The sequence below is a fragment of the Sphaeramia orbicularis genome, chromosome 14 (genome assembly GCF_902148855.1).
Source record: "Sphaeramia orbicularis chromosome 14, fSphaOr1.1, whole genome shotgun sequence".
NCBI lineage: Eukaryota > Metazoa > Chordata > Actinopteri > Kurtiformes > Apogonidae > Sphaeramia > Sphaeramia orbicularis.
Window position 1 is genome coordinate 28,709,961 of NC_043970.1, and position 271,374 is coordinate 28,981,334.

Below are 271,374 nucleotides of genomic sequence, written 5' to 3' on the forward strand. Positions count from 1 at the left end.
CTAAATAAATGTTTTCTTCTGCATCTCCAAAGTTTTTTTGGTATCAAAATAAACTGACAGTTACTGTAGATGTGAATATTTAGATATCTCTGCCACAGGGACAGTGTAAATGGAAATGATACAACAAAAATTTTAGACTTCATTTCCACCTGAAAAAAAAAAACAAAACAAAAAACTTTATTCTGAAAATCCCCTTTACAATTATGCTGTTGCAGCCTAAAAACCCACAAAAAGGATAAAAAAAAGCAACATCTGATTGCCTCCTGTGCAAAGCTTTAGTAGTTGATGCCAAATTGTCACTAACAGAATATTCTGGTGTAAACCCGACTGCCCAAACTGATGAGAGAAAGGATAACTCCAGCACTGAGTGTCTGGTGGGCAGTTTTAGAAATGATTTCTTCTGATTAGTTTCACTGGCATGTGGTTTTCTTAAAGGTTCACCGCTGTTTTGCTCCAATCAATCAAGTTCTCTTCACATTGTGCATAAAACTGCTCTTAACTTTAAATATTAAACTAAGCAGTGAGTTCTGATGTCGATTTATTTACCAAACATTTAAATGATCAGTCAAGTGTTTTTTCTGACATCATTTCGACCTTGAACATGATGGTTCCCCACTATCCTTCCAGGTTTTAATAATGTTACAGTTTTAACCCAGTTTCAGCAGCTCCAACATCTCTTCAGTTCTTGTCGCTTGATAGAGGTCAGCAGTTTGACCTCTCTGAAAGACAGTCCCATCTTTTCCATGATCTGTTTTCTGACATGGTTAGAGAAACGAGAGGCTGCTCGGTGCATCGGTCATGGCAGGAATTATTCAGAGGAGGACTTGGAAATATTTGCTTAGTTAAATCCAGGTGTTGTGTACTTACAATAACGTACTGCATGTGTTTGGATGAAAGTGATGTTGTTCTACATTGCATTTGTATATATAAGTTATTTATTACAAAAAATGTGTGCTATAACTGTGTAACAGCACAAATGGAAAGAGAAAAACTAAAGATCAGGCTCTGAAGTTGTGTGACCCTATGCTCTCATTGGCTGCCGTTCTGTGACGCTGCGCTCTCATTGGCTGACGTTCTGTGACGCTGCGCTCTCATTGGCAGGTGTTCTGTGATGCTGCGCTCTCATTGGCTGACGTTCTGTGATGCTCCGCTCTGATTGGCTGGCGTTCTGTGACGCTACGCTCTCATTGGCTGACGTTCTGTGACGCTACGCTCTCATTGGCTGATGCTCTGTGATGCTGTGCTCTCATTAGCTGGCGTTCTGTGAAACTGCTCTCTGATTGGTTGACGTTCTGTGATGCTTCGCTCTGATTGGCTGACGTTCTGTGACGCTGCGCTCTCATTGGCTGTTTTTCTGTGATGCTGCGCTCTCATTGGCTGGCATCCTATGACGCTGCGCTCTGATTGGTTGACGTTCTGTGACACGGCACTGTCATTGGTTGATGTTCTGTGAGGCTGCGCTCTCATTGGCTGATGTTCTGTGATGCAGCGCTCTGATTGGTTGATGTTCTGTGACGCTGCACTCTCATTGGCTGGCGTTCTGTGACACTACGCTCTCATTGGCTGGTGTTCTGTGACGCTGCGCTCTCATTGGCTGACGTTCTGTGATGCTGCGCTGTCAATGGCTTGTGTTCCGTGATGCTGCGCTCTCATTGGCTGACGTTCTATCACGCTACGCTCTGATGGGTTGATGTTCTGTGACACTGCGTTCTTATTGGCTTACGTTCTGTGACGCGCTCTCGTTGGCTGGCGTTCTGGGACGCTGCACACTGATTGGTTGATGTTCTGTGACACTGCGTTCTCATTGGCTGACGTTCTGTAATGCTCCGCTCTGATTGGCTGGCGTTCTGTGACGCTAGGCTCTCATTGGCTGGGGTTCTGAGACGCTGCGCTCTCATTGGCTGGCGTTCTGTGACGCTGCGCTCTGATTGGTTGATGTTCTGTGACACTGCGCTCTCACTGGCTGACGTTTTGTGACGCTCCTCTCTGATTGGCTGGCGTTCTGTGACGCTACGCTCTCATTGGCTGGTGTTCTGTGACGCTGCACTTTCATTGGCTGACGTTCTGTGACACTGCACTTTCATTGGTTTGAGTTCTGTGACGCTGCGCTCTCATTGGCTGGCGTTCTGTGACACTGCGCTGATTGGTAGATGTTCTGTGACGCTGCGTTCTCATTGGCTGACGTTCTATGGCACTCCGCTCTGATTGGCTGGCGTTCCGTGACGCTGCGCTCTCATTGGTTGACGTTTCGTGACACTGCGCTCTCATTGGTTGACGTTCTGTGACGCTGCGCTCTCATTGGCTGATGTTCTGTGACGCTGCACTCTCATTGGGTGACAGTCTTTGACGCTATGCTCTCATTGGCTGACGTTCTGTGACACTCCAGTCTGATTGGCTAGCATTGTGTAACACTACGCTCTCATTGGCTGCTCAAAACAAATAAATGAATGAAAAAAAGCCTGTTTTGTTTAAAATCATTGCTTCCTGGTGCTTTTTAAGGCTAAAAAGTCAAAAAGACTGTTCTAGGTAATTTACAAATGCCCATGTTCCTGTGACTTTAATAAAAGAAGCCTCAAATCATCACAACTTTCACCACAATTTTTTGGAAAAGCTGCTACAAAATCAGGCATTTTAGGCAGCAACAATTAAAAAAAAAATCCAGTGAAATCCTGGAGGGACTGAATAAAGGCTTAGAAGGCTGATGTGTACTTAGACTTTTATACAACACACAGATTGCATGAGAGGCTGTTTATAACACTGCCCCATATACACTGAGATACTCTGGTGATCTCAATGAAAACACAGCACACCTACTATTATCTTCGATTGAAAAAAAAGTCAGCACACTTTCTCCCCCAAAATACACTTTAATTGTAGATGGCCGCAAAACTAGGACAGAACAGCTTTTGGTGAAATTGTACTTAATAAATAAAAGTATCGATGTCCCATAGGGTCAATCACGTGTCAACGTGTTGTGTACTGTATATGCAAGCTACATTCACCGTCCTTTACGTGCACCTAATACAGTCTTAAAAAACTCAAAATATATCAGGAGAAAACAAAGGTGCTAATTAAACATAACATAAAAACAGCACAAGCACAAAGGCGGCATTAAAGTGGTGGAATTGTTTCCCTTTTAAAACACATTCAGACTTCAGTCTTACTGGGCATGATCACATTACTTGATGCAACCTGAAAGAAATAAATCACATCTGAGTGCCAGTAACAAGAACAGAGCTAAAAGCGACTCACTTCAGCTGGGCTGAGAGAATGTATTGGCCTATCACACAAGCTGACCTTAGAAATCAGATTTAAAGAGTAACGAAAAGAGTAAAAAGGCAAACACTTGTAAGATGAGCTACACCACTTTGTCAGTGTATCAGATCAGTGTTTATACATCTAACAACTTCAGAGCACATGCAAATGGACATTCGATATCAGGTAAGACAAACAAAATACAACCTGATGAGTTGCAGCAAAATATGGTAAAACACATCAACTAAAACAAAGAGAACTGGTAGGACAGAGGAGGAAGCTTCAGGTGTGCTGAGGATGACAGAGGGGGGGTAATAAAACTGTCAACCTCAACTTTAAGGTGAGTTCAGACTGAACACTATTTTTTATTTTCTTTTTAACTGATTCACAGGAAACATTGGAGTGTTTTTGCAGTCCTTACTAATGAGCCACACACAGCCCGGTACACTCCAGATGTTAGCTGTAGCTGGCCAACATTCGTTTACCAATAAGAGTCTGGTTTGTTTGGTGTGTGTGTGTATTAGCTACACAGACTCAACCACAGGAAACCAATTTTGTGTTTTTCCATGACCGCTACTATTCAGAGTCCAGATTCTGTCACATTCAGCCTGAACACACCTTTTGGAGATACAGCAGACATGGGGTGAATATTCACATTCCAGCAGCTGGGGATTCAAGCCAAGAAAACGGGAGATCTTTATTTCTTCCACACGGTGTAGAAAACCCAACTGATGCAGAGAGTCAAGGAAGATGACAATGATTTAATGGCAAAAGATTCCAACTGGTTATTGTGCCTCTGAACAATGAACCTGTCCAGATTAGAAAAGCACTTTGGAAGTCAAGTTTGTATCATAATATTGTGTGTACTTATCATGAATACGAGAACTGGAGAATACTTTGTGTAACTTAGCTTTGTTTTATCTTATCTTACTGGCTACTGTGGGACTTTTCATTCATTAATTCACTCATTTTCATGCTTGTGGTTATGTGGATGTACAGAATGCGTATATTGCTATAATTAGCATTACCACGGTAACACAGATGGAACAGGGGCCCAGTGTAAGAGGCTGTAAAAAAACAAGGGTGAGGATCAATACAAAATGTATATAGTAAAGAGGGAAACTTGTGTAATGGCTTTGACAAGATACTATATATCTACACAATTAAAAAGATATTTATAAAAACTGTATTTAATAAATATGACAGGAATGTGTATTTTTAGTTATAAATCACTTGGAAACACAATTTTTTTTTTTATAGGTAACTAGATCACTATTCATGGGACTGTAGGAAGAAACTGTGATTTACAGGGGTTGGACAAAATAATGGAAACACCTTAAAAAATCAACAAAATATAATTTAATATGGTGTAGGTCCGCCTTTTGCGGCAATTACAGCCTCAATTCTCCGAGGTATTGATTCATACAACTTGTGAATTGTTTCCAAAGGAATTTTAAGCCATTTTTCAGTTAGAATACCCTCCAACTCTTTTAGAGATGATGGCGGTGGAAATCGACGTCTTACTTGAATTTCTAAAACTGACCATAAATGCTCAATAATGTTGAGGTCTGGGGACTGTGCCGGCCATACGAGATGCTCAACTTCATTAGAATGTTCCTCATGTCATTCTTTAACAGTTCTAGCTGTATGGATTGGGGCATTATCATCTTGAGGTGAAGGTGTTTCCATTATTTTGTCCAACCCCTGTGGTTTCAGGGTTGCTTTAACTGACCACTGGGAGGCGCTGATGACTAGTGGAATAAATTGTGAAACCAGCTTGAAATGTCTCGACACAGCCACTTTTTAATATCCTAGAACACTTCTTGAGAACATTTGAAGAATTTTCTGAAACTCCAATTTTTGATAAACATAGTATGGCCTTACCACTTGACCACTGAGGCTGGCGATGACCATTTTAACCTAAAGAGCTGTATACTTGAATATGTGTGAAGGGGAGGTGTAATGAGTCACAGAAAGGGTGTCAAACATACGGCCCGTGGGCTACACCCAGCCCACTAAAGGGCCCAATCTGGCCCGTGGAATGAATATATGAAATGCAAAAATTATCACTGAAAATGGAGGACTGGATAGAGGTTATACATGACATTTATAGGATGGAGAAGTTGACTTTCTCTGTCAGACTTGATTCAGACAAATTCCCCAAGTATTGGAAAAACTGGGTTGATTTTATAAGACTATTAAGAGCGGATTTTACTTGATCAGAGTAATGTGCATTTAGATCCATGTAAACCCTGTGTTCGTGCTACACTTTAAATGTTCAATGTTCATCTTATACAGGGGAAAAAAATGGAATGTGAAATATATGTGTTATTTCCCTTTAACTATATTTCGGGTTGCTTTGTATATTTTTACTATTTCTGTCAATGCTCCCCTGTTTAAGTATGTTTTGGTTTTTTTTGGTTTTTTCTTTACATACATAGAAATCATGTAAATGATGTAAAATGCTAAGATGATGCTGACTGGAAAAATAATAATAAAAAGATAACTACAAAAAAAAACCAGAAATGCAAAAATTACACTGAAGATATTAACAACCAAGGATGTCAAAATCATTTTAGTTCAGGTTCCATATCCAGACTAATTCATTCTAAAGTGGGTCAGATCAGTAAAATACTATCATAACCTATACATAATGACAACTCCAAATTTGCCTCTGCTTTAATGTACAATAAAAGTAAAATGACATGAAAATGTTATATTTACAAACTATCATTTTACAACAAAACATGAATAACCTGGACAAATCTGATACGAACAACCTGAAAATAAGTCGAATTTTACCGATATTCTGCCTGTTAGTAAATGTTTTGTGTATTTGTGGATCCACTGTGATCTTTAGGTTGTAATGTACATGTGTAAATGATAAACTGGGGCATAATATTATTAAAACTGCACTTATTTTGATTAACAAAAACATTTCAGGTAGTTAGTCATAAAGTTGTTTGCACATGTAAACATTTTAATAATCTAACTTTATACTTTTCACTCTAAAACATAGGGAAAAGTTTGGAGTTGTCAATATTTATAGGTAATTATGTGATTATTTGTCTGGTCCAGCCCACTTCAGATCAAATGGGTGTGTATGTGGCCCCTAAAATGAGTTTGACAGACAAAATGAGTTTCTTTTAATGTCTAGCTGTTGATTAATGCGTATTGAATGAAGGGAAGTGAACAAAAGGATACAGCTCCAAGTAGGAGGGCACACACACCACCTCTTTGGAGAAGTCCACAGGACACGAGAGCTTTCCCAGCTGCTCCTCATACAGACTCAGTGCCTCTGTCAGATTCACACTGTTCCCCTGGTGAGTCACAAGAACAAATGTCACAACACACACACACACACAGACTAGACATTGTTTTTCTCAAGCACGACCTAAGGTTTGTTGTGGTGATAATAATGATCACGTCTGTCCAGATCAAACTGACCACAATGCACCTATTTGCACAGGCTTTTAATACAAGTGTGTGACTTTTGTTTTAACTTCTGATTGTATTTTTAGATACTATTTATCCTATTATTGTGTATCTGTTTTATCAGTTTTAGTATATCTTATCTTCTATATCTATATATTTTTATTGTATCTTGTATTTTTACCTATATCCTTATACAGAACTTTGGGCACTTCATGTTGTTGTAAATGTACTATATAAACAAACATGACCTTAACGATGTGAGAAGGAGCATTATGACCGAACCTTTCACATGTCAGCTATCAGCAGGCCTATCCTCAGTTATATTTGTGATAATGGGGTTTATTTACCTTTAGCTGCTGACAGTGTCAAAAACATTTATACTGTTGTTACTTAAAAATTCCCAATACAGTATCTCCCACTGAATTACACACACACACAAAACACCAACGGAAACTATAAAACTAACTTCTCCCATACCCACTATTGACTATTCAGTCTTTTTTCCACACCACAGCTGGACCATGTGAACCACATATTATCGATTCGCTTATAACAGTGCAGCTTCAATCACAGGAGTTTGTTTTATAATCTTACACATCCAGATCTAGCTTCACACTTCATTAACACTGTGCCAGTTCTGTAGAAAGGTGTGACACCCTCCACTATTACCCTGGAACAGAGGTAGAAGTTACCCAGCTCATGGGCGGTGCTGTTTATAACATGCTGCAACAGCGCAGTTACAAATAGAGTCTAGACAGAAGTTGTTTTGCTTGGACATGTGTAAGGGAGTTTTTTGTGGTATTGAAATGAACACATCTCTACAAAACAAAAAACTCATAAATACAAGTATATGTCTGTTAAATCTGCCATTTTCAGGGTGTAGTTGCAGCTCAGATGTTGTTCTTTCATGAAGCTAAGATGGCCTTCAAAACCGTAACACACTGATAGTGGAAGGAAGGAGACTGATAATCCTGTCACTGTTCACCAAAAACATTCACCCTAATTCCAGCACTGTGCTTTTAGTGAGCAAGACTGTTATATGTAGTTCACATAGTAGCAGCTTCAGGTATGAAAAGACCAAAAAGACTTGATTATTATGAGGGAATTATTCAAATGACTCTTGTATAAAATAACTGTCCCACGAATAATTGTAATAAATGTTTTAATTGTCCTTTTCTGATCATTTAGTCAGTATTATAGCATAAGTCTCATTTGGCACACAAGATGTACTGTATTGGTATGAACCACACACTTGGCCAATATTTCCAAATCACTATAGTTTGATGAAGATAAATGATATATAAATAAAACCTGCAATTTACACAAATAACTATAATTACGTTACAACTGTAACAGGCCTGCATACAAAGTTTGGCATTTTTTACTTCATTCATTTAGATTAAAATGTTGACTGAAAAGTTTACATTAAACTGAGATTCTACAAACAACTCCATCGCTCTCCTGTTTAAGGGTTATAAAAATCTTAGAAATACCAGCGTTTCCTGTAAAAACCCAAAAGACTATTGTACTCCTATATCAAAACTATCATTTACAAAACAATATGTAACTCAGAGGTTTGATTTTTATGAAGGTGATGTTGAAAAAAACTAGTAGCATCAGCTAATGTCTACAGAACTATCTAGAATGATTTAATTTGTACATTTTAGCTGTGCTTTAATAATTATCGCACTGTTTTGCAATAGCTGCTCATATGAGCAAACACTGAAAGGACAAAATTCACCTGGGTGAAATATTTTCCAGTGGAACGCAGGACTTTTATTGACAGATCTAAGATGAGACGCAGGAACTCCCATGTCGAGTCTGCAACAAACAATGGACCAATTTAGAAATCTGAGGCATCTTGGTAATATTCATCTATTTATTTTTTACATATGTATAAAAGCAGATGAATATACAAACCTTCTTCTGGTTCTGTGGATATTGGGACTGCAGTGAGGTCATTAATAACATAATCAAATGTCCGACCCTCCTGGACATATTTCTTAAGCACAGGGACACAGTCCTCAACTAATATCTGTAAAGTAGAAGAAAATTTTTCTTTATTTGGTTAAATCTACACTTAGATATGTGTAAATGTAAGATAATGTAGGTATGAACTGTGAACACATGTACAAAATAAGCATGCATCTTCTTTTCTTTATCTTTACCTCTAAATGGTGTGATAATGTACCTCCCTTGAATGAAACATGCAGTCACACAGCGTTAATACATGTACATTTACTGATCACTCACTTGGTAACAGTCTCCCTTCAGGTTGTCAAGAACGTTCCCACAAGTCTTTCTCATATGCATTTTGCACCCATCAATCACCTTCTGGTCAATGTAAACCTTTGTTAAAGAACATATGATTTGATGAAGATGTACAACAACACACAGTAGACTGGTGAAACCACACACGCACACAAAAACACATTTAAAGGATATCTCCAACATAGTGACCATCTTTGGCTTTTGTTTGACTGTTTCGGCGAGGATGCCCCCATCTCCGCCTCCTAGTATTAGCACATCCTTTCCAGCATAATTCTCTTTTCCACTACCCATAATGGCTTGGGTGTATGACAAGTCGCTCTCCGCCAAGTCTGCAAGGAAAATGAATAATTTAGGCACTCAAAACAAGTCGTCGTATCCATTTTAGTCATTTTTAGGCTGGGACAGGAATTTACGACTCAGAAAAACCGTTTGCAGTATCCTTTACAGTCAGTAGATGGTGCCAAATTCTGTTAGTTTTGTGACTTAAAATATACGGAGCTGTAGCATGTGCATGTCCATCACTAAGGCCCATTTGATTTTGACATCTTTATGCAGTGTTTTCCTAATGATTCCACAAAGCAAAGATGTATAAGCAGCTACTTATTCAACACAAGGTCATTCACCCCATTCGTGACACGGTGCAATTTGACACGATCTGTTCAACAGAGGAATGTGATGCTCTCCTGTTCCGTATGGTAGAGACAAACAGTCCTCAATTAATTTCTCACGCACTGCAATTCAGAAAGCATCTCTTCAGTGTTTTTTATATCTAAAAAACCATTAGCAGTCCTCTGTAGTCTAAAAATAAATAAATAAAAGATAAATAAAACCAGGACTTTGCTTTAACAAGAGCTCTCCTGTTCTGTTTCCAGTTCATTTCAATAAAATGCTTCAGCTTCTAACCACACCTAAAGCTTTGTTTATACTTGTAAAGAACATGTCGTTCTTAGAGATGGGAGAGCGTGGTTAACAAACAGTTTAAAGGGGAAGAATCAATCTTGTAAATATAAAACCACGTCATGTTTCTGATAAATGAAGACTTCCACTAACAACCATACACAAACAGATTCTACTGATGGCTGATGTAGGAATGTCCCTAAAGTACACTTATTAATCAGTCGCTTTCTGAACCCTACCCCCTACTGTGCTGAGGTGTCGTAACACTTACTAACATCTCCGTTGAGGACCAGGATGTTCCCAAACTGCCCCGAGTGTAATATCTTTATGTTTTGGTATGCAGAGTCCTCTTCATACACCACTCGGTCTATGTCATACTCTACCAGTCTGCCATCAGCTGTGGGCCAGTAACGGTCAACTTTTGCTCCTCGTATAAGGGCGGGGAGCCTTAAAAAGAAGAATGAACCACACACATCAGTACCATTACACAAATATATGACCTTAGCCTTGTATCAACATGGTACTCAGTGATATTTAGTATTTATTTACTTAGTTACAGGACAGCATGTACTGGCATTAGTTACAAAGAACAAGATGTGTGCACTGGATTTAGCAGAGGAGCTAATTTGTCCTGGACAAACGACCAACATAATAAAACATCACTTGGGTTACAAAGTACTAATATACTTGAAGAAAACTGTTAAACAATGACAGACCTCACCTTTTAATCCTCTTAATATTGCCATGTAAGAGAGTCTTTAGCTTCTTTTCCAGTGCATTTAAAAGCTGTGGAGGAAAATACAGTTTTATTTTAGTTTTCACTATGAAACATATAAGACTGTACTCTTACTGTATGTACAGTATAAGCAGTGTTAACTCCACCTTCACATGTTTGGAAAGATGTAATCAAGTCTGACAACATTTTTGTGCTGCAGATTAACTGACACAATGACATATGGTGCTAGTTGTTCCATAGCTGATACAATTAGCATAAGTGTATTGCTTTGACCTTCTGCACACAAGCACACACACGGCATAAAGAAAATGTGCATTCCTTAAATTCACCCACATTGTCTAGCTGCACAATGTTATCATCTTCATAACATTGTAGATCAATGGTGATCAGCCCGTGGGAGTGCACACGCAGAATAACAAGCCTGAAAAAAATAGAAGGTACAATTCAGGTAAGAAAATACAAGGTTTTGCACCATCACTTACAATTACAATCACTTTATAAACACCTAAATAGTATTTTCTTAGAAATTGCTGCATATGTCCTACATGAATTCCAAATTGTATTATACTTACCGACCATTTTTGCCTACAAAAGTAGCAATATAGCCATGTCCCTCTGTATCATGGACAGTTTCTGTCATTTCCTGCTCATGAAATATGGATAGAAGACCATGGACTGTGGAAGCAGAGTCAACTAGAAAAAAACAAAAACAAAACAAAAACAAAAGATGAAACAAATCACATCCCTTTGCAAGAGGAGTACACCTACAACAGTACACATAGCACTGCAGCAATGACAAGATAATTACAAGTAAAACTCCAACCAATATGCCATTTTAATGACAGTGTAGAATGATCAGTGGTAAAACCAAACCCATCTATTACAATGGCATGATTGTGGTGTAATAAACCACTCTATACACTAACAGAAGCTGCAACACACAGGAAACATCTCCAGAAAACACCAGTAAGTACAGCCTCGCATTCTGAAAAAAGAACAAAAAAAAAAAAAAACACAAGCAAGTCCAGACACACATAACAGAGGTGTATGGGAGTATTTTGCTAAATTCTTTCATGCATTCACCTGGAAAAACCAGCCCAACTGGAACAATCGAGAGATATGCCCATACAACTTAAAAAGTCAAGAGAGGACACAAACTGTAATACTTGAGCTACTGAAAAGTATGAAAGGAGTCATTTTATTACTATTATTAAGCAATGATGCAATTGATATATCACTGTAAATTCAAAAAAGTATGGAAATAAATAAAGCTCTGTAGCTCCATTTAACAAGATATGTGGCAATTTACATAGAACCATATTAAAAGTATAAAGAATAAGCTTAGTTGTTGTTAGGGGGAAGTTCAACTAATGGATATTTTTGAAAATTGATATTATTTATTAACTTGATTTTAAATGATAAACATTTTTCTTTCTTCCTTACTCTTCTACTGCCATCCTAGTCTTCTCAATGCCCACAGTCTGACTGCTGGGACTTTTTTTTTTTTTCCTTTATGCAAGAGGTCCAGAATGTTGGTGATATGACCGGAATGATCAACATAAATTGGTTTGAGTCTTTTTTTTTTTTTTTTTTTTTTGGTGTTCTGTTTGTCTGTGTGTTTAGAGGGATGTATTTGTGGGGATGCCACCTGGATGGGGGGGGGGGGGGGGGGAGTTCAAGAATTGCTTAAGATATGCCTTAAAGATGTAATTGTAATGGTAAAATGACAAATAAAGTTGTTAAAAAAAAAAAAAGAATAAACTTTGTTGTTGTTAGGGGGAAGTTCAACTAATGGATATTTTTGAAAATTGATATTATTTATCAATTTGATTTTAAATGAAAAACATTTGACATCTGATATTTGACAGTATGACTACATGCTGCAAATTCTTATCAGATGTTTGGGATAAATTCCAACCCAACTCAATAATAAAACATCTGGTGACACTTTAAATACACGAGTGAAAGATTAACTTTAGTTATTTGGATCATAAAGTAAAAGTGAATTTGGAATAGAGCTGAAGGTCACATAAGTTCCTCCATCTTACATGGATTTTCATGGACATTTCTTCTTCAAAACAATGAAAAAATGATACAATATTACTATTCTGCATCATTTCATTTCCAAATTATGACACTGTAAAGTCCAACATGTTCTAGTTGCAGTAAAAACTCACCTCAACATACTGTATCAGCTGAAATCTTTAAAAAAAAAAACCACACACACACAATACATTCATCTCTGACTACATACTTGAGTTCCTCTTTTGTTTTCCCTTAGATAAATACATACATTTCTAGTTTTAATGAATGCACAAAGGGTATAAGGTGTGTGACACCAGCCCCATGCTTAATGTGCTCCCCCCTCCATGTGCAACTGTCCCCTGAGCCCGTGGTGTGGACTGATCCTCTAACAAATGAATAAATACACACACAGATCAATACAACTACAAAAATGGCTGGAAACGCGCCTCTTCCTGTGCGACAGTGCTGCTTCACCGACTTTTTGGGTTATTGTTTATTGTTAGCAGCAATTCACAGCAATGAGAGTCGATACAAGTTCAGCCAGTGTGCAGCCTATAATAATGGTGGACCGAGTAAATGACATTAAAATGCTTTATCTACGTCAAGTTTGCTTAATTAACTGTATAAAACAACTTGTCAGTGTAAAAAAAAAACGCAGGCCCTTATTAGCCGAATCAATATAACGCCAGTGTTTTGAAGGGCAGTGACAGACTAGCAGGTTAATATTAGCATGCTAGTCCGCTAAAGCTAGCATGCTGCCGTGATGCAGCCCCGCTTCCTGCTCATCTTACCCGGCGTAGAGAGGCTGAAGTCGAGGGTGTAATGTCGCAGTGCCATGTCTGTGTGCAACCGTCACCCATGCCTGGAAAAGACGGACTGCGAGGAACGGTTGGTGTGGTCTGGAGAGATGAACGTCACCTAGCCTATGAATGATCGAGGGCAGGCAGGCAGCAGCAGCAGCAGAGGCAGTGGTGGAGGCAGGGGGAGGTGACAAAACCCTGCAGAGAACACACAGCCTCTGCATCAGCCAGCACAGCCACAGGAAGTCCCACCGCACACACATCCCGTCACGGCCCACTGCACCGGCCGACCACCTAAAAGGTCCCACTCAGGAACACATCCACCATCCACGGGCTGTAAGGATAATACAAAGCACTGTGGAAAAATGATGATTAAATGAAGGCATCAGGAGTGAACACTAGTAATGTGACGTTCACGAACGAATCGAATCTTTTGAACGGCTCTTTCAAATGAACGATGGGAACCGAGTCTTTGTAAAGAGCCGTTCATTTTTTTTTATTTATGTATTTATTTATTTATTTATATTAACGGTGATTAATCACTGTTGTGTTTTTCCGTATTTTTTTCCATATGTTTACACACATTGATTGTTCTTGTTCTGAGGGAAAATGCACTACAGTTGTTCAGGTATTTAAGTCATTGCAATGATAAATGGCTTTTGTGTTTTGTGCATTTTTTCTGTATGTTTACACACATGCTGTTCTTGTTCTGAGAATTGCACAACAGCTCAGGTATTTAAGTCATTGTAATGATAAATGGCTTTTGTATTTTGTGCATTTTTTCTGTATGTTTACACACATTTATTGTTCTTGTTCTGAGGAGAATAAAATGTTATTTCATAAGAAAATGTTTTATTTTCTTCTTCATTTTTAGGCTACAGACTAGTTCACATAATGTACTGTGATGTTTTTGGTCCAATTCCAGCATTTGCCTGATGTTACCTCTCATGTCATGTATTTAGCCCACACATTTGAACTGAATATTATTTTTTACGGTAAGATAATATTTACTGCCATGCCAATTAAACACCTTTAAAATGTAATGTCAAACATCACATGTAGCCTATTTAGTCATTAAAACACTGGTGTTTCAAAATAATGAAAAAAACAAAAAAGAGCCAATCTTTTGAACGGCTCTTTTCAGTGAACGGCTCCTGATTGAACGACTCTTTTCAAAGAGCCAAAAGTCCCATCACTACTGAACACACAGCATGTCTGCATTTACAACCAAAACATAAACAGTAGTAGTAATGAATTTTATTTTATTTTATTTTATTTTATGTGTCTGGGAAGCTTTTTTTTTTTAATCTGTATTCTACATTTTCTGTGTAAAACTATTATATTAATCCTTTCATGCATGAATAATGAGAACCTTGTCAAGATTTTTTTTCCTGAGTGTTTTAATTCTTTTTTTAGGCATGAAAAAAAACTATGTGATTGAAATTTATTTTTAACCCTGTCATGCATGAATTATGAGAACCTTAGTCAATATTTTTTCTTGAGTGATTTTATTCCTCTTTAGGCATGAAAAAAAATGCAATTTAATTTTTAATTTTTCTTTCTTTTTTTTTTTTATGAACATGTGTTTCATGGAGTTACAAAAATGTCCACTCAGCTGGACATCATGCATTTAATTTTAGAAGGAAAGGAACATGAATTTAAAACCCAAAATCAGAAAGTAAGATAAGTTAAATTAAATTAAATTAAGTTAAGTTAAGTTAAGTTAAGATAAGATAAGATATACTTTATTGATCCACCAAGGGGGAAACTGAAGTGTGTACAGCAGTGCAAGACAGTATGCGTCAATACAATGGAAAAATAAAGAGATAAAAATATAAACAAATTTGTTAAAGTGGCTAAAGTGACAAAAAAATAGCAATAATAGCAATTTTTAAGTTATATACTGTGTGAAAACTATGATATAAAACATTTTTAATGCCGCTAATCTGATGTTTTCTCACATTTTAACATACTCAAATACTAGTTATTACTCACTTCATGGAGATAATATGCAAAAAAAAGACCGATTTTTAATTGATTTACACTAAAACATGCTACTGCAGATCAGGTTTGTCAAGAACAGGAAAGTTACAGTAATGGTATGAATTGCAGTGTTTGGGATGATGCATAAGCATTCACTGTGTTGGCTGATATTCAAATAAAACAACAAAACCCATGAATATACAAAAGAACAGCTGGAGAATAACTGTCCACTGTAGTGACCACTATGCATGAAAGGGTTAATGAACCTATTTTTCATGGAGTTCCAAAAATGTCCACTCAGCTGGACACCATGCGTTTACTTTTTAAAGTATGTTTTTAAAACCCATTATCAGAAAGTAACATACTAGGTGAAAACTTTGAAAAAAAAAAAAAAAAAAAAAAAAAAAAAAAAAAATATATATATATATATATATATATATATATACACACACACACACACACACACACACACACACTCACACATATATTTATTTATTTATTTATTTATTTATTTTTTTTAATGCTGATAATCTGGTGTTTTCTCATATTTTGATTCACTCTACACTGCAAAAATCTAAATCTTTGAATTGTCCTGTACATGAAATGTGCTATACAAATGAACTTGCCTTGCCTTAATTCAAGCAAAAAAAAAAAAATCTGCCAATGGAACAAGTGAAAATTATCTTGGTAAGATTTCTTGAAATAAGATTTTCAAAATCTGTTGTCTAAAAATAAGTTCGTATATCTCATTGAAAAGTTACTCTTTAGGTGATTATGTCTTATTTTAAATGTGATGAGACATTTGGACTAGAAATGAGAAAAATACAGTTGGTAAGATTTGGATTTTTGCAGTGTAATATAGTTGTTACTCACTTCATGAAGACAATATGTAAAAAAAAAAAAAAAAATGTTCAAGAAGACTATTAATTTCAGTCTAAGAACAATTAGCAATTGATTTACACTAAAACATGTTAGTGCAGATCAGGTTTATGAAAAACAGCATAGTTATTGTAATGGTATGAATTGCAGTTTGTGGGATGATGCATAAGCGTCCGCTGTGTTGGCTGATATGGAACTAAAACGACAAAACCTGTGAATATACAAGAGAACAGCTGTAGAATAACTGTCCACTGAAGTGACCACTATGCATTAAAGGGTTAATAGTTATAAAAACATGGCACATATAACGGCAGTATTTAGATTCCAATGCAAAATAAGTTCACATTTTATTTTAACTAATTTTATTTATTTATTTTAAAATTTCATACCTAAAATACTGCATTTCCTTCTCATATACATCCAAAACAACATGCATTGTATTATTAATTTCCATAAGAACACACGAACAGCAGAAGTTATTTTATTTATTTATTTTTTTATTTTATATGTCTGGGGTGTTTTGTAATGAATAATTTTTTCTGTTTTCTGTATTTTCTGTTTAAAACTATTAAATTAATAGTAATAAAACATGGCATATATAATGGTATCATTTAGATCCCAATCATGCAAAATAAGTTTATATTTTATTTTATTTAAAGTAATTTTTTTTTTCATTTACAACTTAAAATATTGCATATTCTCCTCATTTACACCCAAAACAACATGCATTTTATTAATAATTTCAATGAGAGGACTATTAAATCAGTAGTAATAATAGTATGGCATATATAATGGTAGCCTTCTGATCCTTATTTTTTATTTTATTTTATTTTATTTTATTTTATTTTATTTTATTTTATTTTATTTTATTTTATTTTATTTTATTTTATTTTAGTGTACTGCACCAAAGTACATATCTGGGATTTTTTGTAACAAACCAAACCATCTGCACATAAGTCCAAAGTTCAATAATTCCCCTGGCTCTATGAATATACATGCATGGCTACAAATCATTACATAATTGCTGCTGAAAATAATGCACTGTGTTACATTCTATACGTTTTTCTAAAAAAAAATTTAATAGTCTGATCTTTGTTTTAATTTCCCCGTGGACGTTCCTCTGCTGTATGTAAAGCACTTAACTGTTTTTGTATATGAAATGGGCTTTAAATAAAAATTAACATTTCCTTACATTTTAACAAATCGCTGATCTGGTCAAATTTGATCATTTCTGTGTGTGACTGTGTTTATGTTTTTATTACAGCGAATTAGGAAGGTTACAATAAGATGTGTGAACATATGTAATGTAAACATATGATGGCTACATATGTTAGGCATTAAACTCTTTAATGCAGCTTTATTTAATATGGACAGAAAGTGTGTAAATGATGTACATAATTTTTATACAATTTCTACACATTGCTTCTAGGAGTGTGTACTGAAGTGGCCAAAACACAGATTTTCCCAGGAAGGTCTGGAGGAAGGTTTGCTTCAGAAAATGTATAAATAACAAATACATTTTATTTCAGAAATAACAATATTGACTCCATCAATGGCCAAAAATCCCTTACATATTTCTGAAACACAATGATACATTTACAAGACATGGAAGACCACACAACCATACAATGCAGATTTGGCTTTCAGAAAATTCTCATTACATTCAAAACTCATCTCAAATGTTTGTCATTTTGTTCATCTGCAATCAGCACAATTTGAAGAATATTAACAATAAATAATTATCATACTGTCTTTGTTACAATATAGATATGTTACAATATTTATAAATACAAGTATTGGTAAAAACAAACACATGAAATGGCGTGTAAAAGTGTAATAAAAAGCTAGAATTTGATTTTACCAGTTTTGGTAAAATCACAGCTAACATTCATTCTAAAATCTTGTAAGAACTGTGAAACATGTCATTTAAGTTTCATTTCATGAGTAAAAAAAGAACATTTTAAGCTATTTTCCAACTCTAGATATTACACTTAATCGGTCTAGGTACAGAGTTATTTAGAACTTATTTTTTAAAGAAGCATAATCAAAGCCCTTATGTGTCAATGAAATATTAAGTACCATGTCATCAGAGTCGTCCAAATGCTTGGCCTTAATGCAACACATTATTAGAAAGTAAATCCACCGCAATCAAACGCATCAAAGTCTGAGTCTGCCATTTCAAAGTCAAAGCTGTTGAAGTGAGGGGAGTCGAGTGCTGGGCTCCCAGAGTGGTACGCTCCTGCTGGACCCAGGCCAGAGAAATCTGAGTTGACCGGCAAGTCAGGAGCTTTGGCGTCCAGATTAGAGGGCGAGCATGCGCCGAGGTAGCCCATAGCAGAGGAGGCAGCAGCCCCTCCCATCAGCAGATAAACAGCCTTCATGGCATGGGCATTACTGATAGTACCATGACGCAGACACCCCACGGAATGCATTCCACCTTTGTGATACTTTGTGTGAGGAGAATTCCTACCTGTTGGATGGAGTTGTGAGAAGAAAAAAAACAAATGACATGATCTTTTACCAGAAATAAAACTAAAACTTGTTGAAAAGGTAGAACATCTTAAACAGGTATCACACCTACAATATACAGAGTGGGGAAGAAAAAAATTTACAATATTTTGAGGCAGGGATTGAAAGACAGTGTATGACCAATTAGTTTATTGAAAGTCATGAGAATTTATTTGCCACAAGAAAATTGACATAATAGAAATGTTTTTATTCTATGTGTCCTCCTTCTTTCTCAATAACTGCCTTCACACACTTCCTGAAACTTACGCAAGTGTTCCTCAAATATTTGGGTGACAACTTCTCCCATTCTTCTTTAATAGTATCTTCCAGACTTTCTCGTAATAGTTTTGCTCATAGTCATTCTCTTCTTTCCATTATAAACAGTCTTTATGGACACTCCAACTATTTTTGAAATCTCCTTTGGTGTGACGAGTGCATTCAGCAAATCACACACTCTTTGACGTTTGCTTTCCTGATTACTCATATGGGCAAAAGTTTCTGAAAAGGTATGGATAATAGTGTTAGGTATGATTATGACATCAATATATGTTTGGTTTCAAAACAATTGACGTAGTGCCTGCTGAGAAAAAACAACTAAATGTTCATTGTAAATTTTGCTTCCCCACCCTGTATACAAAACCGGTACGCATCCTAAACCAATGTTTTACAGCCTTGGAGTCAGGGCCCCACATGGGGTCACCTGGAATTCAAATGGGGTCGCCTGAAATTTCTAGTAATTGATAAAAAAAAAAAAAAAATTACAGATAAAAAAATATATAGTGAGTTGACAGAGACAATCACAATACATAAAAGACATGACAAACTGTGAAGCTGAAACTGAAGCACTGTGGTACTGTTTATCTTTCAAATGTTCATTGTGGTCGGTTTCAGATGCTGCAGCTCTTTCATAATTCATAGTTTGAGTTATTGTTTGTTCAGTATTAATTGTCAGCCTTGTAAATCCAAGCTGGACTGACTGTACATATCCTGACCAAGGAAAATAAAATTCTCAGTTTGTGCAGTAATCTACACCTGGTTTTTCTGCCTCCGTCCATAATAATATATATTATATAGACTAGATGGTGTCTAAAATTAATGTTTATTTGCAACATAGTATAGCAAACTATTACATGATCAAAAAGTAATTAATTTTAGCAAAAAAAAGTATCCCTTTTGAATGTCTGGGGTCGCCAGAAATTTGTGATGTTAAAATGGGGTCATGAGCCAAAAAAGGTTGGGAACCACTGGCCTAAACTCACCCTTGTCCCTGGGTGAAGAACAGCTCATAGGTCCTGGAGACGCAGACTCGGAGTCACTCACAGGTGGAGTCGGTGGATCCTTGTCCACAATCTGCTCCGGCATCAGATCTTTAAGGGTAATGCGTGGTGGTGGAACCTGGTGTCGTTTACAAGGACTGAGAGGTGATGAGACACTCTGAGGGGAAGTACACACAATGCATTCATTGATTTCTTTAACTTTTATTTTACCAGGATGTCCCTTCACATTGAATCTCTTTTTCTTTTCAAGGGAGACCTGGCCAACAGGCTGAGCTGGAGCAACAGCAATAATAAAAAGCATATGATATATGACGTATATGATAGTTGAGACATTATAGTAGTAACAAACATTAAAAAAAATCCCTCAGCCGATGATGATCCAAATGGATCAAAATGGTGTCATTTATCAAATTCTGTGTTTTGGAATAAATGTCATTATTTTGCTAATGCTTCATGGATGCAGATTTTCTAAAGCTCAGATGCATTTTTCAGAGGAACATCAGCAATGGTGAATATCCACCTGTAAAACTGATGCTGGCAAATAACAAACAATTTCATCAATGACAGTAGTTAATATTTATGTATTCCTGTTTTATCAAAAATATGTATGATTCAATTTGTTATCACTCACATGTGCTGTGTTGAAAATATGAACGACATAAAAACAGCACAGTATTAAGTGAGAAAAAAAAGACTGATATCTAATTGATAAATAGCAGCATTAGCTGTGCTATTTTTAAATAAACTGATCATTTAAACTTTAGAATCAGCTGAGAATTTCATCAGGACATAGCTACCCTGTATGTATTCCTATGAAAATCTGACATATAAAAAAATATATGAAAATAACATTCATATGGTGATGCACAGTTGTGTTTTGTGAAAACACATCTGTTTATCTGTCTACATTAAAAAAAAAACAAAAAAATGTACGAAATAAAGCACAAAGACTCACCATTTTCACTTTCTTGAGTATGTTCAGCCATTGACTAAAAAAATAAGAAATTTATTTGTTAATAAGTAATCCTACATCTATCATTTTAAGTGCATATTGTAACATGAATGATGTTGCACTATGGGTCAGAGCAAAGAAAAACAAAGTTCCATAAAAGTAGTTGTTCAGTAGGTGTAAATGTGAACCCCAAAACTACACTTGAATGTAAACCTCGGACAGTTTAGTAATATGGTGTTTGTTGAGTAAACGCTGTGTCAGACCTGCAGTCTGCAGGAGTGTCGGCCAGCAGCAGAAGATATTTATTCTGGGGAAGGATCAGAGCAAAGCAGCATTCCCTGTATCCGCCGGAGGGCAACTTGGGTAGATCTAAGATGTCCTTGCCTTCTGCGATTGCTTCACAGCCATTCTGCAAAGACACCAGCTGGTCAGGGGGAGATGTGGAATCATGGCAGACGAGGAGGCTGCCTTCCGGTGTCAGGAGCAGAAACCTCTTCTTCCAGTGTTTAAAAATAAATCCGCCTGGATAAGAGAAGTGACACAGAAATGCAAGGACACAGGAGAGAAATGGGGACAAGTTTGTAGGAGACTGATTGTTATTGTTAAGACTGAACACCCAAACAGAATTAGGCATTGTCACAGTGGTCATGATAGCAGTGGGAACAGTGTACAGCTGGATTAAAGCACGAACACTCAGTCACTCTATCATCCCTGCAGATTAAAAGCTGTCAGATGGTTGGAGGATTAAGAGACTGTGGAAGTGGGGCTTGACCAATCACACGACACAGTCACATCCGCAGACCTGCATCTGGATCCACTCGTCTTATGTACAAAGAATACAATAAAGACATATGGATATATTGAACTTTATAAGACTTACAACATCATGATGTAACAGGCTATAAATATAGAACTGGATAAGAAAATACAAGACTTCACTGTATCCTCAACTGGAATTTTGCAACTTGATTTGAGATTCTAAGTAGATTTTTTGACACCGATGCAGTCATCACACACAACTCACTCGCTTACATTTAAAGGAAACAATTTGTGTATTAAAAATCTAGATTATTATAATTTTTTAACAGAGACAACACATTCTGATTATCTTCAGAAACAAGTAAATAATAAATGATTACATGAAAAATCCCTTGAAAACAACTATGTGAAACTAAGGCTTTATGAAATATTCTGACTAAACTGAGGTCTAAACCTTTTATGACTGAACACATTTACTCCTCTGGACATTGTAGCACAAAATGATAAAAACCCCAAAGAGAAGCAATAATATTTTGTCACAAATTGTCAACAGATAGACAAACATTTCAGGGCTGAATTTACTCACCATACATGCGGAGCATCCCCTGGTGGATCCCTGACACGTTCATGTTGCCAGTCGGTGTATTCCACCCAAACAGGATGAGAGCAGAACAGAAATGTTTGAACGCATTATGGTCAAAAAGCACATGAGGCTCAATGTGAGTTTTAATGCTCAGACTTAATCCTCATTCAGATGGGATGTTCCACAGAGGCCACAGATCAGCCGCCTGGTAAAGGGGTCAGGATGAGAAGTAGTTATACATAAACAGACAGCCATGGTGTAAGAGCCTCTGAAGTGGCTGATTCCACTGGATTTTAGAAAAAGGCTCAGAGCATATTACTGTGGCTTCATGCAAGAATCATATAGATCAACTGCTACATCAAACACACATTTCAAAAAAAGTTTATTCTTACACAGAAAAGAATTCACAGAGTTTAATGTATCCTGAAAAATGTCAGTTAAACAATTTAAGGCATTGGCTCCACTCTCAGAAAAACTAAAAACACTCAAAAAACTCATATAAATAACTATACTGAATGGAAAGTGACACAATTGTTATGGTAATAGAATAACTCTAAATGAATTAACTGCATATAGAGACAGAAAAGACAAGTGTACAGCTAATAAATAAGTACTAGAAACATTCCTATGGATGATGTAACTTGTGATGCTTGTTTTCACATTAACAGTAGGTTTTAAAGATTCATTATGTAAGATTCGTGCATGTAATTCCTTAAATTTTACTAACAGTCTCCATGGCCTACATCTCTGACAATGACCTGTAAAATGTTTTTTATGTAGAGGACTCTCTTTTCTTACGCTCGCTGTCTTTAACCCTTTCATGCATAAGTCACTACAGTGGACAGTTATTCTACAGCTGTTCTCTTGTATATTAATGGGTTTCGTTGTTTTAGTTTCATATCAGCCAACACAGTGGACACTTACGCACCATCTCATACCCTGACATTCAGACCATTACTGTAACTTTGCTGTTCTTGATAAACCTGATCTGCAGTTAGATGTTTTAGTGTAAATCAATAGTTATTTGTTAGACAAGAAGATTTTTTTTTTTGCATAATATCTCGATGAAGTGAGGAATTACTAGCATTAGAATATGTTAAAATGTGAGAAGACATCAGATTAGCAGCATTAAACATGTTTTTATTTCATTGTTTTCATATCCCTCTCTGATATTGGGTTTTAAACACGTTTCTTTACTTGAAAAATTAAATGCATGGATATTTTTGTAACTCCACAGAAAAAAAAAACTCGATTGCATTGTTTTTTTTCTTGCCTAAGGAGGAATAAAAACACTGAAGAAAAAAATCTTGACTAAGGTTCTCACAATTCATGCATGAAAGGGTTTATACCTGCCATGTGCTCCTCTACAGTTAAAACTGAGATGCAGGTGAGAAACAGCACAGACTCCAACATAAACTTATCAAACAGTGGTGGGAAAAGTTTCTGGACACTTCATGCATTTGTGATATATTGCATTAAGAATCACTCTTAAGTCACTGAACTCTGCCAACCACTGTTCCATTCTCCAAATCCATATGCTCCCTATTGCACATGCTCTGTTCTGTTGACGTAAAAACTTACACCAAGATAATCAAACTGTTAAGAATTTAATTTTGCTATTTTTCTTCTGCATTTGTTTGCATCTGTCTGATGCAGCCACACCTTTCAAAACACAAAAATTATTTTTTTTCCACAAATATTCCATGACAATACTTGAGATGCTATAAAAATTTAAAGGTGTCATAAAACTTTTTTCCACTACTGTAAGTACACATGTTCACAAATCTTCCATAACAAACCTTTAAAATTATAATAAAGTCCCTCTTTGATACGTAGCTTCTCGACATAAAAAGTTACACCATTTTCCATAAGATATTATGACTTATCTTGAGAAACATTTTCTTCAGTCTTCTTTTATTGACTGGTAAAAAGTTGACACTTGACATTTTAGTAATAGCTTCTCACTTAAGTGTATTTTTGATGGCAAAATCAATACGGGTCAGGAATGATGAGCAGAAATAACAGTTCAGTAGTTTTTCTCCATCTGTAAGGCACAGTCAGCCTAAGAAAGTTGATCCTCATATTGCTTTCTGAAACAGTCTCCAGCAGGGAAGAAGTCCCAACATCGCTCCTGATACATCTTCCACACGTATGACTCCTGAAACAAACAACAGCTGCATTAACACTCAGCGGTGCACACAGCATGAGAAATGTATGAAAGAAATCAAATAAGACAGACCTGGCCAGTGTGCTCGGTCTCATCTTTGTTGATAAGGTACATTAAAAAGAACCTGAAATCCAATCACAGGTTAATACTGATGCATTTGTGAATCATATTCAGATACATGTAGAGATTAAAGCTCCACTCACATGTAATTGGCCAGGTTGTGTTCATCGAACGTGTGGGTCTCAAAGCCATGCGGTGTCGTATCAAAGTAGTCACTTCCAATGCCACATATGAAGCACTTCGTCTGCACAAAAAACATTGAATCATGAAAGTCACGTGCAAACATTTGGAACAATACTCTCATTATAATTAAGTGAAAACCCTGGATGAGACTGTTGTACCTCCATGTCTTCTTTGACCTGTTCCTGTTGGTCTCTCAGTTCTCCAAATGCATCAATGATGAGACCTAGAGTATACGTAAAGACACACATTCACTGCTAGTGTTTCTTAATATCTGAGTTTCCCTAAGATTTTACTTCATACAGTATTACAGTAATTAAAGGTTCTGAATTGTTTACAAAGATTTAAAGCTGCAATAGGCAGCAGTTTTTCAGCGTCACTTCACACACCTTCTCAGCATACTGTAATTCATGTGGTCTGAGATGAAACTAGATTCTTGCGTTGGTTTCAGGCTTAAGAAATTGTAACTTGAGATGCAAGATTTTAGCTGATCACTGAGGGTAGAGATAATCCAGTGACATAAGAACTATGGCAGCTCCACTAACCATGATATTTAAGATAAGATTATCCTTTATCTGCCACTACAGGGAAATTTGCAACATTACAGCAGCATAGGGATACTACAAAATATAAAAAGTGTGAAAAATATATACAGCTAGAAGCACTCGGAGAGCACAGACCTCTGCCAAGGCAGATCAGTGCCCCCCCCCCCCATCACCGCCAAAATTTAATCATTTGTTCATTGTGCCAGTATCAACATTTCCTGAAATTTTCATCCAAATCCGTCCATAACTTTTTGAGTTATCTTGCACACGGACAGACAGACAGACAGACAGACAGACAGACAGACAGACAGAAACCAATGCAGACAAAAACATAACCTCCTTGGCGGAGGTAAAAATATAAAAACTATATAAGGTACCACTCAGTAGAAACAGCAACAATAAATAAGTAGAGAAAATATGTGTGAAACAGTCTAAAAGTGAAAAAGTCTCGATTGTTGTGTGCATGGGTGTGTGAGGTCTAGGTTTAGGCTTCACTTTTCCATAAAACAGGGTTATATTAACCATCTTTATCCTGGATACACTCTGCTTTATGACCACTAGGAGGGTGTGAATTTTCAATTCTGGCATTTTATCCCTATTTTTTGCCTACTGAGGTTTTAAGGATTTGTTCATAACCAATAAAGCTGGTGAAAGTAGTTTCTACAATCAGTGACTGATATAAATATGACAAAGGAGTTTACTACAGAAGGGAATGAGTGAAACAGCACTGATGGGATTAATCAAATAGCTATCACTATGGTGAGTGTTGAAAGAATATTAGGGATTGGATTTTGAAATGAAATGTTCTCACCCTGGATGATGGCCAAGAGAATGACGATGACAAAAAAGAAGAAAGTAATATCAAAAACCACTCGATACAGTTCATATTCATCCCCGGCGGGGTCCTCGATCTCATCTCCAATGCCTCCACCGGCTCGTACGCCCACATACATGTGGAACAGGTAACACTGTAACCAAAAAAAGAGAGAGAAAATGAGTGAAAAGCTATATATGAATATATCGTAAGTTCACAATTACTTACAGTCATCATGTCGTCACATTTCATATCTGGCTCATCTTCGTCCTCACTCTTGTTGTAAAACTTCCGGAAGAAATTGAAAGCGACTACAGTGTAGAGGTACACCACCACAGCTAACAAGCCCACTGTCATCATGAGCTTTCACAAAGATAAAAGGAGTTAGTACAACCAAACAGAAACAATAATACTTGTACAAACTATTTACAGTAGTTTTGGGTGTATTTGCACCTGTTTGCCATTGTGTGTGACTGAGGACAGGATAGTGCGCAGAGTTTTGACACCCATTGCAATATCCAGCAAGTGACAGGCGAAGAAAAAGTTGTTGTAATGTCCAAGCAGAGACATGATCAGGTACCAGCAGAGATAAAGGAAAGTCTACAAATCAGAAAAAAAACAACAAACTCAAGTAGATACAAAAGCTAAAAGACAAAGAAGTTTACACCTGAATCATATAATATAAATATTGTACACATTTTATAGATAATTTCAGAAATGTGCTGTAGAATATGACACTGATGTTTGTTTTTTACATTATATTTGAATTCTAAAAACTAAAAGTGGATACTGATCTCAAGCTCAACTGTCAGATCAGTTCAGTCATTAAATCAAGCTTCTTTCCAGTTGGGCCAAAGTTAAACCAATTCTTCCTAGGCAGCACTCTGAAACAGTAATCCACGCCTTCGTGACCACTAGGCTGGATTACTGTAATGCACTTTATGGGGGAGTTAGTGGCTCCTCCGTCGCCCGTCTTCAGATGATGCAAAATGCTACTGCCTGTCTTTTAGCTGGCACATGTAAGCAGGAGCACATTTCCCCCATTTTAGCCTCAATCCACTGGCCGCCCATACATTTTAGGATCAGTTTTAAAATTCCTATATTTACTTTTAAATCGCTAAATGGCCTGGCCCCGCCCTACCTCTCCGAGCTGCTGCAGCTTTATACACCCCCCGCTCTCTCAGGTCAGCTGATCACCTGTTTCTGAGTGTAGCTAAAACCAACCGCAAGCTCAGAGGTGAACGTACCTTTGTTGTAGCAGCTCCTAAACTATGGAATGATCTGCCTCTCCATATCAGACAGGACTCCTCCCATCTTTTCTCCTTGGCTTTAACACCATGTGAGATGTTTGATTGCATTATTATTTTTATTATTCTATTGTTTATTTGGTATTGGTTTATTGTTTCATTTTTTATTGTTTTTAACTGTACAGCTGTTTTATGTCTTTTAATCTATTCTTGTATTTTATTCTTTCATTTTGGTTTTATTTATTCTTCTGTACAGCACTTTGGTCCACTGTGGCTGTTTTAAAGCGTTTTACAAATAAAGTTGGATTGGATTGGATTGAATAAGTGCATTTTGCTTATGCTTACACCGTCTGTGAAGACGACACCAAACTTCCAGACCTGGTACTTCATGTCAATAGAAGTCACCCTAAAATTACAAAAAAAAAAGTTCAATGACTGAATTACTTAAGATTGTCTAGAGAAGAATTCCTTGTTTGATTAGATGTACTGTACCATGTAAACACAGAGTTGTCTGGTTCCTCCTGTTTCTTCTCATGTTGTTGACTCACGTCCAGAGAGGCTAAATCAACCCCTAGGAGTTCAGCAATCCTTTCTCTGCCATAAATGTCTCCATATTTATCCAGAACCTGGACACAGATGTAACCCATTAATATACACGACAGAAAACCATCTATAAAATCAAAAACAACATACCTTCCGTTTGACAAATTTGTCCCAGTAGTTGTTTGGGAAAGATCTGTGAGAGAAAACGACATTATTTCTCAACAAAAAAAAACCTGTCTGTGTTTAAAATTTTTATAGATCACATTCAGTCCTGTTTCCACATACGGTGTATTCAGGACCAGTCGATCCCACTGGCCCTTAATGTCATCATCTTCAGGCTGCTCAGTGATGTAGAGGCCGTCAAACTCCAGCTTTCTTGCGAGTTCCTTTTCTCTCTTAAAGATCACCAGTGGAATCTAAAAAAAAGTATTTGCAAATCCTTTTTATCTTGAACAAATACAGAACTATTTTTCATTTAACAGTTACCATAGTATTGGTAACAAACATTTCCACTTATTTACCTTGAGGCAGTTGTATCCGATAATACAGATGAATGAGATGACCGTGTGGAGGATGGCGAGGAAGGCCAGTGTTGGCTGCATGTAGCCAGTGCTCTCCTCTAGATAGAAATAAACTGGAACATCTTCCTCATCCTCATCGCCTTCATTCATTCCTGATCCCTCTGCCTCTTCTCCTGATCCTTCAAACAACCCAGAGCCCTCAAACATCCCACTTCCTTCAGAAAATCCAGATCCCTCCATCTCGTCACCCTCAGGTGGGGTTTCAGATACCTACACACAGGAAAATATGACAACTGAGAATTAGCAGGACAGGCTTTGGGTAAATGTGTGGCAGTTTTATTATAATGTTAGTATATTTATATTTGCTAAAACTGTTTGTAATAAATATTCTTGTACAAAATATTATTACGACCTTGTAGAAGAGTAGGATGAAGTTCAGGGCAAATGCGATGAAAAGAGCCAGAAAGCGCAGATTATAGAAGTTTCTGGAGAGGTAGTTCTACAAAAGAAGAAGAAAAAACTGTTTTTATTGGCTGTGAGTTACACTATTAAATGTTCATTTAAAAAAATCAGTTGTGTCACCATAAATTTATTCCTTTGAGTTTCCAGCTCAGTCCAGATTTGAAAGCCTGCTCCCTTTTTCACTTTCTTTTCTTTCTTGGCTGTAGATTTCTTTGGTTCTGCAGGCTGTTCTTTCTCTTGGGTCTGGGATTCTTTCTCAGCTTTCTCTCCAGTTTCAACACTGGAAAACAAAGACGGGGAAATGTTTTATTCCCTGAAAACCAATTTTATGAGAAGGGTGTGTTTGGGTAGATTTAGTCATTTTTAAACCTGAAATCTCTACATTCTTTATCCCACAGAGACATTAATATACCTGCAGTAATGTTAATGGATCATGAGAGAGAGTGGCACAAAAACTATTCAAGGTGTGTTTCACTGCATGTTAAGGTAGAAACAGCATCAAAACACCAGGGACAAATGTAAAACAAAAAAAAAAAATTAGTAAAATATAATAATTGAAAGAGTCTGAGGAAGTCGGATGGTGTCTGTGTGTCTTACTCAGCCTTTTCTGGTTCTGGAGGTGGTTCCTCCACAGGAGCAGGTTCAGGAGGTTTCTGACCACCATCAGCCTCCTCCGGTTGCTGTAAAGAAACACAAAATCTATGAAATCATAGTGATATTGCACTGTTTTTATTCCACCTATGGTCTTACAGTGTCTCTTAAGTTTTGTCCTTTATTTATTTGTATGCTTGTGTTCAACTTCAGGGAGTACGTATAATATTACTTTAAAGCTAAAACTACAGTGATGACAGCCTGCATGGCTACAGACGTATTAACATTCACCATTTTTCTCTTTGTTATGGGGGTCCCTTCAGGAGTTGGGGGCTCAACAGGTGCCTCTACACCCATGTCTCCAAGTCCACCTGGAGCATCCATGCCTGGTATCCTCCCACCCTCTTTTTCTTGGGTGTCTTCCTCCTCTTCCTCTCCGCTTCCAGTCTCCCCAGTGTCAGTCACCCCTCCAGTGTCTTGTTCCTCTCCCGTCCCCAACTCCCCTGGTCCATCTCCATGCACATCATCCTGAGTCGGATCTGGCATGCTTGCTAGAATCTCAGTCACTGTGATGTTTTTAGCTCCCTCCACTAATCCACCTCCAAACAGGGTTTGCCAGATGATCATAAATATTCCTTTGCACACGCTGTAAATGAAGGTGAGTATACTCATGAGGATGGTCCATATAAAAGTCGACAGAGCCACCACAATCTCCTTGAAGGTCATTTTTCTCACTCTGCGGTATTGTCTGCGAAGGTTACGGAAAGTGAAGATGTTCAGGAAGCTTAACAGGCTGTTTATGAAGTCTGCAAAAGCAGAACTAGTTTCAGGCTGCCCCTCCTCTCCATTACTTTCCTCATCACCTCCTCCACCTGCTCCTCCTCCTTGTCCACCCTCTCCCCCACCTTCTTCTCCTTCATCATCTTCTTCGCCTTTTTCCTCTTCTTCCTGCTCAGAAATTTGGGATGCTATATTCATCTCAAAGATGGTGTCCTCACAAAAGTTAACAAACATCTCCATCTTCTCTGACTCTCCGCCTTCATTGACTACGTCGAAGATGAACTGGCGTTTTGACTCACGGACCTGAGGCATTTCCCACTGTTTACGGTTTACTTCACTGATTTCAAAGTAGATACGCTCTATCTTTCTGCTGGCACCCATTATTTCAATACGACCCAGGAAAGGACGGAAGTAGTTCAGCACACTCTCTGCTTGTTCCAGGAAGTTCTGGAGTCTGGTGTCATGGGGGACATGCTCAGACAGGTTGGTGAGCAGCACTGCAATGTTAAAGCCAATGTCCTTGGCAGGCTCCTGGAAACGACTGGCAAACTCCTCATAATTGATCATGTCATTTTCATCGGCTTCTGAGCAGGACAAAAGAAACTGGATCTCAGAGGGGGAGTACTGTTTCTGACTGTCCATAGCCTTCTGGAAGTCCTTCTTGGAGATCAACCCTCGAGGGTCAGTGACATAATCACGGAAAGCATCTGAAGCCACAATGTCTTTCAGTTTGAGGAACATGTCAAAGAACTTGAGAATCATCTCCACGTTGCTGGAAGACTCTACCAACATGTCCACCATCTGACGGGCAATTGTTCCATTCACCACATTTCCTGAATCAAAAGAGAAGAATGATTAAATATGGTTGAAAATGACAAGACAATGACAGGTAAATAATGCCAAATTAAATCTTTTACCCTCTAGTAGTGAGAGCAACATAACAACCATGTCTTTCTGAAGGTCGAGAAGCTCCTTCAGCAGACCGATTTGGCTAGAATCCTACCAAAAGGACATAAAATCAGCATCTTACAGCAATGATAATACATTACTACAAAATCAGACAACATTGTTTTACAGAGATGCAGTGATCATTCATGATATGGGGAAAAAACGTACACAGTTAATTATTTCCACATAGTAACCCAATTAATTGTTATTAAATAGGTGGGATAAGATTTAGATACTGTGTGCTACATACATTCACATTTAGGTCAAAGAGAGAGGACGTTAACCAAACCTTCATGCTGGAATTTCTTTAAAACGAAAAAGAAGAAGTTTACAAAAATGTGATAGTCAAAACCAGACTGACCAGCTTAAGATACAATCTGTTTTTCACTTGTTGAAACTTCATCTGTTTGTTTCACTCAAACATCGTGATACTCAACGAGCGACATTTTGAAGTTTGCAGCTCTGATTCATGGTTATTACACTGAAATACCACAAGCCTTTAACAAGGAGAATCATTAAACATACAAATAAGAAATGTGATTTTAACAAGGATGAGTAAATGTCACAATTATTATATATTAATGATCAAATTTGCCAAAAACCCTTGGTTCCCTACAGAATATATGTCATCACCATGTGTGTATCCCTAGGTATTACCTTGTAATAACATGGTAACAATTGTGGTATTACTTAAAGAACTATTACAACAGTTTTACAATATTAATACCAACCTGTAATGTAAAGTCCAACCATATCATATCATAACACATTTATGAATATTAATATTGACATTGTTATAATGTAGCTAAAGCAACACAGAGGCCTCAAAGCAGGACACCACAAATAAAAGCGTATGCACCCATTTGTTCATGTTAATTATTAGTGAATAAAAAGAGCAAGCTAATTGCAACTTTTGTTAAACATATGCACACAGAGTGGAGGTCACATTAAAGTTTATATTCCAACACAAATAATCTCATATTAAAGTGTATACTCCATCAGTGGAGGTTAAATGTCAATCCCTTTCTCAGGAAGTTTTAGAGTCACCTGCCTCTGCTTCTGAATTCATTTATTTATCAAAAATGCATTATGTTGCACTGAAACTATGCATTTCTTATTTCTGTTTACTGTGTTTCTAAGATAAAACCTCTTGAATTAGAAAAAAATAAAATACTGTGCAGTAAGCGTCCAAGAATTCTGTCAACAATGAAAACAAGAAACTGATGGAGGCACAAATAGGCCTTTTTTAAAAAAGTATATAAACATGTTATAAAAAAAGATTTGCGTCACATACTGTATGTGAAAAAGTCTTGAAGCTATGAATCAAAAATCTACCTAGATTCATGAAAACTTTACATTAGTGGCTGTTCAGGCTTTTTGAAAATGATGTAAAATGAAAATTATGCTTTTTTTTGTATCCATGTCTTAATAAAATGAAATAGGAAGTGGCTTGTACCTTCACAAATCACAACAAGACACTGAAATATCTACTGTTTACAGATCTCCAATTCCCTATTGTGATTGTGTTTTACTTGAAAGGATTTTAAATGATTTCTTGTGCACAAAAAAAAAAAAAAATCTTCCTCTAATACTATGACGGAGTTCTTGTTTAGGCAGGTGAGTATAAAACAACCTGATAAGAGCAACCAACACTGAACTAGTAAACACAATGACACATCAGTAGATAATAAAATAGATACATACTTTACCCTGCATTGACCATGTGGAAGACAGTTTAAACGATCAATAAATTATTCAGCTTTTAGACAAAAACATGTACATTTCAAATACTCCTATGCAAAACAATTTCTTTCAATTTACAGAAAAAAAAAATTGTCATTACTGGAATCACATGCTGAGACATCACATCTTCTTCATACTGTTCTATGATTATGAAGATTTCTTAAAATTTTGGGATTATATATTAAAAATATCCTTCGTTCACTGGGATAACGTAGCGTTTCAAATAGTATGAGCTAAAGGGAGCAGCTGATAATATCAGGTCAAGCTGACAGCGAATAATAAAGTTTGTTAGGCGTATCATATGTGTTAGAATATGCTGAGCTGGGGATGTAGGGCTATGCTTTAAACTTTAATGTTTAGAACTTGAAGGGTTATGCATGCAATACACTGTACTGTAATAAAAAGGTACATTGGCCTCGTCATCAATAGAGGATGACTGCATAGAGTAGAAAAGTCATGTGATTTCCCTCAAAGTATTTTTTAACCTTTTATTTGTAGCAAGAAAGTTGCACCATATGGCCTGGAATCAGTGTGATTCCACGCCTTCACTCACTCAGTCTGTTCTTAAATGAATCAGTGACATATTGTATATTAAAGTTTGATGGCATTTTCCTTAGTTTCCATCAATAAAAGACATTTTATGTTTGGTATACAAGATTAATGTGAATGTGTGGAACCACTTCCAAACCAGGCCATACTGGAGGTACAAATAAACTGTGGAAATACTTCTCAGTCCAAGAAAACCAAACTGACTTTGCTCTATAAATGAATGCATTGAAATTCACAAGCAGCAGAAGGCCATATGCATTGTACACTAACTACATAAGCTCACAAGCATGTTTATTAAAATGCTTGGGACAATACAGGTACCATAGTAGAGTCTGTATTGTTTTTTCTCTCTATAATGTATCGAGCCAGGTTAACTGCACTCACAACTTACCCACAACATCATATTCATAAGCTTGGTGAAAATAGATAGTGTTTTTCTACTAACATAGTAAATAATTGAAATATGATTGAAAATTACTGACTTACATGAAACTTACATATAACAGAAAATGCAGTTTCACCATTTATGACAGCAATCGGCACTAAAGAACATCCAACTTTTCATGTTTATGACTGATTTCTGTACATTGGGGTCATTTAAATAAAATATGTTGTGAGTATGTTACGTAACAGATTTATTCCGTCAATATTCTGTATTATCAAGATTACATAAGAGTAGATTTCATGTCAGGAGGCACAGCCAAAGCAGTCATCAGAACCAACAGTACCAACAGAATCCTATCCTTTGGCATGAGATAAACTACATTATTTGTCTTTCTGAAAAGATAGAGTTTAATTATATGTGCGTACCTGGGCCAGCTTCATCATCATGTGGGCAAAAACATGGAGGAACCCAACAATAGCATCCCATAGCCTGCTGTGAGCCAGAGACTGCTGGTTGCCAGTGCATGGGCCCTGAACAAAGAGACGGTGATGATGATAATGATGAAATTCTTTATTCAGTCATCACATACAACCAGTGTCAACACTACAAACATTACCAACAGGTTAGTGACTGAAAAGGCCCAGGCAGAAGCAGAATGCTTATATTAAGGCCTGTCCTATAAAACAAATTCGGCTACCCAGCATTCAATATAAGAAAAAGAAAACAACAATGCATACAACCAAACAAACAAGCAAAAACATAAAAAAGTGAAACTAAACCAGAAAAATAGAAAACACGACCAACCAAATTAATGGTAATTTAATGTGGAGTCAAAAATAAATTATTTACTTATTACTTATTAGAGCTTAGCAATTAGATCCTTCCTTAAAATCACATACGGTCAGTTACACACTCAGCAAACAGAAAGTATATACAACATGCCAGATTTCTGTGAGGTTTACCTGAATATATTCTGTTAGACTGTTGAAAATCTGTTTTGCTACTGTCATAGCTTTGGAGAAATTCTTCTTGCCTGGTTCATCAATTACATCTTTGCCAGAGTAATACCAGTAGAAATCACTGATGGACTCCTGCACAGAACAAAACACAATCATTATGAAATCACTTTTGTGCAGGTAGATTATACTGTGTTTGGTGAACATTATCCCAAGTATTCCATTAATAGCCAGCAATACGACATCGATACAAAATTACACAATTTATGGCAAACTGTACCTGCAGTCGCAAGAGATAATCAACAGTGCAGATGATGATATTAATGGTAGTTGTGCTGCCTGTCTGTGTCCGCAGGTAGTTCTGAAAATCTGCAGATAGACAAAGAGCATTTTACAATCTAGTTTACTTCTTCATTTGTTTTAATGCAAGCTCATTCAGCTTTAAAGGACTGTAGTCGTACTTCAAACACAAGTCATTCTCACCATTGTTGTGACCCTCACAAAGCAGTTGCAAGAAACGGAAGAGGTCGCAAGTGAATTCATCATCTGCCATGACTTTCTCATCTGCAGAAAATAGAAAAAGGCTTCATATTAAATCAAAAATCAAGATATGTTGAGGGACCATATAGGAATAGAATGTCTTTATGTCAATTACTGAAGCAATTTGTCTGTGTGAAAACAGTGTGCGAAGAATAAATAAGCTTAACTTCATAACTTACCATCATCCCTCAATGGATTTTTAGTATGAGACACTGCAATAACCACCTTTGACCGAGTGTTTTTTCATAAGAACTTAAAGAGTGAGTCACACTAAAATAAATACAATTATAATTATAATCATTATAATTATAAATTATAATTAAAATACTAATTAATGTATTAAATGAGACAATGGTGTGATATACAAGACAAGCAAAAATCAGGCAACATGTAGGAGGCGTCAGCATAATATACATGCAGTTGCAGTAATAACACTTACATATCAGACATACAGTTACATTAACGTGTAAATACTAAGCAGACATTAATGCACAGTTATACAGACAGACATAAAGATGTCATTACAGTTAATGAACTCATGTTCTCAGGGCTGAACTGGTCATTTGGAGTTTCACAGAAATCCGGATAAAGTCTTTCTTGCATTTTTTTCTGGTTATGTATAAAATAGCACTGCACAGATAAAGGAAGTAATGCGTTAAAAATCCTACATGCACGATATGATTTCTTTGTGTCTGCTTTAATCCCAGTTCATCACTGAATGGACAAAAGATGAAAAAACATACAAAGACAGAATCATGCACACACCAATGTAGATCTAATGCAGCAGAGTTAGATGTTAAGAGAGGTTGGGTCAGTGTCCATCAAAGATGTAATGTTGAAGGGAATCCATGGAGAGATGTGTTTTGTGAGAAACAGGGAGAGGATATTCTTTACAAGTATGAGGAAATGTAAGAAAATGACATGCTATGTGATGTGAATATTAATTGTGATAATTCAAGAGCTGGCACATCAAAATACAATACAATATTATTCTTATTTTACCAGTTTATGTTTGAGTAACACTAAAGACAGAGTTTTTCCACAGCAATTACGCTAACAATCTGTGCCACAATTTAATAATCCTGACAAATGAAGATTTATACATTTGTTGGATGTTTTTAATCAAGGTTTCACCCACAGTGGCTGCAGTTACATGGACAATATTTCCTCAATCTGTCTGAAATCATTGTGATCAAAGAATGAATGATGAGCATTTACACACTCAAAATATTTAATCACAAGTAACTTTTTACCCCGCCCCCTGAAAGGGAAGCAAGGGGTATTGTTTTTAGTTCAGTTTTTTTGTTTGTTTGTTAACACGCTAGCAGCAAAACTATTGGTTGAACTCATACCAAATTGAGTTTATAGATTACCAGTGACCCAGAATGGATCTCATTACATTTTGGGAACAGTAGGTCAAAGTTCAAATTTTTTATGAATTTTTAAAATCTTCCCATTTACTTATAATAGGCAAAATACATGTGGGATTTGTTGTGCCTGGCAACACTTGTTTGGAGATGTGAGCAAAAATAAAACAAGTGTTCAGAGAACGCAAACCTCCGCCAAGCACCCCAAACAGAGTGCATGTGTGGATCAACTATTTCTTTTTAAATTAAACAGTTTCAAGTTTGTTCCATACAGCAGAAAAGTTGAAGCTTGGTACCAGTCATGTGTATGTCAAATTATATTAAATTCCAATCAATATTTGTTGAGTTATAATGAAAAATGTGTCGTAAATGGGATTTTCAATGTTAAATTGGAATGTCCACAGAGTCCACATTCCACAGTGGATGTGGACAATTTTGTGCCAGATACAAGATATTGTTATAAGGTATGGGTGTATCAAATTGGAGGCTAATCGGAGTCATTATGAATTTTTTATGAATTTTCGAAAATTGCTCAATGATGAGAGATAGGAAAATTTGAGATTTTGTGACCTTGCTGTGACCTTGAACTTTTGCCTACTTAGCCCAAAATTTAATGGGTTGGTCCCAGGGCCTAGGCCTATCTGTGGGTAAAACTTGGTAAAGATGGTTGTAATAGTTTTCCCGTAAAGTTGCTAACAAACAAACAAACAAACAAACACGCAAACAAACAAACACACAAAGCAAAGTGATCACAATACCTCCTGGTGGAGGTAATAAAGTCTCCTTTCCGCTGTTTTGGTAAAAATATAACAGATATAAATATAAATATAACCAAGTGGTGCCAGGCACAACAAACCCCGCCTTTCCAACAAATTGTTGCTTATTTTGGCATTGACCCAGCTGATGTCATCATGTCTATGCATGTGCTGATGTCAGCATATCAATTGCCTCTATATATGTGCCAAGTTTGAAGTGAATTGAAATAAAACTAATGTTTTATACACATTTGAAATTTCACTCATTATGAGTAAATGGGAGAAAAAAAAGAATGAAAAAATTCATAAAAACTTTGAACTCTGACCTACTTTTCCCGAAATGTAACCACATCTATTCTGGGTCACTGGCAATATGTAAATCCAATTTGGTATGAATTCAATCTATAGTCTTGCTGCTACAAACATCTGAAATCTCACCCATTATAAGTTAATGGGAAAAAAAAAAAAGATTTGAAAAATTCATTAAAAAATTTAACTTTGACCTACTGTTCCCAAAATGTAATTAGATCTATTCTGGGTCACTGGCAATCTATAAACCCAATGTGGCATGAATTCAACCAATAGTTTTGCTGTTGAAGTGTTAACAAACAAACAAAGAAACAAACAAACCGAACCAAAAACAATATCCCTTGCCTCCCCTTCAGGACGCAGGGTAATAAGAAAAGGATGATGTTTTCAAAGATGATCAAAATGGGCCCACAGTGTGTTGAGGTACTGTTCTGTGTAATTTTTCCCCTGTTGTTATAACACTATTGACCACCAAGGAGTTCGAAAATCCATAAATCTTTTAACATCTCCAAAAAAAGTGATGTTCTGTTACCTACAGACTAGATTTGTTTTGCTACTGCCATGTTTCTGTCATGTTATCCTGATGTGAATTAAGCACAGAAAAAAAAGGAACAAGTAATTACATGAAGAGACTGAGTTACTGAAGCTATTTAAGGTGATTATATGAGGCGTTTTTAGTGTAACTAGGTTGTTATTCCAACTGTTCGGGTAATCTAAGGGTCCATGTAAACACAGTCAGTGTTCAGGAGTTTTCCAAGAGTAAAGAAAGCCAGATTCCATTCATTGCCTTTTGAGATGAATAAGAAAAGTGATGAGGGTTTTGAGAACATGAAAAGATGGACAGAGGCAGCCAATCCTCTCTTGGTGGAAATTCAGTGTTAGAGAAAGAGAAGATGGCGCAGTAGGGACAGATGACAGAGAGAGAGAGGAATGAGAAACAGAGAGGCAGATGGATAGAAACATGATTTACCCCGATCTAGGTTCAAGTCTGAGGACCATGAAAGGAGGGACAAGGGAGAGGTGGCAGTGATCGTGGGGAAGGGAGAGAGGATCAGTGTGTTGACAACAGTAGAGGACTAAGAGATGAGGAGGGGGAGATTAACAACATTCCATGGCAAAATCATTCAGGTAGATTTACAAATGGACCTCCAGAATTAGGTGACAAAAGCTGGTAAAACAGTTGGTGAAGTCCAATCAACATGTCAAATACTAGATACAGTAAGAAAATGAAACTTCAACTATTCCAAAGTATTTCAATCCAATCCTTTAACTGTGTTAATAATACTTAAGGTTAGGAAGGTAACTATTCAATTAAAATCCAAAACCTTACAGTAAATGTGACAGATGGAAAACATTTAGAGGAAGATGAATCTCAGAAGGTCTTGATTTTATTTATTATTAATTTATGTCATATCTGAATTGATTAATGGATTGATATAGGTATGATATTAAGGATGATGTGAAAAGAAAATACACATCTTTGCACAAACATCACTCGACCAGCCATTTTTGATCTATGCAACTCTACTTCTGACTTAGTAAAGAAGTAAAATAGTGCTGTAAAACATCTTCATATTCGAAGAAATAGAAGCCTTTTGTTTTAGGAAATGTTACCTCTGCACTGAATTAAATGTAATTAATTTATCTGTACATTTTTTAAGCTTATGTACAGTTCTCAGCTCAAGTGAAAACATCCAACTCTAGCGTATCTACCTGAATTCCAGCCACCAAATGTTTGCATGATAAATGTACAAATAAACCACTAATATCATTTATATGTGTAAGTATATGATGATAATATCTAATCAAATGCAATTGTTAGCTGAACTCTTGGCAACTGATAACTTTTTTCATTATCTGTGTTGCAAAGCTGAAAGTTGATATGATGTGCGTATTCAAAAGCCTCTTCAAACGTCCTAAACAATCTAACTACTGTAATAGCAGATAATTTAGATTTGTTAAATAAAAATACTAAAGACAATGGCTGTGCAGTGATGTTTTGCCCCCAGTATCTTAGCACCTGTTGTCTGAGAAAGTAATAGTGAAACAAAGACTACTGAGACTTACTGGTGCCCTCCTCTGAAACCATGCCCAGTCCCTCGGCCTTATTCTGCCTCTCAAAGGCATTTAGATCCAGGACACTGCAGAGAAGATTCATCAGTTTTAGATGCGCACACACACCTCTGTTCATATGAATTCAAGTTACTCGATTATTTTGAGTTGAGTGACTGATTCAAAACTGACCAGCATGTCTGCATCAGTGCTTGGACACTCAAAAAGAAGCCTACATCCTTCTTGTCCTTCAAATACTCCAGCATTTTCTGTCAAAACACAGAAGACAATCCATAAAAAAGTGCATTATTATATGCTATTAGCAATTTGATGTTAGACTGAATATGGTACTGCACTTTTATTGATCTGTCCAAAGCTTTTAATACTGTCCATTAGAATATTTTGTTCAATAAGTTGCTGTCTGTGCTGCCAGCTGCTTCACATCATATCTGTTAGTAAAAGACACCCATGCAATACTATCATCATATATCAGCTCTGCACCTGTAAATATGTTTTTGACCAAAGAGTTGCTAATCCAACACAACAGTTAAGTGTTAGAGTTTTAACTCAGCTGGTCATTTATCAAAAGCTGTTGGAGCTCTGGAGCATTTTATGATATGGTGATAATTATAAAAGCAAATTCAGTCCATTGTTCCCTTAAACAACAAAACGTGTAACGTGATACAGCTTATTGGTGTCTCCCTGAGGATAAAATGCTTTTTGCACACATCTCTTCATACAACTTAAACCTGTTTAGTATGACCTCAAATAAACCATCCTATCACTTCTGGTACAAACATCACATCACCTATTGATTACATGAAAATGTGTATGAGAGACACACCCGTTGAACTTCACTGTTTCCACCATTCAGAATAGAGATACCCAATTTAAGGGTTGTGGACACCATTGGGCCTGTCTCACCTGCAAAACAAAAGCAAAATTAAACAAGTGGTGCCAGGCACAACAAACCCCACCCCTCCTCGCACAAATTGTAGCTTATTTTGTCATCGATCCAGCTGATGTCATCATGTCTATGCGTGTACTGATGTTAGCATAGACACAGACAGCACAGACAAATTTCGGCCACGATGAGTAAATGAGAAGAAAAAAAAATAGATTTTTAAAAATTAATAAAAAATGTTACTTTGGCCTACTGTTCCCAAAATGTAATCAGATCTATTCTGGGTCACTGGTAATTTATAAACCTTATTTGATATGAACTCATCAAATAGTTTTGCTGCTAGAGTGTTAACATACCGAACCAAAAACAATACCCCTTGCCTCCCCTTTGTGCTCTAAAGGTGTTGAACATGATAATCAGCAGAACTACCTTTGCAGGCACTGATCATTTGAAGGACCATCTCTGCAGCCCCGCGATTATGAAGTCTGGACTGCTGATAGAGAAGTCTTTGCTTTTCCATTTCCTTTTCCTGTGGAGAATGCAAACATTATGAGCACAGAGTATTATACAAAGAGAATTTAATTAGATAGAAGGGACCGTTTCAGCCCAAATATGAGCTGGAATAATCTTAAATACTACAAATGTTCAAATGAAAACGATTTCCATTCTATCTATTTACATTCACAGCTTTAACTCATACTCATTCATCTTTCACTCAAGTCCCTGACGTTCATATTGTATTGTAATTACTTACCAGTAAATGGGCCATAAAATGATCTTTACTGTGAAATTATCAATCATCTTACAATACAATTACTAACACAATCATTAGCTTTTTTTGTTGTATGTACAATTACTATGATACTTATTGCATGTTGTTTTCTGTGTTTTTTCACATAATTTACCTTATTTATTAAAACTGGTTGTTAAAATCTCTACCTGTCTCTTGCACACATTTGATCAGTCCACTTTATTAGTTATGGAGTTGTTACACTACTACTTTTTCACGTTTGCCGGGTCGAGCAAGCGTTAGACTACAGGAAGCTGCCCCGATAAATACGCATTTTAGCCATAGCCCATAGTTTACCAAAGTATCTTTAGTGCAGCAGCGCCACAGACACTTTGGGCAAAAGCTGAAATCCTTCTGTATCGGAGATATTGCTTTGACAGTTCAGTGCATGAGCTTTGTTTAAAAAATAGTATGTAATTCTCATGCTTTTGGCTTTACGTGGTCATATGCAGAACAAAAAAATTTGGAATGAATATGCCATATGTCAAAAGAATTTGGCTATCACAGGAATATCTCTGAATATCAGACGGCTAATTGACATTTCTCTGCTCAGCCACATCACAGATCAACTTGTAGCATCCCTCCCTCATAACCCTCCCCCCTCCCTTCCCACCCCACCCTCCCCCCACCCATGTATGCCTGACCATGCTCTACCCACTATGTGTCGTGCAGTTGGACCTCATACCTAAGCTGTTGTCCCTGACTGTCTGATGAAACCTCTTCATGACATATCCACTATGATGCATGTTGGCATGTAGACTATGTGTATAAACACAGAGCTTTATGGTGCATGTTCTACTCTGGCTTTCACTGTAGTCTGTCAGTAAGCTATGTGAGTGGGGAGGGGAACATTGATCAGTTGCTTGCAGTTAATAAAGACTGGTGTTATGAAGGAAATGAGAGATTACATGGAGAGATGGGAAAGAGAAAGAGAGAAAGACAGATGGGACAGCTATATAAACTGGGAGGAATGACATTAATGAGTTATATTTAACAGGGATTTCCATTTAATAACATGTCCAATATCCTATTCAGGCCTTTGTCTTTTCACATGTCCAACTCCCCAGTTTGATATAAGCCTCACACATGTACTAAAAGCTTCTTTGATACATACAGTGAAAATACATGTTGACATAAACATTGCCAGTAGCATAACACTTTTCTTACTTAAGCACTTTAATAGTCCAGGTCCAGCTGCCTCTGACAGTGCAGTCACCACTAAATGTATCAATCAGTTCAGTGTCTCTGACTCATGAACTTGACAAAAGGAATGTCGTGAAGCAGCTGGTGTTGCCATTTAAAAAAAGACCATGAAGTATAAAAAGCTTGGCCAGTGTGGACACAGCAAAACTGGTGGGTAGTCTGGAATGGAAGAGTCTGTAACGAATGGTAGATTTATGTTTTAATAGCTACCACCAAGTACTGGGAGATCTTGTAATGGATTTAGGTTGCAGTAACCAAGGTTATTATTGTTAACGAAAACTAACGAAATGACAAAAACTAGAATTGAAAAAACATTTTTGTTAACTGAAATAAATAAAAACCATAATTAAAAGAAAACAGAATAACTAACTGAAACTGTATCGTGTGCTTACAAAACTAACTAAAATATAAAAGTTATGGATAAAATTCCCTTCGTTTTTGTCTTTGTCAATATTGGATTGATATGAAGTTGATTCATTTCGTTGACTGATTTATTTCGTATTTCCCAATTTTAGCTGGCAGCACCCTACGGCACTTCACGGTCTGTCACTTCTCATTTAAAGTCAGCTTCTCGTCCAACAACATGGAGACTAAAGTTGGGAGAAAGCAGCAGAGTCCTGTATGGGATTTCTTTCTTTCTTCTATGACAGTGAGGAAGATAAAAGATATGAAAAAAACTAAAATTAATATTAAAACTAAACTAAAACTAAGCATTTAGAAAGAAACCCCGAAAACTAATAAGAACTAGCAAACCTGCTCTAAAAGCTAATTAAAACTAACTGAATTAGAGGGAAAAAAGTCAAAACTTAATAAAAACTAAACTATAATGAAAAATGCCAAACTATTATAACCTTGGCAGTAACTACCACTGACTACTTTGGAAAAACACTCACCGAGATTTTTCTGACTACAGAACTTTATCCAAAGTGTTTTAAGTTGCATATCAAGCTAAGTTGGTTGGTGATTACAGAAAATGTAATTATCATTAGTATAATGATTAATATTTTAATTCTCATTATTGTTGGGGTTAATTTTACATTAAGTTAATTTAAGATAATTAGACCCAATCCAGATTAAAGACCAGCACATTTTAATAATTGCAATGGTTGTAAACTTTGAGTAAATTTTTGTTCTTTCAACATATTTTTAAAGAACATCTTTGTTAACAAATAAAGCAACAAAGCTGGATTGGACCTTCTGTTGGACCTTTGTTAAGTTTCTATCTTCAGCAACTCATAAGCACGGAGTCCAACATACAAACAGGGAAACAAACATGGACAGAACAAACAGATATAATGAAGACGAGACAAAGAGAAAGAGGTGTGGGTGTGAAATAATGTGCCAATGATGAGGCCACTCAGTGCGTTGAGAGCTACCGCTCCACTGTGTTCCTGGTCCCCAGCCCCTGGTCGCCCATTACCAGTTCTGACTGTCGCACCTCAAAGGACATCTCATCCTCAGCATTTTCCACCATTTCCTCTCCCCCTTCTTCTTCCTCACCAATATGGCAACTCTAAAAGTGTCAAGAATAAAAAGAATTATTAAAAAAACATCAGCATTTCAATGTATATTCTGAACACTAGTTCAAACCAATATGTTACGTTGACTCACCTTTGCCATAATATCTGCATATGCCATATAGAGATGGTCTGTATCAAGTTTACTGTGATAATAACAAGAGAACACACCTATAACTTCGTAAAAACTTGCACAAAATGTAATATGAAACTAATGATGTTAAATTTTTATACCACAATCCGGAATTCCATTGCCTATCTAACCTTTTTTCTGTTAGAGCAGTGCGACTGAAATGCAGAATAAGTTGGTGGAGGGGATCTGGCTTTGTTTCTTTCTCCTCTTCCTCATCCCCCTCCTCTTGCTCCATTGCTTTCTATTATAAAAAGAGAGAGATCAAGTAAACACACAAAATATTCAAAAACAGAAAATGGATGCGAAGATGTGATATGACACTTACAGACAAGTCATCTATCATCCTGTCTTCAAAGGAATAACCCTCAGTGTGAAGCCAGTTGCGTTTGTAACCTTCGAGGAACATGTTTGAAGCTCTGTGCCTGCAAAACATATAATAAATTGTTATTTTCTGCCCCATATCTTATTTTGTGTTAATTCTGGGACAGATGCAACCTTCTTACCTTGGAATGTTGTATAGTGGTGTCATTCTAAAGCAAGCCACCACAGCCCTGCGTCTCTGCTTGGATAACAGTTTGTGCCAAACCATCTTTTTGGATTTAAACGGATGTTCTGTCTGTTTAGGAAAAGGTACATATTAGTTAAGTTGTAAAAAATAATTGCCTCAAAGAAAATATATCATTACTTTGAAAATGTAACTGTTTAATGTAGTGGTTACTAAACTGTCTATTTTATGCATCCTCACTACCAAAATTTATGTCATTTATTGCCATAATTTTTACATTTTTACTCATCCTTTCACCATCAAAAGAATGAATCACAATATCAATCACAGATAAAAAGACTGTCAGCTATTGCTTCTGACACTGACAGTTACTGTTGACCACAGCAGCACATCATCACCAACTAACACTTAACTGAAACAAACAATTCAATTCCTGACAGACTCACACACACTGATTAACTTTTATGCTGCCAAAATACTGTCTTTATTTTCCATTTCTTACATGTTACACATCTCCCTATATCTTTTACATCATTTTCATCTTATGTGTCTTTTATGTCATTTTTTTATAGTGTTTACATTGCTCTAGTCTTTCATTCTTTTGTGTTGTTTTCATCTCATTCTTTCAGAGTACACTCTTCTTTGTGCATCATATTACTTCATTATTATCATTGTTGTCATTATCATGCAATATTATCTTATTACATACGTCACTTTGCCTGTTAGGAAACAAATAAAAACAGCTTTGTGACCCATTTTGTGTCCTGACCCTAAGTTTGGAAAGGCAGGATTAATGGCCGAGTTTGCAAAATGTGCTCCATAAATAGCACTTTGAAAAGTAGTAGTAATTGAACTAGAACTTATTTTCAAGGATGAAGGACTAATTATGTGTAGGTCATCTAAATTTTATTGTGCTTTTTAAGAATTATTATTTGTTTCATTATGGTAATATTCAGTACTTGTTCAGGTATTTGTTTGAAATGTACAGTCGCGGAAAAAAATTATTAGACCACCCTTGTTTTCTTCAGTTTTTTGTTCATTTTAATGCCTGGTACAACTAAAGGTACATTTGTTTGGACAAATATAAAGATAACAACAAAAATAGCTTATAAGAGTTTAATTTCAGAGCTGATATCAAGCCATTTTCCATGTTTTCTTGATAATAACCAAAATCACTTAAGTTCTTATATCAATAGCTATGGCATTGTACTGACAAAAACAGTCCTTTTAGGCATTCCATGTTTTCTTTTCTGTCTGTTTTAGTCACATGATACACACAGGAGCAAGAACCTGATTGCATAACCATTGTTTTTGATGACTTTTCATGGTCTAGTAATTTTTTTCACAACTGTATTATGAAGCTTTTCCCTCATTTGTCTTGTGGTTGAAGAGCAGAATTGTTTCTATGCAAATAAAAAAATGTGTACACGTCAAAATAACGGCATATACACATTTCCCATTTGCACTTTACACATATTTGTATCTGGATAACCTTGAAATACTGTGCAAATATTATTTTCATAAGCGTAGTATGAATAAGTGCAGTAGTAACGATGGTTGCTCACCACTTCAAGGTGGTAAAGGACTGCAGACACCTCCTGCACTCGCTTCACAACTTTCACAGGGGCATCAGCGTCTTCCGCTTTCCCTGCCATTTCTTTGTACAGGGCCATTTGCCAGCGCATGGATGGGTTGTCCACCTTTTATACAACACAGGGGCACAGAGCAAAGCTGCAAAAACTGAAATCCAGATGATTATGTTGTCAGACGTAAACGATAATACCTTGCCTTGAAGATGAAGGTTGTTCTGCAGAAACTCTCTTACTTCTTCATCTGTATCTCTCTGAAACACACAGTAAACTACCATTTATAAAACACTGTCTTGTTTTTGAAATACGAAGCACTTATGATATGGATGATTACGCCTTCACAGATTTATTGGTTACTGAATTACCCTACAGCATGTGCTTAAAAAAATTTTAAAAGTGTGAATATGTATGCCTTTTTTTTTTTTTTACCACAGTCATGCTGTTTTAAAGTCAGAAAAAAATCTACCAAAGAGTATCGGATCTTGGCCAAGTTGATTAGCTCCTGATCAGCTGGAGAGCACATGTTGAGTCCTATGGGAAGCATCTTTTTCAAGGCAGCCACAATGAGTGACGTCTGCACAGAGTAACGATCTCCTCGTTTCTTCTTCTTGGTGCGTTCTGCATCCGAGCCGCCACCCTAAGGACAAAAACAATGAGCCAAAGAGCATTCACAGTATCCCATATTATGGCAGAGATGCAACATCGCAGTTAAGACTGTTTTGTATCAAACCCAGTGGAGCTCTGACTGAAAGCCGAGCGGTCGCCCTCATGGGTATAAACCCGCATTAGCAAATTTTGTCCTTTTTTCCCGTAATGTCACAAATGACTGAAAAACCACCACAGCAAATTTGACTGCATATCTGCTACATCACATTAAGTAAACTCAGCATATGTATATTTATCCAGCATGTAATGAAAATCAACACAAATGGTTGTGATTACTCTCTAGTGTTACTATCTTTATACTTCTGGAAAAAAAAAATACTGTGATCTCTCCATGTAGAAATAACCAAGATTATTGTCTGGGGGTTTCTGCTTATATATGTCAGTGCCATGGTGTGTAAAAATTAAGGAAAACTTCTCTAAGCTTAGACTGGTAAGTAGAGGGTATAGTGAAAATGTGAGGGCACAAAAGGGGTATAGCTGGTTTTGGGAAGGTATTGTTGAAAGGAGTGGGTCTCACAGAAAAGTGAATTAGTCCAACTGCACTGATAAATCATGCAAAAGAAAAAAATGTCATTCAAGTAATGTCAAGTAATAGCCCATTTGGCATTCCAAGAACATAAAATACATTTCAGCATTGCCTAGTTCAAAGTTAACATATTAGATGATGTTAGAGAATAAAACATTCCACATTAGTAGATACTTACATCTAATAACAGAAACATGTTATAAACACACAAACAAACTGTCTATGGCATATGTCCATGTGCTCAGCTACTGAGTTCAGTCCTTCTGTTTTCTGCTCTTTCTGGAGTCCTCCAAAATATGCAAATGTATGTGAGAGCATACAATATATAAATGCTTTTACACTATGTTTAGTCTATTAAATGCATGCTCTATATACAGGTCATATGTACAGTATGTGCAGGTGGAGATAAGAGGATGATACGGTGACAGCCACCTCACAAAAAAGCACGATGCAGTTACTCAAGAAATTCACCTAAAAACTTGACAGCTGTACTGATGAGTGATATTTAGAGTGATATTTATACTACTACTGAACACACAGACAAAATAAATATCACAGCCACATAGTACTAAGTCCACCTCATGTATTCTATGGACTTCAACAAAACTTAAATTCTAATTTAGTGTTGTTTAAAACGGTATGACTTTAACAAATCCTGCCAAAAATTGTTATTATCTGTTGTCAAGTATCAGATAATGTCAGATTCATGAAGTGAGACTATAAGAAAAAATAAAGAGGCCAATTACAGTTTTTTAGTGCTTCACTTTAGGAGTTTGTTGTGTTGTCACTCTCAAAACATATAGAGTACAAGTCATTTCCAGTTAATTAATAAACACTGATATGCATCAGCCACTTCTTCAATTTAGTGCCAGATGCAAGTGTGTTATGAAAGAATAGTTTAGAGGAAACAGGGTGCAAAGCATTTTGAGGACAACTTCAGATAAGTGTGAATTAATGTATTGGTTAAGATTATGGTAATACTCAGTACTTATGTACTGAAGTGGGAACCTGGCAAATGTTACCATCTGCTTCTGCGATACTAAGGACAAAGATAAGTGTTAGTGGGTGTGGATACCAGGGAATGTGAAGGAAACTTAACCATGATGTGCCATGGCATTTCCAGGGAGGAGAGAAGAAAGAGCACAGAGAAGACTAACATCATCTCCTAGTGGTAAAAAGCTGCATTACAAAAGCTACATGTCAACCAACCTTTAATGAAAAGAAACAACAGACATACTAAAGACTCCAACTCATCTATGATCAAAATGAGCAAACTCAGTGACAGGATGATGGCACTGTGCTCTCACTGTCACATCAAACTAGGTGTAAAGCCCAGTGCCATGAGCCCAACTTTACAGCTGAGTACTTTCATCAAACGCCTCGAGACTCCCCTCCTCACACACTGGCAGGACTGGGACAGCCCACTAGGGGACATCCCTATTGTCCAGTGATCCTGTGTGAATATCCCTTCCTTGTTCTTATTTCTTACTCCTCCTGTGTGTACCTTTGCACTACATTATATAAATACATGTGCATGTGTGTGAGTGTATTATATTAACAGTGTGAGGAGAAATGTTCCAATCTAACTTTGTGTCAGTCCTTAAGCTTGTACAACAGGACAGAGGAGACTAATGACAGTGTAAGTGGATACAAACTGCATCTGTTGCTCCTTTGAACTAACTTCTGGCTGGCAATTTCATATTCTATTAATATACACAAATAGCTACATATTTATAGCAATGGCAAATTCTCAACTCAGCTTTGATCTACTCATAATAGCCTGTAATACATTCATGCCTAAGTAGATACAGCTGCATGTACAAAAAAAGTATCTGACACTGGCACTAAGTGTGTTGGGTCATGTCTCTCACACTGGAACATATTTATGTGCATTTTGGTGGGTGGGTGTGTGTTTGTGTGGATCAGATGTGCCAGTGTGCAGGAGAGGTTGATGAAAAGCTCCCCCAAAGTGAGGTGCCATGCGGTCAGCACAGCGGTCGTGCAGGAACAAAGTCTAACCTCTGAGTCCCCGCCCTGGAAACCCAGCCGCAACCCAACAGAAGAGGACAAGGGACAGCCAGAGAGAGAATAATGTTAACAAAACTGCTATCCATCTAAAACTTAAACCTCCAAATGGTTGTAATGAACTTAGCTATGTTCTACCGAGCCCAGTTAAGAGGAAAAAGTACATATAAAAATACTTTTAGCGAAAATCTAAGAATTGAAACAACTTCATAATTTTGAGCTTACAATAACATTTAAAATGGTATGCCCAGTAAAAATACTACACAAGTAATTTCCTCATTGAAATTGTACTTGTAAGTACAGTAAACAGTACAGTATCAAATCAGCATTATACAGTAATCTTCATATAACTTTACATAATATAGTATTTATCAATAAGCTAATGATGATTGGCTGAAAATAAGTGGTAAAGTTAGGAAGCACAACTTTAATAAATGACAGATGAAAACAGCAATAAAAAAATTAAATTCTGAGACTTTACCATCAACGCAGGCTTTTACTGAGTTACCTTGCTCATTTTGCTCTTGCTGTCAGCAGTGAGAAAAGACATGTTGTTGATCTCATTCATCACCACAAAGTTTTGCTCTTCCCGTTTGAAATTCTGCAGGTAAAAGAGAATAAACATCCAATAAGGGATGAGATGATCTATTCTGGTCTGTTCAAAAAACAAACAAACATACTCACATGAGATTTGGACCAGAATATAAAGACCTCTCCAACCATTCTGAAGAGTTCTTCTGCATCTGGATCTGGACAGGTCAGCCATCTTGCCCTGGAGCCAAAAATAATTTCAGGGATTCCATAAAGGTATGTTCAGGTAATCAACAAGGTATAAACATAAGTGCATAATACTGTGTTTCTGAGATCTTCATGTAAGTTTATGATGGCTTGCTCTTGTTTATAACTTCAATGTACCTGTTGTTGTCCACATAGCGGATGAGGAGAGGGTAGAGAGCATACAAATCTCTGCAGAGGACAGCAAATTCATCACGTATAGTTCCATCCTCCTCATCACCCTCTGATTTGCCCTCCATCCGCAGATGGTCTTCTTCAGCCACCACCTTTGATGTTCGTTTCTTCAGCTTCTCCATTGTAGGAATAAAGTGAGACTTGAGCATTTCTGGTTTTGCCCTGCTCACAATTGGCTGTGAAAACACTAAAAGAAAAAGTAATAAAAAAAACGGCTAAAGTCATCTCTATTGGTGAGCATTAACAAAGTGTGTTTTACAAACTATCAGTATCAGCAGAACCTGGATCTGATAGAGGCCTATAACTAATCCAAGGAATTATTTTGACTTGGAAAATACAGCCCCAATAAGAAAATGTTGGAATGGTATTGAAAATCAAAAAAAAAAAATTAAAAAGAACACAACAGTAACATGTACTTTGACTTGTAGTTCACTGTCAGACAGTATGAACACTACATAATTAATATTTGTCTGATCAGTAATTTATAAAAATAAGATAAGATAAGATAAGATAAGATAAGATAAGATAAGATAAGATAAGATAAGATAAGATAAGATAAGATAAGATAAGATAAGATAGACTTTATTGATTCCACCATGGGGAAATTTCTGTTGACAGCAACAAATACAACAATAAAGTCCAGGAAAGACAGAAAACACACTTGTGAAACAAACATATAAAGAGAAAAAGGAAGATTTAAATTTATATATTATGTACATATTTACAATGTATTTGCACATGCACATGGTATAAAATGGGGGAGGGCGGTACTGTGAACTGTTGTCAAGGCTGATAGCTGTGGGGAGGAATGACCTGCAGTATCGCTCCTTCTTACACTGGGGGTGTGAAAGCCTGAAGTTGAAGGAGCTACTCAGGGCCTCTCCAGTTTGATGCAGGGGGTGGGAGAGATAGTGAAATATACATACATTCTGAACATTAAGGCCATAAAAAGTTGGATCAGGGTCAACTATGTGATTCGAAACAGGTGATATGAAGAGGTAATTGTACTCGGGGGCGGCCATGGCTCAGATGGTAGAATGGGTCCAATAACTGAAGGGTTGGCGGTTCGAATCCCACTCTGTCCATGTGCTGTTGTGTCCTTGGGTAAGACACTTCACCCTCTCTGCCTCCAGTGCTGCTACTCACACTGGGGTATGAATGTGTGTGAATGTTCGGAGGGGTCGTAGGTGCAGATTGGCAGCCATGCTTCCGTCAGTCTGCCCCAGGACAGCTGTGGCTACAAGTGTAGTTTACCACCACCAGAGGGAGAATGTGAGAGCGAATGAATAATGGATCCTCTCTATGCGCTTTGAGTATGCGTTCATAGAAAAGCGCTATATAAATCTAATCCATTATTATTATTATTATTGGTAAGAAAGCAGTATCCAGTAAAGTCCTGACAGTGTTACATTTTTTTCAAAGGAAGGGTGTGATGTTGTTATTAGATCGACATTTAAAATCCACTCAGTGGATTTAACAGAGCTTACCAGCCAACCTCTTCATCCAGGAGGCCTCATCAATACCCAGGTTGTTGACTACAATTTTCATGATGCTTCCCAGCAGCTGATTGAGGTGCTCTGATGTCACATCAGTGCAGATTCTTCCCTCCATCTCAGGGAAGTTCTCAGGTCCTCTCTCCCACCAGCGAGGCAGGTAGTTACACAGCATAGGCAACGTGATTTCAATCACATGTGGCATCTCAGTGTAACGAGCCCCTGACTCTGCTAAGTCCCCTATCTCCTTTAGGAGAATATCCAGCTCTGGGATGTCTGGACACAATTCCTGGACCTCATTAGGGAGACCCAAGACTTTGGCATTCATAAGAGGAGAAAAGAAAATTCACCTTAGTTTGTTACACAGAGATAAGATTTGTGCAAAGGGTAAATTACTCACTGGCTCGCTCTCTAGGTGTCTTTGTTGTGTAGACAGAGAAGGCATTGAACTCATTTAGATGTGGCTCTAAGTAGGCCACTGGCATAGCTGCTGCAAGGTGAGCCAAACACTCCCCAAGAGCCGGCCGCTGCCTGTAAATACACAGGACAAATGCAAACACACTCACTCAGATGTTCCCTTTTAATATAATGTCGGCGCCTGAATGTATGCAGGTTTACCTCTCTACATGTGGATTTTTGACGGTTCCTAAGGAGTATATGCTACACATAATGCGATAGCATGACATCTGTAGGTCATCCACTGGAAAACAATAGAACAGAGACAGGTTGAAGAAACAAAAAGAAATCTGAAACAGAATAATCAATTGAAACTGTTAAGAAAACACTTACACATAACATCATCTCCAAACTGGTGCTGAGCAATGTGGTCAAACAGGGATGTAAGAACTGGGAGCAGGGCGATGGTTGTGTAGTTAATGTTCTGAGACACACCTTTTACTTGCTTTAAATAGAAAAAACACCACATGAAAGTTGACCCAGGAGATTTAAAGTCTTTTTTTGAGCTTATCGATGTGTGCAACTCTATTAATATTACCTGATTGCCTTTAGACACTTTGCCCAGTTTGAGGTTCTCTACCATTTTTTCTATATCATCAGCTGCACTTTCAAAAAATGATCGTAGTCCTGCTTTCACAATTTCTGGCCCAGACTTCATTACTGTCCTAAACAAACAAATTAGAAAAAAGATACACTGAGAACTAAAGAAAATAAAATGCTTCTTAGGTGATTTTAATGCTATCATAATGGAATTATGTCTTATGAGAAAAGAAGGAACCTTGCATCCAGTGACCGGGCCAGAATATGGAGACAGTTTACAATTGCAGAAGCATCCGTCCCTGTACATGCAAATACAGGTATGTAAATATTATCACAGTAAACACCTCACAATCTATGAATCATCTGCAATGTCAAAACAAGTGAGAATTGTCTATACTCTGACTCTAAAATGCTGAAAAGGGTGGAAAAAAAGGTCAGGGGTGAAAAGCTGATATCTCACCAAAGAGAGAAACTCTGTGTCGCACCAGAGCAGACATTTTACAGAAGATACTATGATCAGAAGAAAAGGAAAAGGAAGGATGAAAGGATGAAATTAGAGGAAAAATAAAAAGCTGATAAAGTAGCTTGAGGACATAACAGCTAAATTACCTTGCTATCATTTCTTTTTCCTTATTGGAAGAATGGCCCCCACTACCCAAGACTTTTGCAGGTGTAGACAAGAAGTAGAGGCAGTGGTTTTTAAAATACTGGTTGATTAATGGCATCAGGATCTGAGAAAGACAAGTTCACACAATCTGTGACTTTATAGCTTAATTTAGAAATACAATAAACACAGGTTCTGTACAGCTTATAATAGCTTTACCTTGGCAAAGAATTTGATTTCCTGTTCATGAGGAGACTTCTCCACTCGTCCACTGCTTACCACAGCCTCTGTAAGACACAGTATCAGTATTGACAATATATTTACTCCATTATACATAAATGCAATTCTAATCAGTGTTACAGTATCTGATTCCTTCCAGGTTGAACAGTACCAAGATGAGCAATGAATTCCTGGGCAATTTCCATCCACTTCAGCAGCTTCTGCAGAAATCCGTATGCAAATCTCTTTTCAATGGATGAAATATCTGATTCCATGTCTTTCAGGCCCCTAAGGTGAAATAACATCAGAAAATAGAAGAAAATGTTTACTCTTCACCAACAATCCTGTTTGCATGCTTTTTCAAAGTGTAGGTCATGATCCTTTGTGATTTTTTTCCCTTTTTATTCTTAAAAACACAATTTATCAGCATATTAATGCACTAATATGTATTCATTATGAATTTACTTTAGTGAGTTGCAGAGTAGCATGGCTGTTGCATTAGCAGATATTTGTTTTTTATTTAATCAACTTGTATGTAACTTCATCTGCTCTAATCTTACTCTAATCATGTTTACATTCCTTGAACGGGTCAGTTTTCTATTATCACTTAATGCGGCTCAACTGAAATGTTAAACTGTATTTATCTAATTACATCTAATGCTCAGGCTGAATTCCCTAATGTATCACCTTGTGACAGCATATCCATTAAGCTGCAGGAACTTGAGGAGTTCGTAGGCCTTCTCTCTATCACGTGCCTTTTCCTTTGCTGTTAAAGTGTCATAGGGCACCAGCAGAGGATGTGTTCCACCTCCTAAAGTACAAAGATCAGGCCCACAATCAAGACAGTCACTAGATCAAATTGTAATATCCTTCTTTTTAAGTTTCCTCTACAGAATATCTTACCTTTTGCCTGCAGCTCCATCTTCTTCTTCCGTCCCCAGGTGTTATGGTAGTTTTCTGCCAGTTGCTCTGCCATAGACTGTCAACACCGATAGACTGTAAGTACAGATACTACAACCATAGCAGAGAAATATCAACAATTTATTACTGTACCTGAAGATCTCTTGAGAGAGCCATGTGTGTGATGTCAATGGGCTGTGGACTGTAGCCATGGCTTGGGTCATAGGTGGCCTAAAACAAAATGAATAATTAATATTCAGTGTTTAAATAACTCACACCAGGTACGTAATAGCTATGAAACCACTGTACCTGAGCAGTCTGAGAGATCTTTCGTGTTGCCGCTGTCTTCTTCTTGTCTGACTCTTCATCTTCCCTAGCTTTATCTATGGTCCACTCCCATGCAAGCATGGCTTTGACTGACTCTTTAATTGGCCAGCGATAGATCTCTTTGTCCTGTTAGAGGGACAGTCAGTATGAGCAGTGAATGGACAGACTGCTGAAAGAACAGGAACATTCATTGCACAACAATGAACCTACCTTTTCTGAGAATGTTTTATATGGTCTGAGCATGGGGTGAGTTTTTGCATTTTCATCCAGCACTTCTCCATATGACCAGTTATTCTGAATCTGAAAAACATATGTGCATCAACTGTATTACAGCACAATTCCTATGCTTTGCAGCAAATCTATTTGAGGTTTTATTCAAATTCATATTTCTGTTTTATGGATAATGGTTTTAGAGTAATAATATTTGGTGGTAAGTATAAGAAGTACCTTTTCAAAAGCCCATTTGTCATGTGTGTATTCAGCATATTTGTTGATAAAGGGGTCCAGTCTCTCTGGAATGATGGTGCTGTGGTTGGAAGCAGAAAAAGAGTAAACTTTTCTTTAACTGTGTTTAATAATATCATCCTAAAGGTGACAAAATGTCATAAAACCCTCTTACTTTGTGGTTTCTACTGGTTTAGGGTCAAAGTTTCCCTCTGCATCTACTGAAGCTTTTTTCTCAGTTTTAGATGAATAACTGGCATCAACGTAGTCAGGAGGAATGGCTCCAGCTATGGCGCAGATGCAGGGCATAGAAATTTTGAAGATCTCAGCATCAAATTTCTGAAATCACAAAAACAAGACATTTAAATATGATATTTCTGTTTTTAATGTATAAGAAAAAACATTTTAAAAAAGTCTCACCTTATGAGCCAGTGATTCAAAGATTCCCCAGAAAAGCTTGCGGGTTAAATGCAACTCCTCTTCTGAAGCCACTCCGAAGTTTGCCCAGCCATTAGGGAGGCAGTAGTATTTCCAACAACGCTCATAGTGATTGGTCAAAAGCTACATAAAATGGTGAAATTAGAGTCAAAATGAATAAAAGAATCAAAAATGTTAATGACAAACTGTTAAATAGGCCTCATACCTTCAGTGGCATTTTGGCATACTCATTAAGAATGGGCACGTCAAACACTAGGCGCCTCAACAGGTGTTGAAGCATTGATGGACGTAGATGTCTGAGAAATAAAGACAAAGGAGCATACTTATAGAAATTCTGAACTTTCTTCTTTCAGTCAAGCAGCAATAAATGGTATAAAAAAGTTTATTGTGTGGTAAAACTGACTTGCATAAAGCCATGAGGCACTCTTCAATGATGTCTCTTTGCGCCTTGGTGAATGCTCGGCCGCGGGACAAACGGTAGATTGTGTGCAACATGGAGTCGATCATTATGGCTCGATGGTCACTACCAGCAAACAGTGGCGCACACTTGGTGATGAGAGGCAACACAGCAGAACACAGGTAGCGGTTCAGAGCCAGGGCCATCTCTGTGGTGCTGAAAGCAGCCTGGGACAGACAATGTAGCAATGAATCGACATGCTTCTTAACAGGCACGGTTACTGTTCTCCATCCTAAAGCTCCCTTGTCTTCAGACTCACCGTGTCCAAAGAGGCAGCAGCCCTCATATCAGGCAGAAAACCCACTTCCAGAACATGGAGCAGGAAATCCTGGTTGTCGATACCATACACTCTGTCTAAGAACAGCACCATGGGGGCCTTGTGATCTGGTACAAAACTAGCTGACATCTTGGGTTCAATGATGCTGTTGTCTGAAAACAACAAAAGACAATGTGTAGAAGTAAATACAAACAAGACTTAAAGAGGGAAAAAAGTAGCGAAGAAGCTTCCAACAAAGATACAACAAACAAAGACATTATAAAAACCTTCAATCAGCACTAAATAGAAGCTAATATATTATGTAAATTTAAATAAATGCATTAAATATCTGTAACCTTATAAATTCAGATGTTACCTTTTCCAAAAGCAGGAATCTGAACAGGCAGACTAATGACACCAACCAGATCTTCAATGGGTACGAGAGACCTAAGAATGGCTCGGATTCTTAGTGCTTCACCCTTCCCAGCCTGAATCAACTGCAGGAAACAAAAAATATTCTCTTTAAAGAGATATTAATCTAGTTTTCTTATATTTGCTTTTTTCTTTTGCTAATATGTCTGATAGATAAAGAAAGTGTTAAGTAGCTTACATGCATTTCTGGAGCACAGCGTCCAAGCAAGTCAATGAGAGCAGAGTAGAAAGACATGATGGCATTTCCAAGGTGCACCCTGTTCTCCTCATGCTGTTCCTCTCCTCCAAACCTACCAGAATAGACACTGACTAAATGATCTGTTCCTGTAATACTACAAAAGAAAATGCATCAAAGATAAAAGTTCTTACATGGGAAAGCGTCTGTCTTTCTTAACAGATGGGCCATCTCTTGCAGGGTCCTCTGATATTTTGATTGCCTCTTCTATTGCAGCCAGTAAACCATTGCCACCCTCTCCTCTCAGGGCCGGACCGAAGCATTCGGGCCTCCGAATCAGGAGACGTACCACCACGTTGGCATTCTCTTCTACACTCTCTCCTACAGGAGGCAAATAAATGTGTTTTAAAAATTAGATTCTTGGTAGTTTTTGAAGTTCAGCTGGACTGGTTTTTCCTTTTGTTTTTTCTCTTAAGTTTTGTTTCTCCTCCAACTTCATCAGTTCACAAAAAAAGTTCATCAGTTCAAAAAAACAGAAAAAAGAGCAAAAAACTTCAAAAATTACCAGGAACAACAATGACTTCGACAAATGAGAACTTACATGGCCAAAAATATGAGATTTTACAATTTTAGAATCTATAATGTAAATAATAAAATCTGACCATTGACGAAAACAGCAAAACGGAGGAAATCAAGATATTTCTCTCCACCACAAGGATTCCAGCCAATGTCTGGATAGCCTTTAGACAGCAGCATCGGACAGCTCTGAAGTCCACATCCAGCCAAATACTTCACCACCTAGAAAGACATCAGTATGCTCAAGTATTGAACAATTATGCATTTAAAGTATTCACCCACGATAGCTGTATTCTACCATTTCTAAGTCCTGCTCTTGCAAAGCCAATGCGAGCTCATTGTTGTCAATACAAGAAGCAGCAGCCACATCTAATGGAGTTGATCCCCTCATTCCTAAAGAATGACACATAAGATAAGATTTGTTAAAGTTTATTCAATCAAAAGAGGTTATCAAGAAAAACCCTTAAACACAACAACACTCACCAAGACCAATGCCACTGTTCTGCAGAAGGTAGCTGAGGTGATCAAACATAGATCTCTGGTTTTGACGACTGATGCGACAGAAATAGCAGAGAAAACGGCAACAGTTTGTCACCACTCGTGGAAATCTGATCTCCTGTTGGCAGAAAAAAAAGTTGCAATGTAAGAGACTGGACTGGACTTAATGGCTTCCTTTTCCTTTCCAAAATAAAGATAGATGTCTATGCAATTAACACATATTATACCTTAGAATCCCCGCCACCTAACACATTAACCATGACCTCCATGACAGTTTCATGCATGCCCAAAGCTCGCATCAAGTTTGGGTGCTGATAGAAAACTTTGTTGCTCATGATGTTCCTAAGGATGACAAAAATGGAATTTATGTCAAACAGTAATATCGCAATGCCTTAATTTAGTCTAAAATATCCAAGCAAAATCTATACCAACCCAATGCTTTGAATCATAAGCCTCTCCTCCTCTGGACCCATCTGAACAATAAGCAGTGAACGGATCTGGCCCAAGCACTCCAGGAGGTCCATGGTGTCCTGAATGGATACAGCATTGATTGTATAGGCCTTAGGCAAGGCACGCATGAGCTCCCCCAGGCCGTCATACTGCCTGTGAAGGAGGCTGAACATCATTCGCACAAGCTCTGGATTCTGGATAAATGACTCCTGGGCCCAGTGGATCGTAGTATGAGAAATCAGCTCCTGTAAAGTGCCTGATGGAGAAAACAAAACAGTATGCCAATCAGGACCATTGACAGGCAAAGTGGTAATAGTACCTGTCAGTGGGGGGTATCTATTAGACAGCAAGTGAACATTTTGCCCTCAAAGTAGATGTGTTAGACACAACAAAATGAGCAAGAGAAGGAATCTGAGCAATTTTGACAAGGGAGACATTATGATGGTCAAATCACTGAGTCAGAACATCTCCAGATCTTGTTGTTCATTTCCAATGTAAAATGGTTAGTATCCACCAAAAGAACAACAACCAGATCTCAACCAATCAAGCATCTATGGGAGAAGAACATTATTACCATCTGTCTAATATTGTATAGTTCCCCTTTTTCCACAAAAACAGCTCTGACCCGAGACTTAGACTCCAACAGACCTCTGAAGGTGTGTTATGGTATCTGAACCAAGACGTTAGCAGCACATCCCTGAAGTCTTGGAAGTAGAGAGGTGGACCTACATGCGTCAGATTAATTTGTCCAACACCTCCCACAGATAATCAAAGGGGCTGAGATTGACATGCCCTTCCTCAGTCCATTTTTGGACCAGGAACACCCAACAAGACCTGCATTTGTGGAGGTGCTCTGACCCAGTCATCACCATTATAATATGGTCCTTGTCAAAGTCACTCAGTTTCTTATGCAGCTCATTTTGCTGCTTCCAACAGATCAGCTTCGATAACTAAACGTCCACTTGCTGCCTAATATATTGAACCTAGTGAAAAGTACCATTGTAATGAAATAATCAGTGTTACCCACACTTCTCCTGTCTGTGGTCAGAATGTTATGGCTGATCATTGCATAACAGTACACAACACAAAACACATAAAGTAACTGCAAAGCCGTTCATCATGGACGGTCAGTACTTTCTTATGTATTTTTTCAGGTGATCTATAATAGCTCCAGTGCAGGTTACATGCAATATATGGGACACTCACTTGGTTTTTTATCTTCCTGTGGCTCAGGTTCTGCCTCTACCTTCTTCTCACGGAATTTTTTCACCTTTTCCAGCAAACGGAACAGTCGACCTCGAAGAGAATTGTCCACCTCTTCCTCCTGCTCTTCCTCCTCAATATGAACCCCTAAGGTCAAAGTTTTGAACACTTTAATTTAAGCAATCAACGTCAGAAATATTAAGTAAGAGATGTGGATATGCTTGGAAGATTAAAACTAACCACAGTGCGCAAGTAGAACATTGTGAAAATTCAGCAGAGAGTCTCGGACCTCGTCTGGAATGGGACACTCTTCATCTTCGGCACAGTTCTTGAAATTCATGAGCATGTTTACCTGCACAGCATCAAGCAACAAGTAGAAATAATTACACAACAATAAGCAGACTCAGATATTTTGGGATAAAAGGTAAGGTGTAAATGCTGTGGTTTCTCTTTTCTGAGTGAACTGTTGAATTTCTGAGCCTGCAGAGATATTTTACCACTGGCATACAATTAATTCATACTGTTTTACACTGGGATAAAACATTTTAACCCATAAAGACCTAGCGGTACTTTTGCGTCAGTTCCCAAATTAATTTGTCTCTATATTTAACCTTTCTTAAGAGATTTGTCACCATTTATTGTGACATTATCCTCTGTATTTTGTATTTTTTCACTGAACATCAGGTATTTTCCTATATTTAATTTTGTAATCACGTGGATGTTCATAAAAGCTCAGATTAAAATTGAGGGTTATTATATCAAAACAGAGAAAACTGAAGAATAAGTGACTTTTTTAGGAAAATATATCATTAACTGAAAATAAACCAAGTGTGTACATCCACTTTCATTCATCAAACTCCATGGGTTTTACTGGTGAATGAAAGGGCGTAGACGATGACGGTGTTTCCACAGTAACTACGGAGCCTCTGAATGTCCAAATGGGTCATGTTTGATGACCAGGAAAAGATGACCAAATGCATTTTACACCAATTATCTACATGTATTGATAGGATTAATGGATGAAAAGTTATTAATAATTTTAGATCAGTAGATGGTTTTGGTCACCGGTGGCTGTTTGGGTCTTTATGGGTTAACACAAACAAATTTTTAAAAAACCTGAATGGCAACAAAGTACTCAAATGTTTTCAACTGATATGACAAGCAGGTGCATTGTTCTGTTTTGTCATATACAGTATATTTCCATGAGTCTACCTGCTCCTGTGGTGGTGATCTGAATTCGCGGGTCTTGCGGGCAGTCTCAGCAGCACTCATAGTAAAGGCCAGCATTAGTTCATTGTAGCGCTGCCTTTGGTTTGACTGTATCTGATTGACAAACTGGTCTGAAAAGGCAATGATGGCCTCTACTCTGTGGCGCAACTCACAGTCACAGAAATACTGCAGAAGTGTACACATCTAAAAGACAAAAAAGTGAATTATTACTGTGTTCCTATGTGAAGATGAGTGTTGTCCACTGATCACTCATACCTGTAATTTCACAGATTCTGGGAGCTTCATCTGGAAAAGCCCCTGGTCCAGATGTTCTTCTTTAGCCTCACCACCAGTCTCTCCAGCTTTTGTCTCTTTTTCTGTTTCATCTGCACCCTTCTCACCATTTACATGTTCTATCTCTTCCACTACTTCTTCTGCTGTGACAGCTTGGGGTTCCTCTATTTCTTCCTCTTCCTCATACTCTTCCTCCTCTTCTTCACCCAGACCATCGTCTTCATACTCTTCTTCTTCTTCTGCAGGTTCTTGCTGTTCTACCCTCACCGGTTCCACTTTTGTTGATGATTTTTGTTCTTTCTCATCCATCACCTTAGTATTCTCCTCTACAGGCTCTTCAACTTTCTTACAACTGAAGACTTGGGGCTCGATCATCTTCAGGATATGAGTGACATCTTCATCACCGAATACACCCATGATGAGGAGGGTGCTTATGAGTTTCAGGATCGGAACAAAGTGAAACTCGACACTGCCTCCCACAGGATCTCTCATGGCCTGACCTCCGTCTTGGACAGCCTCAGTCAACATGTTTAAGGCCTTGGTCTTCAGCACCTGGGAATATACGTAATAACTTATGAGTATTAGAGTGAAGTTCAGGTCTACATTTAGATTTCTCATCCATATGGTCAAAAGATCATACATAAAAAACCTGACATTAAAGATATAAGATAACAATGTGATTCCAAATATAATAGTATTATATCATAAAAACTACAATACTACTACTATAAAACTACTTATTATTACAATTTTTTGGTTTCTCTTATCTCCAGAATGACTGTTCATGCATAGTTTTATTCTCTAATATCTTTTACTAACTACTGATGGTTATTTTCAGTTCTATTATTTAAAAGTACTGTTTTTCTTTTCATTACAATAGAAACACTTGATGATAACAGCTCATTTTATTATTTACAACTGCGTATTTAAAGTACAGTTGTCTTCCTCTCAACAACATAGGCATCAGTGTATGGCTAATGAACTTTATATTTGTTATTCACAGCACTGAGTTGAAGACAAAGTACACAGAGCAAAAATATTAATGCCCCATGTGACACTTTAAATTTGTAATAGCATTAGCAATTAGCATTGCACAATATATTAAATCACACACAGTTTATTTTGTTGATCGATATGTTACAGATTACTGTCCCTTAGAACACGATAGTGGCATCTGGCATTCAGGGACACATCGTCTTCTCATCAAGTTGACAAGTTGGTCAACTGTGGAATGTTATTCCAGCAGTTGCTCTGGTGGGCATCCCTGCATCAAGCTTGCCAATGGCACATTCCCGCATGATTGGCGACATCTGTGGCATGTTGACATCTGATGAAATTTGACATTTTGAGGTGGCCTTTTATTGTCCCCAGTGCCTGAGTGGCTGAGCACTATTAACACTATCTGAGCGGTGTCTGGACATGCCGCACCTGTGTTTGTGTGTGGGTGGAATCTCTGGATCACTGAGCAAGTGCTCACTTGCAGAGATGGACACATAGTTTGTTGACAAATCAAGAGAATTAAGACATCATGAGTTTATTTTGGGCCTCACGTCTCATGTTACACAAATACTGTACATGGGGCATTTATATTTTTGCTCAGTGTATATGGGTGCTTCTATGAAACTGGTACCTAAAAACAGTATAGAGGGGCTAAGATGCTAAGATGTGACTAATGTTATGAAAGAAGTTTGGAAGCACTTTGGGTGTATTTTAAAAATAAATATTTATTGTGAAAAAAGAGAAACTATTTTTCAGATATACACATTTTTATTTTATTTTTCTGTTATTTTCATATAAAAATCTGCATGTAACACGGTAAAAAGGACACGAAAATTACGTGCTACTATTTTTTTGAATATCTTTTTATTCTCACACAGGTACATTTTGGGAATTGAACTAATTATGCAAGGCAGAGTGTTTCACAAAATCACTGCTGTTGCAAAATCACTTGCGATTTATTTGTGTTTAAATGGGCAGTTTCTGCAAGTAATACGAGAGGACACGATGGGTTACCCACGAAACCTGGAATGAGACTGCTGATTCATGAAAAACCTGCATGTCTGTATTAGAAAAATCATTAGGATCCTCAAATTGAACACAGTGACTTTATTTATAGAGCTATATATTTCAAGCCATGTTTCCAGATCAAATGCACTGACACCTAGGTAGCAATTTGGGTTCTATTTTTGGACCAATATTTTATTAAAAATTCATTAATTTTGGGATGGCTCAGAGCAAGAGTGTAATTTTTTTGCATTTATCTGAGGTCATCATTAGGTACATTATGGGGGGAAATATGTCTAAATTTCTCTTTTATTATTGGGTTTAAAAAGCTGGCAAAGTGCCAGGTACCAAAATAATCCCAGTTTCATAGAAGCACCTATATGTTATCTTACCAGATTGCATTTAGTGGCACAAATGATGAATATTTGATGAATATTTCCACCCACCTCTAAGGGGACCATAGGACTCAGGGTGTAAATGTCTTGGTTTGTCCCCACAAAAGCAGTCGCGGAGAAATGAAGTTTGGGACGTAGACACGTGGTGAGACCAACCCCAGGTAACGCATGAGATTTGTCAGAGTACAAGGTGATACTGCGTGTTTCATCTGTCATGGGAACTATGAATTCCTTGTTGGTTCCCAGTCGGTTCCTCTTAGCAGACTCCAGGTGCATGCTGATGAGCAGGTCATAAAACCCGCTTCTCATTGGTCCAGGCAGGTAGGTGTTCTCTATAGCGTAGAAGAGCTGGGATTCATCCACGTAGCTGCACAGAGCATGAGCCACGCGGTTGTTTCCCAGAGCACAAACAGATCCGTAGAGTTTAAGAGTGTGATAGTGGAACTTCAGTAAGTCCATACGTTCAGACAGCTCCAGGATGTCTATACACCTGCACAGTTTAAAGAGCTTCATTTACAACATTGCAACATTAGAAACGTTTTGACTGACAAATATAAAATAATGTAGCTTTGACCTGTTTTCTTCTGGGATGTGGAGGGCCATCATGGTGAGGGGCTCCTGACACTGCACCATCCAGCCCAGTCTCTCACTAACTCGTCCTGTTTCCGGAGCCAGGAAGTGGTTGGGCATGCGGCTCCAGATGACTGGGGTTAACATCTGAACGTCCAGTCTCGGGGGACACTGGGGGACTGGGTTTTTGCGTTCACTTCGAAACATGGCAGCTGAGATTGGCATAATGTTCTGTTAAGGCAAGACAAGGAGGTGTATTTACATGGTACATTTCATTCACAGAGGCATTTAAAAGTAGTTTACGTGAAACAAACGTAACATTCAGCGCAATAAGAAAAACACTGGCGAAACAAACAAGGTACATAAAAGATAGTGATATAATTAAAATATGAATGTTATTGAAAAAAAACAACAGTACACAAGAAGTATTTTTAGTGGTAGTTCTTCTCAATTTAACTGGACTGGTTTAGCTCTTTTGAAAATGTTTTGTCTCTCATCCAAGAAACTTCTTCGGTTCTTGAACGATAAAACGTTTTGAAAAGAGCTAAACCAGTCCACTTGAACCGAGAAGAACTACCAAGAAGAATCGTGACCTGGGCCAATGAGAACCTACACAGACATACTCAAGAAATACAGGGCAATAAGAATAGGGTGTACATTAACAGCACAGTAAGAAATGTTTAAATCTGGATTAATCTGGAAAATTTGCTGTTTCAGGCATAAATTTGGTGACTTCAGTAAATGGATATAAGAGTCCTTCTCTGTTTATATTCTTTAAATATATCAGAGACATATTCTGGGCCATTTACTAATTTACATACAATTCTTTTCTGCAACAAACTTGAAGCCAGGGCAAATATTTCAGAAATAAAGTAAAGAGAATTGACAGTGAGTCTTTGTGACTGACCTTGAGTTTGCCTAGCTCAAACTGAATCATATTTTGACTAGAAGGAAGGACGTAGACAGCTGGGAACAGTTTGGTGTTGGGCTCCACCTAAAAAAGAACATGTATGAATTACATCCAGACGCCTGCAACTGACATGTACCATGTCAAAGTGCAGTCTAGTGTCTGACCTGGTAAAATGTGTTGATCTCTTTTCCATTAGCCGTGAAAGTCATGAGTCCTGTGTCCAAATCAATAAGACAGCCAATCACAAAGTCCTCCTGACTGACCCGGGTCTGTTGGGAGCTGCTGAACTCGCCTCCACAAACCATGTAGCAATTACTGCGTTTTATGCTGAAAAATGCAAAAAAAATTCAGCAATCAATATTCCATGCATATGTTTTGTGTTTTTTTTTAATTCAACACCATTGTAACGCATACTTATACCTGTCATGAATATTGCCTTTGTCATCACCCACAGTGACTGTTACATTTCTCACTTTGCTGAGGTCGAAGTGAGGGTCATACTGGTGATAGTCAGGTGTGATCCAGCCAACCCACACACCTCCGAGCTCCTGCCCCGCAAACACTCGCACAGAATAATAGTACTGTCATAGGAAGAAAGCATGTGGATGAGACATATGAGAACATCTTCAAGTGTAAATAAAACCTTTGACAACTGTTAAATTTATCAAAACTTTGGAATTGTCAGAAATTTTCTGCGTAGTTTTCAACAGTCAATTTTATGCATACTGTTGTGGTGTTGAGGATGATGTCCATGTCGTCACGGTCATCAGGTACAACATCTTCCACTAGACGGGGCATGGTGGGAACAACCGGGGGTGGAGTTATTAACGCAGCCTTCTTAGCCTTGAAAAGGAATCTATATATAATAGAAACATTTGCTTAGCCATATGAACATTCAAGTACTGTTATTAAACTAAAGATTGCTGTGGAAAAAAATGACATAGACCCTTTCTTCTTGCTTTTCTCTGTTGAAGCGTCCTTCTCATTTTCTCCATTTTTTATAGCAGGAGTCTCCTTAGGCACAGACGGCTCTTTCTTCTCCTCCTCCTGTTCTTTACGACTTGCGGACTTCTTAAGTATTTCAAAGTCTGAGTCTGGGTCCACCTCTACCACCTCATCCTCAGGGATGGTCAAAGTACGAGTGAGAAGTGTTGTTCCCGCTGGGACTTTGAACGTTTCATGAAATTCAACTGGCATGCTCAGTCTGAAGAAAAGCAGATCTGTGTTGGCGTTCTGAGATCCATATGTCTTGTGGGTTACTTTGAGACAAGGGGCGGTGTCCACTGTTCCATCCACACGGGACACCTAGTGCATGAATGAAGCTTTCTAATCATTTTATTGCCATTTCCATAAACCCTCATAACAGTATCTTCAATGGAAACATATACAGTTCATAATTTAAGTCCTGAATTAATGAGATAAAATGCAAAATACCTCAATGTGCGGGTGGTCAGTTGGCACAATGATGTACTGGGGAAGACTCTTGCTGAACCACATGGTAATGTCTCTTTTCATGTTAATAGCAAAGGGTTCAAATCCCTCCTGCAGGCCACAGATGGTAAAGTACTGGAGGCTGCTGACGTTCTGACCCAAGTTGATCCGGCCGACCTGGGACAGGCCCAAACTGCACACGGGTATAAAGCCTGAGAAAGTTTGATAAATACATGAGCATAGATTATAAACAAAAGATCATCCAATGTGGTTATTTGAGATAATACGTGAATTCAGTGTCCTTACCCTCTCCTATCTCTATGTCCTTGAAGGCCATCTCTGAGCCTGAATCACTAATCAACATCTCTCCATTGAGCGTAAACATGATGTTCATTTCTGTGAGGTCGATCATGCAGCCCACCACATCACCAGACTGCCACTGACGGCCAAAAGGCTCATTTCCTATATGCCATCGTTGGGCCTGAAAATAAAAACCACGCGATTGAAGATGAGGTTTCATTAAACAATGGCAGTAACAAGTATGTAAATAAACTAGGCTTTTCTCGCACCTTGAATCCGTTAAAGACGTACGCCAACTCATCTGCACCAAGTTCAGTGTCTGCACGGACACTGGGTCTGGCCCAGCCGACTCTCATTTCCCCGACTGTCACAGCCTCAAACTCAAAGTACCACTTTCCCTGTGTAACAGCGTAAGACTTCTCTGCTCTGAAGACTCTAATCTTATCTCCACGTGAGCTACCTGGTCCATGTCCACCTGTGTTACAACAAGAACATAAGGAGCACTTAAAAAGGGTTCATAATTTGAAATAAAAAGCTTGTTGATGAAGGACATCTTTACAGTAATATAATGGAATGCCCCTCTTTCCAATATTGTAGAGAGCTGTCCAGACTTACTGCTCTCCTGGTCAGGTGGTTCAATGTTGTATCCATAGCCGATGAGGGTACGAACAGCTGCACAAACTGTGTCTCTGTTTGTCTTCTTAGTCTTTTCATCCAGTAAGTTGTAGGGAACCAGGCGAGGGTTGCGCTTGTTCATTATATCCTATAATATCGAGAAATTTTATCAGAAATAAAAATGAATTTATCAAAATGCTGTAATGTAGTATGTACCAATTAATAGACAGACAGACAGACAGTAAATACCAGTACTGTAAATACCTCCACCAAAGGTTTTGTGATTGGACAGCCATTTTCATGACAAATCATTGTGTGCAGTGTCAAGATCTACAGCCATAAAAAGTCTGACTTTGAAAGGTCAAAGTCACAGTAGATGATTTTATAAAAATCTCTTTTTGGACATGGATTTCTTTCAACTTTTGTACCATTGTCTTCAAGAATGAAACAAAAAAATCTTAATTTTCTGGGTAAAGAATGATGTTGAGGGGAATTTAACTGTGTTGGTGGAAGTGTTTATTAGGGGAATTAATACAATCCCACCACTCCAGTGGAAATACCTGCACGATACTATACGTCCAGCCCTGTCGGACACGGTCTCTTGCCCACACATTGTGTCCATTTTCTGCCAGTCTTTCCACTAGTGTGTTCTGATTTGGAGTCAGCTTGACATGGTTGAGGTCCAGAGGGGCTGGCTTATATCCACAACTCTGCATGTATCTAAAATCATAGCTTAAAGTCAGATATGGTCTATGAGAGCAGTGAAAGTAATTTAACATTTGCTATAAAACTCAGCTCACGTTTTGGGCAGTTTGGTCTTTTTCAGATTCTCCTCTGCCTTTTCATCTCCCATTCCCACATGACAGCCCAGAGCCAGCAGAGTCCTTTACAATTAGAGAAACAATGAATGACAAATATGTAGAGATAAGATAAAGTTAAGAAGGTTGTGACTTACTTGAGCGTCTCTCCCGACATTGCTAAATTATAGTTCTTCTCTGGTTCAGGCAGACTTTGGAAATCCACAAGGCAAGGGTGTAGTTTCTTGTTATCATCACGAAACTTGATAAAAGTTAGAAATTGAAAAAATGAAAGTCAAACTCTTTTAGAAAATATTCATGCACACAGTAGTATTTTCTAAGAACACTTACTGGTCCATAGGTCCAACCTTGTTCAATTCGAGTCACAGCCCATAACTCATGGCTGTTTTCTGCTAGTTTTTCTCGAATGCGCTCCAAATGAGGAGGAAGTACAATCTGAAAAGATCAAAAATTCAGTACAATGGATAAAACAAAAAAGAAATCAAGGTATAGTAGTAAGATATTTTACCTGTATAGTGTCCACAGGGCAAGGAGTAAAGGCTGTATGAGAGAGGGACTGCGTGGGTCCCAGCAGGTTGCGAACACCATCAAAATCATGCTTATATTCCTTGATGGGCTCAATTCGCAAACGATCTCTGGGAAGCACCGCCTCGTAGCATGGAGCATAGCCAGGAGGTGGGAGGAACTTGAAATCCCCATGACGCCCTCCAAGCAGAAATCGCAACCTTTAAATAAGTTGGACATTGACAACAGTCTCATGAATTAACCATCTGTAACAATATAATAATTAAATTCATAAAGTTTTATTTTCTTATGTCTTACTTAATGCCTGCAGAGAAACTGACAACAGGAAAGAACAGGCCATCCAGATTGAAGTTCTCAAACATGCCCTGGACTGGATGCCCATTGATACGGAAGGAAATACTGGGCACGCTCAAGTCCAAACAACAGCTGACAACATCCTCTGCTGCCAATACGTGCTGACTGGGTGTAGCAACATGACGCGCAACACGTCCTACAGGCAAATGGTGTATCATTCACTGCTTAAAAACATATATTGTAGAGTTTTGGTGATGTTCTCCACTGAAAATTTAATGATTTTTTTATGTTACCTGACCAGAGATGAAGCCCGTCAAAACCGTAGGAGTAGAGGTCGTCCCCAACCCCATTGGCCCCCCAGCCTTCCCCTCCACCAGGGTAAGGGCTGTAGCCCTCTGTCAGAGCCCAGCCCACGCGCAGATGATATGGCTGAGCTGTGAGAAATGGCTCCACATGATCCACCATCACCTCAAAATACCACTTCTTGTACTGAGTGGATCCTTCACAGGTCCCGAGGAAAATGTTGGGTCTCATGCTAAATGAAAGAAATATGAGATTCAGAGCACTTTTTCAGAAACAAAAATGTCAAATATTTTCACCCCATACTTTACTGGGTTACTTGAACTGACCAACCTGGTTACGTAGTTGATAATGTTGGTTTGAAGTAAGAGGTCACGGCCTGGAAGTAGATTCTCTGTGATGAGATTCTGATTTGATCTAACAGCTACGCCGTTACAGACACACAGAGAGCAGAGCACATCCAAGACCTGGAGAAAACAGGAAGACAGAAATTCATGAAAACAGTACACAGATTTCTAAAACAGCGAACAGCAAAGCGTTCGTCTCTTACTTTATGATTGCGTCCATGTTTATCAAGAAGTGAGATTATCGATTTGATGTGATTCTCCTGGATGATATTTAGCACCTCTGGACTCTCAATCAGAACACAATACAACACCTCCAGGATTCCTGTGACAAATTATGACAAATAAAGTTAAAAAGCAGTTAAAAAGCACAAAAAACAATAAAACATTTCCAGGTTCATGAGATAATTAAATCAAATATAACAAATGGTGTTTAAAGGGGATTTTCTTTTGATTTTTTTTTTAATTATTTCAAAGTGGATCATGTCACATAGTTTTGGTATTTGATTCTCCCCATATTTTGTTTTGCGAAAAACCAAATTTTGTTTTGAATGAAATGATAAATGTGAAAGCATTAACATGTATTAGTTAGCATTACAGTTCAGTTACCTGAAGATGCCTCCAGACGATCCAGTTTACTGACCAGCCAGTCGAGGTTATCACAGAACAGAGCACAGTTTGCACGATTCCCTCTGATCAGAGACGCTTCACAGAAGATAAGAAATCAAAAACACTTGTTAATGCATCAACTTAAGGGTGTCTAGACCTAAGGAATTACAAGAACAAAACCTCAGATGGACATACCAAGAAGTTCATACAGTAAATTTACTATCTCCTTCCATGAGTCTGCAGCTTCTTCTCCTGCATACTCTGAGAAGTGAGCTGCAGTGTTGTAGACATTGAGCCGATCAACACAGTCGAGAACCAGTGTTATCATACCCTGGTAGAGAAATAAAAATTTAATCACTGAACTCACATAAACCATATTCTGAATTATAGCCTTAACATACAGTAAGTCTTCTGAATGTATGTTTCCTATTATGTTGTGCTGTGTTATGTTTCATTGTGTTGTGTTGTGTTATGTTACGTGAACTGACTAACCTCCTCCTGGAAGAGGTTCTGTCTGTTCTTAAGGGAGCGAAGCTTGAACTGTTTTTCCTCATGCTCCAGCTCCTCCTCAGGGGGTCGGAAATAAAAAATAAGGTCCTGCAGGGAGAGCACGACTGTGTCCATAGGCAGAGATGGTGGATTGGCTGATTTATTTTTCCCACTCAGAGCATCTAAACCTCTGGAGACACAAGAAGAACAAAGTGAGAATAGGACAGAATTATCTTGCATTCTAAATAAACGAATGAATATAGTTCTAAGCAGAAGTTAAGAAAAAAAAATAGTCTCCATAGTCCTACTTGATGAACTGGCTGAAGAGGCCTGTTGTGCTGAAAATCATTCTGGCGGCCTGAGACTCTTCTGTCTGAGAACGAGCCACTGTGAGTGCATCATCCATGTGACCTTCTTTGTGGAGAATGGCCTAAGGATGAAACAAGCTCTTAAAACAAACGTACTGACCCAACCTTAATACTTAGAATATGTTTTAGATGTTCTTCCATTGTAATTCCATTTACCTTTCTCTTTAGAGGACCCAGACGGGCAGATTTGGCATCGACAGCAGCATATGTTAACCAGAGTCCAGATGAAACATGCTGTACAAAGCACATGGACTCTCCATACTTTATCTCAGGTATGCCCATGCCTTCCACATCTCGCTTCTGAGTCACTTCAATTTTTTCCTGTAGTTCAAATGAAAAGTATTTCATTTGACACTCTCAGATATCTGTTTTGGTCTTTATTTCTTGTATTTTTCACAGTTTCATTTATATGACAATGACCTTTGAAATTCTAAAGCAGAAGGCTGTCATCTTAGAATTTGCCTTCTCAGGATCCACCAACAGCAGCCCTTTCTCTTCATCTAGAAAAAGGTATCTGCCTGTTGTTATGTGACGTATGCGAAAAGACTGGCCCCATTTAATGTGACCACCACTCCACCTACCAACAGGAACAAATGTATGAGTATCAGCAAAGTGTTAAGTGTTTCTAAAACTTGTTTACATTGTAATGAATGTGATTAAATATAAAGAATTGAGACACTAACGCAATACGCAGGGGCTCAAGTCTCCATAAGGATCGCGCATGACTGCACACAGCCCCTCCCTCATAATGGGCAACTCTGAAAGGAAAACGTGAACAGACAGACAATTGGTGATATGTGGTAAGTGAACTATAAAACAGTCTGGTATGTGATTTTATGTGGGTGTCAAAGTCGATTTCTAAAAATAATTGGCACCAGAAGTGTACATTATAAGGAAGATACAATATCAACACATAACACTGTAAAAACTAAGAGACAACTGGAGAAAAATACAGGGGCCAGATCCACAAAAGAATGGACAGCACCTGATATTTGAAGAGGGAATTGTGCAATGTTTCATTGGCATTTGGCTCAGTTTTGGTTTTTTTTGTTTGTTTGTTTGTTTGTTTTTTTAACATCTATCCCGAAAGGTTATTGTGCTCATGCCCATAAGCTTGTGCAACTGAGTGCAATTTACCCTTGTTTTGCATCACACTGCCTAATGTTCAGGTATTTCTCCACTTTTCAGGCACAGATTAATCTATCAAACCAACATCCATGTGTCTACTGTGTTTCGTATCTCTGACACAATATATTAAAACATCCATCACCACAGTCCCATGTTTATCTCCACAGTTTACATTTAATGTAAATCAGGCAGGTCTGACATGTGTTTCATCAGTGCCTGACTCTTTAAATAATGTTATGTGTCACTGAATATGCAGTATCTGCAGATGCATTAGTGCTGATGTTCTTTTTCATGGCACCTTTGAACCCCAAAAGAGGTTTTGTCCATTTATGCACAGTCCAGCAACTGCAACTTCATTAACCACAGATCAGTCAAAGGATGTATGAATATATAACACTGCAGCAGTGTTTTTTGAAAGCTTCATGCTTTCTATGATTAAATGTAAATTCACTATCATTCGAACCTCACATTCTTGATGATTAGGAGATACAGAGATATTCAGAAAGACAGTGTGACAGAGGTGAGTTAGTGCATGATTAACACCAGCTTTCAACAGATGCACTGCAAAATAAGGGTGTCTAAAAACAAGAACACTAAATCTGGAAAAAAAATTCTCAAAACAAGTGAAATATCTGTCTATGCAGCATGATAATTTCACTTGACAAGATTTCTTGAATTAGGATTGTTAAATGTAGAAATAAGCATATCTAAAGATGTATGAACACTTAAAATAAGAAATTAACTCTTAAAACAAGATAAATCTTGGTAAGAACCAAATAATTTGCAGTGTGGTAACTGCAGATGGTTTTGGTAACAGGCATTTTTGCATATTAAGGGTCTGATTTTGTGTCAAATGTGGGACGATTCCATGATTTACATCCATGTAAATGACAAAGGTACAATAATGGGACTGTCTGGCCCACAGTGTGCTATACTCAGGAAATGACTGGAAGTGCTTTAGAGTGTGGTTTTAAAATCATTAGGCACAACCACAAAATACATTTCTTGACAACAGGTGCAACACCAAAAAAATATTTGTCACCTGCGCTGATCATCCCCTTGGTCAGCTCCTGGGATTGCTAAGCATTCATCCATGTGACCATGAAACAGCCTGAGCACATAGCCTCCAGTCAAAAAACCTAAAGGAGAAAAGTCACATCAATGAGAGAGAGCAGACAGGTTTATTGACAAAAGGCCTTTTTTAGCAACAACATAAAAGGACAGACCTTCAGCTAGTTCACAGCCAGACATCACAGGGGTCATAGTCCACAGAGTTTGCATGAAGGACGCATCAACCATCAAGTCACCACTAGCATAAGACAGATGCTGACAGAGCACAGATGGTAATGTTAATAATTGCTGGCAACAAATTATCTTTTAGAATCAAAGTACTGAAATCATAGTTACCAGATATCTCTCTGAGGAGACGCTGACGAGAATGAGGTCATCTCCCACCCTGACCTTCTCACCTTCAGACCTTTGCTTTGAGGCAGGATGGATAGTCCACCAACAGGCCTCTCCTGTGATCAACACAGACATTCAGAGTTCAGAGTTCCAGCATGTTATTTCTGAGAGGAACCTAGCAATAAAGATCATATCCACCTGTAGAGTCCTCCTGCAAGCCCACGTCAAAAGCCAGTTTGTCTGTCAGCGAACGTGAAGTAGTCAAACAGCTCAAGTACTGCAGCGTAAAGAGAGGTACAAGATGCTTGTGTCGTACAATAACTTCGAAATACTGAGAGAATCACAGAGTGTGAAGAAAAACCTTTGAATAGAACAGTTAAGTGCGTGCTCACCATGCTGGAGTGAGTGTGTTTGAGGAGGATGGCGTGTCCGTACAGCAGGGTCCGGTGGCCTCCACCTTGTGAAGACTGGCAGAGGGAGTCAATTAAAGAGTCAGTATAATTACAAACGGTGTCAGAGTTGTTTTCTTAGACTGACCTCTTTAAGCTATTATCTGCTTTTCCTGGGAGGAAGAGAGAAGAGCAAGCAAAACTTACCCATTTATCCAAATCCACAGCCTATGAGTGAGAGAACAGAATGGAGATTCAGAAAAGCATTGGAAAACAACTAAACATCCCAAAATATTACCATCTCTTAAACCCTCATCCTACTGGTTTAGTTTTTGTCTTATTTCAGGTGGTTTATTCTATGATTCCATCTTGTCATGACTTTATCAGTGAATTTGTTCCCACAGCCTCCCTTTTAATTGTTTTCTATTCCAATTGGTGCTTTTTTAAAAATACACTGCTGTCCATAAAGTGTGAATAAAATATGTTTTACCTCTTTTCCTTAAATGATTGTGACAGTGTGATTTATTCTTGATAGATAAAGTGTAACTGGGACTAATCTCTCTGCCTGATCAAAGGTAATTACTGATGTGTAGAAACAGGGTGTGATTTGTCATAAAAACAGAGGGGGGAATTTTTCTTTTTTTTTAATCATGAAAAATAAGAAATCAACAGGCCTAATTCTGTTGATTGAGAGAGAGAGAGAGACATCGCAGTACTTATGGAGAACTCCCTTCCCCGCTCTTATATATTATGCCCCCGCTTTATTTATCTCTCCCCAGTCTCCCCATCTGATTTATCTGATTTATTGATACCCCGTCTTATAAACGGTCTGCGGATCCATGTGTACCTCTGAATTCAGGTTTTCAGGTGCGCCTGCTGATGTATGCAGAGAGAGATAGGTAAGGTATACAATGTATTTATGTGCATGGGGACGTTCACAAATTCCGAGACTGCTGACTGTTCAGTTCAGGTGAAAGCTAGTGCCAGCAATGTAGGCTATAGGTTTTCACAACCTGCCTGTTATTTCAGCTGGTTTGTAATCATTGACAGGGTTGCCCCCTCCAACAAATCGCACCCTGTGTATAAACAGGAATAAACAGAGGACAATGTCTGAAATCAAAATTACTACAAATGTATGGACGACAGCAAACCAGTGGTGTGACTGGAAAAACATTTTATTCTGAACAGGTGCAGAAAAACAATGAAGACTGAGGAATATTGAAAAGACTCACTGGATGTCTTGTGCTAGAAAGACTTTTTAAAACAAATTCAGAACATACTGCTCAGTACAAATAAATCCAGCCCTGAATTTGCTTCCCAAAGTACAATGTGAAATAGTAATACTATAAACCAATCACCGGTCCAGATTTTGGGTGAGTGTGTTACTATCACTTGGCGGAGACTACATTTCGCCTAATAATACACCAGACCTTGGGAAAACGTGCTCACATCCCTAAAGGAGACAGGAGATAATCTGGGTGAAACATCTGTCCGCCACTGTGACGTCCCTTAGATTGGAGACAGCACACTGACCTATGCTCGACCGTCACAACAGCTAAAAATGGTTACGGCCTAAATACTGTCCTGAAGGACCTAGGTCAGAGGCACCTGATTCCACCGATGAGGATTTAGCATACAGACCTATTTATTCCGAGTATGTTTATGCATGCAAGTGTTGCATACCATCATATGTCAGTTTATGTGTTTTTCATTAAAATTACATTATGCGCAAAATAAACACTGTGGAATGTACTTTGAGTGCATTATGATAAAAACTGGTTAAATAAAGCATATAAAACCATATATTTTCATTTTATTCAATACAAAACATCAAGAGTGTCTGTCGTAAAACAGTTTTTTGGGTTTTTTTGCAGATGATATTCATAGAGATCTAATTTTTTGAGAAGAAATAATTTAACATTTTTCTCTGAAAGTTCAATATGCTGATAGGATGAGGGTTAAATTAAAAGCATTATTGAATCAGTCTGTGTTTTACCTCATCCACAGAAGAGTTGGACAGCATCTCCTGTAAAGCCCGAACTGACAGGGACTGCTCCAAAATGAAGCAGCAGATTGCCAGGTCTGGAGGGACATTCTGAGTCACAACACATGAATGTAGTGAGTCTGATGAGCGAGGGTCATTCGCATTTACCGCTAAAAAACCTATAATTTATTAAACATGGTACATTTTCACTACCTGAGCATTGGAGGTGGTTTCAAGAAAACAAAGACGGTTTCCGAACCCTTCACATGACAGACACAGCTTAATCTGCTCTTTGAGGATAGAAGCAGTGCACTGCAGCACTACATGATCATCCTACAAAGATAAAAAAGATAAATAATAATGACTTTAAATGATATTTGAGTATTAGAGAATTACAACAGAACAATTCATAAAGGCACACACACACACACTATGCAGACAAAAAGCAAAATAAATCATGGCCAAAATTAGCGATAGAAGCTTGGGAAAATATTCTAATAATGTAAAGAGTATACCCGGCTGTTCCTCTAAACAAAACAACTCTGGCTTCATGCATTTGTTGTGTTACTGCATTAACATGTGCCCGTGCCAGTGGCCCAGCTTTAATCTCCCCGCCTCTCTGGCTCCAAGACACCAGCCACTCCCCCCTCTCTCTATTTCAGGCCACTGCACCTGCTGTTCACACATCCCATTCTGGAAAGCACCAGATATTTAGGATTTGTCGGCCAGGAAACATTGGCCCACATCACACTACCCAAATAACGCAATTAGTAACCTTGCAAAGAAGAGGAATACTTAGAATTCCCACTTGGCTCACAAAAATAGGCTTAACCAATTCTTTTTTTTCCTTTGGTCAATACATAACCTCCATCAATTCACAGCAGAAATAGACTAATTTTTTCCTAAAGATACAGAAGTTTTTAATGTTTGTATATTTGTGCTCAGAATGATTAATACAATGCATAAAGGTACAAAATTTGTTTAGTAGCTCAAAGTTTCAGTCTAAAACAGTTTCTCACCAGATCGACTTTTTTCATTGATGTAACACAGGGTGCTTGCTCTGTATCCAAATAAAAATTCCAGACTTTTTCAAAACTGCAGTTTTTTCCCCAATACCTTGACTTTATGTACTTGTATACTTGCGTGCCTTCTTTTTTTGGTTGAGATTGTACCTGTTGTGTGTGGTACAAAAGTACATTTTAATAAATGTATGAATCAATGAATGCAGGATTCACAGTATATGATATTTTACTGACAGAAACGTTTTCAAAACATGAAAATCACAAAAGTGCATGGATACCATCAAAAGCCATCAAAAATGGTTATGCAATCAAGTACTAACTCCTGTGTGTATCATGTGACTAAAACAGACAGAAAAGAAAACATGGAATGCCTAAAAGCACTGTTTTGTCAGTACAATGCCATAGCTATTGATGTAAGAACTTAAGTGATTTTGGTTATTATCAAGAAAACATGGAAAATGGCTAGATATCAGCTCTGAAATTAAACTCTTATGAGCTATTTTTGTTGTTACCATTGTATTTGTCCAAACAAATGCACCTTTAGTTGTACCAGGCATTAAAATGAACAAGAAATTGAAGAAAACAAGTGTGGTCTAATAATTTATTCCACAACTATAAGTTTCACGAGAATCATTCCAGTATCGACCAGTTAGCCAAATCATATCAAGTGTTTATATGCTTTCCTTGTGTATTTCTTATCTTACAAGATTATGTGCTTTTAAGCATACTCTAAAATTCAACTATGAAAGAAACTTTTTCCATTCTTTATTAAGACTTTCAAATAAAATTCTGGACTTTTCAAGGTCTGGAAAACAGTGCTTCAAAATTTTTAAGGCTTTCAAGACCTGCACAAGCACCCTGTAACATTTTATTGGCTTCAAACCTGCCTGATATGTGTATAATTGCTCCGCTTTAACGTGATGCATGCTATTTCATGTACTTTCATCTACACAAATGTACAATTTGTAAAGTTATTAACTTTATCTACACATTCCAGGATGGAGAAAGTACACACAAACTCTAAACAGAAACCGAAGACCACATATAAAAACAGAAAAAAATGTTCCAGTACCAGCCAGGTACCAGGTTGAGTACCAGCAACTTGATACTGGATTTAGTGTACTGGTAAAAACGATGCTCAGCTTCAAATCAACACTCTTAATGGTTTGACTGACACTTCATAATTCACTGAAACAAAAAAAAAAGCTACCAGAGCAGATGGCGAGTACATAGGTATTACATTTCTCTCACATTCCTACTTGCCTTACCGTGTATACAAAATTGTGCACAAGCCAGACTGAGCGACTGACTGACATACTGAGTGATTTACTCAGAAAGACTGATGACATAACACCAGGCCGATATCTGCTACGTTAGGCATTTATTGCATTTGTGGATGAATTGGGATTGAAAATGACTAAAATTGGCCAAATGTTCTCAAGCATCTGACATTAAATGTTTGTGGTTTTCGTTCCCACACAGACTGAAGAAAGCAGGTGTTGAAATGGGCCAAGCTTTGAACCTGTTAATCCTCACACAGTAAATATAGAAGTGAGCTGCGTTCAGGATGACAGACACATTATGACAACATTGATCACATATTTTATTTCAGTGCAACATTTCAGTCTATAGGACTGTTCCACCTTAAACGTATAGGCTTATGCAGCTGCTCAATGAAATGTGTTAAAACAAAAGTAAACATTCAGATTTACCATCATCATGTTAATTTTGAGAGAAAACTGTGATCGCATTTCATTCTATGTAATAACATCTTCTCATGCTATAACGTGTTATATGTCCATGACATTATGTGGGTTACAGTGTGCCTGATTTCAACACTCAGAGCATTTGGAATCATCTTCCAGGTAACACTAACGTCAGGGTTAAGAGTCTTGGCAAACTCAAGTTACATCTGAACATTAACAATAGCTCAGCATTGACACTGACTATTTAAAATGGTGAGTGTTACATATACGAGGCTGCTCCAAAGGCCACAATGCCCTTCTACAGGCTTTGGCCCAGAGATCTGAAGAGGAAACCTGATAGGGTAGGTCAGCACCAACTAACACCACCAAAATACAGTTGTTTAGTCTGATGAGTTCATTTATTAAACCTAATACTTTAACGTTATCATTTTGAGGCTGATAATGTGTAGCAATTGACAGTAATATCTTGGTGCTTCCCTCAACCGGATTTGTAAGTAAAAACTATATGCAGTGATAGTCTAAATCAAAAATCTATGACAACAGTAAAAATATACAATACAAAAAATAATGTGGAGGCTGACGAAGTGACAAACTATGACCTACAAATCGGGAAAACGTATCTATGTCCCCATGTCCAGGGACTGCTCGACCAGTTCATGTTACCAATTACTATTCATTATTTTTAGGCCCAGCATTTGTCATCAAAAGAGTCTGGTCATATTATATCTTGTTTCAGCTTTGCATCTTTCCCACCCCTTACACCCTGTTAATTAAACAGCTTCTTGAGGATTAAATTGTCTGGAAGTTTTATCTCTGAGATTCCTCACGATAATGGCTTTCCTCCATCTAGACTTTCGTTTAATGACTTATGCTGTGTTAAAAAGCAAAATATGTGGTATGCTTATGGGTAGAAGATAATAACATGTAATATGTCTTGTGTTTGTCTTAAGTGTCACCTGGCACCTCTAAGAGACAAAACAGTCACATATCAAATACCCCGCTGGGATATAAATAGATAACAATGCACGCACAACCAACCACCTGTCCATGTCAATCTATGCTCAGTCTATACGAAGAGAAACTCAACCGACGCAGTCAAATTATGTCAAATATCTGTGAAGATGAACCAGTTCAATGTATGAGGAGGATATCCTTTTCCGTTTCTGAGGGAAAAAGTTTGCTTAAGTGTAAAAGTGTGTGAAAAGAGGCATGGAGCATCTCTTACCGTCCGTAAAAACTGAATCTCTTCCTCTCCGTCTGCACCTTCTGCCATCCTCCCAGGGCAAGAACATCAAAACCTTGAGAGAAATGAGTAAAAGTCAGCGCTTTCTCAAGTCGGTTGCTTGTGGTTCATTTACGCCCACCTCCAGCGGGAAAATGTTGGGCAACGTTTTTGAAGGGCAGTGTCAGGTCCTGTGCCTCTGGCTGTGTTATGAGCCAGAGGGATTGACCAGTTCATTCCTGTCCATTACAGCATCATAAAGAGGTGGAGTCAGCTGACAAAGCTGAACCAGCACTTCAGATGTTCTGTGTTATGGTCTCCACACATTCAACCTCCAATAAGATTCAAAGTTACTGGGTTAAACCTTGTGAAATTAGGATTATTATCGTTGTTTATATAGTTTCCATTGTCTATAATTCAATCAATTTGCACATTTTTTTCTTTCAGTTAATCTATGTATTTATTTCTGACGTTCATTAAAATAAGTTTTAAGTTAGTTATGTTATGTATGTGAATGAATGATTTATTTTTCAAAATGGGACAGTTCATTTTTATGAACATTTACATGTAAATAAGAGAGATTATAGCCATACAGCTAATTTCCATCTTGAGTCCCACTAGCAGGTAAAAAATTTAAAAAAATAAGAAAAACAGCTTACAAATACCACAATATTACCATAACTGAAGTAAGACACACAAAAAGACAAACAAGCAACAACTCAGTGCACACAAATAGACAAAAATGGGGACCAAGGCAAGCCACCAACCAAAAATGTATTGAGGTTTGCACTTGAATTATATTATAAATATCCCATTGTTGCTATTACACATGGTGTGTTACCTTAAACCAGTGGTTCTACAGCTTGAGACCCAAAAAGGAAAATTTCACCAAGACTTATGAATACGATGTGACTTTCATCATCTACATATTTTACAGACTTTTTTTTACAGAACTCAGGGTGCTAGTCAACTATGTTCTACTGTATTGTCCCAAACAAATAAGTAAGCAGGGCTGCCAACTTTTCAAAAACCCTTGGAGTGAGATTTGGTGGGTGTGACCAAAATTCTGCCGCACACACAGCCACACAAGACAGTGGCTTGGACATAAGGGAGCACTGGAATTAGTTTGATTGGTTGCATGTTTCCCCCTACATGTTTCTGATAGTGGTGCTCGTTGAAGATAGACAATACTTGAGCTACATTCAGTAAAGCAAACATGGCTACAGTTTGGATTCAGTAGATGTGATTTCCTGCATTCTGGTTGATTTTGAGGTGACCTCTGTACAATACCTCAATCCATTCAGATTCATAGCCTACTTCCTGACTACACAAGTAAACATGAGCTGAACATTCAGCTCAAACTGATCGACAAAGCACCAAATTTGGGCTCAGCTGCACACCAGAAAACCACTGCTGAACCTATGACTGCTGATATACCATCAAAGCATAATTTATTGACCCACGGTGCTGATTTAAAGGTAGATTCATGGTTGAATATATTTTGATTAGCATTACTGATTGAACCAAAATGCTATGTTGTGAATAATTGTTGCTGTTATTTAGTCAAAAATGAAACAGTATTAGTCAGTGAAGGACATTCATTCTTCATTCAGGGCCTTTTCCCACCACAGGGTCCATCAGAAAATTGATATGGGAAAAATCTAAACACTAATACACAACAAACAAGAAAAGCACTTCGAGAGTGCAGACCTCTGCAAAGGCAGATCAGTGCCCCCCCCCCGATCACCACAAAAATTTAAATCATTTCTTCCTTCAACATTTCCTAAAAATTTCATGAAAATCCGTCTATAACTTTTTGAGTTATCTTGCTAACAAACAAACAAACACGCACGCACACACACAAAGCAAAGCAGTCACAGTACCTCCTGGCATAGGTAATAAAGTTCCTAAACACTTAAGGCACAATAAATAACTTTGTACAGTGCAATATGACTAATACGCTGCTAAGGACTTGGATTAGTAACTGTGTAATCTTCCCTGTGTACTCCAGGACACACAACCACCATGACTGATCTGTTTGTCTGTTGGACTGTTTGTTTGTCTCTAAGACTCGGTCCTAATTGTGTCAGTTGTCCTGAATCGCACTAATGCACCTTTTGTATCACAACCCCTTGTGTCAGACCTCCATGTACTTCATTCTGACTATATGGTCCCTACTGTACATAGCTGTTAATGACAATAAAGATGATGTTTTCTGTTATTTCACATTTACATTGTGAATTTTTTCAGATATTTATTTCCTTTTATATTTTCAGTTTCAGTGAAACTTCTGCTGAAAAGTTATACCACAAACTAATTAGAAATAACCTCTTGGAATAACTTACTTAAGTTTTATAGTTTGGTTGCTCACACAAATGAGTCAAGTTTTCTGTTTTGTAAAACCATCGGTAATGAAACAGAACTTAATTATCATACATAACTAATATAACTATAATGTATTCCAACCCATGAAGCTTATATGAAAGAAAACTTAACAAACAGTATCATGTGAGGACAAAATTTTTGTTAGATGTTGGAAGAGGTTTTACAGCTAGTACAGTAGCATTAGTTAACTACTTCCTTGCTCACCAGTTTACACTTTAACACTAAATCTAATAAATAGATACCTTTATATGCTTAAATAGTAAAAAAAAAAAAAAAAAAAAAAAAAAAAAAAAATAGTACTTAGGATTTGTAATATTTACATTTTTTCCCCCATTGTTTTCACATTTTTTATATATATATATATATAAAAAAAAAAGATACATATTGTGTTATAATACATCACTTCTCAGCTGAAATGTTTCCTAAATGTTGATTTTTGTTTAAGGACCATAATTAATTAAATGGACATGACAAAATACTTTATTGTATAAAGCCATTTTCTTCTTTAAATGTATCTTTGTATATTATATATTACCTTTATTTAATTTATATTTTATTTGCTATATCTTTTGGTGGACTAATTAGCTAATTTACGTTAGCTATTAAAAAATAAAATAAAAACCCGATTAACTACGAGCTCAGATTAGTTTATTGGTGACGCTGTTATTTATTCAGACCGGCTTTAAACATAGTTCTCCTTCCTTAAGTAAATTCTAGACATTATTTGGAACACATAAATGAAGTGAAAATCCAGTTTTAAACATGTATTGCTACAAATAACACATATTACTTCACTGTGGTCGTCATTAGCTTAATAAAGGCAATGTGATACTTCGCTGAGAAGCTGGTGTATCTTAACCTGAACTACAACTAGCACCTGTGCTAGTTAGCGTTACCTGTTTAGTCTTCTCGGCCATATACACTTGAATAAATTACACTAAATTAACTTTGTAACTTCCGTGAAAAAAATCGCTTTAATAACATGCGGGAAGTTACTTCACTGTTGACTCGCCGTTGCTTAATATGTATTATCATTATCCTCCGATTGAGGGCAGCGTCTTACATGAACGGTGTCTGACTGTCAACTTTCACCGAAGAAGAAACGGTCCGTCGGTCAAACAGTTCCCCCTTTATTTCCAAAATACAGTCAGCATAGGTGAGTATTGTTTACTGTGGTGCATCTGTAGTGTCGGTTTTGTCTTTATTGTGCACATTTGGTTGGATATTCCATGGATTTAGTGCATCGGAGTGTAAGATTTAAAAAGAAAGTAGAGCTTTTAGAAGTGGACTTTTGTTAACCTAGCTTGTTAGCTGTTAGCTTAGCGCTAGTACGTTTAAAGGGAGGGCTACTGCTTGTTTTTTTGTTTTTTTTTTACATTAACGTTTACTAATGTAACAGTTGTTTATGAAGATTAAAACACTCCAATACCGAACTGGTTTTACGCATCAAGTTGATTGATAAAAGCATAATGTCTGTGCGGAGATTATATCGAAGGGTTTTGTGGTCATTAGTTAAACTAAATCTACTTTTCTGTGTGATAGACGTTCAGGTTTGTACAGAACAGAAGAATGGATGCCCTTGCTCACATGCTTACAGACCCACTTGCTCCTAAAGAAGAAAACCATGGTCAGATCACAGAGGAGTGCATGCTAGGGAGCTGCAGAGTGAGCCTCCCAGAGGATCTGCTTGAGGATGTGAGCCATGTCATACACAATATTTAAATGCTAGTCTTTTGTGATTTGTTTGATTGTTTACTAGATTAAAAGAAGGTGCAATTCATGTTCCTTATGTACTGTTTACTCTTTGTCAACAGCCTGAAATTTTCTTCTCTGTGATGAGCGAGAGCACCTGGTCTGATGTCCTGACAGATTCACAGAGGCAACATCTTCGTCAGTTTTTGCCACAGTTTCCTGATGAGAATATTTCACAGCAAGACCACGCAATCAGTGACTTATTTAATAACAGAAACTTTCACTTTGGAAATCCCCTTCACCTTGCACAAAAATTATTCAGAGGTGCCTCCTCATAATCCCCTAATTTATCTATCATCTTGCACTTGCATTATTATTTTTTGCTAACCTTTTAAACATTATCAAATTTTTTTTTCAAATTTCCTGAATTCAGATGGATATTTCAACCCTGAAGTGGTCAAGTATAGACAACTGTGTGCCAAGTCCCAGAGGAAACGGCAGTTATACTCCCTTCAGCAATATTACCACAGACTATTAAAACAAATCCTCGTCTCTAGAAAGGTATTTTTATATAAATGTATATTTAGCTTGCAAATGGTTTCTTGGAATTAGTGCTGAAGTGTTTACTTTTTGTAGGAGCTGCTGGAGTTTGCAGTTCACAATGGTCTGGATTTTTCACCGAAAAGAAAGATGCCAATCAAGAGTCAAGCTGAAATGCGGGAACCAAGAGTCAGAAGAAGACTTAGCCGCATTATAAAGGAGATTAAAACTGAGTGTGGTGACAGCAATGCTTCTTCTGATGATGATGGTGAGGTCTTTGAAGAGTATGAAAATGCTTACCCTAAAAATTCTAATCTGAAATCTGAATTTCAAGCCATCAAATTTCTTAAACAGAATTTTTTCAGCTCTCCAAAAAGGATTGTATTATGAATTTAACATTTCTTTGATAAAGCTCCTTCAGTCTCACTTTTAAATGACTTTTCTATTAAAAGAATTTATTGATCCCTGTAATAAAACTATAAAATGAAACCAACATGGAGTCATAAACACAAATTTTACAGTCTAGTCAAAATTGATCAGACTGTGTTTTGTGATGTACTTTGGCTAACATGGCATCTCTTCACATTAAAAAAAATAGCCACTTGTAGAGGTTAGAAGATTTAATGTTAGTAAAACTGAATTATATAGTAATAGTATGATAATGGAGACAAATGTTATAGTTACTGGTCTTGTGTTTCATATGTCTGTAGACTTATCAATGTGGACGCCAGCTCCTCAGTCGCCCTCTTCTCCAACACCGACAGTATCACTTAGAGTTCTCCCCAGCCTCTCCACCCAAGACATGAAAACTACAGGTCAGTGATGGCTGTAACTTCCAAATTTCACTTAAACGTTTGAGCCCAGTGACAAATAAAGCTTAAGATTTTTTTTTCTTCACAGAAAAAATGGAATTTGGAGAGCGAGATTTGAAAACCATGCTGCAGAATCATCGTGAAAAAAGGAAACGTCAGCCAGTAAGTAGAGTCAGATGAATGTCAAAGATGTGGTTTATATATAACGTTTATGTAACAATTGGTTGATTTCCACAGGACCACCCAGACTTGGTGACCTCAGATATTCATCTCGGAGACATACTCTCCAGAGCAAACATTGGTCGGAAGGGGAATATCCGTGAGTCAATAAATAAGAAGTTGACAAATCTGAGCTGCATCTGGTCTTCTTTCATATATTAACACAATTTATTTTCATTTGATGTTTTCAGCACTCTTCGATCTATCTCTGCCCAAAAAGAAAATAAAAGAAGAGAGACGAAAGAAAAAAATGAGAACAATAAAAGTGGAATCTGAAGATCCCTGCGATACTCTCGGGCCCTCAGACTCTTCATCAGCTCCTCCAGCAAACATCATCAACTCTCTGCCAGACACACCATCGACTCCACTGACCAACATCAAGGAAGAGTATGTCAAATGCTAAACTGAGCTGCTTCTCTGAATATTCACAATGTTGTGGAGCTGTTCACTCAAAAGACTATTATGTGCATCTAATATAAAGAACCATCATTATTTCAGAATGGTAGAGGAGTGTCAGAGCAGCCCAATTGTAGTTGAAGAAATTGCTGTCAGTTTCTTCAGTTTGCTGGAAAATATCCTGAGGGCAGAACACCTTGCCAGCACTTCAATGGTATTCACTGATGATCATTTTGCACAGTGGTCACTCATTTTTTAAAGTGTACATCGTAACACCCACATTTCAATCTTTCCTCAGATGGAAGACAAAGTTCAATTGTGGCAGTCATCTCCAGCTAGTTCCCTCAACGTGTGGTTTTCCTCAGCCTCCTGTTGGTCTGACCTGGTTCTTCAAGCCCTGCAGTTTCTTGCAGGTGAAACTAAAGGTAAGTTATTGTGATCTATCATTCTGAATTGGTCAGGGTTTATGTACCTATCCAAATTACCGATGTATTGCCTGTTTGTCTTATTCAGATGGTAGGATGGCATTACCCAGTGGCTTTTCTCCATTTGTGGAGTTTTCTGATGAATCTCAACAGTGGAGATGGATTGGTAAGTGGACCAGTTATGCACAATCCTCATTGAAGTTGCATTGATTAATGTTTATGTAAATTTCAATCAATTATTTTTAGGCCCCACTCAGGACACGGAGAAAGATCTAAGTGCACTCTGTCAGCTGTGGATAGACTCCAAAGATTTGGTTGTGAAGGTACTGCAAATTCCCGTTTCAGCTCTGATGCTACAAACACTGTTTACTGTGTTTAATTTGTGACAAAGTTTAACAACCTTTTTAATCTTCCACAGACAGAAAATGAAGAACTAGTAGAGATGACTTCTCCCACACCAAGAGTGTAAGATTTAATTTATGTTCAATATCACAAAACTAACTCTAGCTCTTAAACCAAAAGTCACCAGATATAATAAGTAATGAACTAAAAAAAATATAGGTTTTTATAATTATGTGGATTTTTCTAAAGCTATAAAGTGACTTTTGTCTTAAAATCATTTAATTTACAGTAGACCATAGGCTAGTTTCATTTGCAGTTGCCTCATTTCACAGTGGAGTGTTCTTTTTTTCATACAGTTCTACTGACTATGTGGTCCGACCAAGTACTGGTGATGAGAGACAAGTGTTTCAGATACAGGTCTGTTTCTAACCTGGTGGAGATGATTTCCTTTACTGCTTCATCATGGACTCTTAAAACTTTTTTGTTTGTTCGTAAATCAGGAGCAGCAGCGATACAACCAGCCCCATAAAGCTTTCACCTTCAGGATGCATGGCTTTGAGTCCGTGGTGGGACCTGTTAAGGGAGTCTTTGATAAGGAAATGTCTCTCAACAAAGCCAGGGAACACACGCTGCTTCGCTCAGACCGGCCACCCTACGTTACCATTCTGTCTCTGGGTCTGAGCTTATGTTTACGTCACATTCCTTTGTCATTTTGTTAAATACCTCTAATATGAGTTAGTCAGGATTTTTTTATCATCTGTTTCGTTTTTGCATCTCCAGTACGGGATGCAGCTGCCAGGCTACCTAATGGTGAAGGAACAAGGGCAGAGATCTGTGAACTGTTGAAGGACTCTCAGTTTCTTGCCCCTGAGGTCACAAGTGCGCAGGTGCAATACAGCAGATCTTTCCTAACCACTGCTTTTTGGAGTCATTCTCATCTCATTTATCTGCTTAATAGTAACATAATGTTTAACATAATAATGTACTTACTTTGCTGTTTAGGTGAACACAGTTGTCAGTGGCGCATTGGACAGACTTCACTATGAGAAAGACCCCTGTGTGAAGTATGATATCGGCCGCAAGCTGTGGATTTACCTGCACCGTAATCGTAGCCAGGAGGAGTTTGGTAAGAAATACTGTGGTGATGATAGCAAGGATTAAATAAGTCAATATTCACAATAAAGCTGTTAGATTAAATATTTAGACACTTCAGCTATTTTTTAGGATGCATTCATGTAAAACCTGGAGCTGAAACTGTTAAATGCAAGAGTTGAAATCTGGAATACTGCTTCCCAAAGTATAGGTTTAAATGGAATTTAATTATTTTTCCTTTTCTAGAACGGATCCACCAGGCTCAAGCTGCTGCTGCCAAAGCAAAAAAGGCTCTGCAACAGAAACCTAAACCTGCATCAAAGCCAGTGAGTCCATAGCTTTTATTGACTTCCTACTACAGAAAAACATACCTTGCCTCCTGTCTGTGTTAAACATATGTGTCTGTAGTTGAAGTGCTGTTTCTCAGGATCTGAGAACTGTAACTACTCATTGATACTGATTGACCGACTGATTTTCAGTGAAAACTTAGAATGTAAATTTCTTTCTCTTATAGAAGTCTGGCAGTAAAGAAGGAGGCAGTAAACCCCCCGGATGTCTGGAAGGAAACCAAGATATAGGTACCACCCCTATGTCCCCCACAACCCCCACCCCAAATACACCTGGAACTCCTAAGTCACCCTTAACCTCCACAGCTACCACACCAACTAAGACCGGAGTCCCAGACACAATCAAGGCAAGCCCAGGGTTAGTGAAACTTTGATACCCTTTGGTCATGATGCAATAGTTCACCCATTTGTGCCTAAATAATTAACCCAATTAATCTTTAGTTTGCCTGTTTTCTCTCTTCCTCAGTGTTCTTCTTGTATCACCACCCTCATTGCCCCAGTTGGGGACCATCTTGCCCACCAGTCAAGCTGGTCCACCAGCTTCACAGCCCGTTACATCCCAACATGCAGCTCGGATAGTAAGTCACCTGGCGGCAGGCTCGCTGCCTCAAGTACGGGTCGTTTCTGCTCAGCCCAGTCTTGGTGCCTCATCAGGTAGTCAGCAGGCCACTCTGGTCCATCAGAACCCTCATCAGATCAGGATGCCAGTCTCTGTGGCTGCTAAGGGGATCTCACAGGTACACAAAACAACTGGTACACAAAGTAGTTTTGCATGCAAATGTGCAAAGTGTGTAAATCTAAATCTGTCCATATGATGTGTTTAAACAGGCAGTGGTTTCAGTGCCTTTGAGAAGTCAGTCTGCTAGTAGTCCAGTCCAGGGACCAACCACCCTCTCTGTGTCAACTGTAACTGTCACCAAACCACAAACTGGATCACCTGGTAGCCCAGCAAACAACCCTGCCTCCCCTGCTGTGCTTCAGGGGGTCACCAGTTCAAACATCAAACAGGTGAATTCATCTGTTTTAAACTGGGAAATGTGGCCAGTTTGGATAAATGCAATAAAGCCTTTTCTAAGTAGTTGAGAAGTTAGTGCTATTAGTGCTCTAACATGCTGCAATTTAGTTAGTACATTTATGAAAAATTTGTGAAGTGTAGGAGCAAAATTGAAGTATCTTAAGATGTGTAGATTTTTTCTAAGATTATATTAGATTCATTTTTATTGTCATTACACATGTATAAGTACAAGGTAACAAAGTGCAGTAGCATTTTAGCTTTAGTACCAATATAACATATTAGATAATTCCATCCAGTGCTAAGCTATAACATTTTGCTGCTAAACTATAACATATTACTTAAATAAAAAAGCTGCATACTGATGGTCTTCAATATTTTTCTTTAAAGGTGTCCATCACAGGCCAGATAGGAGTGAAGGCCCCAGGTGGAGCAGGAATCCCAATAACTGCTACAAACCTGCGCATCCAGGGTAAAGATGTCCTGCGTCTTCCACCATCCTCCATCACCACAGATGCAAAAGGCCAGACTGTGCTGCGGATAACTCCGGATATGATGGCAACTCTTGCCAAATCTCCAGTTGCTACTGTCAAACTGACTCCTGACTTCCTGGGCACTGCTGCTACTGGAAGCAAGAGCATATCAGCTACTCTCCACGTGACACCACCCCATCCTTCACCTTCTGCTGCTTCCAGCTCAGCCTCCTGTGCAGCAGAAGCACAAACCAGTAAAACAGGTCCTGGCTCCACCTTACTCAAAGCTGCAGGAGACACTGCCATACGTCTGATGCCAACACTGGCCGTCAGTGTGGCCGATCAGAAATCCAGGACCTTCTCCACCGTCTCCTCACCGGACAAGAGTGGAGCTACCATTCGCATAATGCCAGGCCTTGGTGTAATTCCACCCAAACAAGGCCAGACAATTACAATGACAACGTCCACTGGCAGTAAACCACCCGTAGCCTCTACGTGTGCTAATATGGTGACCATGGCTGCCAGTGTAGTGGCTGGAGCGAAAGGAATCGCTGTGGCCTCTGGAGCCTCAGGGTCACCGCTCACTCTGGGAACAGCTACAGCGACGGTGCGGCAGGTTCCTGCTTCGGTGGTTACTACTCAAACGGTAATGGACTCTCTCAGTACCTTCTGCTTCATAGTGTTTTGAACATTCAACCGAATGTTAGATCAGTGTATGTGTTGTTACCCGTGTGTGAGGAGCGTAGATTTGTACATTATTCAAGTCATAAACCATTGATTATTTTATGTATTTTTATCTATTCTATTTATTTATTTAAAGTTTATTTGACAGGGCAACACATATAGTTATTGTTACGTGTGACATTTAAACATATAATTGATGCAATGTATGTAGGACTTGTAGCCATAATGGCTGATTTGCAGACCTTGTCCCTAACTGGTTTTTAAGAAACAACATTAAAACAAACAAAAACAGTACAATGCAAAAATCAAATCATTTGACAAAAATGCATACATGGTCACAGACCACAAAACACTCAAACAATACGGCAAATTGCATGTTTGTTTGAGCCACAGTTTTGCCTTGGTATCGAAAACATTTAAATTACTTGATGGTTTTATTGTCAATTTTACAAGCATTTTTTATATCTGTCAATAAAATGTAAATTGCTCCTCTTTAGCCTTACCAGACCTCTGTTTTGACAACACCACAGGGAAAGTTACCTGCAAGGATCACTGTCCCTCTATCTGTCCTTAACCAACCCCTGAAGAGCAAGAGTGTGGTGACAACGCCTATTGTAAAAGGAAGTCTTAATACAAAGTGAGTTTGATCCAATTTGCCTTTTTTCATTTGAGTTGCATCTGCATTAATTAGTGGAGATGCAGTTAGGTTCTGTTACAACCAATAACTTACATTTGAACCTTTCCAGACAACATAAATTAAAAGATACCTTTAGTACATTCAAGATTAATACTTGATATATTGTATTATGGATTTTACTTTTGCTACCATTTGTTTCTTTCTCTCAACTCTTTTGAATTGAGCAGATACACTAACATTATTCGTTTCCTGAACAGTATCAGCAGTCTGGGGAGGAACATCATCCTGACCACGATGCCTGCTGGCACAAAGCTAATCGCAGGAAACAAACCAGTCAGCTTTGTCACAGCTCAACAGTTCCAGCAGCTTCAGCAGCAGGGACAGGCCACACAGGTTAGCTTACTTTGTATACACACCATGCAGGTAATGCAGGAGTGCTGGCTCTTGTAAAATAACATTCACCAAAAGGATTCAGCATTTAAAGGTCCCCTGCCACAGGTATTTCATTATTTTTCTTCTACCATGGACTCTAACATTTTTTGTGGAAAAAAATGCCTTGGTTACCAAGTTTCAAGCCATTCTAATGTGGTATAGAAAGCCAGCTGGAAGACTCAGCTCAATTTGTGCCAGTTCTCATGAATATTCAACATGCTAATCTGCTTTACTCTGATTGGCTAACAGCTAGCCAATGAGAGCCTGGCTTTTCACCATCCTTTACCCTGAGCAATAAGTCGAGGAACTGGCGGAAACTGAAAGTGAAACATAACATGCTTTGAACGTCCGACCCCTGGCTTCTATGCCCCTCTTGTACGGACCTTACACAGAATTTTCACAATTTCTAACCTGCATCCACTGGGCCCCCTCCACTGCTCTACGGGCCCCCCAGAAATTCTGGGCCCCATGAATTTGTCATGCTTACCCCCCCCCCCCCCCCCCCTTTATGGCACCCCAGCTCGCTGTATACGAAAACTGTCACTGAGTTAGATGAATTCTGTGGGCGTGGTCTCACCCAGGCAAGCTCATGAATAGTAATGAGCTCAGGCATTAACACGTCACACTGACCAGCTTTTCTAATTGACCTGATTTCTCTGCTTATTTCTTCTCAGTGGTAATAACAGACAGAGGAAGCAGTGGTTCATTTTCAAATTCACTACATAACACAAACACCTATAGACCTAACATATTTCAAAAAACACTAGTAAAAATGGTTTTGTGTGTCAGGGCACCTTTAATAAATACTCAGACACAAACACATTGCATTTGTTTTTTTTCCCTCGGACATTATAACTTTGATATAGAATTTCTCACTTCTGATTCTGTTGTTCAGGTTCGCATCCAGACAGTTCCAGCGCAGCAGCTCCAGCAGCACATGGCAGCAGGTTCCCCAAAATCTGTCTCCACCGTTGTAGTCACGACAGCACCTTCACCCAAATGTGCCCCCGACCCCCCCCCCTGCACCCCAACAATGATCTCCTCCTCAGGCAAAAAGGGGATACTGTTAGTTTGTGCCTGTATCTTGTTATTTCTGAGTATTTACTGTTCTCAAGTGTTTTACGTTCATTTAACATGCCTCTTTCCTCAAAAGTATTGAGATTTAGCTTTTCTGCTGTAGGATGCTAATCTCTTCCATGTTACCGAAGTCAGAATACGTTGAAAATTGATGTTCTAGTGTGACGCAATATAAGAAAATGTGGGACTAATGTCTGTGTGATTGGTTTGAATGTAATTGAGTTTTATGTTAATACATCATTTGTTCTTGTCAGGTGTGTTTTATTCTTTTCTTCCATGTAATCCATATGCACATGTACATTTAAATCTGCAGTAAATCTCATGTTTTAATCAATTATATTTGATATGTTAATTGATTTAAAAGACTTGGGTTTTATTCATTTATTTATTTTTACAAAACAATGAAAACTACAAGACATAGTACATCACTTGTGATTATTCACAGAACCATAGCATTTATATGAACACAAAGTCATATCCTGAAGCAAACGTTCACTCTTCCTCTGATTCTTCAAGCAGGGCTTTTTGGGAGTTTGATTCCGATAATGTTTTTCTCATTCCAATCTCGATGTCTCTGCCTTTCTTCCCGAATCTGTTCACCGTACTTAAAAAAAAAAGAAAAAAAAATCTCCAGTTAAAGTTTACACATGCATACATATACACTGTTATTGTAGCAGAGGGAAGAATAAGGAGCAATCTTTCATTAATTCTAACATCAGGGGACTCATGATACACATTTATACTTGCTACTTAGGACTGTGAAATGTAGCACTGCAGCATTAAAATAGGAGTTGGAAAAAAAAAAAGACCACAGGCTGCAGTAAATGGCTGCGTTCAAACGAAGGCTTTGCAAATATTCTTAAGCCAAAACATACATTTACACAGCAAGTAGGGGTTGAGGTTACAGCGCTTTTTCACTGTGTTGAATGTAAACAAGACCATGTTTGATGATGATAAAAACTTTGCAGGATGTCTTTAAACACGGGTCTGATCAAGCAGTAACACGTGGACACATTCTGTGCTCAACAGTCTCTGTCATGTAAGCAGAGTAACTTCTATGCATGTATTATACGTATTTGAGTAGGTATTTCTAAGCACTTTAACATTATGTATAACAAAATTTGGGGAGATAAAATTTTTAGGTGAAAAATGTCAAATTACTGCTCGGTAACACATGGACTTGAAATGGACATCAGTTTTTTAAGCTTTTCGCAAACATTCAAAACATGCAGTTCTTGACAAATTGATATCAAGTAGGACAAAACCTTTTAGATATTATGTTCAACTATACTGAAAATAAATTTCGATGAAAAATATTGAAAAGTTTCTGTTTTATTGACATGAGAATGTGGTAAAACGTGGACGATTCTTTACCATTTAATGCGTCACGCAAAATGTTGACTTACTTTTTCAAACAAGCCAGATATAATCACAATACTTTGTTTAATGTATTTAATACTAACAGTGTTACGTACAACTTGTGGTGGTCCATACTGATATAGGTAAAATACAAATAAAGAGTCATTTCTCTGTAACAGTTCACAGATAGTCTTTTTAAATGTGACCAGTATATGAATTCACAAACTTCATCATTCAGAATTTTAATTTCTCAGAGTAATAGACCATCTTTTGCATGTTTTTTTTTGTTAATTTAATGCAGCCTAGCAGAAGGTTTGGAACTTCTCCTGTACTGTGTAGGTGGTATTTTAAAAAGGATAACACTTTCATAAAATAGAGATCTTTAGCTAAAAAATGAGCCCACTTGATAAATGATGTGTTCAGATTTTGATGTTCACTTTCACTTGATCAGACCCACAGGTGTTTATGTTTTTTTGGGGGAAAAAAAATTAAACATGAAATGATAACTGAATTTTGTTTTAAATTTTTTTTCCAAAATAGTTAATTCACTTGCAGATAACTGCTCATGACAACTATCTGTCAGTTTATGGTTCATAAAAGATAAGATAAGATAAGATAAGATAAGATAAGATAAGATAAGATAAGATAAATAGGTTTACAGCAGCAAAGTACAAAAGCATGCAAGAGCAAAAAATAAAAAGCAAAATCAAAAGTAAAGACAAATCAAAAAAGCTATACAATTTACAGCTGTGCACATGCTGATCACATCAAGTTGAGTGAAACAGTTGTGGGAATCCAGGAATAAGTGTCCCACTAAAGAAATAATTTCATAAATTATTGCAAAAGTAAGCCAACAAAAATGTATGAACCAAAAATGAAGCATCGCAATGTAGTTTCACCATATAACTCAAACTTTTTATATGCTTTATTAAACAGGTGCAGTTGTAATGTTAGTATAGATAGTGTAAAAGATGGTATACTTACAACCAAACCACACAAGAAGTGCTGGCGACTAACAGCAGGGCCACGGCTAAATGCCAGCAGAAGCACATTGTGACGAACATGATGTTGGCATGTTGTTCCAAATCCCACTGTGGTCCTCGTAACGGGTAAAGTACAAATCCAATCTGAGGTGACAAACAGTGTAATAATGGTGAAAACGTTATGGTGGTGTATTTCCTACAGGATAAGCTGAAGGTTTCTAAGGTCTTTAAAAAGCCTGAAATCCAGTCATCTAAATTTTAGCCCTCAAAGCTCTTAAATATTAGTATTGGCCTTTGGCTTCTGTGTGATGAGATGTGAAATAGGTCTTAAACTGCATTCATAATGATAATAAAAAAAAAGTCTTAAAACCCATTACAGTGAAACCTGTAGGAACTCTGAAGATGCTTTTCCATCCACATTCAGTAAATGACAGCATTTTGCTTTTCACCTGGTAGAACCATGAGCCCTGCAGGATGAATAGACATGCACCGAGCAGCTCCAGGATAATGTTATCTCTCATGAACACCTCTAACATGGTGCTGGCTGATCCTCCAAACACAGCCACCAGCAGCAGGGAGTGGATATGAGCATCCAGAGGAGGCCGACTGTGCACATGGTAGTAGAACAGGAACCCTATAGGCCAGACAGGAGAACAACAGCTAAAACATACATCAATGGGATGTATTTATGGGTTTTTTTTGTATCATTTTATACCGCTAACCTTCCACAAAGAGAGCCAGGGACAGAGCAAGGCGGTCAACGCCAACTGGCACCAGTTTGGAGGACGTACTGATAACCAGTGCTATTCCAGAGATCCCAAAGAACAGATACATTGTGCAGTGCTGCCAGTTCATGAGTTTGACCCATGACTGTGTTGATGCATCATAGAGGTGGGCATGAGGGCCATCTACCACAAACTGTTCAACCATCATACCTTAGTTAAAGACACCAACAAAGAATTAGATCAACGAAGACAGAGATTAAAAAAAGTGAAGTGATGCAGATCATTGAAGACCAACACTGACCAACAAACGATGCAAAGATTTGTAATCCTCCCTCAAAGTACTCCATCTTTTTAAGGAAAGGAGGCTTTACTTGTCTCCCTTTGGGCTGGTTCGTCCTCCAGTAGTGATGGAGGATGTGTTTGACTGTCAGCCAAAAGCCATAGAAAAGAAAAAAAGAGCCAGGAATGGCGTGTCCTCCGAAGTTGGCCATCCTAAGGCCTAAAAGCATGAGAAATACGTGTTAGAAATCACTAACAACAGGGAAAAGCACTGTTTATTATATGACCATAATACTTTTATTGCTTTGAAATTGGAAGGACTCACCTACGGGGTTAAAGTACAGTCTGACACGTTTACTGTGTGTCTTTCAACGTATGTAATGGAATCATATAAATCATATGACACGTAACAAGTGTTAGTGCAAAATTAATAAATAATCATAATTTCTGTGGAAAGACTTTGAATAAAGCAGATGCAGTGTTGATATAAATAGATACAGTATACATCAGGATGAGTTTGTGGAGTGTAAAAGGGTTATCGTTTAAGGGACAAATACTTCGGCTACAGTAATATTTGTGGGATAGAGTGTAAGTAAAGTGTCTCATTATTTTATATTTTTTTATATCACTTTAACTTCTCAGTATTCAAACATTTATAATTCTATGACAGTCTATTTAGTTCCGTATCTAGTGTTTCATCTCTTTGGAGCAGGTCATAAAAAGTATTCCCATTGATCTAAATGGTACAGAGTCATTTGTCTTGCAAAAATGAAATTCAAACCATGCACATGGTAGCTATTTGGAAAATGATCACGTTGGACACCTGCATTCAAAGCAGTCTGTAAGATGATACTGGCTTCAAGAATAAAACGAAAGCTCGTGTTTATCAGCGACTGGTTATTTCCATCACATAGTAGTGGTTTGACTGTAATGTTTGTGTGAATAGTAACAAAAAACTACTGCTAACAATGTGATTCTATGGTATTTAATTACAAAAGAAGACACTTTAGTTTTATATTTGGTCACGTCTTGGCTTGTGTGGTTTCCCTTCTTCCTACTGTCCATAAAAAATGGGTGTGTTTAGTCACGCATGATAAGTCAGACAAGTTTTTCTTGACTAGCCCTGTTTGACTTGATGCAAGTATGCATATTTGTGCTCTCTTCCAGTGCTTTACAACACACTCCTCTTTATATACATTGTCAGGTTGTGTTATGGGTTAATATAGAGTTGTTTTGGTACCTTCCTGTACTTTTGTATGATATAATAAAAGCCTGGTGAACTATCATGTGCATGTGTCACCTCTGGTTTAACAGATGAGCAGAAATAACCCAAACAGTCCTTTTCAAGTACATAACATATTTAAAGTGCTGAATCACTGTATAACCTGCAGACTAGAACAGGTGAAACAGAATAACAGGATTTACATACCTTATTTTTTACGCCTAATTCCTAAAAAATTCAGGAAATCTGTGAATACTGCAGCTGTCAGTGAGAGTACTCCAGTCTGTGAAGATTGTGTGCACCTGTTGTCTGCACTTCTAACCTGGTCTGACGTGGTCACATAGCCCCACCCATCATTTGCATTGGCTCCTGTGACAAAGAGACACCCACCTGGGAACATCCCTGACATTTAGGAAAATAAACAATACCTGACTGAACACCCTGCTGTTTATTCAGATGGAAACGTAAAAAACAGTAACTTAACGTCAACACATGTTCTTTTACAGTCAGTGTTTTCTTTTGTTTGTTTTTTTTTCATAGATTGCTGCAAACATATGATGAAATACAAGGATGTAGAGGAAAACAGAAAAAAAAAGATATATGATTATTTTGTCTGTTAATGCTCACACTGCTTCAAGTATCAGAGTAAATGTAGGTCCTATACTAGTTAATATATAAGCAGAGATACAATCTGTGTGCACATGGTGAGGAAGTAGCCCCACTTGTAAAAGCAACCTTTGCACTCATTTTCAAAAAGAAAAAACTTTATTGCCATTATTGTCATATAATAGTGATGATCACATTACAAGCTACATCAAACATGGCAAAATTATGTCTTATAAAAACATTACAAAGACAAGAAAAAAAACTAAAAGAAAAAATGTATAATTTATTATTACAGCTGACATTTAACTAGAGTAGCTACAAGCGTTGAAGGCATTTGTCTTGTACATTTGATGGTTAAAGTATTTCACAGAACAACTTCTTCTCTCGAAATGGATTCTCAGAAGATGGCACTGGCGTCACAAGCGGGTCCTCTTTGGCATGAGCTTCACAGTAGGCCATCAACTCAGCCGCTGCTTTGGATACCTGGCCATAACGATAAAAGGATAAATACACTCATGCTACTACTATTTTTACCTCTGAGTAAAACCCAAATTTAGAACTACCTTTCAGTCTAGTCAAATGTGTAAAAATAGCAATTTAAAAAAGAACTGGATGGGCTCATACAGATGATAAGTTAGAGGAAAAACCTGGTTGTAGTGTTCTCTTACTGATTGAATTGATGAGTATAAAATCATGTGCTATGGCCTTCATCAGCTTTTAACCCAGCTGAATACCTATAGGAGACTTTAGACTGACACATTAGTCAAAGCTTTACAATATATACATCTAAACACCAGATGAGGGACTATGCTATGGAAGAATGGTGTTTATTGCTCCACAGCGGCCAAATATCTTTCAGCACACTTCATATTAGTTCTTCATTTAATTTTATCTGATCATGAAGTAACAAACTAATAACAGTAACATGGTCATTGGTTCTTAAAAAGCAATACCATCAAAGTGACGTTATTGAGTAGATCTGCAGTTTTAAAATATAAACTAAAATGTACTTTGAAAATGTTCATAACATGTACTTGACTAGATCATGTAGTCTAAATACTTAATATTACTACATTATTTTCACAAGAGTGAATTAAAAATCATTAAATATTTGTTGAAAAAAAAGTTTTACTAAACATTTCACAAAAGTCATCATAAAAATCATTTAAGATTAATTTTAATAAATTCTAAAAAAAAATGTACATCTGTTCAATTCTATGTGATTTGATTCCCACAGTTTATGTCCACTACTGAATAACATATCTCAGTTTTCACACAGTTTATATACATCATGTAAATTGTTTATAATGAATAAACACCTTGTATGGAAATCACATGCTTGACTTTTGTTTTTTCACAGACAAAAAAGCAAGTTAATTAGGTGGAAATTCCAAATGATTAAAATCAGTGACTTTAAAACAAGTAGAATATATTAATCTCTTTAATCCACTGTTTAATTTTGGAAGAGTAAGGAAGTGGAAACATATAATGAAGTTTAATTTTTTTTCTGCTCAATCCAAAACAATCTATAATTGATTTAAATAATTAATTATATATTAGTTATTAATAATTAATTCAACTTAATTAACATTTGTTAAATCTACAATTCAGCAAATGTTGCATTAATTCACGCCAATCTGACTTTTCACAGTTCAGTTTCAGGACATAACCTTCAACACTTTTTCATTATTAAAACATATTTTTCCATGTTACGATTTGAAGTGATCCATACTGTGATTCTTGTCTGTTTCTGTAACTCACCAGCATCCTTTCTATGTTGACCTCCAGCTTCAGTTGTTCTACTGTTTTTCTGGCATCTGCAATCTTGGCCATGTTGTTTGACATCCTCCTGCCAGTTCCCTGCATGCATCAAACATCACATATTTAACAAAGACAGAATCAGGGGATAAGAAATAAAATGGTAGAATCTGTTTATTACACATAAGCTACATACAGCAAACAAGATGTGACTAATTGCAATTTGTTGAGGGTGTCCATCATGTGGTTAGAGTCAGTTTCAGTTTGCTCATTAATTCTGCTCCCTGGGTCTCAGCTGCAAGTGGCACCGGCAGGGTCTCAAAGGAGAAGGAGTCCAGGGGAGGAGGAGGTTAAGCAGTACTCCCCAAGGGGTGGATACGATAATGGAGAATGTAAATACACCTAACCCACATCTCCCACACTAACACATTGCTCTTGTGTTTGTCATACAATACAGATGCACAACTTTTATTAATACTTTCTACTCCACACAATACTTTACAAAAAAAAAGTTTTTTATGGTGTTAAGTAACAAACAACATCAACAAAAGCTTTAAGATATTAAACTGGCAAGAGCATGTAAGATGAATGAGGATCAGTATTTTTGTTGTTTGAGCATAAAAGTTATCACTCAGTATAACTGCAGTATATTTATTAATTTATATATTTGTAAATTAACACATTTACTATATTCTCCTGAGACCCAGTAAATAAAAATTTTGGCCCTTTTTTTTTTTATTATTATTTTTTTTTTACAGTAAATAATTTCCGTGATTGGAAACACCATGATGCAACAGTTTTTTCAGATACATTTTTTTTTTAATGGAATGTCCTTTAAAAAAATGCATTGCTGGGTCTCAGGAGGATATATAAAATTATATACTATATACTATAATAGTAGGCTATGTATAATTATAACAGCAATGAGGGCTATAAAATGTTTCTAGCCTCATACAGAAATATGCTCTGATAACTTATAAGATCTACATTATTGGCCATAAAGTTGGAATAAAAGGTGTGTACCTCCTCTTAAGAAATGATTGAGAGAATGTGATTTACTTTTGATAGAAAAGTGACTCAATATGTAATCATTACACCAGGTCAAAGGTGATTACTGATGTGTATAAATAGGAAAAAAAGAGTTATGTATCTGAAATCAAAGTTATTCCAACTTTATGGACAACAGTGTATATGGATTTAAACAAAATTTATTTTAAAAAAATACCATTTAATTTTTTTCCCCAGTCTTATATTATTGAAAAACAAACTCACCACAACACCGTCATCAACTGCTCAGCTCCTGGAATTAAAGTCTGTCTATCTCCAACGAGGTCCTCGACACTAACTTACAGCAATACATGAAATGAGATGAATGGGAAGGATGAGCAGCTTCAATAGGTTACCTCCTTCAAATAATTAGCTGTGGGTCTGCCCCCAGGATGAGCTCAGTGCTGTGGTTAAAGGCAACATGTGGTGTGACCTTCATCTCTGGAGTCTGTATCACTCACTTACTTTAGATAATAGAGGAAACTGCACTCTGAGGTGATCATTAAAAGCAATAATTGAAAACCCTGAAGAAAGCCAGATAAAAATGTAAATGATATTGCTTATGGACATATGAATAGGAATGTGATTTTTCATATTTTGCAAAATAGAGAGGACACAATGTTACCACTGGTTGCAGCTTCACCTGACGGCCTTTAAAGACTGTAATGAGGAAGCTCCCATGAGAAAAGGCAGAGTTGTTTTCCATGACTATAATTAATTCTTCAGGTTGAAATTCACATTTTAAATCATTCAGCTAAACAATATGCAATAGGCTTTAAAAGTCATCCTCAGCAAAATAAATGTGTTTCATTTGCACTGACAGCTGCTTTAACTGGTGTAGAAACTGCTTTTAAAGACTGAAGAGTTGATGGGCTCAGCTTCGACCCATTATCCCAACTGAATGGAGCAAGTCTTATCAAAGTCCAAACATGTGCCCCTAAAAGCTTACTTCTTTTCTTACACCAAACACAAAAGAACATTAGATAACACAGTATGTGGACTTGATGGTGAATGAATGAAATATTTTTAAGACAATAGAGCTTTTGTCTGTTATCCTTTACAGGCTGCCAGTCTTTCCTGCAGAGCTGACAGTTATGCCACACAGCAGCAGGAGGCAAAGTGCAGTGTTGTGGAGTGAAATGTCAAGTGCATCATTAGCATTTGTTTCCCAGTAGTAATTGGTCTCACTCTGTGGAGGATACGGGACCATATGAGTAGGAAGAGCTGTTGTTTCACCTGATGTCTCTAAGGGGCCAAAGGTAGATTGATTCAGCTTGAATTATGTTACATAATTTTAAGGGACATTTAAGGAGAATCTACAGACATGTGGATCTACTAAGTCTGACTGATATGGACCTAAACCGTCCAACCAGACAGCCGACAAATGCATTCTCCAAAAGTGTTTCATGACAGAAGCAGAAAGGAGGACAAAATCCCTATGAAGAAAAATGCTTCCAGAAAAACTTTACAAAATGTGGGTCACTAAAGGAGAAACATTTAGTCAAAAGTGCTAGTTATCTGTAGTTTTCAAGACACAGTATTAGATCATATTGAACGATCTGTGAATTAATTAAAGGATGAGTTTTACTCCAAAGGAACGTTTGCCAGTGCACATTAGAATACAATCACTTTTCAGATTCCATCTAGTGTAACACTGACACATTTATTACATAAACCTGTGTACATATGCAATAACACTTTATCATATATCTTGAAAACAGTAGCCAACCAGCACATTTACTGTATTTTTTTTTTTTTTTTTAATTCATCTTATCAAAGTATGTAAGATTTAGCACATTTTATCTCTGAAAAAAATAATTTCCCCACAAAATTGTAGACTAATGTTATTTATCTCTCGGTAGTCTATTTTATCTAGCAGTAAAAACATGTAGGCTGTAGGTTGATAAATTTACTCCGGAATATCCTCCTGAGACCTAAGAAAAACTGTTGCATCATGCTGTTATCAATCAATGTAAAAAAAAAAAAAAAAAAAAAAAAAAAAAAAAAAGAAAAGAAAAAAAGAAAAAAAAAAAAAGCCAAATTTTTTTTACTTTCCTTGGTCTCAGGGGGATATAGAAAATGATAATATAATGCACAAAGAAACAAACAAACAAATAAATAAATAAACAAACCCGTTACTGCTCTGTCTTAGTTTCCCATAAGCAGCTAAAATCGTTATAAATACTGTTTTATGAGCTCAGTTATATCATCCATGTTATAAATGTATTCTAATGTAATAAATAAACGAATTAGCTTAGCTTATCTGATTAATGACAGAACGTTGGCTACCTGTAGCTAACTTTAATATTGTCAATACTGACCAGTTAGTCAGATGTTTTCAAAGTATTTGATGGTTCATTGCAGTAATAATAATAATAATAATCTAGTAGTGTTGGTCGAAGCCCAGTGGTTTGTCAGTATTTTTCGGATTGTGAGCAGGGTTGTACCATTCTCCTGTGGTGGGCGTGTATGAACATGAGTTAGCCAAAGTGATAAATGACGTTAGTGACTACAGTTAGCTAAAATGTCTCTTTTGCATGTCAGCTGAAGGAAAGGCTTTTCTTCAGACGTCTTCGCGAAATTAATCGTCAATTTACTGAGAAAGACCTGTATCGTTTGGGCTAGCCAGTTAGCGTTAATCTTTAATTTTGCAATAGCTAATACACCCAAGACTGACTTTAAAGGACGACGGAGATTCAGTGTGCTAGCTAACGTTAGACAGAAAAATACTGAAATGCTTTTGATGTGAATAACCATCATTTCATTTAGTCACCGTGCACATATCTCGCCAGCATTAGTGCTGGATTTCTATCTGCCATGATGTATGGGAGATCTGGATGACAGGAAGATGGCGAGTGGGATTGGAAGTGAGTAACGTCGGTACATAGCAAATGTCATGACATGCTATCCGTTAGCAGCCACTATATCGTGCTGTTTTAATGTTACTAACAACTTCCTGCACGGCTGCGTCCGCTCCCCGCAGGAGAGTCTGAGGATCTGATGAGTGTCATCACGACTTGACAGCTTTGTTTACACTAGTGCTGCTTCCTAATTATCAGTAAGACACGCTTTATGTGGGCTGAGTCCTGACAGCTCTCTGTTCTGAGGGAACTGCTTACAAAGACAAGCTCAAGTCATTAAGAAAACAGTCAAGGCCTGAGACAAGGCTTGAGGGGTATCTTGCATTAATATCTTACATTATGTATCATTTGTCTGTATTTTTCCACATTTACAGAACACAAGCTTGTGGTTGTTGGACCAACGGAGCCATGGTCAGTCAGGGAGAAGTTGTGTTTGGCCACATCTGTCATGAAGAGTGGAGATCAGAACTGGTATTGTGTTTATTTGCTTTCTCTCAAATTAATATTGATATTCTAAGTGTATGTGTTTTTTTTTTTATCTGTAGTTGTGTAGTCTTAAATAGTCACTTTGAAGGTGATAGATCCACTACATGTTAGTTTAAGGTTAACACATTCTTTCATTTTTTGTCTTATTAAAGATATGATACTATCAGACACAATGGCTTTTTTAGCAGTGTTCCCCCTCCAGCTGTAGTTTACTCTCACCTTTCAATATACACATAAGTTTAATTTGTCTAAGTATACATGGGTACAACTTTGTGATTCCTACAAAGAGGAGGATGTTTCCCTGTCTTTTATGTAATGCATACTGTATGCATTACAGGCAACCATAATGCCAAACATCAGCAGAGAATATTCATGACTCAGTTATGAATGTATGATGACTAATCTGTTTCATAATTATGCAGAAATGCATTTAACAGATAATGTGAAATATTGCTGAAAATATCCTTCTCCATGTAGTCATTTTATTTTGAATATTCATTAGATATTTGTTTTTAAGAGACTGTCGCCAAGAACATATGTGTTCATGTGTTAATGCAACTGCTGTACTGAGTACTTAAGTTTGTAATAACAACATTAATGACATGTATTTTCTCTGCCAAAATAAAAGTAGAATGATGCCCCGTTTCCTTAGTTGGAGCTGGACAAGCAGGAACAGCCTCTTTCTGCATGTGTGCTTTTTACATAATGTTAAATCAGCCGTATTAAACTGCATGAACAGTTAACCTGATTTTACATCACATTGAACTTCAGTATATAGCATTAAATCTAAAAAGATCAAAATTGTTTATAGCAGTTACACAAGGAAGAGGAGGTCACTTTGGATTTTTCATCCTGAAATGACTTAAACTTTTACAGGGTCTCTGTCAGTCGAGCCATCAAACCATTTGCAGAAGCTGGTAGACCACCTGACTGGTTCTCCCAAAAGGTATGACACATTCAGAGCTCACTACATACACAAGCTGAATTCATGATCATCTTTATTGCTTTTGCTTTGTTATATTTAATCATTTTGTTTTCCTTCATTGCTCTTTTGGCCACTTTCACAGCACTGTGCCTCAAAATATTCTGAGCTGTTGGAAACAACAGAAGCTCCCAAGTAAGTTCTGAATTTAATAATTGTAGAATTGCAATCATGCAGTATATTGTTTGGTAAATGAACTGGGAGTATATAAAACACCACAGTGCTCAGAATGTGAATTATGCTTGTTTCCGTAGGCGGAAACGTGGTGAGAAAGGAGAGGTTGTGGAGACAGTGGAGGACCTGATAGTCCGCAGGCTCACAGCTGAGAGGATTGAAGAACTAAAAAAGTTGATCAAAGAAACACAGGAGAAGCACAGGTAAGGACATATCATTTTCAACAGCATGAACACAAAAACATAGATGTGAAAGTGATAAGAGGTTTGGATTTTTGTTTCCATAGGAAGCTGAAGAGGGAGGCTGAACTGATCCAAGCGGGCCACTTAGATTCCAAGCTAGAAGATTTATGGGAAGAAATTCTTCAGTAAGAAACAACCTGTCTGTTGGATGTCTTTAAGCAATGGTGACATGTTTTTTCTGTTCACAACATGTAGTTTTAATGTTAGATATGGTTGATTGTTCCACTTTTGTCTTCCAGAAAGAAGAAACAGGAAGAAGAAGAAGCAGAGATAAAAAGAAAGAGCACAGATGCAGCATATCAGGGTACTAGTTCCCTTTAAACTGAGCAGTTTGGGAGAAGACATTAACATTTAAAGGATTTTTGAGTAAAAATTATGTTCATGACAGAATTAAAAGGATGAATTCTTCTTGAAAAACAACACATAGTTTTTGTTTGAGTAAAAAATATGACAACATTCTCTGTATGCTGTCTCACTCTTTCAGCCAGACAGGTGGCGAAGAGCACTCCTAAGCGAGTGCCAGGCGTCACCATGCATTCGCCCACCGGCTGTGGTTCCCCAAGCCAGGAGTTCTCACCAGGTGACTCACTCGAATGCTTGACACTGGATCTTGCATCTACAAAAAATGTAAGTCAGAGGCCTGCATTGCTTTTCGGTAACCATATCATCACATAGGACATCCAAAAAATTTTTAAAACTTGTGTTTTTGTTCAGATCAAAGTTTTCTTCTCAAGTTTTTTGCAGATCAGCCAGTTTATGCCAAGTTATCCTTGAATAAGAAAAGAAATCTCAACCAAACCTTGGGCTATGGCCATATCTACCTGATGGAAAGGGTTTGATTAATGTATAACTATTAATGTTTTATATTAACATATAAAATTACAGAAAAAAGTCAACTAAACCAAACCTCAGGCTATGGCCATGGCTTCCTGTTAGATAGAAAAGACTTGATTAATATATAATGTATTAATGTTGACTTTTATAGATTTAATGCCTCACAGTATTTTAACAACTATGTAGACCAACAGTGACTTGATTAATGATCTTCCACAGGATCTATCCTGACTGTTAACAGAGCTGTTTAGAGGTTGATCATTTGAAGTATTTTTGGATTGGTATGGTACTGTAACATAAAGCACCTCCACCCACAGCCCTTCTGTTTACTTGCGTCTGTCACCAGGCTTCAGGATCAGCCAGGTTAATACCTTTGGCTGAATCTCCCGGAGCTAACGAAGACATCAACCACGGGACACTCCTGGACGACTCCACACAAAAGAAGCTGTTGAATCAGAAGGCTACGCCTCCGCCATCTCCACTCCTGTCCGAGTTACTGAAGAAAGGCACTATCTTGCCTGCAAATTCCAGACTGGTATGCTTAACAGACTGGCAGGCATTTTACTGTCATCTGTTGTTGTGTTGTTATTGAGTGTAGAAACATATTGACAGACAGCAGTATATTACTGTGTATGAATCAGCATTTCCAGGTTTTCTGATTTTTGACCTCTTTCTTGAACAGAAATAATATAAAGACTGCAAATGGAAAATAGAAGTTAACATGTTCCTGTGTGTTTTTATTCCAGATTGGGGAAGGTGACCTCTCTGCTGGTCACATGACAGGATCAGGAACCTCACCTAGCCTACCTGTCTCTACAGGTGCTCATACTTCAACCATTTTCACCCTCGGCCCTCGCCACAGGGTATTGTCATTGGGGGGTGGGGGGGGGTGGAGTCAATGATAAGGAATCCCTGGCGTAGACTGAGAGCTGCTTCATATGAGTGAAAATGAAAATTGTCTGCAAACTGATTTCAGTAACATTTAAAAGGAAAGTTTTAATATTTAGCATTCTGAAAAAATATCTATCTTAATTTTAGCGCTTTAAGTCTAGAGAAGGGGTGTCAAATGTACGGCCCGTTGGCCAAACTCGGCCCGCCAAGGGGTCCAATCCAGCCTGTGGGATGAATTTTTGAAATACAAAAATATAGACTTAATATAGATATTAACATTCAAAAGTGTCAAAATCATTGTATTTCAGGGGTCACATAAAGCCTAATTTGATCTTAAATGGGTCGCATCAGTAAAATAGTATTATAATAACCTATGAATAATGACAACCCCAAATTTTTCTGTTCATTTTGGTGTAAAAAAGGAAAATTACATGAGATTCTTTACATTTACAAACTATCCTTTCACACAAATGCGAATCCCATGAACAAATATGAGAAATTGGAAATGTATTTAGAGAATAAGTGCAATTTTATCAATATTCTGCCTTTAACTAAATGTTTGTGTATTTGTAGATCCACTGTTATCTGTAAATTGTAATAAACGTGTGTAAATGATAAACTGAGGGATAGTACTGTTAAAATTGCACTTATTTTTCTTAAGAAATATTAGGTTCATGTTATTCACAATTTTTAAATGATAGTTTGTAGATGTAAACATTTTCACAATGTAATTTTACTTTTTTCACTCTAAAACATAAAGAGAAGTTTGTAGTGGACATCATTTATTGGTTATTATGTTATTGTTTCACTGGTCTGACCCACTTGAGATCATATTGGGCTAAATGTGGCCCCTCAACTAAAATTACTTCAACACCCCTGGTCTAGAGTCTATTTAAATACTGCAGGTCTTGCTCCATTTCTCACCTTTCCAAACTTTTTTTTCGTCATTGCAAATCAGTGTCGGCCTTTTGATGTTTTATAACCATAAATGACATTTGGGTTGTGCCGTAAATGATTATGATTTTATCATAAGGTTTCATCACATTGTAAACTGTACACCATCAAAAAACAACCATGTTGATAAAATAGTCGTAATTCACTAATTTCATCTGCTTTTACTTGAAATTCCCAACTATGCATTCTATATAAAATGCTCTTGTGATTTGCAGTAACTAGTAGCCTACTCATAACTCCTGTAACTTCAAAGTTCTGCTTTACTTAGTGTGTTAATGTGTTTGAATGCTTGTATGACAGGTGCACCAATGCTGTCTCGTCTACTGGAGGCTGGCCCCACTCAGTTTTCAGCCCCGTTAGGTTTTATGGTCAATGCAGACTCTGGGTCCAGTGTTCCTGTCTCTGCCACCACACCAGCCACTGTGGACACGAACGTCTCAGGATGTGCAGGTCTGTGAAACTGAACCATCCAGACATCCAGTTGTTCTTTTTGTCACCTAATATTCTAGCCATAGATGAAGTTTTTGGCAGAGATTGCTTAAATCCTTATTTGATGACACTTTAGCTTAAAATGTATTTTAACCCATATTTACTTGAGCACAAAAATAGAATGACAGCTTAGTATAATATATGTACATGGATTATAAGACTGTACAATAAGACTATAGACAGCATGTGATATTTTGAAAAAAATCATTTCACTTTGCAAATTACTCTATATTAATACTTTTATTGTATCACAAATTATACAGTCGTGGAAAAAATTATTAGACCACCCTTGTTTTCTTCAATTTCTTGGTCATTTTAATGCCTGGTACAACTAAAGGTACATTTGTTTGGACAAATATAATGATAACAACAAAAATAGCTCAGAAGAGTTTAATTCATGAGCTGATATCTAGCCATTTTCTATGTTTTTTTTTTTGTTTTTTTTTTATAATAACCAAAATCACTTAAGTTCTTGCATCAATAGCTACGGCATTGTACTGTCAAAAACAGTACTTTTAGGCATTCCATGTTTTCTTTTCTGTCTGTTTTAGTCACATGATACACACAGGAGTTAGTACTTGATTGCATAACCATTGTTTTTGATGACTTTTGATGGTCTAATAATTTTTTCTGTGACTGTACACTTTATAGTAATACTTATCCATAATAGACAGTTCCATGTGATCATTTTATATAAAGCTATTCACAGAAAATGTGCTGATTTGTGATATGTGTAGTTCTCTGGGTACTGGCTGCTATTACATTTTAGTTCATGGTTATGAGATTCTACAGCCTTAATGTATTCTTTAAAGAGCAAAGTCACTGAAGTGGCACAAAACTGAGTTAGGATCTGAAAATTTACACAAAAACAGGAAGATTCACTTTAATCCAATGTGCGTGTGAATAAATAATTATGAAAAGGAATTTTGAAAGACATAACATCCTGTTCTTTTCTATGTATATAGAGCGTGATGTGATGGTGCCATCTATGCCCCCTGGATGTCCGACCATCTCAGCCGGAGATAAGATGTCAGAGCTCAGTGAAGAAGACGTGACTGTGTCCTACATGGGAGACGAACTGGACTTAAAGACAGTGGGGGACATCATAGCCATCATTGAAGACAAGGTGACCAGTATCACGTATTTCCACAATGATCACTTGACAGCAAATTCTAAAACAAGCATGAATATAGGATGTGACAGAATATGAAGGTTTGTAGTTCATTAAATATTTGATGTTATTATTTGAGTGCTGAGTGTATTATTGAAATATTCTTCTACAGGCTGATGAGACAGCGGAGGCGTTGGATGCAGCTGCAGTGGAGGCTGCTCTGTCACTTTGTGAGGAGAATGGTCATGCTCTGGCTGGTGACTGGGAAGCTGGGCCTTTTCAGCCCCATGAATCTCATCCCACAGTGGCCCCTGGAGACCCACAGTCTTCCTCTCATCAGACTAGCCTGGTGGGAAATACAGAAGGGTTAGAAGTACATGGTGGGACTTCAGCTCCACTTTCCTCACTGTGCAATAGTCGAGATAACTGCCTTGCAGCATTCCCTGTAGGACTAAGGGGCCTTTCTCCCACCTCCTTATCCTCCTGCAACTCAAGTTTGGACCACTGCCACCCACGTCCACAGTCCGAGGCAGTGAGGGACACTAGAGACCAGGTGCAGCGGGAAAGCCAAATGTCAACGAATGTTACCATAAAAAGTGAGAGTGAGAAGTGGGCACAGCAGAGACCTGATAAACCACATGGAGGTATGTGCATCCATATGTAAATAATACTATTCACTTGCGTCACAACATGCAGTTTGCATGCAACTATGCATTTTGCGTAACCATTTCTTTGTTGTTATTCATCTTTGCTATCTCGGCAGACTCAGTATTAGAAGATAGGCCACTGACAGAAAGGCATCTCAAGGTATAGCACCCAATGAGGACAGAGCGAACATGATGCTTGTAATTGTACTGAAATGCAGTGTGCGTAGCTCCACAGTATCCCTGCACTGTAAGCTGCCTTTGAATCCTTCTGTGTCTGTCTCCAACTTTGCAGGAGATGAAAGCAAAGGAGGTATCACATGTAGGGGGAGGGGGAAATGCCTCCCGGACTCAAGTGAACATTGAGGTCAACGGGCCAGGAGTGTGTGGAGTAAAAGTGGAGGAGGAGGATGGAGCTGAGGCATTTCTGTCCGAGCCAGATGGAGAGACGGAGTTAGAACCTGCGGCCAGCGAGAGTGAGGATGGATACAGCCTCCACACGGCGTCCTCGTCTCTGCAACTCAACACAGCTGCAGACTCCATCCCCAGCAGCCCTGCCTCATCTCAGTTGTGAGTGCAACACATTCACACTCACAGCAGGAGAAGGATGTCGCAATTTGTACTGAATACATACAAAGTAGTTTTCCCTATGGAACGTGTTTTTCCTGAGAATATATGAATTCAGTCATCCCAGGTTCAGCTGGGATAAAAACAGCCATGTGTATATTTATAACCTTTGCTCTTTGTACTCGTATGCTTTGCCCATAAGTTTGTTAATTTGGTGAAGTTGGAGCCATGTTTGCAGCTTTCTGGGATCCATAACTCATAAGCCAAATGTTAAAACACATTAGTTAGATGGTCTCACTTTATCAACAGTAAAATGTACTCCTGATATTACTCAAATAAACAGCATCTCTCTTTGTGCTACTCAGAAAAAAATGGTGGTTCTCAGCCACAGTGAAACTGCTACTTCTCATCTGTTTTCTTAAGGACTATGTTCCTATTCTTATCAACATTCATTCATTCATTTTGCTGACTTTTTGAAGGGTCACAGAGGTGCAGGAGTCTGTCTCAGCTATCACAGGACAGACTGGTGACCAATGGCAGTTGTTACAAAAGTAACAACTTAACAAATAGTGATTTGATTTTCATTTGTGATTTTCCTGGACAGAATCAGTGTTCATAGGGAACTTGATTTTCCTTCTTTCCTTTTTCGAAACGCTGTACACAGTTTGAAAGAGGTATTGTTTCTGTTGTAACAATGTTTAGCTTATGAGCTATTGATCCTTTAACTTCTGTAAATTCTCAAAATCTGGAAATGTTTTTTCAAGTTCATCAAAGTTACAAAAGCTGGTAGGTGTTGCAAACCTGCAAAATTGTAAATCAATCAGTGCAAATATAAGAGTGAATTTTTACAACTGAGAGTACAGATTTATACATTTTCCCTGGTGAACTTTGGATGGATCTGTGAAATTCTGGTTTACGGTTTTGTCACTCTACCGTGTGATTCATTGTGGTTTCAAGGTGCTTTATGTTGGCAACAAACACACGCCATCTTCACTGTTGTCCGCCTTCATGTACATTTTTTCTCACTGACTTGTGCAGCTCTATGTGCAGTGAAGATCAGGAAGCTTTACAAGCACAAAAGATCTGGAAGAAAGCCATTATGCTGGTGTGGCGAGCAGCAGCCAATCACAGGTTAGAATGTGAACATCCATGGTGATGCTGAACCTTAGATATCTTATATAGTTCTTGAATTATCTTAAGCATTACTAAAACAAATGTTATTATTGTGTATCTGTTGTAGGTATGCAAATGTCTTCCTGCAGCCAGTAACCGATGAAATTGCACCTGGATACCACAGTATTGTGCACAGGTATGGCCAGAAGAATATACAGTCGCTGAAAAAATTATTAGACCATCAAAAGTCTTCAAAAACAGTGGTTATGCAATCTAGTACTAACTCCTTTGTTTATCATGTGACTAAAACAGACAGAAAAGAAAACATGGAATGCCTAAAAGCACTGTTTTTAGCAGTACAATGCCGTAGCTATTGATGTAAGAACTTAAGAGATTTTGGTTATTATCAAGAAAACAAGGAAAATGTCCAGATATCACCTCTTAAATTAAACTCTTATGAGGTATTTTAGTTGTTACCATTTTATTTGTCCAAACAAATGTGCCTTTAGTTGTACCAGGCATTAAAATGAACAAGAAATTGAAGAAAACAAGGGTGGTCTAATAATTTTTTCCGCAACTGTATGTAGTGTGGACATGTTTTTCATACTACACACCACCGTGGATTTTCTGACATGAAGTCTACTCTCTTAAAACCATGTGTGCACTGTGGATTTACAGGCCCATGGACTTGGCCACGATAAAGAAGAACATTGAGACCGGATTGATACGGACCACAGCTGAGTTCCAGCGGGACATCATGTTGATGTTTCAGAATGCGGTCATGTACAACAGCCTCGATCATGACGTTTACCACATGGCCCTGGAGATGCAGCGCGACGTCCTGGAGCAGGTCCAGCAGTTTCTCGCAACCCAGCTCATCATGGAGACATCTGAGTCTGGTATCAGCGCCAAGAGCCTGAGGGGCCGTGAGAACACACGCAAACAGGACTCTACTGACAAGGTGCTTCACTAGAGTTTTGACAAAAGCAGAGTTCAGAAGAAGAGACAAGGGTGAGAAAACAGTCTGACTTAAAGGTAGAAGACAGTCGTAGTTAAGATCAGTGGCCATTTTACAAAGCATCCCATCAGATTTAGATTTAAATATGGCAGATGATCTTGGTGAATGTGGCTATTATTTATCTCAAACATTAAAAAAGTTCATTAGAAGACAGGAAATTCATCTTGAAATTAATGGTATGCTTTGGAAATGGAAGGCAATAATGAAAAGCACAGACAGTGTTTGTAGATAATGGGGGAAAACATACAGAACCACCGGTATTGTCCTTTTACTCTCATTCTCTGTAATAAATCTGATTCTGCTGGGTCAAAGGATCGTACCAGAGGTTCTAAGCGTTTTAGCCCATTATCTCTGAGGTCGATGTACTTTCCTGTTAGTGATTTCTCACAGTATCCCTGTTTCTATGTTGCTTTTCTACCTTTCAGAGAACCACTAGTTTTCATTCATTTCAAGGACAGTATTTAATGTGTCGACCGATTTACAGATGGCTGTGAAATTTGAAGAAAAAAACCCCTCAAAACCATAAATGATCAAAAATGAATCTTGTTAAAGTTGAGTTGAAGCTAAGCTCTTCACTGTTTGGCCTCTGATGTCTGCATCTTACCTTCTACCTTGAACCAGTTTTAATGTATTTATTAGGTACTAAGTAAAAATTAAAAGAGATCATTGCAAAAATAAGAGGGCAAAAAAAATGGCAAACATGTTCTGTTTAAAGTAGCCATATTGAATTGCTTCAGTTTTAACATAAGTTATTGACTGTCTTTGCATTTTCTGATGGATATCACATCACAAAATGAAACATCCTCACCTTTTAACTATCTTTTTTAAGACATCGATATCTGTTATTGTATCTGTTATTTTACAACAATGTACCACTACATTTTAGGCAAGTAAATTTAAGATTTACTTGTAATTCAAATGGCAGCGTGGCATAAATGTGTCAGTAGGCAATGTAGGGATGTCATATTTTTTGATCACATATAAATAACATACAACTTTTTTACAGTCTTGCTCCGTCTGTGGTTTGTATAATTCGGACCAAATGCTGAAAAGACTTAAATAAGACTTCCACAAAGCGGTAACTCCTTATAGCTCCTCTGGCCACCTCAGTCCTTGATCCTTGGTGTTCTATGTGCAATGTTGAGCGAACTGTGACATCCTTCAACATGGCTCTCAGGTTGCAATCAGGCATCAAGGAGTAAAGTAGCCAAGAAGGTGTAAAATAGGGAATTTAGAAGAGTCTTGAGAGTCATTTTGCAAACTGATTATTATTATTATTATTATTATTATTATTAGAAGAATTAGAATTAGAATTGCCATTATTGTCATTTGACAGTACAAAGTACATCAAATGAAATTGAGTTCGATGATTAGGGACATCGGGCCGCTGCACCTACTAGAGCACTGCTGCAAACCCTTTTCTTCAAAAATTGCAGTGAAGAAAAGAAGATAATGCAAAGCACAAATATAAGACATCATACAAATTTCACACAGTACACGTGGACACATGCTGGAATTTTTTCATGGATTTGAAGTGAATTGGGGGACAGCGTGAACATTAGGCAGACAGCAGATGTGAAAAAAACAATGGGGGTAGGGAGATGCACAATGGGGGTTATTACTATTATTATTATTATTATTATTATTATTATTATTATTATTATTATTAATTAATAAATAAAACCACTAGTAATCCCATCTGAAAGGTTGAAAATTAATTTAAAGCTTCATGGTCTGACCTTAAACATCTAAAAGTCTGCTCCCTGTAAAGCTGGATCATCAAAAAACCCTTTGTTATCCATTGGTCTTATTTACATACAGTATATATTTCCCTCTAATCAGTTTATGACACTTAATCTTTTAAACTTCTTTCCGTTCACTTCTGAGTCCCAGCTCTGATGTGCATCATTTTGCTCTCACAGGACACTGTCTCCATGTCCTCTCCTGCCTTTCTTCTTTCTCTTTTTGTAAGTACAACTTTCTACAGCCTCAGAAACCTTCGTTATCCTTTCCTTTTCTCTACAAATCTAACTGTCAGTATTAATTTCTCCAGCTACTCTTAGAAACCAGAATTTGAACATATACTCAGAGCGTCCAGTGACTTAAAAACTTTGTCTTCTGGCCTCGTCTTCTGTTTCACTATAGGATGGGGGCACTAGGGGGCGCCGTTGTGCCATGGAAGCCGACCTCAAGATGAAGAAATGAGCCTCGGAAGATTTTAGTTGACAGCGTCCTGAAGTTGAAGTGAACTGTGAAATACTTTTCAGTCTCTGTCAGCTGCATGGATGCACACTTTAAATACAATGAGCGTTAATGTGCAGTGCACTCTAGATTAAGTGGGTAGACTGTAATGTGTAGAAGCTCATTTCAGACAGCTGCACAGACAAGGATTACATACAGTATAATCCCACATTACAAAGGGGCATTGAAACGACTAGGTTAAACCTGTCATAGACATAGCTGCAAACTAAGCCTGCTATAACATATGTCAGGTTGTACTAATGAAGACGAGTATGGAAAGAAGCAGCGATAATTTGTTAAACTGCAGGCCAAAGATTGTGATTCATTTCTTATTTTTAAATACCCTAAGCCCCAGAAATGAAATATGCAGGCTCACATAATAATTTCAGACAACATTTTCACTGTGGATGAAAAAAATGTTTTTTTTTTGTTTTTTTTTTAATTATTTTTAATTGTGTTGATATTTTGTTTGTGCTGAATTGATTTTTACCATGGATACGCTTCCTGTGAAACAGTACTTATATACATTTTCTTACTAATTTTCAGTGTTTTAAGCAAATGTCACGGTTCAGCTCGTCTGTATTAATCTGTGTTATGATCTTTAAACCTTACAATGTCAACAATAAAACTAACTAGAGGGCACTAAAAATGCTTCTTCCGTTTCATAGTATGTATTAATACCAAAACACAAGTAGTTTTGTTACTGCTATAGTTATTTACTGCTGTTGAAGTCCTCTTGTTCATCCTCTTTCCTTTTCTAACTCTAACCTCGCTGTGTTTGAACTGCCCAGTCAGAAGCAACGTTCTGTTATTGAGTTGTGCACAAGTCAGTGAAAATGTTTTGATATTCATTTGCAAGTGTGAATAGTTGGCATTTCATATCTTTGCCTTTTTTCTTTTTTTTTTTTTAAATAAAGTCTTGCTTTTGTGAAATTCAGGACACTGAAGTTTCATGTTTATCACAAGGAAAAATGTTGGAAAGTATTGAAGTTTCATCATTTCATCAGTTTGCTATTTAGCATGACACATATTGGGATTTAGTATTAGTTTTTACCTTATTGTGTATCTAAATTTATACCTGATAATATCCAGTGCCATTTTTATAAAAATATTCAATAACAACGTACAAACCTGTGTTATCTGTATGTACAGGAATGATCAATAGAAACAAACACATAAATCAGACAAATGTATTCTTGTAACATCTTTAATTCTCTAGTGTTTTTGGCTGAAAACTGAATTCCGCAGTGCTTTGTGGCTCACGTTATGAATGATACCAAAACCTGATTTGTGAGTGTCACAGTAAAGTTTTTTTTTTTTTTTTTTTTTTTTTACACGTCTGCATGTGGTCCTGAATATTCTTATCGACATCTAGTGTTAGCAGTAACGAAGATGTGTTTGCCCTAAAAATAAGTACAGAGATAAAAACACTCAGGCCTCTCACTGGGGATGCATGCAACAGTAACGATGTGTAACAGGATTAAATTAACTTCAACTAAAAAGTGCTTAGATGAACCTGAAAGTTTCACATTGAGAACAGCTAAGGCAGTTTGGCAGTCTTAGTGCACATGAAAACAAACATCAGGGTCTGACAGGGTTAAAATACTCCAAATCATCATTCTATAATGACTTGATTTGACAAGCAAAAGTCTGGATTCTGTTACAAGCCGTGGGGGAAAGTTAGTTCTATTCCAAACATAATTAAAAATCATCACATCTTTTTTTTTTTTGATTAGGTTTTCCATGGAAACAGTCTGCTTTATAATACAACCATATAAAGTAAGTGTGCAGGATTTATAAAACGTCTAAAAAATCTGGGCTGAAAATCTTTTTTTTTTTTTTTCCGAGCAGATAATCACAAACGGTGTGCAGGGTTCAGGGACAGAAAGTATTGCATGTGAATTTATCCCATTACAGACATCGCTCACACACAATTCTCCAATATCCATCAGGTGTAACACAAACGGAGAAGAACTGTGAACGGGCTTTTTGGTTGAAGTGGACCTCTTCCTTATCAGAAACCAAAATTCCCTCCTGAGGACTTGGCCTCACAACACATTTTCTAGATACCATACTGTACAGTGTCTGCAGCTGAAGCTGTTAGTAACAGTTCATGTCTCCTGACCAGTGCAAAGAACATATATGTGCACATGGAGGGCAAGGGAAGCGGGAAGCATGAAGGACAGCGCTTCATTTTGGCAAGTATAACCGGAGTACATTTATCAGTAGAATGCAACTATTTTAAGTACAATTCCTCCTCCTCCTATTGCAATAGAGCTGGAAAAACCACAGTATAAGTGTTACAGATCTGTTTTATGCCTGATTTGTCTGTTTACACAATAAATATAAGCTCCTCTGTCTTCTCACAGAAGCTTTAGTTAGAAGACTACAGTGTAATTTAAGTCACTGTTTTTCACAATTTCCTACAGGAAACAGGAGTCAAGATGTTCAAGTGACATTCACTCTATTAACTCTTAAATAAATAAACTCAAATTTCAGCAAGGACGCAAAAACTGTTGAGAAAATAAATACAGCTGAAGCACAAATCCTGAACAAATGTGTGAACATACAACTACCTTCATAACCCCCGAAGGGAATCCCCACGTCGTGCCGTTTCTATAAGAAAGTTTAAAGGCTCTGAGACGTTGTACAACACTGCCACAACGAGTTGGTACCATGCCGCTACCACCGCAGAAGGCGCTGGCAGCCAACATGCAACTCTATTTTCTATCATTCAAGAGGAGAGAAGGCACATTGTTTCCAGTGGCATTGTCTCCCACTGCACCGTACCCAAAAAAAGATTTCTTTCAAAATTGGCCAGATTGAATAGACTATGCACTCTAATAAACGGTATTATTGTCTAGTTTTAAGATGAGTCTGCAAAGAAATGTTTCCTCCTCTCAAACTGTCCTCATTTGCCTCTTTGACGCCCGATCAGTCGATGCAGTTTCTCACAGTTGTCCAGCCTCATCGACTCTGCCTTCTGTTTTAACCGCTCATCTCGGTACAGCTGCCCGAGGTTTGCCAAGTCTGATTCTGCAAAACAGAACAGAATGACACATAAAGCTATACATCAGGTATTTATATTAGACGTTTACAGCTAAAACAGATGATCTGAACAGTGCTAGGACCTAAACGTCTGTTTACACGCAGGGCCGTCACAATCACAATCATATGAGTCTACTATGATCATTCTGTAGGACTGTGATATTTGTCTCCATTGACATAAACATACGTAACATGACATAAAAAAACACTGAATACTTGTCATATTTTTAAATATGCAAATGAAATCATATTTTGTTTTCGTGTATACGTGTAAGTTTTTCATGTTTTCTTGCATTCCATTTTATTCCTAAGGACTTAAGTATGATAACTTTGGTTGCATATTTGAAATAAACTCTAAGTAACTAACCAACTAATATTTCAGTGAGTTGAGTCACTGTTTTACATGTCATCCAGGGGGTGCTCCTTGTGCGAGTGACTGAAAATCGGGTCGAAGTCACAGAAGAAGAAAAATACAAACAACGGTGCCAATACTTGAGCAGTGAAGTTAAATTGAAAGAGGCTCCAGCATTGTTTAATAAGTGTGGACTCACTTTGGCTTTTATAGTGTGGATGGGACAAAGCTGGAGAAGGACTTTGCAGTATGCAAGAACTAAGAACTGTCTTATAAAAATATGATAAACGGGTGTCACAACAAACATGCACACTTGAGAGACATGGGATGTCATGTTTTCTGAATGACTTTAAAATGAGACTGATCTCATAAAACAGTGTTGTATATCACGCTGGGGTGCCGTAAAAAGGGGGGTAAACATGACAAATTCATGGGGCCCAGTATTCCCGGGGGCCCACAGAGCAGTGGAGGGGGCCCAGTGGATATAGGTTAGAATTTGTGAAAATTTCGTGTAAGCTCTGGCACACAACAGAGGCATAGAAGCTGGGAGTCGCACGTTCAAAGTGTGTTAAGTTTCACTTTCAGTTTATGCCAACTACGGTAGTTACGGCAGTTACGGAGTGCACCTCCACATATACACCCCTATAAGCACAAGATACATTGTAGGTTATTAAGTGCAATATATCAATAATCACAGTATTGCCCTATGGAGATGTTATCGTAAGCCATGTATCGCGTATCATACCGTATTGTGACGTACCCTGAGATTCCAAGCCCTAATGACAAAGTATTACATGAGTATGTTAAAAACCTGAAGAAATTTTAGTGTTTAAAGCCCATAAATAGGTTTTCTTCTTCATTAGGAAGAGTCAACATGTGTAAAAAATTAATACAAAAATATATATCAATCAAATATTTATAGACACCTACAGTTTCTTGATCAAACTGGCATATTTACTTATTATGACAAAAAAATATTTTAAAAATGAAGATTTACCACTATCATCCAGCTACAGTATATGAACTATAAGAGGCTTTCCCTTTCTTGCTTACTTTGCTGTTTTTCCTTCCAGCAGCTGCTCTGCAGGTGTTCAATATAGTCACTTTCTATGGTTTTTTCCAGCTCATCCAGTGCAGCTCCACGATACTCCTTCTCAAAACTTTTATCCACATAATATGGCACACCCATGTGCTGTGTTTCCCTGGACACCACCAGCCCCATGGCCCTGAAATACAGAATATTAATTTATCCGCTGATACCATGATAGTAAACATGATAAGACCTGGGAACTTGTCAATACTGTCGTCAGGCTGATTATGAAACAGACTTACGGTTTATAAAAGAGACTGTAGGGAGGGTTAGTGGCCATCATCTGAGTAAACACTGATATGAGGATTAACACCAGCACAGGAAGAAGCTGCAGGAGAGCGGTGAAGGTGTTCTGTGGGAAGATGAAATCAGCACAGATGAGGCAGCATATAATACTGTACGTAGGCTGCATGGTACACTGCATGTCTAAGCAAAAACAGTACTTTAGATGGGAAAAAAACACCATCCTCCATTAGAGGCACTCTAGTTATGTGGAGAGTAAATGAGTGACAGGCAAATCATTATGGAAAACAGCAATGTGAAGAATTACAAAATGCACCTCTCAAACTGCATGATTTTTAATGCTTAATCAATGCCTCTTGAGTTAAATAATGATATGAAATAATGACATAACTTCAGAAGTAGGTCATAATAGTGTTGTGCGTATTTAAATAGAAACTGTGAGTCACTGACTTGACTCTGGTTGTCCTCCACCACCTCCTCGCGCCTCTCATAAGTACGTCGACGACGAGGTTGATAGAACTGCGAGTAGGAGGATCCCTGGTTAGTGTACACGTGGACGTTTCCTGGAAGGAGAAAGGACACACTTCTGTAGTATCTAAGCTTTCACATCATGCTTCAATGTCCTATTCCTAATTGACTAATCAGAATAATAGCAGACTGACAGCACTACTAATACCAGACAGACCTGAACTAAATGTACACAATGTAAAATTTCTTGTGCACACATTTCTTTTTACTGTAAATTTATGGATTTATTTGTGATCATTCGTTATGTATTGATATGTGAAAACTTGTTAAGTTCATATGTATGTTTAAAATGATGTAAAATGTTATTTTACTTTATTATGTGTATGCTCTAGGCTTATTTTAATTGCTTTGTTCAGTTTTATCTGTCTAAAGTGCTTGGCTGTTCAGAAAATGAGAAATTAAAGATTAAATTGTTTGATTTTTTTAAAAAACATTTTTGCAAATGATAAATTGCAGCAGTAAATGATGAAAGATATTGTATTAAGAGGTGGATTTTACAATTCTGTTTGAAATTACTATTGTAATGTACAAGTATTTAGTTAAAGAGGGGCAGAAAATATGACTGTTCTTGTAATATGGTCAATATGTCTACATGTAAAAGTAGATTTCGTTTTTCTGTCTCATCTTTGATCTTATGAATGAAATAAATAAAAGAAACTAAAGTTACACTAATTCATCTTTTCAGCCATAACATGAAATCCTACTGGACATTGGTCATCCAACTGAACGCTATGTACCTGTGGGAAACCTTCCTCCGAAAAAAATGTTAAAGAGTTCTTCAGGAGAGATGTCAGCCTCAAAATCCCTGTGGAAGCTTCGGTAGTGTCCATGACGGGCATGGCTGGAGTGTTGGGGTGCACTTGTAGCTGTGGATTGATCTCCATATTGATCGTACTGCTGCCTCTTCTCTGGGTTGCTCAGTACGGCGTATGCGTTGCCTATTGCTGTTGAGGGAGGATAGAAAAAAATGTGATCATGGCAAACACAGCATATTTCGGATCCAAACTTCACAGATAATATTTGTTTCAGGCTGAACAGCAGTTATTTTTAAAATCACACACAGGAACACCATATTTCAGCCTGTGTTCAATTGCTTTATAATGTAAAATTTCACCGCAGGGAGAAATTCATCACGTTTTCAGTAAACCGTGGGTTAAATTGTTGATTCACTTAAAACTTTTGTAAGTGTGATTATGCACTATAAAGTGTCCTGACGCAAAATTTCAACAAACTAAAAAAAGTCATTTCTTCTGACTTCCTTAGGGCTGAGCATTGAGATCAGAGATGAGAGCGAAAACTTGTCACATTTGGAGGATATGCAGGACGTCCAATTTATAAATGTATTACAAACGCAATTGATGAGATATGTTAATCAGATTTGTTCTATGTACTCAGTGGTTGAAAGTTTTTAATCAGATCATGGGATCATGTGCAATCGAATCATTGGTCCATTTTTTTTTAATGAGAGATCAATTACTGCAAATGTTTGCCTTGGTCTTTTGACTGAATATATGGCACCACAACTGGATGACCTTCAACCAACCATCATTTTCCAGGTCGATGGTGCACCACCACACTGGGGACTGCATGTTGGTGGGTTCCTAAATCAAACATTTCCAGACCGGTGGATTGGAAGGGTCCAATTCCCTGGACACCTCATTCACTAGATAACACTCCTCTGGATTTCTTTCTATGGGGTTATGTTAAAGGAGTGATATTTTGCTTTTTTAAATGGAATTATGCATTTTAAAACATTTCCCTGTGGTCTACATAAACTGTAAATGCTATGCTTGGGTCTGAATTCTTCATTAATTTAACTCCACAGGTCCATCTTCAACAATATTTCTGAATAATGACACAAGAAAGGTCGTTTTAAACGCTGGCTCTTTAAATCCAAATGAGCCACTTCACGTCCCACCCCCTCCAGGTTGTTGACCGTGCTTTCTGTCCCATTCAGCCACTTGTGTTCATTAATACAACCAACAACTGAACATTTTAGATAATCGCCTCAAAGTTTGGACATATTTTCAGTTTTTACTACAACCACTGCTGTGGATAAACAATTATGGCGTACTCAGAGAAATGTTGGTCAGAAGTCTTGACCTTGTATGTGTTTTTGTTGTGACATAACTAGTTATAAAACATAACAAATTAAGCAGGAATTGGAACAGGTTGTAGAAATCCACTAGATTTTTGCCGGAATGAACATAAAGATAATTTTGCAGCACCTGGAGGGTTGAAATTCAAACTTTATGAACTATTAGGGTCCCCAAATACACAAATAAATGTACCAAAGACTAATAAAAGTGGGTTTAGCATAATATGACCCCTTTAAAGATATCGAACAAAGATACGGGACATCAACAACCTGAGGTAAAAGATCACTGATGCCATTGACACCATTGATGAGGCTATGCTACATGGTGCCTATATGAAGATGTATTAAATGAGGCAAAAAAAACCTTCAATATCTACTTTTCATTTTGTAATAATCGCCACAGATTGGTCCATTCATTTGCTTTTGTAATAAATTTGTTAAATTGTAAAGAGACTTTATGGACACCCTGTATACACTGCAGTGGAAATAAAGATGTAAAATCACCATAGGCTTGCTGAGAGACCTAATTCTTTACCTTTGAATGCATCAGTTGCTCCTGGGGCAAAATTCTTGTCTGGGTGAAACTTGAGGGCTAACTTCCTATACGCCTTCTTCAAATCTTCCTCACTGGCATTTTTGGAAACACCAAGGATGTCATAGAAGTCCTTACAATTCTTTATCCTGGAATATCAAACCACAATTGATCAGACATCCAGAGTAGAAGAGAAGTACACTTCCAAGCCTAACAAGAATAAATATAGAGTCATCCACTTCTTAAGGGTAAAGTTCATGTTAAATCTACATTCATCAAGAACAGTCTGACAGCAAATGTTGCCTTTTTGTTTTAGGCCGCTATAAGGTTCATCGTTTTAGGATACAAAGACCATAGATGTTAATTTCTCATTCTCAGGATTAAGGTACAGATTAAATATGCAGAATTTATATAAACAATATTAACAGATCGTTATAGAGACCAAAATGGGAGATATTTAGAGTGACTTGTGTTTGTGCTAATGTGACCCGAACACTACAATGAACCTTTGGTGTTTCTTAAACGTTTGTGCTACTTTGTGTAATGGGAAAAGAGGCTACACTACTGATGATACTGATTTTCATCTGTAGAAGCAATTTAGTTCTGTTTTTGTGTATTTTTTACACTTTGCACATATTTCCTGTCTTTTCTGGTATGATTTTCATAAGATGTCTTAAAAATAAATATACATGCTCATTACAATGCTGCAAAAACACAGAATGCAAAACTGGTCGTGGGTGTTTGCACAGTGCTGTATGTGTACATGCGAATACCACACAAATGAGAAAGATGAGGTTTTTTTGTTTTTTTGTGTTACTCTGTCTAATTGCACATTTTTAGTTTTTAATTTTATTTTTATGTCAAATCTGGCAACTGGAAGCCAACTTTTTTTTTTTACACTCTACACTGCTGCAGGCAAAGATATATGTAAAAAATCTGACCAGCACCAGATAAATTATTAAACACAGCCTCAGTTCGATGTCGAAAAATAACAGCACCGACCAGGCTGATCCATTGGAAAGTACGAAACGCTTCTGAAAATAGAGGAGTCAGTGTGTACCTGTGAACACCTTGGCGTTGCTCCTCTGTGTAGCTCTTCTTATCGTCACCACCTGCGTTAGTTGCTTCATTGTTTCCAAAGTCCTCGTCTCTCCAGCCTGACGGTGGGGGAACGTGGTTTGCTTCTGGAGTTGTACTTCCTCCATTTCTAAGTATGGCATCTATCAGCACTGCAAGAACACATCATATGTCAGCTAATAATTCAGAATGAATGAGGTGCATATTTTCTATACTGTACATTTCTGCTGGCGAAGGATATGTTTGTGTTGGACACCAGTGGCATATAGAGACAAGATTTAACATTAACCAGATTTTAAGAACAGTACCAATACAAAGACAATTAAGGATAATAGAGGACAATAAATAAAAATATCATCATTGAGGTTGGTACTGATGTTAGGGTACCTTCACAGTCCATATGCTTTTGGAAGTTCCAAGTTTCAGATTGAAATCTAATGGGGATTGTGCTTTTTCTGTTCTAGCTCCAACGCTGAGGAACAACCTCCCCCTCAATATCAGGTCAGAAGAGACAGTGGCTCATTTTAAAAAGCCTTTAAATATGCACTTGTACAGATTTGCATAATTATTTAATCACGTTCCTATTAACCCTATTTCTTTGCTTTGTTTTATCTTTGCCGTTTTAGTGCACTTTATCTTGTTTTAATTACTTATAATCTGCTGTACTTATTAGTGTGGCATTTTATTCCATAAAGCAACTTGTAATTAATTTTGAAAGGCAACATAGAAAGAAAGTTCTTTATTATCATCATTATTACTATTATCCACATTACTACCAAGGTACTAAATGGGACTGAGGTCAGTAAAGTACTCCATATTTGTAGAAACCATTTGTTTATGAACTTCTGATCATTGCTCAGGGATTAAAATCAGAAGCAGACAAAGGCTTCTCTAGACTGGTGTGATACCATAACATATTGCTGGTAATACACATTACTAATAAATGTGGAATTAATATGGAAAGGTACATGTGGACAAGGATTACACTGGTCTACAAGTAAAATGCCCTCAGAATATTTGGGTCTAAGTGACTAACAGAGAAAAATTCTGTTAAAAAGGCTGGTTAGCTGCACTTTCCAAGATACACTGAATGTGATTTTTTTTTTTATACTGGGAGATCCCATATTAATAAACATCATCACCATTAGGAATTCCATGCAAATATGCCAGATTTAGCCATACAGGCTAATTTTCACAGTAATTCTTGAATTCTGAGAATTAATGAGAGAATGAATATTACACACAAAAAAAGTTTGTCTCAGAGCTACTATCTACTAGCTCTGAGGCAAACTTTAGATCTAGATCTACTTCTAAACACTGTCTGCACATTACAGAACATGCACTTTTCAGGTTCTTTCTAGTGTGTAAGATTTATAAATCTATCGTATAAATCATAAATCTACATAAACCAATATAGAATGTTTTATAACACTTTATCATATACTTTGAAAACATCAGCTAATCAACACTTTTGTCATTTGTTTTCCCAATTCATGTTATAAAAGTATGTAAAATTTCACACTTTTAATTTCTGGGGCAGATCATTTCTAAAAAAAAAAAGTGTAGACCACTGTAATAATAATAATAATAATAATTGTTATGATGATGATGACAGGTGTATTTGCAGGCTTATTTGTGTTTTTTCCCCAAACATTTCAGTCAGATTGCAAACCAAACATACTTTGTTTGCCTACACAGCTGAAAAAGCTCATCAGTCTGATTTTATTGTAATGATTCCCAATTAAAGAATGCGTAATTAACCTAATCTTTATCAGTGACTCTATTATCAGCCACAAAACAGGACTACAGTATTCAATATATGCTGAAATAGGTCAAAACTGATTTGTCATTATTAACATAATGTATTCTGTGTTATTAATGCACAAATGAGCCAGCCTGAGATAAATCTTTTTCAGGATGTGGGGTTTCTAGATGAAGTGAGTCTTGCTGAGTAAGACATTATGCTCTTTTTGTTGATGCATATTTAATTTATGTGCACAGGTCAATGATGAGTTAAGGTATGTTTTCATTTTAACCCTGTTTATCTCTGCATAACTGAGAAAAACAAGTGACAAACTGGTGTAAGATGACAACATCCTTATGGCCTAAAGGCATTTCATTAAAACTTAATCGCTCAGCTAATGCAGCTACTAAAGGCAACTGTACAGAAACACATTATAGCACAGAGTGAAAGAAGTGTAAGGGGGAGGGGAGCTTTAGCAGCCCTTAAATTTCAGCCTGAGCAAACAGTGCGATTACACCTGACCCCATTAGTGATCATCAAATCCATCTTGAAATCAAAGAATACATGCTGCACAGTGAATGAACCTGCACACATTATGTAGTTGACTGGTGTTGGGTAGGCAGGCTGCCATTGCAGAAGGTGCGTAGCTAATTTTACCTCTGGCCCTGGTGCTGGGGTAAATATTCTGGGCTTCATATAGCAGCTGCAGAGCCCGATCTTTCCGTCCGGACCGTAAACACAGCTTCGCCTTCTCTATCAGCCGGTCTGCTTCGTCTTTGTCCATTTCAGCTCAAGATGGTTATTTTGCAGATTCAGTCACCGTTTTCTTAAGTGTGTCCCTGTGCAATGTGCGTCAATATCATATGGCAAGAAGACCAACTGCCGCTAGATAGCCTGTTAGCTAGCTTTGGTTACAGACAGCTGCGTAACGTTAGCTAGGTGAGCTCAAAATCCTCCACACTATCCGATTAACAGGCGCTGGGGGTTGTCAGGCTGCAAACAGGCCTGCAGCTGGGCCATTTTTACGCTAAAAGTCTAAATAACTGATGGTTTTTAGCTATTCGGGTTTTTAGCAATATTTAAAGGTCCAGCCCGTTACATTAACTCACCCCCTGAGCTGGAGGTGAGATCGACGAGGGACGCGAGACCCACTATACGTCACATCCTGTAATGTACACGAAAGCTGCACGAGACACGCTGGAAACCAAGGCAAAAAAATCCCAAAACAAAACACATATTAATTTGTTTTTCGGTTTGTCAATGTGTGTTTTGATTTATAGTCTTCAAATTTTTAGCTATGTGTAAACATCTGAAGGCTGAGTAATATCAGCAGGTGGATGCGGAGTGTTGATGCCTTCAGGTGCCTTCAGGACTTCTGAAGCTTTCTAATGATGCTTTCAAGTACTGCTAAAGGTGCCTTTTTTTGTGAGGATGAGCTATTTTAACCCATAAAGACACAGTGCTACTTTAGTGGATACAGAGAAAATGAATTTTTCCTCAATATTTAACCTTTATTAAGTGATTTTCACCATTTGTTACATATTATCCTCCTTATTTTTTCATTTTTTCCAGTGTAAATCTTGTATTTTCCTATAATTAATTCACTAATCACATAGATGTTCATAAAAGCTCAGATTAAAGTTGAGGGTTATTATATTAGAAACAGAGAAAACTGCAGAAAAAGTGACTTTTACAGCAAAGATATCAATAATTGAACTCAAAAACAAGAATGTCCATTTACTGTCACTGATCTAACTCCATGGGTTTTACTGGTTAATCTATGTTATAGAAGATGATGGTGTTTCCACGGAAACTACATAGCCTCTGAACATCCAAATGGGTCATATCTGACGACCATGAAAAGATGACAAACTGTATTTTACACCAATTATTTACATGTATTGATAGGATTAGTGGATCAACAGTTATTAAACATTTTACATCAGTAGATGATTTTGGTCACTGGTGGCTATTTGAGTCTTTACGGGTTAAAACGGAGAAATCAACCTCTCAACCCATAAAGACCCAAACATCCACCAATGACCAAAATCATCTACTGATGTAAAATGTTTAATAACTGTTGATAACCTAAACCTATCAATACATGTAAACAATGGGTGTAAAATGCTGTTTATCATCTTTTCAGTGTCATTAGATATGACCCATTTGGACATTCAGAGGCTCTGTAGTGAACGTTGAAACACCATCATCGTCTACAACAGGGGTGCCCAATCTTGGTCCTCGAGAGCTACTATCCTGCATGTTTTAGATGTATCCCTCTTCCAACACACCTGATTCAAATGATAAGCCTATCATCAAGCTCTGCAGGAGCCTGAAAATGACCATCAGGTGTGTTGGAAGAGGGAAACATCTAAAACATGCAGGATAGTAGCTCTCGAGGACCAGGATTGGGCACTCCTGGTCTACAACATAAATTCACCAGTAAAACCCATGGAGTTTGATCAATGACAGTGGATGGAGACAGTTGGCATATATTCAGTTAATGATAAATTTTACTAAAAAGTCATGTTTTCGTTCGTTTTCTCTTTTTTGAATATAATAACCCTTAACTTTAATCTGAGCTTTCATGGACCTCTACATGATCAGTGAATTAAATCTGGGAAAATGTGTGATTTATACTTAAAAATGCAAAATACAGAATAAATGGTGATAACTCAGTTAAGAAAACTGACACACTGCCACACACTGCAGCTCTATTCTTGACCAGGTGGCTCCCGTGAAAACTAATGTCACTCGTAAGTGGTCTTGTCCCTGGATAAATGAAAACATCTTAAACCTAAGGAGAACTTGTCGCAAAACTGAGCGTCTTTGGAAATCAACCCAGTTGGAAGTACACAGGTTACATCTTAAAGATCTCATAACCTCATTAAATAAAATGATTAAGGAGGCAAGATCCAGCTACTTCCACAAACTTATAGCCACAAACAAGAAAAAACCCAAAGTAATCTTTGACACAATCCAGTCCATTGTGTCCCCTGCTGTCCCTGCTGCCCCTGTGCTCTGTAAAGCTGACAGCAATGACTTCCTAAACTTCTTCACAGACAAGATCAGGGATATTAAACACAATATCCCACCACCCTCTGGCCGTCTGACCCTATCTGATCCCCCTCTGCAAACCTGGTCCTCTTTCGACCCTGTGACACTGGAGGACATCTCAGCACTTTTATCCAAAACGAAACCCTCCTCCAACTCTGCAGACATCCTCCCCCATAAGCTCCTTGTCGGTGTCTTTGACACTATTGGACCATGGGTCACAAAGTTTTTTAACCTGTCGCTCACAACTGGTTTGTTTCCCAGCTCCTTCAAACAGGCCATCATAGAACCTAAACTAAAGAAAACCACACTGGACCCCACAGACTTCAAAAGCTACAGGCCCATTTCAAAGCTCCCCCTATTGGCCGAAATCCTTGAAAAAGCAGTGTCTAAACAACTTACAGCTTTTCTGGAGACACACCAGATCTATGACACTTTTCAGTCTGGGTTTAGACAACGCCACTCAACAGAAACCGCACTATTAAAAGTGTCTAGTGACATCCTGATGGCGGCTGACTCCGGGAAATCCACGGTCTTGGTCCTGCTAGATCTCTCCTCGGCCTTTGACACAGTGGACCATACCATAATGATTGAGAGACTGAGGGACCTGGTAGGGATGTCAGGTCATGTGCTAGACTGGTTCTCCTCTTACCTGACCGGCAGAAGCTTCACTGTGTCAATAAACAACTTCCAATCTGACTCAGCGGATCTACTGTGTGGTGTGCCCCAAGGCTCTGTCCTGGGACCAGTCCTATTCTTACTCTATGTCCTCCCACTTGGCCACATTATCCGACAGTACAGTGATGTCTCCTATCATCTATTTGCGGATGACATCCAGATATACTGCTCCTTTAACTCCTCTGAGCCCCACAAACTGAGTTCCTTAATCAACTGCTTGTCAGAGCTGAAGCAGTGGCTAAATGATAACAGCCTCCAGCTGAACTCCAGCAAAACTGAGACCCTCATCATTGCCCCGGATAGTGCAATCCCAGGGATCAAACATCACCTTGGAGACCTGAGTTCCTCGGTAAAGACAAAACTGAGGAATCTGGGTGTCATCTTTGACCAGGACATGTCTTTAGAATTCTACTCCAAACACCTACTCAAAAACTGTTTCTTCCACCTACGCAACATCTCCAAACTCAGATCTATGGTGTCCACAAATGAGCTCGAGATGATCGTTCACGCTTTCGTATCTTCTCGCTTAGACTACTGCAACAGCCTGTTTACATGCTTAAACAAGAAGGAGCTGGCCCGTCTACAGTTTGTCCAGAACTCTGCTGCCAGGCTCCTGACCCGCACAAACAGGAGAACCCACATCACTCCCATCCTTAAATCTCTCCACTGGCTCCCTGTTCTATATCGTCTTCATTTCAAAATTCTTGTGCTAACTTTCCGGGCCCTACATGGCCAGGCCCCTGCATACATTGCTTCCCTGATCCAGCCCTACAGCTCGACTCGTAGCTTGAGGTCTTCAGGACAGTACCTGCTGATGGTTCCACGGACCTGTTTTAGCACACGCGGTGACAGGTCTTTTAAAGCTGTGGCACCACGTCTATGGAATGACCTGCCTCTACACCTATGGTCCATGGACTCTGTAGAGAGCTTTAAGAAACACCTCAAAACCCTCCTGTTCAAAAAGGCTTTTTAGTCTCCCACCTGACCCAGGACCACCACAGACTGATTACACTCTATGTATTCATCATAACGTACTCCATGTGTCACCCCCCCCCCCAGTCTCTCTATATCTCTATCGCTCTCTCTTTTCTCCTCCTTTACTCTCTCTCTCTCTCTTTAACCCCAACTGGTCAAGGCAGACAGCCATCCTTCAGGAGTCTGGGTCTGCTCGAGGTTTCTGCCCGTTAAAGGGAAGTTTTTCCTCGCCACTGTCACCAATCACAAGTGTTTGCCCCTGAAGGATTCTGTTGGGTCTCTGTAAACTTAATTTGATTCTGATTTGAATTAATAAAGCACTTTGTGACTCTCTCTGTGAAAAGTGCTCTATAAATAAAATTTACTTTACTTTACTTTACTAAAAGTTAAAAACAGAGAAAAAATTATTTTGTTACTGCTACAAAAGTAGCTCTGGGTCTTTAGGGGTTGAGATAACATTTTAAAACAAAAACAACAACTACTACTACTACTACCACCAGTACTAATAATAAAACTGGTGTACAAATACAGTACCTCCAGAATAAAAGTCCCTTCTTTCCCTGTCTGTCTGTCACCACTGCATCTAATAGAACACTGGCCTACATGTAAAATGCCTCCAGAATTAAGGTAATGAAACTTTACCAAGTTTGAGTGACTATCAAAGAAATTTTTAGTCAAAAATCCTGGTTAGATGTAGTTTCCATGACACAGCACTGAATCAAAATGTAAAATTCTGAGAATTTATGACAGAATGGGTTTTTACGCAAAGGAAATGTTTGTCTCTATAGCTACAGATGTACTTCAAAACAGTGTCTGCTCAATCACTTTTCAGGTTCTTGCTAGTGGAAGCTTTATAAATCTATTGTATATATGTACATAATCCAATATATATGTGCCTGCATAGCAGATAATGATTCCCAGTTAAAGAATGCATGATAATTATTAAAGAGGTGGGGTCACTACTTTCTCAGGCACACAGCATCATGACGACAGTATGCAATATATGCTGAAATAGGTGAAAATTTGCTTAACTGTTAGTTAATTTGTCATTAATGTAATGTATTCTGTGTTACTAATGCACAAATGAACCAACCTGAGGTAAATCTATGCCAGAATGTGGGATTTCTAGATGAAGTGAGTCTAACTCCCAAAGTAAGTAAAACACCATGTCCTTTTTGTTCATGCATATTTTATTCAAGAGTAAAAAAATGTGATTTGTCCCATAGGGCATGCTTACAATGTGTGTATCATTTAGGAAGTCAAATGCCAAAACATACTGTATTTCCAGAGATAATAAAAAATGTTGCAAGATAAAGTCCATTATATTTGTTTGTTGAAATATGCATGTAGACCATACAAGAACCAGAAACCGAGGAAGAAAAATAACCATAAGCTAAACTGTAACAATAATAATATCAGCAGTAAATATAATCAGAGTACAATGTTTCCTGTTAAACTTAAGTGTGACACATGATTTTCATTGTGTCCAATTCATTTACATCTGAAAACCATGCTATCATGCTTTGGCAGCCTGAAAGTTGCTTTTCACTGAGATTATATTCATTCACACTATTGAACATTTTCTGTACATCAGTACAACAGAAAAAACACAAGGCTTCACACCTTAGAAGGGCACCTCTGCATAACAATAAATCAATATAAAATTAAAAACAGTAGTAATAAATAACAGAATGAAAAAATGGACAAAAACGATCAAAGGAAGCCTATTTATAAAAATTTATAAAACAAGACAAATAAAACTACAAATATATTTCAAAAAGAAAATAATTCAAGTTTACTATTTGAAACACAACTATCACAATTATAATCTCACATAACAATTAGGAACTTAATTGCATGCATTGATGCGTTCCATACCATAGATGCTGTGTTAAAAATCACTGTTTTTATCCATCCTTGATTCACGTACCATTATGATTAAATAGAAAGATGAAATATGAAGTAGAAAAAATAATATATGAAAGGAAATTCTAGAAATTTACATGGTAATATGCTTTTATGAGCATTAGGGGTTTACGAAGTGCCAAATTGTTAAAATTCCATCTTTTAAACAGGACAAAATATTTTCTATTGTCATCGTTCCTCTTTTTTTTTCCCCTTCAGCTAAAAAAGACTCTTTCAGTACAACAAAACATTTTCAGATAAAAATGAATTTTTCATTAAAATTTTTTTATTCAATATTTGGCCTATTTCACTGCTGAACTCCACTGTAAGATTAAAAAGAAAAAGATATGATGGTTGTTTCCCACAGCAGCACATAATTAAGTCAATTGCAAACAGTTTTGATTAAATTTCGTCTTCTCTGCATTCCCAAATTTATAGAATTTCCTTCTTACTCTGATAAAGTACTTTGTGTAGATCTTAAGCATGAAATTTCATTGATTTTGCAGCATAGCAAAATGTGCAAAACTCAAAGGTTGCTAATGTTCTGTATACTTGCGTGACTGCGCATAGTTTTTATTTCTCTTTAGCAACAAGCAAGTGAGAAATAATCAGGTAGTGTGTGACAGCAGGGTTGGCCCCAAAGTTCAAAATCACTTCTCTTTTCCTCTGTCGTCCAAAAACTGGTGTCAGTGTCATTTGGCTTGCCAGGCGTCCCAGTGCAGAAAAAAATAAGTACCATTCCAGAGTGTCTGTTGGACATGTGTGAGGTATAGCTCAATCAAACACAGAGTTAAATACAGGAATAAAATAACTTTGAGGATGTTTTTGACCAAAATATGCTCCACTCAAATTCACTTAACATGGAAGCTGATGAGAAGTTGCAGTCTTGTAATGCCTGTTTTTAAGGGGAAAATTTGATGATTCAAAAATAATCTGTGATGATATGATGGATATATCTACAGAAAGCAGAAGAAAATTTCCTTGGTGCTCTTTTCTTCCCTTCCCCTAACTTTCCTCATCCCCTCCAAGTGACTGCCAGCTAGGAGATGACTGATACTGAGGGAAGGGAAGAAAAGAGCAAGACTGGAAAGTTCTGAAGAAGTGTGAGCACTTGTGAGCATCCTGAACACTTTCCCCTTACAGAATGATGGCATCTTACTACAAGGTAAATCAATAAATAAAGTCCAGTGGTAAGATTGCACTGCAAGTTTAAGAGGTACGTGTAAGCTTTTTTTTGCTTCCATTCTTTTTGCACTCTCACAAAGCGTTTTAACTTGTTAATACTAGCAAAACATATCGGTAAACAAGATTATTTTCCTTATGAAGTGAATTTGTAAGTGATTCTTAATAAACACTTTATAAAACAGTAAAATGATTTGTGTGGGATGGATACTGCAATTATAACTTCTCTCTGGCTCATCTGGTGATGAAGGAGCAGACGTTTGTCAGCGCTCAGAACTGCACAACTCCCTCCAATTCAGTCTTTAATTGAACTGTGAAAAGGAACAATAGGCAGGAACAACTTTCCTCCAAGCTGCAGCCTGTTGTCTTCTCCTTATCCCTGCCCAATGCTGTGAACCCCTGCTCCCCCCTCCCCGACTGTGCAATGACACACTGTCATGAAATAAATGACCTTATCGCCCGTTTTAGATTTGCTGCAGATTTCATGTTCTGTCTGTGGGCCTGTTTTATTTCTATGTTCGGAAGCCTGAATTCCCGATTTGGCAATGTCTTGCTGCACAGCGCAACAGCAGCATGGTTCTGAGGCTACGACAGCACATCACTGGATGTTGCTGTTGTCATCCGTGCCATTTGCCTCGGACATATTCATCTTTCCCATGGAGTGACCCACGTGGTTCACTCCGTCCTTTCGAGGTGGCATGCGTTCGTTGATGCGGTCCAGACCCTTAGCCTCCTCAAAGCTGCTGATCTTGTGTTGGGGGGAGAACCCACGGATAGCTGTAAACAAGACAAAGAACCACATGTAGAAGAATCAGGGTCAGTTTCAAACTATACTGACAGTCAATAGAAACTTTGAGGTAGAAATGTATGCATATTTCTACTTGTAGGGGGGTTGTAATTATTCATTGTGGATTTATTGATGACTTAGTGCTTGGGTAGTTGAGACAATGAAGAGTTGTCATGTTGTCATGGTTCATTGCACATGGGTTGGTCTCTTTGCAAAAGTGGACCAAATATACATTGAGCAATACTCAGTGGGTATCTGCACAATTTGAGGATTGGTTTTGAAGGCCTATATAAAGGCCCAAAAAAGGCCACCATTGTTAGTGCGGTGAACGGCATCATGCCAAGTCTATCACGTGAACAACGTCTCTGAACACTGGGTATGGTGGAGGCCGGTTTGAGCTACAGTGATATAGCCAGGTGTATGTATGGGCTGTTCCCAACCCACAATCAGAAACCTGGTTGAACGCCACAACACGAAAGGCTCTGTTGACGATAGACCACGTCCAGGGTGAGAGAAAGCGACAACTCCTGACCAGGACCGCTACTGTTGTGACTTTGTGTTTGGCAGGTGCCATTTTCTTTTGTTAAGTTTTTTGTTTTGAAATTATTCTTGAAAATTTAGATTTTTGTTTCTGTATGCCAATATCCTAAACAAATGATTCATATTAAAAAATTCCACTTTAGGGTTTCAAAATAAAAATTATGTTGAAAAATATGGTCTCAAAGTTTTCATTGACTGTGAGTGTATTTTCAGATTATTTCACTTTGTGTAATTTCCCGTGTGTTATATATAAAGAATACAGTGTTGAATATGAATGAAGGAGGCAGCAGTATTTCCAAATCAAATAAACATATTAAATATACTGCATAAAGAAAAAACATCACATTTTAGCTCGTATTGAAGATACAGTATGTGTGATTGAATTTATTCATAAAACAAAGGATGATGTAATTGACATGAGAAAGTATAAACTGTTGTGATTTGATACTTCCTTCCAAAATGCTCGCTGTAACCATCAGTGATCCACACAAACATTCACAGACAGATTCCCTCAGTGAATATGTCTGTACACAAAATCCTTCTGAAGCCTTTTTCTCTGGAAAATTCTCTCTCTGCAATATGTCCCATCCCCGTATCCTAGTTCAACTAAAAATACATCAAATTAAAAAAGAAAAATGTACACAAAATCCCTGTAAAGCCTTTGTTTCTGAATAATCCAAGAAACACATATGGTGACAAAATTGCAGCCAAAATGTAATTGTGAAAGAACTTATATTGCTTATATTGCTTATTGCTGTATCATAGCTCTTTAGTGAGTTAAGATAAGCTCAGACATATCACAAAAGAACCGAGGCTTCAGGATGCATATTTTATGTTGATTCTCTGGTTTCTTTCTTGTTCTTACGCATGCAGTGCATTTTAGAACCAGATGGAGGCCATTTACGAGCCAAACCCCGAACAATGGGATATTTTAATCATGCATCTCTAAGCAGTACTTGACTTTGCAGTGTTTTATTTATCATGAACATGTCTTGATGGCACGGAGAGATGTTCTTTTTTTTCCTCTCTCTTTTTTTCTTAGGTAGAAATGGTGCATTCTCACTGTGGCTTATATTTGTTATGGAGGACAGACTGCCACTCCACTGATACAAATGGAAGCACCTGCCACTTCTTTTCACATTTCCAAGAGGATAAGAAGAGCATAAACTGCACAAAGATCCATGTAATCTCTTTTTAGCTGCCAACCCCAGTACAGACACCTCATCTGAACAGCTGGAGTTATGCAGCGACAAGTACATGAACCTTCACTGGTTTCCAAACCTGCATAAACGGCCAACAGGATTTGATAGAGCATCTCTGGATCCTGAATGCAGGAGGTTTTTGACAGACACCCACAATCAATCCCTTAAATATGGTAATATTATATATTTACTAAAATCCTTCTAGCATTAAGCTTAGCATCCCTCTCTCTGAATAATAATTAACTAGTACAGTTTTAAACAGTTGAGTGCGTATAGAAAAAAATCGTGTAATAAACTAAAACAAAACAGTAATTGCAGAAAACAGGTGTTTAAAGTAGCTACATGTTATTTTAATGATGAATTGTGGTGTCAAAGGTGCTAACATGTTGTACTGCCAAGATACAACTTTATTCACATCCTCCTGCTGATGTGTCTCTGTGAATGTATGTGACCACTAGAGGGAGTAGTGAGCTACTCTGCTGGTCTCCCATGGCGTAAAAAAATAAATCCAAGGCTGATTTGTGGATGAGAAGATAAGGCACAGTGTTATTTTAATCAACTGAGATTTTGTTGATACAACAATGACCTTCACATTGTATTCAGTGTTGCGACACTGCTTTAATTCATTTGTGGGTTTTTTTGTAGTAAAGGGTATGTTCTGGTATGTGACTTCCCCCTGCTGTTGATAGTTTGTAATACCAATCCTACATATAACCCCTTCAGTGAAATTTAGCTTTTTTTAAAAAATGGAATTATGCATTTTAAAATATTTCCCTGTGGTCTACAAAAACTGTAAATGCTATGCTTGGGTCTGACTTCTTCATTAATTCAACTCCACACGTCCATCCTCAACCCTGATTCTGAGCAATGACACCAGAAAGGTCGTTTTGTCTTGTTTTGAGCGCTGGCCCTTTAAATCCAAATGAGCCACTTCATGCCCCACCCCCTCCAGGTTGTTGACCATGCTTTCTGTCCCATTCAGCCACTTGTGTTCATTAATACAACCAACAACTGAACATTTCAGGTAATCGGCTCGAAGTTTGGACATATTTTCAGTTTTTACTACAACTGCTGCGGTGGATAAACAATTATGGCATTCTCAGAGAAATGTTCATCTGAAGTGTTGACCTTGTACAGGGTGGGGAAGCAAAATTTACAATGAACATTTAGTTGTTTTTTCTCAGCAGACACTATGTCAGTTGTTTTGAAACCAAACATATATTGATGTCATAATCATACCTAACACTATTATCCATACCTTTTCAAAAACTTTTGCTCATATGAGTAATCAGGAAAGCAAACGTCAAAGAGTGTGTGATTTGCTGAATGCACTCGTCACACCAAAGGAGAGTTCAAAAATAGTTGGAGTGTCCATAAAGACTGTTTATAATGTAAAGAAGAGAATGACTATGAGCAAAACTATTACGAGAAAGTCTGGAAGATACTATTAAAGAAGAATGGGAGAAGTTGTCACCCGAATATTTGAGGAACACTTGCGCAAGTTTCAGGAAGCGTGTGAAGGCAGTTATTGAGAAAGAAGGAGGACACATAGAATAAAAACATTTTCTATTATGTACATTTTCTTGTGGCAAATAAATTCTCGTGACTTTCAATAAACTAATTGGTCATACACTGTCTTTCAATCCCTGCCTCAAAATATTGTAAATTTTGCTTCCCCACCCTGTATTCAAATGTTGTGATGTACAGTAACTAGTTAGAAAATGTAACAAATTAAGCAAGAATTGAAACGGGTTGTAGAAATCCACTCAATTTTTGCCAAAAAAGAATATAAAGATAGCTTTGCAGCACCTGGAGGGTTCAAATTCAAACTTTTTGAACTGTTAGGATCCCCAAATACACAAAAAAATGTACCAAAGACTAATAAAAGTGGGTTTAGCAAAATATGACTCCTTTAAACACTTTCACCTCAGAACAGGATGAGATAGAGGGATGCAGACATGCTTCCATACTTTCATGCATAAATGAATTCGCTCTCATTCTCATAAGTAAATTTAAAGGGTTACGGTTGGGGACAGCCACCGCTGATTGAAAGATTCTCCTATACTTTAATAAATGTAGCAAATGCACCCAGTTATGGTTTATAAAACATGTTTTTGGTTAATCCTGTGGAAATTTTACTATTCCACTCTTTTGTGTTTTTTTTATATGCATTTTTCTACATTTATTGAACACAAATTACTTTTATTATTATTGTTATTATCATTATTATTATTATTATTACTATTATTAATCATCATCATCATTTAACCACTTTAATTAATTGCAAATTTTATTGATATTAAAGGCTTTTTATATAGTCTTTTAACAGAAATCACAGGTGTTTTAATCATTATATCCAAGGCTATATACGCTGACTATATTAAATCAATCCATATCTTCTAAATGATGCTGTGTCTCTCAAATTGTATTGTGATTTTGATTATTGTTATTGCAAAGTAAAGCGCCTCCTATAGACAGCATTAAACCTTCTTGTGCAGTGAGGCTTGATGGATTTGTTGTGTGAAGCTGTTTTGTGCATGGACTCGGCACCATTGGAAGGAACCCGTACAGTGGTATGTTGACAGGGGTGGGAAAGGATGCACATGTTTACCTTCTCTGTCCTCATCATGCGGCTCGATGGCTTCAATGGCCTCAATGGTGGCTGAGGGGGAGGAGGGGAGCAGGTTACTCATGAACAAGCCATGCAAATGTAGAATGCAGCCCCAAAGAAAAAGGCAGCTCAGGTTAGGGTTTGGCCAGATGAGCTATTGTATATGTGTTCACTGGTAAATGCAGTCAAAGTCAGAGGAGCGTCATGCATGAATACTAGCTTGGGGATTAGTCAGTCAGTCTCGGGTCAGAAAATCCATATGAAAAATAACAGAAATATATCCATTTAAAGAGAGGAGGAGATATAGAAACAAAAAAGCATTAGGTTGTTTGCAAACCATGATCAATTTAGAAGACAGAAATGACTTAAATTAGTCTTGAACTAGATGTCTTTGCAGTTTCAGAGACATCGTCATCATCTATGTGCCTTTATTTGACAGATGATGGTAGAGAGGAGACAGCAAACAGGGATAGGGAGATGTTGAACTGCATGCAACGAAGATGATTCAGACCAGACTAAAACTGGGAACACCGTGTGGTTCACAGATGGCACACATAACCACCCTACACCTCTACCACCGGGCCTCCTTTGTCAATCTTGAAGTCTTAAATGAAACATAATGTGATGACGAACATCTAATCAGTCAGAATTTTGATGCAGGATCCTGGCATGATTTGTCAAAATTATTGATTTCTTTAGTAAATAGTGACATAATAAGCCACTATTTACTAAAGAAATCTGTAATTAAATGACTTAATTGGTTCTGCTTAATAAAAAGTCCCTTTCATTCTATGGTTGAAACTTTAAATAGTGCAGAAACAGCCTGCTATTCATAGTAACAGTCTAATAGCGTGTAGATACTATACTACAGTACTACACATATGTCTGTGTCTTAGGCTAAAGAAAGCCCCAATTATACTATGCTGCTATGTATCAAAAGATGCTCTAGCTTTTGCTAATGTCAGCACAGCAGTAAACAGAACTTTAGGGTCTCACCCGGGGTTTGTTTCATTTAAACTGATTTATTTTAGTATTATGTATGAGACGATTAAAGCATAAATGCAGTAATTTAATATAACCGCTGTAATCCTTATATAAAAATGTCTGCTTTTTACTGTACAAGTACGAAAGTGCTTTCTAATACAGTGTAGTTGGCTTTGTGTTATACATAACCTCTGCAATCTTTATGTAACATAACATTATGTAAAAAACATCACTTAAAGAGGCTAAAAACACTGGTTCACTGATCTGACTGCATAAAAGGCAGTGAGATAACAACAGAGATATTTAGAAGAAGACAGAGACAGGAGTAAAGAAAGGACTGAGAACAGTGGCGAGAAAATGGACCGAGAAAAGATGGAATAACGGATAAAGAAAAGGCTGATACTGCTGAGCCTTGTACTCACCACTCTGCAGTGTCTGTCTGCCTCCTGAGAGAACCCCACTCGGCAGCATGCCAGTGGGCGTCAGGCCCTTAAGCGTCAACACATTTTCACTCTCCTCTCTGTAGGAGACACAAAGCCACACAGGTCAGAAAGCTCCACTGAACCCTGATCAAGCTGAGAAAAACTTCACGCCCCTACTTTAACAACAGTCTTTATGTATGTAGTCTGTGCATACCTAATAGATTCATACATGTGCATGAAAAAAAAAAAAAGATTCCTACGCTCATACAGTACGTTTCTACACACAAACAAGCATGGACTACCTGAGAACTGAGAACATCTTGGCCATTTTCCCAATTGCACGGATCTTGTTCTTGATCACCTCCTTGCGTTGTGCAGCTGCATTGGCTGCAACAAAATATACATACTGTCAAGATACTGTACACTCTGGTGTTTAAACAGATGCTCTCCTGTGCAATTAGGGGCTGTATTTATAGATCTCTTTGACGCATAAACTGCTGTGAACACAAGTTTTGTTTTCTTGATTCATTACTATGAATACAGTACTGTCATAATAGTCCCATGACTAGCATGCAGCTCAAGTATGCAAATCTTATTCACTGTGAGACCTAGTTTAATTCATCTAGTCTGAAATGAACACATGATGCACCAATGATAAATATTTACAATGAATCACAACATTATGTTTTACAAGACGTCTTACCATCAAAGATCTCATCTTCATCATTCATGAGCTCATCGTCAGAGCAGATGCTCAGCACATTCACCAGCATTTCTGTGACTAAGGTATAAAAAGGCGCCAAACACGAGGCCATAAGTAAAACAGAATTAAACATTAAACACACCTGATGCACAGCAGTAGACTGATTACCTTTTTCTCCAACAAATGGCAGAGACCAGGTGAAAACATCCATGAAGTTGGGCAGCCAGTAGGGATGGGGTGAGCAGTTGAACTGTCGAATGTTCATGACGTTATTTTCATATTTGAGTACAGCAGCTGGAGGGAAGCAAAACACAGACAGTGGGCAGTCACTTGACACTGAAACCTCACTACAGAACTGTTTGTAGCTCCTCACTGACACACAATAAAAAATGTAATTCATGAGACCATTTTTGAAGTCTAAAAAGCTGATGTCTGTTCTGTTCAAGTGAAGGAATTTGATATGAATAAGAATAAGTCAGAATAGATTCTGCAGGGTGCAACTAAAGATGTCAGTATGTACAATGATGTCCTGTATAGAGATATGAGGTGTGTGAGCTGAAGAGCAAATAATGAGAAGGTATGACACTTAAAAACTATTTTAGCATGTTGCAAAAATGTACTAGGAAGAAATATTTACTACTGATTCACTGAAAATCTGGTTTTAGTGGCATGTTCTCAGTGATAATGTGATATCTACAGTGAAGCCATGCTCAACAGAAGCTTGCTGTAGGTGTTTATATGGTTACAGCATCATAACGCCTAAAATTATTATTGATATTGATATTTATTTTTATTCTTTGTGTAGTCTAGTGTTCGGTAGCTCTGTCCAAAATCATTAATGCTCATTATTTATTTTGTTATTTCTACAGACAGGCTTGTACATGCAGTAGGTGTGAGATCAGAAACAATGCCGAAAGCCAGACAGTCAACCACTAGATGGCCTCGCTGAGGCCAGGGATTGCTGACACTGTTACATCAAGAGGGATAAAGCCACATGGAGATAGTCAGCCATGCCGACAGTCCCTCCCACGCTCCCCATATCCCATAGCCCATGGCAACCAAGACACAGATCTGAACACACAAACAAACAGGGGCTCCCTGATGCATTCTCAATCCTGCTCACAAGCTAAATGCAGTTTTATTAATAAACAGGCTCAAGTTTGTGCTGTAAAACCATTTTATTAGATTGACAGAAGAGCCCTTGGAAGTCGTTGTGAAAAGGACCACCTTGTTGTGAGTTCTGAAATGCTAAATATACCAATAATCTATGAGAGATGTCTGAACTGTGAGTTTGTCAAAAACATAGGGCTCCTTGTGACTTTGTTTTGCTTGTAGGCACAGTTTAAAGGATAAACATCTGATTGTACCAGAGGCAGTTTACATCATGAATCCCTCAAAAACAATGTTATTCCCAATATTTTAACATTTCATACACCTCAGTGCCAAACAAATGTTATTGCTGAACAAAACTTGCAGATACAGGTACAACACTAACATGCATTATGAATAAGTTGTGAAAGAACAGCAACTCGGAAAAAAGATGGATATAAAATTTCCAAACCTTTGTTGTTGTAAACATCCAGGTAGTTTGGTGCTGAAAAGATGGTAATGAGGGATGGGAACCCAGTGGTCTGACTCTTGCGGTACATCCGATAGCTTCAAGCCGGTCCAACGGAAACAAAGACAAACAAAAAACAGAGCTTATTCTCATCTATGTAAATACATGTGTGTGTTTTTGTGTGTAAATGTGTGTAACAGGCTATACCATACCCAGCATCTTGTGCTTCATGTGCTCGGATAATTGATAATAGGTTATTGCTCTGTAGGAACTCACACACAGCTGGATAACTGGAAAAAGGAGAATGAAAATTGTTTTTAGAGAGACTTTACCATAGAGACTTTATACAAAATGTTCAGTTCTGATAGTCATGCAGAACTTCTTCCCCATTAAGGTGCAGCTCACTAATTTCACATACAGTTTCAGTCACTAGCAAATGCAATAATAAAGATTTATCATTCATAAATGTATTTATGAAAGTGCTGCTGAGGATGATGCAAGTGTGTGAAAAACTCATCCAACAGCTATCTGTTGCAGCACAAAAAACAAACGAACCCAGCGAGCTGCCGTCAGAGCTTCCTGCCCGCTAGCTCTACCCCAACTGAAAATCTGCCTTAAAGGAAATGAAGCCATGTGCTACTACAGTCACACATTACATGTTAGGAAAGCTCCGATGCAAAACTAGTGCAGCCTCTGCAATAAGGACAAGTACGGGCTGTACGTCAGTAAAAAGAGCAAACTCTCTGATCATACCATTTGAAGGCAAAAAAAAAAAAAATTCTTCTGGGGGTTGTTTTGTAACTGCATTTGTGAAGACTTTAATCTGTTCATTTACAAAAGACGTACAAAGAAGGACGACAAACTGGCTGCATGGGTTTTGTGTTGACTGTTGCTGGGTTCTGTTCAACTAAGCTGTAACAGAGACACAATGTCAGGTCCTTGAAACAGCAACTTAATGTACTTCAGCAACTGCCTTTTATGTTCTATACTTGCTCTTTCTCTCATTATTACATGTTAAATGTCCTTTAGTAAAGTAAAGTCTACAGGACATTACAGTGATCAGTTTGTGTTAAGATAGTTTGTTGAATGGATTCTGATGTGAAGGTTTTTGTTATTATTCACGGTATGTTAAGGTTGTTGGGTTGTAACTTTACACAAACAACAGTTTAACACCCAGACATCTAAACAGCTGACAGCACCCAAAAGCATCTACTGATCTAAAATGATTCCTAAGCATTTTGTTTTTGAACCACTAATCTTATCAATACATTTAAATAATTCAGGTAAAATGGAGTTCTCAGTTTTTCCAGCAACATTAGTGTGTTTTATTTGGATGTTGAGAGGCTCTGTGGTGAATGTGGAAATTCCATTACCTTTTGCAACACTGATTCAAAACCATTCAAAACTGATTGAAACCAATGTAGTTTCAGGAATGCAGTGGTCACAGACTTTTTTTGCTGAATATTTTGCTGAAAAAGGTGCTTTTTCTTCAGTTTTCTTTGTTTTGATAAAATAACCTCTGTATTTACTTGAGATTTTACGAACATGTACCTGATCAGTAAATTAACCCATAAAGACCCAAGCATCCACCATTGACCAAAAGCATCGATAGATCTACTGTGGATCCACTAATCTAGTGTTTTTCAACCTTGGGGTTGGGACCCCATGTGGGGTCACCTAGAATTCAAATGGGGTCACCTGAAATGTCTAGTAATTGATAAAAAAAACCCAAAAAAACCCCCAACTTACTAATAAAAAAAAACATGGTGAGTTGACAGAGACAATCACAATACATGAAAGACATGACAAACTATGAAGCTGAAACTGAAGCACTGTGGTACTGTTTATCTTTCAAATGTTCATTGTGGTCGGTTTCAGATGCTGCAGCTCTTTCATAATTCATAGTTTGAGTTATTGTTTGTTCAGTATTAATTGTCAGCCTTGTAAATCCAAGCTGGACTGACTGTACATATCCTGACCAAGGAAAATAAAATTCTCACTTTGTGCAGTAATCTACACCTGGCTTTTCTGCCTCCGTCCATAATAATATACATTATATAGACTAAATGTCATCTAAAATTAACATTTATTGGCAACATAGTATAGCAAACTATTACATGATCAAAAACAAGTTAATTTGAGCAAAAAAAAAAAAGTCTTTGTTTTGAATGCCTGGGGTCGCCAGAAATTTGTGATGTTAAAATGGGGTCACGAGCCAAAAAAGGTTGGGAACCACTGCACTAATCCTATCAATCCACATAAATAATTGGTGTAAAATACAGTTTTTCATCTTTTCCTGGTCATCAGCTACGACCCATTTGGACGTTCAGAGGCTCCATAGTGAAAGTGGAAACACCGTCATCTTCTACAGCGTTGATTCACCAGTAAAACCCATGGAGTTGGATCAATGACAGTGAATGGAGACACTTGGTTTATGTCCAGTTAATGCTATATTTTACTGGAAAAAGTCACCTTTTCTTCATTTTTTTCTGTTGTGATACAATAACCTTTGACTTTACTCTGAGTTTTTATGAACATCTTCATGATCAGTGAATTAAACACAGGAAAATAGATGAGTTTCACTGGAAAAAATGTCAAATTCAGAGAATAATATTATAATAAATGGTGATAAATCACTTAGGAAAGGTTAAATAGAGAGAGAAATAATCATTTGGGAACTGCCATAAAAGTCACACTGGGCGCTTATGGGTTAAATATAGAAAAATTCATTGAGAAAAATTCATTAGGAAGTTGCCACAAAAATAGTTCTTTAAGGATGAAAAGACTCCATTTTTACAAAAGACTGTACTTTATTTTTCAATAAATAACACCTCACCTGGACTAAAATGCACCATATGGCTGACTGTATTATAAATCCTGATTAAATCTGCAGCAACCTCTGTAATACAGCTTTCAATTAATCATTTCCCAAATTCTAATTAAAATTGTGATTTTGTTATCTCTCTGCTGGCTGCATGCCGGAGTCGTCCTCTATGTTGTTCTGACCAGATGGACAATGAGTTGTCCCATGGGGAGAGATGACAAAACCACATGACTTCCAATGTGACAGTTCAGACTGCACTACTGTGGATGAGATACGAACTGCGCTTTAGATCAAAATAAAATCGAAAACAGGAACGAACGCTCTGAAAAATTCAGACATGTGTCACACAGAAGGGACGAGTGATTAGAATTGGGACACTTCCAGCTGCAGTGTGAAGAGCCGACCATTTAGCAGCTCTCTCCACAGCTGTTATGTAATACCTAGAAGGTTGTGTTATGTCACTCAGAAACTGTATCATCCCTTCCAACTGTGTCTCCTGGGTTAGAAAAAGCAGATAGATTGGACTTAGATTTTCTCTGTTAAAACACAGTCTTAGATTAGTTTTTTCTCTGTAGTCCACATTTAAAACAGACCATATTAATAACAACCCTTAACCATCTGCCACTTTCCTAAGGTTTATGAATGAATTGTTATTCATCTGGCCTCTGTTCAGTTGCATATTTAGCTTATTTCTGTGTATTCAGACACTACATGGTTGAACTGAGTGAAGAAGTTATGCACGATGACACCAGCATCTGGAGTCATTTAATCACTATTATTGAAACATCTCTTGTAGGGCAAATACTGTAATGATTAATTTAAGTTGGACTGGCATGCCTTTTCTGTCGATGACTAATCTGTTCCTGTTATTTCACAGTTATCCTATCCAGTTATGACATCTTAAAATCACAAGTAAGATATTTCCAAGACATAAATATTTGCCAAAATGTAAAATATGCAGTTTTTGTCATGACTAATGACTCAACTCAATAAACATAGACTTAATATTCTGTCAGGCTTGTTTTCCCAAAAGTCATTTCAGTTCCTTTTACATATACAGTAACATACATCACTTCCTCCCCTGAAACAATCCTCTGTTCCTCCATCTCCTTACAGTCACTGCTGTCCACAGACCCATCAAACTTTCAGAAGTGTTTAAAATATTTAAGTGCTCAAAGGTTTGTGCCAGAAGAAAAACAAGGAGACTGCTGTGCCCTGAGCACCTGGAGAAACTGTGCCATCCTTATATACAGTATCTAGGTCACATGGCTGTGATTCCCTAGGTGGCCAATATATAAATTACAGAAATAGCTGCGTTGCACACTAACATGAATATATTGTACATGTTTCTACTGTGGCTGACGGTGCACTCTGAAAAAGCATTATATAGAAACTGACTGGTATATTTTTGCAATATATTTAAATTAAACAGTACAATTCTTGTAAAAAGCTACATTTTTAGTTTTGTAGTTTCTTGCACAAAGCTGGGAATGTCGTTTACTAACATCTATATACAAAAATTCCAACGTACACCATGTACTCATTTATTTTTCATCCATTACAACAGTGGACAACAATATTGATTACATGGAGGGAACACAGTACAGACACATTGCTTGCCTGCGGCTCACATTCCTTCTCTCCCCTTTGTGAAAACACACAATTATGTGTCGGTGAGCCTGACAGCAAGAGCGAGCGAGAAATCTGACAAGTGAGTATGAGCGAGAGAGACAGAGAGGGATGGAAGTGCTGTGCTGTGAGTGTGAAATAAAAGTTTTTGTTTTTTTTTTGCCTTAGAAAATCCATCTGTGAAGCTTCGGGTCATCTTATTCCTATCACTCAATATTAAAAAATGGGAGTTTTCTGCTGCCAGTTAAATCTACGTAAGTGGAATCATTTTTATTTTCTCATTATAACTGCATGATTAGATGATTTTTGAAGTAATTCATAACTGGGAAAACAAAGACAAATGGTCGGCATGATGTGCTGGAGTAGAGGTAAGAAATTTTGTTGGCTTAAAGTATGCACGTAATACTTTTATAGCATTAGGACAGCGTTGCCACACATGACACATAAAGCCTGTAGGTAAGCAGATAATACATAAATTATTCCTTAATAGTTAACGGAACAGGTCTCCCTTGCAAAAGAGTTTTCTGATCTCAAAGGGGCTTCCTGGTAAAATACAGGTAAATACAACTATTACTATTAACACTACTACCACTAACATTAATAATAATAAAGAATTTATACAGTCCAAAATAAAATAAAATGTATAAAAATGTTCATAACTTTGATCTCAACGGCATCTTGCCACATATAGAAATGATAGATCTGAAACTGTTTCTCATTATCATTGCTGAATTAAGAAAACAATTACCAGGATTAATAAACAATTTATCTAGTGAGGCATGTTCACACATTCTGAGGTGTGAGAAGAAATAATATAATTAGCGATAATTGTGAAAAATGTACAAAACTGATTTTATGAAACGTATATCAATGATGTCACATGGTCTTGTGCGATGCAGTGTGTATCTGTGACGACACGGTTCGATGTATTACAGCAGACTGTGGTCAAATATAAAACTTATGTGATGTAACTGACTGATCATCGGATATTTTCTTATATTTTCAAATAATCATAATAATCATAATAATGAACTGTGTATATACAGTACACTTGGCAAGAAGGAACATGATGCAGGGCTGAAGTTTTTAGAAACTTGTGAGTGAAGGCAGAGGAACGTCACAGGAAAATGGACGACTCTTATATCAGCAAACTCCACAAATGTACAGAATAATCCTCACTAAGCTCCACTCTCACTGTTAATAGATGTTTTCTTGTTGTCGACTATTTAGCAACAGTGAAAGAAGAGGTTAAGACCCTTCATCTGCTTCTGTTTACTGTATCACATGCACTACCTTTCCAACATACAGTATTATGAGTCATTAATTAGAAATAAATACCATGATCTTCTTGAAAAGTTTCCCAAAGCTATTACGGTGATTGACAGTTTAAATTCATTTCAAGGAAGCAATAAAATCAACAATTAGATGCTGGAAGGCTGAGTAAAAAAGGGATTATTTATCACAGGAAATTAATGTGTTTAAATGGCCATGAACACAGCAGTAAAGAGGTTTCCAATGCAATTTAAAAAGGCATTTATGGCACAATAATTGCACTAGTTGTATGAGCGAGCAGTCTTTGTGTTCTTAAAAATCTAATCTAAAAATATAGAAGTAGAGTTATATGAATACATGTAGAAAACCTTGACTAAGAAAAAAAAAATACACAAAAAACACATCTTTATGGAAATATATTGTAAAACAGAAACTTCCACACTTTGCAGAACTATTACACAAGATATAATGTGAAGCAAATTACACACTCTGACTCTCGCAAATGCACTGAAAAGAGAATCACATTCGGGTTATAATGTGATTCTGAACTGCAATTATTCCAGACTCAATGTCCGGGGCGTCAGTTCCTGTTAGCTGAAGATATAAATCTTCCTGACTTTACTTCTGATTTGAGCAGATCTGCAGCTCCCACGTAGAGGTCTGTACCTTTCTGAACTTTCATTAACAAAAATCTCAGCACAATTCCCACCTAATCTCTTCTCACTTCTACCGCCTACTTCCACATTTCACCTCCTTCTCCTAAAAATATTAGGACAGTGCTCACTCCTTCTCCTTTTACATGCTCTGCCTTGGAGTTTGAAGAGTTACATAACGAACACATCCCCACTTTGTCCTGCTATTATGCATCATATTTTATTCTCCTCTCTCTTTTTCAGTTTTCATCTGCCTACATGTTTAACCAGATAATCCCCTATTCTGTAAAACAATTTCCTGTCAGAGCCAAATATTAGCCATAAAGTCATAAAACCCATTTATTTGCTGCACAGACACTACATATGTGCATATACGTTCTAACTGATCCACTCACTCATTCATTCATTAAGTCTACTATTTAGGATTCACACTATTAGACATATGATCTCCTTAGCAAAGACATTGTTCAGGTTGTCATTAAATAACAGAGCTTGTCCAACTCCATTTCTATTCATTTACACAGCTCACACATCAATGTAATTGCCCCTTCACTAAGCCCTGCCCACTTAGTTACTGTTGCTATGCCTGTCAAGGTTTGACACATGGCATTTCCCTCTATGGCTTTTTCAATGTTGTCAGAGAAATACAGTATTCCTAAGGAAACAAAGGACATTTCTGAGCTAAAAACTTTGAAGTAACAGTGAAAGGTATGCAGAAATTATAATAATAATAGCCTGATAATAATGGATTAGATTTCTATAGCGCTTTTCTAGGCACCCAAAGTGCTTTACATTATTGACCCATTCATTCGCTCTCACATTCTCACTCAGGTGGTGGTAAACTACATCTGTAGTCACAGCTGCCCTAGGACAGGCTGAAGAAGCGTGGCTGCCAATTCGCACCTACAGCTCCTCCGACCACCACCGAACATTTCTATCAGCTAAAATTTGCTTATTTATGTCTTTGTGCATAAGTAATCAATATAAGTGAATTCCCAAAAGAACTTTGTGTTGGTAAATACAAGTTATGTAAATTTACAGGATTTCAGTTCTGTTCAACATGTTGATGGTCATATGAACAATGTTTTCAGCTCAAAAATGTCCAATTTCATCACAATTAATGCTATGTTGTCATGTCACAAATGGCCAAGTTATATTTTAACTGAATTTACCTTAAAAACAAATATTCTATTCTTTTAGATTCCCCAATTTTTCTTACAAGATTATATATTACATATCACATGTTTCATTTTTACAGGTTGCAATATGGAGTATGGTGCGGATCCATCCTGCTTATGTTACGCCAATACATACATTAAGAATGTCATACGTCACGTTTTAAATCAACAGTTTTCTTATAATAAGCATTTTTATAAAGAAATAATAATTCTATATTGTTATTTCATCTTTAGTATGGTGATAAACTATACAATAAATAATTCTGATCCTAGTTTTTGCAAAGGGATCATTTATGGAAACGGTGACATGGCTGCCAAGCATCAGTATGATGGGATCCAAAACAACCATGTCACATCCGTCCACTGCAACATTTTGTGTTTTTGTGTCAGCTGTTATTGTTTTAGATCCACAATACTAACATTTATGAATAAAAGGATAATTAGCAATAGTAAGTCTATAAGTTTATTACTAATAAAGTACTGGTACTGACCAGAGCATCATGGGTAATGTCACGCCCATCCACCAGCAAAAGTTTTCACATACACGTGCTATTCAAAATCCAATATTTCTGAAAATGTAGCTTCCACTGTCAAATAATATCAGTAGTCTGTGCACAAATGTATTAGCATTATTTCAACACAGTTCTATCCATTTTTTACAACTTTTTTTTTTTTTGACAAAATGGCCACTCATTTGGCCCCCTAAGTAAATTTTAGCCAATATGCATTCATACCCCAGTGTGGGTGGCACTGGAGGCAAGGAGGGTGATGTGTCTTGATCAAGGACCAACGGACTGACTAGGACAGAGCGGGATTCGAACTGCCAACCCTTCTGTTATTGGACGACCATGAGCCATGGCTGCCCCTAGGGCAGGGGTGTCAAACTCATTTTAGTTCAGGGGCCACATTTGGCAAAATCTGATCTGAAGTGGGCCGAACCAGTAAAATAATAACATAATAATATAGAAATAATGTCAACTCCAAACTTTTCTCTGTGTTTTAGAGTGAAAAAAGTAAATTTACATTATGAAAAAGTTTACATCTACAAACTATCCTTTCAAAAGATGAGAATAACATGGACAAACTGAAAAGATAATTGTAATTTTAACAATATTCTGCCTCAGTTTATCATTTACACATGTACATTAGAACTTACAGATCACAGTGGATCTACAAACACACAAAACATCTTCTTAAAATTGTACTTTCTTCTCTTAAGACATTTCAGGTTGTTCATATTTGTTCAGGTTATTCACATTTTTTTGCAAAATTATACTTTTTTTTTTAGTGGAAAAACATGAAAATATGTACATTTACAAACCAAAAATTTGGAGTTGTCATTATTTTTATGTTATTATAATAGTATTTTACTGAATCCTACCCACTTAAGATTGAATTGGTCTGAATTTTGGAACCTGAACTAATAGGATTGTTAATATCTTATTTTTGCATTTCACAAATTCATTCCAAGGGCCGGATTGGACCCTTTGGGGGGCCGGATTTGGCCCTCGGGCCGCATGTTTGACACCTGTGCCCAAGGGACTAGAGGAGTTATTCTCATACTATAATGTTATCACAATTAACAAAAACTCTAAGGTAAGACGCTAACTAACATTAGCTCATTTAGCATGGAAGTAGTTCAGTCATTCATTTATCTTCTGAACCCCCTTTATCCTCACTAGGGTGGTGGGGGTACTGGAGCCTATCCCAGCTACCTATAGATACAGTCGGCAACAACGGGAACGCCCACAAACATCACATCCGGTTAGAGCCGAGGGGGAAAACAAACCAGTTTCTACCATTATCCATAATGTCGAAGAGTTGCTATGTGCCCTATTGCACCACAAATAAAGAAAAAAAATCACCCATTAAAGTTTTACATTTTACCAAATAATAAACCGGACCCACAAAGGAGGACAAAATGGCTTCAAGCTATCAGAAGAGAGGACGAGTTTGGCAGATTATGGAACACAACAACAAAACACGTGTATGTCTGCAGCCAGCACTTCATTTCAGATCAGTTTAATGTAATATTAACCATTTCCAAACAATCATAGACTATGTCAGGGGTATCAGGAATATTAAATTAAGTGTTGAAATGATAGTGAACTTTGTACTACATTTGTAATTTGTGTAGATTTTCTCGAAATACGTACAAAGTACACATTCAGTACTTAAGTAGAAGTACAGATACTTGTGTACAAAAGTCTGGTAAAAGTAGAAGTACTGATTAAAGTTCTTTACTGAGTATGATATACTGTACATAAAAAAAAAAGTGCTGGCTCTGAAATGTACTCTGACCATAAAATAAAATATAGCCCTCTGAAGGACATTTCTATTGCCTGTTTCTGTGCAAAGCTAAAAGAACTTCATGTCATATTGGGCCAACAACAATTACATGACTGATCGATTTATTGCCAACTTCTGAATCAGTCACCAACTGTTTTGATGTTTATTTTATGTTTCATTTATCATTTTGAGCCATTTTTAAGAAGAAAAAAAGCTTGTTAGCGTTAGCAACACAAACTATGAAAGTACTATGGAACTATGGAAGTAAGTGGTGCACAAATTCATTGGAGCATTTTTTAGCATCTTATTTTATTTGTGCTTGCTTTTTACTTAAGTTAGGTGGTTGGCTGCCATTTAAAGTTGAATAAATACTGTAAATCACTTAAAACAAAGACTAGCTTCAGACATGTTTATTTTTTACTGAGAACCGTTTGCTAAGCTAGCTAATGCTGCAATGTTTGTAGAGCATGTTGTTTTGCTGCTGAAGAAAGAAAGACTAACAAAACGATGGCTTCAGTGATTTCATGGTCTAGTTTTTGCACTGTAACGTACAATGAGTCTGGTTTACACAGATGCTTCAGATTTATGTTAGAGTGTAAAAAAATGGTTCATTAGAAATTAGGCTACAGTCTGTGTAATTAATGAAACACTGCAGCGTTACAGATGTATTTACACTTTGGAAAATGTGAGCTAATTCATCAGATATTGGCAAAAATATAGTGACAGTATAGACAAAATTTTCTGAAAATGCCCAAGTTTTAGAATAAACAACAAAAAGGTAACACACAGATTTTAAGCCTCCAGAAACCAGAGGAAAAATTGCTTGTCTAAGTTGGCTGGAATTTGCATACATTTTTGCAAATGTGAGAAAACTGTGACAGATTGTGGATCATGATTCTACATCCAAAGCTCATCATATGATTTTGATGTTATTGTGTGTCCATCAATTGTTTGTTTCCCTGTTTCCTTGAGTGGCTTGCCCTCATTTCTAGTTTAAAGGATCCTAAAAATACTAAAATATGTTTCACGTCACTGATAAAACAAACTATGGTAGAGGATTTATTACTAAAGAATCCGCAGTTACTAAATTTTCCATTGCAGCAGGTCTCATGACATCAGTGCACATGTTATAGGCAACTATTTACAAAGCAAATGTTCAGCACATGACAGCAATGATCGTTTATATCGGGGTGTCAAACATGTGGCCCGCGGGAAGTGCAAAAATTACACTGAAGATATTAACAGTCGAGGGTGGTGAACTTTTTTTAGCTCAGGGGCCACATACAGACCAATGTGATCTCAAGTAAAATAAAAGCATAATAATCTATAAATAATGATAAATTAATGTTACATTATGCCTATAAATAATGACAACTCCAAATGTTTCTCTTTGTTTTATTGCAAAAAATAACATTGAATTATAAAAATATTTACATTAATAAACGATCCTTTAGCAATAAAATGTGAATAGGCTGAACAAATACAAACAACCTGACCTGTCTAAAGAAAATGAAATGCAATTTTAACAATATTCAGCCTGTTACTAAATGTTTTGTGCCTTTATAGATCCAGTCTTTAATGCACATGTATAAATGATAAGTTGAGGTATAATATTATTGAATTACACTTATTTTTCTTATGAAATTTCAGTTTTTTCCAGTTGTTCACATCTGTTTTGTTTGGATAGTTTGTAAATCTAAATATTTTCATAATTTAATGTAATTTTTTTGCATTACAACAAATTTGGAGTTGTAATTGTTTATAGCCTACTGGGCTATAATTTTACTGGTTTGATCCATTTGAGATGAAATTGGGCTGAATGTGGCTCCTGAAAGAAAATGAGTTTGACACCCCTGCTTTATATTATCATTAAGTAATTTTAGATTTTTTTTTTCTTTTTTTGTTTATTTGGAAAAGCAGGTCATATAAAACTTCCCTTTTGGGTACATTTCAGTAGTCACACCTGGAATTGAACGAAGGTGCTAATTCTAGTTCTTCAGTAGAATAGAAAAAAATTTAAACTTAAAATTAAAATAATTGGGAAATTTTAGATTTTTAAAACCTTGCAGTTCTTTTGGAAGTATTTCATAGTGCAACAGTCAGCAATATATGTGTTATTACAATATAGAGTAATAAGACAAAACACCTGGTTTGGACAGGTGGGTGCTTCAGGGGAGGAGAGGGGAGACTAACCTGTAGAAGTAGGAGCAGCCTCGCACTGTGTTGTGACTGAAATATTCCTGGGTTTTTTCGTTTCCGAAGTCTTCCAGAGGGTCAGACCACAGCAGGTCACACATGGGTCCGAAAGCTGGTGGCTCCTTAAACCGATCCAACTTAAAATAAGGAAGCACAAATATGGTTTTTCAAACAACATGAATGCACAGATAATCAAATGAAAACCTGAATGGATCTGAGGCAGTGGGCTGTTACCTTTTTAATGTCGTCTAAAGTGTGAATTTCAGGTGAGAGTCCCCCGTGGACACACAGAAACTGCTGGTTCATGAGTGCAGCCAGAGGAAGGCAGTCAAATGCATCCATACATGAGTCATACACCTGCTCTGAGTACTTGATTTTACCTGACCAAAGAGAGAGAGAGAGTTATTCATCAAAACACTGTATATTCCCTGGTATAGTAAATATGATCAGTTTATTTTAGTTTGGGTTATGTGACTCAGCTTTATCCCTGATGACCACCTCATGTTCACTTTTATTTACAATATCTAGACTCAGTGCAACACTATTTATACAGAAAAAATACACAAGTACATCAGTTAAACAAGTGCAAATCCAACTTTGAAGTTTGTGACACTGCCACAGGAGCACCATGTTTTCTATAGCTACATAAAGTATATTTAGTATTACAATGTGTGCTTAATATCAACTATTCCTGTTGTAAATAATAAATAGCCATCTCTTTTTGTGCTGTTATACTGAATTTACTAGAGTTTTTTGACAGACAGGTGCATTGTTTGTAATTGCCAACAAAAAAATGCTCCAGGCTACACACAACATTACTGAAAAGAACAAAAAAAAAGGATGAACAGAGTGGTACTCACATTCTTGTTTGAAGGTAAAATATTCTGTCAAATGTCTACATTCATGATTTCCACGAAGTAAAAATAGTGTCTTTGGATACAGGATTTTCAGCGACCAAAGGTATAAAACACACTGTCAAAAAACACACAGGAACAAGGTATTAGTCTATGAAAAATTAAACAACTGTACAAGCATGATATACTTTATGCTCAAAGTCTTACCTCAATACTGAAGTAGCCACGGTCAACATAGTCCCCAAGAAACAGGTATCGTGTTGTGGCTGGTGATCCTCCCACTTCAAACAGCTTCATAAGATCAAAGAATTGCCCATGGATGTCCCCGCAAACTGGAAGTAATAAAAAAATGCTCTCAGTAAATATCTGCACTGTGTGTTTTAAATGCATATTTTGGCATGAGCATCACATGGAAAATATGGAGCTCTAGTATAAGCTTTCATTTAGATGTAGTTCTGTATTCAGCTCAGTGTGGTCAACTACAGTAACACCAATACTATTACTCTCCTGGACTCTCTTGACCCCTCCTGGACTCTCTTGGACTCTCTTGGACCCTGAAACACTCTTTTCTCATAACAGTAATGATGTACGAGCAACTCTTGTTCTGTATTGTCGACTTTTGTAAGAAAAAAACACTTGTCGACTTTATTGATTCCAGGAGAAACAGCAGTGAAGTTTCTGGCACAATGTCATGCCAGTACAGGAGTGGTACACTTTGTACTAAAAGTGTGTCTATACACTCTTCTGCTCACGGTTAGCTTTATAAATAGACTGACAGGCAAGGAAGACAGCAGTGTTTACAGTCGCTATAGGCTGTTAGTAGCCTGTCTGTTTTGCAACGGGATAAATGATCGTGATGAAGAAGATAAATGGTGGTGAGGTATGCAGACTATGGTTTTACAACGGGCTAAAAGTATGACATATAATATGTAAAATATAGACGTTATGTAACCATTAACACGGACATAAACAGCAACAGCCATTAATAACAATAACCAGATTTAAACAGTGAATTGTATGCTACTTTAAAATGTGTGAATATGCGTGTGTGAGCCATGAACATTTGCATTTACACATTTGCTCATTGTGACTAGATTATTGTGGACAACTGGATAAATCATCTTTCAGTGAGCATTTCCTCATTCATAAAGACAATAATAGTCATTTTGTAAATTATGCACCTTTTGATTTTTTTGGATTTTTTCAAAGTTTCTGAAACAAACTAAAAAAAAATCAGATTTAGACTTATCCAACTTTATCTTTAAACAACCAGTCAATAAGAAAATAATAACACATGAAGGAAGTTCTTCAAATAAAGCCGCACTGCCTCACCTAATAAAACAATAATAATAAAAAGACCCTTAGATGTATGGGGTTGATGGACATATAATGGTATAATTATGTCCCCTCTGCAGGTCACAGTAATACTGAGTATTTCTATATTCTTTGGCTAAAAGGCCTCTGTCCTTCACAGAGAAATGAGAAACCCTACGTCTCTAAGAGGAAGAAAAAACTCTGGGAGCTTAAGCCCCCAGGGATATACATACTTTTTCGTAGTGAACACTCTGGCTCGGGAGTGCAAACCTACATCTCATTTCCTCACTGTCTTCAATTTTTCATTATCATCTTTCTCTGTCTCCTTCGCTCCTACTCATCCTCCATCTCCTCTCTCTTTTCTGTCTCCCCTATCAGCTCCACAGTGGCCTTCGCCCACTCAAAGCTTAGAGCAATGTGAGTGGGAGACCGCTTGTGTGACTAAAGCAATCAAACACACACATGTACACACACACGTACACACAAACGCACAACGAACACATCCCTGCAAGTAAAGATTCTCAAGTGCATAAATGCCTCATAATATATGAATGCACACACACACATAACACACACATACATACATGGAGATGCAGAGACACAGCTCCAGCTCATGAAGATACAAACCAGACCTCCACAATCATAAACATCCGTATACAATTCTCAGTCCATCATCTATATTTCATGGTTAACACATAGGGCATCCATTTTCCTGATGTCAGTCAAAATGAGGAGCTTGAAGTTAATGTGCTTTTCATCCACGTGCTATGTTTGTTTCAGCTGAATACTGTGTTCATTTTAAGGCAGGAAACTTTCATTCATGTCCATAACTGATAATAAAGCAGAAGGTGATACGTAAACAATCATTTTGGACAAGGTTTCACTTAAGTTGTCATTATGTAACTGACAATTTTTGAATTAAAGATGCCCAAAACATGTTTTTTTTACCTTCAATAACAACAAATGTGAGGAAGAATCTCTTGATTTATCCCATTTAAAGGGAAACTATGACTGGAAACATGAAAAAAATAAGTTCTTTTCATGTCTGGTGCATACATGTTGAGTTTTGAACATAACTAGGACACACTGTAGGTTGATCAGAAGTAGCAACTGACAGGTAGAAACCTAGTCATCTGCAGAATTAGTGCACACATCATTATAGTGAACTGTTTTTTTAATGAATTCTAAAGCGAAATACAGCATTTGTAAGTGTTTTACGAACATGACAGGATGACTCTACCTAAAAATGACAGCTCACTGCCTGAAGAATTTACATTAATATAGATTTCTTTGTTGTCAGTGTTTCATTGTAGTTTGAGCTCCGGTCAGGTGCTTTGTTTATTTTTGTACTACAAACAGCAGCAGTATCTCTGCACATCCACATCTTTTTCTCTTTGTCTCTCAAGTCTTTTGCCCTACCATTTCTCCTCCAGACTCTTTCCTACTTTGCTTCTGTCTCTCGCTTTCTCATACATAACACTGGGGAGACAAACCTCACCTTATAATGTAAACTACAAAATATCAAAAATATGTACATATCTTTAATCAGATCACATCAATATACCCTTTGATATGAACCATATTGAGAAAATGCTAAAAACTATTGTACAAAACAGAAGTAAAAACAACTAAAATGAAACACAATCTCCATTAAAGGTTAATGTTACACAATGTCATGACTGTAGAAGAGCAGAGGAGTAACACCAAGGCATACACATTAGTGTACAGGTTACCACGGATGAAGGCAACTGAGAACAAAAGGAAACCTGCTCTCTTTAACGGTAACATCTATTCACATTCAATACAAGTATTAATACATACAAATTTCTTCACATTGTTACACTTTGTACTTTTGAGGGTTTTTGAACTTCTGTTTTATTACATCAACTATAGCTCAAGCAAAAAACTTAATCTAAACATTATGAGTGTTTATGGGCATTTTTTCTGCCTGAATGACCTCAATACAGAAGAAAAAGGCCTGGTGTAATATAAACAACAGAAACAAAATACTGTCCTGGCAAAGGTGTCGATGTGATACATCTGTTAAAAAATAATAATGAGATTTAATTTTATGTTTTTTCCCAACACAAGCAAGGACTTGAAGAAGCACTACTATGATTTACAATTTCTAAATTTTTGACACAGTTTAAAAACAAACACTCAATTAACAGACCAACTACCACCTGTGTTTTTCATTTGTGCATAATTCTATTTTAATAAAGTGTTGAGGCTCCTCCCTGGTCAAAATCTGAGCCTTTATACCTGTAAAAGCCACTGGTTTAATTTACCCGTACAGAAATGCATTGATTTTGTACCATTTATGTCTAAACATTATAGGTTTTTAGGCAACTGCATTTGTATGTTGTATGTTATTTACAGCACAATGAAAAAAATGAAGATGTTTTTGCTAATGCCTATTTTCACTGTCATTTTAGACTGATTTGATTATGTCTATGCAAAGCAATGAGTGATTTTAAAGATTTAGTTTAATAGTGAAACACAGAGAATGATAAAACAAACTAATGTTATGACTTCAGACAAGTCATAGTAACTTAATACAATAAGAGAGAGCATTGTAGTGGGTAAGAAAAGATTCAGCAAAGAAAAGGCAACTTATGGTGGTTCTAGTCTTAATCAAATTAATCTGATAAACTATGCAGCCAGACCTTAGTGTGAAAATATATTCATTTTTCAAACCCTCTTTTGCAGAAACCAGTGACTAAACAGATTCAAACCCCACGACGAATCACCTCTGACCACGTCATGTGAAATGCCACCAACTGAAGCAGTAAGTAGAACTTCTCTGCACATTAACTACCTGTGACTGGTGCCTCGATGTCCAGGATAGTTTTCTCCTGACGTAGGATGGCGGCTCCTTCGTTGACGATACGGAGCGCCACAGCTTCTTCCACACGGCCCTCTTTGGTCAGATGGGCTTTAAGAAGGTCCACACGAGGCTTCCCTTCACAGTCAAACACTTCCTTCATCGTAAGGCGGTGGCTCAGGGGGAAGGGGACAGCTGAGGACAGACACATTGATGGGGAATGATCACTTTCAATGCAATTTCAAATACATCTCGTGTATTGGTCTACTACATCTGTAAGACAGAATGGGCAGCACCGCTTAAGAATGATACACACAGAAGATCATAAAATAACTCATGCAGAAATCCCATTTGAGAAATCCCCCTACATGTTTTGCCTGCAGGCACTATTTTGCTGCTGCTGCTGCGTCCATCTTTGTTGACTTATATGTGCATCTTTGGCAGAAGAAGCATCAGTGCAAACATGGCTTTGTTAATATACAAGATGACAATGCAGTGGGATAAGCTATGTGCGAAGTATAATCATTGTTTTTTTGTGTTTTTTTTTTGTCCCTGTGGTACAATTGGATCCTAACCAAGTTTTTGTTTATTTGGGAACAACTTTAATTGGTCTGTTCCTGGAGCCCAGAATAATGTGTATTTGTTCATGAATATATTATAGAAATGCCTGCACAATAAAAGCAGCATCTGTGATGTGTAATAACACTGTATACTGCATAGTAAGACAACACCATGACAATCTAAAAAACTAACAGTGTTTCTGAGCACCAGGAAGTATTCAGATCACGTAGATCAATCATAACACCTCACAAAGATATGGATACTACTTTAATCAGATTACTTACAAAAATAAAAACTTACTTTAGTCAGTGTGTTTGCTCCTAACCCAGAGTGATGCTGAATGTGCCAAACACTCTAATATCTTATTGCAAATTCAAAGATTCATGGCAAACTAAGCTACGCAGTTATGCTAAATACATGTTTAGCTTGTGATTCACAATTTTGTATTAGATTTAAAAGCACATTATAATGTTAAAAAAAAAAAAAAAACAAAACTGCTGCCAAAGCAGGTGAAAATTGAGGTTTTTCATATTTTTAATGATTTCATTACAGTCAACTCAAGTAAAGCACACAGTAGATTAAAAAAGAGAAACAATTTTGATAGTGATTTATATTAGTCACATATGTTGATATGACAACATTATTTTTAGTCAGCACTAATTCAAGTGTGAATTCATGCTTTTATGCCATTAGAAAGTGTGCTCTAACTGAAAACAACAGCAGGCAAAGATCAGGCAGTGAAATAGATTAACTCAAAAACACTGTCCGTCAATAGCACGTATTACAGTGCAGATGTCTGGTTACTTGCTAAGTATTTACTGAGAGCTGGATAAAACTCAGCTAACATCTAAGTACACCATTCATCAAGCACTCTCCCTGGATTGCTAAAGCCTGAGGCCATTAAAATGCACCAGTCACCTACCCAACAGACAGTCTGTGAAACTGTGAAATCCAGCCACAGATCATTACTTTGACGGCAGCAAAGGTTATTTATTAGATCTGCTGATCTGCGTGTTCTGTGGCAGCAAGCTTTCAGGACTCGTGCATTGAAGTTAATCTATAGGTCATCTGGCTTAACACTGAAAACTCTTTCTGCACGTCTGAGCTGTAAATAATTCTGACGACGAAGAAAGGAAAAATGAGGCAGATGAAGATAAGGTCCGGTAGTAAAATTCAGAGGAGTTACTCACGGCTCACACACATGCTCACATATGTACACAAAAACACAAGGCATCAGTAGTAGAATATTCAGGAGTAAGGGTATGCTTGCCAGATTTGTGCCGTGCATAGCAAACAGGGCCACTCAGCAGTGCCAAATGAAGAAAAGACAAAGAAAGAATCTCAAAGCTTAGGCTTAAACTGAACATGATCAACAAGATCCTTAATAATGAATGCTTCAACGGAGGAATCTAGAGTCACCGCTCCTAGGATAATGAGGCGAGCCCCAGAATGCACTTTTAATAGGAGTAAAATCTTTCCTTCACAGTGCGCAGCGTGTATCTGTGATTGCTATGTGCGTTTTGACACTTTTCCAGAGAGTACAAGCTCCGCTCAGTCATCACACAAGTTTTCTCAAGTTTTACTCACGCTACTGTCGATACACTGATGAATTTACAGTGTTATTGATTTGACTGTTAGTCAGGAGCCAAATACTATTAATACAATAAAAACAAAACAAACAGTGTAGAACTTGAAATGTGTGTAAATATGCTGAAATTACAATGCTCATTAACACTCATTTTACATGGCCTTCAGACTGTTATACAATATTTTTCATGGTATAAATGCACCAAATAAATAGACACTGTAAATAATGAGAATACAACATTATTTTATGCTTTTTAAATATGCTGATCTAATTTTTCCCAAACCGTATGGAGTCACAGGGGGATTGAAAGGGATATAGCAAAGAAATTACATAAACTGGAGAGCATTTGTAGGTAAACTGCGGGAATAAATTGCCACTAATAACAAAGAAATGAAGCAAAGAAAACATAATCCTGACTGACAATCAAAAACTCATTTCAGTCGTGCATGTTTGTACACAAAGACATACCAGCGTGGTGATGAAGATATATGGTGGGGCTGACTTCTGCTCAGCAGGCGAGTAGAGTTGAACTATGAAATACTGTATGTTGCTGGGCAACAGCAGCAGCTGACTGTTGGAGGACAGCCAGTGCCGGAACAGAAAACTGCAATTTGCATTGGAGGTTCACGTAGACATACACATACAAGAACCACATGTCAAATTCTGAATTATCTCAACGTGCCTTGGTGTGATGTTCAGACTGCATACCTCTTTATGGCAGAGGACATTTTCCTGTAATGTTTCTTCAGTCTGAAAGCCTCAAAATTAATATGAATTGTAGTGTTGCTAATGAACAACCAGGGTTCAGTAATAAATGTGGCTTCGTCTGAATGGGCACGAAGCAGTGAGGTCCATTTAACACAAACAGACTCGAGTTAGAGGAGATATTTTTAATCTGTTTTAACTAAACCCATCTAGTGATGTTACATAAGCATTATTTAATATGTGTAATGTATTACAGTGTTAGCATTGCTGAGGCAAATTTGCATGTTTTATCTGAGTGAAAATCTATAGTTTTCATAAAGTATATTCAGTTAAAAGCTCACACCTCCCATCATATTTCATGGAAACATTCACATTTAATATCGAACAAGTTGGCTGTGAAAGTGCGTGAAAGAGTATCCTTCAGTTTCTAAACAGTGTGGAAGATTATTTCAAAGATGTTGTACTTAGTAACAAAGTAAGACAGTTCACAGGTGTACTAAAGGCCTCCTCCCTGAAATAACTGACCTGAATATGCCTCACGATGCCCACAGCACAGTGGTGACAGTGCCGTGGAAAACAAACTGCACAGACCAGCAGTTATTGTATCTCTTTAGCTATGTTCTGTCACGTTACAACACGTATGACAAATGTGAACCTGTGGGAAAAAATAGCACTTCAGTTGTCGACACACGCATGGAAGGAAAAATAACTTTAGAGTAGTTGGTATCAGCTGCGCGTACATCTGTGGAAATGTCAGTCTCAACTCAGTAAAATCTGCAGCATCTTGATGGCTGCCTTTGATCACGCGAAGGACGGAAAATGGCATTCATTGCAGCCTTATATTTTGCATGTTTCAGAATTTTTTGGCAGGGAAAAATGCCCTTGGTACTTTCTCAAAGATGCAACAGGAATCAAGGTTAAGTTGATAAAACTGACAAAAGGAAACTATACAGTATGTGCTGTTTTAAGGTGACGGAGCTTTAGAACACAATTTAAAACAACGTGAGTCCTACAACAGCGTTTTTTGGTTTTTTTTTTGTCTGTTTTTGTTGTATTTAATGTCTGTATGTAACCCAATAAAAAACAAAGACATCTACTGGAAAACGAAGGAACTATTTCTGAACATGATGTAAACCCTGTAGCACAAAACATAAATAAATGTTACATGACTGTGTTACAAAAGCACAAATACTGAGTCAGAAGTCTTGGATGTGGGGCAGTTGAAATTATTTTTAAGTGCCTGGATCACATCAAAAAAGGAAATTCACAAAGCTCTCTTTATATTTGGGCGTAATAATCGAACACCAATATATTTTAGACTAAATCTATTCTTAGATTATGGAAAAATGAGGCCGACCAGCACAACAACAGTGACTAATGGATTAAGACATGTTTTAACCTGACAATTATTGTCACTTTGAATGCTGTCAGCATACGAAATATTTGTTAATAAGCATAAACATAGTGAAATGTGTCAGCAGTGTAATATAAATTCAACAAGGTAATAACAATATATGAATGTGTAATGTGTCGCATATTGGCACAATGTTTAGTTTATAATAAAAAACTTGTTGAATAGAATTGACTTGACTCATCTTCTATCAGTGGTCATTTATATAAGGAGGTAAATGTGAAAGTGTACATTAGTCCTTATAACTCTGTAGCCTTCAGGCCAGTGTTGTTAATGCTGACAAATCCTGACTGAGCTGCTCAACCATTAAAATATACTGAGAATATACTGTATGTGAAAGAAGTCAGGCACTGTGCTAACTCTGAGCTGGTCCATAGACAAAATGAGCCAAGCTAAATGAGTTATGACACAACTGTGAGCGCTTCATCATCCTCCATTGATCCAAGTTGGATTCTCAGATAGAGCAGCCTGTAGTCCACATCCACTCATGCAGCTTTCTGGGATTCCTCTAAGATCATTTGTGGTCAAATTGAGACAGACTCCCTCCTGGTGAAATATCCCCCATTAAATGTCAGTTTCATCCCCTCTTCCATCCTCTCCCACTGGCCCTGTCAAAGCCTGTGAAATCCTGCTGCATCACTGCCCCAGCTTCTACCACAAGCTCGGCAATTCAGCTGTTTTTCCTTCTCCGCTCTCATGCCTAACCGAGCTAAATCCAGCAAACAGTCAAATGATGACAGCGAACATTCTAACAGAAAGAAATCAGAAGGATGTTTTCAAGAAAATGCATAGTGCAGCCTGTGCACCGGTAGTGAACCTGAGCTTTATCGCCGGTTTTCGTGGAGGCTGTGCTGCAAAGAAAACCGGATTGTTTATCAACATCAAAGCTCCAGCAGCCCACTACCTTCACCACCAACACTACTTGACGGCCCCATATAGGCTTCGGCATCACTGCACGATAAGGAAATAAAGGCCAAAAAGCACTAAAGCACTCAACACTCCAGATGTTATGTAATATCTACAGACAGAACCGAAATGTAGGCTCACTTACATTTCACCATCCGATCGGTGGCGTTTAAGACGATGTCAGCGTTAGACATCTTCATGGGCAGTTGCTGTCTTCGAGGCTGAAGCGTTTTCTTTCCCTCCTTTAGGATCAACTCTCAGTGTTTGCTGTCGAAATGCGACTGATGCTGTGGCATCACTCAGATGATGCGCCCCCTCCGTGCGTCGGTGCCTGCGCCGGGTAGGACTGCTGCTCCCCAGGCTGGGATGGATGCAGGATGCTGCTGGATGCTGCAGGAGCTGCTGCTGCTGCTGCTGCTGGGCTAAGCTGGTAATGTGGGGGAGGATGCACAGAGAGAGAGAGAGAGAGAGAGAGAGAGAGAGAGAGAGAGAGAGAGAGAGAGAGAGAGAGAGAGAGAGAGAGAGAGAGAGAGAGATGTGCACTATCCCGACATGGCGGTGGAGGGAACTCCCACGCAAATGTTTCACGGGACTGCCTGATGCTGCCATCAGATGGAGGCTGAGACGGGGTTGCCCCCACGCACGCACGGCGCGCCATGTTTCGGTATTCTCGAAAATTTAGTACGCCTGAAGACGAACACGTTGGCTTGGGTTTCAACATGTGCAACATTGAAAATAACGAAACAGGTTAATTTTGATCATATGCGCGCACACGCACGAGCACAATGCAGGCAGCGGGGATTTGTGCATCATAGCGGGGAAGTTTCACAGGGTGGCGACAAAGCATCAGGGTTAATGGACAAGAAGTGAACAGCTTTGGAAACTACAGTCTCCTAAGACGTGGCTACAGAGAATATGGCTAACATAGTTTTTTTTTAATTGTCAAAGGAAAATATACAGTGATTCATACCAGAGTTTATTCATTATTTAAACCTTTTTTTTTTTTTTTAAATAAAATGATGTATAGGGTTTTTCAGTTTTTCTCTATCTGCTAATTAAATATATGAAAAATTTATGAAAAATAATTAGTAGTGAATAATCAGTAAAGTACAAGTACAAGCATGATTCATCACAGACAAGCTGCATAAAGTAGTGTGTTTCCTGTAGGTTAACCATGACACAGTACAGTGGGTTATTTGGTTCTTGTCAGTGTGTCAAATCCTGATAACATTGTTTTGTGCTATGGTTAAGTTTAGACTATTTATTTCACTCACCAAATCCACTAACTTTCTGTATATTGTCAATAAAGTGTTGCAGTTATATTATATATATATATATATATATATATATACACACACTGTATATAAAATGCTTTTTTCAGTTGACTTCTCATCTTTACTTTAGTCATGAAAAATTTTCTTATTTTATTTTAACCCTATGCATACTCTAAAATAGTTCAAAAACTGCCACTGATATGATCATATCTGTCTGATGACAAACAGATTCAGGTTAACTTTATTATGTCCATTAATATATTATGTCATGTTTTTGTGTTAATGATTGGAAAGTGTTGTGTTTAATGTTCAAGTCTAAAATTGAGAACATGTGGCACAATTTCCTTTCAGAGTTCATTTAATGGTTAAAGAAGATACATTGGTTAACATATAGAATATATGGTTTTGCAAAATGATGTCACTGAGATGTTGGCTCTTTGTTGCTTTCTACCTTTAAAAACAACACAAACCCAGCAATTGATCTGATGGACGAGCAGGCAGACAGGTTTGGGTTTGGGATGCTGTCTGGGAAACAGACTCACAAAAGCACAGTGAATCATTGTCTGGACAGTGTTTTCAAACTATAGTGTCTGGGACTAAAGTGTTTTGAGAAAGGAGGTGCTACTAAACATTAACACCTTCATTTCAATAGCACTGTGTTTATATGCATCTGCTCTTTCTATCCATGATCTAGTGAACTTACAGTGACCCATAGGAAAATATGAATGTTAAAAAAAAAAAAAAAGAGAATAAATTAGTGACTGTAAAATTAAAACCTCCTACATCACCTCATTTACATCCAAGGATTCAGTGGATCTTATCGGAAAGTTGCAAGAAATTTTGTAACTTTTAATCTTAAGCACCTCAGAAGACTGCAATCAGCTTTAACTGTGAGAAATCTGCTGCAGAAAACTGCCACTAGATGGCGCCCTAACCCTTGTTTTAAGCGCAACAGCAGGAACAGCTGGTCTGCTGGTACTGCAGCAGGAGGGGCAGTGTTTACCCCAACATTAAAAAACATGATTATTTGGGAGGCCAGTGACACTGCCTATTTAGTGGTATACACTTAAGAGTTGTTGATGTAATTTGTTGATGCTTCTTTGTTCTTATACTGTCAGCCAAGACATTGAGACCACTTTCCACCTGACAGATGAGCCTGTGCGTGTGTTTGTGACACAATAACTAATAAATCTGTAGAAATAAAGCCAGTGTTTCTCCTGGGTCTCCACAGCTGGAGGCTCTCATAAGGCTTCACTGACTTAGGACCGTTCAGTATGACAAAAACACACCACAAAATCCATAACACTTTAGACTCTCGATTGATAGCAGAGCGTCCAATACCCATCGTGCACGTGTCCTTGAAGTTGCCAATATTACTGGGACAGATAAACTAAGGAGTGGTGTTAAAAGTGCAACGAAACCACTCTGTATTTCAGACTGCTTTTCCTCTCTTCCATTTCAGTACAGAGGCATAAATGAATAATATTGTATGATTATAGCTTATTATACAAAAAGTGATTAACTAATGACTAACTGCCAAGCTTAATTTTCAACTATAAAAGCCTTGCAGTGACTTGAATTACAGTATGAGTTTTAAGAACCCTATCGCCATGTGCCCAGAGCTGAGAACAGTTATTTAATTAACACTACATACCACAAGGAAATACTAAGAATTCACACGTGCAGTTCATACATTAATCAATTAAACTGAACTCTTACATCTACATGGCCACAATCAAAGTAACTCGTTGTTAAATTATCATGCATTGACAGCCTGGTTAAAATTATTTAGGACTTCCAAATTAATCTCCATGTAGATCAAATAGACTGACTATGATTTAATAGACTAATTTTTAATGTGTTGTTTGGCAAAGCATTGTAGACTTCAGAGTTCTGGGCTTTTCAGGTGCAGGTAAGCATAAAATTTTAATTAGACCAATTATACTGAGAGCTCAACTTTAAAACTGTGATCCGATATGAGTAGATATGATTATGAATAATTTGCAGGTTTGGCTACACATCCAAACATTTACACCAAGGTTTTTACATTTTAATTTACCTTTGGATTACTTCATGTTAATAAACTGGTCTTGAGAACATTTTAGTGGAGAGAAATTCACTTAAATATTTGACTTATTGTGCAACTTTATTCTCCTTGTTGAAATTAACCTGTTCTTTATTGTAGTAATTGTAATAGTAAGGTTTCCAGGTCAGGTTATTGACTGTATTCTGCTCCTGTTAAAGTTCTTTTCAGTGGAGCTTTACTGGATTACTGCCATGTTCTTTTTTCACAACGTACTGTAGCCAGCGATTTTGAGGTCTGGAACCCAGCTAGAGGTTTACTATTAACAAGCTGAAGAGTTTATTTCCAATGTGTGTTTTCTGTTAAATGTATTTTGCATGTTATTTGTTACCATCATACCATGATACCATCATAAATTGCAGATGTAATATTTTCAGTAACACTAGTATAGATGGACTCTAATATCAGGTCTACAGTGAAGTTCAAATACTGCTAAACTGCAATATTAATTTATATTTACTGCAAACATCGTGTAGAAATGCATGATATATTCAGCAGTGCTCTTACAACACTGCAATAAAAAGTAAAAGAGAGAGTGAGGATCGTACAGTATGAACTCAGTGACCTGTATGTAACATTAACCCTTTCATGCTTAGTGGTCACTACAGTGGACAGTTATTCTACAGCTGTGCTCTTGCATCTTTGTGGGTTTTATTGTTTTATTTCCATATCAGCCAACACAGTGGACACTTATGCACCATCTCATACGCTGTAATTCATACAATTACTGTAACTTTGCTGTTCTCTATAAACCTGATTTGCACTAACATTTTTAAGTGTAAATCAATTGCTAGTTATTATTAGACTGTAATTAACGGTTTTCTTAAACAAACAGGGTTTTTTTTTTCATATTATCTCCATGAAGTGAGTAATAACTTGTGCTAGAGTATGTTAAAATATGAGAAAACAGATTAGCTGCATTCAAAATATTTTTTTTTCATAGTTATCACAGTATATCACTTTCTGATATTGAGTTTTAAATACACGTTTCTTTGCTTCAAAAATTAAGCACATGGTGTCCAACTGTGTGGACATTTTTGTAACTCCATAAAAAGTAGGTTCATTAAAAACATGTTTAATCACATTGTTTTTTTCCTGCCTAAAGAGGAATAAAAACACTCAGGGAAAAAAAAAAAAAAAAAAAATCTTGACTAAGCTTCTCATAATTCATGCATCAAAGGGTTAAAGCCTAAGATGTAAATATCGGTTTACTCCTCTCAAGGTTTTTACTTGCTTCAGCTTAAGCAGTAGACTAAAACACCCAAAATGTGAGAAAATGACCCTCGTGGTGTCACTGGGGTCATCTTGGCTTTGGTTTGGGACTTAAATTTAACAACAGAAAGCCTGTTTAACAAACTTGGCAAATGGAGTTGAACGAGTGACAGGCATTCACGAGTACGGGAGGGTCAGATGAAAAATGGTGAAACAAAAAAAATAAATAAATGAGGGGCAGTAGTTAGGTGGAGTAGGTCCTCAAAACTCAAGTATGAGCCCAAGTGGAAGTAGGTGTCTGGTGAGAAATGTAAGGATTTTCAGGCAAGATTTCTACTGAGTGACATCGTCAAACGACCAAATGAAAACATTTGCGAGGCTGTGGAAGGAAAACTCAACCGGAGCGCTCAAAACTAACAGCTGGTAAAATGTGGTGGCAGGTGATCTCAGCATCTGTGGTATTTTAAAGGAAGTGACATCATCTAAGACCGTAGACTGGCCAATAGGAGGAGGAGATAGTCCAGAGCCTCGACAGACAGACAGACAGACAGACAGACAGACAGACAGACAGACAGACAGACAGACAGATAGATAGATAGATAGATAGATAGATAGATAGATAGATAGATAGATAGATAGATAGATAGATAGATAGATAGATAGATAGATACTTTATTAATCCCGAGGGAAATTCAAGCACATGTTTATGTAAATATATATAAAAAAAAAAGAAAGAAAAAAAAAGTCTAACACCGTGAACTTTAATTAGTTTTTCCTATAAAAAAATCAAATGAATGGGTGCACAATTTACTTTTCTTTTTAAAGTTGGAAAAGATTAAGTTTTCTGTTCATGGACAAATTAATTTGTTTTATCAACAACGGAATCCTTATTTCTCTGTCATCAAGAGTGTTCTGCTGTCTCCTATGTCCTCTTGATGGAAAAATTTGTTGTTAGTATACATTATATTAACTTTTAATTAGCCCTGAGCATTGTAAAGAGGAGTTGATAATATTATTTATCTTGTTGTTGATATTTTGTTTTGTTTTGTTCCTCTTTTTTGTGTTTAATAGGTTTGTAGGTTTGTTGTATGTTTTTTTTTGTATTGTGTCTGTGTAGTTCCTTATATCTGGATAGATAGATAGATAGATAGATAGATAGATAGATAGATAGATAGATAGATAGATAGATAGATAGATAGATAGATAGATAGATAGATAGATAGATAGATAGATAGATAGATAGATAGATAGATAGATAGATAGATAGATAGATAGATAGATTTCTCAGTGCTGCTGAATGTTCCCATCTTGCACCTCTTCTTTTTGGGCCGTCTTTGGGGGCTTTCCTACGGTGCTGGTCATGAGTGCAGCTGGGGATGGAGGCCACGCAATGCTAATCCTCCTCCCCAGTTCAGGAAAGTACCCTGCCTCCCTGCGCAGAACGAAAACAACAAAGAGCTGAGTGTGGCTGCAGCCTCCGGGGTTCAGTGCACCCACCAGAACATGTCCAAGAGTCACAGCTTGCTGCTTCCTCCTACCCATCTATCCATGCATGACTGTCCATCTCTCTCATGCTTTTTCTCTTTGACCCTCTTTACAACCTTCCAGAGACATGTACAATTGCAGAATACAATGTAATATTTTTACCCCCTTTCCAGAGCAGTGATGGAGGTCTTCAAAAGGTTTGGTTTAACAAAAAGAAAAGAGGCTCGAGAAACAAGTTTATTTGTTTATCACTGACTCCTAGATAAGATCATTAAAATGGCTGTTAATATATATGCATTACCTTTATGCATATTTATAGTGCTTGACTAACCTGTTTCTGTCTTATAATTTCATCATGCTTTTAGATGTAAAGCACTTTAGGCTTCTTTATGTTGTTGTAAAGTATATAAATAAACTTTGATTTGATTTGATTTGATTTACCCTCCCAATTTAAAGATATTGGTGCTGGTTGGTGAAGATTCTGCATCAGCTAAAAACCAAAAACAGTTGTGTGATGTGTAAATTTCATGTTGCATGTAATAATAGCATATAATATACCACCTATAGCTTTACATAAAAAGACAAAACAAATGAATTCTAGAAGCTAAGACAAAAATAAGGTAAAACAATATTAACTTCTGGTCCAATTGAAGCCAATGCAACTATGTCAATGTTGTACTACTAATGAAAGGCCACTAGGGGTGGCTCTACAAAGCCCTATCTCCATAGACTTACAGTTAAATTCTCACTAAAAATACTGAGATTTTTTTTTTTTTTTCCAGGACTCATTCTGATCTCGTTCATCTATCTTTTCCTCCATTAATAAGATATCTGCTCCAATAGAAGAATGTGAAGACTTTTACATTTGATCTTCATATTTTTATTGATATATTTTCTCATAACTATATCCTGTTGCATCACTGTGAAATGTTTAATGGGTGAAAAGAAAGAAAAAACAATAAAAAGTGAGTTACAATAAAAAAAGAATATGAAGACTTTGGTGTGTATGACAGTTGAGTCAGACTTTCAGGGCTTCTGTTTAGTTAATGAAACTTTTTTTTTTTTGTGTGTTTACTTGTTTCCTCTGAAAATCCTGTAAAATAACACTGTTAAATAATACTGAGTGTATATCACCATTTTATCGAGTCAGTAAGCTCGAGTTTAGCATTAGCTCACCTATGATTCCTTGCAGGTGGCTCTGACCCTTGTTTTCCTGCAGCTCCGCCCCTTTTGTGCAAATATTTTCTCCTCTGGCTCCAAAAAGCCAATATAGCAACAATCAAACTACAAACCACTGACTTCAAAACAGCGGTTCAGAAACCACCACCACAGTTCTTCCATTCACTAATGATATGAAATCTATGGTATTTAATTTATTACATTGTTTAGGGGTGGAGCTATGCAAAACTTGTGGGTAGGGCCCATAAAATTGTGAACTCAAGAATCCAGTACTGCACAATCCACATACTTTGGACCACAGGTGTCAAACATGCGGCCCGGGGGCCAAATCCGGCCCGCCAAAGGGTCCAATCCGGCCCCTGGGATGAATTTGTGAAATGCAAAAATTATAATAAACATATTAACAATCAAGGATGTGAAGATCATTTTAGGTCAGTTGAGTCTGAAATGGGTTAGACTGGTAAAACACAATAATAACAACCTAAAAATAATGAAAACTGCAATTTAAAAAAAAAAAAAAAATTTGTGTAAAAAAAGTAAAATTTCCCAAAAAATTTTTATATTTACAGTCTATCCTTTTGCAAAAAATGTGAATGACCTGAACACATATGAAGAATATGAAATTTCTCAATGTATGTAAATTTCTCGTATGTAGAATTTTACCAATATTTTGCCTGTTACTAAAAATTTTGTGTATTTGTAGATCCACTGTGATCTGTAAGTTGTGAGTCACATGTATAAATGATAAACTATATTGTTAAAATTGCACTTATTTTTCTTAAGAATTTTCAGGTTGTTCTTATTTGTTCATGCTATGTTTAAGTACAGTTCGTAGATGTAAACATTTTCTTTAGATAATTTAACTTTTTTCACTCAAAAACATAGAGAAAACATTGGTGTTGACATTATTTATAAGTTTTTAACCTATTATTTATATTATTTTACTGGTCCGGCCCACCTTAGATCATATTAGGCTGAAAATGGCCCCTGAACTAAAATAAGTTTGACACCCCTGCTTTGGACATTTCCAACATATAACTTGCTTGCCACATTCTTCAGTGTAATAAATCTGAATTATCTTATGACACATCTTCTTGCATATGTCTGTAAGCATCATTTGTATCCAGCTTTTCATGTCTGAGTGCGCTCATATTCCAAGCTGTATGATTAATTTGTGTCTAAGGTTTTGACTTTAAAAAATTGGGGAACTAGGTAAAAGAAGCAGACAGTGAACTTGACTTGACTCTTCAAAGGGGGGCACGGGGCACCGAGAGAAGCTTAGTGGGTGGATCTTCTCTAGTTTAGCTTCATTGGTCTTATTTCTGATGGAAGCCCTACATTAATATTCACTTTCCTCACTTTGATAGGCACATCCCAGCCCACAAATGGATGGTTATACTTAGATATAACAAGACATACAGACAGACATGTATACACATCATATAAATAGCTCTTGAAAGGATGCTTTTCTGAATAAAAGCTCGTTGAAATGTCTATTTTTGTTGCACTTTATACCACCGGTAAATGAAAATGAGTCCCTGATATGTGCCTAGATGTGCAGCTGAATTTTGTGCTCACAGTAGACCACTATCCAATGCTTTTGTTGAATCAAAACCACCATTGTGGATTTAATTGTAATTAACATAATAACGTAAGTGCAATATGTCACAGGCACAGTAATGACCTTGAATTGGACCATATGGCAACATGTTTTCATCTGATATTTGGAAAACTGTACAGTCACTTTATGACTGCCATAAAGTCAGAACATGGGAATAATAATAGAGACAATGGATCATTTATAGCATAAAATAGATTTAAGAAAGTCTCACAATAAGATATAAAAGAAAGTAATCTAATTTCACTGGTCTTTGTCAAAGAAGATTAAATGTGGATTTTTGATCATCTGTGTAATAAAAGAGTTACTTTCCAAAATTAAAGCTTAATGTCTTAATGTGCCTATTAAACACAAAAAAGAGGAACAAAACAAAACAACCCCCCCCCCCACAACAACAACAAGATAAATTATATAATCAACTCCTCTTTACAATGCTCAGGGCTGATTAAGAGTTAATATAATGTATACTAACAACAAATTTTTCCATCTAGATGACAAAGGAGACAGCAGGACACTCTTGATGACAGAGAAAAAAGGATTCCATTGTTGATAAAACAAATTAATTTGTCCATGAACAGAAAACTTAATCTTTTCCAACTTTAAAAAGAAAAGTAAATCATGCACCCATTCATTTGATTTTTTTTTATAGGAAAAACTAATTAAAGTTCATGGTGTTTAGAGGTTTGTTTGTTTTTTATTACTAAGTACAATCTGCATTGAATTAAACAGGACAAAATTCATGTCCTCTGCTTTGTGATGAATTTCAGTTAACAACATGAACCATACATTAATCTTTGTGCCAAGATGAAAAAATCACTTATTTACACATCAGATTCACTTGTATTTGCTTTTACTACATGTATTGTCTTAAAGTCTCACAAAAATGTGTCAATGTAAATTTTTTAGTAAAGAGGTGATATCCGTTTCTGACTTGATATCATTATTTTTGGGGGCAATATTGAGCAGGTATTGTTGAGGTAAATCAGTCTGGGTAGATTTAATCTTATGTTTTCACAACAAGTTAACAACAACATGTTAAAACCAGTTGCTGGGTGTGAATACTATGTTTGTATGTGTTTGTGTAGACGTTTGAAGGCCAGTCCCGCGCGTAATTACGCATTTCGCGGACCTTTGACCTAAGTATTTACTAAGTGAGTGTCATATTTATGAGAGCCAGAGCATATTTGTTTGCAGGGAGGTTGGTTGGCTACTGGCAGAGTTGGTTGAACACCCCCTCCTCTCCTCTCCTCTCACTCTCTTTCTCTCTCTCCCTCTCTCACTTCAGCTGCCGCGATATTTTCCAGCTCTGGAGCCTCAACCGCACAGCTCGATCGATTCGCATTGATTGTCCCTGACGAGCTGCTCCACTTTCTAGCCAATGTCAGCCAGTCTGCGATCGGGAAGGAGAGAAATGAAGGAAAATCTCTGCCGCCCTGGCGGTGTCATTTCCACACACTTGGGTTGGCCGCCTGCCAGCAGACAGGACAGTCGAAAGAGGTGGAGTGGACTCTGGGGCTGAACGAGAGGAGGAACAAAACCAGGAACGGGGTTGAAATCTGTCAGTCTTGCATGTGGATAACCTCTGTTCTCCATGTGAACTGATAAGGAGTGAGTTTACCGTGTGTTATCTCCTGACAAAGAGGCTTATTTTTGTGCGTAAAGGATGCGCAATGAAATAGGAAGAGATTTAATCGAAATAGGAATCACATCGGTTACAGCTGTTTAATAACAGACACAATTACGCATGTTCTAATGTTATTTTTTTTCATTTATGTTTATTTTATTTTGTAATTAACGTCTTCATATAACACAATGTAAGTTGTTATTCGCCTTTATCTGGCTACAAAACCAATACAAGTTAGAAAATACTGGATTGGCGCACATGTTTACTTTCAGAACTTTTTGACTCCTCGTTACTTTTGAATTTAAACTGAATTAAATGTTGTCGCAGTCATCGTGGAACATGTATTAAATTCTCACAGGAGCCCAGGGCTTTATTCTGAAACATCTCCTCAGTCCTCCTCTGGTCCTGAGCCGCTCGGCCTCTCTCCGTTTGTTATGGCCTCAGCTGAAGTGCGCGCATCGCAAAAGTCCAGTTCGGTTTTTCCGCGAAGCTCCAAAAATCTATGAAATGTGTTTGCATGTTCCTCTCTGCAAGCGGGGATGTAGAGGTGGGATTGCAAGGACCGAGAAAGCTGGGGGAACCCACGCGTTCAGCCTCTGAGAAAGTACGCTTTTTCCAAAATAACTGACGGTGAATCATTTTTTTCTTTTCTCATTTGTTATCAACAAGCGGCCACTCTGTAGGATTGTGTTGTCGGAGAATAAGCTTTTTTTCTACCCTTTTCTTTTTTGTCACCATTCTGCACGGCAGGCTGAGAGACGGACCGCTCGGACTGTGGGAGCCCTCCCCTCTGCTCGGATCTGCTTTGGTAGGTGCGAATAAAATGGACCCGTGTTTGCAAATATGCAGATACATGGAAGGGGAGGGAGGAGGGATGGGATGGGGGGGATCATACTTTGTTGAAGTCTGCTGAAAGTTGGGATGTCATCTTCATATAGGATCAAGTTATAGCCGGGTGAACCGGGGGGGGAATGGCTCTTCTGTGTATCCTCAAATGTGCGACTGCAGACCATATGCTGCCACCGCAGATAGGCTACCGTGCTTTAGATCACTGGGTCCAGACAAAAGACAGCTATTTTGCTCTGCTTACTCTGAAAATTCAACACCATAAAGCTTTTTAAACCATCGGGTCTGGGATACTTGGTGATGCTTGCACTGTGCTGGGATGAAGGGATATTTTACATCTGCTCAGTAAAAGAATCCTTTATTTTAATGATAATAATAATAATAATAATAATAATAATAATAATAATAAGGCTCGTACAATATTTAACCAAAACCAAAACGGTTTAATTTCAATCAGCTTTTTAATGATGTGCGCTCCAAACTTGACGCTGCCAGTTAATAAAATAAATTATATCCGCGCGTCACGGGTTTGACAGCGCACACTTTTTGATCGCCTCCATGTGTAACTTGAACTTATTTCATTCCCTGTCAACGTTAACGTCCTATTATCACATTAAAATCTTACATCAGACCAAACCAGACAATGGAAAATCGCCGTTTTCCACTTGCGTAAAAGAGAAATTAGTGATGTGAGAAAGTGACTTCTTGTCTTCTTAATGTCATATTCGGTTGATTTTTTTCTTTGTCTTTTCCGAGCATGATGAGATTAGAGAGAAAGTTGTTGCTTTCATCCCTCTTCCCGGAGACACAGTCATCCCCCCCCCTCCCTGCATCGATATACCAATACCGTTTCCACGAGTGGTCCGTATGTTTGTGAATAATCTGAAGTCACAGTATGCACAGAGTGCTTGTTTTTCTCCTCTAACTTTATGTGTGCGAAGCCTAATTAGGGAGAATGAGACGCAGCAGGTTATGGACAATGGATGAAGCCTTGAGTCTAATTATTGTCTCCAGGCTTTTTAACTTCCTCTGCGTTTGTGCGTCTCGCATGTGTGGATGCGTGCGAGTCCCGTGCACACCGGTGCGTGTCCGTGTGCGCGCGTCAGTCGACAGGAGGTGGGAGGAATAGAGAATGTGAAGCTCACCGTAGACAAGTACAGAGTCCGCAGACAGCGCGTCTGGAGGGAAGAACACTGCATTTGCATTGGACTTCGCCTGAACCAATGCATTAAGCATTCTCTCGTCTCGGGAGGTGTAGTCAGCTCTCCAACTACCTCATAAATCTGCAGGAAGATTAGACAGACAGCGTTTCTCCCTCCGCCGTTAAAAAAGCTGACTACCTGGCACCTGCGCATGTAGTGACGTCAGAGGCGGAAACTCATTCAAGAGTTGCTTTAGTGCGCGTGTGATTCACTCATGAACACACCTGACACACGCGTCCTGCCTTATCTGTGGTCAGACACAGCAATTATCTGCTCCCAATTCATCTTCAATGTGTGTTGATATTGTAAAGTGTTAATAATAAAAACAGTATTTTAACTCTGTACACTCTCAAAAATAGAGGTACCAGATCAGAACATTTATGTACCTATAAGTACATTTTTTAAGAATGTTCTCTCAAAAGTACATTATTGGTCTTTAGGAGGCCAGAATTGCACCTTTAGACTATGAAAAAGGGTCCAAAGTTATGTAAAGTACAAATTTGTACTATAAGGTACCCTGCAGCATTAAAAAAAATGTGCGTAGACCATGAGAATAGGTTATAGGCTAGGAGAACTGAACAGTAGGCCTAATTATAGTTCAAACATTAGGCTTAGCACATTATTTATTATATATCATACTGTACTTACTTTATATTATATTTAATAATAATTTGTGTTTTAATTATGAGAACCTTAATCAAAATTTTTTCCTGTGTGTTTTTATTCCTCTTTAAGCATGAAAAAAACAATTCGATTGAAAATTTTCTTCTGAAAAATAAATAAAAAATAAATAAAATAAAAATAATTTTAAAAATTTTTAAAAATACATTAAAAAAATAATAATGAAAAAAAAAAAAAAAATCTTATGAACCTATTTTTCATGAAGTTGCAAAAATGTCCACTCAGCTGGACACCACACGCTTAATTTGTGATGCTCAGAAACATATATTTACTGATAAATTGTGTGAAAACTATGGGGAGGGCTTGTGATTCTGGGTGTTTATGTTCAGGAGAGATCTACATAATGTTACCAATTCATGTCAGAAAAGATATGTAGTGTCTTAAAACTTTAATACAGATATGTGTGTAAAAAAAAAACCAAAAAAACCCCCGAAAAGAACAACAAAATCCATGAATATACAAGAGAACAGCGGTAGAATAGCTGTCCACTGTAGTGACCAGTATGCATGAAAGGGTTAATAGCCCAATTAGCTCAATGATAATAGCCTAATAATTTATTTAGCTTATTAGAACCTCTGATTATTGCCATAATCTCTGTTTTATCAAGTTTTCATTCACACCTCCATGTCTTGATGTCGTAGCTTGCCTATGCCGTTTTTTTTTTTCTCAATTAGGCCACTGTTTCAAACTATAAACATCATGGCATTATCAATTATACGAGAGATGTCTTTCTATGTACAGTACTTAAGGTACAAAAATGGACCATTTCGAAAGGGTACAGAAATGTCTCTCAAAAAAGTAAACCCCCAGCGACAAGCATTTGTACCCTTTTAAGTACAAGCTGGTACCTCTATTTTTGAGAGTGTAGTGGTGATGGACAACTTCATGGGTGTCAAACTCATTTTCTTCTGGGGGCCACATTCTGCCCAATTTAATCTGAAGTGGGCCAGACCAGTAAAATAATAGCATGATTGCCAATAAATAATGACAACTCCAAATTGTTTTATTGCAAAAAATAACATTCAATTATTCCAATATTTACATTTACAAACTATCCAAACAAAAAGGATGTGAATAACCTGAAAAAAAATGGAATTTGTTAAAAAATGTAAGTACAATTTTATCAATATTATGCCTCGACTTATCATTTATACATATTCATTATAGGTCAGATCTACAAAGGCACAGAACACTTAGTACCAGGCAGAATACTGTTAAAATTGCACTTAATTTTCTTTAGACATTTCAGGTTGTTCCATATTTGTTCAGGTTATTCACATTTTATTGTTAAAGGATAGTTTCTTAATGTAAATATTTTCGTAATTTAATGGTTTTGCTCTAAATCAAGACAAAAAATTGGTGTTGTCATTATTTATAGGTTATTACGATATTATTTTTGACTTTGATGCCCTAACTTGCACTTTGCAAATTCATCCCGCGGGCTGGATTGGAACCTTTGGCGGGCTGGTTTTAGCCCCCGGGCCGCATGTTTGACACCTGTGGACAACTTGGACAAAGATCCATGTTTTCTACTTAAATATTCACATTTCAGCCCTGCACCAATTTACCAGAGCCTCAAAGGATCATCTACTGCAGGGGTGTTAAACTCATTTTAGTTCACGGGCCACATTCAGCTCAATTTGATCTGAAGTGGGCTGGACCAATGAAATAATAACAACATAATAATATATAAATAATGTCAACTCCAAAGTTTTCTTTATGTTTTAAAGTGAAAAAAGTAAAATTACATTATGAAAATGTTTGCATCTACAAACTGTCCTTTCAAACAATGTGAACAACACGAACAAACTGAAAAAAATGGGTCATTTTAACACTGTTATGCTTTAGTTTATCATTTACACATGTACAGTATAACTTACAGATCACAGTGGATCTACAGATACACCAAATATTTAGTAACAGGTGGAATATTATTAAAATGGCACTTACTTCTCATAAGACATTTCAGGTTCTTATTTGTTCAGGATATTCAGATTTTTTGTGAAATTATACTTTGTTTTAGTGTAAATACTTGAAATCATTTACATTTACAAAGAGAAAAAATTGCAATTCTGAGTATTTATAGGTTATTATGAGATTGAATTGGTCTGAATGTGGAACCTGAACTAAAATGATTGTTGATATCTTAGTGTAATTTTACCATTTCACAAATTCATCCCAGGGGCCAGACTGGACCCTTTGGAGGTCCGGATTTGGCCCCTGGGCTGCATGTTTGACACCTGTGATCTATTGCATCTCTGATTATTAGCTTAATCAGTTTATTAACAATTAAATGGTTTAGACTAGTTTTAAAGAAAAAAGTCAGAGTTCTCACATTCTAGACCAGGGGTGTCACACATACATTCCTCAGGCCAAAACCAGTCCTCCAAAAGGTTCAGTCCAGCCCATGGGATGAATTTGTGAAATGCCAAAATTACACTCAGTGGTGTCACTGAGTCATGAGACGTTGTTTTGATCATAAAGTTAAACACAGTTTACAGTTCCAGATGAAGGTTACTAAATGTTTTGCGCCTTTGTTGATCCATTGTGATCTGTAAGTTGTAATACACATGTGTAAACAATAAGATGAGGCATAATGTTGTTAAAATTGCATTTAGTTTTCTTAAGAAATTTCATGGATTCTCGGGTTATTCCCCTTTTTTGGTTTGAGGATAGTGTGTAAATATAAACAATTTCATTCATTCATTCATTCAGTCATACAGAAATTTTACTTTTTTGTACTAAAACATTGATTAAATTTTAAGTTGTCATGATTTAGAAGTTGTTATGTTTTTATTTTAGTGGTCTGGTCTTGATATCAAATTGGGCTGAATGTGGACCCTGAACTAAAATGAGTTTGACACTCATGTTCTAGACACAAATAAGCACTTATTTACTTTTCTATGATTCTAAACTTAAATGTCTTTGGCTTTTAGATTAAAGAAGACATTTGAGGGTGTTATCTTATGCTTTTGGAAACTCCTTGCCATTTTTCCATCATTTTGAACAAACAACTAATCAGTTAATCAGCAATAAAGATAATCATTAGTTACAGCCTCTGTATATATTAAATAAATATTAGTGTTTTGAATATCCACAGGATCCATATACACAGATATGCTATGTACTTTATTTAGGATCCATGGGGCTGTTACTGCAGAACTGGTCTACCTAGAAGACAAAACAAGACAAACATGATGCTGCAGATGAGCCAAAATACAAACAAAAATAAAGATAAGATTATTCAGTTGTTGTCACACATTTCTATCATTAAAAAGGTTAAAACAAACAATAGAGGTAGTGGTTATAATATGAATAACTGCACAGAGGAGCATTAGCTAAGTTTGTACCAAGATAATTACGAGATAATACACAATTGAACAAGTAATTAATGCAGCATTTACAAGTATGTATTTCCAGTCACATAATTATATGTAACCAAAACTTATTTCTTATTTGCGGTTTCTTTTTTAAAGCTGATCTCAAAATCTAGGTTACATGCAGTGGTAGTTTTTGAATGTTAACACATTGGAGCACATGCTCTGTTATTTAAGGTTGTAATGACATTCACATATTCTGATTTGATTATTCTCAGGCTCTAAAACAGTAGTGGGAAACATAGACACACACTGGCCTTAAAACATATTTTTCTCCACTCCTCCATCACCTATTGATCAGCCATCCAACTCATCACCCACTGAAAGAGTCAAACATCTACTAGACTGAGTGAGGACTGTCGGGCATTTATACAGGCACCGGTTTTCTTTTATTTTTCAATTTATTTAACTTAAACTATTGGTAAATGGTCATCCGCCTGAGAGAGTAATCTGTAGAAATGCTGTTGTCGGACAGATAAAGTTTGCAGCTAATACAAGTTGAGAGCTGCATGTGAATGTTAAATGAGCTGCTCTGGCTCACACAAGTATCATAGTGCTGACAACATTCACCCAGAAGCTCAGTGGCAGCGAGAAAGTACTCATGCTTTTTAGTGCTGTGAATGTACAATCCATTACTACTTTATTCAACAATGAACTTAGGTGAAATTTGGCCTAAATGCTTCACAAAAAGTGAAGACCAAGTGTTTGGACAACCACTTTTCCACAGTGCCTGTGTAGTGATTGCAACCTTTCCCCGTTTTGTGTTAGGTTTTACTTTGGCCTTATCCATCCACCCAGTTGAATGAAAATTGGTGACAGTTTTTTGCGTAATCCTAGCAGACAAACCAACAAACTAACAGATGCAGGCGACTGCATCACCTTCTTGGTGGAGATAATAAATTTGGCTGATTGATATAATGAACCTGCACCACATTTATTTTGACTTTGGGATAATTTCACAGTGTTTTGAAGACATAACCTGCTTTGTCATGGGTATACAGAATAATGCCTTTGTCATGACAGAAGTCGATTTTCCATTGGACTTATGTGCAAAACTTTACCGCTATTTACTAAATGTCAAAAAAACCAGAAGTGTGTAATGTTGGTTTTTCCATTAAATCACAAATGCGATGATTTGTTTATTTATTATCGTGAGATGACATGAGAAGTCATTCCATAAACATGGCGATGAACATAAATACTATGTTGATATATTCATTATTATTATATATTACCCCTCTATCCCGTACTAAATTTAAAAAAATTGTCGGTTTCCTGGTGTGTCCATGCATGCTGTGCCATGTTTCTTTTAAAACTCTTCTTCTTCGCTTGTTGTAACATCCGTCAGTATCCGTTTTTTTTTTTTATCACGTCACTAGTTGTGGAAAAAGGTCTTTCCTTTGCAGTTTTGCATGATATACTAACTGCGCTACACCCAAAAAACCACCTCTTTCCAGCACAAAAACGTTTAATTGAAAAACAAGTTTTGGCGAAATTGTCATTTTTCCATTAGGTAAACTTTTATGCACAAGTTATATTTGCGCAATTTGAGGTTCAGTGGAAAAGCAACTAGTGTTATAGTTTATTCAGCTAATTCACTGATAATCAACTATAAGATTCATAAAAGTGATTATTTCCAGGTTGCACAGTCCCACTGAAAACCAAATAAAGCATTCTTCAGCTGAAAGGTGCAGGTACCAGCTCCTCTGACAGTAAATATCAACGCTGCTTAAGTGTCCTTGATCCACATGTTCGATTCTTAACAACTCACTGAACTCACATAGACATTGTGCATTGATGATTTTTCATAAAGCATCAATACTGTATTCTGTAGTGCAGGAATATCTGGATAAAAACACATTTCAGACGGTCATGAGTTTATAAAGCATAGTACTTTAGAAATTTTGAGTTGTTTGAGGGAGTTTTTTTGGTATGTAATCCTCTCTCTATGTCTACATTTACCCTCACTTATAAGGCATATGTTTGGTGAGTGAATTACATATGTTAGTATTTATGCAACATCTGGTGAAAAACATTTAGAAATACATGATAATCTCTAAAGTATCACGGTTTTAAGATCGTACCTGGAACTGTTTGATGCTTTGTCAAGAAATGAGCCATTTCACAAAACAGGCTCAAATTAATAGCATGTTCTGTCTTTTCTGAATGTACAACTGCTTTAGTAATTGCATTAATAATGTCTTATATCACTTCTACCTTATCAATAATTTGTCAGCAACACTGAATGTATAATAGGCCAATAAAATATGTATCGAATGTAAGAGGAAACCCTTTACCCCAATGCAGCAATTAGAAAAGGAACAGAGGAGGTGACAGTTGCTGTAGTGTTGTCCATAATGAAGTCTTCATGATGTCAGTCCTCTGAATAATAGCTGTTCCTGCTTAAGTTTTCAGTGTGTTCAAACAGGAGCTCACCAATTATTTTTATGGATGCTGTGATTGCAAGTTCACATCTTGCCTCTTTAGCCACACCCGTGCTCTACAGTCTCCTGCTGAGCTCAGTGGTCGATCTGGGAAAAAAAAAAAAAAAAAAAAGAAAAAGCTTCACATGTAGTTGTTGGACGATATTGATCAGTTGGACCATTTATATCCAGATCTTTATCTCAGCTCGCTAATCCTGCAGCACGTTGTTTGCGGATGGATTTTTTTAAAAAAAAGAAGAGAAAACAAGAAAAACTCCGGGATATATTAGAAACAGCTGATATTTACAATCTGACACCTGATGTGCTTTAATATGGACAGGAGTGTTAAGTCTGTTAACATGCTTAAATGACAAAGTAGCACAAATTACTGTGTTTTGTGGTATCGACACACAGCTAGGAGAGTGTTGTGTTATAGACAGTTCACATGAGGACAAAAAGCTGGAGAGGGGATCAGGAGAGTCATGACGCTGATTAGCCAGAGGCTGTACTGTACGGCACATTTGGAGTTGATGGAGATGAAAAGAATGGAATTCAGATGTATACAACACAACGAGCAGGAAGGTGTGAGTGTGGGTGTTTGTGTAAGTGGCCCTGCTTTTATATGATGTGACACGAAAGCCCGTTTAAGAGTCTGAACACAGAATCAAAGAGACTGACGTCCAGAGTTTGAGTTTTTGTGAGGTATCTGAAATTACAGTTGATGCATATAAATAAAAGAGCGTTGAACAGATGGACATAGTAGAACATCCTACTGTGAGACAACAAAATATTATTATCTTGAACTCTTACTTACTAATACAGTGTAATTAGCCGCTTATATGTTAAAATGTCTTGTTTTAAATCATGTATTTATATCTTTAAATTGCCTTCAATATGATACAACGCTGTCAAAAAGAGCTTCAAAGACTGACAAATCAAAGCTCCAACTCATCCTCATTGCACTAATGTTCTATACCGCCATACAAATAAAACCCACGCTTATTTGTGAAATCAATATTTTATTCAAGAAACAATAAATGTGTTGTTGCGGTATCGTCATGCAGCAGGTGTTGCTTGGATTGACGCAAAGCAGAACTCATGAAAAGCACTGTGTCACATCACAATAATATCCACACTCGGGGGGGAAAAAAAAAAAAAAAGAAACAGCAGTGACAGTCCATATTTTAATTTCAAAGACTTTAAAACTGTCATGTCATCAGCCTGTTCGAGGCTGGGTATGATTTCCTGGATAAATTATAATGTTACAGCTGATCAGTGCTATTTTTGAAGCTGTTTTCATGAACTGTTATTGCCAAGTTTGTCACTTTGTAGATGACTTGGAAACCCATTTATTCTGGTTATATTGATAATGTGCCAGGTCATTAATTATGTAGAATACTTTTAACACATTTACTGCATTTAGAGCATTGATGAAACAGTTGCATCAGAGATATTCTCCCGGGCTGTGATAAATCAACACATAGTGTAGTGGGCCCGCACGATATGAGGAAAATCAGCTATGCGTGATAGCTTTCACTACTGAGATGATGACATGTTTGCAATAAACAAACTAACTAATCTCACAATTACCGCTATATTTTTACTCAATTAATCCAAGTGTAGCTTGATAAAATGAGGAAAAGAGCACTTGTTTATTTAAAAGTGCTTAATTGATACTCAGAATACATATTATTGGAGTTTTTTCTTACTTTTTAATTTGACTTGAGAGCCGTTTATGAGCATCTCTGTAAAGTTTCGTGTGAGATTTTAATTTTTGCCGCAAATGTACATTGGTTTTCTATGACGTTGATTGCTTTTTAACCCTTAAAGACCCAAACATCCACCGGTGACCAAAACCATATAATGATCTAAAATGATTAATAACTTCTGATCCATTAATCTTATCAATACATGTAAATAATTGATGTAAAATGGATTTTGTCGTCTTTTCACGGTCATCAGATATGACTGATCTGGGCATTCAGAGGCTTCGTAGTTACCGTGGAAACACTGTAATCTTCTACAACATTGATTCACCAGTAAAACCCATAGAGTTGGATCAATGACAGTGGATGGAGATGCTTGTTTTTATGTTCAGTTGTTGATATCTTGTTGAAGTCTTTTTTTTTTTTTTTAGTTTTTTCTGTTTTTGATATAATAACCCTCAACTTTACTTTGATCTTTAATGAACATCTACATAATCAGTAAATTAAATATAGGAAAATACATGATTTACACTGAAAAAATGCAAAATAAGGAAGATAATATTACAATCAATGGAAATAAATTACTTAAGAAAAGTTAAATACAGAGAAAAAATCATTTAGGAACTGCCACAAAAGTAACACTGGGTCTTTATGGGTTAATCTGTATTCATATTTTGAAAAAGCAATACTGGTTAGTCCCATGTACAAATACCTGAGCTACCTGTATGTACCACTTTGTAAATGCACAGGTGTTGGAACTCAAGTATAACACTCAATTTCCCCTGTTTTGAGAGTGTGAAATGTTGAAGTGTGCACAAGTTAGAACAAACCTGACCCGCTGTATGCATCTGCTTTCAGATCCAGTATTCTATAAAACCACAAAACCCCCATGTATTACTCTGTGATGATTTGCAATACTGTTACGCACTCACCCACAGCTGAGAAGAGAGATGCAGTTAGTGCTGAGATGCTTTTGGGAAACCGGACCCTGGTCAGTGCTGTAGTGGGAGAAACTGAAACTATGGGGCTGAGGGGCTGTGGAGCTGGCTCTGGTTCGCTGGCGCCACATCCCCCTGAGCTGGTGAGAATGTGGGGGCTGTGCTCTTGCCTTTGAAGCTTTACCTCCCACTAATTCTGGCCTTCCAATTTCCACACACTGCACAGACACCCCCCCCCCCCCATCCTCTCCCCCTCCCTTTCCCTTTGTTTCCCTTATAAGGACTGGCCCGGCCATTTCCTCAGCTTTTCTGTGGGAGGTGGTGTGCTTGTTTGTGAACATGGACAGGTCAGGAGAATAGCGGCATAGTTTTCTTTTCATAGATGAGCAGTCACTGGAATCTTACGGTAAAAGCCTCCGTTTGCATGTTCTGTCCTGGTCACTGGGGAGTTCCCGACACAAGCCCGGTGAACTCTCTTCACAGAATCCCAAAAACAAGTGTGTGATCCAACATTTTTGCCTAATTATGTCATTCTACAGGTTGGGGTTTGGTGACATCATGTCTCTGTGATTAAAAATCCAGTTTCAGACAAATACTTGATTAGTACACTTAGTGACAGCTGTAAACCTGACTGATTGTTTCAAAAAAGAGTAAAATGAATGAAAACTCTTTTAAGATTGATGGTTAAGAATATTTAATCAGCCCAGTCACCAGAAAAAATAACTTGCTAATGTATATTTCACTAGTGACTAGGGATGCAACGATAGGAAAATTTCATATCACGGTTATTGTGACCAAAATTATCACGGTTATCATTATTATCGTGGTATTTATACTTATACATACACTGGAAAAATTTAACCAAGTTGTATTTTGAAAAAAATAAAAATAAAACAAAATAATAGGCATAATGTACTTTTTGTTGGTAGAAACATTCAAATATTAACATGTAAAATATCAAAAATACAAATGTGCATTAAAGATGGCACCTTATGGCCACTGTTTGACGATTTTCCATATTAAGTTTGAGTTTTTTGTGTTTCTTTTTCAGGGATAGATAGATAGATAGATAGATAGATAGATAGATAGATAGATAGATAGATAGATAGATAGATAGATAGATAGATAGATAGATAGATAGATAGATAGATAGATGCTGCTTCTCCAGGAAATGTGCAGTACAGAGAGTTTTCAAAGTGCGGTAATCAAACACGGTTATCATGATAATTAGAATTTAAACGGTAATACTAACCGACAGGAATTTTACCGTGGTTTATCATTATGCTGGTAATCGTTACATCTCTACTAGTGACACATCTGTGGTGTAGACCTACCTTCACCCACTGGTAACTGTACGGTTGTAGGGGGCCTGTTTACTTACTGTTACTTACTATTTTTTCCTTTTCTTTGAGATGTATGCAGCTGAACAAGTATGATCACACTAAGCTGCTCAGACTGACTGTATGTGTATGATCGTGTCTGAAATGTCGATATCTGTGTTTTTTTTTTGGGGGGGGGGTTGTATACTGTTCAATGACCCACTCAAACCGCATAGGAAACTGTTAACAGAATTGCCCACTGTGGGATAAATAAAGTTATCTATCTATCTAACCGGGACAGGCTCCGGAACCCCATGACCCTCTCAAGGACTAAGTGGTTCGGAAAAGGAATGAATGAATGTACATTTCTGAAAATCACAACTACATATAATCTCAGTGGAATTTGTCATTGAATAAATTGCTACTTTTTCGCCCTTCCTCAATAGGTAGCAGGTGGTTGAGATGAATAACATTTACAAAAAAATCCAGGATTTGGGCACCACAGAGCAGTGCTTTAGTTAGGGTTAGGAAAAGATCATGGTTTTGCTTATATATGGCTAAACACAATGCTAGTCTTTGCTGACTTTATGAAACCGAGTCCTAATATCTGTCACTAATTCAAAAGGAAATGCTGTCAGTGCTTAAAGCTGGTTGTATCGTTATGTAGTTTAATCTGTCTAATGTCTGAGACAGCATGACTGGTGAAAATACAATACTGACATCTATATCTATAAACTATGAAATGAAGCATATTTTGCCACAGAAACATTGAGATTATGCACATTCCAGTTCTGCACAAATATACAATGGAAACATTTTATTGTAGTGAAAAGGCTGTTCTAATAAAGGATGGGCTTTGTTTTTATTTTCTCATATACTGTATCATAGGGGTATACGCTCAGATCAGTGACTGTGTAATTGTTAGTCAATAAATTCAATATTTCTTAAATGAATAAGCTGCAGTCAGGTCAATACAATTTCTATGTAAAGCATTATATTCATACGACAGTTCAGTGTCATGAATGTCTGGACATAAAACTGTGCTTAAGGATGATGGTCCTAACAGGGGATTTTAGTTCAGTTTTAGAAGTAGATGTGTAGGTTGACAAATCAATAATTTTCCCTAAATATGATACATTTGGTTTTGTTAAATGTAGGTTCAGATGCTCTATCCTTCAGTCCTTTCTCTCTTTACTAACCAGTCAAAAAGCTCTAGGGGAGCAGGTGTTGCTTCACTGATCAGGAGTCTGTGAAGTCTGATTTGTAGACTGATGTGTTAAAAGAAGAAGCATAGAGAAAATATTGAGAGTTTGTTATAGATCATATTTTTATAGCTGGCTGAAGGTTATTTTTTAAGGCTTTGAGTAGTTTGAACCCAGAGGCACAAACCTGTAAGTTTATGGAATTTTGTGTTAACTCTTCACACATAATCTATGAACATTAAGAAGTGTAAAAAAAAACATTTTAAACAAAGGTAAACAAATAAAACAAAGCAACACGAGGTTCTTTATTAACTCATCTGTTAGGGTTTGTACCACTTACCACAATCCAGCCCAGATCAGATTCATCCCCTCTTTATCTCCCTGTCTGACATCACTGCAACTAAAATAACACTGGTCTCCACATTAAAATAAAACCCCTCCTGAGCAAAAGCAGTGAAACCTTACAGGAAAAATTAAGTCAAAATGCTGGTTGGCTGTAGTTTACAACACACAGTCTTGGGTCAAAATGGGAAATTCTGACAATTCATGAGAGAATGGGTTTTACTTAAAAGGCATGATTGTCTCAGAGCTACCAGATCTACTTCAAAACACTTTCTGTGCATAACAATACATTCACTTTACAGCTTTAATCTAGTGGAAGATATTTTTGTTATTTTTATTATCATTATTATAGTGTAAATAATGTAATAACACTTTATCATATACATATAATATCAGCTAATCAGCACTTTTGTCATTTGTTTACCATTTCATCTTTTTAAAGGATGTACGATTTAAAACATTTAATCTCTGACACATACAAATTGTAGACCAGTGTAATTTGTTGGTTAATTTCAAGTTCTTAAATAAAACTGTTGTATTGTTTTGCAGCTGATGTAACCAGTAGCTGACCCATGTCTCTCCTCTTTCCTGTGTAAAGTTTCCAGATTGCCCATGGAAGAGCGTGGATGAGGGCTGAGCTGTAGTGCGGGCAGAGGGCTCCGGAGCCTGCCTGGTAGACCAGTCCGTCAGGGTGAGACCTTACTCTCACCAGTACGCAGAACGGACGGAGAACACGGAGGAAAGGTCTTCGCTCCCCCTCCTAGCTCACCCCTGTCCCCTTTCCACCCTCACCCCCAACCCGGGCACGTAAGCTCTGGACCATGTCTAGCGGGCTGTCGGAGGGGGGCCGGACAGAGGACCTGGAGCGGAGTAGCTGCAGACAGGACTCTCCCATCGTAGAGCGCAGGAACCGCAGTGGCATCATCAGCGAGCCCCTCAGTAAGAGCCTTAAGAACTCCCGCACCCTCTCCCAGTACACAGCCGTCTCCTCTGCTACCACCAATGGACACAAGGACAATAGTGAGACTAAGGCCAAACCCCAGCCACCCCCTCAACCCCAGCCCACTGTCTCTGCACTGACAGCAGCCAAGTTGGACCGGACCCTAGAGCAGGTTCTGGAGGGACAGAACGGCCTGCTGCACTTTGCCCAGGCAGCAGCACTCTTAAAGCGGGCCGGTATGGAGCACATGCTCCTGCCTGGGGGCATGGGAGTGGGAGTTGGCGGTGGTGATGCAAGCTCGGGGGCTAGCGACTTGGAGGGTACGTCTGTCACGGACGCCGTAGGTGGTCCTGTTGACTTCCCATATGGAGTAGGGGGTGGCTTCCCCTTCAACCCGGGGCTTTTCATAATGACGCCGGCTGGAGTGTTTCTGGCGGACAGCGCACTACACATGGCTGGCCTGGCTGAGTACCCGGCACAGAGCGAGTTGGCCTCTGCTATCAACTCCGGTAAAAAGAAGCGAAAACGTTGCGGCATGTGCCCACCTTGCCGACGGCGGATTAACTGCGAGCAGTGCAGCAGCTGCCGGAATCGCAAAACAGGCCACCAGATCTGCAAGTTTCGCAAATGTGAGGAACTGAAGAAGAAGCCCTCTGCTGCTCTGGAGGTAAGAGGATAGTAGTCATGATGTGATATTTTTTTTTGTTTCATGCCTCAGTTTTACCACAAAAAACTCAAACTGGAGAAATAACATTAAAAGGAAAAGTTCAGTGTTTTGAGTTATGGGAAAATCAATAACTGTCATGCCAGAATATGAAGTTGGAGCCAGCAAGACTGAAAACACAGAAGCAGTGAGTGTGTCTGTAGTTAATGACCATGCTCATCAGCATCACTAAAGCTCACTTATTAACATGTATGGAGTGTTCATTAACTCTCCTAAGTGTGTGTTTGTTGATGATAGTGTCCTCTACATTGAGTGCACTGAGGCTGTTATCATGGATGCAGGAAATAGAGACAGTCCAGGGAAATGCTAATTTTTTAAGGTACAATCTGTTCACACATTGTAAATAAATTAATTGATACCTACAAATGTCCTCACATATGTTAATGGATTTAATTTGACATTTTCAATCAGCTCCAGTCCTGACAGCATAATAGAGATCTATTTCAACACAGAGTTCTCTCATTGCCTGGTTCATACCTGAATGTGAGTCTCCTTTAAGGGGAGTGGTACAGGGGGGTTTTGGTGGAGTAAAGCTCCACTAGCACAGAAATGACAGGTGGTGAGGAGTGTTGAGGTTATGTGCAGGGTAGGCATCCGCTATGGGGTTTCTTTAATCTGTCCTCCACCCTGCCCACATCGCTCAGTTACAGTTGTTGCTCATTTAATAGCTAAAAGATTTTTTTTCATCACATAGTAGCACAGTTCATCGGAGCATTTTGTGTTTGTACATATGGACATCCGGCTTTACTTGAAGAATGTAGCACACGGAGGCTCTGTTCCAGTGAATATGTGTACAGTATGTATTTGTACCTAAGTGTACATGCATGTGTATGTTTGCGTGTGTGTGTACATGTAACAGCGTCCATCTGGCCACAGAGCTGTCATCTGGAGCACCAGGTGTCAGTGTGGCACATGCGCCCCCCCTTTGCTGATGCCGTCCTTCTCTCCAGTGACACTCCTGCTGCCTAAATTGCCCTCTGAACTTCCTGACTGAACACTCAGCTGCCTAACTAACCCTGTCTGTGGTGACAGAATGACCAATCATGAAATCAATTTCAGCAGATGTTCCATCTCAAAGGAAATAAACTTTTGTGATCAATGGATAATAGTGTCATTTTGGCGTTACATAATAAAATTGATATGTAACACAGTGTGAACACGAACCATCTGAGAGGCCTCTGGTCTAATTGACGCTGTGTGTATAAACTGGATCTGTGCTTCAAACTGCTAATGGCTTCATTTCTTTCTCTTTCTGATGTTGATTGGGGATGACAGCTTGGCCTCTTGTTTGGAGGCTGAAAGGTTGGTTGTTCAAACCCCATGTGCTGACTTTGGCAGACCACAGTGAAATGCGGCTCAAAGGGATAGGGGGACTTCAAGACTTATTTCCTTTTGACGCAGAGTGGTAATAACTTAGGGAAGCCTTTTTATATCTCTGAAATCATGACTGAAGTTCTAATTTTGAAAGCAGACAGTATATTACAGGGTTAATGGATAATAGGATCTGAACAGAGATTTACATATACACTGTTGCCCGTGAAGTTGGAATAAAATATTTTACCTCTTCTCATGAATTAATTGTGACAATGTGATTTATTTTTGACAGATAAAGTGTAACTGGGACTCAGAATGTAATTATTACTAATGTGCATGAATAGGAATAAAAAGAGGACTGTGTCTGTAATCAAAATCATTCCAACTTAAGGGGAAACAGTGTATATAATCCTCTTCTACATGTATGAATGTTTACATGCTGCTAATGTTAATATTCATACATGCGTGTTGTCTAAATAACATCTAAATAATATCTGGATATCATATGACAAATATGTAATTGACTTTAGTATATTGTCATCTTAGGTTTTATCAGGCTGTTAATAACATATCGATACAGTAATTATGATCTAACAAAACAAATGACAATAGCAATAATCTTCATACAATATAACAATAAATGGAGATGTGGTTTACTATTAAATAATAAAAAGAAAAACTGTAAACAATTTCTTAATCATTCAAAAAGAGTAGCATTGTGCTTTAATAGTGTGCTATCAATGCATTCATGAAAAAGCCTCAATTTGTCACATGTTGAGAATAAGATTGATGTGTCTGAAAATCAATTTTTTAGTGTCGTATTGTTCAGCTGCAAATTTGATGAGAGGTTTCATTTGTCTTTGGTGATGATTCACCACAACGGTGAAATGTGTCATTCCGCTATGTAGGTGGTAAGTCTCAACGTCTGTAACAGAAATAATTCAATTTTAATTTATGATTTGCAATTGATGTTGTCATGGCAGTTAGCCCGATACCAGTTGTTCACACCAGTGATGCCAAACTCAAGTGGGGGGGCTTTGAATATTCATGATTGTTGATATTGATGTAGGTCATCATGCTGCTTTTAACGTCAAAGACCGCTGATTTTGCCAGTGGCCACCTCTTAAGAGCAGAACAGCAGGCTACCATAGACCTGCCAAATCTCCCTTTTCTTGAATAACTTATAATAGCAGTCATATTATTGTTCTAAAGAACTGGAAATCCTGTAATTACCTTGCACAAATTCATAACATCTCAACATAATTTCAGCTTCCCCTTTTTTATACCATAAACTGGAAGTAAATGTAACATACCGTGTATTATTAAATATTAAGAAAACATAATATCATTATTTAAGTATATATATAAAACAGGATCTTTATCTCCTAAAAATACATATGTTTTACTTGATTGTTTCATTGAAGAAAATCTAATTTCTACATGGAACAGCAGTTATAATGTTAATGTAGAAATGTCTTGTCATGCTCCTGTTGCTTGACTCCTTCTTCCCACAACTGTGTGATTTTATCAGGTTTTATGTCAGTTTCTGTAAATGATCTTGCTTGATGTGCACAGATACACCCCAAAACACTCCTTAAGCTCTGTAGATTAAATGCCTCCTAAATTTCTCTGTTAAAGGGTACCTGCAGTGAATTTTCATTCCTACCAATTTCAAAAGATCATGTATAATTCTAGCAGTGCTGTCAGGTAACTTTTGTCATAGCCTGTTGTCAAGTATGTGTGAATACTAAGTCTCTAGCACAATGGCAGAGTGCGAAGCTTACACCTGCACAAACAACAAGCATCAACATGTGCTTTCCACTCAATCTTGCTCACTGACTGCCACTTGTTAACTCGTACTCCATCACCAGAAAACAACAACAGTATGTAACTTACTGCCAGCAATTTCTGCTCCCCATACGTTCTGGCCCTGCTCATTATTCATTTAACAAAAAAAATAATAAAAAGGTCCAATGTGGTGCATTTATGGAATTTTTATTTATTTTTTTTTACTGAATTTGCACTTCTCGCTTATAAGTAATACACAAAGCACAGTGAATGTTGTAAGCATGACCAGCACAAGTACACTTTAAGTAATGGACATGACTACCCCTTGGTTCCTCTCAATAATTAATTGCTCTTTATCCACTGGCTGCAATTGAAGACTACCCGTGTGCAACCACTCATTAAAAAAATCTGGCCTGGATCCATTAGAATGTAGCAAATATGAGCCAATTTACAGAATTACCTTTTATTAAAGAACTCTCACTTTGAATTTTAACAGGACAAAAAAAAAAAAACATTTAAGGAAAATCTGAAAGTAATGATGCTGTACTTTTTATACTGTGAGGATTAAGTATGGTTTTTGATATATTTGATCAAAAAAGTTTGGCTGTGAGGCTGCAGCAGGTGGTTGATCCATCTAAGATGACTCTGAACTTGAAGTGGTTTTGTTATTTGACATATCAGAATCTGTCATTTGTACTCCTTACTGTCCTGTATATTGTGGAGTTCCTCAGGAGTCAATATTCAAACCACTTTTTATTTTTACAATATATGCCCCTATTTAGACACATAAAAATTCACCCCACTGCTACACTGATGACACAGATATCCCCCGGTAAAGGTTACAAATTATCTAACATATTAAACAAGAAAAGCACTCGGAGAGCGCAGACCTCTGCCAAGACAGATCTGCCCCCCCGATCACCACCAAAATTTAATCATTTGTTCCTTGTGCCAGTATCAACATTTCCTGAAAATTTCATGAAAATCCATCCATAACTTTTTGAGTTATCTTTCTAACAAACAAACAAACAAACAAACAAACAAACAAACAAACACACAAAGCAAAGTGATCACAACAATTCCTCCTGGCAGAGGTAATAATGAAACTGTATCCTAATGTTCAGTCCTAGGGCTGGGCAATAAGGAAAAAAAAAAATCATCTCGATAATTTTTTTCATATCAGACGATACTGATGTGTATCACGATATAAATCAAATCACTATTTTTGTCAAGCTTCATTTTTTTGTTACTCATAAGTTGGTTTGTGAAGACATCAGAAGTTTATTTTTGATTTAAATATGATTTATTTTCTGTCAGAGGTTGAACATGACAGATGTGCTGAACAACATTATACAACTATTTCAGATCAATAAAACAGGTACATATATTTAAAACTAAACTAAGGCAAACTAAGGTTGACCAACAGGCAAAAGCTTTCAGGTTTGAAAAGAGAACACAAACAAACAGACCATCTTCACGAAACAATGCCAGGGGTATATATGTGGGGGTGTGTTCCTTAACTGCCATAACTGCCGTAATTGTCATAAACCGAAAATGAAACTTAACATGCTTTGAATGTCCGACTCCCAGCTTCTAAACCACACCCTACTTTTCAATAACCTGGTCGCTCAAATTCTTGGTCAAATTTTCTCCCAAGGGAACACTCCAAACATTAGCGTGTGTGCTGCAGCTGCTCTTACGCCTGAGCTGTGTGCGTCAACCTAACCTGACATGGCTTTAGCATGACTGGTTCAGTGCAGCGCTATTTAATTATGACTGGCTGTTCTTATGTCTGTCAAAACATGGATGAAAGAATTCTATTGAAATTGTATTGAGCATGTCTCATATTTCTATCGAGGAAAAGTTATTTTGCGATATATATCGTTAGCATTTTATCGCCCAGCCCAATTCAGGTCCTTACGTGAATTTGGCAACCTTTGACACTACCCACTTTGAGAAACACAGTAACATCTGAAGAATGTTCCTAGGAAACAATCAAAAGTCTGTTTTAATGACACTCACACTGTCATCACTGCTTTTATTTCCTAATGGTTGGACACCTGTAAAGGTCTTTTAAAGAGGATAAATCAGAACTTAATAAAGAGAATCAAAAATTGTGCGAAATGTGTCAAAGTGCCACTTTGACGTCAAGCATAAACCAAGAAGAAAGGATATATTACTCCAGTTATAATGACCTTACTCTGACTGACCATTTATTTTAGGATTTTACCCATTATTTTTTAAAGATTTTTAAGGTCTTGTCCCAGAACATATGAGAACCAATGTCCTTTTTACCAATCGTTGTGCTGCCTGAGATCCTCAGGCAGGAATCTGCTGACCTGACTTTTCCACCTCACACTGAACGAATAAAGGGGATTGAGTGATCGCTGTTCAGGCTCCTCAGCTGTGGAACAACCTGCCTGAGGAACTTCAGCTCACCACATCAGTATCTTCTGGAGATTTAGTTTCACTGAAAGGCTTCCTTATAGCTTTTCATTGTTATGTTTAATTCTCACTTTTGAGCCACATTTTACTGTATTTTTAACTGTACACTTGAGTCTTTCACTGCTGTAAGTTAAAGTTTAAGCTTTAACCAGTTTACACTTTATGTGTGTTTTATTTATGTTTTCTTTAGTCATCAATTATTTTAACTTCATTCCTTATGCTTGGTGGTTTACTCAGACTGTATTTCAAGGAGACAAGGTCTTATGAAAGCTTCACTTTATTCATGTTTTGAACTGGCAGAAAATGCAAATCACTCAGATTAAAGATTGTTAATGTATCAAACAAAATGGAAGTCAGCAGGGTGTGAGAGAGAAATGAAATTATGTCATATCATCAGAGATAAATCGACCTGTAGAGCTAATGATGGTACCTTATTCCTAACAGTGTTTGGTGTTAAAATGTTTTTTTTTTTTTTTTTTTTTTATTAAACTCCATAAATGCCATGTACACAGCTGCTGCTTTAGTATCTACTCACTCAGACACTATAAACCTAACCATGATTTCAGTCACCTGACGACGTACGGCAAGAAACAAAAGTCAGTGTAATCCCTGTTATAATCCTCTAAAGTTAATATTCCTGCTCATGCTCTTGGTGGCATAATTCTGGATATTTTGTGGTTCAATTAAAATCAACCAGGTCTGAGACATATGCTTAAAAGACTTTAAAAGCAATTTAATGTGAGACAATTAACTATGGCTGATACATCACCTTTAACTCAGTTTTACACTTGTAATACTTCTTTCTAGCAGCTGTATTCATTGATTGACTGAATTAATCTATATTTAAGTGTCCTTCACTTTTTTGGTTGCTGAGCCCATATGAGTTTAAAAGACGCTTTAACAGACAGATGCAGACGGAAAATGTTTTGTAATGTTGGATAGAGCATCGTGTCTCAACATTTCTGGCATTGTCTGGCAAATCTTGCCAAAACATGAGTCTCTAGATTACAAGTTGGGTACTTAACGTATCAGCATCAGAGGCTTAAAGTTAATGAAAAATATAGGACTAAGACAAAACTATCAGTTTGTTTAATGGAAATAAGATTAAAAAAAGAAAGTAAAAATGAATAAAAACTGCAATGAATAATCCAACATTGATCAAATTATTACTAATGCAAGGTGAAATAGGCTTTGTTTCATTTCTGCACCACATTAATAGCTTATAGGTCAGATTGGTGGTTTTGTGAATCACATTTGATGCCATCCATTCTTCAGCTTCTATAAATCATGTCTTTCCTCTAATGAATGAAAACATTTTTTAACTAATATTAAAACTAAATAAAACTAAGCTAAAGCCAGTCATTTCATAAAGTGCAGAACCAAATTCAAAACAGTAATTACAAAACTATATGTCTACTTTTTACTTTTCTTTTCTTTTTTTTTCTCATTAAACTAATCCTTCCGTAACCAGTCCATACCACAGTATATTTATTCCCAGCGTAGAGCTCTGACAGCACTACAACATTTTCAATTTTGCCTGCTTTTTATTTGTCCTCATGCGCTCATACATTTCCCATTAGCAGTCCAATAGCTGTCTCAAATGGCTTTGTTATTAAGTCAACAGCTCTTGTTCAGCAGGTGATTAGATCAGAGAATAAAGCTGGGGCCTCGCTGTCAGTGAGCGTGATGTCATCAGTACAAGCTAAATGTCAGATGATGAGATTCATGGCGGAGGTGCTGTGTCAGGGACGAGGGTGGCGGATGGAGAGTCAGCAGTAAATCCCAGGATGTCAATAATGGGTAGATTATGTTCATACACATACTAGAATGTTGTAATTCTCTAAACAGGAAGCTAATGTTTGAGTTAATCCTGCTTATTTTGAAAAACGTTCGCAGCACCTGGTCCAGGAAAGCAGAAGAGTCCACAGTAAACCACAGTGAGCCTCAGCTGTAGCTCAAACATCCCCTGAGTGCCACATTCCCGTCTAATCAAAGATAGCCTGGCACATCCCGCGTCAGTGTCGCTAAAAGGACACGACGTCTTACTTAACCTGTGTCTTGTGGTCAGTTTTTCCGGTAGTTTTCTGTGGGTTGTTTTGACTGTTTCCTGAGTAAAATCCTGGATGAAATACACTGTCTTTGTTTTACGTTTGCATTGAGGGTTATGTTCACGCGGGTGTGTGTACGAGTCTGTGAGCATATGCGTTGGTACACAAGTGGAGTCCAGCAGCAGTGTGCTTATTTTAAGGGTGTTGACGTTTTCCATTGAAAGCTCATGGCAGCTCAAAGAGGAGCGTAAAATTGGCAAGTGAGGGGGAGTTAGCATGCTGAGGCCTTTGCCACCTCATAGCTCACTGGCTGAAGATGTCTGGATTTATTCTGGGAATGCTACATTTGAGAGAAATAAGTGGGAAGGCAGTTCTTCTCTGCTCTCTGTCTGAATACCCTCCAGTGGTGTCAGTCTCAACGTTGCTGTTCCACACCAAGAAAAAGAAACAGAGTCGGGGTTACAAAGCTGTAGTGTACCTTGTTTTTACTTGTATGCCAGTGTAGTTTTTACATTGAGGATGTAGGCCACTGTATCTGTCGGTGATATTTTAAAACACAAGATAAGTTAGAACTTACAAGCCTTTTCTTAAAGAATAATGTAATCAGTAAAGGAATAAATTAGTTTTGGGGTCAAATAGAGCCAACACCTGGACGTGCCAGCATCAGACATGCTGTCCAGTGGACTTTGCTCGTATCAGACACATTGACATGGGAGTAGCATATTCCCTCATGGTCTTTCCTGCCTCCCAGACACCGTACACCAGACCGTCAGGACAGCAGAGGCACATGCAAACTGACAGGCATGCAGACTGACACCGAGACACATGGATCTGTGGGCAAGTTGCTGGGCAGACAAAGAGACAAGTTGGAGTGGACAGGGAAGTCTGAGGAAGACAAGGAAGCCAAAAAAAAAAAAAAATGAGACAAGTAAGCAGACAGGCAGTCAAGGTGTTGTACTGTAGACTGACATCAGGATTAAGCCAACAGTATTTTACTGTAGAAATGACATGGTATCATTAGTTAAAAACATCCCTGAGCTGCTGGTGGGCCAGTCATTAAAAGACTGCAACCACACATCATTTAACAACTGTGTCTAAAACTTTAATGATTTTTCAAAAAGTTGCCAAGGATACCAAATTTGTCAATGTATTTATAGGAGTGTGAATAAAGTTTGGCACAAAGTATGCACATGTAATTGGATAGTGAAACTATGTGTGAATCTTTAAAGGAGTGATATTTTGCTTTTTTTTTTTTTTTAAATGTAATTATGCATTTTAAAACATTTCCCTGTGGAATACATAAACTATAAATTCTATGCTTGGGTCTGAATTCTTCATTAATTCAACTCCACAGGTCCATTTTCAACTCTATTTCTGAGTAATGACACCAGAAAGGACATTTTGAGCGCTGGCCCTTTAAATGCACATGAGCCACTTAACTCCCCACCCCCTCCAGGTTGTTGACTGTGCTGCTCTGTCCCGTTCAGCCACTTGTGTTCGTTAATACAACCAACAACTGAACATTTTAAGTAATCGACTCAAAGTTTGGACATATTTTCAGTGTGGACTACAACCACTGCTGCTGACAAACAATTATGTCGTACTCGGAGAAATGTTCATCGGAAGTCTTGACCTTATATGTGCAAATGTCGTGACATAACTAGTTATAGACGTAACAAATTAAGCAGGAATTAAAACAGGTTGTAGAAATCCACTCGATTTTTGCCAAAATGAATATAAAGATAGCTTTGCAGCACTTGTACAGTTCAAATTCAAGCTTTATGAACTATTAGGGTCCCCAAATATGCAAATAAATATACCAAAGACTAATAAAAGTGGGTTTAGCAAAATATGACCACTTTAACTGAGGATAAAACAAAGGACAGATGAAGACAACACAGCATATTAGAGTTCTAAAGAAGGCTCAGTCAGCTCAGTATCAAGTGTATGCTTTGTTTCTTGCTCTTGTCCAACCTTCATTCATGAACCACCTGGTTTCCAGCAGGTTTTGACTTTGCAGAGCAATTCTTGAGTGGGTTATTGGTTGGATCATGTTCCTACTGCAGGTGAACTCCTCCACAATTTGTTTCTAAACAAACCTTCAGAAATAATCACGTTTCAAACAAACAGCTTAAAATAAGTATGCAGCCTCCTGCTTTTTTGTTTGTTTGTTTGTTTGTTTGTTTTGTTTTGTTTCAGGTCAAATGATATCTAAATGATGAAGTCATAACTGGGTTAATTTTATTTTAGGTAAAAGTTTATCAGACAAAATAGCCTCATCTGTATTTTTGAGACTATATCTTTAACTGTCTGACCTGTTTACATTCAGAAAGCATCTGACCTGAAATGATAAAGAAAAGACTCATTTTTTTCTTTTAAAAAATATACATTTACTGATTTTTTTAGAACAAAAAACACACACAACAGAAACAACAAATAAACAAACAACAGCAGAAAACACTACTCAGACTAAACTATCCATACAGCCCTCATGCTCAAACAATCCCTGATCAGAATGGTCGACAATGGACTCATTTAAAGTCTGCTGTCCTTGAATCAGCGAACACTGATTTGAAGATTTTACCCCATTCATCATCATCAAAACTTGCAAATTCTTTATATCATCACTGACATCTTTACATGAAACACTGGCATGAGAAAATAATAAAAGGTTTCATGTGGTTAAGTCTGATATAAGTTTGATGTTGAAGCTTCAACACTTCTGGCTGTGAGATATGTTTATTTGCCCAGTAAGAGAAAATGTAACATATTTACATATCAATCACAATTGACTTCTGGAAGGGAGAACAAGCTTGGGAAAATGCCTCCCCCTTCAGCTAGACAAACACAGTGAGTGTTTATGCCAGCTGGAGGTCACTGGTGTTTTGATTCAGTTGTTTTAAAGGTTTACTTTTCTGCTCCTGTGAACCGCAGACAGTTTTACATCCTACATACAGAGTGTGGAGATGTGTTTGCTTCATTGTGCCTTTTTATTTTTATTTTTTTTTATTTGTGGGTGTCCATAAGGGAATCCTCACAATCGTTGATAAAAAAAAGCCATGAAACAATAACCAGAATGCTCTGTGATGCCCTGGGGCAAAACACAAGACAGCTTAAACAGACTTAGAGGAATTTGCATGAGTAACATCTAACACCGTACAATGTACTCTCAAAGGTATTCCACGTTATACTGGACTTAGTTTAAGAAGCAGTTAGTCTGAAAAGATAGGTTGAGGCCCTTCTGTGCTCTTCTGGCATGTTACGCAGAAATTGTTTGGTAAGAAGAAAATGCTTACCTTCTTTCAAAAACAACATTCATTGATTTTAGTGATTGGCTACTTCACACCCACAGATCCCATCTGTTTGAACCTGTGCAATCAGTGTTTGTGAAGGAAGAATTTTCTATTCCTGAACTGCTGCCATTTTTCCATTGATTGCACACGTCTGATAATGAGGAAAAAAAAAAAAGCATTTACAGTTAAATCAGGGGATGTGTTATTTGCTTCCCACACATTACATCATGGTCAGTCCAGCCTTTCCAGGTTTTTGACATCTGTGGCAGCGCCAGATGTTGCTGTCCTCTGCCTGTCTTCTTAACAGCTGAGTGCTGCTGCAGAAAGGTCACCACAGAGATGGACGAGGGGCTAAATATATTTAACACACAGACCATAAAATAATGTGGCCAATCTGTTGGTGGTTAACCTCCACTTCCATGTCCTACAAAAATTCAGTTGTGCCAATGAGAAATTTCTAAATATGGATCTACTCTGTGAGCGAATGTTTAGTCAACATCAATATTAAATGCATTTTTCAAGCAGTGTGACAGTATTGTATCACTAAAAGGCGAGTTAAATGTCAATTTAGCCACTAAATGTTTTCTGTAAATGTTATCTTTCAAAGCTTTTTCTTCGGAGCAATAGTTACATTGGAATATGTATTATGCTTCTTGTTCTGAGGTTGATGAGAAAAAATTACCTTATGAGCTTAAATTAGAAAGTGATTAGCTTAGCCGTAGCACAGTATTTACACTGAAAGCACCATGTTAGCCTGGCTATACTACAAATTCAAACCTGTAATATGTAACCACATTAAAATGTCTTATGACTGGACCTGTTTTATATATTTTGTTGATGTATGTGCTTATGTCAACTCAGAGAAATATGTAATTTACTCAGTATGACAGCCCATTTCTTTTGGTCTCCTGTCAGTGGTAGTATCAACATTAATACTTAACATGATAAAATTTTAATGCCTTATAGTCTGTAAACATGATTTTTGCCTGAGTTATGTCAGATAGAGTTTCATCTGATGTGCTGTTGAAAGCAACAGCTCCAGCGTTACGATACTACTTAACAACGTCATCTTCCACATCTTTGACTGCGAGATGCTTAGCAGCAGAAATTGTATATTGTACATTTAAAAGCTTAACAAATGAGTACACAGACTGAAATTAGTGTAAAGCTGCATTCTGGCATGGAAATAAATATTAGATGAATGTTTCATTATAAAATGAGGCAACATCTGGAATCGCTGATTGATTCAAATTTGCATCTACAAACAATTTTAATAAATTTTTGACATTTTGGAAACTAATTTGAAATTGATGTGAACTGGCATATGTGTAAGTGGGCTACGAATGTCACTGTGGTATTTTAGTGGTTCTGCTGTCAGATTTTTCCTGATTGAGTCAATTTAACAAATAAAGCACAGTGTGGGCCATATTTGGTTGGAAGTACCAGAATAATTACCTTGTTTGAAGTCTTTTCACCCAAGCAATTTTTGTCAGCAGGAGTTAACTTTCAAAATGAAAGTAAATGGAACCTGCGGAGCACAAACCCTGCTGTCATTCAGTTTCATGTCCAGATTGGAACAATAGCATTTAAAAGAACAATGTTCTAGTGATTCAAGGGTAGAGGGATGGTTTAAGTGGGTCTGAAAAGTAATTAGGCCTGGTAGTGTTTTTGGTTTCAAACAAACTTCTACAAACTAATGGGCCATTTGCCTCTGAGCAAAACTCATAATTTCACTGCAGCTGTGTGAGAGAAGGCTGCCAAACAAGATGCAAGATTCAGACTCTCATTTTGTGCAAATTGCACATTATTTTTTCATTACAATTAAATTAGTGATTGAGTTTGATTTTTAAAGCTTCTGATATCTAGCTGTAATTAATGCGAATATGTTAATGTAACCTAAACATTACCTTTCCTGTCCTTTTCTATTAGATGTGACTGTATGCTTGGATTTGTATCTATTTAGATTCATTATTAAGCCTTCCTCTGTTAAGTATGGAAGGCAAAGCTAAGCTGAATCTACCATGTATGAGAATTTTAGTTTAACAGACTGGTGTGATTTCGGGGGTGTATTGTGAGTGTTGGTTAACGTGCCACTGTGTGTGGAGGTGTGTGACTGTACTTGAATACATATTGGTTCGGTGTGAGAGTGTGTGTGGGTGCATAAATGTTTGCTGAGCTCCTCCTGCCTCGCTCCAAGCAGAGCTGGCTAACGGAAGAATCCGTGCTGCAGGATTGAGCTACGCTTTGCAGGACGCCAGCCGTGCCGCAGCTCCAGGGACCCAAACAGCTCTCTATCTCCTGACTGGCAGGCCACTACTGAGCCCTGCAGACGCATGCATGCATGCCACTGCAATCAGACACACAGATAACCACGCTGAGAGAGGAGTGGGGGACGGGAAGCGGCATCACCATTGATGATGGTGTAGGAGAGCAATGCGTGTGGTGGTTAAATAATAAATGTGGCATATCGGGTTTTGTGTGAAGCCAGGGCTGAAGCCCGCTCATGTGGTGGTGCTGAAGTGAGATGGGGGCTGCTGATGGGCCAGACAGTATGAAAAGACTCACAAATAGTTCTCATCCAAAGATACACAGTGAAACCAAGGTAGCGCTGAACTGGGTAGTATTATTTCAGAGACTAAATATCAGCTCTGGAGTTGTTCTATATTTCAGGTATTGTCAGCTAATCCCATAAATAGACCTAAAGCAGCAACAAATTGATCTGAATGAACGAGCCTTCTATTTATCATTTCTTTGCACCTTTGTTGTCCAGAAACCCGTCAATGACGTCACCATGTCAATGCGCTACAGACCGGGTGACATGACGTAGAGTGTAGTTTATTTTGAGTCAGTCCCTCATAGACCGTCTCAGTGCTGTAAATACTCACCAGAGCACCAAATTCACAGCTGAAAATAGAGCAGCTGAGAAATACAATGTGTACTGTTTGTCTAGCATATGATATCAACAGCAGCTCTTTTTCATATTTAGGGAAATTATTTATCAGAATATACTTGTGACCCATTTATACATGTAGACATTAGTCCAGACCAGTGTGCTCGGGGCCAAGCCTGACAGTCCTGACAGATGGACTAACATTTTTATCCATGGAACTGGTTGAAAATAATGAAATACTAAAATATCCCTAGTTTTACCATTGATTTCCTTTCAGATGTGAATAAATAATTAGCGAGTGCTGGCATTTTATGTTTGCAGAATAGCTCCTAGTGTCTGTTCTTTGTAACTGAGAATCAAATGTCGTGGAGCTTTGGTGTGCTGGTTAAATCAAACAAGAGTGGAGCTTGGGTTCCCCTTAACTAATGGTGGGCATTTAGTATATCTGCTAGAAATAAACTGATTCATAAATGGAAAACAAAATAAAGTATCAGTTGCTGCCAGAAATAGACACAGTTTAAAATGACAAAAAGGTTCCCAAAAGGTGTTTAGAAATGAAAAAAAGTGGGTATATGAGGGATTAATATTTGCAAACACTTAGAAAAATGTGTTGTTTTTCATTAACAACTCCAACCTTTTCTTGTCTCTCCCCTCCACTTCTCCCCCCTTCCCCTCCCTCCTTGTCTTCTGTTTCTCCAAGAAGGTGATGCTTCCTACAGGAGCGGCGTTTCGGTGGTTCCAGTAGGACTCCTCCTCCACTCCCTACCCAAAGCTCTGCCATCAAGTGCAATGCCAACTCTTGGATTGTCTCCGGAACAGACACTGGCTAAAAAACAAACAAGCAACAACTAAAATGCTCGGAAAAAAACAACAAAAAATAAAAACAAAAACAAAGCAGTAAAAAAAAAAAGAAAAAAAAGAAAAAAAAATCAGTCGGGTAATGGATGCACCTACTTATTCCTTGAACCAAAAATGAAGCGTAAAGAAAAGCATCTATGGCAACTTTCATTCCCTTTTCTATGTTTCCATTTTGGTACCTTTTGTCCTTTTTCCAGCAGGTTTTTTTCTGTCGCTTAAACATGGAACTGTTCATTGCCGGAAACAGAAATGACGGACTGAGTGTGGACAATCAACTAATTTCTGTGTTTGGTGTTAATGTTGTTCATGTGTGGAAAGATACAGTACTTGTGTAGAGAATGTAAATTTACAGCTATATTTTAAAACTAGTGGCTAATGGCAAACATTATTGTAATTCTTCAACATTATGTTACTTAAACCCTTGTCTATTTTATGATTCATTTTGTCAAAGGACATGGTTTTCGGACAGATCAGTGGTCGTCTTTGAAAAACAAATTGTGGCACTGTAGATTTCACATTGAAGCAAACCTAAAAAGATAGTCCTGCTACTGGGCAGATTTCCAGAGACTCTTCACTGGGTTGAAGATGCTGTTCGCCAGAGCCGTCACTACTGTAATCTCCTCAATCAGCCCTTTTCTGCATTTCCAAACTTTTTCTTTAGTGAAACTGGCAGCCTTATGTTACTGTGGCCCTACTGAGCATGTGCCAATACTGCTCAGGGCAATAGCACTAAGAGACAGCACTTGTTCTGAGTCTACCCTACTGAACGCACTGAGACAAGATTACATTTTTTATTTGTTTATTTGTTTTATTTTCATTATTTTTGTTATGTTGCTGGATAGCTACAGCTTTTAAGAATAACCAATCTTTGTATTCGTTTAGAAAATTGGACTGGTTTTGTGAATAAAAAGGAATGCATGTATTCGTGTCAAAATTTACAATCCTGATGTTTGTCTACTTGTCTATTTGCATGTTTTTTTTAAAAACACAGCCGGTTTGACCAAATGAAAACCTTACGAATACGTTTTCCACCAAATGATAAAAAAGTGTTTTCTTTTCTTATGATTGGATGGTATGAGAAAACCCTGACAGATTCTAATGTCGGGGGACATTAAAAGTAAATCAGGTGTTGGTATGGATCACCATGATGTCCTTGGTTTTACTGAGATATTTCTCTCACAGCCTATGTATTATCTTTCCATAGTGGAATGACTGATGGAGCCTTGCTATGCTAAAATGTAACCAAAATAATTTAAAAGATGTTTGAATAAGACCAGTTTGGACTGCAGTGTTTCTTGAAAAATCATCTTAAATGTATTTTTTTTCCTTCTATGACTGTCACTCAGTGCCACTTAGACCTCCCTATTCACTCAATGTTATTTTTATTGACAAAAAAACACAAAAACATCAATAGTCATGGATTACTGATGGGATGGTTTGTCCTTAGAGCTTTTAAGGCTGTTGTGAAGAAACCTGAAGAGTGTTTCGGATGTGCATGAGGAACAGAAGGGAGAGAATTTTGGATAAAGACATGGATAAGTGAAAGCAGTCCTCATTTAAAAACCTTTCCAAATGTGGTCAATATCACATGGGTCTTAGTGTAACTACTGATTCTAATGCCTCAGGTCTGTGACACCAGAATGAATTTCCATTTCCTGCTAAGTGATGATTTTTTTTTTTTTTTTTTTTTTTTTTTTTACAGCTCCATAGTCACTCTCTCATATCCAGGTGGGGAAGTAGATGCAGATTTCTGCCGCAGCCGTAGTGCTGAGTGTTTTTAATTAGTGAATATCCGTGGTGGAAGGCCCAGTATGGTGGGCTTGTGTACGAGCTCGTGATCAGCTTGGCGAGCCGAGGGTTGGAGAGTGTAGCTATATTCCCAGCTTCCCCCCCGGTGACAGCGCTGGGCTAGTGCCATCGCCATGGCGAAGGGGGGAGTGTGTGTATGTGTGTGTCTGGGTGGGGGGGTGGGAGGGGGGGGGCGGCTGAGGCCTTTCATTATTAATGTGCACCGCGGCGTCCTTACCTCCTCTGAGCCCGCACAGCTCACTGCCTGACCTGCCATCCAAGGGAGAGGGAACGGGGAGGGGGACTGAGGAGGCAGAGATAAAGAAAGAGAAGTGAGCCAGAGAGAAAGAGAAAGAGACAGCACGACTGCACAGTTTTGTAGCATATGCGTGTAAAGTGGAAATCTACTTGTATTTTTACTCACACATGAAAATACTAAGGGTGGAAAATTAGAAAACGCACACCAAATGGGGTATTTCAGTTGGAGTGATGAGTTTTGGGTGTGGTTTCAGGTGACAGTGACTCCTGCCCGCTGAGGTGTAGCAGCCCAGGGCTTTTGGGGGGTCAGGTGGTGGTGGTTTTCTCCATGCATAGGGGTATACGGCTTGGTGAGCAGGCCTGTCACACTGGGAAAATCCTGGAATCTTATCACCGCCTCACAGACACTGAGCCGCACTGATCTACTCACCCTCGTTGCCAGCAGACATGCCCTTCCCCCATCCAAATGCCCCTGCACAGGCTGGCCCCTTCTCAGCTCGCTCACCACCTTCTTCGAACGGGGGAGATAGCAGGAACTGATGCAGTCCAATTGTTAAGCAAGGAGGAATGCCGCTTGTAAAATGTGACTAAAAGGGAAGAATAGCACAGTCCTTGCAACTGAGTGGACTGGCCGGAGTGAAGAATCGGCAGTGACCCTTGTACGGATGTCTGACCGGTAAATGTGGAACAGGTCATGTGGATACTTTTTGCAGCAGATCCAGATCTACTGCAGGAGGATTGAAAGAACATGACTGAAACACCCCTTGAAGCAATTTGCTCAGACAGGATTGGCCATTTCAGTCAAATCTTTACCTTTAAGTTGTTATTAAGACAACAATCTCAAAAGCTAATGCCATTTTTTAAGTACGCATCTGTGTTTACATTTGTCTTTTCTATGTTAGATTTTATTCAGCTGTATGCTTCACGTCTGTCAAAACTGGCTTAATTGCAAAAAAAAAGTTCAGCATTAGTCAGTATATGCAGTATGATTGGTTAAAGACATACTCCAGAGGAGGTAGAGGTGCTGGTTGCTATGCCAACAGCTAGTTGGTAACACCTACTGTTAAAAGCCGTTAATATCCTCAAGACACAGTTTAGTCATAATATGAATGTACATCAAATTGTATCAATCAGAGCATTTTTATTTTCACAGGTTTTTTTTATTTATATAATTGTTAATATTTCATATCCACATCTCTTTTTCACTACTGTGTTGCAGTATCTGAATCTGTTGACACATGTTGCATGATGAACAGCGTTGAGAGTCAAACAAATCCACTTATTACGAAGAAGAACCATTTTCCATACAATTATAGCTCATTAGCTAAAATATCTACACCTTCAAAATGTACACTTTTATGCCTTTCTGCAATACAAATGAATAATTTGTTGACAGAAAGCGGAATTTTCCCAGAATGCTTGACTGTGTGAACATCTCACAAGCTCAAACATTGAACCACAGAAATCAATCTAGTCAATACCCACTTTTGTGATTGATCTTGGTGTATCGTGGTGTATTCTGTAATCAATGGGCTTGATAGTGAGAATAAAAATGGCAAATTTACATCCTATAGACAAAATAGTTATTGCAAAAATATTTACGGACAAGGAAACATAGTCACAAAAACAGCAAGATCATGATGATACATACTTTTAGTCATGAATTGTGATCCCGTAGTCGGTCCATCTTTATGTTGTAATCACTGTAACTGTTACAGCTCAACTAATTACGGCTCTAGCTCAATGCATAAATAAGCTGGTTGCACTGTTTAGTACACACCACATTTGCCAGACGCAGAGCTCATGTAATCTTACAGAATCTTAAAATGTGCATGTCTGACAAAGAAACAAGAGTGGCATGTATTTTCATAAGAATTAATGTGGATTTTCTTGTGACATCAACCTGCATATTGAAGTAAGCGGAAGAATCTCACTCTGTGTATGAATGAATAAATGTTTACTCTCCCAACCACCAGCACTCCCTCCCACACATCCCTCCACACATTTTGGTTGGGACAAAAATTATTCAGCTGTAGCTTATTGCTACAACTGTATTCCTCCTCTTCATTTATAGTAGATACACAACGTGCATAAACCGACTGTGTCCATCATTCAGTAACTCATAGCAGCTCATGTAGTTAACACACGTGCAATATATTTAGTTATAATGTGTTTTTAAGGTGCCACTAACATCCCATACACAGTTATGAGTAATAATTGAGTCAATTCATTTGAGGCTCTCAAATCAAAAGACTTCTTTTCATGTGTTTTGAGTCAAATTGTGGTGGATGTTTTAGGTGGTAAGTGTTAAGTGTTCAACTTTCATTCTTAATGCCACCAGTTCCACGGAGAATAATGATGATAAAGACGTGAAGAACAGATCACAAAGGCGCAATACTGCCTCTTATTTCAGCAACATGCTACAAAAATGTGTAGAGTCTGAGCGCTGATAGAAGAAAAACATATCCAAGCATCTAAAAGTTCAACACTCTACCTACTATAATTTGTTTTTCCAAAGCTTTCAACGGCAACATGGATTTCTTCATGATGGCAGAGTTGCTTAATCCATGTTTTTGTCAAGCTGTTTACACGATCAATACAGGTTTAACTTAACTTCTACACTTGTACACTTATTGCTAATAATGCAATATACTCAATAAATGCACAGAACAATTCATATAAAACCAGCAACCTTGAGATCATGAAAGCTAATTTTATGATCAGATTTATGTGATCTTTCAAATGTAACCCTCTAGATGAACACGAAAGACTTTTAAAACCATTATGAATGTTGTACCTTCGCAGTATATGAAGTAAAATAAAGTAGTGAAGTAGTTGGCTCATAGGTCATCTAATCATGTCTGATAAAAATGAATATATGAAGTGAAAAGTTACATTTCACAGTTTTTAATATTTAATATAATACAATGATAGTGCTTAAGGGAGGTTTTGGGTGTCCTCATCAGAAAAAGGATAATACAGTTTACAGATCACCTTGCTCCAGGGAACCTTAAAGTCATTCTGAGCTTTTTACCTGTGTCTCAAATCTATATAAATGAGTGATGTGATTAAAACGAATGTCAACTTAACAAGCAAGTTGCTAACAATAAAATATGCAGAAGAAACAACCAGCTTTACAGTGGAAGATAAAAGTGATCAGGGGTCACAGTTCTATCTTCTTTCAAATGAAGGAACATTTGACCTGTTGTCAGACCCATTGACCCATTCGTATTTCCCACTTTATAGAGTGAATAAACTGTTTTTTAACTCTAAACATTAGACTTGTTGAATTATAACAGACCAGAATTCATGAGATCTAAGTACCAAATATGACACTGCATGAATAATACTCAAAGCTTATTGCATTTTACATCTTTACCCATAAAATTATATATTTGCAGATGTTGTTTAACTCATGCACAGATTGTAAATGATATTCATTTTAATGAGTAAAAGCTGCACAAGTAAATAACACAACAAATAGACATCTGTAAGAAATGAGATTCACTCAGATCATATATAAACGTAGATGCATACACTTCCTGTACAGCACAAAGACATGCATATGCGCTCTCCCCCACACACAAACACACACATATACACTCATGAGGACACGTAGAAACAGATTAAGTCCAAATCAATGGCTGTGGCTGGACTGGGAGAGAGATTTCACCCTGGGTTCTCGTTAAGGTCTGACACATGCGGCAAAGGCTCGAGGGAGTGTTATTACCAGGGTGATGGTTGATAAGATGCTCGTTTCTCCACGGTACGTCCCGCGGGAAAATGCATCGTGCAGCCATGGAAACCATAAGGCTAGGTGTTATGCTATAATTGGGCCAGGGTTTTTAATGGTGCAGCTGCACTGCCAGGTATGCCACTGTCTTCAAATGAGAAATTATAGTGAAGCCAGAGCAAGAGGAGATGCTACCGATTTCCCAGAACTGTTCTCTGCCCGTGCGGTGTCTTAATGATTGGTTTGATCAAACTCATACAGAGTGGATTTGACAAAATGTAGATGTCCATAAAATTTCTCCCACTAGGTTAGCAATTGGACAAATATTTGTTTGATCATAATGAAGTATGAAAGTTTAATGACATGAACCTATGAGGGATTGTTTGTGTAACTGGATGATGAGCATTTCACGCACAACTGTGACAACATGTTTTCAAGTGTTTACTTCCCACAAGGCCAGTTTTTGATTGCTTACTGAATTTTGCCTCATCCTGGATGAAAACTGCATCAGGAAACATGGTTTAAGATGGAGGAAGAAGATGAGGGAAAAGAAGGAGGAGGAGGAGGAGGAGGGAGGAGGAGAAGAGGGGAAGATGGTCGACGGCCAATCCCTGCTCAGTCTCTGTAACTTGGTTGATTACGATCAATTTCCCTGGTATCGATGGCCTCCCTGGCCCTGAGCTACACTCCCTCCTGCACTTTGCATGGTACGTGCTTTGTGTACCATGACACGCTCACACTCCACCACACCTTCCCCAACGCCTGGCTCCCCCACCTGCAGTCCCCTCGATCCTGGCCTTGAGAAATATCAACAGCTGGGTAGTTTTGGAGGAGGGAAATAAACCAGCATTCACAAACACAAGCCTCCATGTTTTCAGTTTAATGTCTGGACTAGTGCAGAATTCGTTACCGATTGCCTACTGAGCGTGGTGTTAAAAGTTTGGGTGGTTACTGCAGCAGTGCAGGAGGAAGGGAGGTTTTTTTTCTGTCAGGGCTGTTGAAGGATTGAGCCCTCGCTGAAAAACTCCGAGAGACAAGGTGGAAATGATGAGATGAAGTTTGGTCACGACGTGCTGGACTGAAAGCCCAAATCTGTATTTGTTCTGGGGAATGCGAAACTGTCCTCCCTCCGGCATGTGCGAGGGCGCATCCCGCTTGCTCTATCTCTGCACACTTGGCACGCTCTATCCGAATTAATTGCATCTCTGCGAGGGAGAGAGGGAGATGGATAGAGAGAGGGAGAGAGGTTTAGTCCTTCTGTTGGGCTGGTCTTGCTACAAGGGGAGTCATTTAAAATTCTGCCTCCCATGTGGCTCCTGGTTTTCACTTTAATGACCCCCCTCCTCTCCCCCCGCTTTTTACCCCATGACTTTCCTGGGTTTGGAGCTGTAAGCTGCAAGTTTCCTGTGGTTCCACGGTGCTGATCCACATCTTATTTATGCATGTATAAAAATAAATAATGCTTGGTTATTGAATGGGATAAAGACTATTAATGACAAAGCATCATATGTGTCTGTCTATCGTTTTATATCTTTTCCTTGCTTCCTCTTTGTCTCCAAACAAAAACCCCACCCTCTACTTTCACAGTCTACCGTTGCTGCCATCAAGAATCTAACTCTCAACCGCAAATCCATGTTTTTCTGTTAATTAAGGAATGAGCACTACATTATCCCTGGGAAAACGGAAGATTCACCTGTTGTCAAGCAGCATAAAAATATGCTGTAAATAACAACAGAATTTACACGAATAATGGTTTTATTATTCATAAAGCCATGTGCGTAGGAGAGGGACAAGGGGATCAAAAAGTATCGCTGGTATCGGTAGGCATTCAAATTTTGTCCAATGAAGGTCTAGCACTGAAAGGTGGCTATAAATATTCAGTTGCAAGTTAGACAGTGTGCAGGAGTCTCTGCGTAAATTACTGGCAAAAAAAACCTACTTTCTTTTGTTTACTATGCAAAAATGCATGTTTATACGGGATAAATCTGACAAAGACAGGGCAGGCAAGAAATGCATTGGCCTATCTTGTGATATTAGTGGTCCAGCACATATGGCGGTGTCTGAGACCTTGTGGTTGGTGTGTGTTTGTGTGTGTGTGTAGCAGAGATTCCAGTCAGCAGAAGGCCCTGTGGATGGTTAACTGCTGCAGTGTTTACCGGAGCTACAGTGAAGCTTCGTGAGAGGCACGATAGGAAATGGCCTCAGCAAGATAAGGCTGAGCTTTCTGCATGGTTCTCTGCAGGGGTCTCTGTCTCACACACACACACACACACGCACATGCACACACACATACACGCACACACATATGCACCTATATCTGTGTGTATGTGTGTGCACAGTGGGGGTAGAGTGGTGTGGGCTCTAGGACAGCGACGGCCCACAAGGTCAGAGTGGGCAGTGTATATGGTTGTTTTTCTCTGTTTTTTCTCTCTCTCAGTGGTGGAGCTGTGTGCTGCCTCCCCGGGTCTCTCCTCTATCTGGTCAATACCACCACGCAGCTTCTGACGATCAATGGAGGGTCAATACCTCTCAGACGCCTGCCTCTTTGTGCTCTCACTGATTTAGCTACCACCTACCCAGGCCATCTTTTTTTCTACTTTTCTTTCTCACTCCCTGTTTTTTTATGACCCTAGCTCTCACTTAAATACGTGACCCTGCTGAAATTAGAGACACAGTAGTAAATCTGAGTGACAGTGCACACGTTTTCAGCCAAACAGTGTAAACTTTAGCTTCCTGAGAGCTATGTACATGGGTTGGCTGCATATGATGAAATCTGGGCTATTGATTCAACACAGAAAGTCAAGATAAATCAAAACAGTAAATGTGATCAGCTACAAGTACTCAGAAAAAATTGATAAATGACAACTACTAATAAAAATGTTGGTGATTAAAAAGGGTTATATCTGGATATATTATCTTAAAATAAAACATCCATTCTTTTGCTTTGGATCTTTTCACTGGGCAGGAATATCTTTATTTGGCTGATTTAGAATCAGAGTCAAAATCTTTATTGTCATTATGCACAAGGTGCAACAAAACAGAGTGTAACAGTGCAAAGAAAGCCTGTGAAAACATTAGAAAAGACTAATAAAGTAATACATCAACATTACAAAAATACAAAATATATATAAAAATGTACACACAATGGGGATCTGAAAAATATTGATTCATTTGACAGCATGCAACCAAAATGTGAGTGTTGCTTTTGATTTTTGCTTTAGACTTGTTTGTTTTAAATATATTTTAAAAAATCATAAAATGTACCAGGTCACCTTAACCCAAAAAGACACAGTGCTACTTTTGTGGCAGTCCCCAAATGAATTTTTCTCTACTTTTGACATTTCTTTAGTGATTTGTCAGCATTTCTTCTAATATTATGATCTGTATTTAGCATTTTTAAGTGAAAATTAGGTATTTTGCTATATTTATTGTACTGGTCGTGCAGATGTTCATAAAAGCTCAGATTAAATTTGAGGGTTATTAGATCAAAAACAGAGAAACTGGAGAAAAAATGACTTTTTCAGTAAATGATATCAATAACTGAACATAAACCAAGTGTCTCCATCCACTGTCATCGATCCAACTCCATGGGTTTTTACTGGTGAATCAATGTTGTAGATCACAGGTGTCAAACATGCGGCCCGGAGGCCAAAACCAGCCCACCAAAGGGTCCAATCTAGCCCCTGGGATGAATTTGTGAAATACAAAAATTACACTGAAGAGATCAGCAATCAAAGAAGTTAAAAATCATTTTAGGTCAATTCAATCTAAAGTGGATCAGACTAGTAAAATATTATCATAATAACCTATAAATAATGAAAACTGCAAATTTTCCTCTTTGTTTTAGTATATAAAAGTAAAATTAGAAAAAAAGTTACATTCACAGACTATCCTTTTACAAAAAAATATAAATATCCTGAACAAATATGAACAATCTGAAATGTCTTAAGAGAAGTATGTGGAATTTTATACAATATTCTGCCTGTTACTAAATCTTTAAGTTGTGATGTACATGTATAAATGATAAACTTAGACGTAATATTATTAACATTGCACTTATTTTCTAAAATATTTTCAGGTTGTTCATATTTGTTCATGTTGTGTTCAAGTACGGTTTGTAGATGTAAACATTTTCATAATGGAATTTTACTTTTTTCACTCAAAAACATAGAGAAAACTTTGGAGTTGACATTATTTATCAGTTCTTATCCTATTATTTATATCATTTTACTAGTCCGGCCCACTTTAGATCAGATTAGGCTGAATATGGCCCCTGAACTGCAATGAGTTTGACACCCCTGTTGTAGATCATGACGGTGTTTCCACGTTCACTACGGAGCCTCTGAACGTCATATCTGATGACCATGAGAAGATGACAAACTGCATTTTACACCAATTATTTAAATATATTGATAGGATTAGTGGGTCAACAGTTATTTAACATTTTATATCAGGAAAAGATTTTGGACACTGGTGAATGTTTGGGTCTTTATGAGTTAATTTCATCAAGTGATCAAAATAATAGAGGCTTACAAGGGTAATCTCCACAACACTCAAAGTAAACATGAAAACAGTTCTGAATGCTGTTCCAGTTATAACATTCTTCTAAATAATAGTTTGTTGTCATCACTCCACAATTAAGTGATTCTATAGATGTGACTGCATGACGCTCAGACTATAACATAATGGAGTTTTCACAAGTTCATACAGGACACTCAGTCATGCATGATATCAGGTGACCTATAAGCATGAAAGTTATAATGTAACTGACAATAAGTCGGTCTGTTTAAGTGGAAGTGGTTCACACTCGTTGCTAAAGAACATTCACACGGCTGCTGCCCTGCACCACTTCACCGCAGGCACAGACTCTTTTAAGCCACTTAATATTTCTGAACATCTACTTATTTATAGATACAGACTTCATTTTGTTTATTATGGTCTCTCAAAACAAAGAAATCCTCTAGTATACGATACGATATGTTTGAATCAGTGGTGGCTGCTCGTCCGTCAGACAGGGGAAGCACATTGTCGGCTTACATCAAAAAAAATTGTCAAGTTATTTAAACATACATTTGGCCCTCTGTTCCTTTTTAAGAAAATGCTCAGTGACCTTATCGTACCAAGTAGGCGTCTTTTCCAGGGACTGGACCAGTGTCCTCTCAATGGGCAGCAGAGCTAGGCTGCTTAGACGGCCTTGGCCCATTGTGTTGCAGGTGTAAGACTTCAGCCTTTTTAAACTACAGATGCTCCTTTCACTCCGACCTAGCCGACAGTTTGATTGATTTAACTATCTACAAAACGATATTAAACTTGAACAAGAAATGATTAAATTACGTAACTGAAAGAAGAAAACGCTGAAATTATGTTAAATTGAAACAAGGAAGTCCAATGAGTGTGTTTTATTTACAGTGCAAGAAATGAATGAGTAATTTCGTAGTAGTTTCTCTCTTGATTTCACAGCAGAATGTGTGACGGTATTAAACTGAACTGCGTCAGTGAAGGAGTAGATCTCAAAATAGTTGTCAATCAAACGGGATTCAGCCTTTCGACTGATCCTCCAATCAGCACGTGGGATTCTGGCGTCCAGCCCGGCCGAGCTCCGCCCACAGCTCCATTCACCCCCAGAGACGCCCGGCGTCCGGGGGCAGGACAACATCGTGGCATCTATCCAATTACCGTCCAGTTTTGAGGCAATGAAAAAAACTGTTCCTCTCAGTCCCACTGAAGCCCAGAGACGCCCGCAGTCTACGGACAAATGCACTGAGCAGAGACCGAATGAGAAAACAGCGCAACAGGAATGTATGACAAGTGAACAACATCGCGTTTGTTGATTTGTGATAAAGCTGATTCTGAACGAACTCATCTGTGAGATGAACGTGTTCTAACACATTTGTAGTCAATGAAATGTAAACACAACCGAACATATTTAACCATTTAATTTTCGTAATTTTAGGGGAAGCCGGGCTTCCCTTGCAGTCTATGAGAAATCGCCACTGGTTTGAAACCATAAAATCACAAATTCATATATTATCAGTTCAAGAATAGTCTGGCTGTTTACTCAATATTAAACAGAAATATGCTGCTATTGAAGTATCTCTTGTGCCAATGTTACACTGTAAGACTGGATAAGTTGAGTTTACTTAAAAAATTAGAGTAAAGCAGCTGCCTTAAAAAATTTAAGTAATGAGTAATGAAAACTTGAGTGTATTAAACTTAAATGCTTGATTTGAATGGAATTGCTGTTTTAAGTACAACATACTAGACACCAAGTTAATTTAACTTAAAATCTGTTGCAATGTCAATTGCATTGTATGATCATTAGACTTAATATCATCAGTTCATTGTACTCAATTCCAAGATGATTGAAAATAAAATGTTTTGCAAGATAAATTGCTTTATATAATTATTTAATTTAATATATTGCAGTGGGGATGGAAGTTTGGCAAGAAGTTAAATCAATGTAATTTTTCAGTACAGTAAGTGTTTTTAATTTGGTATAAAGTATAACACAGTATATTATCATAAAATAATTTTAGATGAACAGTAAAGCCATTGTTGGGCCTATGGCTCTGACTCATGGTGCAGCTCTACAAAAATACAAAAACAAACACAAAAAGACCAATAAACATTGCTATACACACATTAAGTCAAAATTAACACTAACACTACAACCCTGTTGAACCCCTGCACAGAAAAATAACACATTTTCAGCAACATGCCCAATACCCACAATGCAATGTGGAGAGAAAAAGGTGTGGTCAAGACTAAAACTTAGTGATTTAAATCCATTCAACTTAAACTTTTTTGTACTTTTGACTATATCTACAAATTAGTAGAATATACTCATCATTTTATACTAATGTAATAAAACTTAAATAATTGAAGTACAATGTAATTAAAGCATTTTAGTAAATACAAAGTCCAGGCTTACAGTGTAAATTGATTGTTATAGTACAAACTTTAATACATTATGTATTTCCAGTGGAGGAGCAGAGCTGACTGCTTACTTGACTTGCCTGTTAATATCTAGTCTTAATACTTTGGTCACGTTATTTTAAATCAAATGCCACAGATTTTTTCCTTTTTTTTTTTTTTTTAAGAAGTCATTATCACTTATTCTGCAGCTGTTATTAGACATGAATTGTTAGGGAGTAATGACAATGTGACATCTGTTGTTATTCCATTATTAGGGTACCAGTTTTTGTTAGTCACAGGCTTTGCACCAAAAGAAACAGAATGATCACAAATCAAGTCAAACATGAAGCCCTTTTTTATTGAGATTTAACAGTAGTGTTGTTTACTAAAACCATAAACTATCATAATAATAGCCAGATTTGTTTTAAAAGCTATTTTTTTTTCATTCCTCATTTAAAAAATTGAATGGATATGATAAGTTGGTAAGGCATACTTGGAAAAAAAAGGGAAAAGAAACATTAATTTTTCAGCTTTAACTGAATAGTGAACACAAGCCAAAAACAGTGGGCCATTAAAAACACCCACAGAGCCTTTTGGCAATGTTTCACTGGAAACAAAATATTCTTTACAAAAAAATCAAATGGGAATAAACAAACAAATAAGCAAATTGTAATAAAACTGTCTTTACCCTTTAAATTATCACAACTTATACTACAATACTATAGTTTGGACTTAAAGACAACACTGACAAAAATAGCCGTATACTATAGATGCATATATATTTAACTAGAAATAAGAGAACAATAGCTGCCTGAAAAGAAAAAAAGAAATATTTAAAAAATCACATTTTGCAGTAAATGAGGTATGTGGCAAATGAGCTGGCAGCATTTAAATACAGCTCATGTGGTGTCTCTGTACTATATCCATCTTATAAACGCTGATAGAATAAAGAAAATCACTCATTAACCCATCAGATTAATGAGTGAATACACTTACTGTATGTCCTCTCTTGCTGTTGACCTCCCCTATGTTTAGAGAACAATATAGGTGTTAAACAAGCAAGTGCATTGGTTAAAAGTGTTAGTTTTATTATCATTATCTTCCAATAACTACTATGCAACTTTTTCTTTTGTTTTCTTGTTAGTCTTTGGTGTGAAATTGCCAGAGAGCTGCTCATCAGTCTACATTAATGATGATAAAACTATTGGATTTGATGATGGCAGATGACTAAGAAGCATCGTCTAGAGAGAGACAGCTAGCAACGTAGGAGAGACTTGTGGGAAAATGGATGATGACAAAACGCTTCACTGATGTACAGACACAAGATCACATTCAATCACATCCAAAGCAGCAGTGTTAGCGTTTGAAAACAGCATTTATAGGTCTGACTTTGTCAATATGCTCGGTTTCAGGTTTGACAAATTGCAAACTGTGTTGACTGCACAGACCTTTGAGAAACTAGAAAGAATCAAGGTGTTTTCCCTTAAAGAAATAAAAATGTGAAAAGGAAAAATTGGATTAGAAAAAAGTCCTAGTTAAATAGATTTTTATCTTCAATTAGCCACAAAGTTATTTGATTTAATTTGCTTTTTATGTAGTTTTTCCAGTAGGTCTTTGAATTCAGTTTAGCTTTAGTAGTAAATTTGTTTCAGTGCAATGACCCTGGACCAACCAAAAGAGGAGAAGAGATCATTCTACACCCAGATCACACAGAGGGCACTTTCTTTGAAGAATATTGCTGTTAATTCTGCTGTAATGTCATGAAATGTATGGAAATTGGATATTAATCAGAGTCTAAAACGATTTTAATCTGAAGAAGTATATCAAACATGGTGTTGCACCCTTTGAATCTCTAACAGCAGTTGACTAACATCCCCTCTCCCAAAGTGACGGATGATTGGAAGGCCCCTGTGGAGCCCAGTGACATTATGGTAATTGTCATTACTGGGGTTGGAGTGCGTGCGTGACTGACGCCATTAGAGAAAGTGCAATTACAGTAGGCTTTGGTGACCTTGCTGACTAGCAGAGGTCAGGGCTTCTCATTAGAGTGTGGTGGAAGGCAGCCCAGTGTCTCCACTGTGCCAATCAATAAGACCGTAGCTTGGTCGGCGCTAATCATAGCTTTGACGTAGCCTCACGCCCTGCCACCCCCCATCACCGCACGTCTCCACCACCCATCCTCTGTTCCACCTTTTAGCTCCCTTATTACCAGAGCACTAACAGCTCCTCACTCCAGCACTGAAAGTCAAAATAGGTTTAAAAACACATTATAAAGTGGATGTGCCAGGCAGTATGTGCAGAAAAAAGAAGAAAAAGTAGAACTGAATAAAATAAATGCTGATAATACTGTAAAGTGAATAAAACACATTCAGGAACACATAGTAAATGTTTTTACCTCTTTCACAAGTTCAATGCACACTATCTAATTTCTGCAGCTCTCAATCAAAACACTAACAAGAGACTTTTACTATGAAGAACACTGTAAAAAACCCATAAAAAACCAGTATTATTCCGGCAGCAGGGGTGCCAAAAAAATACTGTCAAATAACGGAAAATAACCATCTCATAAAAATACGGTAATTTTCCATAATTAAAATACAGTTTTTTGTCCCAACTTTACATGAGATTTTGCAAATTTTTTGGACTTTTTAATGTTTAATAAAGAATATTTACATGTATTAAAACAATCAAATTACCTATAAATATATATAGAGATAATTTTCAGTGAGTCTAAACTGTACAATCCACTGATAAAAACTGTATTTTGACAGTTTGTCAGTACTTATACATGTTATACATGCACAAAAATACATTTATTCAACATTTTTGTTGTGAAACCTCCCGTAATTACACAAGATATTTGTCAATTAACAAACGTGTTGTTAAACTGAAAGAACAAATACTTCTTTTACGGTTGTCAGTAATTTTATCTTGTTTTACTTTTTTTTTTTTTTTTTTTACAGCATTAAACTTTAAATTAACAGTTTAATCTCAGGAATAGAAAATAAATGTTTGTGAAATTATGATACATTTGTAAATGTATTTTAACTGAATTTTTCTGTGAAAAAAAGAAAAGATTTCTTCTAAAAAATAAGAAATTTTTTGGTTATTCACAGCTACAGTTTTTTTGTGTTATTTTACATTTGACATGCAAAATCACAGCCTATTACTGTCATTTAATTGATATTTTTCTGTAACTTAAAAATACAGGAAAAATCTGTAAAATAAACTGTGAAAATTCTGTTAAATTACAGATTTTTTTTACAGTGACGAGTGGGATGATGGGAATTATTTTTGCCACCAACGTAGATGAAAATCTATACAATATGACCACAAATGAGTTATTAAAATATATTACAATTATTCACCTTTTGTTGAATTGAAACAGCTGCAAGTAACTTCAAATAGTTTTTAAATAACTTAGATGAAACACACCTGTATTCTAGATACTGTATAATATATGTACACAAGTCATGAAATGTATACATTAATAATTTGTATTAGCCATGAAGAAATGTTGAATGTTATACCTTTAAATAAATATATGAAATAAGTCAGGTGAGGCTTTCAAATGCACTTGAATACTACCAATACAAAGTAGCATGGGCTGATTTAAAGGAGTTAGGTGTAATATTGGTATATTACCACCAATGAATCCAAATACTGACTGTAACTCACAATGAACAACATATAAAGCTCATACATCTGTATTATCAAGTTTTTTTTTAATCAATTTGTCTCCTTTTTTATCTTCAACTCATCTGTCTTATTTATCATCCTCATATGTTGCCTCAGCTGATAGTTTACATTATAGCACTTTTAGCTTAGCTCTGTTAGAAAGAAAACAGCCACAGTAAAACCACAAATCACTTGTTTTCCATGCACTTTGTGTTGTCAATAGCTGCACGAAAGATCTGTTTGGAACTGTTGAAACAAGAGAACTGTCACAGTTTAGTCTGAACTGTCAACATGGTGAATGGTGAATTTAGCAACAATAATAACATAATATCATTATACCTCATAAGCCTCATCGTCAAACTCACCCATGTAGACAAAATGCTGCCATTTCATTCAGAACTGTGTCCAGTAGGGGTGTAACGGTGTACTCATTTGTACTGAATCGTTTCAGTTCGGGGCCTTCGATACAATATGGAGGCGTACCGAACGAATACATGGAGCCTATGTGAAGAACGCAAACACTCAGGAAGCAGGGTGGCCGCAAGCAGAACCCATGTGCAAGGTTTCCTCTATATACATTCAGCACTGCAAAAAAAAAAAAAAATTAACAAAACATGACAACAGAGAGTGTAACAGAAGCACAGAAGCCAGGTTGGACGTTGGAAGCATGATAACTTTCACTTTTGGTTTTCAGTATGTTGCAGCTTTGTGGCACAAAAGACTCCACAAAAGACTTGTGTTGACTCCACAAAAGACTGTGGCTTTAAAGCAAAAAAGATTTTATTTTTTAACTCAAGTTGTCAAAATCAAGTGAACCTGCCCCTCTTCTCTCTTTTTTCTTTTTGCATTTGAATTGTAATTTTTATTTTTTTTATTGAGCAATGAACAATTCAACAGTATATATACATAATAGTATATATTATAGTAGGATAAAAAAAAATCACATTTCACAATATATAGAAACAAATGTAAGTAAAAATAAAATAAAATAAAAATGAATAAAATAAATAAAAATTAAAAAGCTCGAGGTATAAAATAGAAATTATATAAATTAAATAAGATTATATACTTGACCTAGTTTTTTGATTTTATTTGCTTTAGAGTTTATAATGTTCTTTAAATTGTCTAAATCATTTGAAAAAATGGCTTTAAAAACGATCATGTTTGGATGCTGGTGTGCAAATTTAATGCGATGAATGTGAAATTTGGTAAATATTACTAAAAGGTTGATAATATATAATTTTTCCGAATTTATTTTATTAATTCATGAAAGGCCAAAAAAACACGCGTTGAAAGTTCAATTCACACGAAGGGTCAATTTTGGTGTTTATGAAATTATTTAAATCAATCCAAAATACATGTGAGTAGGTGTGATTCCAAAATAAATGACATATTGTTTCCTCTGCGTTGCTCCAAAAAGAACAAAGAGTGTCAACATTTATCTTATATTTTACAAGACACCTGCCCCTCTTCTCCTTCACCGTGCCTCTGCTGCCTGTGAGGTCACATTCACAATACCTCAGGGAATACCGTGAGGCGTTCAAAAACACTCAGTAAATTAAAGAGTTTGCCTTATCCTTTGAATGTAAATCTTTATTTTTTGGACTTATATCAGAAGGATGGCCAAAGAGAGACAAATATTTATTTAATATCCTGCTAATAGCGGCCAAAAAAGCCATCACAAGAAAATGGCTTTCATCAGAAAGCCCAACGCTGAGCATGTGGATTTACATTACAGTGGACATATATAAGATGGAGAGACTTACTGCAGAGGTGAACTATAAGAAGGACTTGTTTGTTACGCGCTGGAAGAAATGGATGGAATACATCATGCCATGCAGACCGGACTTTGATGCTTTTATTTTTGTACAGAAGATTAGATATAGTAAATGCAATAACTGCAATTCACTCCCTACTTGTTAATGTTCTTTTTGTTTGTTTCATTGTTTTAAAAAAAATGGGACATTCAGACTAATATACTGTTGATGACATTTAAAATGAACATCTTTGTCAAAATTGATGCAGAATGTCACTAAAAAAGTGAATTAAAAAAATAAATAAATAGATAAAGTGTTTGCCAAAAATGAACAGTGAACATTCAAAAATACAAAAATACATAACGTGGGTGCCTGTTAATGCATAAATAACTGAACAATATTTTGTAGAAATGTCCTATGTCCCACAAGTAGTTACAGAGCGCACCCCCATATATACCCCGCCCCCCCACTGGTCTCCTTCACTGTACCGAAAACATATCGAAAATATATCGAACCAAAGACCCCTGTACCGAAAATGTATTGAACCGAAATTTTTCTGTACCTTTACACCCCTAGTGTCCAGTGGTGGTCTAATGCTTCAAATGGCTTTCATTTTCCTCACCGTGGGAGTCTGGCAGAGTGACTCACTACTCCCTCTAGTGGCCGCATAAATGTGACGATTCAGATTCAGCTCATATCTCTACAATCCAGTACATCACTGACTTTGACATTAGCTCAGATCTCTTTATTCTAAACACTCTGATGATTATTCTATGTAGAAATACTACATATAGTCTCTTTAAATACAATCAGTTCAGGTGCATCGTGTGTTTGGCTGAAGGTTTCATTTACTGGGTCATGTTGTCTGTGGGTGATTTCATGACTTTTTTTCAGATAAATGTGCAGTGAATGCATAGGTTTCAGGAAGGGAGCGTTAAAAAAAAAAAAAAAAAAAAAAAAAAAAACTCCAGTAAAGCATGCAATTTTGGAGAGTATCACCTAGATTTCACCTATTCGAAACTGAGGTGATGTAATCTACAGACATCCATTCTTACTCCATAGATGCTATTTGTTTTGTTTGTTTTGTTTTTTCAAAGTTTTTCCATTTATTCAGACATACTTGGCTGCTGCTGCAAAATATTTTCCATATCCTCCTTACTGACTCTTTGCTAAGCTCCGCCCACTGGAGCTACTGAGGCTTCAGCTGCAGCAGCTCCTGGTTAAAACTCTGTGTAACAGTTTAGTCACATATTTAGCATGGACTACATATATTTTTCAGGACAGATCTACATCAATTGGGATGTTTTAAATGTGTGGAGACTTTGACATGACATTGGAAAAAAAAAAAAAAAGCAGCCAAGTCACTGTCTCTATACATCTCTGTAAATCACGGATAGGACAGTATCAAGGTTTCTGACACAAAAATCCATTTTAAAATCAATGTGTCTCGACAGATTTACACTATATCAGTGTTAGTCTTTCTTATTTTTGTCAGTGGGTGGTTGCGGTGAGCAGTAGACACAAAATTAGGAGAATGCAGAGAGTGAGAATATGCATCATGTGCCCTATAGGTTTGAACTGTGGTGAAATGAAACAGTTAAGGCTTGGATCACATATTTCTACACATATTCTAAAGTTGTTGTTGTTTATTTATTTTTTTCTCACGGATCTTTTCAGTGTCAAAGCAAGCCCTGATATACAATGGCAAGAAAAAGTATGTGAACTCTTTGAAAGTTCATAGTTTTCTGCATGAACTGGTTATAAAATGTGGTCTGATCTGCAGCTAAGTCACAAATACACAAGTTTATTTTAATTCATGTAAAAAACTAGGGAATTTCAAACAGTTCACATTTATTTCCTTGCCACTTTTTCATCTCCCTATGCCTAAGTTATGTCAGTGCATAAATCTGAATGTAAATATTAATAAATAGTTGGACACATTATCAACTGTATTTCTGAGAGACTCTGCAGAAATGTAGATGTGAAACTGTATTATGGTTTACAGATGTCCTGTTTTAATGAGTGATTGAGTAGTAAGTCTGTTTTAGTATTTAGTGTCTCATTCTACACATTCTACACGTACATAACACCAACACTTTAATTCTTGCTCTTTAAAACATGCACTTTAAACCATATTTTTTGTGACTAGACCACACTTTTCTAATCTTAAACTGCATTTGTGTTCAGATAGGTATTGTTTTATTGTTTGTAACCTACCAAGGGACTATATGCAATTTAGCAGTTATGCCAACGCTGGCATATTTACATTGGTATTATATTCTATATTCATTTAGGTGAAATATCTCTTACAAGTAAGCAAGGAAGTAAGTAAGTAAATTAATAAATATTTTAGGGCTGTCAAAATTAACATATTAAAACACAGATTAATTCATCATCATGATTAATCTGATTAAAAATCTTAACGCAGTTAACTGCAGCGCAGAATGACTCTCTGGCAGCACTTTTCAGGCAGTTTGTTCAAGTAGAGTTAGTGTCACACATGCACAAATGGGCAGTTGTGACAGGCAGCAGAACCAACCCATAAAGATGGAAGACGCTAAACAGCACATCGGCTCTCTGCATCGGAAATTTGAGTACAAAAAACCCCATGATGGAACAGTTGACCGACATGAAGTATTATGCACACTCTGCAGGAAGGAGTTTTCTTTCCCTGAAGCACTTACAGCTTCAAATACCACATTAACGTGAAGCATACTTTAGTCGGGGATTCTGCTAGCACTTAGGCTATCGCGTCGCCCAGCTTGCAACAAACACATTAAGTGCATATATATTCCCTTCTTTCTTGAGTCTGTTTGTTCATGCAAAATGAAACCTGATTAATATAGATTAAAAATTAATTTTATTTAATCGTGATTAATCGAAATGAATCCAATGCAACCCTGTGATTAATCTGATTAAAATTTTTAATGGTTTGATGGTACTAAAATAAATACATAAGTTCTTAATTTACTGGTTTAGAAATTTTCAAATTATATGAATCCATCGGTTGCAGCAACATACAACAATAACATTTTAATCAGTATTTGGCTTAAAAACGCAAGACAGAGTTTGTCTAACTTAAGTATAACAACTTTTTGTCATTTCTCAAATTGAGTTTGAAACTAAAACGGGCCAGAGAACTTTTATTCAGCAGTTTTCTGACCCGTGAACTGGCTGCATGATTGTCTTGGCTGAGGAACTGATGATGCCTTGAAGTTGTGTGCAGCAGTGTGGCGTCCGCGTTAGTGCGAGATATGCAATGTGGCTTGGGGGCAGCCAGTCAGGCACACAGGCTGTGGGCCAGTTGTCTTCAGAAACAGAGGGGGAGGGGTGGTCGGCCGGGGGACTACAGCTCCTTCCTCGCTCTTTGCAGTCCGGTGGTTAAGTCACCAGCCACGCCTATTAAACCAAGGGCCCCCTTTGTCAAAGACCGCCAATTATGCTCAGATGAGATGCCCCACAGCCCGTCGCTTTCATGTCCCCACCCGGGCTTTACCATCCTTTACTCTGTGTTATCTCACCTCCACTGTGTGTTCTCTTCTTCTCTGTTTGTTGTATTTTTCCAGGTTATGGTCAAATGGGAAAACACTGTCTTTGCAGCTCTCAGTCTGTTGATGTGAAGGATATAGGGAAACCTTTAAAGGTGCTTTGTTTTGGGAATGGAAACTAATTGTAGCTGAGGTGTAAAACGAGCATCCCATGGCTATTCCGGGTTTTTGAATCTTGGTGGCTAAGAACCAGTTTGTGGCATCTTGCTGACAAGAATCTGATCAAGAGGGACAGGATGATCATTATTTTCAGATCTGATCTGTTGCATCAAAGACAGAGGGAAAGATACACTGTCTTCCCACATCGTACTCAACTCCTGTGATGGTTAAACATACCAACAAAGTTTCATAGTGTGTCATTCGGCAAAAAAAAAAAAACCTAGCATAAATAAACATTCTTTTGACTATAAATGACTTTTTCCTTCTTGTTGTTAAACTTAAGATGCTGATATACTATTACAGAGCACTACAGAAGTTTACTGAAACACAAACTTCATGCATTTTATTCACCTATCTCTCACCTATTATTTGACTGCACCTGTTGCTCACAGTTGAGTAATATAAATCAAATTTTAATGTCATGTAAAATTTTATGCCAAGAATATAGACATTATTATAAAACAACATAAACATAAACCACTGGGAAAGTGTCTGTGTTGGTAGTTTTGATAGTTCTTCCTAAAATTGTTTCTATCAAACTGTCAAATACAGAAATAAAACCAGAAGAGGAAGAAGACAGATCAATAAAAAATGAATTAGTGTGTGCCACTGGAAAAAAAACACATTATGCGAAAGTGAAAATATCCGACTGTGTGTTGTTTTTTTTTAACAGGATGCTCCGTCGCACAGGCTAAATCTTCAGTGTTAGCAGTTAGCAGCAGCAAATAGACACCTTCAATTATTTTACCCATTTATTCATAAGCAGCTGCTTGTATGTCCCTGAATGAAAGTAGAGATGACCATGGGATTTCAGAAAAAATTGAAAATCCATTGAACATTACATTCAAAACGTTTGGGATTGTGAATAAATGAGCAGCTTTTTACAAAATCACGTACTTCTTGCTGTCTTACTTTCATCAGAACTTGAGTTCCTAATAAATAAAACAGCAAGAAGTATGTGATTTTTCAAGAGGGTTCCATTCATTTGCAGTGGAGTGGGATTCATGCAGTTTAATATTATTTCTAAGTATTCAGCCCACAAAAGAGGCAACAAAGGCTGATGATTAGTCCAGGATTTCTTCACAAAGACTAAATTTAATGAAGAGGCAAAATAGAAGAAAAGTCACTGTGATATTGGACAGAAATTACTAAGAAAATTCCAGTAGCTAAACCTATTTCCAGCCATTATGTGTGTTGCTTTGCTTATAAATAATAATGACTTAAACAGCAAAGACAAAACCGCATTTTGGTTAAAAAACACAGACTGACAGACTTTGCCTCTTGCTGTGCTGTCAAGGTCTATGTATCGCTCCGTCCACTGGCTGCCTGTGGTTGTTGGTAATGGATTGTAACCCTGGCTGAGGCATACCTCGCTGCCGAGGGAGCCGCTCCCCCATACCTCCAGGCGATGCTCCAGCCCTGCATGCAGCTCGTACTCTCCGCTCCGCTTCCCTCTCCGGCTCAGCCTTTCTATCTCTGGTCAACACTCCACCAATCCCCAACCCATCTCCCCTCCTTCAAATATGGTGAAATAAACCGTTCTTGTACATCATGAAGTTGAATCTCTATCTGTCTGTTAATGTTTGCAGCCAATGTATCATGTAACATTTCACCTTTACAACTGTTCCCTTCCATGGTGATTTTAAACTTATTGAATCCTTTTTCAATGTAACCTTTGCTACATTTTCTCTTTTATGAATTCACCTCCTCTCAAACTATTATTTTAATCTGTTTCTCATTATAGCTTATGTCTGTCTTGCTCTGTCAGTATAGGGTCACAGCAGAACACATGGAAGTGACCTTATGTTGCCTTGGCTGATTATAAAATTCATACAATATAATGCATAAAAAAAGTATGTGGAATCTTCTTCATCTTTTCATTTTTCTCAAGGTAAAAGAATCAGCCTGATTCTTTAAAACGTTACTTTACCTCATTTTTGAGCTTATAAAGTTATTCAGGTTTGTATTAAAGTCACCTTTTGATTGAGAAATGCAATATATTGGTCTATTTACTCTATTGATCTATCCAAGGCTGCTTAATTTATAAATACAAACATCACTGAATGAAAAAGATGACTTTTCAATGAAGACAAATGTGAATTACAACCCTGCTGCATCGGCTTAGTAGGAAGCTCAGAAACGTCATGAATATCATGGAGCAGGCGCTCAGGCGAGGATATAGAGTGAACACTACCAAGCCAAAAGCCGGCTCAACAAGGCAATCAGACTGGAGAGTCGGGTTGCCAACAATGACTCATGCTACAGGAAAAGACTCCACAGTTCTTCTTCCCCACACTCGACAACACCCTCAACCTCCTTTATTGTCTTATGGAGTGATAAATCTCCTCCATCCATCCTCCCCCCCGCAGCAAGCAGCTCTCCACTAATATACCACAGAAGATCGACATCAGTGTTATCTGTGATGCACTTTATTTATGTTTGTCTCATAAATAAGGCAGACTTTTTATGATGTAGTGTACTTTCACGGTATTTTTAAGTAAAAAAAAAAATCACTTCTCCTTCACTGAAAGATATGAACCCCATATATAGTTGGTGCTAAAAATGTGTAAATCTCAACATTATCCTGATAATAGGAAAAAAAATCCGACCTTGACTTTGTGTTCACACATGACATTATTAACGCGTTCTTGTTATCCCAACTGAGGTCAGGCCTCTGTTCTCCAGAGCAAAACCTGCAGGTGAATCAATATAAAGTGTTGATAAAATGATGAAATCTTAAGAAAACAAACGACCATTTTAACATTTTAACATTAGCAGTAACAAGATTCACCTTTATTGTTTGAAGTTGAGTCACTGTGATGCTATGAATTTAATATGAATTTTGACATTTAGAAAACGGCAAAACGTTTATGGAAAAAAGTCTACTTTCTTGCTTGTTTGAGGTGGTTTTGCCAGTTTCAAAAGAGAAAAAAAGAGAGAGTAAATATGAAGAAATAGAAGCACCTTTTTCCAGTAAATTCTGATGTAATGAACATTTAAGTCATATGACTGATTCTGTGTTTGTTGCATCCTCCCAGATATCTGCAGCTAAACAGAACAGAGCTGCTAAACTGATTTTCATTGTTCCTGTAACAGTGACAATACAGATTTATTCTATTCTATATTCTGTCAAAGACTGAAAACATGTTTGGTACAACAGGTGGTGCGGACCAGTGTGGTAACCAAGTTACTTCTGTCTTATCCATGAAAACACAGAGCACAGCTGAAACAATAACAGAATGCTTTACTTCTTCTACTCGGTTTTGTTGAGTCATGTGCAGCAGTGTAGCCCATAGCGCCACCTACTGACTCAACAGAACAGGGATTATTTGCTTATTTGATTTTATTTGGAAACTCAGCTATTGTTGGTGTCTGGCTTCATTCTGTTTAATGGTAAAGTTGTGATGTTTGCAGTGTTGGGATGTAGTTCAGCATGGCAATAGTTCAAAAACACACTACATTTCTACCCCTGGAGAAATGTAGTTTGTGAAACTATGGCTAGAAAAAGTAGTTTTAGCAACTTCTTTTTTTTTCAGCGTTAAATTGGAAATGTACATGTGGTGTATATGAAACAAAATATGGCCATGGTTGGGGTGGCATGTCACTGTTAGGGGTGGAGCTGGTGGGAGGGTTGTCCATAATGGTGATGAACACACAACATTAGTAATGAACATTTGCGAAGCATTCGAGGGGTGTCAGTGCAAGCCAATCGGAGGCAGCGTTAGCTGTGATGTCATGACATGATCATGCCTTCAAAGCAATTTAGGATGACAGAAAAAGAGACTGTCTTGTGTTCAATGGTGAAATAAAATTTATTCATTCATTTTCTGAACCTGCTTTATCCTCACTAGGGTCACGGGGGTCGCTGGAGCCTATCCCAGCTACTTATGGGCGAAGGCGGGGTACACCCTGGAAAAGTCACCAGTTCATCGCAGGGCTGACATATAGAAACAAACACTCACTCTCACATTCACACCTATGGGCAATTTAGATTAACCTATTAGTGCATGTCTTTGGATGGTGGGAGGAAGCCGGAGTACCCGGAGAGAACATACAAATGTAGCGGCTGTATTCGTGTGTTGTGTAAGATACGACAAAACTGATCTTCTTTGGACACTTGTTTATTCCTGGCAGAAAAGTATAGTCAGTCTCATTCGCAACACCTGAACCTTGTTCTCACACTGCTAAGCAGGTAGACAGCACAGTGAAACTGTTACATTTAGTAATAAAATAAATATCAAGTAAATACATTGCATACCTGGCAGAAAAGTATACAGTCAGTCTCAATCGTAACACCCGAACCTTGTTCTCACACTGCTAAGCTAAAATTAAAAAAATCAAAGTTAGCTAACATGTTAATCATGCTATGAACATATAATTAAGAATATTGTCATTTTCATTCAAGAATATGCTCAACCTATAGGGAGCTACGCGTTACACAAATATAATGGTGTAATACAATCATTTAGATATGAAATTAAGATAAAAAATGTAAAATAATGACGGGACTAACAATGTGTGTACTTACCAGGTAGACAGCACAGCGAAACTGTCGCTATCTCCCTGGGGTGCACGACCCTCGTCTGCAGGGGTGTTGCATTCAATGGCGATAAAATAAAACTGTAGTTAATACAATAACAGTGTGAGATGGCAAGTGGAATCACACACTACATACATTAACTCCATTACACAAACTCCACACAGAAAGGTCCCACCCAAGGTTATAATCGTTAACGAAAATGAACGAAATGATGAAAACTAAAATTGAAAAAACATTTTCGTTAACTGAAATAAATAAAAACTCTAAAAGGAAAAAACAATAACTAACCTAAAATGTATTGTGAGCTTACAAAACTAACTAAAACGTATAAAAAATATGGATAAAATTCCCTTTGTTTTCGTCTTTGTCAATGTCGGATTGATATGAAATTGATTTATTTTGCTCCAGCAGTTTTAGCTAGCAGCACCATACAACACTTCACAGTCCGTCATGTCTGGTCACTTGTGGTTTCCAGTCGTCTTCTGGTCCCCACTCTACCTGGAACATACAGACTAAAGCTGGGACAAAGCAGCACAGTCCTGTCTGGGGTTTACTTTAGTGATGAGTGGGGTCGGGTTTTTTTTTTTTTTTTGCTCACTGTGTGTGCGTGAGTGACAGAGACGGAGCGGAGCTAAAGGACAGCGTCAGACAAGTGTTGAACTAGCATCCAGGTAAAAACTGGAGAGTTTATCACCATGAAAAGACCTTCCAAGCCCTGAACTGCACAGTTTAGAAGAGGAGGAAAGAGGAAGATGAAAACTAATCCAATTACAGAGGTATGTGACCTGTTATAATGTTTAAAAACATTTGATGTTACTAGCTACAGCTAGCTGAACTGAACTGAAGCAAAGTTGGCTAATGATGGATCTGCAGATGATTAAGAGATGAGAGATCTGCTAAGGTGTGGTTTACTGCTGATGGACTGGGTTATATATGTTTATACAGTCTACTCTTGTTATACCGACAACTTCCGTTCACGGCCAAATTGGCGGTATAGTGAAAATGGCGTTACAACGGGTTGCGTCCATAATGTGCATGTCTTTACTATATGATGTCTATGCTGCCTCCGTTAACCCGTTCTAATTGCGTTTCTAAATAAATCTTGATTCTGTTATGTTGTAAGGGATCATTTAAAGTGGGGAAACATTTTAAGCATTATTATACTGTGTCGGGAAATGACACCCCATCATCTTGAGGCTTTGGCTTAATCCCACGTCCTCTTCCTGACATCCTGACCTACTGAGTGTTCTGTGATAAATGAACGGTGGCCGTTCCGTAGACCTACTCGTAGCTTGTCGCGATCAGCGTCTGGCGCATTTGTTTCAGTGCATTGTTAAAACTTATGTGTACTCGATGGCAATCACGCTGGTGGCATAACGGTCGGGAAATCAATGGTATAAGTGTTGTTTGTGCATGGAACTGGGCTGGCGGATGGTGATAGGCGGAAATGGTGGTAGCTAATGGAATAATGCATTGGGGATTTTTGTGCAATGGTTTTGGTCGGCGGTGAGTGAAAATGGCGGTATAACGGCAGGCGGTTTAACGAGAGTAGACTGTATATGTTTCTGTCTGGTTTAACTGCTGGCTGCTTTGTGCATCTCCTCTCACGCTTTGCACATCTTCGCATTGTTTTCACGTAAGTTACGTTGTGTATGGATCACCCCCCCCCCCCCAACCTGCTATAGAGAATTTATACATCATAATGTACATGTGTTTGTGTCTCTGCTCAGTCAATGAGCCGCCCTAACCCGACCCCCAAATAAAGTGTCCAGGGTAACCCACTGATCCGAGCCGCACTAATTTCTTTGAATAGGATGGTGAGGAAGATAAAATATATGAAATAACTAAAACTAATACTAAAACTAAACTAAACTAAAACTAAGCATTCAGAAAAAAACAATAACTAATAAAAACTAGCAAACATGCTCTAAAAACTAATTAAAACTAACTGAATTAGAGAAAAAAAAGTCAAAACTAAATAAAACTAAACTATAATTAAAAATCCAAAACTATTATAACCTTGGTCCCACCCCCATCAACTGGTGTTGGAATTGAACCCAAGACCTTCTTGCTGTAAGGCACAAGTGCTACCCACTGCACCACCATGTCACCCCAACTACAATGTATATTACAAAAAATAAATATTAAAAAAAACATAAGATTATGTTGTTGCCCAAAATTGTTGTTTGCAAATTGAGGAGTCAAACTACAAAAATTACTCAAAAAGTACTTGAACTACTTGACGCTGCACAAAACATGAATGTAGTTTAACTACGCAGTTCAACTACATGTAGTTTAGTCTCCCCGACACTGGATGTTTGATGGTCTCATAATGTCATCCTTGACTGCCTGCTTCGCTTTTTTTAATTTCTATAATAAATCACATTTAGATATTTCACTTTCCATATCTTCACAAATATGCTTTTTTGTTTAAAGCTGTCCACATCTGCTTCAACAGAGCTACCAACACTGTGAAGCTATTAAGAATCCTGTTCCTTGAATCTTCTGTTTGTGTCCTTTAATTTTCATCAGGCTTGCTAATGAGTGCTTGGTGTTACATGTGGCTGCAAGGTCTGAGGTCAGCAATAAATGATGACGTAGATAGGCTGATGGATTTACACTGATTTACACATTTACACTGATCTCAGATTTGTACACAGCCAGATTTTCTCTAGATACGGTCAGGCAGATCTATTTCTCATATTTTACATTTCATATGATACAAATTCTTCAGATGTTTTTTTTTTTTACTTATCAATGCCAAATATAAACTGGGTCATGGCATCTATAAAATGATCCTATAAAAACAACAAACACCTTTATGACCCACCCACCAGTTTGCATTATAGGATGACAGTGATGCACTTGCTAATGACAGTATAGCTGCAACAGGTTTTATACTGTATTTCTGTATGTTTACATTTTATTCTCTAATTGCTTGAAATCCATGAGGATGAACTTAAACTGTAATGTGTAACAACACCTTTGCAGTCAGTTACGACGTGTTAAATATAAGTGTATGTGACATTTTACATGTGTGATTTACACCTGGTTGAGTTTAATGACATACTTTTAAACAGAATGAGACTGTATGACCTAATATTAAACACATATGAGTCATTGCCAATGCAAAATCTGTTAGGTTCACTCAGCAAGCCCAGAAAAATCAGGACATCTATACAAACACATGAAGTATTTTATAGTATTATACTGACAAGTTTTCACTTTTCACATAGCTTTCATTAATAAATATTGTAAAACTTGATAAAACAGGAGTTAGAATGTGACTGTAATCAACCAATTAAAAGGTGACACTTTCTTCACCTCATTTTGTTTTATTTCTGTATGGCAGAACTGGAGATACCAAATATAAAACAGATCTTTTTTTTTTTTTTTTTTTTTTTTTTTTAAAGCAAACACAGGTATTTAGTTAAGACGTAGCCACTGGACGTCCATAGCAGATTGTTTCTTTGGTCAAATGTGGTCGGGAGGTGTTACATGGGCAAATGTAAAGTAAAATATAATAATATACTAGTGCAATAGATCTGTGGTGAAAGATAAAAACCTATTTGATCACTCGTAATCAAAAAGTGTATGTCTCAAACATCCTCATTAACAATAACAGCCCTCGCTGGAAGGTGATGACCTGGCATGCCTACTGCTATATTTGCTGCTGTGTCTATAATATGATATGAGTCTCTTTATTTTGACCATTTGCAGCTTGCTTATCCCAGTCTACTCTGTCAATGAGGGAGCACAGAAGAGAAATGGCCTGGTGTGAGTAGGTTCACTTTTCAGTGGGGGAGACAGATGCTTGTTTACTGGCCTCATTATGTCAGCAGCTGTCCTGAGCAGGTCATAGTGTGGTCCTGTGTCCACCTACTGAAACCCATAAGTCCAACACCTGACAATGGACTGCATGTAAAGCCTTTCAAATATGGGAAAGGCTTGAGAGGCACTTCTTTTAAATTGCTGTCACTTAGCCAGGTGTCAAAGCAAAATTTCAGCAGGGCAAAAATAATGATCCTAAGGATGTGTAATCAATCATTTGAGGGGGCTTTCAAATATATAAAAATATAGGTATTTTTAGTTGAAGGAGATGAAAGATGAAGGAATGGAATAAAGATGAAATTGAAAATAATTAAAGCTATGTGAATATGAGTCTTTTTTTAACCACCAGCTTGTACATTAAATGAATAATAGAGACAAACCTTATACTGCAACATAATAATAATATTGTTTAGAGACAGATCTGGTTTGCATTTTGATCACACGTCACCTTCACACTTCAGATTCCCTTCAATGCTAGCACTGAAAATCTCTCCAGAACCTCTACAAAAAGGTGTGAAAATTGGTTTCTCTGAAAGAATATTAGCATTTTACACACTCACATTGTGAATCAAACAACAGGTGATTAGGGGAATTATCTTTCTGGTTGTGTAACAGGTTTTTTTTTTCTTGTTTTTTTTTTTCTCTCGATCTCAAACTGCTTATTTGTCTGCACTTTTACACCAGATTTTCCCTCAGTTACAACTGATCATAAAATTAAGAAACAGCAGGTGCTAAAAAATTATAGGTTTTGTCTCCAATTGTTCATGTAAACACAAATATATAAAATCTCACAGCTCATTCCTCATTTATATGTGTAGAGCCTAGCGTTTATTCCCAGTGACGTTTTTGCCCCAAATGTACACACGAATGTGTTGTTTTTCCTCTCTGCAGTCCCCACATCTATAATCCCTTTTATTGAAATCCGTGTCACCTGCTGCCTGCGCAGTCCAGCACCCTGAAGCATTAGACGGCTGGCATAGTGACGGGCACTGCAGCGAGAGGAGAGAGAGGGAGAAAGACCATAATGACTTGTGTTTCCAAGCTTTTCCCATTTGCACGAATGGTTTATTTCATGTCTAAATTCAACTGAAAACCACCAAGAAGCTCATCAGCAGGGTTTGCAACACTGATTTATCAAGGGGTGAAAGTACCTCCATTTTAACTGACTGTGGTACCAGATTTCTCTGCGTGGTTGACATCTTCCTGCTGTTATGGCATCACACTGTCGCCAGAGCTGCCCACACTTTTGGTTTAGGAAGATGGAGTCATGGTGGGTAACGTAGCTGGATGCTTGTTGCCTCTTTCACTATGAGTATATTAGCAATTCTTCTTCCCTTAAAGCTCCCAACAACACCAAACCGAGTGTTGTGTTTGGGGAAAGACTGAGATGGAGAGGGTGAGGTAGTCCATGCCACAAGGGAGGTGGAGGGAAGACAGAGCGAACAAGAGAAAGGAAAGCCAGAGGGAGAGAGGAAGAAGGGAGGATTGAGAAAAGAGAGCGCTGGGCAATTTTGCAAACCTGTGACACATTAATTATTAACAAACTCAGGCTAAATGCGTAAACTCTCCCTCCTCGTTCATTCTCTCTTCTCCTTCCTCCGTACACCTTCTGTGTTGTGTATGAGTGGTCACATGCACCTCAGATGTGCACACACAAACCCAGCGAGGTGGCATATGATGCTCGTAACATGAAGTGGAGCATGTCAAAGGGTTGGAGAAGGTGTCAGGCCTGCAGAGCTGGCAGGAGACCGGAGGGAAGAAAGCACGAAGGATGATGTGAGGGAGGAGTAGGAGGTGTACGGCCATACTATAAAAGTGAGAGACAGGCAGAGGAGGAGAGCGACAAAGTGAGAGTAAGACAAAGGGAGACAATGAGGATAAAGAGAGTGTTTGGATATATACACAAGCATCTAGAGAGGGTGAAGATCTTTGTTTTGGGATAAATAAGAAACAAACAAGGACATTTTTCTGCATATAATAATTAAATCTGCTTATTACATTAATGCATTATCGATCTTGAACACACATTTGTGGATAAATAAACATGAGCATTTTTGCTTCAGGTGAAGTTACTTTGTTTCACGCACATAAATGAGTCACATATTTCAGTCTTCATAACTAGACATTGTCAAATAAAATGGTGAATGCATACAGCTGTTGAGTTCAATTCACTCTGTTTTAGCAGCATCGCTCACTGCTAATCATTGATAGGTGGTCTGTCCATTTGGCATTCAGTATTCTCTAATCAATTGGCTAGAATGCCGCAATGGCATTACATGAACGTGCTTCAGTGTGTGTGTGTTGTGGCAGGCACTGCTTGAGCGGTCACTCGGCCCCTCAGGCGATGGTGTGTGTTTGGAAGGGAATAGATCCTCCCCTAGGACTGCAGGGCGGAGATGTATGCGAATGTCCCTACAATACTTTTTTGCTGCAGTCTGTCCTCCAACACATTGTAACTGGACGACCATGAAGACCTGCGAGAACCAATAGAACAGCATCCCTCCAAAAATAGGCCAAGATACGGCAAGACAGTAACAGATGGATAAAAACAACTAAATTGTGTTGGTTTAAATACGACGGAAATAGAAAATTTCTCCATGATGTAATGTAACATGATCCATAAATCTGGTGTGTGTGTGTGTGTGTGTGTGTGTGTGTGTGTGTGTGTGTGTGTGTGGGGGGGGGGGTCAGATTCATTGGGCCATAATTAGAAAAGCAGCAACCAATTACTAATAACTGACGTGTTGTTCCTTGATTATTTAAAGTCCTTAAATAGTCAATGGAAATAATTCTAAGAAAAAAAAATTCAAGGTCATTTATGAAACTCAAATTTACAGTCCAGTATTTGCAACCATTTTCCATGAATGAAAATTGTCCAAAATCTCTGATAAACCTAAAACAACTTTCCTTTCTGTCTTTATGCACAACACAAGAGAGATTGTTTAAAAAACAAAACAAAACAGAAAACTTTCTTTCTATTTGAGTGATGTAAACAGGTGGATGTTCTTTGCTGTAGAAAAAAACAAACAAACTACATCTCCTGTCCATGCTCTAGACCCGACTTCCATATCCACCTAAGCAAAATTTAGTCTGTTTGTTAAATGTAATAAAATGTCAATACTGTGAATTAATGTGCTTTCTGAATACTACTACTACTACTACTACTACTAATAATAATAATCCAGTGTTGATTCCTATTAGATTTGTTTGTATTGCTCTTTTGTGTAAGCCTGTGATGGCTATATTTCATTCAGAAGTGGGGTTGTCATATAAACATCCAATATGCTAATGCACAAAATGAAAAGCCATATATTGTAGTAAGCATCTTTACATCACAATAAGACACAATTATCACCATTACAAAAGCTACCCTAATGCTTGCAGCATTAGACATCTCTGTGATTCTAGTGGGATAAATGTTTTCTTTGTTCTAATTTTGTACAAGCGTAAAATGTTTTTTGAGTCTAAATAACTGCTGGACTTCAAAGTGTGCACGGACAGTTTAGAGCAGCGCTTGTTTGTGGAGTCTATCATACCTGTGATTAATCATCAAACTTTGAACATCGAAATTTTCAGATATTTAATAACATATACACCAGCCAGCAAAAAACCCCATAATATTTCATGTGACCAGCTGAAGTTTTGATAATGAGACGCATTCACCGTGGCATCGTTTATGCATTGCAATCCCTATGCAACATTATAATAAATGTCACAACATTTATTCACATCCTTAGCTGCATTAATTATCAACCATGGTCCTGTACTGATGGTGGTAGGGTTGGACCGCTGTATAAAGTCTTCATCACATCCCAAAGATTCTCAATGTAGTTCAGGTCTGGACTCTATGGTAGCCAATCCATGTGTGGAAATGACATCTCATGGTCCCAAGAACCAGTCACAGTATGGCCCTGATGAATCCTGGTAGTGTCACCAAGGAAAATGTCAGTTTTATCAAGAAAAAATAGACTGATGTTCAGGCTCAGACCAGGTGATAAGATACGTTCAGGTTCAGTTGACCTCTATTTATGGACACATAACATGGCTGAACACAGATCTGACCAACTGAATCAACCCTAGATCATAACATGGCCACCCAGCCTTGTACTGTAGGCACTAGGCATGATGGGTAATCATTTTATTCACCTCTCTTCTCCCCCTGAGATCTCTCTGGAACTGAGATGATTTCTCATAGACTGCAAGGGAAGCTCGGCTTCCCCTAAAATTACTCAGATTAAATAGTTAAATATGTACGGTTGTGTTGACATTTCATTGACTACAAATGTGTTAGAACACGTTCATCTCAAAGACAAGTTCATTCAAAATCAGCTTTATCACAAATCAACGGACTCGATGTTGTTCACTTCTCATACATTCACGTTGCGCTGTTTTCTCATATGACCTATGGTCAATGCATTTGCCCGTAGACGCTCAGCGTCCATTCACTTCAATGGGACTGAGTGGAACAGTTTTTTTTCATTGCCTCAAAACTGGATGGTAATTGGATAAATGCCATGATGCCATGGTGTCTCTGGGGGTGAATGGAGCTGTGGGTGGAGCTCGGCTGAGCTGGACGCCGGGCTTCCTCATGCTGATTGGAGGATCAGTCGAAAGGCTGAATCCCATTTGACAGCTATTTTGAGACCTACTCCTTCACTTGACAGAGTTCAGTTTAATACTGTTGCGCATTCTGCTGTGAAATCGAGAGATAAACCACTACAAAATTACTTGTTCATTTCTTGCACTGTAAATACAACACACTCATTGTACTTGTTTCAATTTAACATAATCTCAGCGTTTTCTTGTTTACTTGGTACAATAAGGTCACTGACCATTTTCGTAAAAAGGAACAGAGGGCCAAATTTATGTTTAAATAACTTGACATTTTTTTGATGTAAGCCGACAATGAGCTTCCCCTCTCTGAAAGATGAGCAGCCGCCACTGCTCTGGAACAGGGTCAATCTGGATTCATTAGACCACATGACCATGTTGCTTTGAAACACTGTCCAATCTTTATGGTTTCTGTCAAACCGATGGTTGCATCAGTCAGGGTTAAAGAACTTGTTGCAGCTGAAACATTTTTATCAGTAATTATCCTGTGGGAGGATCCCTATCTCTGCATTGTACCCAACCTACTATACACATCACCTAGCATTAAGATTAGCAATTAGCACATAAAGAGCTGCCATTGAAGGTGCTCTGGGACCAACTCCAGATCTTCATCAGTACCTTGGTCGATTAATCTATACATTTTGTTGATGGCTAGACCCCATTTGTGAGGTTGGGGCAAAATATTTATCAATGTGATGAACGCTTAACAAACCAGTACATTACACTGAATCCTCAACTCAATGTGTAAATTTTAATGTCCATCACAAACAGAACTACTCTGTCACATCATGTCCCTCCAAATCACTTTGCCAGTCTAAGAAAATTACCAAATGACATGCAAGATGGACTTTAAACACTGCTCCCTTATCTACACATAGGAAATAATAATGTTACAATATAAAATTCTATCAGAAACAGGAAAAAAAAATGTTCACAAAAACTTGACGAGCACTCAAAGAGAACAAATCTCCGCCAAGGCCAGCAATCTACTTTTGTCCAAACTCAAGTGGCCTTGGTGTTTCAAAGGGAGACCAGAGGCAGTTCTGTCTGAATGGGGTCCTATGGAAAAACAGGCTTAGTTCTGTGAACAAATGGCTCTTTTTGTGAAAAAGATGTTTTTTTTTAGCAATCAGGCACACTTTGTGATGGTCTTTTATTATCTTATGCACTGACTAGTAAATTGTGTTATATTATGTGGGACAGATGGTAGTTTGAGGTGTTCTACAGTATGTCGTGTAACTGAACACACATGATCTTTATGTATGTTGTCCTCCCAATATCATTGAAACTCAAATTAAAAAACAGCTATAAAACACATAAAAATGAACATGGCCGAGAACTTTGCTGTGCTGTAACTTAATACTTTTGTAAACTTTAGAAATGTTTGGGACACCACACCAAGACCTAGACCTGACCAACTGAAGCAACCCCAGATCATAACACTACCCCCACATGTTTGGACTGTAGGCACTAGGCATGATGGGTAATCCCTTTATTGGCCTCTCTTCACTTCCTGACTCATTAGACCACATAACCTTTTTACATTTTAACACAATCCAATATTTATGTTCTGTATCAAACTGATAGTTGTTTAAGAAATGAGAAGCTACTCACTGCATCAGTTAAAAGGTTAAACAACTTGTTGCAGTTGAAATATAATCATCACTGCAGTAATTATCCAATGGATGGATCTGAACTATTTGCTTAAATACATCCAGGTGGTAACTTTAGCTGAGCACTGTATTTCCTGAGGGTCCCTCAATTTCCTAAGGGCTCTACCCAAGGGATCAATAAAGTTCTATCGAATCTAAATCTAATCTAATCCAATCTAATCTAATCTAATCTAATCTAATCTAATCTAATCTAATCTAATCTAATTCATATCTAATCTAATCTAATTTAAATCTAATCTAATTTAAATTGAATTTAATCAAATCGAATTTAAATTGAATCAAATTGAATCTGATTTAAATGTAATCTAATTTAACTCTACTCTAATCCAATCTAATCTAATCTGATTTAAATCTAATCTCATCTAATCTAATCTGATTTAAATCTAATCTCATCTAATCTAATTTAAATCTAATCTAATCTGATTTAAATCAATGTAATCAAATGTAATCGAATTTAAATCTAATCTTATTTGAATCTAATCTAATCTAATCTAATCTAATCTAATCTAATCTAATCTAATCTAATCTCCAGCCACTCCCTTGGCTGTGACATAATTACATCTTTAGTCATATACTCAAACTCAATAATCCTTGGTTTAACGAACTGTTACCATGGTAACAAAGGTCTCAGTAGCCTATGCTGACTCTTCCACCAAGTTTCATGAAACAGGTGCAGTAGCTTTTGTGTAAACCTGCTAGCAGACAAATAAGAGGGAGTGTTGACCTCCTCAGTGGAGATAATGAATCTAATCTTGGAGTATATTAGTATGGATAGTGTGTTTTTAGTTATCAATATGATCTCATTAGGCCTAATATTACCCATGTGAAAAAAGACAAACTACAACTATTGTCTGGATCTGCATCAAACGTACCAAACAGATAAAAAAAAATACTAAAAATGATTAAAACATTTAATAAATAAAACAAGAGAATGTGAAATTACACAGCTGTAATGGCAGCTTTAGTTTCTTTGACCAGGTTTATTTCACAAACACAAGGGAGTGTCAGTGAAACCCAAATGATGTGAGGATAACAACATAACATTTCCTGGCAGTTACAACAATAGTATTTTAGTTTCAAACTATGAGAAGCAAACCACAGATGATCACATCAATAATCCTGCAATAGAAAACAGACCACACATACACTGTATGTAATATTGTAACATATTCCCCTAAAGAGTTAAAACATGAAATATAAATGCGAACAGTACAGGTCTAAATAACACCACCTGTGAAACATCAGCCCATCAGACCTTTGGGGCCTCTGAAAACACATTAAAAACATTAGGCTGACAGGATTTTTATGCACCTAATCTCCTCAGACAGAAACAATCTGCCTTTGCTTTGTCTGTTTGTGACAAATTAATACACACGTGTTTACAAAGCAGGTTCAGATCATGAATGAATGAATGAATGAATGCATGAATGAATACAAATGGTCAGCTACAACTGTGAAGCCTGACAATCATATTCAATGACAGCAAGTAAGAAAGTAATACCCCCCCCCAAGCCATATTAATTTAAATTCATTCACATAAACTCAAACGGATAGTAACTGATACAAATACATTATCACAAATATTAAATTATTTAACCCACTGTTGTATTGTGGCTGCCTCCGCCGCTACCGCTGCCACAATAATACTAGCAAATTAGACTACTGGTATTATTATTATTATATATTTTTGTGTTATTACAACAATTATTATTTTCTTCCTCACTCCCCCCTCTCTCTTTCTCACTTTCATTCACACTCCTCTCTTCCCCTTTTCCCTATCACTCCTAACAAGCTATATTGTTTAGTTGCTCTTTATATTTATTATCTGTTTCATTGTAATATGATGTTGTCATTGTTGTTGTTTGTCATTACTCTGTCGTTGTTTTTGGTTTGTTTACTCTTTTGCAAGTACTGCTCAGATGTTTTATGGCAAGAGGAGGGAGACTGTTATCACGCTAACTGATGAAGAGGTAGATGATGTTGTTCAATAACACACTAAGGTTGAAATTTTGAATTTCAGAGTATTTCAATGAGTGCCCTATAAAGGGTTAATACATCTCATTAACATGAAGAAATGACTGGCTCTTAGTTGTTTTTGGTTTGTTTATTTGTTTGATTTTCCCTTTGTTTATGTGTTGTTGTTGTTGTTTTTCTGTCCACAATGTCTTGTTAACTATCACTAATAAAAAAACAAGAAAAAAAAAACACATTTTTTTTTACCTAATGTATCAGAAACTATTTTTTATTTACCTCAAATCCTGGCATTCGTTTCTTTTTCTGTTAAATGATCAACTTAGATGAAGACGAGCCTCCCTCCATTACCTGTTCCCAGTCCAAATGTGTCGCACTGTGCTGTTTTGCCAGTGGTAGCAGTAATGCCATGTTGACTTTTACGCATGAGAAAACTTCAGATCTGGGTGCTAGCCAGGTGCTCAGGCACTTCACATCACCTCAGCGCTTCACATCTTTTCATGTGTCACAGTTTGAGCTAAATGGACACAGAGACACAGCTCCAGATTTAGAGCATCTTGAGTGGGCAGTGGTCACATAAGGGACAGTTTCTATCAAAAATACAAGTGTGGGGAATTGAAACGTTTAAGAGTAAAAAGCAGCGGTTGCTTAAAAGAAACTGCCAAAATTACATAGCTTTTCGTCTTAGAAGCAGTTATAGCGAGTTAACATGATTTGATGTGGACAGAAAGGTGTGTGTGTGTGTGTGTGTGTGTGTGTATGTGTGTGTGCAGTATAAATAGATAAACAAGCTTCCTGCATTTTCTCTTCCTGTCTCTGACACGCTCCCTGCTGTCACTCAGGGCCACATGTCACCAAAAGAAGGTGCAACTGTCCCCTTTGCATGTTGGCCATGAACTCTGGATTATATACCCTATCTGGTAAGAGCAGAGCACGTTTTCTTGCACATTATAAAGAGCTCCACTTGTTGTTTTATTAGCATAAAATGCAGTGTTATTCTTAGTGCACTGATACAATAATGTTTACCAGTGGCAAATGGTGTTAAATCAGACTGGTGGGAGGGGCGCAACTGGACACAGCAGTGCTGAAATTCTGTGAAAACAATTTTTTTTGAATGTTGAAAATTTTAAAATGCTTGTTATAATGCATTTAATTGTAATGTGTGACTTAAACACCTGCATTTTAATGTATTTTACAATGTGCAAGAATGAAAAATCAGCAATAATCACAATCAACAATGTGCAATAATGAAAATGTAAAATGTGCATTAACTGCTGTACTTACCTCTCACTGTCCTCTGCACCTTAACTAGGTATGAATGTGTGACTATGTGACAGAATGGGACTGAGGTGGGGTGTGAGTGTGTCTTTGTCTTTCTTTCTTTTTTTTTTTTTTTTTTACTGTTTTTGCTATTAATTCTATTTAGATTTTTTTGCATTATATATTTCTTATTTTTTACTCAAAAAGTACTGTTTTTACAAGCACATCAGAATTTCGTTGTGTTTGCTCTGTGTATACAATGACAATAAAAGGAATCTTGTATTTTTTATATTTTGCAATAAAAAAAAACATATGAAATGTATTTTTAAATATATAAATATATGCTCATCTGACATGTTTCCTATATTACTATGTAGCCAATTAGCTCATTTTGTCTCATTGTCTGTTAAACTACTGTCCCAGTGTGAAATCCAGAGGTGAAGGAGGCTAAACAAAAGTGTAACAGGATGAACAAGATTTAATGATCTGCTTTACATCTGCTATATATCTGTAACTCACCTGAGGCCACTTAGCAACCCAGCAAAATCATCCAATCACATAATGACAAGAAAATAACAACAATTCAGATTGGCTAAGGCAGGGGTGTCAAACTCATTTTAGTTCAGGGGCCACATTCAGCCCAATATGATCTCAAATGGGTCGGACCAGTAAAATAATAACAGTGAAAAAACTAAAATTAAATTATGATAATGTTTACATCTACAAAAGTCTGAATAACATGAACAACTGGAAACATCTTAAGAAAAACAAGTGCAATTTTAACAATATTCTGCCTGAGATTATCAGTTTATCTTTTACACATGTGCATTACAGCTTACATTACTATTACAAATGCACAAAACATTTATTAATAGGGAGAATATTGATAAAATTGCATTTACTTGCCTTAAGACATTTTGGGTTATTCACATTTTTTTGTAAAAGAATAGTTAAATATAAACACTTGCATGTAATTTTACTTGTTTATGCTAAAACAAAGACAAAATTGGCTGTTTTCATTATTTATAGGCTTAATATGATAATATTTTACTGGTTCTGACCCACTTGAGATCTAATTGGTCTGTATGTGGAATCTGAATTAAAATCATTTTGACATCCCTGATTGTTAATATCTTCAGTGTAATTTTTGCATTTCACAAATTCATCCTACGGGCTGGATTCGACCCTTTGGCAGACCAGATTTGGCCCCCGGGCCGCATGTTTGACACCTGTGGGCTAAGGGGTGCAGAAGGTAGCTACATAAGGTGAGTTTTTAGTACCCAGCCTCCTGTCACCTTCTCACTCGTAAAGGTTTTAGCAGCTATACACACACACTTACTTGTCTGGTATCCCAAGACTAGAAATAAAAGACTAGAAATGAAAACACATATTCATCATAACTGAATACTGTTCAAAACAACTTTAATAAATGTCAATACAGGGCACAGGGTAAACATTAGAACTGAAATATGCTTTTTTTCTTACTGTCGAGTCATTTTTTTTTTTACTAAAATTAATATGTTTAAATATTTATTTTTTCCATGTTAAGTCTAGCAGTGCCTCTGGGACCTTATGGATCAGCCACCACTGCTGTGTATTGACAGTTTTATGTGCACAAAACATTTTTTTCTTCAGGTCAAATTTGGGTGTCTTATGTAACATAAAAAGAAATATATTAACTACCTTCAGCTTTCCTGGCTGTTTTGTTTCCTACATCCTCTATGCTGACTTTAATGAAGACGACTTTTCTGCAAAATGCTCAAATCTCTTAACCCTTTTTATGGGCAACTGTCTATTTTTGGTAATTTCCACAAACATTAAATATGGGGCCAATCCTGTGTTTCAGTGAGTTCAAGAAGCATGCTGGTTTTTATAACACTATACACTGATTCAGAAAGAATTTATAGAAATTTGGAAGCTGTAAACAGTGAATATGAATGATTTTTGTCAGTTTATGACCTTATAACAGTTGTTTCATTGCATGTGTTTACTTTTTTGCAAGTGCTGCTCAGATGTTTTATGGCAAGGGGAGGGAGACTGTTGTCACGCCAACTAATGAAGAGGTAGATGACATTGTCCAATAACACACTAAGGTTGAAATTTTGAATTTCAGAGTATTTCAATGAATGCTCTATAAAAGGTTAATATATCTCATCAACATGAAGAAATGACTGGCTCTTAGCACAACACATACTCTGACACAAAGTATGATGAATCCTATATACTGCATCTTTAAATCTGTAGTAAATCTAGATAACTACAATCCTAAAATGACATACATACATATATACATATTATGTACATATCATATGCAATATGACCAATAACACTGTACATGCAGTGGGAGCATATACAGGAAATTTCAAATCTGTTTATATATAAAAATATCTTGATATGCCTATAGGTGATTTTCATTGATAGAATACTAATTTTGAACATTATGTTTTTTAATGCAGTGATTTCTGCAGAACATGTATGCTTCTATCCTGAAAGCCTCTAATTTGAAAAACCACTGCTCTATCCTTTCGGTCAAAATAAAAAAACCTAAATCTCAAGACAGATGACAAGATGTTGTTTGATGCTCTACTGGAAAAGCGAAGCCACTTTTTCCAGGTTCTGTATTTAAACACGGAGAAATAGAATTACATCCAGGACGTGTCTGATAGAATCCGATCAGCAATTTGTAATTACAGCTGTCAATCACATATTTAACTCTTCTGTCTTTCTCAAAATACCTGTGATTAGAGAAATGTGCATTGTTTGATAGATTTTTGCTGCCTGAAAAAATGGTGAAAACGTAGATTTAAACCTTGCGTCCTCTCAGCTCACTTAAATTACTGTATGCTGAAAGATAATTATGGATTTTTTGCCCAGTAACAGTAAAGAACACAGCTTTAACAGTTTTTTTTTTGCCAGCAATGGGTAAAAATTCCTTAATTACCTTCATTCCCTTCTAGCAGACTCTACCACAGACTGTTCTTTGGTATTTTCAGACAGGTAAGGGTTAAATCTGTGATTGGCAGTTGTAATTATCAATCAATGGTCAGATTCAGTCAGATGTGACTCTCTTCTTTACCATGTGGCTTGATACAGATGAAAAGCAGCTTCTTCTTTCCACAGCATCAGCTTGTTTATCTTTATTTTTTACCCCGCCCCCCGAAGGGGAGGAAAGAGGTATTGTTTTTGGTTCAGTTTGTTTGTTTTTTTTGTAAACGCTCTAGCAGCAAAACTATTAGTTCAGTTCATACCAGATTTGGTTTCAAGATTGCCAGTGACCCAGAATAGATTTCATGGAAACAGTCCATCAAAGTTACATTTATGAATTTACATTTTATGAGTTTTAAACATTTTTTTTCCCCCCGATTACTTATAATGGGCAAAATTTCAAATGTCTGTAGCAGCAAAACTGTTGGTTGAACTCATACCAAATTTGTTTTATAGACTGCCATTGACCCAGAATAGATTTCATTACATTTTGGGAAAATTACATCGAAGTTTAAATTTTTTATGACTTAAAAAAAAAAAAAAAAAAAAATTCCCCTATTTATTTATAATGTGCAAAATTTCAAAAGTCTGTAGCAGTAAAACTATTGGGTGAATTCATACTAAATTTAGTTCATAGATTGCCAGTGACCCAGAATAGATTTCATTACATTTTGGGAAAATTACATCAAAGTTTCAATTTTTTATGAATTTTTAAAAAAAAATTAACCCCATTTATTTATAATGGGCGGAATTTCAAAAGTCTGTAGCAGCAAAATTATTGGGTGAATTCATATCAAATTTAGTAAATAGATTGCCAGTGATCCAGAATAGATGTCATTATATTTTGGGAAAAGTACATTAAAATTTAAATTTTTCATGATTTTTTTTTTTTTTAATCTTTGTTTTCCCCATTTACTTATAATGGCTGAAATGTCACATGTCTGTTGCAGCAAAACTATTGGTTGAATTCATACCAAATTGACTTTATAGACTGCAAATGACCCAGAATGGATCTCATTACATTTTGGGAACAGTGGGTTAAAGTTCAAAATTTTTTATGAACTTTTAAAATCCTACCATTTACTTATAATGGGCAAAATATGTGCGAGGGGCGGGGTTTGTTGTGCCTGGCACCACTTGTTTTATTTGAATGAATGAATGAATGAATGAATGGATGTTTTTATTATTGTGTCTTGCATACAGACATGCCCAGCCCGTTTTATATGGGCTTATAAGACACCATAAATACAAACCAAAGATCAAATACCAGACAATAGGCACAGTATATAAACAAAACAAAATACTGACCTATTTAAACCAACATATCTGCTGCTTTTTCCAGGCTTTACAAATAAATAATGCTAATTTAAATACATTTGAACTAAACAACCATTTCATCTTGTCATCATCAGTGCTCCAGAACATATCAGGATTTCGGATAAACATGTCATCAAACAAAGAGACTCTCATTATCATATAGAGGTCTTCTGATATGGACCAAGAGGAGACAGCTGCAGAGCGAAGGTGTGTTTTATCTAAAATTTGCGTTTTGCTCCCCGATTTTGGCTCCTGCAGCTTTAAATCTCGAAACTCTCCGGATTTAAGCTGACAACAATAATAGGACATGTGCATCCTTTAGTCTGCAGGATAACACTGTTGGAAAACCCAGGCTTTTAAGGCTCTAACCAGTAAAGTCTGCTTGTCATACATTGCAGTCTGGTTGGCCGTCCATCATACACTTCAGAATTTTTCCAAAAAACAAAGCAGACCATGGGTGGATAAAGAGGGATGAAATGACTCAGCATGCGTCAAGTTCTGAAACTTGCCAGATGGTCAATCGCACCTAAAATCGTGATAATGCCGCGTAATGTAAAGTCATGAGAGCTCTGCTGCTTTTTCCTACCATCGCTGAGTTTGACACATTATACAGCATCTGCGCACAGGTTTAATAAATCCTCATGCTGATAAACAATGATGGCACCTGCCTAGAAACCCAGTCAGGGTGTTGAAGAAAAGCTGTGTGAAGGTGCTTAGGACAGGTATGTCATTACACTGTCACACACTGACTCTGCACCCACACTTAGGTCTTATATAAAGACTTCAACATCTCTAATAACACGCCGATCTTATTGACGTGTCATTGAAGGACACACAAGGAAAATGATGTGATCACAACCAAGCAAACGCCATATACTGATGAAGATGCAGTTGAACGCTCAAATACACAGATGCATTATGGTAAAAATAATACATTATTTTCAGCTATTTTACTGTTTTTGTTACGGTTTTAACACACCTATTAACCATTTCCCGGCTCATCTCAAATTCATATCTGCCAAAGAAACCAGGAGTAGATATGACTACAATGTCTGCAGCACCAAACGTCAACACGGCCTGGAAGAGACAGACTGTTTTCTTTCATAAAATACACTTCATCCTCGACATGGCTGCTACATTTCAGGTTTTTTCTCACAACACAAAACAATTTTTTTAAGCAGTCAACTCAGTTTTCCCTTGCTTCCTGACATTTCTTTCCAAAAATGGCCTAAATCACATAACAGCTCTAAAAGACAGCGTATCCCTAATGCTGTTTATGTCTCTTGGCGTTTTTAGTAAAGCATTTTAAAGTTAAAGCCTATATTTAGTTTAACTTTATCCTCTAATTGTAAAATATTTAGTACATTTTTAGAATAATTAACTTTACATCAATGTTATTTTTACTCTTCTTTTTTGAATTCGTATCATATTATTTCTTTATCTGAGCTAATCTTCACCCACCATTTCTTTGTTTCCATTACAGATGTGAAAATATTCCTCTAAAATGTGACTGTTGCGAGGTGATGAATCTCAAGGCAACCAGGTATGTTAATAACAAATGACACGTACATTAAGTGTAACTGATATAATGATGATGTGCTGGGTGATGATAAAGTGTCATGTTACTGTATATGGTGTAATTTCATTAAATTGTTAATGAGAACATTGAAACATAAACCAATTTAGAAAAAAAAAAGAGATGGAAGATTTTTTGGTTTTGAATATTGAAAGTCAACTATAATGTACAATTCTACAGTGTATAGACAAAAGTACTCTATGTATGATAATAAGGGGTTAAAGTAATGTTCAGGGTGTCCCAAAGAAATTGACATCATTTGAGATGTCTATATCGGATTGACAACATCAGTGTTTTTAAACCTTGGGGTCGGGATCCCATGTGGGGTTGCCTGGAATTCAAATGGGGTCGCCCCAAATTTCTAGTAACTGATTAAAAAAAAATAATAATTTATTAGTAAAAATATTTTTTAATGACTCAACATATATATTTCATTATAATTAGAACACCACACATTTTTCCCAATAAAAATCAAGTTCAAATAAAATGCAGGATATAATAACTGAGAGGGGATGTCTTGACTGACCTGCTCATGTGACCGCATGCCTAAAAAAAAAATAAATAAAAATTTATTTGCCTGCCTGGCACCACTAAGACATCTCAAAGAGAAAGGTGTCTCTGTTTTGAATGTCTGGGGTCGCTAGAAATTTGTGATGTCAGAATGGGGTCACGAGCCAAACAAGGTTGGGAACCACTGAACTACATGGTCAGGAGAAATGATACTTAACAGGATTTATTTTGGACATAAAATGTTTTATTCTACAAATTTCAAACAAAAAATTCTAGGGGATGATAATTTCATAATATTCCAAAGTTATTACAAATGTTCAATGTGTGCACCGTTTGTGATGCTTGTGGAGTTCCTGCCACGCTCTCTCCGTCCAAATCTACTTTCCTGTTGGCGCTTTTTTATGAAATTTTCCAACAAATTCACACTGAGCATTCACATTTGACTGAGTCTGGGTGTACTTCATTACACAGAATGCCTTTTCTGTTGCAGTAAACGGCATGTCTGTTCCTGAAAGCAGAGCAATAGAGACGATTGCACTTTTTTGAGCAAAAAGAGCAAACAAATTTTAAACAAATTATTAGGTGATGAAATGATGTCAAATTTGTCACGGTCTGCACAGGTGTTACTGCCGGCTCCTCCCTCTCCACTTCATCCATCATCAGATTCACCTGTTGTGCGCTACACAGCTGCAGCACATCATCTTCAAGCCTATTTAAGGCTTGGTCCTGCAGTTGTGCGGCGCTGGTCCATTGTCTTCTTCACCCGCTCCATAACCATAACGGACTCTGACTACAAACCCAGGTTTTCGTTTATCCCTCGTTTAAGTTTTGATTTGTGTTTCGTTAATAAACCCTTTTTTTCCCTTCAGCACCGTGCATTTGAGTTCACTCATTTTCCACCTTTGTGACAATTTTTTGGGACACCCTGTATAATACATTCTCCTCTGCCTTCAGATTGTACATCATCTTGGCTGATAGCAGAATAGGAAAACTCACTCTTATTTCATATCTCACAAAACTCTCATCATCATCGTCATAAACTTATCATTTCATAACAACTTTTATAAGCACATAATAACATACATGTTACTGACTTGACTCCCTCCCTGGAGCCTATGTGCTTTATGTCCTCAGTGGTTTTCCCTGGACCGTCTCTGGACCTGCTGTGGTCCTTCTTCTGTCCTGCCTCCATCACCACCACTCATTTATCCATATAGTTGTGATAGTGTTTATTATATAGTTCCATAGATAGTAGAGGTTTCTATCATTTATACTAACAGTTGCAGTAGTAGTATATCCACTGTTAATACTTGTATTTGTAGTAGTAGTAGTATTAACAGTTATGGACATCTGTTCTAGTTATTGGTAATTATACAAACATCAGCTGTTCTACTTTTTAACAGTTCTAGTTCAGTCTGCTGTGCATCCATGTGTGTCCCCCTATTTCCCCCCTTCGACCCCCAACCTTTCTCTTTCTCTTCCTTCAACTCTCTCTCTTTAACCCCAACTGGTCAAGGCTGACGACCATCCTCCAAGAGTCGGGGTCTGCTCCAGGTTTGTGTCACCAAGTGTTTGCTCCTGGAGGGCTCTGCTGGATTCTCTAAAGCTTAAGAGTCTGGTTTTGCCCAGGGCTACATGTAAAATGTCATGAGATAACTTTTGTTATGATTTGGTGCTATATAAATAAAATTTGATTGATTGATTGATTAATTGATAATAATACACATTCGGCCTGAGCCCCTGCCTTCCTTCACATCTATTTGAGAAACAAACACCTCATGATTTCTGCCTTCCTTAGCTTGTCACACATGGATGACTAACAGACACGATGGACACTTGGACAGTGTCACGGTGCCTCTCAGTGGGCTTTGCCTCTGTGGTATTGGTCCCTGTGGACCTGATCTCCAAGGATGTCTTCCTCTGTCAGCTGCTGTATCTGAAGAAGGGCGAAAGGGAAAGGCTTCTGCAACTACGCTTGAGGAATCCATTGAGTTTGTGCACCGTCGCTGCCGCTTCCACTGGGACGAACGTGTCATGGATCTGTCACAAGACACAGATGAACATGATTCAGTGATGAATCTGGTGTAAATTCTGTTTTGTAAATTCAACTCACAGATGTTTTATGATACTGTATGTTACTTATTATTCTCTTTAGTCCCACGCTGATGTAACAACATTAACGTACAGTTTGTACAACACATAGCAAAGACAGCTGCAATGACCATGTGGATGTAGGGATGGTCTCTCTGGCCCCGACAGCCTGGCTCACCATGGCAACACCTCCCACTGTGCAGGCCCTGCAGCTGCATGAGTCTTCTGCTCACTGCATGTAAACCAGACCTACAGCATCCCTGACTCTGCCTAAAGACTGTGCAGACACTGCCAAACACATTTATTCATATACTGTACATCACACCTTCTTGCTCCGGCAAAGAAAAAGAAAATCAATGTCTGCCACTGCCCAGTAGTTACAGTATTTTGAGCAGGAGGTGGGCGTTACTGTCGTAGGATGTTATAGAGTTAACAAAATGAGAAAACACCAGCAACCATACAGCAGGAGCAGCAGCAAGTGTGCTGTGTACTTGGTTCAAAGTTTGGTTGGTGATACAGATCAGGCAGATACCAACACGCTCCTGCTCTACGGCTCAGACCTGAGGGCCTCCTGCTGCTCCCTGGAAAGAAAATGAGTAAATCTGTCAACATTCACGGACAATTTTTTTAACAAGATGATGAACAACAAAGTCACAGTCAATGGACCTGCTTATTTAACCCTTTAGAGCACTGGTGTCAAACATGTGGCCTGGGGTCCAAATCCGGCCTGCTAAAGTTTCCAACCGGCCTGCGGGATGAATTTGTGAAAAACTGCAAAAATTCCACAGAAGATATTAACAATCAATGGTGTCAAAATACAATACAGACACATACAGTCCAATTAGATTTTAAGTGGGTCAGAGCAGTAAAATATTATCATAATAACCAAAAACAATGACAATCCCAAATTTTCTCTTTGTTTTTTGGTGTAAAAAAAGTAAACTTACATGAAAATGTTTACATTACCAAACCATACATTTACAAAAAATGTGAATAACCTGAACAAATATGAACAAACGGAAATGTCTTAAGAAAAGTAAATGCAATTTTATCAATATTCTGCCTGTTACTAAATGTTTTGTGTGATTGTAATGCACATGTGTAAATGATAAACTGAGGCATAAAATTATTAAAATTGCCCTTGTCTTTCTTAAGACAATTTATGTTGTTCATGTTATCAGGTTAACGAAACCTTGTAGATGTAAACCTGATCATAATATAATTTTACTTTTTTCACTGTTATAATTTTACTGGTCCGGCCCACTTGAGATCAAATTGGGCTGAATGTGGCCCCTGAACTAAAATGAGTTTGACACCCCTGCTTTAGAGGCACTCATAGAAGTACTCTGGAATTCAAAATTTCAACCATACTGTGTTATTGGAGGACATAACAAGACTTTATTACTTTTGTGAAATAAAGAAAAATATAGTGTTATGTGGAAAATCAAAGTTAATGAAGTTACCATATTTGGTTCCTTACCCATAAGTGGCCAAAAAAAAAAAAAAAAAAAAAAAAAATCCAAGAAGTAAATATAAAAAAATACACACACACACACACACACACACACACACACACAAAAAAAACATGTAAGGCAAAAGGAACATGTATTCTAGAACATTACTTTTAGAACATTCCAACATTATAAGTGCTGATCCAGACCCCTGTCCACATCCACATAATCCCTTTGAACATCATTCCTTACATTAGTACCATTACTTCACGGTACCTAACAAAGCAGGTACACTCACTGTTCATGCAGAGGTGGACCTTACAGACCCTGTAGACCACATGGGACCTCAGATTGTGGACTCAGTGTCCTCATTGTAACTGTTGCTGTCACTGTCTTGTAATGCATGCGGAAATTACCAAAAATAGTCACTTGCCCGATAAAGGGTTTAAAATGAAATCTGATGAACTTATATGTCATGATGAATCTATTTATATTTAACTATGTGCAGACACTTTTTACCTGCTCCTCCTCCAGCTTGTTTCACATGATGTAATTACAGTTATGAGTAAAAACATGATTCATTCATACTTTTTCACACTTCAGACAGACAGGATATTTATGTTGTCATTTCATGTATCACCCCAGTTCAAAGTGCTGCAAATTGCTGTTAATGGTTGCTCTGTTTTCATCTTTCCGACCCCATTTTTCTTTCTCAGCTATGCTCAATGATGGAATTAGACGCGCATGTTTACAATTTAGTATTAGGATGAAAAGTTAGGACATTTTGTGGCGTTCATAAGGTTTCCAACAAACTCTTGTGCTGTATTAGTACAGACTGCTTTCAAGGCCACTTTTTGAGGGTCATAGTCTTGTCTCACTGTTGACATTTTTACTTGGACGTAGGACTTTATCTGGGTCAAGACCAGAATTGCAGACATTATTCTACAGCCTGTGCACTGTCTGATTTACTTGTTAACATTATAGTTATGAAACAATCTTTTAAGCACTCTCAATTCAGCTTTCACATTGGAAACACAAAAGACAAACAGACAGCTTTAAAATCACCTCACAGATCAATATAATTTCAGTATTATGTTCAGGAATTTATTTAGTCATATATAATAGTTTAATACCTATAATATTTGAAGAACTTACTGTCATTTTCCCATCATGTCCTTAGATATCTTGTGCTGATACACTCTGCTTTTGACGACTGCCATGTCAACTACAGATATTTTTCTAAACAGATATTTTCTTCCTCCATTTTTAAAAAAAAATCTGTCCAAATGCCTTAATTTTACACAATATCCCTGTCAACACAATGATGCTAAAACCAACACCATAGATAATAGTAGATAGAGCAGCTCATACACTGATTTATACACCTGGATTTGATGTTTCAGGTGCAGCTTTATTACACAAAGCAATAACAGACATAAGCAAAACGGGATGTGATGGCCTCATTTTACAATCTTCACTTTGGACTTTGAAAAGCATGTTTTTAATGGCTGTTTTTGCGACGTAAAATATTGTTTACCTGTGGACGAGAGGCCCAAATGTAGCCAAATATCTTACAGATGGGTCATACAAGATTAATGCCATCTAAATAATATTATGTTTTGTGATGAGAATGATTTCTGAAAGATTTAAAACCTGAAAGATGTTTGCTTGCACAGCTAAACATTACAGCCCTTTTCCATAATTAAAATGTACACACATCTAAAAGTTCATCCTTGAAAAAAATGTGTAAGTGCTTAAATATATCAACAGCACAGAACAACAATGACAGCAAAAACACAAACAAAAACACTGAAACAAATGAATGTTTTTAGTGTAATTTAAGTTCGATATAATTATTGATGGATAATAGACTGTATACGTAGAGTAAATGTAAGTAAGAAATATGTAAATGTATGTTTTCTTGGATGTCAAAGATTACAGATGTGGTCATTTAAAAAAAAAAAATATAAGTATTCTTTTGTTACCATCTCAGTGCGAAAATGTAAATTCTGAGATTCCTGCCTCAAATCTCAAGACTGTCAAAAGTGTCACTGAGTTCATTCAGGCGATCAGTGGCAGGTAGTTTGAGCAGGTTTCTGATCATCACTCAAACATCTCATGTGACTATTTGTTTAAATGGAAATTATTTACATTTTGGTGAAGCAAAAATGCAAACATATAAACAGTCCCACCCCTCCAAAAAAAAGCGAGAATCCTGATGGTGAGACAGGAGACTCTGCTCTTATCCAAGTAGATGAAGTACTTTTTCTTCACTGAAAACCTGAGGGTTATCACTAATGAAAGAGAATCCAGAGTGTATCCTTAAATAACCAGCGGTGGAAGAATCAGACCCTTTACCACACTAAAAATATGATACAGCGCTGAATCATGTTCTATAAGATAACCATGTGTTTGACTCAACTATTCACAAGCTCAGTAAAACCGCCCTGTTTTCAGCTTTGCGCCAATGAATTGAACATCTAATCCAACAGGCTTTACAAAGGGATTTTTTTAGTTTAGAGACGAATGTAATCAATTTATGAAGCAACATGTGATCATTTTATTTATAACAAACATTCAAGATCAACACAGATATGTGGTCTTCCACCGATAATAAAACCACATAAGGAAATGAAAAAAATGAAAAAAATGAAACACTAACCCTGGAAAGTAAAAAAAAAAAAAAAAAAGAGAGAGTAGAAAATATAGCAATATAAAGATGCTTAAAAGCATCAATTTATTTTTGAGCAGAGGTGGATTCAAATCTAATCAGTCTGCATCCATAAACCCCCAAAAAAACATTTACAGCAGCTCTATGATATATTTTTGTTCAACATGTTGAAATAAATGAGTCACTTAAGGGGGTTATACACAGTGGTGTAGTCCAGGGTATACAGCAGTATATGGAGTATACCTACTTATTTTTCAGTCATCATTGTGTATACCCACGACTAAATCCCCCTGATGCGTACCATTCAGTAGGATCTGAGCCAAATTGCCCATTTTTTTCCCTAGGATGGTGAAACCATGACCCGCCCTACTCTGCCTCTAATTGGCTAATACTTGGTGCCTTCACTGATTAGATTGGTTAACTTTAAGCATGAGGACTGATGAGCCAATCAGTGGCAGAGTAGGGCGGGTCATGTCAAGGAAAATATTGCTAATTAGTGCTGACCACCTCTGGAACCTGACTGGACACTTCAGGTGCCAGTTCTACCCCAGTTGACTTGACAGGTCACTTCCTGACTCATTGAAAGATGTACAGTTATTGGAAATGTAAACGAGAAAGGCAGAATAAACGTCTTTCAGGTGAGTGATACATATCAAGAGAACCTACTTTAATGGAATACATAATTCTGAGGTAAGTTTTAAGGTGGTTTCAGAATGAGTCACTGTTTTAAACTACTGGTCATATGACTGCACATTTAGAGAAGAGATTTTGTCACCAATAGTTAAACTGTTTGAGTAGGCTAACATTATGAAAGGCTAACGTTATCTTATGTTTGTCTCATGTTGAATACATTTACATTCATGCAGCTGCTTGTGTGACCAGTAATACCCACAAACTGCTCCTGATCAAGTCATAACAATTTCATAATAGTGAGCAAATACTACACACAGATTTTTGGGTAAACTAAATAGAGTAGTTTTACATGTGACTGTTTCTAAAACAGGGCGTTTTTCTGGACTACTTAAAAAAAAAAAGGCAAAAATTGAGAGTATACCCACTTCTCCAGGGACCACTACACCACTGGTTAGACACACATAGTATTGATATTCAAACTCTCAACCGCAGGGAGACAAAAACACACATTAGAACATACTTAAAACTACCAAAACCATCAACAGATCAATGCTATGTATCCACAGACTAAAACTGAACAACTGAATAAAGGCTAAAGTCCACTGCTTACACACAGATCTATTATTGTATCATCAAGTTTCCTTAATTTTCTTCTTCAGCTCATAGTCTGTGTCTTATCATCTTTACATACTGCTCCGGCTGATAGTTTACATTATAGCTCTGTTAGCTTAGCTCTGTTTTTAGAGAGAAAACAGGATCTAAACAGGCACTAAACATCTATTTGGAATTATGCAAAGTCAGAGCTATAACAGTTTAGTCTGAACTGGATCAATAAACAGCCAACTTCACAAAGATAATACCACCACATAACAACTTTATAGTTTCATAATCCTCATAACCAAACTCACCCGTGTTGAGGAAGCACTGTGATTTCAGCATCAAATTGCATTATTTTCACTTGGAGCTGAATTTGTATTTTATTCTTAACACTGTAATGATATTTTTAGGTGATTTTTTTTTTAAATTTGAAATTGTAAATGCTTCTTACAGCTTGTTTAATGAAAAAAGCATAATTACAACAAGCATCTATTAAAATGTCAGACATTCAAATAATTGCGTTATAATTACATTTATATTCATATTCATACATTCACACTTTATGAAGGTTTTAAGTTATACATTTTGTACAAAATGCAAATATATATCCAGTGTAGTGACTTTAATAAGATGAATAAAACAAATGTAGCTCTCATCCTGTATGATTTAAATGAATAAAAAGAAGAATGATTGATGAATATCATTTTCATCGTCAACATAGAAACTAGAAGCACTCGGAGAGCGCAGACCTCCGCCAAGGCTGATCAGTGGGCCCCCCCGTGGGCCCCCCCACCCCCGATCACCAGCAAAATTTAATCATTTCTTCCTTATCCCATTTCCAACAAACCCTGAAAATTTCATCCAAATCTGTCCATAACTTTTTGAGTTATGTTGCACACTAACGGACAGACAAACAAACAAACAAACAAACAAACAAACAAACAAACAAACAAACCCTGGCAAAAACATAACCTCCTTGGCGGAGGTAATAACTTTTGTGGTAGCTTTATGACTGTATTACCTTCAAATGAGTATAACTTATTGTTGCATATCAAAAACAAAATGTTAAACAATAAATCACATTAGCAAAATTTTATACCCTGTTCCTTGTCCTGTTCCCTGCACAAACGTGTATCATTTTAGACCATGTCAGGGATTTCGTTTTTTAGAAGGTTACGTTTGTGGATAGGGATTTTCAACTTTCTCAGATGTTTTCTGATCATACACCATGTATGCATTTTATTGTATCTCTGAGTCATCATTGCAATATTTACATGTTGATTTTTTTTTAAGACCTTGTACATTCAGGGTTTTGGGGAAAACATTTAGGCTTGAATGCTAAATGCCTCCCCCTCATTCTACTTACGATATTGCGATAAGTCGATGTACATAAAAGAGTAAATTATACAGGAAGAGTGAGCAGCCAGACTGACTTTTGCTCATTTCTGTCAATTTTAAATCCATGAGCATTAGGGTCAGATCAAGCGAAAGTGAACATCATCATGAAAAAGTACATTTGCACACATCATTTATCAAGTGGGCTCATTTTTTAGCTAAAGATCTGTATTTTATGGAACTGTTAATCTTTTTAAAATACCACTTGTAAAAAAAAAAAAAGTTACAACTGATTTAATCTATTGGTCTTTTAACACCATAGCCATAGCTCGAATTTGATGCAAAAAATTACATCTAAAATTTTGAAAATTTATTCTGTCTGTTGATTATATAGATGACTGCTAAGTTTCAAGTATTTGATTTTCATTATTTTGTGAATATTATTGATGTTTATGACTTTGAACATTTGTAAGTTGCTTAAAAGGCCCTGTCCACGTGCACGTTACCACAAAAATACCAGTTTTTAATTTTCAAGTTACTTATAATTCAGATATTTGAGTGAAACTTTCAGAAAGTAATGATCTTTTGATACATTTTGGGTGATGCATACAATGGTAAAGAGTCGTCCACGTGTTACTATGGCAACCTGTCCATGTGTTACCACATTGTCATGTCAATAAAACAGAGAATTTTCAATATTTTACTCCAAAATGAATTTTCAGCATAACTGAACACAATATCTAAAAGGTTTTGTCCTACTTGATATCAACTTCTGTTGAGAACCGTATGTTTTGAATGTTTGTGTAAAGCTTAAAAAATTGATGTCCGTTTCAAGTCCACATGTTACTGAGCAGTAATTTGACATTTTTCACCTAAAAATTTTATCTGCCCAGATTTTGCTATACATACTGTTAAAGTGCTTCTAAATACATAAGCAAATATATATAATACATGCATATAAGTTACTCTGCTTACATGACAGAGACTGTTCAACACCAAATGTGTCCACGTGTCACCGCTTGATCAGACCCATCATCAAGATAACAGTTTATGAGTTATTAATTATTGATGTATGCTTCTGTCTTCCATTGCTGGGGATCACTTTATATAAACCTGTGACTAATGTGGCCACGACGCGGAGTTTGTGTCTCACCTGATCTATTAGACGGAAATACTGGATACTCTACAGCATGAGCATATGCATTAGACATAAACATATATGCATGTGACCAACTGCCATGGTCCTCCTAAAGTAGATCTCTTTCACACATACACACACACACACATTCACATACACACACACGCACACACACACACACACACACACACTGAGCCCCTGGTTTGTCCCCCTGCCCACTTCCTCTGCAGCCTATGGTGTTTCCGCTGGGGTGAGACAGTGCCAGCTCCCTCCCTCTGCTTCCCAGTGGGGTCCTGCCTCCCGGCATCTGTCAGGGCAGCTGTCTCTCCTCTCCACTCTGCACTGCACCATACTATGCCAAGCCTCCTCACAGGACTGTGTACTACACACACACTTTTATTAATGTGCAAGACAAAATCTTTGGGTTTAGTTTTATTAGGTGGTTTCAGAGGGTTTTCTGGAAACGGAAAGGTCATTTGAACATTCTTGACTTAGAGGACTGAATCTCCGAATTGAAGCACACGTTGTCGTTCATAATACATAAGAAGTTCATAAAGGGTTTTCTTCATTATTATTTATTTACATTTTACCTTAAAATATTGGTAATCAGCAAACAAAATATGTTCTTGAAACTAAAACAATCCACAATGTCAAATTTACACATCGCTTCTTTCACTTTCTATCCTTCCTATGTGTGTTTAAGCTCATTATATTTGATTTTTAAATTGAAATATTTGGCTGTTTTCCTGATTTAAAGGGGTTTAAGGTGGAAAACAATGTCTGTAGTAAATTAGACTGCACTAGGAATAGACTGCTGTTTCCTCTGTGGAAACTTACACACTTACTGTCCTCGTATTATTCAATTTCATTTGTTATTCATATGAATAAACCCGAGAAGAAGCTGGAGACATAACAGCCGAACAGGGGTGAAGAAAAAAATGAGGAGAGGGGATAAACGAGGGAGGGGTAACTCTGGTCCAGGTGTGCCAGAAGCTTCAGGAAGTAAACATAAAGGCACTGAGCTACGCAGGTGCTGAAAAATGATCCTTTTCCTAGAGAGGCCCGGCAAAGCAAGTGTGTTATGTCTTTGTGTGTGTGTGTGTGTGTGTGTGAGTGTGCATGTATGTTAAGGGGGGGTGGCGAGAAAAAATGTGGACAAGGAGGAGGACAGCGGACCACAGAAGGTTGACCATGACTGTAGTTTGACTGTGAGACTGGAATAAGCCCAGAATCAACAACCTCCTCCCCGTCTTTGCTGTCAAATATGCAAACACACAAAACCTCCTGCGTTCCCTCCTCGAACATGTAACACGCACACTCAAAGACACGGCGTACACTCACACAGGCCTGCTCGCATACACAAAACCTGTGTGCATGTAGAGACAAAAACACAAACGTCGCTGCTCCACCCCCTCCCCCTGGGGTAGAGGTCCATCCAACACAGATGTAGCCCTGATTAATTGGGCGCAACACAGGGAAGTGGGTCTGGAAACTACCTGGCAATTTCCTGCAGCCTATCCTCCCCCACTACCTTCTCTCCAACTAAACCCCCTCCTCCTCACATTTGGATCACGTAAGTCAGCAGGTGGGCTGCTGGGAGGAGTGTATGCCGTGTGGCGTTGATATTCTGCCTGCGTCCAGCTTGCTGGGCGCCCTACATTGCAGGCACTCCCTCTGGCAATGCTTGCCTTGGCTCTGGGCTGAGTGCTGGAAACACTGAGAGTCTGACAGACTCTATGGGCGCATGTACAGGTACACACACACACAAAACACACACACACATGCAGAGAATGGACTGCTCTCCACTGCCCAGCAGAGCACATCATAGAAAAAATGAGAGAGAGAGAGAAGAAGTGAAAGAGATGGCGAAATAGATACAGTGGAGGCAGAGAAATGGACAGACCTACTGTATTTACCTCACTCTTATTCAGTAAAGCATGTGGATTACCCAGAGGAGCGCAGGGAGGCTGTTTAATGAAAGCACAGGAAGGGGGCAGCAGCTGGTGGCATGTGTTTGAGCCGGGAGGATAAGACCCCTTGTGCTGCACCCCTCCCGCTCTCTTTCCTCATCTCCAAACGTCCCCTTCATCCTTCCACCCTCCGCTCCACCCCCCACACCCTCCACCCCCCCCCCCATAGAGAATGAAGTCCTTTGTCCGTTCCACTACTGCCCGTCCTGGAGCCGGGCCTGAGCCGCAGGGGCCTGCTGGTCAGCCAGCACCAGAACCAGAGCAGAACCAAGTTGAGCCCCTCACAGCGCTGGCTACAGGCTGCCTCCACAAAACAGCACAAGTCCCCAGTCACCCTGTGCTGGGAAAGGAAAAGAAAAATGAGCAAAACAGAGAGAGACATCAACAGAATGGCTGGACAATACCAGAGAGAGAGAGAGAGATGGACAGAGAGAAAAACACAGAGCTTTGTGGCCAAAACTACAAGAATATAAAAGGACATGTCACAGTCATACGGTCACAAAACGTCTTATTTTGAGAGGAAAAAGTAAGGGAGGGGGAAAATATTGAATGTTGAATATGACAGTGCATCATGTTGACCCAGTGGTTTGAGTCCCCCTGACCAGTCTGAGGCTGAGCATGTACAGGGGTTGGACAAAATAATGGAAACACCTTAAAAAATCAACAAAATATAATTTAATATGGTGTAGGTCCGCCTTTTGCGGCAATTACAGCCTCAAATCTCCGAGGTATTGATTCATACAACTTGTGAATTGTTTCCAAAGGAATTTTAAGCCATTCTTCAGTTAGAATACCCTCCAACTCTTTTAGAGACGATGGCGGTGGAAATCGACGTCTTACTTGAATCTCTAAAACTGACCATAAATGCTCAATAATGTTGAGGTCTGGGGACTGTGCCGGCCATACGAGATGCTCAACTTCATTAGAATGTTCCTCATGCCATTCTTTAACAATTCTAGCTGTATGGACTGGGGCATTATCATCTTGAGGTGAAGGTGTTTCCATTATTTTGTCCAACCCCTGTATGTCATCCTTTCAATCGTATTATCTTATGTTTCAATATTTCATCAACACTTCTCGATATATGTCAATATTAATATGTTTTAACTCATCTTCTGTTTTAACAGTGTCTGAAAGTACAAGCATATGGAAATAATCATAGTACAACTCCAAATAAGAAAAGAATTGGACAATATGTAAAATCCAAACTAAAAACGAAGAACAAATACTAATACAAACTTACTCACTACGAAAAAAAAAGCCTTACATTCACAGGATCCAGAAGTGTTGTGGACTTTTCTGGGCTTGAAGGCACCTGGGATGAAACATTAGTCAGTGGAAACATGGACTGTGGTTTGACCAACCAGTTACCAGGGCTTTTTTTTTTTATTTTGGGGGGGGGGGGGGTAATGTGCTCTGGACCAAAGCTGAAAAACCCTTTGGACAGGCATTTGTGGCTGTGATTCCATACTGTAGTTTTTGGCAGAGGTTTGCCACAGTAATCTTGATCCATGTGGGTCTATCAGGTCTAAATGAATGATGGTTCTTGAAGTGGGGCGGTCTGACAGATCAGATCAAGGTGTTCAGATTCGGCTCAGTCTTCCCATACAAAACATTCTGATTCTTGAATCTTTTAAGTACATTCTTCACTGTAGAGGTGGAAATATCCAAGTCCCTTACATTTTGTCTGACAGGATGTTTTTTTTGTTTGTTTTTTTTTTACATTTCAGTAATTTTCTCATGGATTTTCAAACTGGTGTACATCTCTTAAAGGACTACATTTTTTCTGTTTTTTGCTGGTCTTGCACTAAATCATGATTCCAATCATTACCTGCTTTAAATGTTACTGTAAATTCTTATTTTGTTGATTACAGGAATGGATTAATATTTACAAATAAAATGAAATACAAGTTAAAGTAAATTTTAATATCCCTGCTTTCTTTTTTAATTAGTATTTTTCCATTCCATTGCAACTTGTTCTTATTTCTGTATCATTATCTACTTGAACGAGTTCAAAATCTTTATGTATTCAGTAATATTTACAATGAAAAACTTGTATCTTTTTCCAACTCTAACCAAAAGTATTTTATCATTGAAACCTTAAAACCTGCAGGAGCCAGAACACAAATCGAGTCTCTGGTGGCAAAGTCAGGGATTCTATGCATCCATCATCCACCAACCACCTACTGCCTCTTAATGAAAGGCAAAAAAGTAGTCCTCAATGACAAATTACTTGAAGATTATACGCATCTGTAGTTTGCAGAAACAAACAATGGCAAAAAATAAACAAACTCGAGCCATTTCTCTGTAATATACACTTAAAATATACATAATATAATTAAACACAATATAATTAAACTCAATGTTACTGAGTATAGTAGGTTTATATAAAATAATGTTGCATATTATATTAACAGATTTTTTCATCATGTTGTATTCTCATGGAGTATGATCCATGGTGACAAAATGCTAGTGTGAAATAATTAACAGAGGTGGCCGTCAGTGCTAGTAAGACCATCTCTACTGGCCTTGATAATCAGAATTACAGATCTACATTTACAGCCTATATTTGTATTTGTTCCATAAAGATGTATTAAATTATTCCCAATATTCTTTTTATTTCATAGCTTTTCTTTTGGTTTCACTGTTTCCAATAGTATATGTGTGTGTTAGATCATTTGTCCAGTCATATTTCAGCCATCATGTGTTGCCGGGTAAAAGGAATCTGCCTCGAGGCCTTCACAATCAACAGTTCAGCCTCTGGAGCTTCAAATAAATGACAACGAACCTGCTGCTTTAACCAATAAGGTTTCATGTTGGTCACATGGAGGTGATCTAGCAGGAGAACATCTGCATTTTCACAACATTTGAGTGGACGGTCAAAGAGTGACCAAAGTCAGCTACAAACCACATCTGCAGAAATTTGCACAAGATAAAATATATCAGTCCCCATTGTGGGGAAACAGCTGTTTCCCCACAATGGGAGAAATGGATTTAAATGCAGATATGCTAATAACAAGCCATAGTTTTGGTGAGTTAAATGTATTTTATTAACATTTTTATGTTTTTGTTATTTTATTAAGTAAACATTGATGATTCTGGAGATGATGTATTTGGTGTAGCAGTGGCTGTAGTGAAAGGAGACCTGCTGAGTATTATTACCCCGACCCCTGAAGGAGAGGCAAGAGGTGTAGATTTTGGTTCGGTTTATTTGGTTGTTTGTTTGTTTTTTAACACTGTAGCAGCAAAACTATTGGTTGAATTCATACCAAATTTGGTTTATAGATTGCCAGTGACCCAGAAGAGATGTCCTTACAATTTGGGAAAAAAAGGTCAAAGTTAAAATTTTTTATGATTTTTTTAAACCCCCCCCCCCGCCCCAATTTACTTATAATGGGTGAAATTTCATGTCTGTAGCAACGAAACTATTGGTTTAATTCATACCAAATTGGGTTTATAGATTGCCAGTGACCCAGAATAGATGTCATTACATTCTGGGAAAAGTAGGTCAAAGTTAAACATTTTTTAATGAATTTTTAAAATCTTTTTTCTTCTCCCATTTACTTATAATGGGCGGAATTTCAAATGACCATAAAGGCATCAATTTTGTTTCAATTTACTTCAAACTTGGAACATATATAGAGGCAACTGATTTGCTGACATCAGCATGCAAATAAACATGATGACATCAGCTGGATCGATGCCAAAATAAGGTACAATATGTGCGAGGGGCGGGGTTTGTTGTGCCTGGCACCACTTGTTGATTGGGTTTCTTGCTTAAGTAATAGTATTCATTTTTGCTACATGAGATGCCTGTCTGTGATGTAACGCCCTGTTATATTGCACTTTTTGTGTTACATTGATGGTATAGTATTGACATTAAAAGGTGCATTAAGTCACGTAGATGACCTCTGAAGGCCTTGGAGGGAAATACATGGCTGTCACTGATTTTAATACTACATTATTAACTCTTTTGATTGATCCATCATTAAAATTTGACTTAATTTTAAAAAAAGTTCTGAACTAAAAAAAAAAAATCCAAAGACACAAATCATTTTGGTTTTAAACAAGTAAGTGCATCTGCTCTGAGAACCAAAAAATGATGTGACATCCAGAAGAAAACACAATCGTCCATTTTGTTTAGGACCTCCCTCTGACTGCTGCTAAAATTAAAAGAATATAATCGGATGAAAGTACCAGTGTCAAGCTGTTTCCACTGTGTTATGTGTGTTCAATAAGAGCAGATATGAGGGAGCTCCATTTATCACAGAGGCTTCACGCACAAAAGAACTTGTGTGTATTTCAGTAATTGGATCTGCATCACCTTGTTGCTCCCCGGACCCAAAACCAAGAATTCTGCCTCCATCTTTTTCACACTTCTGCTTCACCACTTACAATATGGTGCTTTTGTCTGATTTAAAGGTGAAGCCAGCAGAACATTTTTTGTCAAACAAGATCAGTTCTCATCATAATAAAAATTTTAGAAGGCCATTGCCGTGCATTAACTGTATTAAAGACCTGTTTTTTTTGGTTTTTTTTTTACTTATATTATGGTGTTCTTCTTTTTTACTTAGCCAATGTGACTATGAGTGCTAACCCTATTTGCTGTAGTCTTCTTGTATTTATTTCAAACAAACTGCTGCTGTTGCTTCTGGTATTGTATCCGGTCGTATGCAGCAGAGAGGATTATTCCCAGGAATAAACATCCATACCCAGTACCGGCTGTTCAGAACAACAAAAGCAACACTTGTTAAAGCTTCCTTGGGCTGATTGTTGATGCGTTAACATAATGGAACAGAAATCTATGTCAGCTTATTACTCACTGCAAGTTTGCTCTGCAGACGTGAACATAGTGATGTATCTGTCTTTAAATGCAACATTACATGTTCACTTTTCTGCAGCGCTTTCATCAATAGCATGAGTGAAGAGGAGTGGAACATAGATATTTTTCTCTCAGAGCAAGGTTGTACTACAGGAGCAGCAGCCTGGAGCAGGTGGTCTAAGGGTCAATGTAGATGCTTGAACTCTGGTTACTCCAGCTGAAGGACTTATTTTACTATTACTCTGGTACACTGACTAGTAGCCTCTGAATCTATGGGCAGTAATATGCAAAATAATTCAGTTCTTAATAACCCGTGTGAGTGTAAATGTTGTTATCACCTATAGTATATAATCATTTTGTTTCTTGGTCCGACATTGTATATTGTATCTGTATATGGATGCAGTATAGTTCATTGTTTGAGATAGTACAATGCTCATGCAGTGTCAGTGTAAATAAACCTGCCTCATGCTGCACAAATGAGATGGATACAACCTAATGCCTCACGGAAGCCTTTCTATATCAGTGCAGTGAGAACACTTAATGATTCTGCCACAAGTGCATGATTTAGCCGAACACACAAAGGATAACAACAATTTCCTTTGGTCCCAAAAGTATTTAGATATTCATCATATGCATCACTTCCTCACTGGTGCAATTATATCTATGATTTTATAAATATGTACCCAATTTCTGACAAAGTAAATATATGTTTGTGAAGTAAAACTGTATGTTTTACATGCTTCAAGTGCAACAAAAAGAATAGGAAATCCAAAGAAACACAGCCCAGTGACTTTGAGAATACAAAATTACACATGTTGAAATGGAAAATGGAATGAAGATTCAGCCAAACACTCGCTTTTATGTGATTTAGGGGAATATAATGACACATAAAATCTAATTTTACAAGGTTAAAGGAGTGTCATTTCCTTGACATGTAGCTTTAACAACTCAAGTGCAGAGTTGATCAATCAACAATATAAAAGACAATCATTTCTATTAAATTTTATCTCATCTTTAAACGGCGGACAAATTATAGAAACGCAAAAGCAGTTCGGAGTCACATCAAGGCCTTCACTCACCCGAATGGTTATTGTACTGAAGGAGAAAACTCCTTATCTCTTTTTATGTGTTATCTTTCACTTTGTGTGTACATTTATACGTAGGTATGTGTGGGAACATTTCTGTGTAATCTGGTGTGATCATTGTTTCCTGATCTCTGAACTCGGTATTGTTGGAAAAATATTCTCGGTATTGAGCTGACGTGGTTAGTAACAAAGGTTCAGCAACTCAGCAACAATACATTTGACACTGTATGAGCCTCAAAACTTCTTCTATGTTCCTGGTATGTTTTTCTCCACTTCAAATTGTATAACATCTTACTAATGAATGACTTCGTCAACTAACTTTTAGTGACCCAACCTTTAGCAAAGCTGTTGCCAATTTCTAAGCGACTTTTCTTCTTGATGCACAAAATATTCTCAACTCCAACTGAAGATGAACTGATCACTTCTGAAGCTGCTACAATGGTCATGTGTCTGTGACATCTATTCCTGGCAAAAACAAATGTTGGATTGGTCACAGCTCCAAGGGGCAGTGCTGTCTCTGTTGGTCCTGTGACTCAGGTGCTGAGAGTGCCCCCTAGAGACAGGGGAAGTCATTACTTGATGATGAAGATGGACCATATTTTGTTTTTTTGTTTTTTTTTAAATGGCTCTTGACGTCGTTTCACACATGCTCCCTGAAACTGTATTGAATTCTTGTCCTTCTGCACATTGGAGCATGGCAGGCAACCGCATCCACGCATGGCAACACCAGCCCAACAACCATCTCCTAGCAACGCACGTCCTCTGCCCCAGGAGGAATCTGGAGGTCTCTGCTGTAGTCACACCATGCATTTCCTGGAGGGCAATCAGCTTTTCCCTCATCTCTTCTCTAACTCCCTCGCTCACCTCTGTGAGCTCTGTGTGCTTCTCTCTTCCTAACATTTCATTCCAACTGGCTTAGCTGTTTTGGAAGGAGTCTTGTGCCGTTTTTGGGGGCGATGGAAATAACAAGGCCACAAAATTTCTGCAAAAGTAAATGACAACCAATTGTTTGGCAAAGTGGAAGAATTTGCAAGAATAGGTCAAATTTGAACCCTGACTAAAAAAAAGATGTTTCAGAGCTCACATAATTTTTCAAAGATAATTCTTGAATGTCTTTTGCAGATTCACTTAATTTTCAAAACACGTAACATAAGTGTACTGCCAAAAGAAAAAGTTTAGCATGACCCTGCATGACCTTTTAAAAAACAGGAGACAAAACCAACCAAAAACTGAACAAACTCCACTGATCCTTTGTGTGACAGAAGGTAGCGAATCACAACAGCCCCTGCGTGCGACGGCTAATATCCGTGTTCGTTTCCCCTCTGTGCTAGTCCCCTTCCTTCCAGCACCACAAACCACCGTTCCCACAGTATTCCCATGACTCTCTGTTGCTCCCCCTCTCTTCCCTCGAAGGGCCCAGACTTCACCAAAAGGCAGGAGAGCTGCGTTGGCGAGCAGCTCGAGCTGCTTTAGCCCACCTTCCTCACATCTGA

General features: G+C 37.5%; 10 protein-coding genes and 1 long non-coding RNA gene across 22 annotated transcripts; 4 read left to right on the forward strand and 7 right to left on the reverse strand.

Annotated features, from left to right (window-relative positions):
• Window positions 1–2,847: 2,847 nt before the first annotated feature.
• On the reverse strand, window positions 2,848–13,639 carry sms (spermine synthase). Its single transcript, XM_030154533.1, has 11 exons — window positions 13,411–13,639; window positions 11,167–11,287; window positions 10,928–11,015; window positions 10,580–10,644; window positions 10,130–10,305; window positions 9,136–9,290; window positions 8,944–9,033; window positions 8,611–8,725; window positions 8,432–8,511; window positions 6,460–6,575; window positions 2,848–3,983 (listed from the first exon to the last, which is right to left on the reverse strand). Exons 1-11 carry the CDS (start codon window positions 13,454–13,456, stop codon window positions 3,953–3,955), a joined length of 1,083 nt encoding a protein of 360 aa, XP_030010393.1. The 5' UTR covers window positions 13,457–13,639; the 3' UTR covers window positions 2,848–3,952.
• Window positions 13,640–17,921: 4,282 nt separating this feature from the next.
• LOC115433309 (uncharacterized) lies at window positions 17,922–22,492 on the reverse strand. 2 transcript variants are annotated; one of them, XM_030154641.1, is made up of 5 exons: window positions 22,364–22,492; window positions 21,282–21,540; window positions 21,022–21,055; window positions 20,056–20,223; window positions 17,922–18,752 (listed from the first exon to the last, which is right to left on the reverse strand). In XM_030154641.1, the coding sequence occupies exons 1-5, from the start codon at window positions 22,404–22,406 to the stop codon at window positions 18,408–18,410; spliced, it is 849 nt and encodes a 282-aa protein (XP_030010501.1). In that variant the 5' UTR covers window positions 22,407–22,492; the 3' UTR covers window positions 17,922–18,407. The 2 variants fall into 2 exon arrangements, with proteins under 2 accessions (XP_030010501.1, XP_030010500.1); XM_030154640.1 differs by having other exon boundaries at window positions 17,922–18,751; window positions 20,049–20,223.
• Window positions 22,493–24,399: 1,907 nt separating this feature from the next.
• LOC115433333 (ryanodine receptor 1-like) lies at window positions 24,400–76,872 on the reverse strand. Its single transcript, XM_030154683.1, has 106 exons — window positions 76,763–76,872; window positions 76,562–76,660; window positions 74,773–74,793; window positions 74,569–74,643; window positions 74,375–74,453; window positions 74,180–74,292; window positions 73,999–74,098; window positions 73,815–73,911; window positions 72,328–72,402; window positions 72,065–72,221; window positions 71,801–71,965; window positions 71,585–71,706; window positions 71,280–71,466; window positions 70,983–71,118; window positions 70,788–70,883; window positions 70,385–70,503; window positions 70,168–70,301; window positions 69,828–70,069; window positions 69,538–69,730; window positions 69,224–69,440; window positions 69,046–69,150; window positions 68,853–68,956; window positions 68,698–68,781; window positions 68,458–68,617; window positions 67,898–68,045; window positions 67,552–67,757; window positions 67,289–67,463; window positions 66,986–67,194; window positions 66,498–66,856; window positions 66,278–66,407; window positions 65,972–66,132; window positions 65,716–65,878; window positions 65,549–65,635; window positions 64,646–64,872; window positions 64,123–64,561; window positions 61,655–62,224; window positions 61,382–61,582; window positions 60,410–60,521; window positions 60,173–60,316; window positions 58,949–59,222; window positions 58,744–58,858; window positions 58,502–58,634; window positions 58,317–58,411; window positions 58,105–58,240; window positions 57,637–57,823; window positions 57,446–57,557; window positions 57,212–57,332; window positions 56,839–57,008; window positions 56,526–56,746; window positions 56,328–56,418; window positions 56,105–56,245; window positions 55,860–56,023; window positions 55,688–55,766; window positions 55,451–55,540; window positions 55,223–55,366; window positions 55,067–55,144; window positions 54,917–54,992; window positions 54,701–54,824; window positions 54,186–54,301; window positions 54,014–54,081; window positions 53,800–53,921; window positions 53,651–53,700; window positions 53,429–53,489; window positions 53,189–53,315; window positions 52,984–53,095; window positions 52,813–52,894; window positions 52,595–52,725; window positions 52,189–52,509; window positions 50,648–50,888; window positions 50,417–50,504; window positions 50,241–50,333; window positions 49,727–49,741; window positions 46,982–47,152; window positions 46,710–46,769; window positions 46,492–46,626; window positions 44,925–45,037; window positions 44,747–44,843; window positions 44,553–44,662; window positions 44,383–44,434; window positions 44,192–44,284; window positions 41,208–41,307; window positions 40,719–40,798; window positions 40,067–40,143; window positions 39,890–39,963; window positions 38,793–38,810; window positions 35,335–35,415; window positions 35,132–35,220; window positions 34,858–34,986; window positions 34,321–34,425; window positions 31,188–31,269; window positions 29,782–31,103; window positions 29,497–29,579; window positions 29,020–29,179; window positions 28,850–28,936; window positions 28,438–28,707; window positions 28,202–28,332; window positions 28,067–28,109; window positions 27,866–27,999; window positions 27,719–27,779; window positions 26,580–26,726; window positions 26,355–26,489; window positions 26,124–26,280; window positions 24,929–24,993; window positions 24,731–24,831; window positions 24,600–24,651; window positions 24,400–24,518 (listed from the first exon to the last, which is right to left on the reverse strand). The coding sequence occupies exons 2-106, from the start codon at window positions 76,586–76,588 to the stop codon at window positions 24,423–24,425; spliced, it is 15,027 nt and encodes a 5,008-aa protein (XP_030010543.1). The 5' UTR covers window positions 76,589–76,660; window positions 76,763–76,872; the 3' UTR covers window positions 24,400–24,422.
• On the forward strand, window positions 68,392–81,679 carry LOC115433334 (uncharacterized). Its single transcript, XR_003937341.1, has 3 exons — window positions 68,392–68,403; window positions 77,458–77,465; window positions 81,507–81,679. It is a non-coding gene; the product is annotated as an uncharacterized LOC115433334 (long non-coding RNA).
• A 2,304-nt stretch (window positions 81,680–83,983) lies between these two features.
• nfrkb (nuclear factor related to kappaB binding protein) lies at window positions 83,984–93,398 on the forward strand. 3 transcript variants are annotated; one of them, XM_030154646.1, is made up of 26 exons: window positions 83,984–84,040; window positions 84,427–84,579; window positions 84,699–84,900; window positions 85,010–85,137; window positions 85,213–85,384; window positions 85,827–85,931; window positions 86,017–86,090; window positions 86,166–86,247; window positions 86,339–86,534; window positions 86,646–86,757; window positions 86,842–86,968; window positions 87,057–87,134; window positions 87,215–87,291; window positions 87,387–87,433; window positions 87,667–87,727; window positions 87,811–87,985; window positions 88,091–88,197; window positions 88,313–88,436; window positions 88,649–88,728; window positions 88,917–89,107; window positions 89,216–89,486; window positions 89,578–89,757; window positions 90,152–90,880; window positions 91,416–91,555; window positions 91,813–91,948; window positions 92,883–93,398. In XM_030154646.1, exons 2-26 carry the CDS (start codon window positions 84,454–84,456, stop codon window positions 93,144–93,146), a joined length of 3,984 nt encoding a protein of 1,327 aa, XP_030010506.1. In that variant the 5' UTR covers window positions 83,984–84,040; window positions 84,427–84,453; the 3' UTR covers window positions 93,147–93,398. The 3 variants fall into 3 exon arrangements, with proteins under 3 accessions (XP_030010506.1, XP_030010504.1, XP_030010505.1); XM_030154644.1 differs by lacking the exon at window positions 83,984–84,040 and adding an exon at window positions 84,132–84,152; XM_030154645.1 differs by lacking the exon at window positions 83,984–84,040 and adding an exon at window positions 84,133–84,152 and having other exon boundaries at window positions 91,449–91,555.
• Window positions 93,399–93,430: 32 nt separating this feature from the next.
• Window positions 93,431–97,954, reverse strand: tmem45b (transmembrane protein 45B). 3 transcript variants are annotated; one of them, XM_030154647.1, is made up of 6 exons: window positions 97,840–97,954; window positions 96,433–96,630; window positions 96,129–96,341; window positions 95,856–96,040; window positions 95,408–95,550; window positions 93,557–93,668 (listed from the first exon to the last, which is right to left on the reverse strand). In XM_030154647.1, exons 2-6 carry the CDS (start codon window positions 96,620–96,622, stop codon window positions 93,557–93,559), a joined length of 843 nt encoding a protein of 280 aa, XP_030010507.1. In that variant the 5' UTR covers window positions 96,623–96,630; window positions 97,840–97,954. The 3 variants fall into 3 exon arrangements, with proteins under 3 accessions (XP_030010509.1, XP_030010507.1, XP_030010510.1); XM_030154650.1 differs by lacking the exon at window positions 97,840–97,954 and adding an exon at window positions 97,234–97,275 and having other exon boundaries at window positions 96,433–96,623; XM_030154649.1 differs by lacking the exon at window positions 97,840–97,954 and having other exon boundaries at window positions 93,431–93,668; window positions 96,433–96,622.
• Window positions 97,955–98,592: 638 nt separating this feature from the next.
• gng8 (guanine nucleotide binding protein (G protein), gamma 8) lies at window positions 98,593–101,750 on the reverse strand. The gene is made up of 4 exons (XM_030153683.1): window positions 101,687–101,750; window positions 101,269–101,567; window positions 100,000–100,098; window positions 98,593–98,721 (listed from the first exon to the last, which is right to left on the reverse strand). The coding sequence occupies exons 3-4, from the start codon at window positions 100,081–100,083 to the stop codon at window positions 98,593–98,595; spliced, it is 213 nt and encodes a 70-aa protein (XP_030009543.1). The 5' UTR covers window positions 100,084–100,098; window positions 101,269–101,567; window positions 101,687–101,750.
• Window positions 101,751–103,476: 1,726 nt separating this feature from the next.
• brd8a (bromodomain containing 8a) lies at window positions 103,477–116,585 on the forward strand. Of its 4 annotated transcripts, none has more exons than XR_003937234.1 (20): window positions 103,478–103,910; window positions 104,279–104,375; window positions 105,267–105,336; window positions 105,458–105,507; window positions 105,627–105,749; window positions 105,833–105,913; window positions 106,028–106,092; window positions 106,273–106,415; window positions 106,969–107,157; window positions 107,369–107,441; window positions 108,768–108,917; window positions 109,922–110,082; window positions 110,240–110,711; window positions 110,831–110,874; window positions 111,007–111,281; window positions 112,317–112,409; window positions 112,519–112,587; window positions 113,070–113,402; window positions 115,332–115,376; window positions 115,555–115,623. XR_003937234.1 is itself a non-coding variant. In XM_030153679.1 (20 exons), exons 1-20 carry the CDS (start codon window positions 103,868–103,870, stop codon window positions 115,612–115,614), a joined length of 2,586 nt encoding a protein of 861 aa, XP_030009539.1. In that variant the 5' UTR covers window positions 103,478–103,867; the 3' UTR covers window positions 115,615–116,585. The 4 variants fall into 4 exon arrangements, 3 of the variants coding, with proteins under 3 accessions (XP_030009540.1, XP_030009539.1, XP_030009541.1); XM_030153679.1 differs by having other exon boundaries at window positions 113,070–113,352; window positions 115,555–116,585; XM_030153680.1 differs by lacking the exon at window positions 115,332–115,376 and having other exon boundaries at window positions 103,477–103,910; window positions 113,070–113,352; window positions 115,555–116,585.
• Window positions 116,586–117,439: 854 nt separating this feature from the next.
• On the reverse strand, window positions 117,440–127,512 carry dnajc18 (DnaJ (Hsp40) homolog, subfamily C, member 18). The gene is made up of 8 exons (XM_030153682.1): window positions 127,020–127,512; window positions 124,602–124,770; window positions 123,545–123,690; window positions 121,649–121,855; window positions 120,834–120,946; window positions 120,383–120,492; window positions 120,104–120,276; window positions 117,440–118,686 (listed from the first exon to the last, which is right to left on the reverse strand). The coding sequence occupies exons 1-8, from the start codon at window positions 127,144–127,146 to the stop codon at window positions 118,562–118,564; spliced, it is 1,170 nt and encodes a 389-aa protein (XP_030009542.1). The 5' UTR covers window positions 127,147–127,512; the 3' UTR covers window positions 117,440–118,561.
• Window positions 127,513–132,789: 5,277 nt separating this feature from the next.
• ppp3ca (protein phosphatase 3, catalytic subunit, alpha isozyme) lies at window positions 132,790–165,592 on the reverse strand. 2 transcript variants are annotated; one of them, XM_030154365.1, is made up of 14 exons: window positions 165,313–165,592; window positions 159,991–160,191; window positions 156,066–156,190; window positions 155,865–155,976; window positions 155,239–155,384; window positions 155,002–155,141; window positions 143,176–143,253; window positions 142,967–143,061; window positions 141,574–141,699; window positions 141,406–141,483; window positions 141,005–141,089; window positions 140,703–140,800; window positions 139,297–139,347; window positions 132,790–134,933 (listed from the first exon to the last, which is right to left on the reverse strand). In XM_030154365.1, the coding sequence occupies exons 1-14, from the start codon at window positions 165,365–165,367 to the stop codon at window positions 134,755–134,757; spliced, it is 1,569 nt and encodes a 522-aa protein (XP_030010225.1). In that variant the 5' UTR covers window positions 165,368–165,592; the 3' UTR covers window positions 132,790–134,754. The 2 variants fall into 2 exon arrangements, with proteins under 2 accessions (XP_030010225.1, XP_030010226.1); XM_030154366.1 differs by lacking the exon at window positions 139,297–139,347.
• A 9,737-nt stretch (window positions 165,593–175,329) lies between these two features.
• cxxc5a (CXXC finger protein 5a) lies at window positions 175,330–206,919 on the forward strand. Of its 3 annotated transcripts, XM_030154895.1 has the most exons (4): window positions 175,330–176,272; window positions 176,393–176,450; window positions 190,277–191,285; window positions 205,821–206,919. In XM_030154895.1, the coding sequence occupies exons 3-4, from the start codon at window positions 190,500–190,502 to the stop codon at window positions 205,863–205,865; spliced, it is 831 nt and encodes a 276-aa protein (XP_030010755.1). In that variant the 5' UTR covers window positions 175,330–176,272; window positions 176,393–176,450; window positions 190,277–190,499; the 3' UTR covers window positions 205,866–206,919. The 3 variants fall into 3 exon arrangements, with proteins under 3 accessions (XP_030010755.1, XP_030010754.1, XP_030010756.1); XM_030154894.1 differs by having other exon boundaries at window positions 175,330–176,450; XM_030154896.1 differs by having other exon boundaries at window positions 175,331–176,450; window positions 205,824–206,919.
• Window positions 206,920–271,374: the final 64,455 nt, after the last annotated feature.

Coding starts and splice junctions, on each gene's coding strand:
- sms (XM_030154533.1), bottom strand. CDS start 13,456: ATGGCACTGCGACATTACACCCTCGACTTCAGCCTCTCTACGCCGG. Junction 11,016..11,166: donor TTTGTAGGCAAAAATGGTCG/GTAAGTATAATA, acceptor TATTTTTTTCAG/GCTTGTTATTCTGCGTGTGC. Junction 6,576..8,431: donor CTGGAAAATATTTCACCCAG/GTGAATTTTGTC, acceptor GTGACTCACCAG/GGGAACAGTGTGAATCTGAC.
- LOC115433309 (XM_030154640.1), bottom strand. CDS start 22,406: ATGAACGTGTCAGGGATCCACCAGGGGATGCTCCGCATGTATG. Junction 21,056..21,281: donor GACACTCCTGCAGACTGCAG/GTCTGACACAGC, acceptor TTATTTTTTTAG/TCAATGGCTGAACATACTCA. Junction 20,224..21,021: donor TACTCAAGAAAGTGAAAATG/GTGAGTCTTTGT, acceptor ACTTCCCCTCAG/AGTGTCTCATCACCTCTCAG.
- LOC115433333 (XM_030154683.1), bottom strand. CDS start 76,588: ATGCTGTCCAACTCTTCTGTGGATGAG. Junction 65,879..65,971: donor AAAGGCAATATTCATGACAG/GTATAAGTATGC, acceptor TGCATTTTTCAG/CATAAAACGCAGTAATTGCT. Junction 58,412..58,501: donor GAACAGTGGCATTGGTCTTG/GTGAGTGTTGTT, acceptor GTCATTCTTTAG/GAATGAGGGGATCAACTCCA.
- nfrkb (XM_030154646.1), top strand. CDS start 84,454: ATGGATGCCCTTGCTCACATGCTTACAGACCCACTTGCTCCTAAAGAA. Junction 89,108..89,215: donor ACAATCAAGGCAAGCCCAGG/GTTAGTGAAACT, acceptor TCTCTTCCTCAG/TGTTCTTCTTGTATCACCAC. Junction 90,881..91,415: donor CGGTGGTTACTACTCAAACG/GTAATGGACTCT, acceptor GCTCCTCTTTAG/CCTTACCAGACCTCTGTTTT.
- tmem45b (XM_030154649.1), bottom strand. CDS start 96,622: ATGGCCAACTTCGGAGGACACGCCATTCCTGGCTCTTTTTTTCTTTTC. Junction 96,342..96,432: donor AATCTTTGCATCGTTTGTTG/GTCAGTGTTGGT, acceptor TCTTTAACTAAG/GTATGATGGTTGAACAGTTT. Junction 96,041..96,128: donor CCTGGCTCTCTTTGTGGAAG/GTTAGCGGTATA, acceptor TCTGGCCTATAG/GGTTCCTGTTCTACTACCAT.
- gng8 (XM_030153683.1), bottom strand. CDS start 100,083: ATGTCAAACAACATGGCCAAGATTGCAGATGCCAGAAAAACAGTAGAA. Junction 98,722..99,999: donor TCAACATAGAAAGGATGCTG/GTGAGTTACAGA, acceptor CGTTATGGCCAG/GTATCCAAAGCAGCGGCTGA.
- brd8a (XM_030153679.1), top strand. CDS start 103,868: ATGGGAGATCTGGATGACAGGAAGATGGCGAGTGGGATTGGAA. Junction 106,416..106,968: donor ATCTTGCATCTACAAAAAAT/GTAAGTCAGAGG, acceptor GTCTGTCACCAG/GCTTCAGGATCAGCCAGGTT. Junction 110,875..111,006: donor TGACAGAAAGGCATCTCAAG/GTATAGCACCCA, acceptor CCAACTTTGCAG/GAGATGAAAGCAAAGGAGGT.
- dnajc18 (XM_030153682.1), bottom strand. CDS start 127,146: ATGGACAAAGACGAAGCAGACCGGCTGATAGAGAAGGCGAAGCTGTGT. Junction 124,771..127,019: donor CCCCAGCACCAGGGCCAGAG/GTAAAATTAGCT, acceptor GTGTTCTTGCAG/TGCTGATAGATGCCATACTT. Junction 118,687..120,103: donor CTGGAAGGAAAAACAGCAAA/GTAAGCAAGAAA, acceptor TCTGTTTTGCAG/AATCAGACTTGGCAAACCTC.
- ppp3ca (XM_030154365.1), bottom strand. CDS start 165,367: ATGAAGATGTCTAACGCTGACATCGTCTTAAACGCCACCGATCGGATG. Junction 160,192..165,312: donor CACCGATCGGATGGTGAAAT/GTAAGTGAGCCT, acceptor GTCTGTCCTCAG/CTGTCCCCTTCCCCCTGAGC. Junction 155,142..155,238: donor CTTTAGACGACATTAAAAAG/GTAACAGCCCAC, acceptor CCTTATTTTAAG/TTGGATCGGTTTAAGGAGCC.
- cxxc5a (XM_030154894.1), top strand. CDS start 190,500: ATGTCTAGCGGGCTGTCGGAGGGGGGCCGGACAGAGGACCTGGAGCGG. Junction 191,286..205,820: donor AGCCCTCTGCTGCTCTGGAG/GTAAGAGGATAG, acceptor TGTTTCTCCAAG/AAGGTGATGCTTCCTACAGG.